This window comes from Zootoca vivipara, chromosome 3, assembly GCF_963506605.1.
Source record: "Zootoca vivipara chromosome 3, rZooViv1.1, whole genome shotgun sequence".
NCBI lineage: Eukaryota > Metazoa > Chordata > Lepidosauria > Squamata > Lacertidae > Zootoca > Zootoca vivipara.
Genome location: NC_083278.1, coordinates 95,115,901 through 95,401,935, shown reverse-complemented (window position 1 = coordinate 95,401,935; position 286,035 = coordinate 95,115,901). Strand labels below are relative to the sequence as shown.

At 44.5% G+C, this 286,035-nt stretch overlaps 9 protein-coding genes and 1 non-coding gene across 19 annotated transcripts; 5 read left to right on the top strand and 5 right to left on the bottom strand.

The window, feature by feature from the left end:
• Positions 1-2,029: 2,029 nt before the first annotated feature.
• BATF3 (basic leucine zipper ATF-like transcription factor 3) lies at positions 2,030-17,323 on the bottom strand. The gene is made up of 3 exons (XM_035111291.2): positions 17,036-17,323; positions 11,603-11,707; positions 2,030-3,380 (listed from the first exon to the last, which is right to left on the bottom strand). The coding sequence occupies exons 1-3, from the start codon at positions 17,099-17,101 to the stop codon at positions 3,195-3,197; spliced, it is 357 nt and encodes a 118-aa protein (XP_034967182.1). The 5' UTR covers positions 17,102-17,323; the 3' UTR covers positions 2,030-3,194.
• Positions 17,324-20,761: 3,438 nt separating this feature from the next.
• Positions 20,762-46,573, bottom strand: NSL1 (NSL1 component of MIS12 kinetochore complex). Its single transcript, XM_035111290.2, has 6 exons — positions 46,311-46,573; positions 43,051-43,129; positions 40,191-40,321; positions 37,333-37,387; positions 25,978-26,045; positions 20,762-24,740 (listed from the first exon to the last, which is right to left on the bottom strand). The coding sequence occupies exons 1-6, from the start codon at positions 46,491-46,493 to the stop codon at positions 24,492-24,494; spliced, it is 765 nt and encodes a 254-aa protein (XP_034967181.1). The 5' UTR covers positions 46,494-46,573; the 3' UTR covers positions 20,762-24,491.
• Positions 46,574-46,622: 49 nt separating this feature from the next.
• TATDN3 (TatD DNase domain containing 3) lies at positions 46,623-57,592 on the top strand. Of its 4 annotated transcripts, none has more exons than XM_035111289.2 (11): positions 46,623-46,750; positions 47,702-47,734; positions 48,519-48,592; positions 51,049-51,133; positions 53,015-53,077; positions 53,158-53,208; positions 53,994-54,103; positions 54,636-54,691; positions 56,000-56,112; positions 56,550-56,630; positions 57,251-57,592. In XM_035111289.2, the coding sequence occupies exons 1-11, from the start codon at positions 46,700-46,702 to the stop codon at positions 57,386-57,388; spliced, it is 855 nt and encodes a 284-aa protein (XP_034967180.2). In that variant the 5' UTR covers positions 46,623-46,699; the 3' UTR covers positions 57,389-57,592. The 4 variants fall into 4 exon arrangements, with proteins under 4 accessions (XP_034967180.2, XP_060128997.1, XP_060128999.1 ...); XM_060273014.1 differs by having other exon boundaries at positions 46,631-46,750; positions 56,553-56,630; XM_060273016.1 differs by lacking the exon at positions 53,158-53,208 and having other exon boundaries at positions 46,634-46,750.
• A 9,007-nt stretch (positions 57,593-66,599) lies between these two features.
• Positions 66,600-70,401, bottom strand: SPATA45 (spermatogenesis associated 45). Its single transcript, XM_035110515.2, has 2 exons — positions 70,161-70,401; positions 66,600-66,619 (listed from the first exon to the last, which is right to left on the bottom strand). The coding sequence occupies exons 1-2, from the start codon at positions 70,399-70,401 to the stop codon at positions 66,600-66,602; spliced, it is 261 nt and encodes an 86-aa protein (XP_034966406.1).
• Positions 70,402-74,207: 3,806 nt separating this feature from the next.
• On the top strand, positions 74,208-89,225 carry FLVCR1 (FLVCR choline and heme transporter 1). Its single transcript, XM_035111292.2, has 10 exons — positions 74,208-75,379; positions 76,549-76,693; positions 78,268-78,408; positions 79,176-79,243; positions 80,330-80,433; positions 82,132-82,242; positions 82,507-82,612; positions 83,898-84,009; positions 85,868-85,932; positions 87,712-89,225. The coding sequence occupies exons 1-10, from the start codon at positions 74,678-74,680 to the stop codon at positions 87,784-87,786; spliced, it is 1,629 nt and encodes a 542-aa protein (XP_034967183.1). The 5' UTR covers positions 74,208-74,677; the 3' UTR covers positions 87,787-89,225.
• An 18,444-nt stretch (positions 89,226-107,669) lies between these two features.
• VASH2 (vasohibin 2) lies at positions 107,670-152,319 on the top strand. Of its 3 annotated transcripts, XM_035111293.2 has the most exons (8): positions 107,670-108,028; positions 115,533-115,621; positions 117,626-117,682; positions 123,973-124,047; positions 133,435-133,816; positions 134,306-134,421; positions 135,961-135,999; positions 147,603-152,319. In XM_035111293.2, exons 1-8 carry the CDS (start codon positions 107,759-107,761, stop codon positions 147,673-147,675), a joined length of 1,101 nt encoding a protein of 366 aa, XP_034967184.2. In that variant the 5' UTR covers positions 107,670-107,758; the 3' UTR covers positions 147,676-152,319. The 3 variants fall into 3 exon arrangements, with proteins under 3 accessions (XP_034967184.2, XP_034967186.2, XP_034967188.2); XM_035111295.2 differs by lacking the exon at positions 135,961-135,999; XM_035111297.2 differs by lacking the exons at positions 135,961-135,999; positions 147,603-152,319 and having other exon boundaries at positions 134,306-134,425.
• A 6-nt stretch (positions 152,320-152,325) lies between these two features.
• On the bottom strand, positions 152,326-167,353 carry ANGEL2 (angel homolog 2). 4 transcript variants are annotated; one of them, XM_035111300.2, is made up of 9 exons: positions 166,846-167,353; positions 164,314-164,729; positions 163,136-163,395; positions 162,319-162,388; positions 160,674-161,098; positions 158,609-158,735; positions 157,970-158,033; positions 156,842-157,005; positions 152,326-155,335 (listed from the first exon to the last, which is right to left on the bottom strand). In XM_035111300.2, exons 2-9 carry the CDS (start codon positions 164,720-164,722, stop codon positions 155,184-155,186), a joined length of 1,671 nt encoding a protein of 556 aa, XP_034967191.1. In that variant the 5' UTR covers positions 164,723-164,729; positions 166,846-167,353; the 3' UTR covers positions 152,326-155,183. The 4 variants fall into 4 exon arrangements, with proteins under 4 accessions (XP_034967191.1, XP_060128996.1, XP_034967189.1 ...); XM_060273013.1 differs by lacking the exon at positions 166,846-167,353 and adding an exon at positions 166,502-166,833; XM_035111298.2 differs by lacking the exon at positions 166,846-167,353 and adding an exon at positions 165,888-166,462.
• Positions 167,354-167,378: 25 nt separating this feature from the next.
• KTI12 (KTI12 chromatin associated homolog) lies at positions 167,379-168,677 on the top strand. Its single transcript, XM_035111302.2, has one exon. It carries the CDS (start codon positions 167,586-167,588, stop codon positions 168,378-168,380), a length of 795 nt encoding a protein of 264 aa, XP_034967193.1. The 5' UTR covers positions 167,379-167,585; the 3' UTR covers positions 168,381-168,677.
• Positions 168,678-172,823: 4,146 nt separating this feature from the next.
• On the top strand, positions 172,824-265,819 carry RPS6KC1 (ribosomal protein S6 kinase C1). 2 transcript variants are annotated; one of them, XM_035111304.2, is made up of 16 exons: positions 172,824-173,164; positions 180,896-180,931; positions 188,830-188,950; positions 200,023-200,138; positions 202,599-202,692; positions 203,450-203,506; positions 203,960-204,316; positions 217,842-217,963; positions 222,402-222,494; positions 234,065-234,112; positions 236,267-236,399; positions 242,998-244,494; positions 244,766-244,855; positions 258,316-258,398; positions 259,261-259,356; positions 263,256-265,818. In XM_035111304.2, the coding sequence occupies exons 1-16, from the start codon at positions 173,060-173,062 to the stop codon at positions 263,364-263,366; spliced, it is 3,159 nt and encodes a 1,052-aa protein (XP_034967195.1). In that variant the 5' UTR covers positions 172,824-173,059; the 3' UTR covers positions 263,367-265,818. The 2 variants fall into 2 exon arrangements, with proteins under 2 accessions (XP_034967195.1, XP_034967197.1); XM_035111306.2 differs by lacking the exons at positions 172,824-173,164; positions 188,830-188,950 and having other exon boundaries at positions 180,901-180,931; positions 263,256-265,819.
• On the bottom strand, positions 227,788-227,859 carry TRNAA-UGC (transfer RNA alanine (anticodon UGC)). Its single transcript has one exon. It is a non-coding gene; the product is annotated as a tRNA-Ala (tRNA).
• Positions 265,820-286,035: the final 20,216 nt, after the last annotated feature.

The window sequence follows — 286,035 nt, the reverse complement described above, 5'->3', positions numbered from 1 at the left end:
GAGACAATGTTTCGGACTTAGGTCTGGGGCAGGGGTCCCCAGACTTACTGCGCAGTGGGCCGGTGCTCGCCGTGCCGACCGCGCGGCGGGCCGGAGGGTGCGCGCGCAGCGGGTCGGAGGGCGGGGGAGTGCGCGCCCGTGCGCATGCGCACACGCACACGGGCGGGAAAAAAATCGCCGAAAATCGCTTGTGCGCATGCATATGGGCCTCCCCCGACCCGGAAGTGCATCGGAAATGACCTCTTCCGGGTCGGGAGAGGCCCATATGCATGCGCACAAAGGATTTTCGGCGATTTTTTGCCGATTTTTAAGATCGTCGCCGCGCCGCACGCCGTAAGAGCGGGCGGCGGCAGCGGGCGGCGGGGGTCGCCGCGGGCCGGATTGGGAGGCCGATTGGGCCGCATCCGGCCCGGGGGCCGTAGTTTGGGGACCCCTGGTCTGGGGCCTACTCAGCTGAATGAGCATCAGGGTCCCCAAACACACAAGGATTAGCTCAAAAGTATCTCATACGGTGGACTGGAGTCGCTATGCTAATTTTGCAGCAGGTCAGTTGTTGTTGCATACTGGGAGAGAGTGAGTGAGGTGGCAGAGAGGCTGGTGCAGTGCTAACACGCAAGCAGCAGCAGCACTGGGTTGGCTCTGCTTGTGCGTTTGCTCCTGCCACCCTACAACCCCAAGGGATGGTGGTCCACCTACCAGGAAGCTAACATAGCAGATCCACTCCACCCAGCAAGCTGTTTCTGGATGGGCTTGCAATATTTTGAAGTGAAGTAATACAGATCATAGAACCATAGAGTTGTAGAGTTGGAAGGGACCCAAAGGTCTAAAGAGGCAGGGGAGGGGGAGGAGCTATGTATTTCAGCCCACAATTGAGTATTACCTAACTCCCCCCCCCATCCCCCTTCCCTTTTCAGCAATAACAGCAATGCAGGAGGGTGAGTCGAGAAAGGAACTGTCAGAGTTGAAAACCAGCAGCATTCTTAAAATGCTCTCTCATAGTTCATCCAGTCAGGACATGCCATTCGCAGAAGTACAGAATGGCCGTAAGAATCCTCACTTCAGAACCAAGAGTGTACTTTAGAAAAGGGGGTTAAAAGTATCTGGTTGCATAAGTGATGAGAAACCAAAAGGTCCTCTTTGAAAAAGTCATGAACTTCCCTTTTTGGAGAATCCCAGATCCTCATTGCTGTAAGCGTTGATAAATGTGGCTATGTGGTGAAGGCATATTTCCCTGGCTCAAGGACTTGAAAATGGAAGCAAAACCATACAAACCAGAACTTTGTTTTCAGATGTCCTTGAGTTTCCTTTAGTCATCTAGCAGAAGTTCTGCCTCCCTCCACGCACTGTGAACGAATATGACCTTTCTACTATTTTAACCCACAGCTATGTCAGGTACCGAAGAGAGGAGGCAGGTGGGGGAGATGCCTCCCTCCTGATGTTGCGACTCCAGCTTTCATCTGCCTGACCAATAGTCAGGGGTGATGCAAGATGGATTCTCAAAAGTTCTGGAGATGTTTCCCATCTCTGTTTTAGAGTGTAAGCTCCAATCAACACTGAGCTTGAACGTTCATCAGATTACACTGTCAGCTTTTCCTGCTCTGAAAACAGTAGAGAAATCCCAGAGGAAGGGGTATGGCTCCATAGTAGGGAATCTGCTTTGATTGCAGAAGGTCCCAGGTTGAATCTGCAGCATCTCCAGGTAGGGCTGGCTATGTCTGAAACCCTGGAGCGCCCATGCAGGTCAGTGCAGACGATGCTGAGCTAGATGACTCAGTGGTCCATCTCGGTACAAGCAGTCCTATGAACATGGGCAGAAAAGCATGAAGATGTGTCCCTGAAATGATTTGTGGTTTTCAAAGACATGCCAGTTATGGGCATGAGTGATGAAGCACATCCACTCTCCATAAAGGAAGGGGAAACAGATCTTTTCATGCAGATTTCAGAGTCATTCAGCAAACATGCCAAAAATGTGATCAGCTTTAGACTTTGGCTCTGATCCATAATAAAGCAGGAACTCACTATCCAGATAAATTTATTTTTTCCCCTCATGGGGTGGGGGGTGGGGTGGCATGGAAGGGGCTCATGAAGATGAAGAACAGTGCACATAAAAAGGGGGCATCAATATGTTCTCTGTAGAATGGTGTTCAGAACAGCGGCTCAAAAGGAGGAGGAAATAAAAGGGTATCATTGCTGGAGGCATAGTTCAACAACCTAGCCAACCATAGGCTCAATATTCAGTACTTTCTAGAGGAATGGAAGAACATACACACCAGACATTTAAAGCATGTGGCTTTCCGCAAAGCATCCTAGGAGCCATCGTTACCCCTCACAGAGCTACAATAAACGAGAGTTCCTAGGGATCTTTGGAGGAGTTCATGTGCTTTAAATTAATGGTGTTTTTACAGTCAATAAACCCCAGGGTACTGCTCAAGAGAGGGGAATCTTCCTCTCTTCTTCCCTCTGCCATCCTCTGCATGCTCCCCTGAAGGCCTTTCCTGAAAGCTGGGAACTCCCCCCCCCAAAAAAAGTCTAGGGTGTGGGCTACCCAATCAGCAGGTGAGATGGCTGCATTTGTATCACTGAATTTATGTATGACTGAAACAAGCCTGAAAAGTATACATGCAATTGCAATGTTTGGATTTTCACAGAACGAGAGAGAGAGAGTGGAAGAGGAGAAGCCCAAGGCACATGGGGAACAAAGAATCTGGTAGGTAGGCAAGAGATGCAGAAGTGCCAATCCTTGGCTCCAGGATGTGCCCACTATCCCTTTTGGTTTCAAGCTCCAGAACAGGCTCTTCCCCTTTCCTCATCATCGCCAACACATTTCTTAGCAACAATGAGGAGAAGAAAGTTGTGTGTTTAAAAATAAACGTGATAACGTTATTTGCATTCAAGGCCACATTTCAGATTCCTTGCTGGACAAACAGCACACAGTGGAAACACACAGGGAGAGAGGGAGAAAGAGAGTGAGGGAGAGGGCACTTTGTCCAAAGATTTTCCCACAAGGCTTCAGTCCATCCATGCTTTTCATTCTCAAGGCGGCATCCTGATGATTTACTAGACTTTCGTGGTGGGAAAGCAGTCACAAGTGGCAAGAGTGCTTGTCGTGTCCATGAAGCATGGTGGAAAAGGAAGAGGCTCTCAAAAACTCTTTCATATCAGTAGAACTTGCCAATCCTCTGACGGTGGCCTCCTCATCTTGGCAAGGGGCCACTGAGGACATCGTGTCTAGGAATCAAGCCAAAGTTTAAAGAGCAGTGCAACAGAGGGCAGACTTTTTCATGGTTCCTCAAGACTTCGCTCAAGTGTTTCATTTCGTCGGTCAGCTTTCCAATTTCTTTTTTCAGGGAGATATTCTCTTGCTCAAGGCACTCGTATTCCTGAAACGGATTATCACATGAGTTAAGGGTGCAATCCAGCCAGCCACTGCCAGCCACATTTCCCCCACTTTGCTATTTCCTCATTGCAAAGTAAATAAAAACAGGGCAAGGGGAAGAACGTGAAATCAGATAAAAAGCAAACTTGGTATCAGCTATCAAAGAGTTATCCTGAAGATCGCGTCTCAGTGTGATATTCCTTGTACATCATGGTCTGGGCTGTGTTAGTTTAAGAACATTTAAAAAGTCTGCTGGATCAATTCTAGTCCAGCATCCTGTTCCCAGTGGCCAATTACATGCCTATGAGAAGCATGTAAGCAGGATCTGAACACAACAGCACTCTCCCCTCCTATGGTTTCCAACAACTTGTAGTCAGAAGCATACCGGTACAGTAAGTAGTCACTGACAGTAATTTATGGGGTAAGGCAAGTTTGATATGTAAATGACTACACCTTGAGACAACAGAGTAAGCTTCACGACATCTGGGTCCAGACCTGAGATTCTGGCTGCGCACACGTGACATTCTATGCTGCAACCAATGGAGAATGAGTGCTTGCTTTCCCTACAAAGTCCACACATAGTGCATATTTTTGGCCCCACAAAAAGTGCTTCTTGAGAAACCTGTTCTGAAAATAAAGCCCATTTTGGAACGATTGCTATGTACCTATTTAAAAACAGATGTAGGCGATAATGGCAATGAATGAGCAGGTGGGCAGTCATAACAACAACAACAACAATATATTATTTATACCCCGCCCATCTGGCTGGGTTTCCCCAGCCACTCTGGGCAGCTTCCAACAGAATATTAAAATACAATAGTCTATTAAACATTAAAAGCTTCCCTAAACAGAGCGGCCTTCAGACCTCTTCTAAAAGTCTGGTAGTTGTTTTTCTCTTTGACATCTGGTGGGAGGGCGTTCCACAGGGCGGGTGCCACTACTGAGAAGGCCCTCTGCCTGGTTCCCTGTAACTTGGCTTCTCGCAGCGAGGGAACTGCCAGAAGGCCCTCGGCACTGAACCTCAGTGTCCAAGCAGAGTGATGGAGGTGGAGATGTTCCTTCAGGTATACGGGACCGAGGCAGTTTAGGGCTTTAAAGGTCAGCACCAACACTTTGAATTGGCCATTTCCTTCTTCGTTCACCAGAGATATATGTAAACAGGGAAAGTTGTGGAGATGGCAGGATTTAGAATCAATCTTCATCGAAAGCCGCCATGTTGAGGACGAGCAGGAATAATTCCTGACTGAGAGAAACTACATTTTTGTGCTATGAACAAGATTAGTGTGTACACAGCCCTCAAATACTGTGGCCTTCACCAATGCAAATCTACTGTTTGCATATCAGAGGTGTTGGCCCTTTGTGGTAGCTCAGAGGGGATAGGCACATTCATGGCAGACAGACCTATCACCGAACTATTAGCCATGACAGAAATGACGATACAGTGGGAATCTACCACCCAAGCAAGAGAAGATGCATGAAGGCCACTAACTGTTGATGGGCAACTTCAAGGTCCTTCTTACTCTCCCTTCTTATCTTGAAACTGGACTAGGATCAGGCAGCAGCCCTTTAAGACAGAGGACACCTTCAAACGGAGGACTGTGCAAGCAAGAAACACAGCCCCTCTAAATCTGTCCATATTACAATCTATATATATAAAAATGTGAAAATCGTGAAACTGCATTTTGCACTTTTCTCCGTAACCGCTTGACCGATCGTCCTGAAATTTTGACACAACAATCCAGGCCACTCCCCGAGCGTTGCTGGCAACAAAAATCCCTCAAATCACACACCTGGGCATGTATAGACCTGGTTTTCCACCAAGTCAAACAGCGCCCTCAAGTGGCGTAATACCCTCCTCCACCCCCTCCCTTCCTGTGAAATCTAAGCCACACCCACAAACCAAATGACATCATCAACCAAGCAACTGAAACCACCAGGGCGGCCATTATCAGACCCTTAGGCCCCCACCAAATAACCAACATTGCCAAGTGGAGGTAGGGGCCTGCCTGGAGGGGATGCGGGGGGGAATAGGGAGCAGAGATACGTAATGGGTCAGAACAGGGTGGGGGGAGACACAGGGATGAAACCTGCCCTCTCCACAGTATCTCACCTCGGCTTTGCAGACTAGGCCAAGTGGAGATAGGGGCCTGCCTGGGGGGTATGGGGTGTCCGAATAGAGGGCAGGGATACGTAATGGGTCAGAACAGGGTGGGGGGAGACACAGGGATGAAACCTGCCCTCTCCACAGTATCTTGCCTCGACTCAGGGGGACTCTGAGGCTCAGGGGGATCTGAAGGGGGGCTATTACCCTCCATCTCATAGACAGCAACGTGTGCAGGGCCAGCTAGTAGTCTTATGAAAATAGATGTGCACACACTGCATTTCCAGTGCTGGGTTTTTAATTCACATTCACACATGATGGCGATTGTGGCGTTTGCCCACTCCTTGGGAATATGTCTGTACAGGCGGAGAGAAAAGAGTTAATAAGCTGACCAACAGGAAAGCCCAGAGGCGGAGCTTAATTGTTTTAAGGCTCAGCCCAAGGTTTTTATTGGCAGTTGACAGTTGACGGTTGGGACAGTTGAGGGTTGGGAGTTGTGAGGGTTGGTGACAGTGGATCTTTGTGGTGGGGAGGTAGAGGAGTTAGAGTGAGCTAAAGACAGAAATAAGACTGAGAGGATAAAGTGCAACAGTGTTTTGAATATATCTAAAGCTTGTTGGTGTTTGAAATAAACTCTTAATATTCATTATTAACTTTAATCCTGGCTGAGACTCAGTGTTTTACCGGGGGATCCTGGTTGGTGGCAGCGGAATAGTGGTGTACAGGTCAATAGTCTGTAAAACGACCGGGGGCTCTGTACGGAACGCCACAGTCATCAAAACACATATACCCGGTATGTACACACCTTGTCTCTTTTTTCAAGTTGTACAGTCTTTTCTACAGATCAGCTGCATTTGTTATGAGACATTAGTGTTGTGTTCCTGTCCTCTCTTATAAAATAATACATTGATGCACTGTTTCTCAAATTAACCACATACCAATTGGATGCCTTAAGGTGTTTCTACTTCGTCTCTAGACAAGGTATGAACACCTCTGCATGGGGAGAAGACCCCGGTGCATTTAAAAACAGAAACGAATCTGACACTGATGAAGCTGTGCTGATGTGAACAGCCAGGGGAAGAGCTGTGAGACAAACACAGATGCACAACGCAAAATACAACTTCGTTGCACACTTAGTAATGGGAACACACCCTGAATCAGACCATTGGCTCATCTAGTTCAGTGTTCCCTGCACTGGCAGACAGCAGCACTCCAGGTGTTCAGAGCATGCCCTACAGTACCTAGTCATAGCTGGGACCTTCTGTATGCAAAAGCAGATGTTCTCTCACTGAGCTATGACCCTTCCCTTTCAGCTGCTGGCGGGGGAAAGGCAACAATTGCTGTCCTCCCATGTTCTGAAAACCTAGCAGTTACTTGGATCTGCTGCCTTCAGAAATGGACGCACACAAACATGTCTGTTATGAGCAGAGGCACCAACTGGAAATAAAGAAACACTCGTAACTGTGGAGAGGCTGATATGATAGCTATGTTCAACTATATTAAAGGATGCCATATAGAGGAGGGTGAAAGGTTGTTTTCTGCTGCTCCAGAGAAGAGGGCACGGAGCAATGGATTCAAACTACAAGAAAGAAGATTCCACCTAAACATTAGGAAGAACTTCCTGACAGTAAGAGCTGTTCGACAGTGGAATTTGCTGCCAAGAAGTGTGGTGGAGTCTCCTTCTTTGGAGGTCTTTAAGCAGAGGCTTGACAGGCATATGTCAAGAATGCTTTGATGGTGTTTCCTGCTTGGCAGGGGGTTGGACTGGATGGCCCTTGTGGTCTCTTCCAACTCTATGATTCTATGAGGCTTGCAATCAAACCAAACACAACCCAACATCCATCTCTTGTGGTCTGCCAAGTGCTCCTTTAAAAAGAAAAAACAGGTAAAAACCAGGTGGCAGGAAAGTTTATTAAGCCCCACTGGTGAGCTCTGTACATATCACTCTCCTCTTTCAAATGCTTCCACAAAACCCACATCATTTGCAAACCCTTTCCTGGATCATCACAGCTTCCATTTCTAAAATGAAACAGTCGAAATAATCTGCGCTTCCTGGGGGCCCTGTACTCTCCCATCCTCTCTGCTCCTTTATCAAACATTATCTGCTTTCTTCATCGGTGTGATTGTCAAATGAAACATAGACGCAAAGCTGCTTTTTAAATTATTATTTTTTAAAGTGCAGATGGGGAAAAGAAAGGTGGCTTAGGCAGCAATGCAAATGTACAGCAGGTTACTGTTTCCCCCTCTTATTTGAATGTGGCCGGGAGGATTTACAGCAATGCACCTTAAAAAAAGAAAAGTACCACACATGGAGGGGATGAATAATTTGCTCTCTTCTACAGAAATGTCACATTAATCTCTCTGGTTCCCCACCCTAATTTACTAAAATGCATTCAGGATTGCTCATAAGAAAGCTTTGAAGCACTAAATGATAAAACTCACAGTAGTTGTTGTTATGACCTCACTGAACACACCCTTCTTATTCCAGTTTTGAGCCTCTCTTCTAAAGAAAATCAGCTTTACAATAATCAGTTAAAGGAGTGAAAGAGAAAGGAGAGCTAATAGGAATGCAGAAATGTACTCCAGGGGAATGTGAGACTAAAGAAACTACTACTCTAAAGTTGCAACATGGTCCCAGCCTGGGGGTCTCGAACGACAAACCATTCAGGTAGTCTGCAGGAAGGTTGTAGAACAATGAAGAATATATGTTCTTGGCCTGACATTTGATTGATTGACTTTTTCTGATAAAGGAGATTGGGAACGCTTTGATCAGGGACAGATTATTGACTAGTCTCTGTGATTTTCATAACACAGTAATGATGCAGCCTTAAACTGCTGAGGACTGCAGGGCCTCAAGGACCACCTCTTCCCATATAAAACCATCCCGGACTCTGTGTTCATCATCTGAGGCCCTTCTCCATGTGCCTCCTCCATGTGAAGTCCAGAGAGTAGCATCTAGGGCTGGTTGATATCAGCTTTTCAACATCGCAGTATATCACCAGACAAACATCGTGGTCTGGCGATATACCGCAATGTTGAAAAAACAAGCTGCATTGGCCTCAGCCTGCGAGGCACCGAGAGAAATTGTTTCAGCTCTCACTGCGGAAGCTGAGGCTGTTTCACCCCAGTGCCTAGCAGGCTGGGACAATGCAGCTTGTTTGTCTGGCTCAGCTGGGGCGCAGGAGGGCTCCCCATCCCCAGCAGAGCCATCCCTGGTCCTCCCCCCCCCCACTTGCACAGGAGCCAGCGCTGGGCTGGGGGATCCTTTAACTGCTCGGCTGAGGGAAGCGGCAACCACACACTCTTCAGCCAAGCAGTTTAAAGATGAAAGAGGTGCAAGCTGTATCGGCGCCTCACCGATGCAGCTTTTTTCTTCCTCTGCCTAGTATGAGGGCAGAGTGGGATGGCGGTTTCACTCAGTGATGTAACGCTGGTGAAACCGCCACCGCTCCTGAGTCCCTCTGCTAGTAATGCTCACTGGAGGAAGTCGCTAGCAGAGGGACTCAGGAGCAGTGGCAGTTTCACCAGCGATATATCACTGAGTGTAGCGGACATTGCAGTCTGCTCCTCATACCGGTCCTGGGCAATCTATTGATATACAGTGGTGCCTTGCTAGATGAAATTAATTCGTTCCACGGGTCTTTTCTTATAGCGAAAAAATTTGTCTAGCGAATCCCATAGGAATGCATTGAATTTTTTTTGAAATTTTTTTTTGCCCATAGGAACGCATTAATTGAATTTCAATGCATTCCTATGGGAAACTGCGATTCGCTAGACGAATTTTTCATAAAACGCATTCGTCTAGCGAGGCAAGCTCCGCTCGAAAAAACCTTTCGTTAAGCGGAAATTTTGTTAAGCAGGGCATTCGTTAAGCGAGGCACCACTGTATCACCCAGGCCTAGTGGCGACACAAGAATGGGCCTTTTCTACAGTGGCTCCCCGTCTGTGGAATGCTCTCCCCAGGGATGTTCGCCTGGCACCTTCATTATATATTTTTTAGACGCCAGGCAGAAACATTCCTCCTCAACCAGGCCTTTAGCCAATTTATATCCTACAGCCTTTTAAATGTTGTCTGTGAGAAGGGGGGTGGTTATTGTTTTGCTGCTTTGTTTAAGGGGAAATGTTATTAAAATCTGAAATCTATGTTTTGATTTGTAGAATAACAAAAGATTTACTAAATGGTCTCCTGAGGGGCTACTCCCACGCCAGTAAGTGGCCAGTAAGCAAAAAAAATTTAAATGATGGATAACTGCCATGACTCTGGTAAAAAATAGTTTCCACACAAGCTACACCTGTTGAAAGCTCCTTTTCTGTACACCAGTTAAAGCAGGGGTCAGCAACCTTTTTCAGCCGTGGGCTGGTTCACTGTCCCTCAGACCATGTGGTGGGCCGGACTATATTTTTTTTGGGGGGGGGGGAATGAACGAATTCCTCTGCCCCACAAATAACCCAGAGATGCATTTTAAATAAAACCACACATTCTACTCATCTAAAAACACTAGGCAGGCCATACAAATAACCCAGATATGCATTTTAAAGAAAAGGACACATTCTACTCATGTAAAAACACGCTGATCCCCGGACCGTCCGTGGGCCAGATTGAGAAGGCGATTGGGCCGTATCCGGCCCACTGGCCTGAGGTTGCCTACCCCTGAGTTAAAGTGTAGAGCAGAGTCTTCTTCTGCTCTATTTGTTACATGGAAGACACATAGAAAAGAGCAAAGGGAAAGCCTTTGGCAATTGGGGCTTTATAGCCCTGAAAGACCTGTGACACCAAGAAGGGCTGTGGCACAGACTTCTAATATCATGACCATTGCAGAGAGAGTGAATAGTGAAAAACACACCGATTCTGACTCAAAACATGACACACTCCAGGATCTTCTGAACCTGGCAGGGCGTGTAAGATGCAGGCCAGTCAAATCTGTACTTCATGTGGTTTGTAATTATTATGCAGAATTCACTACCCCAGGCTGCAGTGAGAACCACGAGTTTAAGCATCCTTGAAAATGTGTTTGCAGAGGAAAGAACCAACTAGGAGCCTCAAGGATGAAGCATGGAACAGTTGTGATCAGAGGCAGTCTACCACTGATCACCAATGCCCTGTTCAAACAACTGGGGGTGTTCAGCTCCACTCCAGTCATGCAAGGCAGTGTTTGCCACATCACCAAACTGCTATCAGGGAAGGGAATGAACAGATGCAAAATGGTAGAAGGGGACCATGAATTCCACAGGCATAAGGTTTTATTTATAATGGTTTTATCTTATTCGTAGATTTTTAATTTTAAAATTGAATTTTAACATTGTATTATTCTGTTGTTTTAACTGAATTGTTTCTTTTATATTTGTGTTGATATTATTTGTTGTTAGCCGCCCTGAGCCCGGTCTTGACTGGGAAGGGCGGGGTATAAATAAAAATTATTATTATTATTATTATTATTTGCATGTGAATATCATAGAGTCATAAAATTGGAAGGAACCTTGCAAGTCATCCAATCCGTTGCTCAAAGCAGGATCTATAGTGCAGGATGCAATTGCTGCCTCCCTGACAGATGGCTGTCTAACTCTATAGCCTCTGCTACAATACCTCCAGCAAAGGAGAACCCAACCCCTCCCAAGGCAGGCTGTTCCACTGTCAAACAACCCGTAACCATTTGGATGTTTCACCTAAATGTTTAAGCCAAAATCTGCTTCCTTGCAATTTCCACCCATCAGTTCTAGTGCCACCCCTTGCAAGCAACAGAGAACACATCAGCTCTTCAGTTTGACAGCCCTTCAGATACTGGAAGGCAAATGATTCCCCTGCCTGTTCCTTCTCCATACAACACCTCCCCCCAGCTGCTTCTCTTCCAGACTCATGTTTGCTGCATCCAAGGGAAAAGCAGCAGCGTGGGGTGGGAGGACAGCAGTACCAGTAGGCAAAGAAAGGGTTAAGCACCCCCCTCTGACCAGCTGCTTTTCCGCTACAAAACACATACTCCTCATTGCCACTTTACAGCTGCTCAACAACAAGCCAGGTTCCTCAGCCCTGACAAATGCTGCCATTTTGTCCAGAAGAGGGCCCTCATTTGCACTTGGGAGTGATATTACTGCTCTTCCCTCCCGCAGGGATCCACAGCAATGTTCACCTCATGGAGCTTATCTGCTTTCTGTGTTTGTTTCTTTCTGCTCCTCTGGGCAGCAACTCTGTTCTTCTCTCTCCGTCGTACTTTCCTTTCATCGTCTTCATGACCCTGGCCAATAAAATCAGATGACTTAGTTAGGGTTCACCTACAAAGGAGTTTAATGTGGATTTGAATCTCCTTGTGCCTCCATTCCCTCCCCCCCCCAACAGCATTCACAGCATTCATCCAACAGGCAGCCAGTTAATTTGGTTCCCCTGCCCCCGAGTTAATTAAGATTTTTCCAATCCACGGTTAATCCAGTTTGTAGAGACATCCAGTATAAAATCACATGCACTGACTGTGGATGCAATGAAGCACATTGTATAGGTCGGGGCCGTCTTATGTATATACGGCGCCGTGGTGCAAAGTTCCCTCCGGTGCCTCCGACCCCCCGTTTCCCAGAGTTGCCGACCTTCTTATGGTGCTGCGGCAGCTTTGCGGGGCTAGAGGAGGCGGGCAGCGGCTGGAGGGCAGCTCCTCTGGCGGGGAAGAGGCAGAGGCTCCAGGCGCAGCGTTACTTCAGTGAGGCGGGCGAGGGTGGTGAGCTGATGCTGGGAGGTGCCCAGCCTCCACCTCTTCCCTGGTCCCCGTGCTGCAGTGGCCACGGCAGGCAGAGGCTCTGGGTGTGGCACTGCTTCAGCGCTGCATGGCGGATGCGGGCGAGGGCAGCGAGCTGAGGCCGGAAGGCACCTCGTTCAGCCTCCGCCTCTTCCCTGGCGCCCTCCAGAACTTGGCGTCCTGGCGCCCCGCGACACTTGCCTCTATGGGCAAGATGCCCCTGGTGTGGGTTTGTGTGTGGTGAAGTTTTTAGGGTGCCATCCATGCCATCTATTGCTGCATCCCCTACTTTCATTTGCTCCTTGCCTGAACACAGCCTAGCCATTCTGTTTCCATCAGCCAAAAGGAAAGGATGTATTATGCCTATTTCCACCAATTGTGGCTGAAGGTAGAGCAATCATATTATTATTTTTAAAAAACTGCTCTTCTGCAAAACAGCAGTATTAAGAATAAAATTAAAATTGCGCTTCAGAAGAAATTGGAACATACAAGAGACGTTCTTTGCAGTTGCCGACACATTTCCAAACATGCCTACTTCCAACTACTATATGTTTGCCGAACATACCGGTAACTACTAAACCTTTATGTTTCTTAAATTTTAATACAGAGGCTTGTGTAAGAGCAGTCTTGTGCAAAACCTACACACACACACACACACACACACTCAACTACAACATGTAAACATTAATTGGGAGTGAAGGGAGGTGGGTATGTGGACACAAAAAGTTGAAGGACTAACCTAAGAATACGGAAAGAAGGAAGAATCACTGGAGCATTGGGGGCTAGATGGACTAGAATCTTGTTTATTTCTTAATTCAAATCCCTTTCCCAATTCACAACTCTTCATTTTGACCATGGTGAAATACACCAGTAACATTTGTTCTTGCATACTTCCTGGTGCGTGTGCTTTTTAAAATACAGTATACTGTATATATAAAGGTAAAGAAACACCTGCTGTTTGCAAAAATGGGAATGGAGGGTAGATTGGCTGCTGCTGTAGCATCAGCAGCTTAACATAAGAGGAGCCTGCTGGATCAGGCCAGTGGTCCATCGAGTCCAGCATCCTGTTCTCACAGTGGCCAACCAGAGACCTGTTGGAAACCCGCAAGTGCAACCCGAGCACAAGAGCACTCTCCCCTCCAGTGGTTTCCAGCAGCTGGTATTCAGAAGCATGGCATGGCCCCTTCGCTCTGCTTAATAGGCCCTGGAAGGCTTTGGTGTGCTTAGGTCCCAGCAAAATCACTGAAGCGGACCTGGGTCTTCTCTCTGCTTTCCCCTTAGGGGTATGATCTGCTTGCTGAGGCTTCCCACTGTCTTCTGTGATGGTAAACACTTTGCATGTGCATGGGTGTTCCCCCACGAGAATGCATCGAATTTCCAATCTACCGGTAACTCACTCCTTCTCCCCACATCGCCCGCACCCCCATTCCCCCACACTCTTTCTCCTTCTCTTTGAAAAGCAACTTTTAAAAAACACACAATACGGTGCCACTGACGGTACCTACTGCCTTCGGGCAAGACATGACCAACGGGTCACTTATGACCACTGGTGGGTTTTGATTTAGAGGATTATATAGTGGGTCCTGCAACAAAATTTTGCAGCATGAAGTGCATTTTTGTTCTGGGTTCCAGCCACTCCCCATGCCACCCCCCTACCCCAAGATACACTCCTAATAGTCAGAAATCCATGCCCACCAAGAAGAAAATCTAGACAGAAAAGTTTTTTTTTGGTATTTTTAGCTGCAAAATCGCAAGGAAATTGGACGTTTTCGAGCTATTTCTCAGGGAAATCGGCAAAAACAATACTGCTGCCATGGGCTGCCATACATCCAGATTTTCCCAGACATTTTGCTGATTTCCGCACAGACACTGCTTGTGGCCATATGCCAACCCTAACTGAGGATGCTCCGCTCCAATGTGGTTTTCTACTCCCTGCTTTGGGAAGGGCAAAATGGACATGCTTGTGCCTGATCCTAGTTATATTAGATTGTTTAATTTCCCCATTGATGTCTATGGGTACCGTATATTCCGGCGTATAAGATGACTGGGCATATAAGACGACCCCCAATTTTTCCAGGTAAAATATAGAGTTTGGGATATACTTGCCGTATAATAAATACGACCCGCCGTATAAGACGACCCCCAACTTTTGAGAAGATTTTCCTGGGTTAAAAAGTAGTCTTATATGCAGGAATAATTCTCACCTCCTTCCCTGGAGACTTTTAAAAATTAGCATTTCAGGGTGAACGAGGATGTGGCCTATGTGGATAAAGAGATTGTCCTTTCTGCCCTTCCCTGTTCCTTTGTCTTTCCAACCACTCTTGATTTATTCCCTCCTTCCACCTAGCTGTCAGTTTCTTTCTTCTCACTCTCTCAGTCACTGATCTGCTAGTTATTGTTAAAAAGGTAAAGCCTGACCGTTAGGTCTGGTCGCGGACAACTATGGGGTTGCAGCGCTCATCTCGCTTTACTGGCCGAGGGAGCTGGCGTACAGCTTCCGGGTCATGTGACCAGCATGACTAAGCCGCTTCTGGCGAACCAGAGCAGCGCACGGAAACGCCGCTTACCTTCCTGCCGGAGCGGTACCTATTTATCTACTTGCACTTTGATGTGCTTTAGTACTGCTAGGCGGGAAGGAGCTGGGACCGAACAACGGGAGCTCACCCCATCACGGGTCGGCAAAAGCCCTAGGCTCAGTGGTTTAGACCACAGCGCCACCCAAGCTGTGGAGGCAGAGGAGAGCAATCATGGCTTGTAGCCACAGAAAGATAGGACTGTTGTTCAATGGGCAAATTCAAGCTGCGTGCCTTTGCTCTGTTATTGTCAAATGGACAAAAAGAGCAGCTTGTTCTAAGTTCGTTCTGAAATGCATGGTCTCATAGGAGATCCCTGTCGGGCACAATCCGCCAGGGTTCCTTTCAGTGGTGCCCAGTAGGATGGGGGGTCCCGGTTGCATAAAGATTGAGAATAGGCAAGTCCACAACTGGTAACTTACAAGTCATAGACCTTAGAATCATAGAATTGCAGTTGAAAGGGCTGCGAGGGTCATCTAGGCCAACCCCCTGCCATGCAGAAATCTTTCACCTGGAATTATTTCTGTGCACACGCATTCCTCCACCCTCACCCGCTTTACAGATTTCTTCTAAAACATACCCTATGAGATTTCATTTATTTATTAAATTTGTATACTGCCCTTCGCCTGAAGATCTCAGGGTAGTTCACAGCCCAAAAATACAAGATTAAAAAAACAAAATATGTAATAAAAGCAAGGAAAAGACAAAACCCATAGCCTTTCCTGGTAAGTAAACCGCTCTGCACACACCTCTGTCATTTTGGCTGCCCTGCTCCTCCACCCCCATATATTTTTATTTGATCTGATTTTGTTTTTTGAGACTGAATAGCAGCACCAAACCTCTGTAGCCCTGCTCAGATTGTGGTGGTTTTATTTCCGATCCCTCAGAAGCAGAGGGCAGATTTACTACGAAACTAAATGAAGCTCAAGCTTCAGGGTCTCAAATTCCAGAGGAGCCCCAGAAGTGACTTCAGTCCACTTTGCTTAAACTTTTTAGGTCTAGTATCACAAATCAAATAGTTTTTTTTTTTTTTTGGCTGCATACATGTCAACAAAGATTGAGAGTCAGTAACACAGTAAGCTGGCTGTTCTGCTGTGGCTAATATAACCCCTTCCCTTTTTTTTAAAAAAAACAGACCCTAGAGGAAACTAAGCTAAGGGTCTGGAAACTAAGTCTTATGAGGAGCAGTGTATGTTTAGCCTGGAAAAGAGACTGAGAGGAGATATGATAGCTACCTCCAAATATCTTAAGGGCTGTCACATGGAAGAGGGAACATGCTCGTTTTCTCCTGCTCTGGAGGGTGGGGCTCGAACCAATGGCTTAAAGTTACAAGAAAGGACATTCCGACTAAACAATCGGAAAAACTTTCTGACAGTCAGAGCTGTTTGGCAGTGGAACAGACTCCCACGAGAGGTGGTGGACTCTCCTTCCTTGGATGTTTTTTAAGCAGAGATGACCATCCTGTCATGGGTGCTTTTAGCTGAGATTCCTGCACTGCAGGGGGTTGGACTAGATGACCTTTGGGAGTATTTCCCAACTCTTAAGATTCTAATGATTTTATGAATAACAAAGGCCTGGAAACGATGCTTTATGAGGAATGGCTTAGGGAACTGGGTATGTTTAGCCTGGAGAAGAGAAGGTTAAGGGGTTATATGATAGCCATGTTCAAATATATAAAAGAATGTCACATAGAGGAGGGAGAAAGATTGTTTTCTGCTGCTCCAGAGAAGCGGACACAGAGCAATGGATTCAAACTACAAGAAAGAAGATTCCACCTAAACATTAGGAAGAACTTCCTGACAGTAAGAGCTGTTCGGCAGTGGAATTTGCTCCCAAGGAGTGTGGTGGACTGGAGTCTCCTTCTTTGGAGGTCTTTAAGCAGAGGCTTGACAGGCATGTGTCAAGAATGCTTTGACGGTGTTTCCTGCTTGGCAGGGGGTTGGACTGGATGGCCCTTGTGGTCTCTTCCGATTCTATGATTCTATGATTCTAAGGCGTTCACGAAAGTGGATACCCAGAAACGCGAATTGTGGTGATCTGTCGTGGAGCAACCCCATGGAAGAAGAGAACCGTGGTTAGACCTCGTTGCTGGTTGTGAAGGGGCCCCCATAGCAGCTCGAGCTTCAAGTCCCCCCCCCCCAATGTAGGTCCGCCACTGCTCGGAAGGAGCGCGCAGGGACGACTCGGCGCAACCCTCTTCCTCCCCCCCGGGTCCCCTTTACAGCCCACTTCCTGGCCTCGATCTCCCTCCTTCTCCCTGCCTTACCTGCTGCGTCCCCTCCGAAGAGGAGCTCCTTTGCAAAGTGCTAGCCGCCGGCGCGCCCTGAGACATCCCGCCGAGGAGGCGCTGGCGCACCTCCTTGTGCGCGCAGCCGGCAGGAGGCGACGGCCAAAGCGCATCGGAGGAGCCCCGAAGAGGTGGAGCGTCGCCGCCGCGCTGCGCCGGACGAATGCCTGCCTGCTTGGCTTGCTTTGCCTCTCAGCCTAGGCGGAAAGCCCAGCCAGGGACATCCCGGCACCTGCAGCTGACGGCAACCGCGAGGCGCGCGTGGTTCCCCGGCCGCTCGCCACCTTCCTGGGGCAGGACCCGGCCGGGAAGAGAGCAGCAGGCAGGCGCCCGCTCCCGCGCTCGCCTCCTCACTGGGGCGCCCGGGCTGCGGCGGCGCCTTCCGAGGCGGGCTCGAGGCGGGCTTCGTGGAAATCACGTGGCGCCCCAGATGAAACTTCGGAGGGAACTGGCTGCGCGACCACAGGCCGGGGAGCGGCGAGGGAGCCGCCCGAGGGGAAGCGAGGCGACAGGGGCTTTTCCCCACCGCCGTGTGTGTCTCGGCAAGAGCAGCGGCAACAGCCAGAACCGCTCCCCGCCTGCAGTGCCTGCCATCCCGGGCCGGATCCCCGTATCAGCGCGGAGGGGTCGTGTGAAACCAGAAGTTCCTCAGCTCGCAGCCACACGCCGCCCACTCGCCGCTTGAAGAAAAAAAAAATCGCCTTGTTATTAAATTCTCGTCGGTTGGAATGACGCTTCCAATAAGTCTTTCGTATTGCACCACAAATTCAAGTATTTTTTAAAATTATTTTTGTGATAATATTTTTTTCTTTCACTTTGTATTCGCACTGAAAACTTTCAACACAGAATCATATTTTATGCAAACAGCAGGTGGAAAATTGGAAGTTCCTCTTCTGCGTTTTCTGCTAATGTCTTCCTTTTATATTTTTTAAAATTATATTTTATGAAGTTTCAACTTTTTATACATATACAGTTAAAAAAGTCTTTTCTCTTATTTTTGTCGATTTCCCACCCCTTTCCCCATGGAGTTGTTGCTTCTCCACTTCTGCTGCACCCTATCTTTTATCTATCAAATCATAACCACAACATTACCATCGAATTACTTTTGTTGCTCATAGCTCAAATCCTCCTAGTGAGTTCATCATACTATTTCTTTAGTCAGAAAAAGGCATCCATATGTTTATCAATATTTATTTTTCCCCTCTCTCCTTTTTCATCCCTCTAATAATTCTTTTTCCCCTGCTTTGCTCTTGCTTTTATCCTCTACTCTGGGTTAACGAGGAGATGACACGCAGATGAAGGGGATGAATGTTTGGTGAAGGACCCTGTGTAAGAGGCAGCAAAAGGAAGATTTCCCAGGGTGAGAGGCTGGGATAAGAAGAAAGGGAAGCTTCCAGGTGAGAGCCGGGAGGGTCCACCTCTCTCTGTGTGGGATAAGAGTCCTATCAGAGAGGACTTTGCATTTTCCTTTTTTTCAATTTGCTTAGTTGGTTTTTTATTGCAATGTATTCTGAAAAGTGTCCATAAAACTTTCCAAAAAAGGGAAAATTTTCAATAAAACATGAATATTAAAAAAGAAAAATTGCCAAAGGTCTTGGCAGACCACTGAATGATTAACACCCCCTTCCCTTTGTTTGTTCAATTTGTATGCCTCCCTTCATCCAAAGATCACAGGTTGCCTTACAGCAGAGACAGATCTTGATGACCCTCAAGGTTGCCTCCAACTCTACAATTCTATGATTCTATGATGCAAAAATGCAATACAGGAACCCATCTTATACCAAGATAGTGCATTTGTCCATCTAGCTAAGTATTGTGTACACTGGATGGTCTTACCCAGCTTGGAGACGCCAGGGGTTGAACTGGGAAACTTTTACCTGAAAAATTCACTCCTTACCTATGACCCTTCGCCAAAGTGATGAAATAGTGTCACCTATTCTTGTTTTCCCATCTAGCCATAACTGCTCATACCAATGACAAACTTAGTTGATCTCTAAGGTGCTGCTGGAAGGAATTTTTTTATTTGGTAATTCCAGAATGCCGTACTGTGTGCATGAAACAAAGGCATAATTTTCCATTCTGTACTATATTTATTGCATGCAACACTGTTTTCTTTCTGCTGCAGTTCATTAGTTTGTCCAAAGCACAGTCCTCCTGCCTATTTCAGTCTTGGCAATGTACCATACTATCAAGCCCAGATGCACACAAGGATCACGCAGCCGTCTTTTTTGTTATGTGTCCCTTGGAGAACTTGATGAGCTATATTAAGAAAACAGCCAGACGCCTTCTGATGCAACACCAGTTTATACCCAAGTTAAAAATAAAAATGTTGAATGTTGTAACGTTTCAAGTAAAAGGAGATTTTAGATTTCCCTTTTACAACAATCGGATTTCCTGTAAGTTAGAAGGCAAAATAATTACACATAGCTAAGAAATAGAATTTACTTGATATAATTCACTTCAAAAATGCAACAATTATGCCACTGGATCAATCCACCATGAATGAATGCTTCCAGGAAAAACTACTCTCTCCTTGCCTTTTTTTACAAGATCCAACCTTCAATGTAAAGGACTGGCTGGCTGAAGAGCATTAGCTGGAAAGGCAATGCCACTCCTATCAAAACTGGGACTCCTAGAGTGATTGCTTTTAAAAAAAAAATCCACACCTGAGCACAATGCTTTTCCCAAAGCAAACACTGCATTGCTTCACCTGCCAACTTTATATTTTGTTCTCCAGAAAACAAAAAAAAGGTCACTCCATTCAGGACAGAAAGAATGCCCATGCCTCAGTTTACAAAAACAAGTCTTAAAATGCCACCCTGTTTACTCAGCATTGTAAATCAGACTGCGGCAGTTTTGAGGGATAGGCTGCAATAAAGAAGGAATATTGTGTTTAAAAGGAATATTGTGTTTAAGGAAAGTGGCAAGAACTTCATGAAATGGATTCCACCTCAAAACATGCTCATTCTGAAATATGTCTTACTGAATTCATTGAGAACTGCTTCCAATGTACAGATTCTCCAGCATTTAGGTGAGGTTCCTGGGTGTATCAGCGCTAGCTTCCATGGTGTTAGGTAACATCTATAAAAATTTTTCGAGGTGAGCTCTCTTCTTTTGGCTGAGATGGATTTAAATGGTGGCTTAGATCACAGTTTGGACCATTGGGTAGAATTTATTTCATATCCTATGTTATGCTCCCATGGGTCTTAAATTGTGGTGAAGGAATTTGTAGTGTCTTGGAGTAATATATTGTAGATACTGCTCCTTTGCTGTGTCCCTCTGCTGTCAAGAGATTTTCAAAGTTAGTCAGTGGCCTAGTGACTGCAGCCAGGTTGTTTAAGAAGGTGATGGATCAGCCAAGGTATTGGGGCACCCTCTAGCTTATCTTGTTTCCCCCTTACTGGTATGGGGTTAGTTACAGGTAGGTACCCATGTTGGTCTGACGTAGTTGAAACAAAATTAAAAAAATCCTTCTGGCAGCACCTTAGAGACCAATTAAGTTTGTCATTGGTATGAGCTTTCGTGTGCATGCATACTTCTTCAGATACACGGAAACAGAAGTCTCCAGACCCTTATATATAGTGAGAGGCTGGGGAGCGGTATTCTCAGAAGGGTGGTGGGAATGGGTGTTTGACTGATAGGTGTGGAAACTCGTTGATGACTGTTAACGACTGCAATTTGTCTTACAGGAAAAAGCAAGGGATGAGATGGCTAAAAATAGCTTTATCATGTATAATGAGATCAGAATCCAATGTCTTTATTCAGACCAGGTCTCTCCATGGTTTTAAGCTTGGTAATAAGTTGCAGTTCAGCAACTTCTCTTTCCAGTCTGTTTCTGAAATTCTTTTGTAATAAGACAGCTACTTTGGTATGGGATTGCCATGCTTGTAGAAGTCTGTTAGGTGGTGTAGGGCTTTGGTCTGCCCAATTCTTACTTGGATGCTTTGGGATGCATGGTGAAATAGTGCGTTGTGATCCAGGGGGATTAGTGAGGATGGGGACTGTTTTCCTGTTTTTCTTTTTCATGCTTTAAGCATAGACTGTGTCAGGACTTTTTTTTCCCAGAGGGAACTCACAGTAACTCATTTTTGGCACCTCTCAGTTGGGCACCATTGCCATTCTAACGAGGGAGGTGTTCATAGTGAGTTCTGGCACCTGCTTTTCTAGAAAAATAGCACTGGACTGCCTGAACATGTTTAAGCATTGTGGAGGTTTCTGTTAGTTTGTTTTGGAGAAATGGGTACACTGAGGTGGGGGCGTTTCTGAATGTCTCCATGTACAGCCACTGGAAAACCTACATGTAATTCAACCAATTCTTGTTCACTGTGTTGGCACTTGAAAGGAACTCAATATTACTGTATTAGAATTATTCTCAATGGCATTTGACACCTTCTATAGAGACTACGGCTGAGATCTAAGATTAATCCAAGTGAAGAGAAACCAAAAGTCTTGTGCTGTGCAGATGGTATCATGAGATGGAACTGTTCAGGTTATAATACTAATTTTATGCACAGATGAGGGACATCTTCATCATGTCAGAGATACTGACAAGTCATACTGCTCGTTTTCAAAATGAATGGGCACACAACTACGATTGGACCCCAAGTTGTTTTGTTTTAGGCACTTTGGAAACCGAATCAGAATAAGTAATTATTTCTCCTAATTGCAGAAAGACAAGAACAAAGAAAAGCACCTAGACTACCAAATACAGGTCCCAAACCAAACCACACAAAACAATATATTATTAATGAAATTACGGACAAGAGAAATTACGACGAGGGAAACTACCATACTACTCTTATCTGTGTAATGACAGGACTGGTCGGTACTGAAAGTGTGTTTTAAACGCTCAAAGTTCTTCCAAATGTAAAACTTTATAATGGGTGGATTTGAAACATGGCTGGGTTTTTAATATCTACTTTAAGGGATGCTTGGTAAGTTTTGCTCTGATCAGCAGACCCCTGTTCTCTAAAACTGTTTTGGACAGAGCTCCATTTCAAAAGAGATTTTCCATGTGGTATTGAGGGAAGGGAAACTCAAGCCAGCCACCTTGTATATGCATAACTAGTTTGCAGTTGTTTGGATCCTGACTATCCATTTCCTAATTTATAATGACAATTTCTTTATGCAAAAAAGTAGCACCAAGTCCTACTGCGTATTGCATTTCAGACACACTTGAATTGCAGCTGTTTTGAAAACATGACTCAGAACTGCTTTGCAAAAAAACTGGTAAAGCAAGCCAAAAATTGAGCATAAATCCAGAAATTTCGTTTTGATGAATGTGGTATACAAAAAATTGTATTTTATATACAAATATACATTTTACAAAGGAGACAAGGCAAGTGTACATGTTCACTGTGCAAGGCCTATTCCACTAGCACAATCTTTAAAAATAGAATTTCAAGAGCAGAGTTAAATATGTTTATAGGGTGATGTTAAGTATGTTAGACATACTTAAGAGGAGACCTATTGACATTAATGGACATGTCTAATGACTATCAACCATTTAGATATCACTGCTAGTATTTTGGCCATGGTCCTTTGCTTCAGACTGTTTAATGAATATTTTTTTAAAGAAACAGGATGGACTTCAACTAGGTCATATTTAGAGTAAACCCATTGAAATAAACATGGTTAGGTTAAATCCACTGATTTAATGAGTCTACTCCAAATATGACTTAGCTAGATTCACCCCACAATAATTAACATTGAGGCAAGCATTTCCCCCCGTTTTCAGGAAAAAATGAAATTCTCAGTAAATTTCAACTAGGAAAAAAGAAAACAATGCCTGATAATAACAATGATTTAGGTACTTCATAAATAAGCCTCACAAATGTAGTCTTGTTTTAAACTGTACATATATTAATTCCGTGGGAATTTCACAGATGGGGGGAAGCTACGTAAGAATGTAGTAATGTATTTACTAATGTAAACACTGACCAAGCATTCTGTGGCAAAGCAAGCAGCATACAAGTCCTATACCCTCAAATTCAAAATTTACAGCTCTCCTTGAATATACGCTGCCAGATTCAGAACAAACAATTCTGTTTCAGCTCACTCCACTCCTTTCGGTAGGCAGATGCAACTCAAAAGTACATTCCCCTCTGGCTTTAGGAGATCAGCAGTCGAACTGCCCATCAAGCAAGCACCATCTATGATCAGGCACTGTGTTTTAAAGAGACCCCTAAAAGAGGCCATCTCTTTTTGTGAGAACGGAAAACATAGATGTACTGGCAAGTTTGACAGAAAAGCAGCATGGCTCAAAATTAATTTATGAGAATTTTAGATTTATATTGTGATCTAAACATTTTCAATCTACTACATGGATTAGTAATCCTAACACCTTGTACTCTTGAGGTACAGATGAGGGCAGTACTCGAGAGACCATAAGAAGGTTAACGCCAGATGTATACACACCATAATAAACACTGTCTCAAGATGTCACAATACATGCAAGCCAAGAATTCCCTTACAATTCCAAATGTTGCATATACTCCAGGTTACTTTTCAGGACAAAACAACATATCTGGTGGCAGACCTATGTTTTGGTACCTGCTTTGCCATTAAACATTTAAACAGTTTTGGAAGGAAGAAATGGTGGACATGCAACAGAAGACCCTTAGTCCTTTCCTCACTTGCTATTCGTCCCCTACACAACCTTTGCCCAGCAGGAATCCTCAATGCATTAGTTCTGTAGCTAGCAGAAAAGCAGTTGGGAAAAGTAATGCAGAGGAGAAGCAGCAGGTATGGAATGGCTTAAACACTCCTGCCAACCTCCAAATTGGACCCTTCCCCATCATTTCCTAGATGTTTAGTGGAGACTGATTCTGCAACCAAACACCCAGTTCAGCCTGCACCTATCTCCTGATGTCCGCAACAAACATGTACAAATAAGCTATACTCTGAAGCAATACTGATACACAATTGCAAACTGTTGCTGTGATCCACCAGCCCTTTAATGCCAAAATACTTGGACATTTGCATGCAGCAGGGTTTTGTTTTGTTTTAGCTTTCTTCTTTGCTCCCCATGGCATGGAGTCTTCTGCTTGAACTAAGCTTTCCTAGAGCACAGCATCCTGCACATATGCCCTGGAGATTCCTAGCCATTCAGAAGTTGTAAGCAACTCAAGATGTTGTAGCTGAATCAGTCTGCTATAATACAGCAAAGGTATAGCAGCCTCAGGTTTCAAAGAACAATGCTCAAAATTAGTAAGAAATGGTCCAGCGAAGTATTCAGAGCTATTTGAGAGGACCCAGCAACAAAACTCTGTAACTTCCAGATAAAAGCGGTTTGGTGGTATGGATTCCAGGGGACATCACTATTGATGCTTTTGCGAACCAGTCTATGTTTATGTGGACAGATTTGGAGGCAGGGGAGACTACACAGTAGTCCCCCACAAAAAAGTTTTCATGTATCAAGATTAATTACCCCTGCTCAAAGTGGGTAGCGTTTCTGTGGGGAATGAGTTCGTCTCTTTTTTTTCAGTAGCAAGGAATTACTGGTACCACTTTCTAAGGGTGTGACTTCCACTTGCGACAAAAGATCTTTGACTTCAATGTTATCCGGCTTTTTCACTTCTGAGCCAGAACAGATTTCTTGATGGAATTTGCACAATCCCAAAGTTGGTTGCATAGACAATGCTTCTGAAAAACCCTCTGCTTTTTCTACAAGGGATGACAGAGCCTGGGGTGGGGAGAACAGAACAGGTTTTAAGTTAGTGAAAAAGGAACAATTGTGAATTGCAGTACTGCAAACTCAACAACAGTCAGATTTCAAAGATTAACTCGCCCGCCATGAATGCCAAAACCTTCATTAATACTGATCCACAATTTCAGCATTCATTTACAAGGCTCAAAAGAATGATATTTCACATCTTCTAGAGTTGCAAAAACGATAGCCTACTTTAATCGTTGACCCCATTACCTTAATAATGTATCTTAATTCCCACACTGCACTATACCATGGTCAAACAACAAGAGCATAAAGAGGCCCTGCTATAAAACTCCGCTCAAAATGTTCAGTGCTCGAAGACAAACGGCTTGTATCCAATGTTATTCCTACTCCAAGTAGACTCAGTTACATTAATGGTATCTATTAATTTAGGCTCATTAATTTCAGTGTCTACTTTGAAAAAAACTTAGGTTGGATACAACCCAAGACATGTAAATTCCATTTCACCTCCTACAAATTATATTTCACCCACTGTTTAGTGGCAAAGAGCTAAGCCAGAAGGGAGTTAATTTAGTTTCTTAATTTAGTTTCTGAAGAAGTGTGCATGCACACGAAAGCTCATACCAAAATAAAAACTTAGTTGGTCTTTAAGGTGCTACTGAAGGAATTTTTTTATTTTAGTTTCTATTTGTTATCCTGTCTGTTATCAATACTAAATGTCCAATACATAAGAGCATACATGAAGAAGACTGAAGCTGAAAGCACATACTTTTTAATTTATCCCACGTAAAAAATATAGGACTAGTGGTTTACTAATGATAGAGGGGACCCACAGGAGGACATAATTACCATGCAAATGAACTCACTCATAAACCTACCAGGCCAGCAATGAACATGGGGACAGTAAATCCCAAGGAGCTAAGACACCTTTAGTGTCTAGCTGAAATGCTAAATGCAGCAGGGAGAACAGGGCCATTTTGGAGTACTAGAAACTGCTGCAGGAAATTAATAAAATAAAGTTGTCTCCCTGAAACTCAGAGAATTTTGAAGCCTTCTACCTTAGCTCAGTTGTGTCCAAATGAACAATCTTACCTTACCTAATAAAATGACAGATTTGTATATAATAATTAAAGAGATCCGTTTTATTTACTAGGTTTCTGCTTCAGCACTGTTCTATGGCAGTGTCTGAAAATAAGTATAAATGCTCCCAGCTGATTGTGTCGCTCTTGCTTCCCCTTCCAGATCTCACCTTAAACGACTCTCCAATGTCCCTGGATGCAGTTTTTGTTGAAAGCCTCAAGTCGGCCATACGAGAATCTGCAAAGAAACAAAATGATTTCATATCCTATAAAGGGAGAGAAAATTCATTGCCCACAACAAAGTACAAAAAAAGGATTACAAGAGCACTATTACAGGTAGTCTCCACTATTTCACATCATTTTAAAATACTTTATTTCAATGAGAAAGCATCAAAAGTTTCTAGCATGAAGGAATGGTACCGAATAGGTTTCAGCAGTGATCTTTGTACATTGGCCAGATTAGCCAACAATTTAAGAGAAAAAAATCCATGAACATGTACAGGATGCATCTCTTGAAATTGAGCAAACTCCTATTCACCCAGCACATAAGTAAGGAAACAATGTGATATAGTGGTTCTAGAGTTGTACTAGACCAGGGAGATTTGAGTTGAGCCATGAAGTTGACTATGTATCCTTTAGCTGGTCACAGTATCTCACCTGGTTGCTGTGAGGATACAATGGACACAGAGAGAGCCTGGACTCCTTGGATGAAGAGCTGTCTTAAAATGTAATATATAAAATATATATATAAATGAAAGCATGCTTGTACAATGGCTATCTGTGATAAGTAACTATCATTTCCAGTTGACCAGACAGGGAAACATTACAGACTCCTCATAGTCACGAATCACAAATGACTAGCATAAGTACAATGTGGACAGGTGGGTTGATTCAAGTTTTTATGGGTTAATAAATTATGTGGGTTTATTTACAAGATTAGGCATAATAACAATATAAGGTTTGCTTGCTTGCTTGCTATCAGTCCTTTGGTTTTGCTTGCTATTTGAAAACCCTCCGCAAAGATTCTCTGAGTCAAGCCTGTGATATTAAACTGTCATGTTATAAATCTAGGTTGCTTACTTCCTACCTGAAATCATACTTTCCTTGCCATAAACACAAAGCTGCTTAATCCAACTCTAGTGTAACCTTTATTTATTTAAAGGTTTTAAGATTGAAAAGGGGGGAATGTTAATTGAGTTCCACTAAATGTCTACCTGCAATACAACACAATTGTAAAGACTGCTTCACAATTATGGTTGGTTTTTTTCATTACTAGAGATCATTTATAAGTGCAAAATTACAACATGTACAACACATAACAGGCACAGAGGACCTAAACTCAAATCGTGTGCATAGGAGAAAACTGAATAATGCATAAAATAACTTGTGTCCCAGAGAGCATTCAACCCATGCAATGTTCCAAATTCCCCTGTGAAGTGGCCTGTTACCACTGTGCTGGTAAATAAAATAAAATAAAATAATTTATTATTTCTACCCCGGCCATCTGGCTGGGTTTCCCCAGCCACTCTGGGTGGCTTCCAACAAAGGATTAAAAATACACCAGTCATTAAAAACTTCCCTAAACAGGGCTGCCTTCAGATGTCTTCTAAAAGTCAGGTAGCTGTTTATTTCCTTGACACCTGATGGGAGGGTGTTCCACAGGGCGGGTGCCACTACCGAGAAGGCCCTCGGCCTGGTTCCTGTAAATTCACAGTGAGGGAACCGCCAGAAGGCCCTTGGAGCTGGACTTCAGTGACCAGGTTGAACGATGGGGGAGGAGACGCTCCTTCAGGTATACTGGACCGAGGCCGTTTAGGGCTTTAAAGGTCAGCACCAACACTTTGAATTGTGCTCGGAAACGTACTGGGAGCCAATGTAGGTTTTCAAGACCGGAGTTATGTGGTCTCGGCGGCTGCTCCAAGTCACCACATTCTGTATTAGTTGTAGTTTCTGGGTCACCTTCAAAGGTAGCCCCACGTAACATATGAGCAAGGCAAATACAATTCTTGCAAAAGCCCCCTGACATGATTTCACTCAGGCAGAGAGAAGTCATGTAAGCAAGCCCCTGGAGAATCAGGTATTGGTTCCTAAAGCTATGAGCCAGGGCTAAGAGACTTATTTCTACTAGCAATGCAATTTATGCAAATCAGATTGCCCCACTCATGCCACATTTGCAGTATTGGGTCAGCTTGCTTTTTACATTATGTGGAAAGTGTGTTTGCATCAGGAAGCCTCCTAAAGCACAGACGCGTGTTGTAAGCTCGCTGACTTGAGGTGAACAGGTGCTGGGAACTCTGATCTACAGAAGTTCCTCAGCACATGTCTGCTGAGTGTTTACAAATACACACTTCACACTTAATGTTGTTAATTGCTGCAAACACGTTTGCTGCACAAAATGTGAATCAGCTCTGACTCATGAATACCCTTTCCCAATTCACAGAGTAACTTGCGAGAGCAGTTCTGTGAGCAAATGCTGGCGAGGCATCCTCGAAGTGGCAGAGATTGTGGTAAAGAGAAGGGGCAATCATCACAAAACAACCCCCGAAATACAGCCATCGGCTGCAGCCCAGGACACTAAGCAACAACATTTGCATTGTCAACTGGGAGACAAACGGATTTCACACAAACCCCTCGAGAGGGCAAATCTTTGCAGTTTTCTTTGCAGGCAAACGTAAGCCTGTGCGCTTGCTGCTTTGTGGATAACAGCTGCCCTGTTCAACAGAAATCAAGACGATTGCCATAATTGCAATGGGCTCTTTTCTTAAAGGCCCTCAGCTGCATTTTGTGGATTTGGTGCATTATTGTGTTGAATCTTGCCCTTTCAACAGGGTGGACCATTTCTCTGAATCCATGAACAGGCTCATGAAAAAAAATGTTCGTGCCGCAAGACTCCCCAAGCGATTTGGCCGTTTCCCAGCTAGCTAGGGGACTGAACAGCTCACTCAGCTGACCTCAGCAAAAGCAAAAGCATGCAAGAAGTTCCAGCTCAGCCCTAGTTTTCACTTTGTGAAGTTACAACTACATGCTTTCCTGTCAACAGAAACTTAGCAAGTGAAAAAAAGCTAAGCCAGAAACAAAGAAGTGGAAATCCCACCTGCTGCAAAACAAGGACTTTCACTGTTGGGTCAAACTCAGTAAGAAATAAGAAATTATAAGAAATGTGGTGATTATGTTAAAAGCATTTTAAAAAGTTGATATTATAAAAAGAAAATGAAATTAGCTAGAAATGACTCCTTGAGTACTTTCCCATACATTAAAAGTGCAAACACACAAAGAATTGACACAAAGGTAACACTTCACTCAAGAAAGAATACCAGGAGTAGGAAACTTATAAAGACAGCCTGCAGTCCACTAGTAGTGGAGAAGGCAGACAGGACATGATCTATGTGGGAATTAAATTAACTGAAGGATTAACATCGGAATGGTTTATTGACTAAGAAATGCAATGTGATGTTAGATGATCAGCACTTCGTGAAATTCAGAGCATGGGAAGTCACCCAAAGTTATATAATTTGGCATTTATATTTGGCTTTTTTGGTTGTACTGCAATTTGGAATGTTTTAATGTGGTTTTTATTGGATTACTAAAATGGAAACTTAATAAATATTTAAAAAAATATTTTTTAAAAAAACCTATGTGGGAATAAAAGCCACCCTAAGGAGCGTTCGCCTGTGAACCCTTGTTGAAAGGTACAATGGTTTTCCAATAAGGAGTCTCGATAGGACAATACAAAGTAGTGACCTTGTGGGCAAGTGTGCCACACTTCCCCACAGGTTTTGAGCCAGAAGACAGCAGCAGTTACTGGAGAGGTTTGACGGAATGGCTCCAAGCATCTGGGAGGTTGCCACAGAGTTGGAGTGCCCTACTAGGTCAGCTCACATCTTCTGATTGTTCTCTGTGAATTGGGCAGGAGGGCCAGGATTGCATGGTTTTTGCACCCCAGAATTTATGTGGGAGAATACAGTCCTGTCCATGATCTTCATACTTTTGCTCTAGTTACAGCAGCTTCAGCTGTCTCATAGAACACCTGCATGACGCCACTACTCTTACCACCTTCAAACCCTTCATCTGAAACATATACCCATTCTTCATCCATTTACCCCTGCCTCTATCTCCATTATTTTTCTCTGTCCCTCCTGCTCCTCAATAAACTACTCCTGTACAATGTCATTTACATGATATCCTCAAGGCATGTTGTACGTTACAAATTCCAGCTCACCCACGAGCCCTTTGAATGAACTTATACACCTTTGGCGCCAGGCAAAAACATTCCTTTTTAACCAGGCCATTGGTTGATTTGCCTGCTTCTTGGGAGAAAAGCAATGACAAACCTAGACAGCATCTTAAAAAGCAGAGACATCACCTTGCCGACAAAGTCCATATATCCAAATCCAAATCCAAATCACTTTATTTCAGCTTTAAGCTCATAGACATAATAAAACAAGAACAGAAACGCGCACAATTTGATTTACAATTAAAAGGTAAAATAGCTTAAAGGATATACAGAATTAGATAAGGATATAATAAAAGAATTTCATGTTGTATATAACAATCCATTAAAGGTCCATATAGTTAAAGCTATGGTTTTCCCAGTAGTGATGTATGGAAGTGAGAGCTGGACCATAAAGAAGGCTGATCGCCGAAGAATTGATGCTTTTGAATTATGGTGCTGGAGGAGACTCTTGAGAGTCCCATGGACTGCAAGAAGATCAAACCTACCCATTCTGAAGGAAATCAGCCCTGAGTGCTCCCTGGAAGGACAGATCGTGAAGCTGAGGCTCCAATACTTTGGCCACCTCATGAGAAGAGAAGAATCATTGGAAAAGACCCTGATGTTGGGAAAGATTGAGGACACAAGGAGAAGGGGACGACAGAGGACGAGATGGTTGGACAGTGTTCTCGAAGCTACGAACATGAGTCTGACCAAACTGCAGGAGGCAGTGGAAGACAGGAGTGCCTGGCGTGCTCTGGTCCATGGGGTCATGAAGAGTCGGAAACAACTGAACAACAACAAAAATGCCCTTTTAAAATGTGGGGTTTTGGGGGCGTATTGGGTTGTTGTTTTTATTTTGATTATGTATTTTGTGGTTTTATATTTTGATTTTATTCTGTGAACCACCTTGAGACCTCCAGGTATAGGGCAGTATGTAAATTCAATAAAATAAAATAAAAATCCTTCTTTGCCTCAGTTTTCAATCTGAAAAGTGGGACCACTAATGAAAGGAGCAGCAGCACGCTAGAGCAGCAGTGGGCATACTTCAGGCTTACAAGATCTACCGGTACTTGGTATTTTACTAGCACCCCAAGATCCACATACTTAAAGCTGGAGCAAAATTGAATAATGTAGAACAAAACAATTTGTTGTGAGTACCAGAACTGAATAAATCTTCCACTGCTACCAGACAGAAATCCACTCCTTGTTATCTCAAGCTTTCTTCATTTTAGCAATATATAACTTAGGGTAGCAGCAGAGTGTGCGAGGGTTCATTTTGTTGCTACTATTTTTAAAGAGTTGGGTGCTGGACATTCTTGCGCAGCAGAGACTGAAGTACCTGTCTATCTCAGCTAGAGACTGGAGTACAAGTTTAGTACAAACAACTAAAGGTTGTGAGCCTCTCAGAGGCATCCACCTGGCCTCTTTTGAACACAGAGAACTGAATAATCTGAACTGATCTAGTCCAACAAGTTCCTATATGATATAATATGCTGGAGAGATTGTTACTTGATAGTATATTAAAGGTGCTTGATATTTAGTAACAGAAATACGTTCATGGCTTTCAAAACACATCGGAATGGTTTATTGACTAAGAAATGCAATGTGATGTTAGATGATCAGCACTTCGTGAAATTCAGAGCATGGGAAGTCACCCAAAGTTATATAATTTGGCATTTATATTTGGCTTTTTTGGTTGTACTGCAATTTGGAATGTTTTAATGTGGTTTTTATTGGATTACTAAAATGGAAACTTAATAAATATTTAAAAAAATATTTTTTAAAAAAACCTATGTGGGAATAAAAGCCACCCTAAGGAGCGTTCGCCTGTGAACCCTTGTTGAAAGGTACAATGGTTTTCCAATAAGGAGTCTCGATAGGACAATACAAAGTAGTGACCTTGTGGGCAAGTGTGCCACACTTCCCCACAGGTTTTGAGCCAGAAGACAGCAGCAGTTACTGGAGAGGTTTGACGGAATGGCTCCAAGCATCTGGGAGGTTGCCACAGAGTTGGAGTGCCCTACTAGGTCAGCTCACATCTTCTGATTGTTCTCTGTGAATTGGGCAGGAGGGCCAGGATTGCATGGTTTTTGCACCCCAGAATTTATGTGGGAGAATACAGTCCTGTCCATGATCTTCATACTTTTGCTCTAGTTACAGCAGCTTCAGCTGTCTCATAGAACACCTGCATGACGCCACTACTCTTACCACCTTCAAACCCTTCATCTGAAACATATACCCATTCTTCATCCATTTACCCCTGCCTCTATCTCCATTATTTTTCTCTGTCCCTCCTGCTCCTCAATAAACTACTCCTGTACAATGTCATTTACATGATATCCTCAAGGCATGTTGTACGTTACAAATTCCAGCTCACCCACGAGCCCTTTGAATGAACTTATACACCTTTGGCGCCAGGCAAAAACATTCCTTTTTAACCAGGCCATTGGTTGATTTGCCTGCTTCTTGGGAGAAAAGCAATGACAAACCTAGACAGCATCTTAAAAAGCAGAGACATCACCTTGCCGACAAAGTCCATATATCCAAATCCAAATCCAAATCACTTTATTTCAGCTTTAAGCTCATAGACATAATAAAACAAGAACAGAAACGCGCACAATTTGATTTACAATTAAAAGGTAAAATAGCTTAAAGGATATACAGAATTAGATAAGGATATAATAAAAGAATTTCATGTTGTATATAACAATCCATTAAAGGTCCATATAGTTAAAGCTATGGTTTTCCCAGTAGTGATGTATGGAAGTGAGAGCTGGACCATAAAGAAGGCTGATCGCCGAAGAATTGATGCTTTTGAATTATGGTGCTGGAGGAGACTCTTGAGAGTCCCATGGACTGCAAGAAGATCAAACCTACCCATTCTGAAGGAAATCAGCCCTGAGTGCTCCCTGGAAGGACAGATCGTGAAGCTGAGGCTCCAATACTTTGGCCACCTCATGAGAAGAGAAGAATCATTGGAAAAGACCCTGATGTTGGGAAAGATTGAGGACACAAGGAGAAGGGGACGACAGAGGACGAGATGGTTGGACAGTGTTCTCGAAGCTACGAACATGAGTCTGACCAAACTGCAGGAGGCAGTGGAAGACAGGAGTGCCTGGCGTGCTCTGGTCCATGGGGTCATGAAGAGTCGGAAACAACTGAACAACAACAAAAATGCCCTTTTAAAATGTGGGGTTTTGGGGGCGTATTGGGTTGTTGTTTTTATTTTGATTATGTATTTTGTGGTTTTATATTTTGATTTTATTCTGTGAACCACCTTGAGACCTCCAGGTATAGGGCAGTATGTAAATTCAATAAAATAAAATAAAAATCCTTCTTTGCCTCAGTTTTCAATCTGAAAAGTGGGACCACTAATGAAAGGAGCAGCAGCACGCTAGAGCAGCAGTGGGCATACTTCAGGCTTACAAGATCTACCGGTACTTGGTATTTTACTAGCACCCCAAGATCCACATACTTAAAGCTGGAGCAAAATTGAATAATGTAGAACAAAACAATTTGTTGTGAGTACCAGAACTGAATAAATCTTCCACTGCTACCAGACAGAAATCCACTCCTTGTTATCTCAAGCTTTCTTCATTTTAGCAATATATAACTTAGGGTAGCAGCAGAGTGTGCGAGGGTTCATTTTGTTGCTACTATTTTTAAAGAGTTGGGTGCTGGACATTCTTGCGCAGCAGAGACTGAAGTACCTGTCTATCTCAGCTAGAGACTGGAGTACAAGTTTAGTACAAACAACTAAAGGTTGTGAGCCTCTCAGAGGCATCCACCTGGCCTCTTTTGAACACAGAGAACTGAATAATCTGAACTGATCTAGTCCAACAAGTTCCTATATGATATAATATGCTGGAGAGATTGTTACTTGATAGTATATTAAAGGTGCTTGATATTTAGTAACAGAAATACGTTCATGGCTTTCAAAACACAGGGAAATGAAAAAAGGAAATGAGAGGTAGTGAGTAATCTAAATATCTTTGGTTTCTGGCCACCAGTTACTAAACAGGGATGCATGAACATCCCAGAAACTATGCAAATAAACACTTTGAACACAGTGCATAATTCTGTACGATATTTTTTGTTAGTAATTTGTATTTCTGCTCTGCTAAGACACAAAGTTAAGAAGCACTCACTGCTCGGCACTGTCTGTGATATGTAAAAAAAAAGGACTCAAGTTTGTTACTAAAACATATTTATAGTTCTTTTCATTTTGAAAGTTATTTACAATTCTTATAAATACTCATCCTTACAATACTTTGCAAATTAAATCATTAATATTGACTTTTTACTGGTAAGAGACAAAGTGTCTTGCCTCAAGTCACCCAGTGAGGTGCAGTTTGCAGGATTAATGCAGTTTGCAGGGAACCTCTGGAAACATGTGCAACTTGCTAGCACAAATGCACCCAAAGCCAGATATTGCCCGGGGGGGGGGGTTACTTTGCACAGGAAGCAGCAGCTCCCCTAAGCCAGAAAAAATGTCACCAGAACTCAACCCAAATTTGATGGAAAAAACTTTATATTCGACTAAATCAGAGGTTCTCAAAGGGCATGGTGTGGCAGGAGAGGATGGCAAGGGTGGCGAGAAGATTCAAGGACAATCAAAGAAACATTTAAACATTTCAGTGTTGTATGACTATATGACCCGAAACAGTATCCATGCCATTATTCAACAGCATTGGCTATTCTTCTACAGTTCTCCATGACTAACTTGTTGTGAACAGGGATTTTCAAATCTGACAAATATGAAAGATCAGAAAAGAGAAAGGCTTCTTTGTGTTGATGAGAAGATGAGAGTGAGTTTGTCTCAAATTAGACCTAATCTAAATGAGATTACCCGGGGGAAAACAGCTCAAGCCTCTCATGGAGTTTGTATACTTAAGGTACATATGTAATAAGCTTGTTTATAATTATATATTGGGAATGATTCATGTTCTTATGTAGCTGCATTGTTCTATACTTTCTGGATGCCCCATGATCATGTTATGAAGTAGTTGTGTTCTTTTTTACAAATAAAGCACTGCTAGGAGTTGTTTCTTTTTGTTTTCCAATGCATTTCTTATCAATAAAATTTTTTGGTGTGGGGCGAGCAATTTTTTATTCTCTGGCCAGAGAAAAAAGTTTGAGAACCCCTGGTCTAAATTAAGAGTGTGTTTAACAAAGTGTTAATGATAATCACATGCTGGGGTGGCAGAATTCACACCGTCTACTAACCAGAATTCACACACAATCTACTAACCAAGGAGATAGATTGTAGCTCAGTGGTACCACAATGCTTCACATGCAATGTCCGGACATCCCAGACTCAATGCTGAGAATCCCAGAACAAGTAGAAGGTGATGGGGAAGTTGCTGTCAGTAAGTAGACCAAGTAAGCGGACAAAGAATTCGGCCTGGCATAAGGCAGAGACTGCTATGCTCCTAGCCTGCGTTTAGTGCCCCACTTGAAGAGTTTTGAAATGAAAAGCCGTGCCTCTGAAGAATGGCACATGGGCTAGAAAAAAGGGGCAGAATGACTGCACTGGAACAGTAGTCAAGAGCTGCAGCCAAATTGCTGACTGGGGCTGGTTTTAGGTGCCATAGAACTCCCTTGTTACAATTGCTCCACTGGACCCCAGTGTGTTTCTGGGCACAATTCAAAGTTGGAGTCCAGAAAGGGCTGGTGCTATGGTGTTTTTATTGTAATGATCTGTATGTCAAATACAGTGGTACCTCTGGTTGTGAACAGGATCCGTTCCGGAGGCCCGTTCGCAACGTGAAAAGCCCGCAACCTGAAGCGCTGTATCTGCACAGGTGCGCAGTGCGATCTGGCGCTTGTGTGCACGCGCAAAGCGCGATTTAGTGCTACTGTGCATGTGTGAGTGGTGAAACCCGGAAGGAACCCTTTCCGGTACTTCCGGGTCGCCGCGGGACGCAATCTGAAAAAACGTAACATGAAGCAAACGTAACATGAGGTATCTATGTATCCATATCCATCTGTCTATACACACACAGATACACACACACACACACACACACACACACACTATATAGTATATATATTCTATTAATGTTTAATTGTTTTTAATGATTGCTTTTTATCTATGTTTTTAGCTATTTCTATTTTAGCTATAAGCCGCCTTGAGTCCCTGTCAAGGAAAAAGGTGGGATATAAATATTATTATAATACTAACAACAATTACCACAGCCTCTAAGGAGCTTAGCACAGTAAAAACCACAAAGAGATGGTTTCCCAAACATTTAAATAAATTAAAATATTTAAACAAAGCCACTACTGCCCACAAAGAATAAACAAAAAGGCTTTAGTGACTTAACGTATTTATTACGGCATTAGCTTCATGGACTAGAGTCCAAGTCAGGTGTACCAGCTAAACTGGCAGGTGCACACACATACAGGCAAAGAGAAAAACAAAAACCCCTACAGCTATGTGTATACAGGTGAAACTCGGAAAATTAGAATATCGTCGAAAAGTGCATTTATTTCAGTAATGCAACTTAAAAGGTGAAACCAATATATGAGATAGATGCATGACATGCAAAGCAAGATATGTCAAGCCTTTATTTGTTGTAATTGTAATTATTTGTCGTTAGGCGGGTCAATTATAAATGGAATGTAATTAATGAAATGTAATAGTGATGATTATTTTTGTATTATTGTAACTATTTGTTTTATTACTGTGGAATTTCCAAAAGAAAGCATTTGTAAAAATTAAAAGAAAAATAAAAACTAGTAAGTTGCATTACTGAAATAAATGCACTTTTCAATGATATTCTAATTTTCCGAGTTTCACCTGTATATGCCTGCCAGTTTAGGATAACACTTCATACATCGAAGAAAAAGAAAAAGAAAAACACAAACACAATGCGAAGAATTGGAAGTTTTCTTTATTTAGAAATTTGATAAATGAATTCATATGACTGTAAATTGTGGTTTTGTACGCCGTGTCTATTTTTTCACTTTTCTCTCTCTCACTTCTTTTTCTCCTTTTTGTTCTAACCTTTTATTTCTCTTTCTTGATCTTATGTATGTATGTGTGTATTCTAACCAAATAAAGACGATACAAATAAAAATGATGTGGACTCTAGTCCATGAAGCTTATGCCATAATAAATGTGCTATTTGCACTGTTTTTTCAGCCATAGATTAACATGGCTATCTGGAAAAAGAGTGAACAGAGCGGTATGTGTTTTAAATTGTAACTGTCGAGAATATGAAAAAGTGAAGCATTTTTTATTTATTTTTGCAATGGTGACATTTTCAGGCTAGCATTAAACTATAATTTCATCATTTCAAACAATTACCTTGAGAAGGTTCTGCTTTTATCTCTTGATGATTCGCAAGAGGTCGACAGCAGCCCTGTATGAACAAATATATTAATTAAAACCTCCATCGCAAAGTATTTGGTTTGCTTTGAGTTTTATTAAGCTCATAACAGGACATCATTCATAACTGAGAGTGCCTGATTTTTTGTATGGAGAATGGAGAATTGAATTCATTCTGATAGGCATGCAGTAGGATTATCCAGTAGCATCCAGCATTCTTGTTCCAGTACAAAGAACTACCAAAAGCAGATCCATTTTCCTAGGCTGCCTAAATACTGCAGTGATAATACACTTGACATTTTCATCTGAACTATCAAACAATTGTTACAGGTAGGTAGCCGTGTTGGTCTGACGTAGTCGAAACAAAAAATAAATAAAAAAATCCTTCCAGTGGCACCTTAGAGACCAACTAAGTTAGTCATTGGTATGAGCTTTCATGTGCATGCACACTTCTTCAGATACACTGAAACAGAAGTCACCAGACCCTTATGTAAGAATCCAAAGTCCTACTGGTAGGAGAACACTTCAGTCTCCCAGGACATTCTATACAAGATCTCAAGGTAGCTGTCTTATTACAGAAAAATTTCAGAAACAGACTGGAAAGAGAAGTTGCTGAATTGCAACTCATTACCAAGCTTAAAACCATGGAGAGACCTGGTCTGAATAAGGACATTGGATTCTTATCTCATTATACATGATAAAGCTTTATTTAGCCATTTCACCCCTTGCTTTTTCCTGCAAGACCAATTGCAGTCAATAACAGTCGTTAACAGTTGTCAACAGGTTTACCACTCCTATCAGCCAATCACCCATTCCCACCACCCTTCTGAGTAATACCCCTCCCCACCTTCTGACTATACATAAGGGTCTAGTGACTTCTGTTTCAGTGTATCTGAAGAAGTGTGCATGCACACGAAAGCTCATACCTATGACAAACTTCGTTGGTCTCTAAGGTGCTACTGGAAGGAATTATTTATTTATTTTTTGTATCAAACAATTGCATTTTCAAATTCTAATGCAATTTAGAATGACCAAACACTGCCCTCTGCTGCTAGGCTTCGGAAGTGGCACAAAAAACTAAGTGAATGTTAAGAGCAGCCTGCTGAACAGGCCAACAGAATCCTCTTCTCACAGTGGCCAATCAGATGCCCATGGGAAGCCCATAAGCAGGACCTGAGATCACGATCACTTTCCCCACTTGTGTTTCTTGGCAAGTGGTATTCATTCGGAGGCATTCTGCCTCCAACAGTGGAAGGTGCCACCTCCTTCTCTCTTAAAATAAAAATCAGAGAACCAGTGCAGACATCTTTTCTGTCCCACAGATCACTTCTTGATCACCAAGATTTGACAACACAGTTGTGCACTATCTCATACACACTGTTTGTGCTCACAGTATAGCAGTATGATTAGAGCCTGGTGTAAGAGGCACACAGAATCTGAGCTTACAACATGTGCTGATTAAATTATATATATGTATCTATACACACAGAGTGCTATGGTCCATGGGGTCACAAAGAGTCGGACATGACTAAACAACAACAACATCAACATATACAGAGTGGAAACTGGGAAAGCGATGCTCAACTTTTCTTTACTGTAAAGTAGCTTGCACACAGCTGGCATCTGAGAGGTTAAAATAGTTGCAGCAGGGAAACCGTAAGGAACAGAAGACACAGTGCAACGAGGATCTATCTATTCATTATTAGGTACATCTGGTAAACTTAAATTTGATGGTATTTCAATAGATACATTCTTGAGAGCAACATTTAGCCAAACATGCTCACCAGTGGAAAAACTGCAGGATGAGTGCAAGGAGCAGAATCAGATACTGTTTATAACTCACTGTGAGGGACAGGGGATATCGCGAAGTCCCTCCCCTCCTGAGTTCAAGCCAATCCCCGAGCACAGGGGGAAGCAGAGAGAGTTCCGATTCCAGTGGGGAAGCAGGAAGTCGTGTCCGAGGCTCAGGCAAGGTAGAGGAGCCAGGGTCCCAGGTGGGACAGGAAGGGGCGAATAAGGGCGGGAGACCCATCCCCCCAACTCCGGAATTACGCAGAAAGAGGAGGGGAAAGAGGATGGGTCTGCCAAAGCTTTTGTGTTGGAGAAAGACGCGCCAAAAGCCATTAGGAGGTTCTGAAACCGACTGACCACATCACTCCGTGTAAATAGCAATGACTTAAGCACTGTAAATACGCAGCACCAATAAAAGAATAAAATGCAGAGCTGCGTAGCGTCGTTACTCTGAAGTAGTCCACTCCGGCCACTGTGACACTCACCAATACCTTCAATTTAAGGATTCAACTCAGCACTCAATGGCAAAATTGGAACTAATGTTTATACACTTTGCACTTTTAAAAATTAGACTCAGGATAGAAGGACTGATGTGCCCCAAGAAGATGCAGAGAAAGAGAAATTAATTGTAACCATATCCTGGACATGCTAAACCAAATCTTTGGCCTTATGTGTACCAAAAGAAGTGTCACTTCACACTTGATATCAGTAGAGCATTATTTTTCAAGAAGCATTTAACATATTCTGGTGGTACAAAAATACTTGCATTTTTGTTTTAAAGGTATTATTCTAAAATACGTTTGTAGGGCAAGTGTGTACAGCACAAACTTCATAAATCCTCACAGCAATTGTTGGCACGATCTCCCTAACTGGAGTACACTGAAATTAAGGGAGAGGAATTCAAGTAGTCTAAAAGCTAGAATTTACGTTTTCTTTCTAACATTCAAAAGTATCTGCTGGCCTGCTCATAAGCAACAGATGAACAACATTCTTCTTTTGAAATGCATAAAGCTTTTTCAAGTGAACTAAGAATTAAGGACACTCACCAATAACTCTTGCTTTCTTTTAAGTGCTTGGACCACATGCACTTGAATTTCTCTGGGATACTGATTGCGTTTGGAAGCCACCTTCACTATTACCTCATCAAGCTGATCTTCAAGGAGTTTGATATCCGTATCTAATTCACAAGATAGATATGAATATACAGTATGTAAAATTATTCGGACAATCTATGTGAAAGTCTTGCTTGCAATATCTCAACAAAACATGTTTCATCCAAGCCCAGTGGTCCTAAAAATCCCAAGGAGCTTTGAGAAATGCATGGCTAAGGTATCACCCCACCCCATTCCCTGAGAAACACAAGGTTATCTTCAGTTACCAGGTAAGAACTAACAATTGAAAGATGTATTATACTCGACTCCATCTTGATCAGGAATATGTGGAACTATGAATCATAGAGTTGGAAGGGATGCAGGTCGAACAGTCCAACTACTTGCTCAATGCAGGAGACATCCCTGACAGTTGGCTCTTTAGGCTCAGCTCAGATACTTCCAGAGTAGGATAGTCCAGGCACATCCAACAGGTAGATCGTGATCTACCGGTAGATCACTGGACAACTGTGGTAGATCACTGGCTCCCCCCAAAGAAGCTCAACAACTTTGGCCTCCTTATAAAAGCTCAACATTTTAGCCCTGCACCCCCCAAAAACGGTGCTCTCCTCCCTAAAAAAGCTCAACAACTTTGACCTGAACCCCCCCCCCAAAGGAGGTAGATCACTGCTGGATTTTAACTCTGTGAGTAGATCGCAGCCTCTTGGGCAGGGCAGTCTCGAGCAGGTCGGGTGCCCTGGCGCTGAGGGCCGGAGATCGCTCCGGCGCCCCCACCCTCGCAGCGCGCAGCATGGCTTCCGCGCGGCTTTGCCTGCCTACCAGCCCGGCGCCACCGGGACTCTACCTAGAGCCAGCCCTGCTCTTGGGAGTTGGCAATCCCTGGGATAGTCCATCACCTCTCAAGGTGGCCTGTCCCATTGCTGAACAGCTTTTGCACACTGTTAAACTACTCTGAGAAAGGTTCTACTAACATGCAGCAGAAATCTGCTTCCCTAAAATTACCACCCATTGGTTCTAGTCCTGTGCTTTGGAGCAAAGATGCAATTCTGCTCCATCTAAAGAACATCAAAAGATCCTGCTGGATCAGGTCCATTTAGTCCAGCATACTATTCTCACAATGGCTCACCAGATGCCTGTGGTAAGCACACAAGCTGGACCTGAACACAAGGGCACCCTCCCCTCCTGCTGCTTTCAGCAACTGGCATTCAGAAGCATTACTATCTCCAACTGTGGAGGTAGAGCATTGCCTTCTGCATGACAACTCGTCAAATGTTTGAAAGACTGCTGTCATGCATGTCTCCTCTGCACCCCTTCATCTTCTCCTCTTCAGGCTAAACATAATGAATCATTTCAACTGCTCCTCATAAGGATTTGGTTTCCAGAGCCTTCACCATCTTGGTTGCCCTCCACTGAGAACACTCCAAATTGTCAATGCCCTCCTTGAAACTGTGGCACCCAGAACTAGAAACAGTACTCTAGGTTTGATCTGATCAGCACAGTATAAAGCGGAGAAGGACCAGAGAAGATGGATACGCCAAGTTGTTGAATTGGGCAACTTTAAGTACAGTTAAAGTTGCAGTTCACAACTACCGCAATGTTGTAACTGCTAATTGGGGTGGTGAGGGAACTGGAACAGAAGGCTTTCTACCTCTTCTGACTAGAAAACAACAGCTTCAAAAGGGAGATGCCATCAAAGTAAGTTGCATTAAAAACAACAACACACCTAGTGACAGCAAAGTTTTTAGCTATGGTTATTTCTTGTTTTCCCAACAGGTGGTAGCAGGTTCATAGCAATGAGTGATTAAATTAAGACAGCAAAACATTTAGCCATACTTCCATTCTAAAAACTAGGCAACTAATTTAGAAGATTTACTCAAAAATTAAAATTATTTGCAAAATGACTGCCTACAGAAATGGCTAACAGACCAGCTTCTAGGTAAGGAAGATGCATAAAGCACAAAGAGCATTTATTATTATATAAGTTAGAATCTACTTCCTCTAGTTCACAAACCTGTGGCATAAATAGCTTTTTCGTCTTTTAGATGCCACAAGACTTTTTGTTGATTTTGCTGCAAAAAGACTAACTTGGCTATCCCTCTTAAATAGAGGCACTGCTACTGCCAAGGATGTATTTTGAGCATCCTCTGCTGGACAAACATGGTAACACCAAAAAAAGAAAATCCTGGGAAAAGGAAGTTTCAGGGGCTTTTTTAGTCCTACAAATAGTCCAAATATAGTAATAACAAAACCTGACAATATTTTTTAAAAACCCAAACTACTTCTTCTTCTTCTTCTTCTTCTTCTTCTTCTTCTTCTTCTTCTTCTTCTTCTTCTTCTTCTTCTTCTTCTTCTTCTTCTTCTTCTTTCTTGTTGTTGTTGTTGTTGTTGTTAACATTGCATTGTACAATTGGTAATAAAAGGAATATCAAAAGATTCAGCAATTGCACACACAAAAATTAACGCAACTTCCCTGCAGATGTTCATACTGCTTCAGGTACACTTAAAAACTATAAAAAGTTGTTTTTGAAGTGCGTCAGCTTACACATACCCTTTCGCCTCACCTAAAAATATGGTTCTCAACCAATGTTAGAAACTCAGATATTTAAGCTAGGTGCCAGCACCTTAAACCTGGGTTGCGGTTGCCACAACCAAACGTCTATTCGCCAGAGGGCTGGTACATTAAAAGGCACCTGTAGATGCCCTCTGTCCATACATTTGTTGGGGTTCATAGGCAGAAGACTAAAACATAAGTAAGTTAGCACAGAAATAAGAAAAATATTTTCAAAAGTTCACATACCATTTTGAGGATCATCTGATGACTCCTGCCATGGGAGTCCGTTAACAGTAATATTCTCTTGTACAGCTGTTTTGAAGTTCTGTAGAAAAATGTAAACATCAGAACTCTTAAAAATGCTAATTCATCTACTGTACTGATGCAATATAACACTCAATAAACTACCTTATTCTGTCACCTTTTTTCCTACTTCTGTGTAGCATAAAGTAGCCAGCTATGGAGAAAAGCTGGCTCATATCACTCTGGAGACAGAGGCTGTGATGGACAGGCCTTGGGTCTACCTCCTGGTGACCCAACAACTAGTGGGAGATGGCTAGTAGTTCAGCCACTCAGGAGAGTGTGGAATAGATGTGGAATAGGGACAGGGACCTGGATTTCAGGTTAGGGACTTTCTGTTTCAGTGGGCAGAAAGAGTCTCTGGCTATTTGAGTGGACTTAGATTTTATCTGGCAGTGGAAACAGACAGATATTATCTGTGGGCACACAAAGACCCACCTGAGGGGAAGGTTGGGACTACAGTGGTACCTCGGGTTGCTGACCCAATCCATTCCGGGGTGCCGTTCGCACCCCGAAAAGTCTGCAACCTGAGCAGCGATAGAGTGCATGCGCGAAAGTGCGCTTCTGTGCGTGCGTGAAGCGCACAGACTGCTTTTGCGCATGCATGAAGTGCGCAGACTGCTTCTGCGGACGCGGCGGAACCCAGAAGTAAACACTTCTGGGTCTGCCGCATTCGTATCCTGAAAGAACGCAACCCACAGCGGATGCAACCCGAGGTATGAGTGTATAGGAAAAGCAGGAAGTGTTTTGTGGACAGAAAGAATTTCTCTGCCCAGTTACAGGATGAAAGTGTTAAGATAGTTATTAACCATCTCTGTTAAGAGTGTCTATTGGAAACAAAGTATTGTGCCTTGCAAAAGTACCCACTAAGCTATAATCTCTTTATGTGTAAACAAATAAAGTTCCTGTTTTGTTTTAAAAGTTCCTCATTCTTTCTTAGTTCTTCTGGGCAAGGACTGAGTGGTCACAGAGTCCCCTTCACAAGCATGCTTCCACAAACCGATAATACAAAACCTCTGCTATGGGACTACAGAGAGGGATTGAACCAACAAACACACATAAATAGTAGCCATGTTTCCCAGCACCCATCCTAAGCGAGGATGTCTGTCACAGAGCATCCCTCAACAACAGGCCAATGGTGCCATAGGAAAAGGCCTTAATAAACGGGTAAGAAGGGCTCTGGATGAGCAGGGAATATATTTCACATCCTTTTTATGACCAATTCATGCAGACTCAGAAGAATGACCCAAAACATGTTGGAGCCAAAAAATGCAAACAGTGCCTTTACATGGGTTAAGGGGGAAAAATTTAGGGGAAACAGCGGAGAGAAGTGGAGACAGAAGTAAACACAGAAAAAATATGTGACTATTTCAGCTGAAGTAACATTTGGATTGTTGCATCCAAACTTGGGAAACTGTTGTTTGTTTAAAGCTGAAGCTAGATGATTGGGGGGGGGGTAGAAAACACCTCATTTTAATCTTCACAAAACATTCTGTGAAAAGCAAAAGGCAGTATTTCTCTCTGTGTGTGTGCGTGTGAGAGAGATATGTGTGTGTATGTTTGTATGTGTCAAAGTGTGTATGTGTGAGACTGTGTGTGCTATAGGTGTGGTCTATACAGTATATGGGGAGGGGGACCATTCCACTGCTTTTCAAATTAAACCATAGTTTATTTTAAACTGTGGTATAAAGGTACATGCAAATCATGCTACTGTTACTTCAACAGCCTGAGACTCAGCACATATACCATGCCTAGGCAATTTTTAACCATCAGGCCAAATGCTTCCCCTCCCCGCAAAAAAAGCTTGATAAGTTTGTGCTTTTCCTGCCTTTCTCGGGTTACAAAAACAAGGATGCCAAGGCAGGAATGGTCCTCATCTCCATGCAAAGGTAATGCTCAGCTCTATTTTTAAGGCACAAGGTAGTCTCCATCATTTATGGTTTAAAAGTCTATTTTAACCCCCCCCCTTTTTTAGACTATAACATACTTCAGTTCACTTTGATGAGAAAGAATACAACCCTGTAATATGGCGATAATACTGGCCTAGTCAATACATCTGCTGCAAGAATCACAAAGGCTGCACTCCTAAAGTAGCCTACTAAGCCACAATTGAACTTCCAAATAAACATGTATACTTTCACTGTAATACGCTGTATGTGAACAATTTTAAACATTTAGAAAAAGCAATTTTAAAAAAGAATCATACAATAGCCATCTATATTATCACTATTTTCACCAGATCCTGGAACCATGAAAATTTCATGAAACTTCAACCACTGAATTATAACTTCATTCATTTTCAGAATTAATGTTATATATTGGGTTAACCTTAAAAGGCCACCTTCACCCACATGAGCCTTCTAGCGCCTTATGATCAGCATCAAAGGTCCTGGTCTCTAACCTGTTTGCCCTGGAAATCTATTTGACAAGTACCAAGGACAGCACCTCAGTCCCTTGCCAGAGTCAAGATGAGTCCTCTATACTTTTACACCTGGCATCCATTCATCTATGAGATGAGAAACAATAAATCAAGACAACCTGCTCAGATCAGGGCTTTTTTTCCAGCCAGAACTCACTGGAACTCAGTTCCAGTACCTCTCAGGTGGGCACCATTGCCATTCTAGGAGAATGAGTGAGTTCATGGAGAGTTCTTCTTTTTCTAGAAAAACAGCACTGCCTCAGACCAAAGGAAACACCTGGAGAGACTTATAGGATCGGAGCCTTTAATATGCATCTAAGTCATGGTTCTAATTTTAAGCTGCCGATATGCTTCCCCTGTTCCCACCCCCAAAAATGACAAGGCTAGCTGCTGTTGTGGTTTACTGCATTTAAAATTATATTTAAGGAAACGGCTGGTGCTGTGATGTTTGTATTGCAACGATCTGTTTCTCTTTTATCTTAAAGCCGCCTTGACCCCCAGAGTCAGGTCAAAAAGGGAGAAAGGGAGAATAAATAAATAAATAAACTTTATTACAGTATATATAGAAAAGTAATAGTTTTTTTTAAAAAGAAAGAAATTATTGCACCAAACATCTTAGCACCACAGAACAAGGCTCCACAAGCAATTCAGTGACACGCAATGGAGATAAATTATTCTGGATCTGGTACGCCTTAGAAACAGGGTAACCCGCGCCGCCCGAAACCCAGAAAGCTACGGTTGTTGGGGAGGGGGGCGTGTAGGCCTCTCCCTTCCCGGCCGCCCTTACCCAGATCGCTTCCCCCACGGCCTGCTCCAAGCTCTCTGCCTCCACCGGCTGGCCCTCCCCGAGCTTCCGCACGAAAGGCTCGCAGTAGTCCAGGACCTCGGCCGTCTGGAGCCGCGAGCAGCACCGCACCCGGCAGTCCCGAGGGGAAGCAGCAGCCGGCGGCCGCGGCGGCGCCTCCTCCATCTCGGCCTGTCTTTTTCCCGCTCTCTCGGAGAAACCGTTCGTTGATTTTTTTTTATCTCACTCCCTCACCCGGAAGCAGTGCTAAGCCGCCGAGCCGTATTGAAAGGCGGGTTGGCTGCGCGCGAGAGAAGGGGAGCTTCGGCAAAATAGGTCCGGCTGGAAAGCGAGGCCCCCTCGGCGTTCGGTTCCGCGCGCGCGTCGTCGGGATGGGAGCGGTGGACTGCCATTGCCACCTCGCCGCGCCCGAGTTCCGAGGGGTGAGTGGGCGGCGCGGCGCGGCTTGCACCCTGCGGTTGCCGCCGCTTATAAATCCTGCTCCCTCTCATCTCATAAGAGTTTCCCTTATCGAGGGACCCATCTGGTCCAGCGCCCCGTTCCTATGAGGCTTCCTCAAACTCGGCCCTCCAGATGTTTTTTGAGACTACAATTCCCATCATCCCCGACCACTGGTCCTGCTAGCTAGGGATCATGGGAGTTGTAGGCCAGAAACATCTGGCGGGCCAAGTTTGAGGAAGCCTGCCCTAGATGATGATAATTTTATTATTTATACCCTGCCCCTCTGGCTTGGTTTCCCCAGCTGCTCGGGCGGCTTCCAGCAGAATATAAAAACATAATAAAACGTCAAACGTTAAAAACTTCCCTATACACGTGCATAAAGTCACATGCTACTACTACTAGCAGGCGAAATAGCTCAGTTGGTAGAGCATGAGACACTCTTCATCTCAGGGTCATGGTTTCGAGCCCCATGGGGTCTTCCAGCTCTGATTCTATGAAAAGCCCCCTTTCCATCCGCAGTTATTCATCCCAGCAAGAGCTCACAGTGGGGGACATCTGAATTTACTTCGGTCCCCATGTGAAAGGGGATAGAAGTCTCCAGTGCTGATCAGTAAAAATGTAAACAGCTCATCTATGGACCCGTATAACAATAAACCAGGATAAAAATTAATTTTACTTTCACAAAATGCATGTGCATTTGTTTGCCTTTATCTGTACTGAATTCAAAAGGAAAAACACTTTAATGAGTAGTCGTAGGAGTAATAGCTTTCCTTCTGTTTGAAAGAAGGGGCAGCGGTGGTTTAAATAAGTAGCGTTTGACAGCTTCCTTCTTTTAGGTGCAAAGAGTTATTGAACATTTGCCATTTCTCCTGCTTTCTCCCCTTCTTTACAAATTATTCTGGTAGCGTAATTATATTTTTAATATCTTCTAGGATATTGAAAGTGTATTGGAAGAAGCAAAAAAGGTTTGTAGTTATATCTATGTATTTTTTCTGCAGTTGTTAAAGTTTTATAGGCAGTAGATCTATAGATTTTGATAGCTCAAGGTCTTAGTTTATATACTAAGGTAAATTAACTTAAAGGTAAAGGTAAAGGGACCCCTGACCATTAGGTCCAGTCGTGACCGACTCTGGGGTTGCGCGCTCATCTCGCATTATTGGCCGAGGGAGCCGGCGTATAGCTTCCAGGTCATGTGGCCAGCATGACAAAGCCGCTTCTGGCAAACCAGAGCAGCACATGGAAACGCCGTTTACCTTCCCGCTGTAGCGGTTCCTATTTATCTACTTGCATTTTGACGTGCTTTCGAACTGCTAGGTTGGCAGGAGCTGGGACCAAGCAACGGGAGCTCACCCCGTCACAGGGATTCGAACCGCCGACCTTCTGATCAGCAAGCCCTAGGCTCAGTGGTTTAACCACAGCGCCACCTGGGTCCCTTAACTTAAGGAAGTTCATTGAAGGAAAGTTGTCTGTCCCCACCTCTCTTCTGCGGTCCTCTGCACCCCCTGAAACCCTCTTTGAATGATCAGGACAGGACCCCTCCTGAACAATAGGGGATGAGTTGCTGGGGAAAGAAGATTCTACCAAAATCGAGCCAAGCCATTTTAGGGTAAACTAAGAAACAGGAATCACATTTATTTGGAAGGAAGATATGGCAAAATCAGTAATTTCAAATAGATGTGTTTATGATCAGATTGTAAGACTTCTCATTGTTCTTGTCAACTCTAGCTAACATTTTTCATGTTGTTTCAGTGTAACGTTTTGGCTCTGGTGGTAGTTGCTGAATACACAGAAGATTTTGAAAAAATTATTCAGCTTTCAGAAAGGTAATGAAGTTTCTAGTTCTTCAGCCTGTTTCACAAGGTAGAAAATAGTTACAGGCTAGAATCCAAAAAGATGAATAACTTGTTCAGCACAACCAGGTACTTTGGATTTTGCTTCTCATATGACAATTCTGTCATGCTGCATGATAACTGGTTTTTGTTATCATTGTTATTTTATTATTTGTACCCCACCCACCTGACTGGGTTTCCCAAGCCACTCTGGGCAGCTTCCAACAGATATAAAAACATAGTAAAACATCAACCATTAAAAACTTCCCTGAACAGGGCTACCTTCAGATGTCTTCTAAAAGTCAGATAGTTGTTTATTTCCTTGACATCTGATGGGAGGGCATTCCACAGGGTGGGTGCCACTACCAAGAAGGCCGCCTGCCTGGTTCCCTGCAACTTCACTTCTCACAGTGAAAGAACCGCCTGAAGGCCCTCAGAGCTGGACCTCGGTGTCTAGGCTGAATGATGGAGCTTGTGTTTAGCGACCATGTGGTGTTCAAAGAAAACAAATAAAATAAATCTCACTGGACTTTGGAATGTTCCAAGCAAAAGGAACACTTCTCAAGCCTTCCCACAGTATTTTTATAAATTTCAGCAATTTGATGTAGTTGATTCTGTGTTACTTGAGGACAGGGGGCGAGCAGGTGTGGGGGACTCCCTGGTCCTGAATGGGGTAACTGCGCCCCTGAAGGACCAGGTGCACAGCCTGGGAGTCATTTTGGACTCACAGCTGTCCATGGAGGCACAGGTTAATTCTGTGTCCAGGGTGCAGGCTCTGGTTATCTCCCGCTTGGACTACTGCAATGCGCTCTACGTGGGGCTACCTTTGAAGGTGACCCAGAAACTGCAATTAATCCAGAATGCGGCAGCTAGACTAGTAACTGGGAGTGGCCACCGGGACCACATAACACCGGTCCTGAGTTATCTAAACTGGCTCCAAGTACATTTCCGAGCACAATTCAAAGTGTTGGTACTGACCTTTAAGGCCCTAAACGGCCCAGGTCCTGTATACCTGAAGGAGCGTCTCCACCCCCACCATTCAGCCCGGACACTAAGATCCAGCACTGAGGGCCTTCTGGCAGATCCCTCATTGCGAGAAGTGAGGTTACAGGGAACCAGACAGAGGGCCTTCTCGGTAGTGGCACCCGCCCTGTGGAACGCCTTCCCAGCAGATGTCAAGGCAATAAGCAACTATTTTACTTTTAAAAGACAACTGAAGGCGGCCCTGTGTAGGGAAGTTTTTAATGTTTGATGCTGTATTGTTTTTAATATTCGGTTGGAAGCTGCCCAGAGTGGCTGGGGAAACCCAGCCAGATGGGCGGGGTATAAATAATAAATTATTGTTGTTGTTGTTGTTGTTGTTGTGTTGTTGTTGTTGTTATTTAAAAAAAGATTCATAGTGATCTAATGGAGAATCAGTGCAATATATATATTTATTTATTTACAAATTTATAAGCTGCACTCTCATAAAAAAGAACGAGGCAGATTACAGTATAGAAAAACAAAATAAACAAAGATATATCTGAAAACATCATTCAACCATTATTAGAAGCATTAATGCATACTGATCAAATTAAAAAGAAAATTTATGTTGCAAAAGCCTGCGTAATCAACAAGGTCTTTTCAAGAGACATCTGAATGAATGCAGGGATCCAGGGACTGCCTAGCTAAAGGCTCAGCCCTAACGATGGCCAATCGAACCTCAGGGTTGTAGGGAACCACCAGAATTCACTGCCCTGTCAGAGGCTCTCAGTGATCAAGGTGGAGCACAAGGAATCAGATGGTCTTTAAGATACTTTGGGTCCAAGCTGAATTAACATAACTATCTTGAACCTGGCCCAGTAGCAAGCTGGCAACCAGTGCAGGGTGTCATGTTGCAATCTGTTGCTGTGAATAGTCTTACTACTGCATTCTGCCCTGGCTGATGTTTCTGGACCATATAGAAGGGTAGCCCTACTTAAAACAAATTACAGTAATCATAGCAGGTGGAATATTGAACTTGGACCTAGGAGAGAATGTTGAACATAGCTGCCAAGTTTTCCCGTTTCTCACGAGGAAGCCTATTCAGCATAAGGGAATTTCCCTTAAAAAAAGGGATAACTTGGCAGCTATGATGTTGAACCTTGATGAGATCAGTAATCCCACGAGACTCGCTGAATGCTCTTGTCTTGAGCTTGTCACTATCTCATAAAATAAACATGTTCCGGTCTTGTTTTATGTGAAAAATGTTATGGTAAATAAAACAGTGGTGCTTTAAGAGACATTCACGGTCAGAGTGCAAAATTTGAAAATGCTATTGTTCATAAGCAATCAAAATAGGAGCAATAAAATCTTAGTTGTTGTGTTGATTAGAATAGCAAAAGCTGTTACCTTTTCACTCTTCTTTCTTTTTTATTTAACCATAATACATGTCTGCCGTTTCCCATTACTTAACACATGTTTGTATCCAGGTACCCAGGATTTGTCTTTCCATGTCTGGGCATCCATCCAGTTCAAAGTAGTCCAACGGGAAATGATCGCAGTGTTACGTTAAAGGTGAAATGGCAACCAGTTACAATTGCGGCAGTTAACAATTTCTGTACTGTTTATCAGTTTGCCAGGTAAACTTATCAGCTCCTATTGCATGTGGTCTTGCAGCAATAGAGTGGTCACTATTATCCCCATTTCACAGATGGGAGAACCAATTCCAAGGAGTAGTGACTTGCTGAGAACTGCACAGTGGGTCCATGACACAGTGGTCCATGGAACACTGGATCATGTTGCCTTCCAAGCAAAACATTGTTTAGCCCTAACCCATAATGTAATGATCTCCCAAAGTAACATTTATTTTTGTATACTGAGCCCCTTCTTCCCTCTCCCAGAGCAAACTAGAGGTATCCCCAAAGGAGTATCAGAAAGAAAATAAAAATTGGTGCTAGGCAAAATAACTTCCCATCCTTTTTTAGGAGTCTAAGCAAGATCTGCAACTTAGCTGTCATCAAAGGAGGTTCACATAATTCCAAGGTAGATCCATAACCAGCTTACTTCAGAGCAGGGATGTGTTTTCAGGAGGTGATTTTCAACAGTACCTTGGAGAGCAAACAGCATCTGGTGGGATGGGGGGCAAGGTAAGACATGCTTTTCAAAAGTCTGGCTAGAGGTGATGGAGTGTAGTTCAGCAACATCTGGAGAGGGGAGCACAGGTTCCCTATAATAATTTTCATAGGGGAAACTAGTCTAGGGTATGGTCCAGATAGGACGCATGCTCCAGGTGGGGGCCTGTAGCCGTGTCTTCAAAATAAAAGTAACCAATCTGAAGCACACTAGTGTGATTAACGGTGCACATAGCCTGCCTCTTAATCATGGATGGGGAATCTGTAGTCTCTCAGGTCTAGTTAGGCTCCAGCTCCCCACAGCCTCAGCCAGCATAGTCCGTGGCCAAGGGTGATGAGCATTATAGTGCAGCAACATCTGGGGGTGGGTGCAAGGTACAGGTTCCCTGTCCCTGCTCTTAAGTAAACTTACAGTATGTTTAGCTTGGAATGCTCGGCTAAAAATCCAATTATCCCTCACCATTGGCTATTTGGGCTGTGAGTCCAATGACAACCAGAGGGTGCCACGTTGACTACTCCTGCCATAACCCACTGCCTTTATATGCCACAACCCAGATTATGGGGTTTGCCAGGCTGATGTCGCAGACCTAACTTAAACAGGACAAGGAGAAGGCACTGCGTACAGCAAAATGGCATTGCTTTAGCTCAGGCATCTCCAAACTGCAGCCCTCCAGATGTTTTGGCCTACAACTCCCATGATCCCTAGCTAACAGGACCAGTGGTCGGGGAAGATGGGAATTGTAGTCCAAAACATCTGGAGGGCCGCAGTTTGGGGATGCCTGCTTTAGCTATACAGAGTTGCAAATTAGCAAAGAACAAAACTATGATCCAAGGAAGATGTGTTAAAACATAGATTATTGTGTTTTATTCTTCTGTTGGAAGCCGCACAGAGTGGCGGGGTATAAATAATAAATTATTATTATTATTATTATTATTATTATTATTATTATTATTATACTGTATGTTGTGTCTTATTTAAATACTGCGGGCCCCCAGGTTGCGTGGGGTTACGTTCCAGGGATCACACCTACCGTAAATCCCAAATCACAAAAGGTCAAAAATCCATTGGGTTCAATGGCGGATGGGATTGCCAAAGTCATTTTCCCCAAAACCCTGCCCCCTTTAAAACAATTATTTAATTGCCACACACGTAAAGCTGAATGTGAACAAGTTAAATGTACACTAGTTGCAGGCTTACTGTATGAGGAAAAGTGGGTTATAAAATAGGAACAGAGGAGAGAAACAGTGGTGGGAGGTAAAGCAGACATCTGAGTCTACTGTAATTGTTTGGGACCTCTCACACTTACACAAGATCTTTGTGCAGGATCTGGATGATGCATTGCCACTCATAGAACTCTATAAGGACCGGTTGTTGGCCATCGGAGAAGTAAGTAGAATCTGTATAGCCTTTGGTGTTTGGCTGCCAAAAGCACCGGGCAGCACAACCCTAAATGTTTTTACTTGCAGGCCCCTAGGATTACAGCTGCACAGCACAATCCTCTGCATCTTTACCCAAAAGTCAGTCCCCCTATGCACAGTAAGGCTTACTCTCAAGTAAGTGTGCATAAGACTTCAACCTTAGGCTACACCCCTATGCACATGTGAACTGGGAGTAAATCCAATTGAACTCAGTGGGACTAGTATTTCTAATTAGGCACTTAGAGGATTGCGTTGACAGTTCACAGTACAATGTGAAATGCTTGTTGTGTAGATATTTGCAGGACGACAAACCCCATGTGTAATTTGCTGAGTATAGAACATTCTGGGAAGCTGCAATTGGCTATAGTGTTCCAGAAAGTGTGCACACACTGAAATAATGTATATCTGTGACCATCCTATATAATAATATATGTTTCATATAAGGATATAAAGTGGGATATAAATACTGTATTGAAAATAAATATTTTAACATATGTTAGACATCTTGTTTCTTATACCACCCATATATGCAGTTGTCACGTGTGATGATCTGCATGTGAGTGGCACAGTTTTTCATACAAGGGAAATATTTTTGACGTAGGAATTGTGTCATGTCAGAAGTAGCCCTTTAAACTTGGCTTTTTCACAACAGTCAACATATTGGACTGTTGATTAAATGCTTGATTAAGGACCTTGGGTGTTTCACAAAAATAGCAGGTCTTCAATAATACATTTCTTGTTAAGTGTAAACTGCTATAGGAGACTTTGGGGTTGAGTTTGCTTTTATTATTGCTCCTAGCTGAGTGCATTTTGTGCTGATAGACACAGTAAGCCAACAATTTCTAGCAGTGTTTTTGAATTCCCCCCTCCTATTTTTCCTACAGGTTGGTCTGGATTTCACTCCCAGATTTGCAAGCACTGATGAGCAGAAGGAAGGGCAAAGACAAGTCCTGATCAAGCAGATTCAGCTGGCAAAACAGCTCAATTTGCCTTTGTAGGTCTTGTGTATGTTGCAAGAGAGAGAATTAATTTTATTTTTGTGAATGAAAACGTCATTTGTCATGATTGGAATTCAGTTGCTAATTAAACCAGAACATTGTCTAAAATGCGCTGCTCTAATTAAAATTCTTACTGCAATTTATTGTATTATCTATTCCTCGTATTAATGGAGGAAGTGTTTTTGCTTTATTTTCAGGGTTACAGGCTGTGTTGCTGTATAATCTTTGCATAGTTCTTTTGAGATGTTTCCAGGCACTCTGCAATAACTCTTCCTACCTATTTTGCTTTAAGCAGCAATTCAGTAGACCATCAAAGTGCAATTTATTTGTTTACATAATTTTAATAGCCCTGTTCTGAAGGCTTGGGTTAGATAAAAACAGAGTTAAAATATGTAACTTGATTCAAGCTTAAACACATAAGAAATGCTAAAACTCCACCCAGGGAAGTGGTTTATCCGGCCATGAAAACCCAGCCCAGTTTTGCTAACATCTCCTGCTGATATCTTTTGTTCTTCTTGTTTATCCTAGAAATGTCCATTCCCGCTCAGCTGGAAGGCCAACCATTAACCTCTTAAAGGAACAAGGTATAATGTTTTGTTTTATTTACATTCATTCAGTTTGTTTAGTTTTCTTGCCAAAATACACAGGGCCTATTCACTGTGGGGGACAGTCAGTCTCTCCCCCCCCACCCCCTGGATGTTAGACCAGAAACAAGAAGCAGACTTGAAATAGGATCATAGAATTGTAGAGTTGGAAGTCCATGCAGGACTATGCAGATGTCTCCTACAGGGATCGAACCATGTTATCAGCACCATGCTCTAACCAACTGAGCTATCCAGGCTCAGCCAATCTTACACATCTGTTTTAGCATGAGATCCAGAGCCTTCTCAATTAGAGGCACAAGCGTAGGTTTTTGAAGGCCCTGGGCACTGTACTTTAGAAGGCAGTTATCTTTAGATCAGGCATCCCCAAACTTCTGCCCTTCAGATGTTTTGGACTACAATTCCCACCTTCCCCGACCACTGGTCCTGTTAGCTAGGGATCATGGGAGTTGTAGGCCAAAACATCTGGAGGGCCGCAGTTTGGGGGTGCCTGCTTTAGATGATGGTATTATTATTATTATTATTATTATTATTATTATTATTATTATTATAAATACTATTATTTGACTTACTAGTTGCTTACTCCAAAAAGGTCTGTAAGCAATTGGCAAAGGCTTAAGAGACGAAGAGATAGGATAAAACCAGGGGAAAATGCAATAAAGCCACCACAGTGACCCATAAAGCAACCCAGCAAAGAGCAGAAATGTCGTCAGCGGAAAACATTTCATCAATAAGCAGCAGGACATGGTCGGTCAAATGCCTTAGAGAGGAGATACGGTACATTTTTACCATAGGCTGAAAGGGTGTTAATGGTGTTGCCAGGCAGACCTCGAAAGCATTCCACAAGCTGGGAGCCACCACTAAAAGTGCCCTCTCTCTTATCACCACCCTCTGAAGGGGCACCTAGAGGAGGGCCTCAGGTGAAGATTGAAGGGTTTGGGTAGGCTTATATTGGGTGCAATACCCTGAAAGATATCAGAGTCCTAGGCCGTACGGGGCTTTGCAGATCAACACCTGTTATCTGAAAATGTACTGGCAGCCAGCTGCATTTTGGGGTTTGGGTCAAAGTCATGCCAGCCAAGTCAGGAGATCGCACAGCCCAATATGAAATATAACATTAATATATTGTAAAGGGATATAAACCCGTTCGTAGAGCCGCATTCCACGAGTGCGCCTCTAGCTTTTTCTAGAGCCCTGTGGATCTTTGGATCACATTCACTGCCTGGTCTCCGCTTTGATGTTTCTACAGGAAGCAAAAGTTCTTTTCCTGATTTCTGTAGTTCTCCTTAGGTGCTGAAAGGGTGCTGCTCCATGCGTTTGATGGCAAGCCGTCAGTGGCAATGGAAGGTGTGAAGGCTGGGTATTTTTTCTCCATTCCTCCATCTATTATAAGGAGTGAGCAGGTGAGATACAAGAAGTCCTGGCTTCTGGCTATAAGGTTCTTTTCCCCCCATATCTCAGATCTGCTGCATGGAGCCAAAAGGATTCCCCACCTCTGCTTTAGCTGATTGAATTCTTTAATCAGTAGGAGATGAGGACACTCTTATTTTTGGAAGCTATTTTGGTTCTCCTGCCACTGAAATAAGGAATGGAAAAGAAGACTTTAACAACTGCTTTCAAATATTGGCAATACTGTATACAATTTAATAAACAAAAATTTTCACTGTCCTCAGAAAAAGCATTTGTATTCAAGATTTGGCAGTATTAATATTTAATTATTTGGGTAAAGGAGGCTCGACTAAACACTTATTTAATCTGTGGACAGTTCAAGTTTTTAAATGTTTTTATTTTGGCTGCTTGGAGAATTATGATGCTAATTGCTTTCCTTATTTTGTTCAAGAAGCAGAAACTTGTGAAACAGTTGCCCCTAGAAAACATTTGCTTAGAAACTGACTCTCCTGCGCTCGGCCCTGAGAAACAGGTAAAGTATCATGGAATTGTAGAATTGTAGAGTTGGAAGGGACCCTGAGGGTCATCTAGATCAGCCCCCTACAACGCAGGAATCTCAGCTAAGCACCCATGACAGATGGTCATCCAACTTCTGCAGCACAGTTTATGAGCACGATCCTGTTTGGGAAGAAGTGGCTTGAGATGCTGAGTGATGGTGTGGCAAAACAACTTCAGTTGGGAGGAGGAGATCTTAAGAGGTCTTGACAGTGTTGGGAAAGGGCTGAGTAGAGTAAATGGAGGCTTGAGTGCAATAGGCCGACCTACTGGGCCTCAACCTCTGTAAGGGGCTCAGTCCTGAATATCATAAAAAGGTCAGTTTCAAAGGTGGATAAAAAGAATGGTGCCGTTAATAAGAGCCAGAGCACAACAAGGTAGCCCAGTCAGTAGAGCATGGGACTCTTAATATCAGGGTCAAGGGTGCAAGCCCCACATAGGGCAAAAGATTCCTGCATTTCAGGGGGTTGGACTAGATGCCCCTTGTGATCCCTTCCATCTCTATGGTTCTATGATTCTATGAAGATTTGAACCAAAAGAGAAACCGAGTTGGCCTTAGGTGTCGCTGGAGATCAACGCCACTTATTTGTATTTCAGGTGAGAAATGAACCAAAGAACGTCTTCATTGCTGCAGAATACATTGCTAAAATAAAAGGGATTTCAGTGGAAGAAGTTATAGGCATAACAACCCAGAATGCACAGAAACTGTTTCCCAAACTGAAGAACTTTCTCTGAACATAACTAATGTTCTGCTGCGCATTAAATATTTGTGTGACCTGGCTTCAATATATTCATAACTTCACAATTTTTAAGAAGTTATGATGTTCCTATTTATTGTGTCTGTAAATTGAGCCAACTATACAATGATGCTATGTACAAACTCCTTAATTTGACACTGGCACTTTCCTAATAAAATGACTATAACCATTGCATGTTTTTTAAAAAATGTAACATATATCAATTCATTTTCTTTGTGCTTAAAAAGCAAAAAAATAATAAAAAATAATTTACAGTATTTTTTTTAATAGTCAGGCATTTCTCTTATTTGGATGTCTGCTCTTTCTCTGTGTCTTAGTTTTGGCTGTATAAAAGGGGAATGTTGATGCCCTATTTACCTCAGGAATACATGAAGAACAAATTAGTAGAAGACTGTAGCACAGGAGGGAGAAACATTGCCAGTGTGGTGTAGTGGTTAAGAGCGGTAGACTCCTAATCTGGGGGACCGGGTTCGCATCTCCGCTCCTCCACATGCAGCTGCTGGGTGACCTTGGGCTAGTCACACTTCTCTGAAGTCTCTCAGCCCCACTCACCTCACAGGGTGTCTGTTGTGGGCGAGGAGGGAAAAGGAGATTGTTAGCCGCTTTGAGACTCCTTCGGGTAGTGATAAAGCGGGATATCAAATCAAATCCAAACTCTCCTTATGCTTGGGAGTAGAATGTGGCCCTCAAGGCATCTCTCTCTGGCCTTTCAGACACCCTACAGGCCACTCCCCTCACTGGCCCTGTTTTGCGTCTTCCCTTTGTTCATTTGCCTGGCTGGAATGTGTCCTTGAGCTCTCATAATGCATTTTCCTCGTCTTTTTAATGGTGGCTCTTAGACACACCCTTCCACAGTGCTACCCTCCTAAAAAATGTGGGAGCTATGCAGGTATCCAGTTGGAACCCCAAAATGATGATCATAGGAAGCTGCTTTAATACCCAATCAGACTAGGTAAAAGGTAAAGGACGGTTATGTCCAGTCAAAGATATTGACCTTTTCTAGGCCTACATGCTGTTCTCCCAGGAGGCTGTCCTGATCCTTGGAGAAGACAGAAATCGGACACCAGCCCCTCTGCATGCAACACATGTGCTCTGCTACTGAGCAATGGACCGTCACCCGTTGTGACTGCTAGATTATCCCTATCTTTGGTCCAACCCAGGAACGGGAGTCCTGCAACACCAGTTCCGCATGCCTGTTGTGGAAATCGTGTGAGAGCCAAATTCCTGTGATAACTGTCCTCTTGCTTGCAGCGCTGAAATTAAATAAGATGGGGAAGCAGAGACCGTTTTTCTAGCAACCTGGGGTGAAGCAGGAGTTGTTGCTGGCCAGGCGTGAGGAGAGGAGAAGGCTGCCAGATTCATATTCCTTCCAGCAAACTCCCTGACCTCCATTTACCTCAGCAGCTGCTGTGGGATCAAAGGGGTAAGGAAGCCAACTCCTTGCTGCTCCCCTGCTCTCCTGTGGGGAGGAAGAAAAGGGGGAAGCAGCATGTGTGTTTCTGTGTATGCGCAGGTGCGTACACACACACACACGCACACACAGAGAGAGATATTGGGGAGTAATTTGCTTCAGTCTGAAGCTGTACTAAATAAATTGGAGTCCTTGGAGAGTTGGGGAAATCAAATGAAAAGATTCCAAGAGCTCTGACCAGGTATATTTAGAAAGTTTTAAGTTGAGAATAATAAGACAAATTCCAGTAGCAATCCAGTTTTTAGAAATCCAGGACAAGGCCCTGTTTCGGTTTATTCTTCATCAGCTCTAGTTTCATAGTTTCAAGGTTAATGTTGAGAAAAACATGAATGGTACGCTTTGACCTTGAAACTATGAAACTAGAGCTGATGAAGAATAAACCGAAACAGGGCCTTGTCCTGGATTTCTAAAAACTGGATTGCTACTGGAATTTGTCTTATTATTCTCAACTTAAAACTTTCTAAAAATTAATCTACTACCTGGCCAGCGCTCTTGGAATCTTTTCATTTGATTTTCCCATCAGTTTGTAGCTGTGCCATTAGCCCTTTCCATTAATATAACAAGTTAAGGTAGTTTGGAAAGGATTTGAAGCACAGATTGCTCTCAGACGGTGTGGGGCATCTGCCATAAAACATGGGAGCAGATGGTAGAAGGCAGTCTGAGGTAAAAAATTAATGTGCAACTAATGTGTGTGTGTGTGTGTGTGTGTGTGTGTGTGTATAATCTGCCACCCTGGGCTCCTTAGGGAGCAAGGGTGGGATATAAATTCAATAAATAAAATTTAAAAAGAATATATGTTAACTCATTTATTGAGCAGCCCCTCCTGATTTGTTTGCTGGGAGATAAGGCAATGTTGTTGGCTATTCAATTAGCATGAGCAACATGCTTTACATACTTATTTCATAAAATCTATACACCGCTTGATGTTTTTTTAAAAACAAAACAAAACCTCAAAGCAGTTTACAAAGACAATAAAACAACCTAATCATCAGGTAAAACTGTTAAAAACTACTATTTAAAGCATTTTTATATTTAAGAAAACCAGCAATAAACTAAAAACAGATTAAAACATAAATCAACATTTTCCATCTTTTGTTTTGTTAAACAAAAATGTGTTTTAAGGGTACTAGAAAGAGTACAGTGAAGGATTTGTGTGGGCTTCTGGCATCTGGTGCCTATAAAATTTTAGGCACTTCATAAATGATTAATAAAATGCACTTGCTTTCCACTGTATGGGCATGATTGAAATCAAGATATATATTCCATTATAGGTACTCAGGGGGGAATAACAAGTCTAGCTTGTTTCCTCTCTAAGACAGAACTGGGTGCCCTGTGTATGCATCCCTAACAGCGCTTTAGAATACAAATAACCTCCAGGTTGTTTTTCAAATCAATCACAGTTCCAGAAGGACATAGCGGTCAAAGAAGCTAAAAGATGTCTGCTATGCTGAAAGAATGGACATGTTAAAGCAGAGACAAGCAGGACTGGGTTGGCAAATAGCCAAAGCTGAAGTAGAAAGAGTTTTTATTGTTCTAAGTACAGTAACCTGCTTTTCCAGCTCCTCCTCAGGGAAGTTTATTCTAATAATTAGGGAGAAATATTCCAATTACTACGTGAGAACATGCATCACTACCCCTTTTGGGGGCAGTGGGCACATATATAATTTTGAGAAAGTGCCGTGGGCACCAGCCACAAAATGGCTGTTATGGGGGTGAGGCCTAACACAATATAGCTGCTGTGGAAAGTGTGGAAAGTGTGGCCTCACACAAAATGGCAGTGGTAGTTGGTGCCATTTGGGACTGGAAGAGGGCAAGGTGACCCAACACTTAGGGGAGCCAGAGCCAATGACAGGCAGAGCCAACTCATTCTAGTTTTGTTCACATCTTCCTCCCTACAAGGGCAACACTGTGGCTAAGAAACTAAAAACTGAGCCCTGGACTGGATGCAAGTATGTTATGTACTTATGCTGACAGATTTAATATTAGTCTTTGTTCAATCTGATAGCAATTAGTTTTCGTTTCCATTGGGGCCTTAGATTTATAGGATAATGCAGGTGTTTTGATTGTTTTTTACTGCCTGTGCTGTTTTGAATTGCTTGCATTTTGCTGGTATTTTGCATGCCTGAATGTTTGTTTTACATTCTAGAGGTTTGTTGCTTGTGGTGAGTGACAAATAATACATAAATAATTGGCTATAAGGATTTCTGCCTGTTTCAGAAGCTTCACCATAGCCGTTTCAAAGGTCTTTTAAGGCTTTGAGGTCTAGTAAGGTTTTGCTTGCCTTGGCTGGAACTTGCTGTTCTACGCTTGAGAAGCATGATAATAATTTGATCACTATTGCAAGTGAAGAATGTTTTGATTTCTTTGTTACTGTGATTTTTTTTTTTTTTGCTTAACTGCCATGCTGTTAATCTAGGCACATATGCCATCTCTTTACCTTAATGTCTTTCAAGAAAAAAAATATTTGTTGAGATGATATGCCATGAAATTAACCCTCTGAAACAACATCTCCTCAAATTTGAAGCCATCCCATACTTAGGGAAACATTCTTTTCTCATACAAACACGGATTCTTCACCTCTGTCATCAAGTCTCTAGCAGATAATTTTCTAGAACTTCGCCCAATGTTTTAGGACTGGGGTTGAGCTGAAAGTCTTCAAAGGATCCCTGCTAGCCCAATAATTTTATTGTAAGAGGAGGGTCTGCAAAAGAGAGGGACTGTTAAAATGGTCAAACCAGTTTAGAAGCCCTGGACAAGTGTCCTCTTTGTTTTTGTAAATAAATACAATGTTGCTAAACACCAAAGACATTTCCAGTGACTCCTTCCAAAGGAAACCAAACCAGAATTAGTTCAACACCCCTGGAGCATCTTATTGCTCTGAGAACTGAGGTGAGCATTAACAGCACTATCACAAGTGTCTCCAATGATCACTCCAAAATATGAATCAAATCTCACATTGCTGCATTTTAAGCCACATAACAGTTTGCATTCGTCTAGCGTTGACACCACCTATTCAGTGGAAAATATCTCTCTCTGTGTGAATTAACTTTCTCCATCCTAAGTTACTCTGTTGGACCAGCTTTTAAGATAAACAAAGGGAACTTTAACTGGCAACTTGATCTTCAAATTGCTTTTCTGGCAGGATATCAATGGGGCTTCTGTCAAGAAAAGCAATGACAGCTGGCACCTCTGAACCTCATTGTTTCAACGAAGGTCAACATTGTGGCTGGGTTCCACACACACCTCCCAGTTCAGATCAAATGTGTTTTGTTTTCAGGAGATGAAATCATGGTACTGTCAGGGCAGCACTTTAGGGCAGAAATCCAGGGCCCCACTCCATAGGCTAAGCAAAAGGGCCTCAAACACAGCAGTCCTGTAACACATTTTCCCCTCAAAGAATCCTGGAAACTGGAAACTCATAACGTGCTCAGAGCCACTCAGTTCTTTCATTTTACCTGTATGCCTCCTGCACCTGGTCCATCTTGGAGGTCTAGAAAAAACAAACCAACCCCAAAGCAGATCCAAATAACCTGAGGCCTGCCCACCCCGGTAACCATACTAACCATGTGATCTTAGCTTATTGAATTTTAAGCAGCTCTCAGATTTGTTTGGTAGAAATTGGACCAAGCCTGCCTGCGCTTGCAATGGGCCAGAGACAAGAAGTAGCACAAAATTGAATCAGTTTGGCCGAGATACTTTATCTCTCCTTCTCTCTCTGTGTGTGTGTGCAATGAATTTTACATTTATTACAGATACCATGTTGCTGCCAGTGTTCCTTTGCAGTAAAAAAGAGGAAGCCAGCAAAACCATCTACCAGCTGAAAAGATTTTGCCCTTGCCCAGTCAAGGATCTCAAACTATGTCAACTTCAGGCTGCTTAGAGTAGACCAGCACTAGATATGTGTGAGCTGAGCCAGCTATGTAATTTTATTTACTATTAATTTTGATCTTGCTTTTGTATTGCATATATTTTAACTCCATAGGTGCTCATCCGATCACTTAGGTCTGTGAAACTTGCACTTTTACAAGTGTTTGCACCCCACTTGCAAGAAATTGGTCCTTCAGCCCACTCTTTGGAACTCCTTGCCCATTGATATTAGGCAAGTACCTTTGCTGTATTGTTGCTAGGTACCCCTGCAATGCAGGAATATGCAGCTGTCCCATACGGGGATCGAACCTGCAAACTTGGCGCTATCAACCCCATGCTCTAACCAACTGAGCCATCACTGTTACATTTCAGAAAGCCTACCCAGGCATGTAATGTTAGCATGCAGTTTTAACAGGTGGTTTTAATCAATATAATAGTTTATCAATTACTCGTTTTTTAAATATTTTTTAACAAGTTTGTTTGTTACCCACCCTTTACCCTAAGGTCCCAGGGTAAGTTACAGCATTAAAAGACAATATGATAACAATTTTAAACAACTTACAACCATGAAAATGAGGTGTGTCCTAAAAACATAATCTCAAGTGTCAAAATGTATGACAACTTGTTATGTAACCAAATGTTATCTAACTTGTTTTTAATGTTTGCTTTTATCTTTATCTTTTATTTTTAATGTTTGCTTTTATCTATATTTATCTATATTAATAAATAGTTTAGGTTGTCTTTTGAACCTCTTAGCAGCCTACTGTTTGAGTGTTATATAATCAAATAAGTAAATAATAATGAAGTATAATAGTATCATAATATTTAACTTAACGTGTAATGAATTGCTGTTCCAAATACATTGCTTTATCACATAGCTGCCAAGTTATCCCTTTTTTAAAGGGATTTCCCCTTATGCTGAAAAGGGAGAAAAGGGAAAACTTGGCAGCTATGCTTTATCATGATAATTACTTGGTGTTTATTCTGAGCAGCTTTGGGCACAATGGAAAAGCAGCTTATAAGGAAACTAAATTAACCACTGGTGCTTGACTGGGTCTAAAGTGAATGTACGGTAACATCAATGAATAATCTAGGGCAGCCTTAGCCAATCTGGTGCTATTGTGAACGACAACTCCCATCAATACAAGCATAACTAATGGCCAGGGATGATGGGAGTTGTTGTCCACAACACCTGGGAGGAATTAAGTTGGCCACCCCTGATCCAGGCATTTCAATGTTGTCTGTCTGGGGGGGAAAGAAGTAAGAGTTGGTCTGTGTTTAGAACAGGGGGGGGGCAACCTTTTGGGACCAGTGGCCACATTTTGAATTTTGGGAGAGTGCTGGGGCATAACCCAAAATTAGATAGACAACTTTACGCTCACCATAAGTCAGCTAAGTTCTCTAGGTCCTGATTGTAGAGATTGCACAACACTGATTTTACACAAACAAGCACATATGTTGTTGCTGTCTTAATAAGGAGGGAACATTCCTCACTACCAGGAAAAATATACAAAGTGGCCACATGACAACCACTCCCATTTGACAGAAACCAGTTAGTGTCATGAGGCTGACAGAGAAATGCTGGGTTTCCACAGGTCAGGAAAAGGCTGGAGGCTTGAAATGCAACTGACTTCTATTCACAGAAAGTAACAGAGGCATCTCTGTGGCTCGACTCCTTCAGCTTGAGACATTGCTGGAAAACGGACCTCTGGCCCTGCCTTTCCCCTCCAGCCTCTCACTCTGGAGACCTCCCCAACAGAGAGATTGCAACATGGGGATGGGCCTGCTTGGCCCTTTGTTTGGGCTCTCCTGGAGCCAGGTTGTGAGAGGAGGAGAGCAGCAGGATTGAGATTGCCCTGCTACGGGATGGCAGGTGCCTCTGATTCCTCCCTGTGTCTGTGCTCACACTGAGATGCTTAGCCTCCAGCCCTGTCCCCCCCCCCCTTGATCGCTCCAACCAGGGCCGGCGCTACCATTAAGGCAAGCTAGGCAGTTGCCTAGAGCGCCAACATGGAGGGGGCGCTGGCCAGCCTGGACTTGTTGTTTCTGATGCGCAAAAGGTTTTAACAATTTGGTTGGTTCTGAATATCACAAGGGAAGAAATGGAGGTGAATTGTGGATGGGGACAGCCTCTCCCCATGTGCTAACTTAAAGCTGTTTTCTTGGAGCCTGAAAGCAGCCTGTTCCCGAGTAGACAGAGGGAATCCTAAAGGCATCAATCTGTCAGATGTGATTGCATCTGAGGACGTCCTGTTCTGTACGAGATGGTCTCTCTGCCTTTTGGCCTTTGTGTTCCTGCTGATCCTTGCATATAAACAGACAAAACTTAATTCTTTGGAAAGGAAATTGAGAAGCAGAAAAGAATTAATTCAGGTTAAGTAAGAATGTGGTGTGCAGGGAGGGGGGAGGCCGCCGGTGGGGCCATGCAGCTCCCCAGCTCGCTGCACTCGCTGGGACACCCCTGGGGGACCGGCACCCTGTGTTTGAAATATGATTGCCCGGGGGGCGGGGCGCCAGAAGGCCTAGGGCGCAAAAAACTCTAGCACCGACCCTGGCTCCAACCTCCTGCTTCTACCACCTCCCAGCTCATCCCTCCCCCAGTCTCCTCCCTGATGTCCCGCCACGGACAATGGGGTCTAAGTCCTCGTCTTCCCTGTCCTCGCATGGGAGCTCCTGGGTGGGAGACTCCTCCCACTCCTCCTCATCCAGCCAGTCCCTGACAGAAGGCAACTGCATGTTTTGGCCCATAGCTTTCTTTCAAGGCAGGCTAGAGATGTACTTTCCCCTCCCTCAATGAAAGCTCGGTGTCTTGGGCACCTGCTCAGGTGTTCCAGTGAAAACCTTTGAAGGTGCCATGGTGCACAGCTGATCTACTCTGGAAAGCAATAATAGGAAAAATAACATCTTCTTACATAACAGATCTAGGCACCTTCTGTTTTATTCAGAGTGGCATCTGCTGACTTTGGGGACCAAGCTGCATTTTCATTCCCTTCTTTAAATATTTTTTGCTTTGCTGTCTCAGTTAAGGCAGAATAAAATGTGTTCTGCTTTCTTTCATGCAGATCTGTCTAGCAGCAGCTCATGGGCCATGTCTGCTCTAAGGTAATGTCATCTGGTCCTTGGCAGCCCTATCCTATTTTAGTTAAGGTATGGCACTTTTTTTGCTGAGGAAGCTGCCTTATATCAAGGGCATAGGCAACCTTCGGCCCTTCAGATGTTTTGGACTACAATTCCCATCATCCCTGACCACTGGTGCTGTTAGCTAGGGATCATGGGAGTTGTAGGCCAAAACATCTGGAGGGCCGAAGGTTGGCTATGCCTGAGTCAGACCCTTGGTCCATCAAGCTCAGGTTGTCAACAGTGATTGGCAGCAGCTCTGTCGGGTTTTGAGAAGGGGTCTTTCCTAGCCCACCTTGGAGATGGCAGAGATTGAACCCAGAGCCTTCTGTATGCAAAGCAGATGTTATTCTGCTGAACTGCAGTTCCCTTCTTGCAATTTTGAGAGCAGTACTGTAAGAATAAAGTATTATAGTTGCCCCATGTTTTAATATTATGTAACTGTCTTTAGCTATTTGATTACTGAAACAACAAACACAAAATGTTATCTTAAATAGTGCATTAGATACAAGCCAAGTGTGTCAAATTTATTTCTTATTCACTTAGTCTGGACCAAGGAAATAGATACAATTTTTAAAATGAAAAAAACGTACTGGCATATTTTACATAACTTATTTTAAAACTATTTAATTTTTGGTAACCAATTTAATTCAAACACAGACAGTATTATAATTGTTTATTCGCTTCTGAGAAATGCCCAGCACTCCAGGAGAAACAGCCTTTGAGGAGCACATCATCCAAATATGGCATGGCCTGCAAGATACAAAGTAAAGAAGCATAAAACAGAATCAGTAGGAGACGATGACTTTCTTAGAACCATTTGGTTAAAGCAAGAGTAGCCGATGTGGTGCTGTCTAGATGTTGTGGACTACACGCTCCATCAGCCTCAGCCAGCATAGCCAATGATCAGGGATGATGGGAGTTTTAGTCCACAACATCTGCAGGGCACCATCTTGGCTAACTTTTGAGTAAAATCAACAAGCTCTCTACAGATGTTCAAGAATTGGAATAAAGCAACAGGTGAGGGAGAGCAGCCTGCCAGCTCTACCTTCCCCAACCTGTCAAACAGTTGGAGAGCTACTGTCTGAAGTGGGAAGTTCCCAGCATGATGTAACCTGTACTGGTAAGAGCCATTGTGGTGCAGTGGTTAGAGTGCTGGGCTAGGACCTGGGAAACCAGGGTAAGCTGCTTTTCATAAAATGCAAACTGAACCAACATTCTCCCCTATCCCAGTAGTCTCTGGCCACTATGATTCAAAATTCACACTTCTACAAATGTTGTGATCTAGTTCTCCAACTGATTTTTAAAAAATATTAGGTGAAAACATGTATAAAAATGCATATAAGTGAAAAATTACACAAAAAGTTAGGGAAAGTTGCTTGCAAAAATGTGCAAAAAACTGCAAACAGAAATGTGCTTATTAGGAGAAAATTGCATTAAATTGCTGCTGAATTTTCATGGATAATTTTATTTATTCATTCATGGAAGCTGCTGCAGAAATTTGGAGAACCAAAGGTAAGTTTCGAAAGATTAGAAAGCAAAACTGACAAGAGTCATCTACAGTGGTGCCTCGCTTAACGAATGACCTGCTTAACGAAATTTCCGCTTAACGAAAGGATTTTTTGAGCGGAGGTTGCCTCACTAGATGAATTCGTTTTATGAAAAATCCATCTAGCGAATCACGGTTTCCCATAGGAATGCATTGAAATTCAATTAATGTGTTCCTATGGGCAAAAAAAAAATTCAAAAAAAATTCAATGCATTCCTATGGGATTCGCTAGATGAATTTTTCATTATAAGAAAAGACCCATGGAACGAATTTAATTCGTCTAGCGAGGCACCACTGTATCTCTAACCTTGAGAGAATTTATCAGACCAAATTGTTTTAACTCTACTTCAGTGGCCTTTCTCCCAGTCTTAAAAGTTAATCATGCACGGAACTGTGGGCCAGGCAAGATAAGGCAAAAAGCTAAATAAATAAGTGCTGCCTTTTTCCTCATTGTTTTGCAAGCAGCATCTAAAATAAATTGAGTGGTGATGATGAAACACCTGTTCTGCTGCTTCAGCCCACACTCAACATCAGTTTTCTGTTTTGTTTTACAAGGAATTAGTTGGTGGCTGAGTCAGCGCTCATTCCCCAGTACCTGTTTGCAGTAGCAAAGCTCAGCCATGAAATACGCCCACCGACTCTAAACAAGAATGTTTCTTAGCTGATAGTCTTTACAATTGAGCAAAAATAGCCAGTGGGGGTGGGCAGATGGGCTTGGGAAATATGCCCTCAGAGGAATACGCTTCTTGATCATCCCCCTCCTTGTTTGTATATTCATTCTGTTTATTCCCTTCTTCCAAAGGAAACCAAGCCCAGGTAAGCACTGTATGTACCCCTGAAAGTTTTCAACGCTTTGGGGGAGTGAGGCAAGCATAGCTCTACACAACATAGGGAAGCAATGCAGCTGAATTGCACCTCAGGAGAAAGAAAGATAATGCCATACTTTTCAGCAGCTTCATGCTTCCACAGGCAGAAGAAAATGGTATGCTGGGTAAAGGATAATGAAACAGAAGAGATGGGAGTTCAGAGCACAAGAGGCAGGATGGACAGAGAATGACCAGTAGGCCCATTGCAAACTAAGGGGCTAACTCATGCACACAATTTTTTTGCAAAGCACATGACATAAATCACATAAAGATGCTGTCCTTTATTATTTCCCCATTTAATCTGGCATTACTGTGAGCGCAGAAAACATAAGTAAAAAACAAATAAATTGTGGAAAAAGTAAATATGGATTAAAACAGGAGGGAAATATGGGCTGGTATTTTGAGAAGGACGTCATCATGCGGACGCTATGAAAAACTGCATCCATGCGCAGAACCGAATCCATTATAAACTGTTGTGCAGAAGTGTCCCTCATTACTCCTCCAAAGTTGACGTGTAGAGAGGGGTAGAATTACAGATTCCTACAGTTCAACATTTAGGTGCAATGTAATATATTATTATGTTTTTGTGGGTGACAGACCTTTTAATCCCTGTACAGTACCCAGCAAATGTTAAAATATTATAAGCCAGGCTGTCTTCCTGATGAAGCAATCTCCTGGCAAGATGGACCATTGAAAGAGGGGAAAGGGAAGGGTAATGACCCATTAACAAAGCCATTAAGAAGGCTAATAATAATAATAATAATATTTATACCCTGCCCATCTGAGTTTCCCCAGCCACTCCGGGCAGCTCCCAGCAGGTACCTCAGTTTAAGAACAGTCCGGTTTAAGAACGATTTGGTTTACACTGAGCCTAGGGCTTGCCAATCGGAAGGTCAGCGGTTCGAATCCCTGTGATGGGGTGAGCTCCCGTTGCTCAGTCCCAGCTCCTGCCAACCTAGCAGTTCGAAAGCATGTCAAAGTGCAAGTAGATAAATAGGTATTGCTCCGGCGGGAAGGTAAACGGCGTTTCCGTGCACTGCTCTGGTTTCTCCAGAAGCAGCTTAGTCATGCTGGCCACATGACCCAGAAAAACTGTCTGTGGACAAACGTCGGCTCCCTCAGCCAGTAAAGCGAGATGAGTGCCGCAACCCCAGAGTCGTTCGCAACTGGCCTTAACTGTCAGGGGTCCTTTACCTTTACTTTTACCTTGCAAACTTTACCTCAGTCTAAGAATGGAATCCAAACGGTGAAAGGGAACTGGTGGCAGGAGGCCTCATTAGGGAAAGTGTGCCTTGTTTTAAGAGCCGTTTTGGTTTAAGAACGGACTTCCAGAACAGATTAAGTTCATAAACCGAGGTACTACTTCTCGCAGTGAGGGAAGCACCAGAAGGCCCTTGGAGCTAGACCTCAGTGTCTGGGCTGAACAATGGAGGTGGAGACGCTCCTTCAGGTATACTGGGCCGAGACTATGTGCTCCATCCCAGGTTCTGGATGGCTAGCCAAAGACAACACCAGAGTTTCAGGAAGGGAGTTTCAGGATTGCAGTGGGCATGGTGTAAGCTGGAAGAAAGATAATTACAGTTTGCTGGAGAAAGGTGGGAGTCAGAGCACAATGTGGGCGGACAGTTGAATCTAAGGAAGAGTCCAAGGGAGAAACGGAACCCTATTGGACTGTAATGCTGGATGCCCCTCCATCATAGGCTCAGATTGTATAGATATGTAGATAAACCATATATCATAAAGACACCTCAGTCTCCGCTGTTCCTCATTGTCCAAAAGGAAACACAAACCTGGGCTAAAGAGTGCCTGGAACTCCCTGTAATCTCTGCTGTGGAGATTGGCAATATTGTGTGTCACACTATATTACGAATTAGCTTACTTTTTTCCTGGAAATGCCTCTTTTCCCTGTTTTCAGGAGGGGCAATTGTTATCCAGGAGGCCCTGTCACTGATGTACTCATGCTTCACTATTTTAAAAATCTCTGCCGAATTGCGGTTAGAATAGGGATAATGTCTTCTCTGAGGCCTGAGCCAGGCCGTTTCGGTCTTTCCTTCCAGCAGGCATCCAGGGTCCCTCATCTTGTTATATTCAATCAAGACCTTTTTCTCATCTTCAGCCATGTTGGTCAGTTGGAACTTCTCTTTATCCCGAGAGGAATTCCTGCTTTTAAAAGCACAGCAAAAATACAAGCAAGCCTCAGTAACTTGAAATGCTTTTAGTCCACGTGAAAGCAGGACACTGTAGCCCTGCTCAGTTGCTATAGGAATGAAACCTAAGATACAGTTGTGCAACAGAAGATGGTACAACCAGCTCTCTCCCTCCGCCCCCATGCTGATCAGTATTACTGTTTCTGGGATCAAATAATAAGGATGCTTTAAAACAAGATAAGAAACTCATGTCCAGGGGCCACCTTCCCTTGTGTGCAACCTTCTGAGGGCCGCATGCTAGAGGTGGGTGGGACCAGAGGCAAAAAGTGGTTGTAGCGATGATACTCCCACACCCCTCTCTGTCTTCCGTTCAAGCAAGCAAGAGGCATTATATGAGTTTAAGGTCCCATATCAGCCAGGCAAAAACATTCAAGGAGAGTGTGCTTAGGGAAGAGGCATGACCTGAGGAGACTCCTAAGGGCCAGGCAGCCTAATCAATGATCAGGGACAATGGGAGTTGTAGTCCACAACACCTGTAGGGCACCTTGTTGGCTACCTTTCGGTTAAACCCATCATCTAATACAGAGCTTTCCAAACTTATTTGGCCTACCACCACCCCTTTTCAGAAAGAAAAAATATATTCAGCATTCCCCAACTCAGTCTGATCCACCCCAGGGGCAGGGCTGTCGCCACAGCCTGCCTACCATTGGCCAAATGGGCAAGCTGTGATCTATTTCCCAAGCCTGGGAAGCCGAAAAGGGTTCACCCAAGCCCAGAAAAAACCCTCACCCACAGCCCAACCACCAGATCCAGGGGAGGTGTTGTTGCCATCCCACAACATGCCCGACCTGGTAATAAGCATTATTACACAACAAACAGGTGTTGTTTTTTTAAAAAAAATCTCTTCTTTATGCTTCCACTGCCCCCTTATATTTATTCAATGCCCCCCCAATTGCACCTAAGGCTAATTCTGCACCCCTGGATAATTCTAACACCCCCCCAGGGGGTGGCATCACCAGGGCCGTCTCAAGCATGTCTGGCACCCTGGGGCCGTGGTGCGGAGATTGCTCCGGAGCCCCCGCACTGCTCCGTTTCTTGCTGCGGCTGGTGGGCTGGCGCAGCGTGCAGTACAGTTTCTGCACGGCTCCACCGCGAGGCGCTCCCCCAACCGGGCCGGCGCCCTAGCGCCCCGCGCCACACAGACTACCCCTAGAGCCAGCCCTGGGCATCACACAATATGGGAAACACAGATCTACTATTTCAGGGATAAATAATTCTTACAGATGATGCATCTAAATTGTGAAGTAGGCTAGAAATGAACTCTTTTAAAAAAGGTACTTGACCATCCAACTCATGAAGGGGTGCTGGAAATGCTCCTTTTCGAAGCACCATTTGATTTATAGCTGATTCATGATAGAAATGATAATTTGTGTGCAGCCTAGGTCTCCAGAACAGCCTTTCCCAGCTGGTGCCCTCCAGACGTTTTGGACTGCATTTCCCATCAGCCCCGCCAGCAAAGACAGCGGCCAAGAATGATGGGAAGTGTAGATCAAAACTGGGGAGGGATGCTCTGGCAAACCATGGTCAGCATGCCAATCTTGATTAGGTCATTGTTTCTTAGATTACATGTATTGTCAGAAAGTACTCCTATATTCTTCCCAATATGCTGGAACTAGAGGTGGAGGCCTCCTATACCAGCTCAACCTTTAACCAACACATACCCTGCAGTGCTCGGATTTCCTAAGAGATTGAGTGGGACTCCCAACTTAGATCTCCTGATGGAAAAACAGAGACTGTTTAGAACTTCAGGAAGTTCCATAGATGCTTAGCAACTGGCAATTCAAATAACCAGCGGTTGCCTTCTGTGCCAGCTTTTAAAACCTTGCTGAGAACTTTTATGTGCTGCCAGGCCTATGTAGACAATTAAGAGCTCATCCCCCACAATGGTCTATTCATGTCTATTTTTAATTTCTTTTTGCTTTAAACTTATTTTTAACTTTCATTATGTTATTGTTTGGTTTTATGTTTTTATATTCTTGTAAGCAGCTGTGATGTATTTTTACGATACAGTAGAATATAAATATTTATAAATAAACAAATCATGACTAAATTAGCAATAAGGCTTCTGTTTACCTGTCCAACCTTGTTGTCTTTAAAAAAAATTGGTAAGGAAGAGGGCTTTGTAGTTGCTGCAAAGCCTCTAGATCTTGCATTGATAAGAGTGTGAGGTTTCTCTGAACCTAGTGATATACAATAAAACAAGGACAAACTAGATAAGATACTATTTTACCTTCCAACTCTCTGCATAGTATCCCCTCTAGGGCAACATGTAGCTTTAGAGGAATGATTTTCTGGTTCAGGCATGAGTGGCATAAATTGTATATTTTGTGCAATGAACCATTTGGGTCCAGGAGACCTTAGGGACTGCCTGAGCCCTTATAGATCAGCTCAATCGCAGAGATTGAGGACTGTTATTCCATTTCCCCCCACCATGTTACAGAGGCGTGACTGGCCTCAGTTTAGTCGCTGGCTGGCTGGTCCTATGCTGTGTAGAACATACTACCAGCAGATATTCAGCAGGCATCCTCACTTTTGAACATCTCTTGAAGACATTTTATGCCCAAAGCCCTTTGCAGCTGTTTAACATCTTACTGAGTACCCAGGCATGTTAACGATGGTTTTGTACAGCTTTTGATGGGTTTTTATATTACTGCCCTGATATTTCATATTTCATGCAGAGTTAGTGACACCCCCCTATCCTCAAACGCCTGAGCCGTGATTTTAAGCAAGGGTGCTTCTAGCCAAGAGAAGAAAAAGCCAGAAAATGCAGTCACAGATCTCTCACATCACGTTTAATCCGGCCCTTCTGAACCTGTGTTTCCCTGCGCCTAAAATGACACACTTTCTTCTTTCCTCCATCCACCCATCCTGGGAAAAAACAAACAGCGCAGTGCAAATGCACAGTTCACATACTACCTACCCCATTGCAATAAAAAAAATAAGTCATCTTCTCTGTGGACATTTTAATTTTGTTTTTGGATCCCTCTCACTGCACCCTCTGATTTCCAGGAGCTGCCCGGGTGTCTCTGTAGCATCCTTTTGTCACTACATGCAAGGCACGAATGGGTGCATGAAGAATGGCAAGGGTGGGTGCGTGGGGGAAGAAACCTCTCTTGCCTCGGACGAGGGCCTGAGGGTTGAGAAAGGCGAGGATCCCAGCAATCCCCGCGGGGAGGGGTTAGCAGAGAGCTCCACGTGGCCCCCAATGACATGGAAGAAAAGCATCCCCCGCTCTAGGGAGGGCGCACAAGCCTCGGGTGGATGGATGGATGGATGCTGGGTCAAGCCCCGCCCCCTTTCCCCGAGCCCGGACGTCCCATTGGCTGCGGAAGCAGCTTCGGCGTATCTGCCGAGGTGGGGGGCGGGGGGAGTGCCGTGTGCGCGTGCGGAAGCCGGCGAGGAGTTGCTAGAGGGGCGGAAAGCGTTGCGGAGCGAGGATGGGCGCTGCGTCCGTTGCTTAGCCCTCCTGGCCCTTCCGTGCTGCGGGGCGGGGTGGCAGCGGCGGGGAAACAGCGAGAGGCCCCTCGTGACAGAAGAGGGCTGGGTGGGGAAGGACGTGGGCGAAGGAGCGAGTGAGAGAGCTGGGCAGGGACGTGTGGGCGCGCGCGCAAATCCTCTTTTGTGTTGGAGGCTGGGAAGGGGAGCGAACCTGAGGCAGGACAGGTGGGGGGTGGGCGACCTTGACGTGTGAGGCTGGGGGGGGGGGCAATAGAGGCAATAAAAGGGGCTAGTCCCTTGGAGGGCGGGGAATAATCTTGCCTGTGTCTGGGATAGGGGTGTGTGTGTGTTTTGTGTGTGTGTGTGTGTCGGTATCTGTGGGTCAAAGGATAGGAGGGTGTGTTTTGGGTGTGTGTGTCTGGGGCAAAGGGTAGGAGTTTTGGGGAGTGTATCTGTGTTCTCTCTCTCTCTCTCTCTCTCTGTGTGTGTGTGTGTGTGGATCAAAGGATAGGAGAGTGTGTTTTTGGGGGTGTCTAGGGCACAGGATAGGAGTTTTGGGGGTATATCTTTATTTTGGTGGTGTATCTGTGGATCAAAGGATAGGAGAGTGAGTTTGGGTGTGTGTGACTGAGGGGAGAGGCTTTCTGGGTGGGCAAGGCACTGGGGAGGCCTCCAGTAGATCACCTGTGTGTGACCTGTGGGTGTGTTCAGGGGAGCCGGCTTGAAGGGGGTGGGGGACCCAGGCTTGAGGATGGGTGGGGATGGTGCTGACATGTCGGAGACAGGGGAAGGTGGGGAGGAGGGAGAGGGTGGGGAGGTTGTGGAGGTAGCCTTGATGCCTCCCCTGCACCAGAACGGGTGCCTCCCTGGCAGGGAGACAGAAAGGAGGAGCAGCAGCAGCTCGGCACCTCTGGTGTCGGTGAGCGATGTGGAGGTTGGAAGAGCTGTTGCATCTGAGGAGCACCCTGAGGCAGAAGCCATGCTCCCTGCTTCCACATCGGAAGTGAAGCTGATCCCTCGGCTGTCCAAGCGCAGGCTGGTAGTGCTGGTCATCTTCAGCTTGTACTCACTGGTGAACGCCTTCCAGTGGATCCAGTACAGTATACTGACCAGTGTCTTCACCCGTTATTACAACGTCTCCAACTCTCAAATAGACTGGCTGTCCATGACCTATATGGTGACGTACATCCCCCTGATCTTCCCTGCCACTTGGCTGCTGGACACTCGGGGGCTTCGCATCACTGCCTTGCTGGGATCTGGACTCAACTGCCTGGGTGCCTGGATTAAGTGTACCAGCGTTCAACCAAACCTGTATGTGGTCACGTTGATGGCTCAGATTGTGTGCTCCATAGCCCAGGTCTTTATTCTGGGGCTGCCCTCCCGCATTGCCTCTGTCTGGTTCGGGCCCAAGGAAGTGTCCACTGCTTGTGCTGTAGCTGTTCTGGGCAACCAGGTAAGAGGATGTAGAATGGAAGATGTTTGGGACAGGGGTGTGTCAGGGAGGGATGCTCATCAGGAGAATATCTGGAGAAATGCATTTGTAAAGGAGGAGGGAATCTTAAATGCAAAGGGCTAGAATTTTTGTGATTAGGGTGGAGTGGGAAGGCCTAGCAGTATATTTTGTTTGCGCCATGTAAGTTAGTTGCAGGTTGATGACAAGCAAAGCCCTGTCTGTAGTGGTGTGTCAAAGAAGCTTCGTCCATGGAGAATGATGTTTCAATATAATTATAACTTAAAACATTTATCCATGAGTTGTGAAAGACTTTGAAACTTAAGGCAGTAGCAGTCTCATTTCCATTAATCTGCCTACCACCCCAGTAATTGTATCCTGTGCAGTTTAATATAAAACAGTTCTGAATTATACAAAGATAAAACATTGTACAGTAAAAGCAGACAAGTGGTTTACAAGTTTTGACTACAAAGCTTCCATGGGTGTCTGTAGCATTTCTGAACTAAAGGCGTGAAGTAGCTTTGTAATGTTGTTTTTTTTTTGCAGTTAAACCACGTGCTTCAATTAATTCTGCTGACAGAGAATGGAAGAGAAATTCAGCTGTACACTTCCAGTGATTGCAGTATCAATAAAATAGAGACTCTGGTATATTTCAGCCAATGCCTTGATTGTTACCAATACAGTCATACCTCAGATTAAGTACGCTTTGGTTTGAGTACTTTCAGTTTAAGTACTCCGCGGACCCGTCTGGAATGGATAAATCCGCTTTCCATTACTTTCAATTGGAAAGTTCGCTTCAGGTTAAGTACGCTTCAGGTTAAGTACAGACTTCCAGAACCAATTGTGTACTTAAACCGAGGTACCACTGTATTCAGAGAAAGGCAACATCTTACAGAAATGCTAATATACGATAGCGCTATAGGAAACATACCGATAGAAATGGGATCACATAATTTCTCTGTTACCACTGATAAATGCCTTACATTTTAATTCAGTAATAATGGCCTATTTAAACACTATAGGTGTAGATAAATCCACCAGGACCTGTTCTCCTTCAGGTTAACAAAGGAACACTTTGGTTTCAAACATATATTTTTTTACTAGCATGTTACCGTATATGCATGTTTCGATTGCCAAACCTCGTTTTTACTTGGGTTGCTTTTTCCTTACAGCTAGGCACAGCAATCGGCTTCTTATTGCCACCAGTTTTAGTTCCAAACACAGCTGATGACTTGGACCTCATGGGACAAAACATCCGAATTATGTTCTATGGTACAGCAGCAGTATCCACGTTGCTTTTTATACTAGCAGCAGTGGGTAAGTAAAACATCTCTGTAAGCAGTTTTGTCAGAGCTGAAGAGAGCTTTCAAATAAAGGAAATCCAAGTCAGTCAAAGGCTATATACAGTATATCATAGATGAGCCTATGCTTGACAAAGCATTCCAATCCATTAAAAAGAATGAAATAGGAAAACAGTTAAAATAGCAACAGAGTAAATATTTTCACAGTACATAAAAAATACTGTTTGGAATGCTTTTTGCCTAGTTACGAAATTATTACCTGATTCCATTAACCACCTCCCCCTCTAAAATACATTCCTACAAGTTTTGCCTTAATGGCTATAGCTGCTTCACCACTTTCCTTTCTAGGGTTAAAAGGTAAAGGTAAAGGCGCCCCCATTAGGTCCAGTTGTGGATGACTCTGGGGTTGTGGCGCTCATCTCGCTTTATTGGCTGAGGGAGCCGGCGTACAGCTTCTGGGTCATGTGGCCAGCATGACTAAGCCGCTTCTGGCAAACCAAACCAGCGCACGGAAACACTGTTTACCTTCCCGCCAGGACGTGCTTTCAAACTGCTAGGTTGGCAGGAGCAGGGACCGAGCAACGGGAGCTCACCCCATCACGGGGATTCAAACCGCTAACCTTCTGATCGGCAAGTTTAACCCACAGCGCCACCCGTGTTACCTGCAGATAAAAAAGTGTAGCTTGACTTATCTTTTTCGCTTAACTCCGGGAATAGGAAGGGAGAAAATCCCAAAGTTTATGTTGGGCTCTCGTGAAACAGTCCTACCGGTAAATTCATTTTGTACCAGGTATTTGAAAGTATCTGCAGTGGGAATCTTGCCATCTTCTACTTTGAAAACCAACAACCCAGATGTATTTCTTTTTTGGGGTGTGCATTTCTCAGAAATAGGGCATAGATAAAGGGGACATTCAGACAAAAGAAGTTTGAACTGAAGAGGAATATAGAAGCAAGTAAATCATAGCTCTGCTTAAAAGAGAACAAATTCAATGTGATAGTTAGAAATGAGAACTGGGAGAAACAGATAAAATGTTACACTAGCTGAGAGCCTGGAGCAACATCTTAGTAACTCCAAAAATAAAAAAAAGTATAAATTTTGGATGCATTGAAAATAAACAGTTGCACTACTTGACAGCAAAGGAAATCATGAGAAGAAGCATGAAGAACAGGTTGAACTTAAGGGGAGGAATGAATCAAATATCTTCTGCTAGTTGGGAAAACACTGTTGCCTGTCTTGAAGCATGCTCTCTTTCTCTTTGTCAGATACGTGTGTGTGTGTGTGTAGATCAGTTTTATTGAACCTGGTGCCCCCTATACTGGACTACCAATCCTGTCATGCTTAACCATTGGCCATGCTGGCTGGGGCTGATGTTGTAGAGACACTGATGTTGTAATCAACAGAGACACTGATGTTGTAGTCCAACAACATCTGGAGGGGGCTAGTTTGGAAAAGGCTGAATTAGATAAATGATGGGAAAGCTACACCCTGTGACCTCATCCTCATCTCATGATTTGCATGGTGCTAATTACTATTTTGAGTAACAATAGCTGGTTTGCAAAACTTTTATGTCTGTGTCACCTTCTTCTTAGTGTTTAAGGAAAAACCTAAATACCCTCCAAGTCAGTCTCAGGCTGTTCTTCTGGATGTCTCGCCTGATGATTACTCCTACAAGCAATCAATGATCAACCTGTTCAGAAATGTTCCTTTTGTTCTTTTGTTGATCAGTTATGGTGAGTATATTGAACATCTTCATGTGTCTTGTATAACATAGTTGCCATAACACCCCCACCCCACCCAACGTACCTTACTATAGATTCATATATTAGGAGATAAATATTTATGCTACTATGTATTTTTTATTTTAAAATAAATCAATAAAATCTAACCATTATCAACTTTAAATGATAAAAATGGATGGCAAGAAGCAGATGACAATATAACAATGTCTTTATATAGTTTATTCAGTTATTCAACAATGATTTTCTTAATTTAAAATTTTTCTGTACAATCACTTCCATTTAGAGTCTATTCATATTGCTGAATACTTAGGTAGTATCTGATATTTTCCTTAACTATTGCAAAAAAGTTAGTAGATTCACACATCTTTTAAAAAAAACTTTTGTAAAGTCAATACCACATGTATACAAATATATTTAGCCTACATGTGGCAGCAAAGATTTGTTGTTAGATATAAAATACTTCTTTGGAAGTTCAGTAGAATTTTGTGTCATTCTTACTTTAAACTGGTGTTTTGTTTCGCTTTTCATGTACTCAAATAAAGTTTACATGTCTAATCAGATTATGGCCTTATACAGATTAATTAACTATGCTATGTTTGTAATAAACAAAAACAATATGAAGTGATCGGACTGTTTTTTTTTAGCCTTCAGATACCAATGATTCAAGTTTTCTCCTTTAAAAAAATAAAAATTAATTTTGCTTGATTTCATTTCAGTAACCATACCAGTACTTTAAACAATGTTATTTCTCATTGCAGGAATTATGACTGGGGCATTTTATTCAGTCTCAACTCTACTAAACCAAATGATAATAACTCACTATGAGGCAAGTTTCTTTAGAATGTCTGTTGATTAATTTATTCTCTTAAATAATTTCATGTCATGCTTGTTTCGGTTATCACTGTCAAATTAGGGTTGAGAGGGTCGTTTTGCTCAGGGCTGGAACAGATCTGAGCTAAGAAATCGGTGATTATATGTGTGTGTCATGCCTTGATGCAGTTTCCTGGCTGCAAACTAAGGGATAGTGCAATAGCACATATGAAGAAGGGGTAGAATCTTTGTGATGTTCGTAGCCACAAAAGAGGAGATTGAGCTTCTTGGGGAAGTCTTAAAGAGTAAAAATTAGTTCATCTTCTAGCCTATGAGCACATCTCCCAAATTTCCTGCAATTTTAAATACCGTATATTCCGGCGTACAAGACGACTGGGCTTATAAGACGACCCCCAACTTTCCCAGTTAAAATAAAGAGTTTGGGATATACTCGCCGTATAAGAAATATGACCCGGCGTATAAGACGACCCCTGACTTTTGAGAAGATTTTCCTGGGTTAAAAAGTAGTCTTATACGCAGGAATATACAGTACTTGAGTAGAACCTGCTTGTTCCTTTTGTGATTTTTTTTAAAAAAATGTTGCTTGGCTTCTACACATTTTAAAATCACTGCACTTATAAGCAAGTAGCCTGATTTTAATGCTGTCATGGGATCTGTTAGAATTGGAAGCGATCGAAAACTTTAAAACTACAAAGTGAAAACTATGACACTGGCAGGCTGCTTCCTGTTCCCAACATTTATTTCATTGATTTGAGTACATTGAAATGTCTTTATAGTCTGGATTAACCCATCTGTGAAAAGCTCTAGCACAGGCTTCCTCAATCTTGGCCCTCCAGATGTTTTTGGCCTACAACGCCCATGATCCCTAGCTAGCAGGACCAGTGGTCAGGGATGATGGGAATTGTAGTCTCAAAGCATCTGGAGGGCCGAGGTTGAGGAAGCCTGCTCTGGAAATTATTATTTTTTACACTTAGCTGCAGCAGCGATGTTTACTTAGATTTTGGCTTTTCTAATAAGTTTGTGTGCACTGTAGTAAAGTGGGCGTCGCTTATAGATACTTAAACAACAATGTTATTCCAAGGGAGAAGAGGTGAATGCAGGAAGGATCGGCCTGACTCTTGTGGTAGCTGGAATGGTGGGCTCAGTTATTTGTGGCTTGTGGCTGGATTACACCAAAACATACAAGTAAGTGTGCAAGTGAGAAACCATATAGTAAGGCTTACTTTACCATCATTATGGGGTGAATGGTATTGATTTAGTTATTTTGGAACTTACTGAATTTTGGACCTTGAACTGATGATGATCTTAAGTTGGCCTACATCTGGTAGCTGGTTTTTATTCCTTCGTGACTCAACATGTTTTAAATACACGTGGATTGGGATTTTTGTTTAATTCTTTTACAAAAATAAAATCTCTAGTGCTGTCTTCACCAAAGTAAATAGATTCACCGAAGTCCAACCCCCTTGGCAGGGGGCTGGACTGGATGGCCAACTCTATGATTCTATGATCCTACGAAAGCTACCTGGAACTTCCCACCATTAGAGAAGGGGAAATTAGTAAATAAGCTGCTTGCCCATCACTTTCTGAGGCCCTCCCTCATCTTCCCCCTGTTGTCTCAGTGGTGGGCGCCAGCTTTGTGAGGAAGCCTGTGGTTGAAGTGTGGTCCAGAGAATGGTAAAGAGAATACAGTATTAAGTGAAATATTTCAAATTCCTATGGGCCCCCTATTTTCTTTATTGAATTATTTGTTGGGAACTAACGATGATGTTAAACGATAAGGAAAGGTGTACTGAAGCAATAAATAAGCGGAATTCAGTAATTCAACATATAAAGGGAGCTTGGAATGTAAGGAAGTAAGGTAGATTATGTGCTACAGGACAATTTTAAGCTTTGAATAATGCCATACAAGTTAACTTTTAAGATACAAAAATATGTTTTACTTAGTGCAACCCAAGCTGATCAACATTTGTATGTGGGCTTGTAGTCAATGTGTTTTTGGTGTGACTTGTAGCTAACACTTTTTTGCTATTAAGCTTCTTTTTTGTATGGTTTAAATATCATAAATTTCATGCTAACAAAGTGTGTCAGCCCCTTCCAAGAGAGACTTGTCAGACTCCCTCATTAATAGCGTTTAATTAATTAATTAATTAATAAATATATAAAATCAAAATAAGAACAATAATCCAATAACACCCCCTGAAAAGGAGCCACATTTTAAAAGGTTATAGGATGTCAATCAGGTCAACCAAAGGCCTGGTTTTAAAGGAACATTTTTGCCTGGTGCCTAAAAGTATATAATGAAGGTGCCAGGTGAACTTCCCTGGGGAGAGCATTCCACAGATGGGGAGACACTGCAGAGAAGGCCTGTTCTCCTGTTGCCACCCTCTGGACCTCTTGAGGAGGAGGCACATGAAGGAGGGCCTCAGAAGATGATCTCAGGGTAGGTTCAAGTGACAGGTTAAGAGAGCTGTTTGAGATGGCATTTATTTCTATAGATAATCAGTTGTCCCTAGGCCCTGTCTAACCATACTGCATTCCTGCTTTGCTAATATTATTGGTGTTTATTGTGGTTTTGCTGTGGTCCATGGGGGTCACGAAGAGTCGGACATGACTAAACGACTAAACAACAACAACAACAACAACATTGTGGTTTTTATATTGTCTGTATCCTGAGGGATGGGAAGGTACGTTGACCAAGTAGAATAAGACTGTGACAGCCAGTCCTGAGACAAAGCAGGGAAGTGACAGGTTGTCACTGAAATGTAGTGCTGTGCACATGTGTTTGAACTGCAAAGTAGCTTGGTTTTAAACTGTAGCAAAAAGAATAATACTGATGTGATCTGAACTTGACGGCATTGTGTTTTCTTCTTCCTCTGTTTACAGGCAGACTACATTAGTTGTGTACATCCTCTCATTTGTTGGGATGGTTGTATTTACATTCACCTTGGACTGTGGACACCTCGTAGTTGTGTTTGTGACTGGCGGAGTGCTAGGGTATGGACCCACAGATTACTAAAATACACTGATGTATTATAATGCAGGTTTAATTAAATCTCTTAGGTGTTATTGATCTAAGCCATGCAGTGGACTTAAGTTACTTAAACCAACTGATTTCACTGGGTCTAATAACTTTATGTTTAAAAGAGTTGCGAGCTTTCCGGCGCCCCTATGTATTCCCTGTGGATGAAAAATACCTGCTTTTCACACATGGTCTTCATAACAACTGTTGCTCATTTGAACTTTGGGTTTCTATGGCAGCTTCTTCATGACTGGTTACCTCCCCCTTGGCTTTGAATTTGCCGTGGAAATTACGTACCCTGAGTCAGAAGGCACCTCATCAGGGCTTCTGAATGCTTCAGCGCAGGTAACAACGGGCTGTTTTGTAAAACTAATCTGCTCCAGTAACTAATGCCGGATGCATGATATAGTAGCTAGTATTTAAAATGCTTTCAAAAATCGCAGCATCTTCCTTAAAAGGCGGTATCAGGCTCAGAGTCTGCAGTATTCCTGTTGAAAACATCTGCGTGTTGCAGATATGATGGCATAGCAGATGCTCTGCCACTGACTTGCGGCCCTCCCCCATTTTATTCTTGTTTCCCTGTCCTCATGTCCCTGCCTTTTCTACTTGGGAGTGTAAGGTGGCTGTTTACTCAGCAACCCACTTCCCACCGGGGCCGTGGGAGGATTGTAGGGTGCCCCCCCCCCCACACCTTGCACAGTTGCACAGATCTGCAGGGATGAAAGAAGCCCTAGGCTTCCTTTTGTACAGGGAGACTATTCCATGATCATCTCTGAGAGTGTTGGGTAAATTAAAAATCCACAAATGTGGAATGGAAGAAAACACAATTGACAGGACAGCTAATGTGGTAATTGACAAGTATAGCTAGTATAGTGTATATACATTGTCTCTAAATAGCATACCTAGAGAATGCAGAATTGAAACACTACCCCAGGTGGTACAGTAGGCCAGTGCATTTGACTATTAACCTTAGAACAGGCCAAACTTCGGCCCTCCAGATGTTTTGGACTACATTTCCCATCTTCCCCAACAACCACTGATCCTGTTAGCTAGGGATCATGGGAGTTGTAGGCCAAAACATCTGGAGGGCCGCAGTTTGGGGATGCCTGCCTTAGAAGCTTAGTGATTTGAGCCCAGCAAGGGTTGGCTGTGGGCAGGATTCCTGCATTTCAGCGGGTTGGACTAGATGGCCCTTGGGGGTCCCGTCCAACTTTACAATTCTATGATTCTATGAAATTCATTTCTGGCAGGCTCCTGAAAAGGCTTCTACTGCAGCTTTCATAAAATCAATAACAGCCAAGGCAGGCAGCCCTTGCCCTTAGGCTTACACGTTAATAGACACAACACAACAGGCAATATGTGAAAAGGAAATAAAGGCAACTAGGGCACCAGTTTGTAGGAATACAAAATTCTTACATTGACCAGCTCAAGTGAAAACCATCCAAAAGTGAAGAAAAATTTAGCTAGTCTCTCAGCAGAGCTGATGACCTTGCCCTGTTTCTTATCTCCCTCTGCTGCAACACAACCACTGTGAAGAAACACCATGCAAGTTTTAACTGTGATAGTATTGTAGTGAAGATACTCTGTATTGAGAAGCAATCTGAAATTCCTTCTTATGGTCTATTTACAGATATTTGGGATTATCTTTACGCTGATTCAAGGAAAGCTCACAACAGATTACAATCCCCGTGCAGGAAACATTTTCCTCTTTGTATGGATGTTTATAGGTATCATTTTAACAGGTAACGAGTTGGCTTTCTTTCTCAATTAGTGTCTAAATGTATTTTCTTCTTACTGGAATAGTGTGCAGTCCATCCCAAAGGCCTGATTCATTCATATTTTATTTCTGTTTTATTAATTTGAAACATTTCTATCCTGTTGTTGTTGTTTGGTCGTTTAGTCGTGTCCCCCATGGTTGTTACCCCATGGACCATAGCACGCCAGGCACTCCTGTCTTGCACTGCCTCCCACAGTTTGGTCAGACTCATGTTGGTAGCCTTGAGAACACTGTCCAACCATCTTGTCCTCTGTCATCTTCTCCTTGTGCCCACCATCTTTCCCAACATCAGGGTCTTTTCCAGGGAGTCTTCTCTTCTCATGAGGTGGCCAAAGTATTGGAGGCTCGGCTTCAGGATCTTCCCTTTAAGTGAGCAATCAAGGCTGATTTCCTTCAGAATGGATAGGTTTGATATTCTTGCAGTCCATGGGACTCTCACGAGTCTCCTCCAGCACCATAATTCAAAAGCATCAATTCTTCGGCGATCAGCCATCTTTAAGGTCCAGCTCTCACTTCCATACATCACTACGGGAAAACCATAGCTTTAACTATATGGACCTTTGTCGGCAAGGTGATGTCTCTGCTTTTTTAAGATGTTCTCTAGGTTTGTCATTGCTTTCCTCCCAAGAAGCAGGCGTCTTTTAATTTCGTGACTGCTGTCACCATCTGCAGTGATCATGGAACCCAAGAAAGTAAAATCTCTCACTGCCTCCATTTCTTCCCCTTCTATTTGCCAGGAGGTGATGGGACCAGTGGCCATGATCTTAGTTTTTTATGTTTAGCTTCAGACCATATTTTGCACTCTCCTCTTTCACCCTCATTAAAAGGTTATTTAATTCCTCCTCACTTTCTGCCATCAAGGTTGTGTCATCTGCATATCTGAGGTTGTTGATATTTTTTCCTGCAATCTTAATTCCGGCTTGGGATTCATCTAGTCCAGCCTTTTGCATGATGAATTCTGCATATAAGTTAAATAAGCAGGGAGACAATATACAGCCTTGTCGTACTCCTTTCCCAATTTTGAACCGATCAGTTGTTCCATATTCAGTTCTAACTGTAGCTTCTTGTCCCACATAGAGATTTCTCAGGAGACAGATGAGGTGATCAGGCACTCCCATTTCTTTAAGAACTTGCCATCTGTTCATTCAGCAAATTGACTTTTTGGTCTATGTGTTTCTACAGCTTGGGTCTAGACTCCCATTCATTCCCCACTATAGGCAAGCGGTTCATAATTCTTTGGGTGTGTATAAATTTAGCCTGGTGGAAACTAGAAATCTGCAATATTAGTGTTTAATATCAAAGATAACATCAATATGTTTAGGGAAGTTTTTAAATGACTGATGTTTTAATGTATTTTTTATCTTTTGTTGGAAGCCGCCCAGAGTGGCTGGGGAAACCCAACCAGACGCGCGGGGTAGAAATAATTTTTTTATTATTATTTTAGCTCCTCCTCTTCCAGCCTGCAGCACATTAGTCTCCAGAAACATGACATTTTTTTAAAAAAAAATGAAAGCTGACGTTTTCAGAGTGCTGAGTCCTGCACCATTGTCAAATTTGACCCTCGTTTCAGCATCCAGGGCTGTTAACTGCTGCATGGTTCAGCCTGGAACTTGTCTGAAAATCACAGTTGTAGACTGAGAAACAACAGCTAGGAATAAGGCAGGTATCATGTGTTCTGCAAGAGCAATCATGATGTTAGTCTTTTGCTGCAAAAGCAATAGTCTCATAGCACCTTAAAGACCAACAGAATTTATCCTGCAAAAATATGCACTGCAGTGAATGTGCTGGTATTCATATACTTCTTTTCTTTCCTCCTTTTTTAGCTTTAATCAAATCAGATTTGCGAAGGCACAATGTGAATTCAGGGATAAGTGTTGACATTAAATCTGTAAGTAGTTTTAATCTTTTAATTTGCTGGCATAATCGACCACTAATACCTGGCACTCGGCATTAGACTGCTGAACACAATGTTGTTAGAGTTCTGGTTGCTTTGAGTAGCAGATTTCAAGTTCAGCTTGCCATTATTTAAAAGAGCTTTGCGGTTGGACTCCCCCCCCCCCGGTGATAATTTTTTATTAGTTTTCAATTACAGTCCAATAATAGCCTCATTATAACAATACCAATTTATAATACAATTATTAATATCAATAATTCAAATACCGAATTATATACAGTGGTACCTCGGTTTACAACTACACTTGGTTCCAGAAGTCTGTTCTTAAACTGAAGCGTACTTAAACTGAAGCGAACTTTCCCATTGAAAGTAATGGAAAGTGGATTAATCCGTTCCAGACGATGAAAAACACCCCCTAAAACAGCAATTTAACATGAATTTTACTGTCTAATGAGGCCATTGATCCATAAAATGAAGGCAATAATCAATGTACTGTACTATAAAATAAATCAGACAGTATTTTAGGTAGGGAAAAATATTTTAGGTGGAAAAAATTAACATTTATTTCTTACCTGGGCTGATGATAGTCATTGTTTGAATGGGGGCTCAGGGTTCTCTTCCACAATCACAATGCCTTCGCGGAGGCTGGGCCTTCACTCTGATGCCTCCACAGAGGCCTCCGTAGGCCTCGGAAACCTCGGTTTACTTACTTCCAGGTTACAATCGTTCGTAAACTGAAAATTCATAAACCGAGGTGTTCGTAAACCGAGGTTCCACTGTAATTTAGCTAAAGTGGCCCTCCCATGTGCCAGATTTGATGGTTTGATGGTTTGACGGTTTTCTTTTTTTCTGCATTCCAAAATCTTAATTCGTTTCAATTACATTCCGGTCATGATAATAATCCCTTATACAACAACTGCAATATTAATAACTTCTATTCGTGTCGACACATTGAATGATTTATAAAACTGCAAGTGAGGAACTCAAACTATATCCTTGTTCTTCCTGTGTGTGGCAATTATTCTGTCCGTGGTGTTTCTGACACTGGTAGCTTATTGTCCCAAGTTACTCAGAGGAAGCAAGGAGTAGTGGCACTTCTTTCTTAACGATCCACCTACAAAAGAGAGAGCTGCATGGACTCGTCTCAGTAATATCGTAATCAAAGGAAAATGGTTGCGTGTAAAGTAATCAAAACATCATAGAACATTGCACACAAAACAAGCAATCCAATAGCCTTTCCCAAATCATCTACAAGGCACGTAGAGAACTCTCATACTTAATCAGTGAGAAAGCTCCAAAATATAAGGCACTTCTGTCTTTGTGGACTCACTTTGATACCCATTATCACCAGCTGAATCAGATACTAGAATTAACAATGCTAGTTTTAGGAGCTGGAATAATTAATGGCCCAAGCAAGAGGTTTATTTGCTTTTTCCTTATATCTCCATTCTTCAGAATTTGTAACTGGAAGTTGTAGAGGAGCCTGTCTTTCTAAGCCCCCCTACTCATATTCTGTTCAAGCTAGTTTTCACTATTGATTTCTAAAATTACGATTATTGTAGTCTCAGAGCCCAGGCAACCCTGTCAAGAATGGATTGAAACAAAATAAAAAAAAATTCCTTCCAGCAGCACCTTAGAGACCAACTAAGTTTGTCATTGTTATGAGCTTTCTTGTGTGTGTTTATTTTGTTTCAACTACGTCAGACCAACACGGCTACCTACCTGTAACAAGAATGGATTGAATCAGCCATCAATTTTATTTTTTTCTCACAGATGTCAGTTGACGGTCCTACAGAAGATGAACTGAGTAAAACCGCATCGAAAAGCCAGTCTGAATTAAAAATTTAGGATGGAAGAGAGAAGTGCCAGAGACTCATAATTTTCAAGTTAGACCAAGCAGAAGCTACTTGAGAGATAGATAACAAGAACTGTCTCAAAGTAATGTGTTTGCAGTCATAATCATGCAGTACTGCTTATCGATGAACTCAAGATACACATACTGTCCACTCTGCTGAAGGCACCTTGCTAATTTTATGGCAACTTATTTATAGCGGGTTTCTTAACTTTTATTTATTTTTTTAGTTGTGCAGTTTAAGATCTCCAGCAACCTGCCATTCCTTTGTGGAAGCTGTGTAGTTTCAGCAGAGACGGAAAAATGCAATCCTAAACATACTGTGGGATACACAATTGAACAACTGCAGCAGTTCTTACTTCCAAGTCAGTATGCATAGTGCTGTAATGTAAACTAGGGATGGGGAAAACTGTGGCACTCCTAGATGCTGTTGGACTTCAACTTCCATTGCCCCTGACCAGTGGTGATACTGCCTAGGGCTACTGGGAACTGGAATCCAATGTCATTTTTTGGGGGGGGGGCACAGGTCCTGATCTATGCTGCAAAGGAACTTGAGTACTGTGGCAAGTACAAATAAGTTCTGATTAAAAGCTGCACAACTAATTAATCCACACATCTTTTATATGAAAGCGTGCTCGAAGATTAGCATGAATTAAAGGAGCATTTTACACCTTTTTTTTATTGTAAATATATTGGAAATTTTAATCCACCACTTCTATAGGAAGTGGAATTTCCTCCAGCACAACACGCAGTATACTTAATTCAGATTTTGAATGTGTTATACTGTAGTTTCGGTTCGCCATTTCTGTTGGCCTTGAAAGGATTATAGTTTATGAAACCTCTTGTGTTTAAATACAGATGTGGGAGCTTCATAAGCTCATACTTTCTGGAAATATTTAACATCCTGGTTTTTGTTTTGTTTTGTTTTTGAGAGTCTGGATTTCTGAGCTACAAAACCAGATCCTCATCTGTCCTTATTTTTTTCCTTTGCATTTTGAAAATGCAGCTGTGTTTTTCTTAATGTTTGAACGGTGGAAAAAAGCATTGCCAGACCGTACAAAGGCACATACTTGCAGCCATTCTTCATTTGTGTGTCTATATGTTTGTTAGTGAAAAGTAATGGGCAAATAAAAGTATTGCAAGAGCACAAAGTGAATGTTTATCTACTGCTTCACCTGGTTAGAGTCGTTTGCAGGTTTATAATATTGTGCCTTTTCCTGCTGAATCATGTAGCAAATGAATCTGGCCTCAGATTTGTGCTTTATGCCCTCTTGTGAAGTTAAGGAAAAACTTGAAAGTATATATTCAGCCTCTGCTGCTTGCTGATTTGGTGGAAATTTTTGTGTGTCCATTGGAGAAATATTTTGTCTGTTAAATGTTCTTCCTTCATGTCACTTGAATACAACTTGCTTGGTAGTAAATGGTGGTTACCTTTTTAGATCTCTCTTTGCTTTAAAGGAAAGAGGAAAGTGAAAAGTTTGCTGTCTTTGAGCCCACGCATGCTGCTACCCTTGATTCTCAAATATATGAGAATGGTTTCAGTAACATTATTTTCATCCACAACATTGTGTCCTATAATTTAAAAGTAAAAATGCATGACCCAACTAAAGTATGCATGACCTAACTAAAACAAGATCCTCAAGTCTTACTTGATTGCACTGAACAAAAGTTAAGTACATCCTTCTTTGGAAATCAGTGGGATGTAAAAGTGCTTTAACTGGCTGAATCATGTCCCCCCATTCCTGATTTAATTCAGGAATACTTTTAAAAACGAAAAGAACACAAAACTAGATCCCGAAACTAGATCCTAAAGTCCCTCTCGGCCCCATCAGTGGGACATACGGGATATCTGTCCAATGTGCTGTGTCATTAGTTGCTAAGCAACTTCTTCCATGGCTTCGGTGAGAAGGCAATAAAAACTTTGCCTTGTCCTTTTAGTATTGCCCTTGACACGGTTACTTCATTTTAGTATCAATCATTTATAATGAGAACAACATATGAATAATATGTACAAATCATTAACAAGCAGTTCTGCAGGGTTTTTGATAGCTTTCTCAACAGGCATCTGTGGATAGCTGCTTTTTTGTTCAAGGAAACAAGTTGGGGCAGGGGGTTAGATCCCTTGGCATGACCACAAATATTGGGATGTTCTGCTAGAGAGAATGCTACTTTATGCAGGGGTGCCTCCATGACAGAACTTCATTAAGGATCACATTTTGGCCACCCGATCCATGCTTATTCACCATTATGACCTGGATTTGAAATCTTGCTTCGATGCCATGTTGGAAGGGCTGTTCTTCAGTCATCTGGTGGTCCAGTATTATGAAGGCTTCACTTCACTGCTGGATTGCACAGAGACTATGAAGAAGGGAGGCCACTCCTTAGCTGTAACTAGCTTTCTTCAAGTGGTCATCTACATAAGTTACACATCCACCCAACCTTCCTTCCTTTGTTCATAGCTGCCAAGTCTCCCGCTGAAAAATGCGGGATCAGCAGCGGCGCGGCACCGGAAGTCGCTTCTACACATGTCTACAGCAACTTCCGGTGCCGGCGGCGCCCAATTTCTGGTGCTCATACATGGGTAGCGCGGCACCGGAAGTCGCTTCTATGCATGCCCGGACATGCGTAGAAGCAACTTCCGGTGCTGCTCTGTCTGATTTTCAGTTCCCAGGCATGGGCAGAGCGGCACTGGAAGTCGCTTCTACGCATGTCCGGACATGCATAGAAGCGACCTCCGGTGCCGCGCTACCCATGTATGGGCACCGGAAATCGGGCAGCGCCAGGACCCAAAATGGAGCCTCCCTGGCAGGTAGGAAATCCAGGGGATTTATGGGATTTTTTCCAATCTGGGCTGCCAGTGGGAAACGGTTTAAAATACGGGGTTTCCCTGTGAAAAACGGGAGACTTGGCAGCTATGCCTTTGTTGCTGCTGGTGTCTTGTCTATGTTTCTGAGTACTCTAATCACTGGGTTGAAGGAACCATGTGGAAATGTGTTTCCCCTATCATTCAGCATGTGCAGGGAAGGAGTTCTCAAGGGTCAGGTAAGTGCAGAAGCTCTTGCAGCTTGACTAAAGCTCTAGAATATTCTGTGGATGGTTTGTGCCAGTGCAGAACCCTCTTATGGTAGAACGTACAGGTAAACCATCTTTCTTTTGTTGCATAACAGCCACCTCTGCTTTTAGATTTAGTGAACTATGAAGGCAGACAGCTTGTAATTTTACTAAATATTTAGGAGTATCCTGTTATGTTTTGGTTAGCTTTTCCTAGTCTTGGCACAAAGGATGCATTGGGTGTATCAAATTAAGCTTTGTTCAGAATAGCCCCATTTAAATTGATGGACATGGCTAGCTGGGTCCAGTAATTGCCGTGGCTGTTTTACCATGTAGAACCATAGCTGCCAAGTTTTCCCTTTTCTCGCGAGGAAGCCTATTAAGCATAATGGAATTTCCCTTAAAAAAAGGGAGAACTTGGCAGCTATGTGTAGAACTTAATAGGATGCAACCAACTGTCTCGTTATAATAGACACGTACTGACGCGCAGTGTAAATTAATAACACAGAGTTTTCTTCAGTAAAAGAATAAAAGCTTTACTGAGTTAAAATAAACTTGTTTGCAAATAACAGCATAGTGAACAGAAGATTAAACTAGCTTCAGAGCATACACAGAGTTTCCCATTGAGCACACACACAGACTGAGGCTGACTGACTGAGAGAAAAATCAAAAAAATTCCTTCAGTAGCACCTTAAAGACCAACTAAGTTTATATTTTGGTATGAGCTTTCGTGTGCATGCACACTTCTTCAGATACACGAGAGAGACACTGAGTCTGCCTGCAAGCAGCTACAATACGTACTTATACAGAGAATGAGTCATCCTCAAAATGAGTCTCAGTGATTCAAGCACGCTAAATGATTCTGCAGCTTTTCAGCATTTCACAACATTTCTAGACTCCTTTATTGCTTCTGCTCTCAAATACCTTTGTCACATGACACATACCAACATGCAGGTATTATCTATAGCTGTAATTCCACATGCTGCAGAAATCCCATCAATTTTTTTTTATAAAAAAAATATTTCCTATAGGTGGAATTCAATTGTTATGCTATTTACAATGTTCTGTTTGCCCAAGCATATTGGCTTGGCAGGTGAAATGATCTCCCCTCCCCCCACCTGCTGTTTCCAACCCCACCCAGCCAACTTTTTCTGGTGGGGAGGTGTTGCCCTTCTGTTCATTAAGTGAATCCCACCATAAATGTAGGGGGATATTTTTTTTTTTTTTGGAAGGAAACATTCCTTTTCTGCCATCTCTTCCCTTGGAACATCTTTCATAAGAGAGATAGCTTTACAGCTAAGCTTGTTATATAAATTTTAAAAGGCCAATTTTTGACACACACCCCCAAAAGCCACCTTAAAAAATCACCATACCTTTAGTATGACATTAGGAGCTTAAAATAAGTTAGTTTCCTTCCAGAATTAACCTTAAAACCTTAATCCTGCTAAATCCCCTGTTTTATGTCTTTTGCCAAATTGCAGAGTTGCCTTCTGAAAAGCTTCCAAATAAGTTTGACCTGGCAGAATGCCTGTGGGGATTTTTAAAACCAAGTGTTCCTTGTAATGAGGGCTTAATGGCAGCTACAACAATGGTTCCCTGTTGGGACTGCGCAAGTTCTTCCCTGGGACTTCAGGTATACATTGGCAAATTATATTCTGGATTACATAAAAAATAAAAAGGGAGGAAATGTGCTGCATAGTTTCAATGAGCAAACTTATTTGCTATCTAAATAATTGTAGGTTAGTGGGGAGCTGGCGCTACATTGCTTATATACTTAGCAATATGGGATGATTTTGCATCATTTCAATTCACAAGGGAATCTATGGGCAAATCTATGAGCTTAGAAAAACTGGCGTTTAAGTTCTCTTGCTGGGATCCATAGAACTGCTTAGCTGGTTGTACTAGCTCAGTGGGATTTTTCTTTTTACCTCCAGAATGTATCTGAAACTAATTTTGAAGTTCCCCTCTAGTTCATAACCACTTTTTTATGTAGCTTAGGTTGCTTCTGTTTGAGAAAAACAAATATAAAGCTACTTGGCTTGAAATTCAGGGTTCTTGGAAGCCTGACCCCTCTCCTTTGATTACTTGGCAGGATTCTATTGGCTCAGGGCTGGCCCACCCATGATGCACATAGCTGCCAGGTTCCGGATAGAAAAATCCGGGACCAGAAGCGGCGCGGGACTGGAAGTCGCTTCTACGCGATTTCCGGACACGCGTAGAAGCAACTTCCAGTGCCGCTCCACCCATTTCCAAAATGGCCGTGGCGCCAGAAGTCACTTCTACCTATGTCCGGGAGTGCGTAGAAGTGACTTCCGGTGCACTGTGCCCATTTCCAAAATGTCTGCAGTGTCAGAAGTCGCTTCTATGCACTTCCGGACATGCATAGAAGCAACTTCCGATGCCGGCACCGCCCGATTTCCAGTGCCCATACATGGCCAGAGCGGCACCAGAAACATGGCTGCCAGCAGGAGCTGCTTTCTGGGGGATTTACGGGATATAAGTCCATTCGGGAGACCAGCGGGAAATAGTAAGAAAATACGGAGGTTTCCCGGGAAAAACGGGGTACTTGGCAGCTATGATGAGGCAAGATGAAGCAAATTCTTCAGGCGGCAGAATCCACAGGGGCAGTAGATCCCTATGTTGATCTTTATTCCCTCCATGTTCCTGGGTATAGATCTTCACTCATCCCTTCTTCCCTAGAAGGGAGGTGTGCACCATTTTGTGGTTCACCTCAGATGCCAACATGTATTGGGCCGGCCCTGTACCTGTTGGATAGTTAAACTCAGCATCTCTAAAACATGCCAGCTTTCAAGTACTGGGAGAAGTCCTTTCAACAAAATAGTGGGTCCAAAATCTTCCTACTGAGGGTCTCCATTACGGCCTCTTAGGGACTCATTTTCCTTTCACTATCTTATGTGGAATCCATACTTTCTCAAGTTTGGGCCTTCTCAAATGTGCAATGTCTGAGTGATCCATTGAGGTATAAGTGGGTAGATTTTTGCCTTGTTAGTTCCCCCCCCCCTAATTTCATCTACATTGGGGATGGTGTGGAGCTCTGCTTATTGGGCACTGCTGTGGGTGAAAGCGAGGCAGGATATATTTTTTAACCCTTCACCCCACAGCCACTGTGCTCCCCCCAATCTGCTTTGGAGGTTTGGGGGAACCCTTCACAACAAGCATGGACGGTGGAGCTGGGTCCTATCAGGGAAAGGAGGAATGTTCTGGAATCTCCTATAACTACTGTATAAACTTGAACAGCTTTAACACAATGTATTTATAATCTTGGAATCTACTATGGCAATCATTGTATCAGATGTTGGTTCAAGTTCCTCATGTTGTGTATCCTCAAAGAACCTGATGTTGACCCCAGTGCTCTCTGCTAGATCTTGTCTTCATAACCTTATTTTCCACCCAAGCAAACCCAGCTTCAGAGCAAGCCTCTCAACTACATTGTGTGTACATTTTTGATGTGGGTAATATGCAACAAACAGTTAAAACACAGTACTGTATGTCCAGACAGCCTTCACGGACCTGGGGCCCTCCAGATGAATAACAATAAATAAATAAAAATACAGCTTCCCTCAGCTCCAGCTAGCATGGCCACGTTGACTGAGGTGGATGAGAATTGTAGTTCAAGGCATCCGGGTTCATGAAGGCTGTGGAGAAATGCTGATGTGCTTGCTGTCCGGGAGTCCTTTGGGAGGAAGTGTGGGGTAGTAATTCAATAAATAAGAATAAACAGAAAATTGTGGCTCAGTATTCTTTTAACACCATGAAGTAGCTATGCTTGCATTTTGGACTATGTGGTCATTAACACCAAGTATTTTTTTTATTCTGTACTTGGAATATGAACATTGTCTCCCCACCCCACTCCTTGGTAAATAGAAACAGATGGCATATATCAGTAAGTTAAGCACTGACATTGCTGGATACAAACATCAGGTCCTGCAGACAAAACATTTCTGCCTCACTACTTCAGGAGATCAAGGAAGCCAGGGAATGATCTAGATATTCTATGCTGTGTCATGTTGACCTTGCAACTAGGGTTTCAGCTGGCCCTGAGGCTAAACAGCTGTTTGAGTAGGAAACTTGATATACCCTTAGTATAAAGACACTTCTATGGCTTGGTTTAATTTGCTTCAGGGCTCCCTTTATTCCTACTGTCACTCGCTGTTCCCCTTCCCCGTGTTCCTGACCTTTGGGGATAGTGACCTATTTAGCTGCCCGATCATGCCAACTGGTTAGAATTCTGACAGCAGAATTAACTCCCCCCAGGCATGTCCAAAGTCCTTTTCGGGGACCTAACCTGGACACCACTGCCGGGCCTAAACTGATTTATAACTTGACTCTGACTCATTATTAGGAAGGATTCATCCAGACTTGAACCATGAACTCTACCAGTGTAGTTGACAGTGGTTTTTTTTAAAAAAATAGTCACAATTATTATTATTTTAAGCCTTGCATGTTCTAGTCAACTGTACATGCCATGAATATTTCAGAGTGGAAGTGGTTTTCTCCCTTGCTTAACAGTTCTCAGTGTTTTGAGTGGGCACAGGCAGGACAACATGAGAGACTATAAACAAGATCTCCTAGTGAATAGGTGCTACACTAATTATTCAGTTGCAAGTGAGCAGCCAATCTGGCTACTGCTGCTGTTATAACTACCAGGCACTGTTTGGCACAATTCTGCTACAATTAGAGAACATCCACTGATTTTTTAAAAATATTGCTGGCTGCTAGGCATATCTACCTCCTCCCCTCATCAGATAGCTCTCCCTGTGTGTAAAACAGTCATCATTCTTGCACAACCTCTTTTTGCAGCTAAGCATGTCATTCAGCAAGGTCTTACTGCTATGTTTTAGGTACACAATGACCTGGTTTGTTTCCTATATGCTAGTCATCAACATGATGTACCGTCTTCTCACCCGATCTTATTTCCTAATCCTGTGCTATAAATATCTCCTAAGATTAAATAATAAGCAGGTCAGACTTTGAAGGACGTGGTGGACCGCCTTGAAGATGTAACTAATTTCTGACACCGAACATTGCGGGCAGGTTCTGGGGTGGAAAGATTTTTACCCTTGCCCCAATAGTGTTACAGCGCCCTCTACTTCCTTCCATAGAACCAAATGGTCCCCACTAACTTGTATGGCTGAAAGTAAATATTATACCAATAGGCTTTCCCCACCCCCTCCTCACACCTCAAAAAAGTGGTGTAACTGTTTCTACAGAGTTGTAAGACCAAAGTATCACAACATCATTTCAGGGTTGCTGATCCTAGCAAGGCTTTCATTTAAAGTCTGGATTCATAACCTTCATAATGGAGGTGGTTGCAAGCGAGCAAATGAAGAGTGAGGTGGGGAAATCATTGTCTTTTTGATTGTATTAATACTGTAATCCATTTTTGTACTAGCCTATATTGAGGTGTGTGTATACTTATACTAATGGTCCCAATCCAGCAGGGTTCTTCTTCATCTTTTCCTGCCTTCCTTCTCCATCCCTGAAAGTTTTATTTTTTAAACACCCTTTTCTAGTAAAAAAGCTGGCCGTTATTTTTCTTACTTTTTAGTGAAGGCTGAGTTTGCATCAAAATCACTGTCTATTGCTAAAGTTTCAGCTGAGGGAGACCTCTGCTGTTAGCTTTGAGCATCGGTTCCATGCCTCCAATAGCAAACAACGGACTGAAGACCCAAGATATGTGACTGCATAGCAGTAAGTGAATTAAATTACTAGCTGGCTTCGAATTAAATTACTAGCTGGCTTCGAAACACTCTCCAAGCTGGAAGGCAGCCCAAGTGCAAACAACATGACATGGTCTGAGCTGCTGAACAAGACTGGCAACTCCTTGTAAAACCACAAAACATATAATGAAATGAGGACGTATCCTATAAAAGGATCAAGGATTGGCATATAGCGTGTATATAAATAAAGGTCTCGTGATATTAGCAAACTCAGCATGCTACACAGTTAAGCACTGAGTGGATGGCCTTTGGTTAGTGTTAAGTCCCCTCGATGGAAAGGTGGGATCATTGGTTGGGCACCCTGATTCCTGACCATTTCTCATAGCCACTTCAAACCTCTCACACACCTGACACTTTGGAGACTATAGGTGAATGTAAAAAAAGAAAGGAAAAAGTTTTCTGTAGGTCATAGTCCTGTGCACACTTACCCAGGAGTAAATCCCATTGAACTCAGTGGGACATTCATTGGATTAGTCTATTCAGCACTAAGAAAATGCTTCAAATACCAGGCCCTGGAAAGGATTACTAAACCAAATTAGCAACAAAATCCTTAGAATGTAGGGTGGCCGATTTAGATATGCAATGACTGGCAAGATGTGTACAACTACTGTCCCCCCCCCCGGGCAATCTTTCCTCTCCTGCTGATTTCAATTCCCTTTTTTCAAAACTCTCATCTGGGATTGCTAATGGGTTGCGCATCTTGAATTATGCGCTCAAAGTGCAACATGACATAACCTGGAAATCTGGATTCTTCTTTGAGAACCAATTAAGCCATTATCCATATGTATGTTGTCTTAATTATACTAACGAATTCTAGTAAAAAAAAAGAAGTGTAGTTAAGCATTTTTGGAAAACAACTTTGGAAGGGGTTGTTGGCCTCTTCCTGTCTTGATAGTGTGCCTCCGGGGTGAAGCCAAACGGCCAAGCTAGCAGCAGGAAAGTGACCTCCACGGGGCACAAGCCTGGACAGTGTGTTTGGAGGTCCTGGGCTGCCCAGACAACAAGACCACCCTTCTTGGCCTTGCTGATGTGATCCAAAGGAAACAGAGTGTTATGTACTAAGCTTGGGTATGTTTCACAGAGCAATACATTTGGTGCCAGCTTAGCTGCAGGAGTTGCCAAAGTAGCCTTGTATAAGTTGCCATCCAACAGTCTTAGGGACTCCACTCTGGATTTGTGTAGGGTTACTCCTTAGCCTTTTCTTCTCCCAAAGATATCCTGCAAGGCAGCAGAGGTTTAGGACCAGAGTTTTCCTTTTCCTAGATGGTCTCGGTGGAGGGTTGATGGAGTGTTAGGGGAGGGGTATTGCCTCTGGTGTGGGACACGGCATACTTCTTCTGCAGTAGTTTGTTGGAAAGGCTAGAACCAGGCAGAGGGCCTTCTCAGTAGTGGCGCCCACCCTGTGGAAAGCCCTCCCATCAGATGTCAAGGACAAAAACAACTCTCTGACTTTTAGAAGACATCTGAAGGCAGCCCTGTTTAGAGAAGTTTTTAATGTTTGATGTTTTGTCGTGTTTTTAATATTCTTTTGGGAGCAGCCCAGAGTGGCCAGATGGGCGGGGTAGAAATAAATTATTATTATTATTATTAATTATTATTATTATTATTACATGAAATCACATATATGGTACAGAGAGTTCATCCATTCAGGACTTCATTGAGGCACCCATCACCTCTGATGGGAGACACCAGCATCTAGCTTCTGGATATAACATCAGTTCTTGACCTTATAGGTGACAAATCTGTTTTGCTGATTCTAAGCTTTCCGGTCCACATGGTTATTAGGCTGTGGTGTATGTGTGGAAACTAGAAAATCGTATAGACTGGACCAAGCTTCAGCAAAACTTGAGGTCCACTTGGGGGAGTGCAAATGAATAGGTGCCTAGGATGCCACAAGGAGCATAATAACCTTGACTTTTTGTGGTGTTTGGTCTGAGTCTGTATGTTGCAACTTTCCCCCAGTAAATCAAACTGAAGTAGAATGATTTTGGCAGTTTACTCAGTAGGTGGCAGCATTTATTTAGGACTTGTGCTATTAATCCAGACAAGGCTATTTGCAGAGGGAAAGACCTTTCTACATACAGATTAGATCTACTGGTGCTCCTGTACAGAGAAACCCCTTTGCACTCAGCACCTAGCCTTGCTGCGCCCACCCCATGCGAATATGCACCCCCAAAGAAACCTCACTCAGACTGAAGCCATATCAAAGGTGAAATCCCAGTGTTTCACAATAGGAAAAGTTATTTCCAGTTTTTATCATCTATTTACAAAAAGCCCTGAGAAGTAGGTCATAGTTATACCCATTTTACAGATGGAAAAAAGCATCCCAAACAGAGCAAGTGTTTACTAAACTAGATATATATGCATATAGTAAAAGGCTAGCAATTGAAACCAAAGTACTTACATGGATGGTGAAGTGATCCACCCACACCTTTTACTTCCACGAAGAGTTTCAGCAAATGTAATGATATTCCATGGGGCTTTACACATCTCTGGCTCACCCATTGCATCCACACTAATAATGGGTGATGGGTGTTTGTGAAGTGCTTTGAGATCCTCAGATGAAAGTCGCCAATGAAATGCTCCGCTGCTGCTTTGATATTTTCGCTCCTTCAGCAAACCTCCTTGTTAATGAGGAATTGCCAGAGCAGATCATCAATGGAGAAGAGCAAGTGGGAGGAGATGAAATTTCACATCTGCAGACTAGAAGCAGACTATGTGGCTCACTTCATCCCATGAAAGCATACTTCTGCTACCGAGAGGATCGCTGTCTCCGCTTCGCTTCTACAAATCTTTTGGAAATGCTCAGGGTTGTATTCAAAGCAGTGCTAATGTTCTGTCAGTGCAAGGAATGTGTACAAAGGGCAAATCCAGCAAAAGGAGGCTTTAAAAAAAAAGTTATTCACTTAGGGGGCAATCTTTGGCAAGAACCATTGGAACAAGCTGTTGAGGATGTAGATCCTCAGTTCCAGAGGCGGATTTAGGGCAGTGCGACCGATTCTGCTGTACTGGGTGCTGAACCCAGGGGATGACACAGGGTGTTACAACTATGACAATTGAGCAGAATGGAAGGCAAGAAGTAGGAGGACTGTGCCAAATTTTGGCACAGGGCACCGCTGAAATTTGAAAGACCAAAGTCTGCCCCTGGCAGTTCAGCAGGATACTTCCTGGTTCAGGCAGTGTAAGTCCCCCCAAAGGGAGATTATGGGGGCATGGCATGGGTGGGACCAGAGAAGCGGGACTTGGGCTGGATCTGAAGCATGTGCAGCTTGGCCATGTGACCTGACAACTCAGCACTGAGCACTATTTAAAAGGCTTGATTCCCCTCTGCCAGGCTTAGGCAGAGCAGCAGCAGAAGCCCCAACTGCTGAACTGGTTCTGGATTTGGTATAACTTTACACTGGCTCAGTTTACACCAGCTTCTGGTGTATAGGATTGCTCCTTTAGCAAGGGACTCCAGCAAGTACTCCTGTCTTGTGTTTAAAGGGTGGGGGCTGCATGAGCTGTACAGAGAGAAACTGTTCACCCAGTGAAGAGCTTATTAAAATGTATTTTATATCCTACACCCTTTGAAAATTTCAAGAATTGTGTCTTTCAGCATCAGTGACATCACAGGCGCTAGCCAGTCTTATGATAAATCACCCGGCCACCACTTTCATGGCAGTTTTTTCTTGCGCTTGGGAATAAAGCTGCAGGGAGAATCTGATTGAAGCAGAAACCACAAAATCACACCGGAGCATTGGGAAAACAGCCTCAGGGGCACAAGTTAGAAGGAAGTTGTTTCTCCTGGAACCACATAATTGTGGTGGTAATACCGTCATCTCTCACAAAAACGCAGCTACGGAGTGAGGTGCGATGTGAATAGTGGTGTCTTTTGGCTCGACTGTTTCTCCCACCAGGGAGTGTGCAAAGTATGTGTGCTACTCTGCTCTTTCCATCTCCCAGAACCTAAAATAGGGCTTGGGCTGGAAACATGTGGTGTGCTGCTTAACCACAGCCGTTTTGGGTTCCTCCAGGTGAAAACAGCCAAGCTGGAGTTTCCAAGTTCCTGCTGCAATGCAACATGGGGAATGCCAACAGGGTAGATAGATGACGACATGACCAGAGGGCTTCCATTGGAGAAGAAGGGTCTGTTGTGAGGCTGCCACAGAGTTCCTGACTCTAGGTTAATTAATAATAATAATAATAATAATAATAATAATAATAATAATAATAATAATTTATTTATTTATACCCCGCCCATCTGGCTGGGTTTCTCCAGCCACTCTGGGCGGCTTCCAACAGAAATATTAGAATACACTAGTTTCTTAAAGATTAAAAGCTTCCCTAAACAGGGCTGCCTTCAGGTTGGATCTCAATGTTCCCTTCCTCTGATGTGAGGAGTGCTTCCCCCAGTGAAAAGACTCTTTCTGGTTGGAGGAATTCTGCCTGTCTTATGGGACAAAGAAAATGAGCTGATTAATGATAGAATAGTAGAGTTGGGGGAGACATCCAAGGTCATCTAGTCAACGGAGGAAACCACTGATAGTTTGGCCATGCAGCCTTCTGTTTTCATTACCCTAGTTTTCACTTATTGGGTGTATATATCTTATCATTAGGCTGGTGTGTTTTGGTTGCTATGTTGTTGAAAACAATGACATTTAATCGAAATTAATGCATGTTACAGTTTTAAAAACAAAGCTCAAGCCAAGGAGACAGATTCAAAGGTTGAGGAAAGACAACAACCGCCACCATTTATTTATACCCCGCCCATCTGGCTGAGTCTCCCCAGCCACTCTGGGCGGCTTCCAACAGAATAGAACATTAAAATGCAATAGTCTATTAAACATTAAAAGCTTCCCTAAACAGGGCTGCCTTCAGATGTCTTCTAAAAGTCTGGTAGTTGTTTTTCTCTTTGACATCTGGTGGGAGGGCGTTCCACAGGGCCTTAGCCAACAGAGGAGTGTGCCTCTGGGGATGAAGTCAAGCTGTTGGAAGGTTTCAGCGCCTGCTGTGGCTGTAGAGACCGGTACAGGAGAGACATGTTTTGTTGCATCTAGGGCAGATGAAGGCGTCCAGTTGTGCTGCTGCAGATGCACGATGGCGTTTCTTCTCTCTGCGCTCCTCCAAGCGGCCTTTTCTCCTCTGGTCACTCACTCTGGATACACAACTTGACTGCCTGTCTCCAGGCATTGCGGTCCATCTGCAAGGGATTCCCACATGCCAGGGTTGATGTTGCCAGCCTTCCTGCCATGTTAGTAGACATCTTTGTAATGCAGACTTGGTCTGCCAACAGGCCTGGTACTGGAAGCCATCTCTCCATAGAGCACGTCCTTGCGGTGTAGGAGGGCTGCTGATATAAATGTGCTTCAACTCCCTGTACGCATGTACCTATGTCTCTTTAAGTCCCATAGAAGCAGCAAAGCTGAACTGAGCATCTTTCAACCTGCCATTGTCGCTTTCAGCTCAGGGAATGGGAATGCTGGCAGACAGTGCAGAGAAACTGAAGAGCTACAAAGCATCTGCTTTGCGTACAGGAGGTCCAAAGTTCAATCCAGGCAGGAATCCATCTCTCTCTAGGTAGGGTTTGGAAAAGACTGCCAGGCAGTGTAGACAATACTAAGTTCAATGAAGTTGATACTAAGTCAGCTTCCTAGGAAACCTAGTCAGAAACCAGCCCTGTTTCGCTTGTTGTCAGCACACCCAGAAGCCAAGAGTTAACAGGGCCGAAAATCCTTAACACGCAACAAATTCACAGCAAAGAGAAGCATCTTTGTTCCAGTTCACTTCCTGAATGCCCTTCTTTCTCCTGGAACCAAACACTCTGCAGGCATCACAAACCCACACAGCTGGTTTACTTTAGCTCCTCAAACAATACCTCCATGGTCTGCCGGTTGCTCATGCTAATGATGGAGTTCAGCAATTCCACCGAGAGAGAAACACGAGCCAAGGAGACAGTCGGAAGGGGAGCTGGCTCCTCTGGGGATTACTTAGTGCCACAGAGTGGCATTAGCATAAAATAAGTGTGCTCATACCTACAGTGCAAGGCAGTTACGTAATATTAGACTGAAGAGAGGAGCCCTTCTTTAATGTGCTTAACTTCACTGACTACAAAATGTGGCAAGGCCTCCTGCCGTTTCTGCCCCACAGTCCTGTCCTGACTGCGCCACTGGAAGCAAAAGAGGCAGGTTGTCTTTTCAAGTCAACAATGCTACGGTAGGGCTCTGGGGTTACCTTAACGCAGTCAGTAGCACTAAAACCTTTCATTATGCAGATCTGCAAACAAACAATCAAACGCCACCACAAGCTACACTTGCCAATTCCATCTGCAGAAATACAGTTTCAGGGCTTGTGCCGCGAAGATCTTGCTCCGAGGCTGAGACCTAACCAATCATGTAACCTGGTGTCAGGGTTGTTGTGACTACTCTTGAGTAACGACCTTCCACATGCTTGTCTTTCAGACGTTTTTATTGGTGCACATTATTTACAGTGTAACGGATTGCTCATTTCATGTCTACCCGCTGGAGTCAGATTCCTGCACTGCCCCCCTCCGCGTTCGGGACCAGCATAAAAGCCTTGGAACTGAGAAGCACCTCCCTTTCCTCCTCCTCCTCCTCAATTCCGGCGTCGGGGGGACGGGTCTTCTGTCTGACCTATTCCTGTCCACTCTTTCCGCCTCCCTCTCTTCCTGCCTATGGAACAGGGGCTCTTTGATGTTGCCAGACTCGTGGCACTCCTTCTCCATTTCCTGACTCACCCCTTCAGACCCCTCGCTCTCATGACTGCTGCGAGATGGGCTGCTTCTGATGAGGGGGGAGGGTTCTCTATAATCCCTCCCCCTTACACCCGGCATAGTTTATTTGATCTAACCATGCATGCTCAGGTGCCAGTGCTCCTCTTCAAGCATCCAAGAAAACAGGGCGGTGCAATATCAGTCCTGGCAAACACCATGCGGTTCCTGGATGGGCCAAGCTCCCTAGGAATATTAGATGCCAGTCATAAGGGCATAAGAAGAGCCTGCTAGATCTGTCGGCTCCGCCTGTCATTGGCTCTGGCTTATGGGGTGGAGTTTGGGCTTTCAAATTCCAGCAGTGCCCTGTGTGACGCCAAAATTCAGTGGCCCCTGGCCTCTAGCCTTCCATGGTTCGTCCTTGTTGTGACGCGCTCTGCAGTGCCCTCTTGGCTCAGTGCCCAATAGGGGGTGAACCAGTCATGTTCTGCTAAATCCACCTCTGATGCCACAAGTCCCAGAGGGCGCCACCAGCCACCCCTGGACACAGGGCTGGCCCAAGGCATTTTGCTGCCTGAGGAAGAACCGTAATGGCACACCCCTTCCTCTGTCAAGGTGAAAGGTACCAAACACTACCCAGGTGATTTTGGCACCTGAGGCAGGAAGTCTCACAAGAACGTTTCTCTCTTTCTGATGGTAACAATGCCATCATAATAATTTACATGATTAACCATTTGCTGCCCTTTAATGATACCTAAAATGAGCTGTCTGAGGCAGATGCTTCACTCTGACTAATGGTCAGGCCAGCTCTGCCCATACAAATGGGCACGTATCAGAATGTTTGTAAGATTACTTCCCCACACCCAAATCCCCTGGAATGCAGATGGTGCCCTGACCAGGGAGGAATCTCGTTCAGTCCTGAGTAAGTCTATTGTGGGGTGTATATATAAAAAAGAAAAGTTAGCATTCAAATAGCTTTCATTCTTGACATGCTCGTCGAGTTTAGCATATATGTTCATTTTTCACCTCCCTCCTCCCCATCTGCCATCTGGGGTAGATGAAAAGGGAATCTGAGGTCTAACGGATCAAATCTGCTGATCTCTATAATGGGACTTTCGTAAACCCCAGATTATGCCGCTGCCCATCAGGGTGAAAGGAAAGGAAATCCAACTGGGCTACTTTGCAGGCATATTACATCTTAGCGGTTACATTTTAAGTTTATAGTCAGAAGACAGAACAACCACTTTCTTTTTACCCTAAGACTCTCTAAAATAAAGTAGGTCCCACATATATGGGGTGGGATTGGGGGGTGGGGGTGGGGGTAGGGGATTCAGTCAGAGGGAGGAATAGACTTTGGGTTCATCCAGACTTCTGCTTGTCTCACTGCTTTCTCCCGGAGAAGCTCAATCTTTCCTGCTGTATCGGAGCAAACATCAATCAGGTTTCTAGGCACAGGACAAGCAGAAGTGTGGACGAACCCTTTTAGTTTGGCATGTTTCATGTTAGAGATCAGTTCTTAATTTATAAAATGAAATATGCCAGAACTCAGACCTGGGAGATGTAGCATGCAAGAGACTACATATATGCTTTTTGTTATATTTCTTTGTGTTCCTATTGATCAAAGTGCACTCTTGTAATGTCAGGTTAAAGGCTGAGCTTTCATTCTCCAGAACCTGGGTTATCTTTTGTTCTTTCCATACCCATACATCATTTTTATCCATTAATACACACACACAAACACACACACTCTGCTTTCCCATTGCACAGGAGTTGCTCAATGTGGCACAAAATATAAAAGCAAACAGGAAGACCAAACTATCAAGCTATTAAAAGACAAATGATAAAAACTATAAACAGCAGTGAAAGAAAGAAAGAAAAAACAACAACCACCTGGTGCACAAAGAAGAGTGCTCACAATCAATACAGTAAGGCAGAGGGAGCCAACCTAGTGCTTGCCCGATGTTGCTGAACAACAGTTCTCATAATCCCTGACTATTGGCCCTGGTGACTCTAGTCATATAGTGGATGGGATTTGGAGTCTCAACAACGTATTCAGGTAGCCAAAACGGCTTGTTTAACAAGTAACATTTCCAATTGCCAGAGAAACCCAGGTAAAGAGGAAGGTAACTTAACATCTTGGGGCAGGCAGTTCCACATACAAGAGGCCACCACAGAAAAAGCCCCGTCATGCATTGCCACCAGTCTCGCCTCACTAAGCAATGGCACACACAAGGGAGGGTTAACAGCTAATGTTAAAGCATAGACAAATTCCAGTAGGAAGCATAGGGCCACAAGAAGCTGCCTTCTGCGGAATCAGACCATTGGTCCATCCATCTAGTTCAGTATTGTCTACACTGACTGGCAGCAGCTCTCCAGGGTCTCTCCTAGACCTACTTGGAGATGTCAGAAATTGAACTAGGGGCCAGGCCTCCTGCAGGCATAGCAGATGCTCGTCCAACGAGCGAGGGCCCTTCCCCGCAATAAGAAGAGACAGTCCTTCAAGCGGCTTTGTCTAAGCTGCATAGGGATTTATAGGCAATAACCACCAGCAACATGAACGGCACCAGGAAAGAATAGCCAGTGACTCTTGTTTATGTTTAATCATCTGCCTGGTGATTAGTATATATAGTATGTACAGTACATGAAGCTGCTACTGAAATCAGCTATGAGCTCAGACGGGCGAGTCATAAATAACGCTCAGCTTTACTTGTGGAATATCCTGGGGAGGGGGGGAGCGATGCCTTCAGAGCTGTTCGAATCGCTATGAATACGCAGCAGCGAATCAAGAAGACACGCCGCCGCCATCCCTTTCCTTTAATGGATTCGTATCATCAAATTTATACACTGCTTGTTTGAAAAAAACCCATAAACGAAGCACCAAAGCGGTTTGCAAAAGATAAAAAAAGAAAATTCACAACCATTCCTGAAAGCACTAAAAAATAATAATTCATTTTTTAAAGTTAAAATAGCCTACTAAAGCAGATTGAAATCAGCTCATTTTATAGACCCTTACACTCACTTTGAATGGGGAGCTGCTGGGAGAACCCCGCTTAATTTTTTTTAAAATGACACCAAGGCCTGACTCGCAGCACGAGCGATCAGATTTCCCGGGCTGGCCTCGCTCGGCGCCCGGCGCGGCAGCCAATCGGAGCCCGGCCAGCCTTTCTCGCGCCGCTACCCCGGTCCGCGAGGACCGCCCTTCTTTGTTGCGGCGGCCAATGGGGGCGCTCGGAACGTCGGCGGCTGCCGGGTAACATGGTTCCATGTCAGAGAGCAACACTTGATCATGGAACATGGGCTGAGGCCGGGGCGGCCGAGGCAGCTGCAGAGGCAGCATCAGCCGCAGCCGCCGGGAGAGGATCCGGTGCAATGAATCGCTGCGCGAGCAGGTGAGGCGGGCCGGGTTTTGCAGGGAGGGGAGCCCGAGGATGGGTGGGGTCGCCTGGCGGCCGAGAGAGGGAGGAACCGTCTGCTTTTAAAAAAGGGCTTGCGGTTGTCGCAGCAGACAGGTCCGCCTTCGTCCCTGCACCTCTCCAAGTGGTCCCGGGATCCCGAGACCGGTGCCAGCTCGCCTGCATGCGTGCATGCACCCAGCCTTCCTACCTGCACCATCCGAGGCTGTTTGCCGCATGCAAGCCCCGGAAGAACGAAGCGCGCCGCTGCTACTGCTGAACGGCAGCGGGGCTCGCCGGGATGCTCTGCCGGATCCTCGTTCCGACGGCCTTAGCGTTTCCCTCCGCCCCAAGTCAGGCTCCATCCAGGCGCGGAGCCGGGTAGCCAGACACAGAAAGCAGGGAGATCTGGCGGAATCCAGCCTCGCTGTGGGGGTGACAGATTTATGACCACCCGGGACAATGTTATGCGGGAAGAGAGGGATCCAGCCTCTGCAGCAGCAGGCTCCCGCTTCCTTTTGTGTGACAGTTCCCAGAGGGTTATTCCAGGGTGTGCGTATAAATGTGTAGATGCGTGTCCTTAGAGGGAGATCAGGATCCCTCTTGCCTTCTGCCGCCCTCCGGTGAGAGAGAACCTGAGGGGGGGGTGCTGAGGAAGAGGGGGATCTGAGGGTCCTCCTCTTTTGTTTCATAGGTGTATCCGGTAAGTGGCTCTGCTTTGATTATTGCTGTTCCATTGTTCCCCATTTCTGGCTGAGAACAACGGGAGCCTCTGCCTGATGCATCTCGCTTGGTAGCTCTCCTAGTGGGAAACGGGCTGTTTCGTCTGACCATGATACTAACATGTGCTGTCTTGCACCTTCTGTTGTTATTTTCGAATAGATTCTGCCTGCAAGAGGAGAGACCCTCCGGTGATCTGCTTGGCTGCTGTTAGCAAGCAACTTCATGCCAACCTGATTCCTTGGGGGGTGGGGGAAGAGGGGATGGGGAGTGCTACCTGTTTGGGACACTGAGCTGTCCGTCTCTTCCTGCTTTGCCCCGGAGAGGTGCCTCTTGTCCCTTTGAAGGTTCAACGATGACGGGGTCCAGCACCAATGTTTCCCGCCACCCTAAAGGAGACAAAGGGGGCCGTTCGAGGAGCTCGCATGCCCGGACGGTTGGCTTTGCCAACAGCGGGGGCTCGGAAGAGGAAGACAAAGATGGAGGGGTGGCTTTCCTCGTCAACAAAAGTGGCTTCCCTATTGATGGGAAGACCTGGGAGAGGATGTGGGGCCACGTGGCAAAGGTGCATCCGTCGGGCAAAGAGATGGTGGAGACCATAAGGAATGCTGACAACCTTGCAAAAGTAAGTTATGACTGCAGCTTCCTTTGTCATGGGCTTTATTCTGCGGCAAGGGTCCGCAGATTCTCTAGCCCAGACAGGTGGCTAGTCTATAGATCTCCCAATGTTGTTGGGCTCCAAATCCCATCAGCCCCAGCCAACATGGTTGATGGTCAGGGGGATGATGGGACATGGAGTCCCATGCGGCATCTGGTGGGCCAAAGGTTAACCAACTCTGCTCTGGCCAGGTGTGTGAATCAAGCTCATGGGTGTGTGTATTTACTCATTTGCACAATCATTTCTGCTTTCCCCAGCGAGGGTTTCAAAGAATGGTAGAGTTGGAAGGAACCACAAGGGTCATCTAGTCCAACCCCCTGAATTGCAGGAATCTTTTTGTCCAACGTGGGGCTCGAACCCACAACCCTGAGATTTAAGAGTCTCGTGGTCTACTGACTGAGCTATCCCTCAGGCTAATTGAGGGTTGGTAGCTCTTTCTTTTGCAAGCAAAGGATTAACTGTAAGGAAGCCAGGCATTGGGTGAGGTAGCCATGGAAATGGGAAAAAGAAACCCCAATTAAATTAATGGACATTACTATGCTCATGCGTTCCAATGGGTCTGCTCTGAGTAGGTCTAACATTTGACACAACCCACCAGCTCTAAACAGGGCACTGAAGTCTTGCCTAGGGACCAGAGCATGCCTTGCTCAGCCTCCTGTGGTCTTTGAGACTTGGCCTAGGTGCCTACGTTTCCAGGCCTTTCCTGTACCATGAGGACTAGTAAGTTGCTTTAAAAGAAGAAGCTTGTACCAGTTTGTATGCATGCGTGGAGTACTGTGGTGTAGTGTAGAATATTCCCAGCCTTGGTTATACTTGCATTAGTATACCTTTGAGACATCTATAAACGCAGCCCAGCAGCTGTTCATTTTCATCCCTGGAGGAAATGCTTGTAGTTGCACATTAGAGCGGAGGCCAGAGGTGGTTAACAGCGACAGTCATCTGGGCATTTCCATGCTAAGCACTTAATTTTGAGCAACGAGAATCACTTTCCATGCATTTGGAAATGCCGGGTCTCGTCTTTCCCTCCATGAACAGTTGTGAAAGTTTGCAGCTCTCTGCTAACAGCTCTTGTGATGAAACGAAATCACAGGTGGCACAACAGCTGCAGTTTGGCAGGAAAAATGACACTCGGCTCAGGATTGTGTTGAATTTCGGATTTGATGCGATGCAATGAGAAGTCTGTAAAAACCCTCAAACCCAGGCAGTTTGGATGGTTTCACTCTGACCAGCTGCTCCAAGCTTGTTCTGTGCACTTACAAGTACTACAAGAAGCTGCCTAGGCCAGATCATCGAGCTAGTCTTGCCTACCTTGACTGGCTGTGGCTCTCCAGGATCTCAGAGTCTTTCCTACAACCCAGAACTGGAAATGCTGGAGATTGAATTTGGGATCTTCTGCATGCAAAGTATAGACTCTACCAATGAGTTATGGTCCCTTTTCTATCAGACGTGCTCTGCTAATGAGCTACAGTTATCTTCAGAGGCTGCCCACACCTTCAAAATATGTAAAGGAGAAACAAAATTGCGCCGTTGGTGAGCAAAGAGGCTTGCAGTCATGGCAACACTAAGGATGACGGACTTCAAGATGGATTAAACCCTATGCAAGGTCCTCCACACATACCCAGCGATATAAGTTTTTTGGAGAAGTGCATTCAAATGGCCTCCAGGAGTTCCTTCAGAATTAGTTAAGAACTCCGTGTAACGTTTGGGAAGCGGTATTATCTATTTATATATCACATTTATAACCCGCCTTTTTCTTCCAGGAGCTCAAAGTGGCACACATGGTTTCCCCTCTCCTCATTTAATCCCCAGAACAACCCTGCGAGGTAGGTTAGGCTGAGAGGCAGGGACTGGGCCCAAGGTCACCCAGGGAGCTTCGTGGCTGAGTGGGCATTTGAACCCTGGTCTCCTAGGTCCTAGTCCAGGCTTCCTCAACCTCGGCCCTCCAGATGTTTTTGGCCTACAACTCCCATGATCCCTAGCTAGAAGGACCAGTGGTCAGGGATGATGGGAATTGTAGTCTCAAAATATCTGGAGGGCTGAGGTTGAGGAAGCCTGTCCTTGTCTGACGCTACTAACCCACACGGGCTGTATTTGGACACTACTGCAATCCTATGCACATTTAATTAGGTGTAAGCCCTATTGTGCATGAAGAGGATTGTGCTGTCAGCTTTCCAAGAAGCTGCATCCCAAGACACTAAGTTATCCTTAGAATAGACCCATTGAAATTAATGGACTTAAGTTAGTCCTGTCCATTTCAGTCTACTTGGGGTAAGCTAACATCAAATGCGGGCTGCGGGTGGCGCTGTGGGTTAAACCACAGAGCCTAGGGCTTGCTGATCAGAAGGTCTGTGGTTCAAATCCCTGTGATGGGGTGAGCTCCCGTTGCTTGGTCCCAGCTCCTGCCCACCTAGCAGTTTGAAAGCAGTTTGGATAAATAGGTACTGCTACAGCGGGAAGATAAACGGTGTTTCCGTGTGCTGCTCTGGTTCGCCAGAAGCGGTTTTGTCATGCTGGCCACATGACCCGGAAGCTGTACGCCGGCTCCCTCGGCCAGTAAAGCGAGATGAGTGCCGCAACCCCAGAGTCGGTCACGACTGGACCTAATGGTCAGGGGTCCCTTTACCTTTACCTTTAACATCAAATGCAACAGGCTTACATAAGATGATTGCATTATGACTCTACCAATAAGTAGGATATATTTAAAGGTAAAGGTAAAGGGACCCCTGACCATTAGGTCCAGTCGTGACCGACTCTGGGGCTGCGCGCTCATCTCGCATTATTGGCCGAGGGAGCCGGTGTATAGCTTCCAGGTCATGTGGCCAGCATGACAAAGCCGCTTCTGGCAAACCAGAGCAGCACATGGAAACGCCGTTTACCTTCCCGCTGTAGCGGTTCCTATTTATCTACTTGCATTTTGACGTGCTTTCGAACTGCTAGGTTGGCAGGAGCTGGGACCAAGCAACGGGAGCTCACCCCGTCACAGGGATTCGAACCGCCGACCTTCTGATCAGCAAGCCCTAGGCTCAGTGGTTTAACCACAGCGCCACCTGGGTCCCTCATAGGATATATTTACTAGTCCTCAAAGAAAACCTAATGCCCTACACCTCTGATGCCATGCATGCCCCTCCCCAATGAATTTGGGGCACTTAGAATCATAGAACCGTAGAGTTGGAAGGAACCACGAAGGTCATCTATCCAACCCCCTCCAATGCAGGAATCTGCCCAATGTGGGGAGCTTGACAAAGACTTTCCTAATGCAGCAGGGATTTTAAAGTGGTTTCTACCCGTTTCTACACTGAATTTTAATCTTATACTTTGTATAATCAATTTCTTTTTAACATTCTATGTACACAGCTTAGAAATTCTGAATATAAAGCCACATATAAATGCCTTAAATAAATAACAAAAATGAAAATATAGTCCCTTAGCCATACTGCCCACAATCTGTTGTGTATTTATTTCAGGATTCCCCTTTGCTTTGAAAAATGAGGGTGATAATTAGGGTTGCCAACTGACCAGAAAAAAACCTCCGGCCTGGCTTTCTCTTGTACCTGTCACGGCAGCTTGACGGGCATTGAGTGAAGCATCATGCAGATAAGCATTACCAGCTATAAATGTATGACAATCAAACCAGTAAAGGCACAGGAGCAACACTGGGTTGAAAGAAAGAGCTGGGTTTTTGTTTTGTTTTTTAAGATGGTTGGCAACCCTATTTCCAATCCCTCCATTTTAATTCATCAGCTGCTAGATCCAATTGAAATCCTTGTAAACGGACTTATTCAAAGTAAGTGCTAAATTGCAACGTATGGGAATCTGGCATATGCCACCCAAATTAAATCTGTAATTAGTGATGATTTTCTTATTAGCGTGTCAGAGGCACGCTATTTCCTTTTGGCCAGAAAGGAATCGGGATTTGGGTTTCAATGAACATCCCAGAGCCCCAGTTGCTCTTGCAGGCAGTCAAGGCAGATGCTTCCTTCCCTCAGCTTTTTCCATTCTGAATTCTAATTCTGCACCATGTGACTTGCGGCTGGCCTGCTGATTGATGAAACAGCTGGCGACGGAGACAACTTGCGATGGAAACTCTCCAGGGATAGCTGCCCTTCCAGCCACCTGTTATGTCTGCAAGGCTAAATACTGTGGGGCCCTGAGGAGACTTTCCTATTAAACTCCCTTGTGTTTTAGCAGTCGTGAGCAAGCATGTCGTCTGTCTGGACAGGTTGGCATTTTGTTATGTGCCACAGAGTTGCTCTGACCATTTGTTTTTTTTATTTTATACAAATAAAATAAAAAATCGGAAGCCTGGTCTGATACCCACTGGACTGCCTGATCCTACAGTAGATCCCTGGGTGGCAAACTAATTTTTAAATATCCTGTGCACATCTGGGCAAGGCAATTCCAGTGCAAACCAGGAATTTACCCCTTCCGTCACCATGCCTGGAAATCTGCCACATCCCGGATCAGAGTATTTATTGTGATGTCAGGTGATTGACAGGTGGGCACAGTTGCCCACCATCAAACTTGGCCCCCGGGGGATGGGAGAAAAAACAAATCTGTTACACTGTCAAGATCCAGTACTCCATCTCTGGTGAATTCAGTCGAGTGCCTGTGGTCCTCTAGTCAGGCACCCCCAAACTTTGGCCCTCCAGGTGTTTTGGACTACAATTCCCATCATCCCTGACCACTGGTCCTGTTAGCTAGGGATCATGGGAGTTGTAGGCCAAAACATCTGGAGGGCTGCAGTTTGGGGATGCCTGCTCTAGGTGTTGTTCACCTACAGCTCCCAGCATCCCTTGCTGACTGGGGCTCATGGGAGTTGGAGTCCAGCAAAAATAAATATGGAGGGCCTCAGGTTCCCTGCCCTGGTCTGCTCTGACTAGTAGGTGACCTTCTCTTCCTTAATGAGCCAGTGTGGTGTAATGGTTAAAGAGCATCAGAATAGGACCTGGGAGACCAGGGTTCAAACACCGACTCGGCCATGAAGCTCACTGGGTGACCTTGGGCCAATCATTACCTTTCAGCCTAACCTACTTCCTAAGGTTGTTGTGAGGGAAAAATGGGGAGGAGGAGGAGGAAATATAGCTATGCTATATCACCTTAAGCTTCTTGGAGAATGGGATGCAAAATGCAATAAACACAAATAAAGAAGTTATAAGTTCCTTAAACAAAATCTAGCATCCTGGGGGAACAGAACAGCAGCATCAAAGGGCTGGGGCAATATTTCACATTTTTGGAAATCGGGTGTCCCATTTTTAGGAAGAGGCACGATCCACAGCTGCGACAGTACAGTGGTACCTCGACATACAAATGCTTCGACTTCCGAAGGTTTCGACTTACGAAGTCGACAACCCCGGAAGTCTTTTCGCCGCGTGTGTGCTCTACGGCTACGAAATCGTGCTTCGCGCATGCGCAAAACGAGCGCTTCAACAACCGAAGACCCCGACTTACAAAGAGCGCCACGGAATGGATCGCCTTCGTAAGTCGAGGCACCACTGTATTGGAATGCCTTACTGCTGACATCAGATTGTTAAGAGCGGGTGCTCGGCATTCTTTTGTAAATCTGTTATGCAGCTCTAAATGGTGAACTTCTTTAAGAAGTTGTTCATAAACCAAGCATGAGATTCTCATGGCAAAGGAAGCTTGTTTGTGTTTCAGACATCTGGTCACTGGCTCCTGTCACATATGCCAGCAGTCCGGCTGTTGAAGGCATGTGGCCATGCCCGCTTGCCGATTGCTGGCACAGAAGAGTGACATGCAGCATCATAACCAGCTCCCTTTGACAGTGCCACAAACAGCTGTGGTGAATATTCTGGGGAAAGTATGGTGTAGGGAGTAGTGCTGAGTGATGGGGAACTGTCTTCTGTGCATTGCAAGGCCAAACTAAGAAAACAGTTACAGTACTTGATTTGGCAGAGCTGGCCTGACGCTGGAATGAAGACCAAACTGAGCTTGGAGAAGTTGGTTCTTTGCGGCACTGAATGTGTACATTCTGCCCAATCTTATTGTCATGAATTGGCTGGAAAGAGAGAGGAATGGTGGGAGGCTGAGGAACCCCAAAGGGGAGAAGTGGTCAGAGGGAGAAGAGGGGGCAAACTGGGAGGAGGAAACTGAAGAGGTAACAGGACTCAGTGAGAAGGGAGAGTCTTAGGTAAAGAGAAGTTCTGAATTCGAAGCTGCAGCAGGAGAGAGGGATGAGGGGAGCCAAGAGGCAGAGATGAGTCAGGGTGGTGAAGACGCTTCCCCCTCCCTGGTCTCCCAGGACCAGGAGAGGCATGAAGTGAGAGAAGCAGAAGCAGACATGCCAGCGTAGTCTCAGATTGCTTGGGACGGACCTGGGAGAGGATGAGACTTTGACAGTTGTAGGAAGGTGGGGATCCTCAGTCTCCACAACTGCCTCATAGGGGCAAGACTTACCAAAGAAGAATTGCTGTGCTCATTAGACCTGGGAGACTATGCTTTTAATAAAGAGTTAACTTTGCTTACTCCATATGATTTATTGCTGGCTGGCTCCTGTCACTTATGCACTTGCTATAAACCAGGAGTGAAGAATCTGTGGCCCTCCTGATGTGGTTGGACTCCAGCTCCTATCATCTGTGACCATTGGCCATATTGACTGGGGATGGTGGGAGTCCTGCCACATCTACCAGGCCCTAGACACCTAGATAATCATAGGGTCGGGCTGCATGAACTTCCTTAGTGTAAACCAGTGGTGCTGCTGGCCAGTTGGGACATGAGGCTCAGGAGCCATATATCTGCATAAATGGAGAGTATGCCTTGGTGCAAATTTGAGAGTATGTGGCTAGGGTCTTCCTGGCATTGATGAAGGCCAGTAATCCTGTTGGCAAAGCATTTTTTTTTAAATTAAGAGAGCATTTGAGGAAGAATGGAAAATGTTTAGAGAACTTTGGAGCAGCAGTCCGAGAGATGGTTAGTTGGACAAGACACCTTTTGCAATTTGATGAGAACATAGGAATATGATACTTCTTCAACAAAATATCATAAATGTATACATTTATAAATCAAAGGGCCCAACCAGTACCTCCCCCCTATTAACTTTATTGAGTATGTTGGTTTCTTTTTCTTTGCTCCCCCCCTTTTAAATTTTTGTCTATGGATATTGGTATTCTGGGTTATAATACAAATCATTGTTATTTAAAGTTGACTTGCATTTTGATGTATCCTGTCTAAACTGTGCAATTATTGTGTACTTGTTTCCATATCAGTACTTGCATTTTCAATGTACTCGAATATAGCTATCCATATAAATAAAAAACAAATAATGGTAAAAAGCAGGGAAGCGAAGAGTCAAGAGATGTGGGGCCGCAAAAGACCCAGGGCTTGAGCCACCCCATAACCGGATCTCTGGTGTGAGCAGAACACTGTCATTCTGAGGTGATTTCAGCTCTGCCTCCTTCCTGCTTGAATAAGCAACAACCTCTCAACATTTCTCTCTCTCTCTCCTCATTCACAGCCTTTAATGCCATCCTTGCCAAGCTACAGGGCTTCCATGACCATCCCTGAGTGGCTTCAGGCAATACAGAATTACATGAAGATGCTGCAGTATCCTTTTTATGTGTGTTCTGGAGACCCAAATCTGCAATATTAAGCTTTTCCATTGAGCTATTGAAGAATGGAGGGAGGGAAGGAAAAGGGTAAAATGTGTCATGAGTATGGAAAGCGAAGGAGAGGTAAAATTCTCTTTGCTGCCTTTCCCCGGCACTAGGGAAGATTGGTGAGGCCACCTAAGCCTTGGCCTGCTTCGCTTGGTCTTGAGGGCCATGCAATTAGCTTGTGCTGACACTGATGAGGATGTAATTGAAGAGGGAGATTTAGCACCCAATCGATTGAAAATGCCCTTTGTGAACTCCGCTTCCAAGGTCTTTGAGGTGATGAATTGCTGCTGAGGAAGAGAAGGTGGTGCTCATACCTTTGAAATGCCGGAGCAGCCTGTATTGAGCTGAAGGGGGCTGTGAAGCCTGAGGAGCTTGGTGGGGTAGATCATTAGATGGAACAAGTGAGATCTGCAACAAAACGTTGCCATTCCCCTACACCCCAAATCAGCACTATTCTGTGACTGCTGAGCATGCTCAGTACTCCTTGAGCTGCTTCTTGGGTTCCCTGTTTTTGCAAATTTTGCGTTTTTCTCAAGCCTACTGGTGCTATCCTCTTGTACATGAGCAGTGCCATAGCGGTTCACAGCCTGGAAAGAGAGGAAATGATACCATTTAGCAAATTGGAGTCCTGTAAGAAGGAAGCTGAATTTTCACCTAAGGAGAAACCCACACCATATATTTACAGACCATGGCGCTGTAGTTTGTTAAGGGTGTGGTGAATTGGAGCTGAGTGAGAAGAAGACTACAGCATAGCTGTCAAGTTTTCCCTTTTCTCACGAGGAAGCCTATTCAGCATAAGGGAATTTCCCTTAAAAAAAAGGGAGAACTTGACAGCTATGCTACAGTTCCCAGGATTCTTTGGGGGAAGCCATGTGCTTTAAATGTACAGTGTGGATGTGCCCAATCTATCTCAGTATTGCCTACCCTGACTGGCAGTAGCTCTCCAGGGTTTCAGGCAGGGCATCTTTCCCAGCTCTATCTGGAGATCCCGGGGATTGAACCTGGGGCCTTTTGCATGCAAGGCAGATGCTCTACCCCTGAGCTACAGCCCTTCCCCAGATAATCGCCTGCAATTCAGACTAGCATATTGGAATATATGGATTGGAGGGGGAGAAGTGTGCGTTAAGTATACAAAGCATTAAAGATGTCTTGAAATATGAGTGAACTTTGTTTGATGTTGCAATGAACCTGACCAGCTTTTAAATAAATTGACCATTCTAAACCTCCTGAGGATCTTCCTTACAAAAAAACACAAAAAACCCACTCTAAAGCAGAGCCAGCTCTCCAGTTTCCCACGCATCTAAAACAGCAAATTAACCTGATGCTTTGCTTCCTTTTTGACACATCGCTCCATTACAGTTCAGCTCTCCATGCTGGAAACAGATGTTCCCATTGGGCTATTAAGAGGCCGTCCTATGTCTGGCTATTAAGCTGCATCTCTGAGTCAGAAAGTGATTTAAAACACTGCCAAAAATAAACCACTGTATTGGCCACAGCGAGGGAACCGCCAGAAGGCCCTGAGAGCTGGACCTCAGTGTCTGGGCTGAACAATGAAGGTGGAGATGCTCCTTCAGGTATATAGGGCTGAGGCCGTTTAGGGCTTTAAAGGTCAGCACCAACACTTTGAATTGTGCTCAGAAACATACCAGGAGCCAGTGTAGATCCCTTAAGACTGGTGTTATATGGTCCCGGCAGCCGCTCCCAGTCAACAGTCTAGCAGCCGCGTTCTGGATTAATAGCAGTTTCTGAGTCACCTTCAAAGGGAGCCCCACGCTCATTGTCAAATACATCTCCATTGTGTGTGTTTCTAAATCTGTGATTACACTGAAGGTAATAACTTTTAATAGGTGGTCTGCATTTTTAGAAGTGATGATGGTCATATCACTTGCTCAAACAAATCGTTTTCTCCTCCCTGCTTTGCAGTTCCTTTGCCTTAACCAATAAAACCCAGATACAATCACACAGGGACTCAATTTTTTGAAATTAGGAAATCAAGACCTCTAAGTGGGTAAGTAACAATTGGGCTCATGCTGGGTGCTCTGGTGGGCTTGGGTTCTTTGATTTTTAAAGAGAGCTCCTAAGGTTGGGCAACTTGTCTGCATGGATAAAACAGGATGGTCCATTTAGCCCAGCATCCTGTTCTCACAATGGCCAACCAGATTCCTATGGGAAACCTGCAAGCAGGATGCAACCACAAGAGCCTTCTCCTCTCCAACAACTGTTTCCAGCAACTCAGAAACTTTGGCATGTGAACGGAGGCTGGGAGTGGAAAGTTACAATCTTAGCTCAGGTCTGTACCACCTAGCCAAAAATGCCAGCTTGTAGTTGCTTCATCATGGACCAACACTATGTGGTAAGTCATTGCATGAATTGCCCCAAAGACTGCATTATATGGCTCATCTGCTGCAGCAGACAGATGTTGGTTATGACTAGTGGTGTATTAGTAAGTTTTGAAGTGTAGGAGCTTATGACAGCCCCATAGCCCTGCTTTTGAGGAGAGACAAAAGCACGGTTTCTGTTACACACCCACATAATAGCATAATACCTAGTCTGTTAGATCAGCAGCCCATGCCATCATATGCAGGACTTCCTAGGAGTAAGCTCCAATGAACTCAGTAGCGTTTACTTGCCTAGGAATGCATTCAACGTGAGTTACTTAGGTCTGTTAATTTCACTAGGTCTACTCTGCGTAATAGTTCGCTGTAACTACTAGGCTCATCTTGAAAAACACATCGAGACAAGGTTTAAACCAGGCTTCCTCAAACTTGGCCCACCAGTTGTTTTGAGACTACAATTCCCATCATCCCTGACCACTGGTCCTGCTAGCTAGGCTAGGGATCATGGGAGTTGTAGGCCGAAAACATCTGGAGGGCCGAGCTTGAGGAAGCCTGGTTTAAACAAAAGATCCCAGTCTGCCAAAATTGCAACCTCTCTAGCTTTTGATTGGAAATGCAAACCATCTTGCAAAGAAGGGTTTCCATTTAAACTTCTAGGGAGAAGTAGGAAAGGAACAGAAAGAAGAATCCAGCCTCTCCTTGATTATTTTTATTCTTCTCTGGCCTCCTCTATACTAATTTGTCACAAATAATCTTGGAGGCCCCATTCACTTGCCAGAGCAAGAAGACTTCATTAATTACCCTGCTTCACTGGCCAATGATATCACTGCTCCTATCCTGAAAAAGGTCCAGAGCTGCACTCCTCCGTATTTCCCTTCCACAGTGCTGCTGTTTTTTGGCTTTAGAATGTAACTCTGTTGCTGGATCGATGGTCCCACAATGGGGCAGAACAGTCTTCTTTGTGGAATGAGTAGCAAGCATTTATTTGTTCTGCTGACTTCAGTAACAACCCCAGATCACTGGATGGAATAATGCTTTAATTGCTTTTACAACGTTTTTTTAACTAATTGCTTTGATATGTTTCTAACTGTAATTGCTTTTAGAAGCTTTTAACTTAAATATATATATATATATATTCATTACTGACAAGTCCGGCAGCAGGGTATTATATCATACCATATAAAAGTGTTTAACAATTTTTAGAATGGTTTTGCTTTTGCTTTTTAAATTGTGGATCTTTGTGCCACCCTGGGTTTTTCTGGGGAGGAAGGGTGAGATATAAATGAAGTAAATCAAATATCCATCAATATTTGTGCAAGTATTGTGTGACCTGACAGACAACATGTGTCTGCTTAAATTAAGCTAGCAAAATGCCTGGCACCTTGGATTTTTAAAATCTGCCTTCGGTATGTTGGTGAGCGGAGGATCCAGATAAGTGAGGTCTTGCACTGGAAATGGAGCATACATTAAAACATGAATTTGGTATTTCGACAATAAGAGGAGGATGAGTTGCTGCTTGCCTTTGCTCTGCTCAGCTGGTGAGGACTGTCAGGCACTGAAACCATTAATATTCTGCCCACCCTGATGGCTTCAGGAAGCGGGGATAATAATTACCATGTTGTAAAACCTTGTATTGAAAAGCTGCCAAGACGCGCTCCTTTTTCCCAGCTAGCAAGGAGACTGCTGCACATGGCTTTGCATGCGCATGGCCTGCTGCTTCTGAGCCTGGTGTCAGAAGTTCTCAAGGCAGGGGGCTCTGAAGCTCCCTGTGGAGATCCGGAAGGTCAGCTATTATTTATCCTTCCTAGCATGTCTTTACCCAGGCAGGAAGCTGATTGACAACTAGCCTCTACTTCCTCCCAACTGGTGTAATAGAAGAGCTTTAAACTTCCACCTCTCATAGTATTTCTACTAAGTACATACTGTAAGAAGACGTCTGTGCTGGGATAGATCAAAGGACTACCTGGGTAAAAAGGTAAAGGTAAAGGGACCCCTGACCATTAGGTCCACTCGTGACCGACTCTGGGGTTGCGCGCTCATCTCGCATTATTGGCCGAGGGAGCCGGCGTATAGCTTCCAGGTCATGTGGCCAGCATGACAAAGCCGCTTCTGGCGAACCAGAGCAGCACAAGGCAACACCGTTTACCTTCCCGCTCTAGCGGTTCCTATTTATCTACTTGCATTTTGACGTGCTTTCGAACTGCTAGGTTGGCAGGAGCTGGGACCGAGCAACGGGAGCTCGCCCCGTCACAGGGATTTGAACCGCCGACCTTCTGATCAGCAAGCCCTAGGCTCTGTGGTTTAACCCACAGCGCCACCTGGGTCCCTATATATAGCAAAACTGCATAATATAAAATGGAACCACAGAGACTGGGAAACTAATGTCTCTGCAGATGTTGTTGGATTACAGCCCCCATCATCCTTGGACATTCAGTGGCCTTTTAAATGTGATTGTGGTGGTTGCAGCGGTGGGGTTATTGTTTTGTCCTTGTCCTTGTTTTTGTCTTATGTATTTTGTGTTCTTATTTCGAATTTTTATGTTGCGAACCTCCCTGGGATCTTCAAATATTAAGGGTGGTATACAAATTTAATAACTAAATAAATAATAAATGCAAATAGTAATAGTAATACTACTACTACTACTACTACTACTACTAATATAATTAATAATTTTGTTTATATGATGGAACATTGCATAAGACACAGCAGTGCAGATGTCTCAGCTCTGCAGGGTCCAGCACTTATTTTGCCGTTTTGGTTAAGTCTCAAGACAGGACTGGCTGGAAGACATTTGTAGGAGACATATTGTTCAGTGTTACTTGGGGGGCCTGTTTGTGCCAGCTCCTCCCAGCACAGCAGGCTGCTTGTCTGTGCTTTAGCTGCTGTGTTTCCTTAGTGTGATCCCTGATCTATGAATAGGAATTGTTGTGAACATGGTGAGCCAGTGCCTGTAGCAATGCTCAGAATGGGGACCTTGAAAAACGCTGAAGCTGTGTCTGTAAGCAGCTTTGGCTGTGATGACAGATGGGATGTGGGGGGCGGGGGGGGGGGAGAATTGTTTCTCTGTCTCCCTGCAGGGGAGATGCAGACATGCCTTTTTTTTTAGTGAACTGGAGAAACACATGGACAGGTACTTGTGCTTCCTGTTCCTCATGCATCCTTGTCAACATCTGAAGCTTCTGTGAACAAAAAACACATTGCTGTCTAGACTGGGCTAGTGTGATAACGAAAACAAGGCTTATTCTCCAACTCCACCTATCTACTTATAGGGAGCTTCTCTGAGATGTCCTGTTTGGGGACTCAATTGTTTACTGCTGTGACTTTTGTTAGTATAGAGCTTGCTATACGCCTAAAGCGTGCCTTATGAGGAATGGTTGAGGGAATTGGGTATGTTTAGGCTGGTAAAGGGGACGCGGGTGGCGCTGTGGGTTAAACCACAGAGCCTAGAGCTTGCCGATCAGAAGGTCGGGGGTTCGAATCCCCACGATGGGGTGAGCTCCCGTTGTTCGATCCCTGCTCCTGCCAACCTAGCAGTTCGAAAGCATGTCAAAGTGCAAGTAGATAAATAGGTACCACTCCGTCGGGAAGGTAAACAGCGTTTCCGTGCGCTGCTCTGGTTTGCCAGAAGCTGCTTAGTCATGCTGGCCACATGACCTGGAAGCTGTACACTGGCTCCCTCGGCCAATAAAGTGAGATGAGCGCCGCAACCCCAGAGTTGGTCACGACTGGACCTAATGGTCAGGGGTCCCTTTACCCTTTCTTTACCTTTAGCCTGGTAAAGAGGAAACTGAGAGCAGCTATGACAGCCCTCTTTAAATATCTAAAGGCAGGGTCAGCAAACTTTTTCAGCAGGGGGCCAGTCCACTGTCCCTCAGACCTTGTGTGGGACCGGACTATATTTTGGGGAGAAAAATGAACGAATTCCTATGCCCCACAAATAACCCAGAGATGCATTTTAAATAAAAGCACACATTCTGCTCATGTAAAAACACACTGATTCCTGGACCGTCTGTGGGCCTGATTTAGAAGGCTTTTGGGCCGGATCTGACCCCTGGGCCTTAGTTTACCTACCTATGATCTAAAGGGCTGTCACCTGGAAAAGGGAACAAGCTTGGTTTCTACTGCTGTAGAGGGAGAACCCAAACCAATGGCTTGAAGTTAGAAGAAAGGAGATTCCGGCTAAACCTCAGGAAGAACTTTCTGACAGTAAGCGCTGCTTGGCAATGGAACACTCCTTCTCTGAAGGTTTTTAAACAGAGGTTGGATGGCAAACTGTCATGGATGCTTTAGCTGAGATTCCTGCATTGCAGGGGGTTGGACTAGATGACCTTCAGGGTGCTTTCCAACTTTACAGTTCTATGATGCTATGAAAAGAGGGAATTGCTATTTTATGCCTGGAAAGTGGCACTCAGTTGAATGGGAATGTTACTTCCTGCACTACAGCAACTATGCTACAGCCACTGGTATGAATAGAATCCAGCGGGATGAACATAGGGCAAAAGTGCAATGTGCAGAAAGTCAATTGCAATTCAGCTTGCAGTGAAAGAGGAATGTTTATGAGCACTAGGAAACTGCCCATCTGGAAGCAGACAAGGTTCAGCAGGCAACCCACAGAGACGTCAAGTCAGAATTGCAGGACTATAATTAACATATGAGTATACTGTAAAAAGAACCTTGCTGGGAAAAGCAACTGGAGCACTTTGGGAATTGTTCTAACTTTTATTGTGTCTGAAATTTGTTTAGCTGCAGGAGTTCTGGTGTGCTACTTTAACAGTCAGGAGAAAGTCTCCATTGGGAATTAAACTGACTAGACCAGAAAGGGTTGAAACATAGGAAATGGTCTAGCCAGCCGGATACTGTCTACACCTGAATGTTTTTTTTGCAGCCCAAGATCTACATTACTTTCTGGGCAGCCTGGGCAGAGCAAGGAATGCAAATGTTATCTTTGCAACACAGCTATGCCCTCCTTTGGCCAAAGAGAGCAACAGATCCCCAGTGGGGCTTGAGGGGCTTGGAGGGCAGGCACGTCCTGGGGGCGTGGCACTGATCCTGGGGGTGGTGCCCAGCGTGGGCGGGGGAGCAGCCGCGATGGCACCCTGCTGGGATTGTGCTGCTGGCTGGGGGCAGTTTGCTCCTCCCGCACTCCTCTTTCTCCGCCAGTGAGATCCCCAACTGCTTTGAGGACACGGAGCCTGTTATCACTGCAAAGTGTGAGGCCCTTGTGGACTACAAGGGTGCGCCCTGCGAAAAGGCACTTGCCACACTGAGAAAGGCCCAGCAAGATTGCCAGACCATGTGCCAATGACTACTGGCTAAAGCTTTGCACAGTAGGCTGGCCTCTAAACACCCACCCACCCCACCCAATTTATCCACACAAGCAAGAGGCATCATCGGAAATCAGGGACACATCTCAGCCAGGCAAAAACATTCAGGGTGCAAAGCAGCGCCGGTGAGGGGGCTGGCCTGGGGAGAGTTCAGAGGGCCAGAAAGAGAGGATTGGGGGGCCACATTTGGCCCACAGACCTGAGGGTTCTTCACCCCTGGTTTGCAGGGTTTCAGACAGGGTTCTCTCCCAGCCCTGTTTGGAGATGTTGGGGATTGAAACTGGGGCATTCTGCATACAAAGCGATGCTCTGCAACTGAGCTGCCATCCTTGCCCTGGCAAGCCAATACGGTCGGTTTCACAACTCCAGTTACTTATGTGGAACTAAGTCATGATGAGGAATTAGTAAAACAGTATAAAACAGGCTGCCCGCTCCACAGGACTCCTCCACAACTCAGTTGGGTTTGTGTAGTCATGAAGTCATCAGTGCCAGAACAAGAAGTTCTTAACATTGTTTTCTTCTGAAAGTTGCTTTCTCTGAGTGACTATAGCACATGGCCATGGATTTCAGGCATAATGATTCTTGGTCCAACATTTGTATAAATGATTTGTTTTCTTTTTCCTCCCCTGCTTTTGTAGGTTAATGGAATCAGCAAAAGAAATGACCAGGGAATCTTTACCTATCAAATGCCTTGAAGCAGTTATCCTGGGGATGTATCCTTTTATCTACAGGTTCTTTGCTCAGATCTGTTGTTGTTGTTGTTGTTGTTGTTGTTGTTGTTGTTGTTGTTGTTGTTGTTAATAATAACAATAACAATAACAACAACAATAATAATATAATGGTAACCTACACTTCTTGGATGCTGTGTAACAACACCAACCAAAGGTGAGTTTAAACAGCTGATTTTGGGAAACTGCATCCTTCCAGATGTTGCTGGACTACAGTTAACCATACAGTTAACCACTCCAACAACATCTGGGCTACACATCTGTGAGGCAGAGGATTGATGGAAGCTTGACTCCTTTTCAATATGCTTTGAAACATCTCTAATGGCCTAGTTTTCTTAGATTACCTAGGAGCAAAGCATTCATTTTAAAATAAAGCAGGGAATTAATAATAATAATAATAATAATAATTTTTATTTATACCCCGCCCTTCCCAGTCAAGACCGGGCTCAGGGCGGCTAACAACAAATAATATCAACACAAATATAAAAGAAACAATTCAGTTAAAACAACAGAATAATACAATGTTAAAATTCAATTTTAAAATTAAAAATCTACGAATAAGATAAAACCATTATAAATAAAACCTTAGGGGAGGGTAACCGTGGGGTCAGACTGCGTCAGTCCGAAGGCCAAACGAAACAGCTCTGTCTTGCAGGCCCTACGAAAAGATGACAAATCCCGCAGGGCCCTAGTCTCCTGGGACAGAGCGTTCCACCAGGTCGGGGCCAGTACTGAGAAGGCCCTGGTCCTGGTCGAGGCCAGCCTAGCCACCTTGTGACTCGGGATCTCCAATATGTTATTATTTGTGGACTGTAATGTCCTCTGTGGGTCATACTGGGAGAGGCGGTATTGTGATGGAAAACCCAGGCTTTTCACATCAGTCACTTTGTCGCAAATATATTTCCCCAAAATATGGCATGGTCCAGAATAAATCCACCACTCAGTGCTAGGGGCATACCTAGGAGTTAGGTAGGTTGGTCTCCACCAAGGGTGAAGTCTCTGGGGTGGGGCCCCCACAAAAATCGCACGTTTCTACCCTGGCTTGGTGTCACAGCATCCCTGAGAGGGCGCCTCCCCGGCTGGCCGGCAGTGCTATTAGCTCCTTGTCAAGGTCAATACACTATTATTGCACCCATAACATGTTGCAGGATATATCCATCAAAACGCACCAGTCGGGGGGGGGGGGCTTAGTCAGCAAGAAATTAGCACTCCCCTCCTTTCTGAATGTCAAGATCATGACTGAGCTTCCTGAGACCCTCTCTCCTTCTGTGGAAATAAGATACAGGCAGTAATAACCTCATTACGCGGACAGGGCTCGCTGCTGCTTGCATTCGGGGCAGGATCACGCCAAAGCAGCAGTGCTTAAAAAATACGGGAGCTTCCCAGTGCCAAGCAGATTACTGAGTTGTCATTTTAATCAGGTCTCTTGACAGCTCGCACTGTCAGCTTTTACAAGTGATTTTCCTTCTTCTTCTTTTTATATAAAAAAAGATCACTTCTGTAATCTCTTTGTGTGTCAAATTCGGTTTTGGAGCACCCTCTTCCTGCTTAGAAGCCTCTTGAAGTTTTGTGAGGCGGTGAGTTGAAGCACTCAATTCACTGCAAGATCTGGGGTTGGTTGAAGGCACAGCTGATGAGTCCTTAGCAGAAACACCCCCCCCCCCACTCAGGATATCAGACACTCAGTAAACAGAGCAGGGGAGATGATATGGGACTCTCAGTAAACAGAGCAGGGGAGATTATATGGGTTGTCTGGCTAGAGATTTCTAAAGGAATCCAGACAGCTTCCTCTCCTCATCTGCTTGTTTGGCCCGCTAAAGGTAAAAAAAAGGTAAAGGACCCCTGACAGTTAAGTCCAGTCGTGAACGACTCTGGGGTTGCAACGCTCATCCCACTTTACTGGCCAAGGGAGCTGATGTTTGTTCGCAGACGGTTTTTCCGGGTCGTGGGGCCAGCATGACTAAGCTGCTTCTGGCGAAACAGAGCAGAGCACGGAAACGCCGTTTACCTTCCCGCTGTAGCGGTACCTATTTATCTACTTACACTTTGATGTGCTTTCGAACTGCTAGGTTGGCAGGAGCTGGGACCGAGCAACAGGAGCTCACCCGTCGCAGGGATTTGAACCGCCAACCTTCCGATTGGCAAGCCCTAGGCTCTGTGGTTTAGACCACAGCGTCACCCACGCCTCAAAAACTCTCCCCCAATCATAGCCCTCTTGAGATAACAAACATGCTCAATTTTGTTTAAGAACAAAATAAGAGCTCTAGTCCAACATCCTATTCTCATGGTGTGTTTCCTTTGGGAAACACACAAGTGGGAACTGAACCCAATAGCACTCTCTCCACTCTCCTAGCAACAGGTGTTGTTGTTGTTGTTGTTTAGTCGTGTCCGACTCTCCGTGACCCCATGGACCATAGCACGCCAGGCACTCCTGTCTTCCACTGCCTCCCGCAGTTTGGTCAAACTCATGTTCGTAGCTTCGAGAACACTGTCCAACCATCTCGTCCTCTGTCGTCCCCTTCTCCTTCTGCCCTCCATCTTTCCCAACATCAGGGTCTTTTCCAGGGAGTCTTCTCTTCTCATGAGGTGGCCAAAGTATTGGAGCCTCAGCTTAACGATCTGTCCTTCCAGTGAGCACTCAGGACCGATTTCCTTCAGAATGGATAGGTTTGATCTTCTTGCAGTCCATGGGACTCTCAAGAGGTACCCGGAGGCATATTGCTTCCGCCATGTCTTCCCCATGTTGTGCACTGGCCCTGATCTAACAACAGCCACACAATAGCTGGTATCTTTGGATTTCTTTATACTTACTTGGATCCAGCCTTTGGCTTCTGCAGAAAAAAAGGCTTTTGATCCAATGGAGGGATCTCACCAGCAGAGCAGAGGTGGCTTTTGCTGATACCTCCCCTTCTCCCTGTAGCCCCCAGTGCCACACCAGCCCACACCAGCTTTTCCCAACCAGGTGCCCTTCAGATGTTTTGGACTGTAACTCCTATCAGCACCCACTACGCACATGGCCTGTGGTCAGGGATGACGGGAGCTGCAGTTCCAAAAACCTGGAGACCACCAGATTGGGAATGCTGCTCTGTTCAGTTGTGGAGGGCTTCCCAAACCCTGGACACATGTGGAAGGCGGTGCTGGGAGCTGCAGGGGGAATTGGAATCCATCCAATTCCTCCCCCCCAAGGTGCTAAGTCTAGATACAATCCTCTGCATTAAAAAAATAAAATATTGCATCCTTCCCTTTTTAAAAAAAACCCCAGGCAAGACCATTTTCATTCTAAAGCAAGATAAAATGTCACTAAAATTAAAGTTTAATTCAAAATCAAACTTTTGAAGAGAAGCAACCAGAAGTTCAATCAGCAACCAATGCAGTCATTTCAGGCAAATATACTTACTGAGCCAAAATTAAGCCGATAAAAAAGCTGGCAGTGTAGGTGAGATTTCACTATTTTCTGGAAAACACAGGGGGGTTGTGGCTTAGGCAATGAATTCTGTATTTGTAGAGCAGTTACGAGCAGTACTCTGCTCTTCGGTCCTTCCTGATCTTGCGTCTTGGCTGAAGGAAGCACAGAACAATGTCCCTATCTTGAAGTTAGTGTTCATGAATGCTCACGCAGATAAATATCCCCTGATGTGCACAGCATCAGACTCAAAACATGTCCAAATTTATAAGGTTACTATCCGTGCTTTCTACATCAGCCGCAAATTCTGGTGAGCTCTTGGGCAAGACGGTCACATGGGACTCCACCCTGTTCTTCACATCTATTCCCTTGCTACAGCAAGTGCAAGGGGCTCTTGTCAGTGGGGCCCATCTGGGGGTATGGGTCCTCAGCAGATGCCAAACTATGCTGACCCCTTGGCGTCATCCCTGAGTGGTTTGTATCAGGATCACCCTGTCAATCATGAACAGTGAATGAGAATGGATGCCCTCCATAGCTGCCAAGTTTTCCCTTTTCTCGCGAGGAAGCCTATTCAGCATAAGGGAAAATCCCTTTAAAAAAGGGATAACTTGGCAGCTATGATGCCCTCTGCCCAGCAAAAGCCACAGAATTGCACTTACGACCAGCTGAAAATTCTGTACATTTCTGAGACAAGCCCCATATGGGTGGAGGGCTAACTTTACTTCTGTTTAAAATTCCTTCAGTAGCACCTTAAAGACCAACTAAGTTTATATTTTGGTATGAGCTTTCGTGTGCATGCACACTTCTTCAGATACCTTCTTCAGTTTACTTCTGTTTGTGTACATCGTGCAGACACAACATCAGTGGGAAGCAAGCTTTCTTTCCTGCCGTTGCTGTTTCAGAGTAGGCTCAGGCTTGCTCTGTGTCTGGTTGTACTGTATTCATTTCATTTTTCGTTTCAAAAAAGAGGTTGACCCCGGCCATTGATTTCACTAGGTAACAAAGCTTCCTATGCCTGAAAGTGCCCTTCTCTGGCTATTGTTTCTGTGGTACACAAGAGTGCAAAGTCAAAGGTGGTTCTCCTCCTCCTAGTTAGAATTTAATGGGATTAAATAGCAAGGACTTGAGGAGCTGAAGGCTTTATGGCTCTGACACAAGGGCAGATGGCGATAGGGGGCAGCTGTTTAGACTTAACAGAGATCTGCTTGGAGTCAAATGGAGTTAAATTCTTTTGAGATGCAAGGAACAATTGCAACGGATCAGATCAGTGCCTGAAAGACTTGATAGATGCTAACAAAAGAAAGGGCAGATCTAGAAGTTGGTTACATAGAAGAAGAAATGCAACTGGCTTCAAAATTTATCCCAGATGAAGTCTGCATTTACTTGTCTTCTGGTGACCCCAAAGCACTTAAAGTTCTAATTAGCAAGAAGGCATTTTGATTTTAAGATCCTAAAACTAGTTGAGAGCTGTATGAGAGGCCTTTGCAGGCCGCTTGAGTTCTGCTTCGCAAGCAGAGAGGGAGGTCTCTGCATGGGACAAAAGTAATATTGCTGGGTGTGTGTGTGTGTGCGGGGGGGGGGGTCTGCCGACAGAAAACTCTCCCAGCATAATGTCCCATCTGTTGTGTCCTATCAACAGTGTGTGTGTGTGTGTGTGTGTGTGTGTGTGTGTGTGTGTTTAATGGTGTCAGAATGCTCATGGATCTGCAGGATTCAAAGCCTCTTAATTCCCCCCAACATACAAGGTTGACCTGAAAGAACGCCAAGCATATTCTGTTTGGGTATGTGTTGCTATTCAGTCATTTGCTTTCCACACCAAGTGAGCAGAGCATGATGATTATATGTTCCTGTGCTGTGTAGCTTTATCTTCATCCCATAATCACTCCTCCCTTGCCCTCCGCTACCCCCTTTTTTTTTTGTTCTGGGCATGTGCACAGCTATTTCTGTACCTCAGAAGTGTACAAGAGCACAAGAACAGATGTTACCAGCCATTAGTTATCATGTTTCACAGTAGACAAAATGAAGGCTTGGGCTCTCCTCCCCTATATCCATTTGGTGTCTGTGGGTTTTTTTAAAAAAAGAATATTTCGGTCCTGCACCAGAGTGATATAATTTCACTATCTTGATATACTGCTTGCTTTGGTGGGGACTGGGAGTGGCGGCACTATATCTCCCTCAAACTAGGAATACTCTATAGGCCCTCATAGCTATTAGGAGCACAGCCACGCTTCTCCCCCACCCCCAATCCAAAAAACACACCAGCAATGAAGTTCTGGAATTCTGATATAGAGGTTTTGTGCAACATCTCCAGATGTCTGTGTATGTGTGTATATATGCACACTTATCTTGATGTATGTACTGTGATTACCGTCTCTGAGGTAATCCACCACATGTGTGGAGATCCTGAGTGTTATAAGAAAAACTGCTCCCTTTCCCTATATGGACCCAAGAGTCCGTATAGAGTCCTTATGTAGGTTCTCTATCGCTAGGAGAAAATAACAGAAGCAACCAGAGAATATTGAGAAGCAAAGCAGCTAGTAAGCCTGATTTTTATTAAACTATTGCAACAGGGTGCTCACCCCACCCCCACCCCCCATGCAGGAGGGAGGAGGAACCCAGAACAATGGTGTGCAAGCTCTTATACAGTGGTACCTCGACTTACAAATGACTCGACAACCGAATTTTTCGACTTACGAATGGGGGCAATGGCTGCGCACTTACGAATGTCTCGGCATCCGGAAAACCCCCGTGGTGGTTTTAGATAGGGATTTTTCGACTTTCGAATTTTTAGATAGGGTTGCTTCGACTTACGAATTTTTCTGTTTTCAATGCATTCCTATGGGAAATTGCGTTTCCAATGGCGTTTTTTGACTTACGACGTTTTCGACTTACCTTACTTAATCTTGCCTTCGGAACAGATTAAATTTGTAAGTCGAGTCACTGCTGTATAGACTTTTGAAATTGCCACCCTGTAGCTCAAGACCACCCCGCAATACATCACAGAAGGGGCGGTCTACAGCAGAATCGTGTCTGGCAGGAAACCTGGAGAACCTGGCCATTATTTTGTGATGATAAATACTTAATTCCTGAGTCCAGGTCACAGGCGCACCCTACTGTGCCCTTATGTGCCCATAAAGCAGGATTTATGAGCACATAGACAATGGGGAGGCTATTCCCATTTGCGTCCAAACTGCAGAGGAATATTTGAGGTCACTGAAAGAATCAAAATGGCTTTAGGACTGTTTTCCTGTACTGTTTCAGACATGTGGTTTATATATATATATGTATGTGCTTGCCTGGTACATTTATGAACATTTATTTTATATCTTAAACCTTATAACTCTCATAACACTGAGAGAACAGTTATTCTGAACTGAGAGGTGTGGCAATAGAACCCATCGAAACATCAACACACAGACGTGGTGCTCACCCCCAAAAATGTGCTAAAGAGCTTCCACATTAGTGGTGACTAGGGTTTCATAACAGCTTCTTTTTACTTGCTGGACTTTCTGTGCAATGGGGAACCTTTGAGTAAAAAGGACAGGTTAGCATTTTGATGCAGATGATGTTATGTGGATGATGTGAAAAGCCTCCACACATGAGCCGTATCGATTCCACAACCAACTCCTGCCTGGAAGCAGGCATGTTTTTGCTTCTGATTTGATGTCGGATCTGGGGTTGCGGTGCGAGATGAGCGCCGCACTGGACCTAATGGTCAGGGGTCCCTTTACCTTTAGCTTACCAAGCCTTGTAGGTCTATCGATAACCTTAAGTGACAGAAGGCGGAAGGACGTGTTTGTCGAACTATGACGTATCCTGCATTCCCTGTAGCCTTTGCTTAAGGATCAGTAGGAGCGATGTTGGAAAACCATGACTGCAAATATTGCGGAGGCCTATAAATTGGTACTGACGTGTCCTAGAATGATATCGTGCTAGCAGTGGCGCACAAAGATTAGTGTGCACATGACACATATTGATCTGGATAAAAAAAAGTCTGCTGAAAAGTCCTTCCATTTTTAAGCGCTTTCCTGGCACTTTGGGAATGCAGAAGAAAGAGCTGTTCATGTTTATGTGAGAATGGGATGGAGGGCAGGTTTCTCTCAGCTGAGTTCCATGCCATTTCAGTTAGACAAAGCCTACTGTTGTTGTTTTTCATTTTGCAAAGGCGTTTTGCAATGTTGGGAGTGATGGAAACGCGTTAGCTCCTGAGGTCACTTTTTTGTCTCCTTAGAGTGTACCTTGAGTGTCATAATTACCCAGACCCTCAGCTGGGATAATTACTTGGGGAAGTAGTGTGTGGGTGAAAAGAGGTTGCGCAGAGTGTTTTAACAGTACAACCCTTGTACTGAGCAAATATACATGGATATTAAAAGGCTCTGGGTTCCCTGGGACTTGCTCTCTACGACTGCAGCCCAGTCATCTTGATAACTTTGAATTCTAAAAAGATGAATAGAGCTTCAGATCAGAATTTGGCCCTCATAGAAGCTGCATTCAAAAGGGAACAGTTCCTTTGCAAACCCCTTTGAGGTGAGGTTAAAGGCAGATAGTAGCTTACAAACCATGCATTTAAAGCACACATCCCCCACAGAATCATGGAAACTGTAGTTCACCCCTCACAAGTCCCAGCATCCTTGACAAACTACAGTTCCCATGATTCTTTGGGTGGTGACGGAATGTGCTTTAAACAGATGCCATGTGCAGCTAAGGATTAAAAGTGGTTTGGCAAGGGCAATGGAACCACACTATACACATAAAGGACCCACACTATGCTTGTGCCTGTGTCTTGTTTTAGACTGTTGTGATATTCTACTTTAAATGGTTGTAATGCACCACAGGACCTTTCAGGCAGGTAATACATAGAAAATAATAATAATTTTAAAAAATAATCTTTTGTCCCATAGCCTCTGTTAAACTGTTCTTGCAGGTTTCATTTATACTGTTTCATACTTTTTATAAAACCTGTTTAAGCCGAGGTGAAAGAACTACCTGTGAGGGACAATCCTTTCTTGAAACTGCTTTCCACACTCCATTAACCAGCTGGTTCGAAGTGTTTCCAATTAGGTTGGAGAATATACATCTCTCAGAACTGATGGAGTGATTGTTGCTCTTGAGATCCCTCTGAACATTTTGTGCTTTATAGAACAAACGCCATCTTTATAAACTTCCTTCCTGATTTTCACTTTACGTACGCTGTGATCTTGAGTCCTTTCAGCAGAAGGCTGGGGCCGACTCAAGCGTTTTGGCAACTGAGGTATAAAACCCAAGTACTGACCCCTCATATAGTTATAAATTGAGTGATACCATCTCTTTAATGGTGGTTAAGATTTGCTGCCAAACTGCCTAAATTGGTTGCCCTGTAGAAGGTAATTGGCTCCATTACATACACATTTCATGTAGAAGATCACAGGTTCAATCTCTGACATACCCACTTAAAAGGATCTTCGATGCTTGGAAAACCCTTGTGTCTTGGAGGGAGAGGCATTGCTAATTGGAATAGATAATATAGGGCTAGAATGACCAATGGTTGCGTTCAGATGTCACAATAAAACATGGCTTATTGTGACAGGAACAAGCCTAGGAAAGCAGTGGTGTTATACACTCCTCTCCTCTCCACCACCAATTTTTATTCTAACTACAGTTTGTGATGTCATCTGACACAAGCCACCTACAAGCCGTGGGTTATGAAGATGGATTGTTTCAACAAAACACAGTTGAGAGGTGAACCATCATTTGGATGTAATGCTAAACTGTGGTTAGCTGAAATGGCTTCTGATCTCTTGGTCACAGTAGGAGGGAGAGTGTATGAGCTCAGGGCTCACCTAGGTTTGCTCCTACTGCAACAAACCATAGTTGATCATGATGTCTGAACACAGCCCAGTATATGCAAATGTTATATGTGTATCATATGCAGCACAGAAAACATTTCTCTCAACAGAGGGTCTTTGTTTCCTTGACGGTAGCCTTGCCAGATACTTAACTAATGGGCAGCCTTCAGTGGAACGATTCCCGATCAGTTTTAAATCCCACTTCTCAGGGAACAATTTTCATCATGTGGTGCTTGGAATTTATTTCAATGGTCGATATGGATCTCTGGGCATGAGCAGAAGATCGGAGCTGATGGACAAACCTTTGATTTTCCGAACTCTGAGTGACCTCATCTTTGAATTTGAAGATTCCTACAAAAAGTATTTACACTCTGTGAAAAAAGTGAAAATTGGATTGTATGTCCCCCATGAACCGCACAGCTTTCAGCCCATCGAATGGAGGCAGTTGGTGCTCAACGTGTCAAAGATGGTGAGGTCAGAGATAAGGAAGGAGCTGGAGAAATATGCCAGAGATATGAGAATGAGGGTATGTGCCCATTTTGTGCGATGCCTGGAGATGGTGTGTGTGCAAGGGAGCAAGAGAGAGGCAATTACATATAAAACAATTTTAAAAAACCACTGACGACAATGAAGTATGTATATAAAACCCAACAGACCCCTAAAATACACCATATTTTATGGTGTATAAATGCGGAATGATAGCCCTCCTTTAACTCTTTATATTAAGGTTGTCCACCAAAAAGAGCACAACTAAGGTAAAACAAATAAGCAGAGTCCATAGAAGGCTGCGGAGATAAGCTGAATCACAAGCCAGCAGCAGATACATTCAGAAGAACCCCAAAATACCCCTTTGTCTTTGTCAGAGTAATCTATAACAGAATGGAGAAGAAAACCTTCAGCTGTGTTAAACCACAATGCAGTTTCATAAATGAAAGGTGCACTCTCTCTCTCCTGTCCAACAATGAACTGCTTGCAAGGGAAAACTTTTCTTAACCCACCCATTTCCCTCTTTCAGATTTTGAAGCCCGCAAGTGCCCAATCTCCAGTCAAGCAGAGAACACGGGGGAAGTCCCTCTCCCCCCGAAGAAGGCAAACCAGCCCACAGAGGCGGGCCTGCCGAAGAGACAAATCGTGAGTATAGTCATGTTGAGTTTTGCACTGCTGACTGGGTCAGATATTTGTGGAGAATATGACCTCCAATGCTTTTTCAGGCTATATTCTGACCTGGGAAACCCTGAGCCTCCTTGTAAACTTCTCAGGTGTTCTCAAACAGAAGTAGTGGTAGAAAAATCTTTGCTGGAAGACGGCTTACCTATTAATTAAGATTTAAAATGCATTGCATGCCTTACTTCCATGATGGAATTCATGTTGAAAAACTCAGGTGGTTTCCCATCCTAGCACTGAATGGCTGAACTTCAGCAAGTTTGCTTTCTCCTATACCTTCAGACCAAACCTCTCCTCCACAACATGCAAATCCAGAGGGGCAGGGAAGACTACATTTTAGGGACGACATGGGCAGAAGTTAGACTTGGTTCTGCTGATGGATCTCTAGGGAATTAGCTGTAGATCAAAAAGAGTTTCTGAGTCCCAGTCATATACTAGCAGTGAGCTCAGATACTGTCCCGCATTTCTGCCCCACCTTGCTTCCATCACTGAACCCAAGGCGGGTTCTGACCAGGCCTGGATATGTTTAGCTTCAGCAAGGTGGTGGCCTCATAGCCTGGCTGATGACTATGTAGCTAAAGCTTGGTTGCTGACAAATTAGGAGGCATCAGCCTGCTTGGGTGCACTCCAAGGTTTGCTGGAGTCATATACAGTGGTGCCTCGACTTACGAATTTAATCCGTTCCGAAGGCACCTTCGTAGGTCGAAAAATTAGTAAGTCGAAAAGCGCCATTGGAAACGCGATTTCCCATAGGAACACATTGGAAACGGAAAAATTCGTAAGTCGAAGCAACCCCATCTAAAAATTCGTAAGTCGAAAAAACCCTTTCTAAAACCGCTGTGGTTTCCGTTCGGATGTCGAGAAATTCGTAAGCATGCGGCCATTTGCCCCCTTCGTAAGTCAAAAAATTCGGTTGTCGAGTCGTTCGTAAGTCGAGGTACCACTGTATATGAAAAACCTAGGAGGCAAGTGCCCTTTCCAAAACAGCCCAGTGTGGAGTCAACATGCTCAGTGGCCACAGAATGTGAAGCATCTGTTGCAAGTGGAAAATTGGAGTTTCCTGGATGGTGGAAACAATGAATGGGTGCATCCCACACCACCATTTTGTTGCTGTTCTGAGTTGTTTAATAATAGCAACAACAAAAAGCTCCTCCCACCGGAATGTTCCACAGTAGACAGATCTTCTGAAAACCAAACTTGACTGAACACCAAACTTGGTTGCAACTTAATGCTTTTCTTAAATGGTGCCCGAAGTTGAAGCTGCTTGAGTTTAGTTACACTTCAGACCTAACCTAATTTAATTTAATTGTCGTAGAGAGAGAGGAGAAGAGATGAAGTTTGAAATTTCAGCCTTGTGCATAATCACTTGGGAGTAAGGCCTACTGAAAAGAATGGACCTTACTTCTAAGTGTACATGGCTGGGACTGCGCTGAATGTAGCACATGTAGTGGATTTAAAGCAAAAATATGCATCCCACAGCAGATTGTGCTTTCTTGATCTTTTTAGGCAGAAACTGAATCCTATCCAATGGACTGGAGACTTCAGGTATCTCGTGACATCACAGGTTTTCATAGTGAGAATGTTCAGAGGTTTGGAAGAAAGAGGAGATCAGATACAGCCTCAATTTCTAAGACGAAAAATGCCAGGCAGTTTGTCTTGAAGTTGTACCCTCTGATTTAAAAACCCTTATCACTGCTTTCTCTGACGCAGAACTGGAGTCAGCACCTGGCATCCTTGGTTAGCTGCCAGGGCCTATGGCTGGTGCCAGTCCTGGGCCCCCTTGAATTATTTTTCAGGCCCAGCTCTTCAGGCAACGCCAGGCTGCCAGATATAGCCATGTTCCAATTTCCCACAATGCACCTGGCCTAGAATTGTTCTACTAAACTGAAAGGGTGACTGGACCCATCTGGCTAGTACTGGCTAGAGCATTGCCACCACAGCCAGGTATGCCCACTGTTAAAGGAGGGGGCCCTTAGAGCAATGCCATAGCTACGTGGGGGGAGGGGGAGGGCTAGCCGGTTTTATTTGACCTGGGTGAAGCCTCCAGAGGGGCGTCACTGGGACTCCCAACCTCTGTGTGTGTGTGTGTGTGTGTGTGTGTGTGTGTGTGTGTGTGCGCAAATGCACACGGTGTGCGTGTGCCAAACTGGGTCTTTGACCTGGGTGAAATAAAGCCTAATTTCGCCCCTGCCTCAGATGATGCTTTGCCCAGGTCCCCTTCAAACCTTACCCAGATCCTTGGGGTTTGATAGGGCCTTTGCAGAGGTGAGAAGAAGACATTCTGTATGTGCTTAAAGGCTCCCTTCTTACAGTTTACACCAGGGGTTCCCAACAAAATTTTCTCGAGGACCCCTCATCGAGCCGCTATTGTGACAAGGACCCCCATTAATTCCTAATCCTATAATTAAAAAGAGAGAGCCAAATTAAGAGTCTTTTTAGTTACAACAGAGTACTCCATCAGTATACAGTTAGTTTTAATTTTCAGTTCTAGACCACATTTTACCAGCTTCTTTACAAGAATATCATGGGGCACCTTGTCAAAGGCCTTGCTGAAATCAAGATAGGCTATATCCACAGCATTCCCTTCATCTACCAGGCTTGTAATTCTGTCAAAAACACAGGATTTAGCCTGCACTGGTCTTGTTTTGAAATGCAAGTATTGAAATAATGTACAGTTCCAATTTAACCACTGGCTTGTTTAGTTCCCAAATCTTTCAATACTGCTCTTGGCTCAAACACCACCAAAAAAAATAAATACATCAACAACATGTACTTGAAATGCATACTGTATTTGGACAGCAAATAACATTTAAAATGTGCATTTTGAGAGAAAGGCCCTTTAAAAAAAATTATGTTTAAATGTGAATTTTCCTGCAGACTTTTAGAGAAAAATCTGCAGGCTAATATGGATGGACTCATGACTTGAACATATACAGAACTGATATTAATGAGAAATATACTTATTTACTTGTCCCTGTTATAGGGAGTAAGGCAATATAGGAAAGAGGTGTGAAAGGCCCCCTAATTTCATTAAATTACCAAGTTTTAACTTGTACTGTTCAGATACTAAACTAAAGCAGTAGCCGTAGAATAAAGGACCCTCACAATCAGCTATCCCAATCCAACTCATGCTTAAGGCCCATTGAAATCAATGAGGTATAAATCTGTCGCAACTCACTTGGCCAAGAATGCACGCGGCGGCGGCGGTCTCAGCGGCTCAGGTGCCCTTCGGGCAGCGCGAACACGCTGGCTGCCCTCAGGAGCTCGGTGGCGCCGCGGCGCGCGCCAATAATGCCTCGCCGGAAGTCCAGCAGGAAGCTGGAAAGATTCTCCCGCCGCAGCTGGACTCCGCCCCCCTGAGCCCTATTGGCTGGCAGAGGGGTATGATGCGGCGACGGGGAGGGGCTGGTGCAGGGGGCTGACTATGCCCCCCTGCAGACGCGGGAGCTTCAGGCAGCGGGCGCCGGCGGCCGGGTGGGCGGTGGGCGGGTGGACTCGTGGGGGAAGGGTTCGGCTCCCACGCAGCAGTGGCTGCGGTTTGGGTGGCTTTCTGCTTGTTTGGGGGCTGATTTTGCGGCGCTAGCACGTTCGTCGAGTTTAGGAGCTCCGCGCTGCCATCTTGCCTCGCCAGAGTCCCAGTCTTGCGGACCCCTCTCGCATAGCTCGCGGACCCCTGGGGGTCCGCGGACCACCAGTTGGGAAACACTGGTTTACACCATATGTTTCAGGTCTAAGGCACTGGATTGAAATGACTCTTGAACAGAGGCAGGGTGCCTTTGAGGGATTTGGGGTGTGCCAAAGCGGGTTCTGTACAAGGCTGTGCAAGTTGAAGCGGGCAGCCCTGAAGCACTTTGTGGTGCTTTGGCAATCCAGACATTAAAATTGCTGTGTGCAAGTTAAAATGCGTCTCTTAAGTTTACAATGCAAGGACAATGTCCGTGTACAGGGGCTTTGCAAGAGCGAAACTTATTCATCCATTATGTATTAAGGATATTTTTAACCAGCTGATCCCAGGGCAGGCTACAACATCCCTGCTTAAACCAAACAGCAATCTACACTTAGAATTGTCTTTAGAAGTAGATTTTCCAGCACACCCAAAGCAGCAGTGGAGTAACACCCGCAAATGCCTGGGGGCATATTTCAACCCACACTGAAATGTTAGCAACGGTCATATTACAGGGACACCTGAAGGGGGCCAGGTTGCAGAAGGCTGGCTTATTGTGATGCGATTGAGCCACAGTAAGCCTCGGCCTTGCCCACTCTCCTCTGCCCCTCGCCTACTCTGGTGAGGCTTTCCTTGCAAGTTGGTTTATTTCAAAGTTGTAGCAAAGTGAACACAAGGCAAATTGGCCATGCTGGAGGAGGAGACAAAAGGGGAAGGGAAACTGTAAAAGCCTGGAACTCACTGAGGTTTGTTCTGGCCCTTCCATGTCTTGTTAAACGATGGTTTAGAATGACATCTGAATGTGTCTGTTAGGTCCATAATTATTATCATTATTATTATTATTTATACCCCGCCCATCTGGCTGGGTTTCCCCCACCAATCTGGGCGGCTTCCAACAAATACCGAAATACATTAAAATATCACAGATTAAAAACTTCCCTAAACAGCGCTGCCTTTAGGTGTTTTCTAAATGTCAGGTAGTTTATCTCGCTCGGCGGGCGCCACTACCGAAAAGGCAGCCTCTGCTTGGTTCCCTGTAGCTTTGCTTCTCGCAGTGAGGGAACCACCAGAAGGCCCTTGGCGCTGGATCTCAGTGTCCGGGCTAAACAATGGGGGTGGAGACGCTCCTTCAGGTATACAGGACCGAGGCCATTTAGGGCTTTAAAGGTCAGCACCAACACTTTGAATTGTGCTCGGCGGCCGCTCCCAGTCACCAGTGTAGCTGGTGTATGATAATGTGTACGATAGTTGCATTTTAAGTAAGTCTGCGGAGGGGTCTCTTCGCAGTTTCTTAACAGCGAAAAGTGTCACTAGACTGTCTCTCTAAATATACCCCAACGTTCCTCGCAGCTGTTGAATTAACCACACGCTTCTATTTCCCCCCACGAATTCATACTATCGCTGCGCCACCAGCATTCTTGGGGGCCTCTCGGTAGGAGTGCCTGGCCTCCTTTAGTGTCTGGATAATTATAGTTGTCAGAGGTTGCAAATCTCTGTGCGAGCTCCTTCCTCCTGCCTCATCGCGCCTACTTTAGCGGGGTATTTTGATCTCCCTGTTTCTGTGGCTGTTTCCGCAGTTGCTAGGGTGGCACAAGTGTTCAAGGGGGAGGTGTGTGTTTGACTAAGATGTGTCAGCTGAGCGCCAACTGCTGAGCCAAATGCCAGGTGCACTGTTGCTAGCTCCTTTCCTGCTTTTAGATTTCCCCCAGGACAGGGGCAAGGGAAATTGAAACCCATCCCTTGGCATGGCCATGGGTTGCAACACTTCTGGCCCGCAGGTAGGCTGAGGGGCTGCTTGGCTCTTGCTGGTCAGCAGCAGGGTCAGAACTCCAGAATAGTGTGTGACTTAGTTCAGCCTTTGTGCAACTCCCAACAGCAGCTCTCTAAATGTTCCTGGACTACAGTTCCCATCATTCCTGACCATCAGCCATACTGGTTGGGGCTGATGGTAGTTGTAGTCCAAAACAGCTAGAGTAATGTTTCCCAAACTTGGGTCTCCAGGTGTTTTTTTTTTAACTACAATTCCCATCATCCCTAGCTAGCAGGACCAGTGGTCAGGGATGATGGGAATTGTAGTCCCAAAACAGTTGGAGAAACACTGAGCTAAAGGGTGAAGACTGTTCTAGTCCTTAGAAGCAAACGTGACAGGATCCTATGGCGTATTTAAAGTTTTAAAACAGTTTTGGAGTAGGATGAGCTTGAGGATCATGAGCGAGGATGGGGAACCTGTGGCTTTGTAAAATGTTGTTGGGGACTTCAGCTCCCATCTGTCACATTAACCAGTTGGACCAATGGTGAGGGGTGGTGGGAACTGGAGTCCAACATCTGGAGGGTTCCCCACCTTTGCTGGGATGGTCAAAAGGTCCATTTCACCCAGAATTCTGCTTTGATGGCGGCCAGCAAAATGCCTCTGGGAGACTCATAAGGGGACTCTGAAGGCAGCAGTACAGTAGTGTTGTGATTTACACGAAGGCCCACCAATTGGCTCTGTGCAAATCCGGCTTCCATGAAAGCTAGAAAAAAATAGTTCTCCCCTAGTTTCATTTGAGCATGAAAGCTGTACAAGTGTTTAAAAGGTACTGAGTACACTGGACTTGCCACTCGAATGATAAACTTCTGGATGCAGCCTGTAATTTTCCGTCTACACCCCAACCAAAAGGAAGTGAAAGTAGACCCAAGCATGTTTGTTTTTGCTCACTTTCATGTCTTGGCTCTCTTACGCATCCTCTCTCTTTCTGTTCTCCTTCCCCTTTGAAATGTGTAAGCTCCTTGGAGCAGGGATCTAGTGCTCTTGGAGGCAGCAATGCGTCTAAATACCAGTTGCTGGAAGCAGCAGGAAGGGAGAGTGTTCTTGTGCTTGGACCACTGTGAGAATAGGATGTTGGGCTACTGTGGATAGATGGGCCATTGGCCTGATCCAGCAGGCTCTTCTTGTGTTCTTATGTTATAAGCCAAATCCCATAATGGTGCTAGTTTTTAATTTCCGGATACCTGGTATATCAGAGTGGCTTCAAATTCCTAATCGGATGGTAATCATTTTCAAGCTGCCTCCTTCAGGCCCCTTAACCCAGAGGGGAAATCCTTTAAATGTAATGGGATTTAGCAAAATGAATTAGGAGGATGCTGTTTCCTGGTTCCCCTCACTGACGTGGCTAAAATAATGAATGTCTACCAAGGTTGCTTTGCCTCCTTACTTATGTTTTTTTTTTTACTTGGGCATGCTAATTAAATCTGATCAAGTGACAAGGTAGGAAACAGGCCCCCAGTCAGCACTTTCCCCGCTTTCCCCTGGGCTGCATAATTTCATTGGCAAGGGCTGAATAACAGACTTGGCATTCCCCACAGGGAAGCTTCATCTTCTTAATGGAGAGCTGTGATTAGTCAATGCCTTTTGTCAACAATTAGATTACGTAAGCCTCTCTCGGGGCCAACATTCACGTTTCCATTTTTTGAAAACCCAAGTACAAAACACGGCAAGCCTCTTACCAGATACTTCTGTGGACTCCCCTGTAGCAAAGGGGGATGGGGGGAGCCCTTTATGCCCCTTCTTTGTCTCTGGCTGCCAGACAGCCCTGTAGGAAGCCAGCTACACCTTCTGGCCTTATCTGGTAGTTGCTGCCAACACTACCTTGTGAACCCTGCCTCCCCATGGCAGGAGGGACCTGGGGTTGTCCAGTTAATGACTAGATCTTAGGATCCTGGACCAGCACATCTTGCAATTCCAGCCAATACTTTATAATTTACTCAGAGTATCTCTGCTCTGGAGCAGCTTCCTGGTCTTTACCAATGTTGATATTGAATTCCATGTTGTAAAGACTGGTCTCTAACACCTCTGATGCTAAACTCCGGGCTCCTCTACACTTCATCCTGTCCTACTGCTTTCCGCTGGGGAAAACCGCTCTTTAGCGCTCAGTCAAAGCAAACAGCCATTTGGGTTTTATCTGGATTGATGTTTGCTCCTATTTAGCACTAAAGTCCCCTTCATGGATCAATGCCTTGTCATGGCGAAGGGTCTTGAATAACTCAGAGAAGCTATGAGCTATGCCATGCAGGGCCACCCAAGATGGACAGGTCATAGTGGAGAGTTTTGAGTAAACATGATCCACCTGGAGAAGGAACTGGCAAGCCACTCCAGTATCCCTGCCAAGAAAACTCCATGGGCAAAGACAACAGGCATATAAAAGTTATGACGCTGGAAGATGAGCCCCTCAGGTCGGAAGGCGTCCAACATGCTACTGAGGAAGAGCGGAGGACAAGTACAAGTAGATTCAGAGCTGATGAAGCGGCTGGGCCAAAGCCAAAAGGTTGCTCAGTTGCAGATATGCCTGGCAGCGAAAGGAAAGTCCGATGCTGTAAAGAAAAATATTGCATAGGAACCTGGAATGTAAGAACCATGGATAATGGTAAGCTGGATGTGGTCAAAAATGAGATGACAAGAATAAATATTGACATCCTGGGCATCAGTGAACTAAAATGGAAGGGAATGGGCGAATTCAGTTCGGGTGACTATCATATCTACTACTGTGGGCAAGAATCCCGTAGAAGAAATGGAGTGGCCCTCATAGTCAACAAAAGAGTGGCAAAAGCTGTACTGGGATGCAATCTCAAAAATGACAGAATGATCTCGATACGAATCCAAGGCAGACCTTTTAACATCACAGTAATCCAAGTTTATGCATCAACTACCAGTGCTGAAGAAACTGAAATTGACCAATTCTATGAAGACTTAAAACACCTTCTAGAAATGATACCAAAGAAGGATGTTCTTCTCATTACAGGGGATTGGAATGCTAAAGTAGGGAATCAAGAGATAAAAGGAACAACTGGCAAGTTTGGCCTTGGAGTTCAAAATGAAGCAGGGCAAAGGCTAATAGAGTTCTGTCAAGAGAACAAGCTGGTCATCACAAACACTCTTTTCCAACAACACAAGAGACGACTCTACACATGGATATCACCAAATGGGCAGCATCAAAATCAGATTGATTATATTCTCTGCAGCCAAAGATGGAGAAGCTCTATACAGTCAGCAAAAACAAGACCTGGAGCTGACTGCAACTCAGATCATCAGCTTCTTATAGCAAAATTCCAGCTTAAACTGAAGAAAGTAGGAAAAACCACTGGGCCAGTAAGATACAATCTAAATCAAATCCCTTATGAATACACAGTGGAAGTGAGGAACAGGTTTAAGGATTTAGATTTGGTGGACAGAGTGCCTGAAGAACTATGGATGGAGGCTCGTAACATTATACAGGAGGCAGCAACGAAAACCATCCCAAGGAAAAGGAAATGCAAGAAAGCAAAATGGCTGTCCAATGAGACCTTACAAATAGCGGGGGAGAGGAGGAAAGCAAAATGCAAGGGAGATAGGGAAAGATACAGGAAACTGAATGCAGATTTCCAAAAAATAGCAAGGAGAGACAAGAGGGCCTTCTTAAACGAGCAATGCAAAGAAATAGATGAAAACAATAGAATGGGGAAAATCAGAGATGTGTTCAAGAAAATTGGAGATATGAAAGGAACATTTCGTACAAAGATTACCATAATAAAGGACAGAAGTTGTAAGGATCTAAAAGAAGCAGAAGACATCAAGAAGAGGTGGCTAGAATATACAGAGGAATTATACCAGAAAGATATGGAGGTCTCGTACACCCCAGGTAGTGTGGTTGCTGACCTTGGAGAGTGAAGTCAAATGGGCCTTAGAAAGCACTGTTAATAACAAGGCCAGTGGAAGTGATGATATTCCAGCTGAACTATTTAAAATTTTAAAAGATGATGCTGTTAAGGTGCTACACCCAATATGCCAGCAAGTTTGGAAAACTCAGCAATGGCCAGAGGATTGGAGTAGATCAGTCTACATCCCAATCCCAAAGAAGGGCAGTGCCAAAGAATGCTCCAACTACTGAACAATTGCACTCATTTCACACGCTAGCAATTCTACAAGGCAGGCTTAGGCAGTATGTGGACCGAGAACTCCCAGAAGTGCAAGCTGGATTTCGAAGGGGCAGAGGACCCAGAGACCAAATAGCAAACATGCGCTGGATTATGGAGAAAGCTAGAGAGTTCCAGAAAAACGTCTACTTCTGCTTCATTGTCTATGCAAAAGCCTTTGACTGTGTCGACCACAGCAAACTATGGCAAGTTCTTAAAGAAATGGGAGTGCCTGATCACCTCATCTGTCTCCTGAGAAATCTCTATGTGGGACAAGAAGCTACAGTTAGAACTGAATATGGAACAACTGATCGGTTCAAAATTGGGAAAAGAGTACGACAAGGTTGTATATTGTCTCCCTGCTTATTTAACTTATATGCAGAATTTGTCATGCGAAAGGCTGGACTAGATGAATTCCAAACCGGAATTAAGATTGCCGGAAGAAATATCAACAACCTCAGATATGCAGATGACACAACCTTGATGGCAGAAAGCGAGGAGGAATTAAAGAAGCTTTTAATGAGGGTGAAAGAGGAGAGCGCAAAATATGGTCTGAAGCTCAGCATCAAAAAAACCAAGATCATGGCCACTGGTCCCATCACCTCCTGACAAATAGAAGGGGAAGAAATGGAGGCAGTGAGAGATTTTACTTTCTTGGGCTCCTTGATCACTGCAGATGGTGACAGCAGTCACGAAATTAAAAGACGCCTGCTTCTTGGGAGAAAAGCAATGACAAACCTAGACAGCATCTTAAAAAGCAGAGACATCACCTTGCCGACAAAGGTCCGTATAGTTAAAGCTATGGTTTTCCCAGTAGTGATGTATGGAAGTGAGAGCTGGACCATAAAGAAGCCTGATCGCCGAAGAATTGATGCTTTTGAATTATGGTGCTGGAGGAGACTCTTGAGAGTCCCATGGACTGCAAGAAGATCAAACCTATCCATTCTGAAGGAGATCAGCCCTGAGTGCTCCCTGGAAGGACAGATCGTGAAGCTGAGGCTCCAATACTTTGGCCACCTCATGAGAAGAGAAGACTCCCTGGAAAAGACCCTGATGTTGGGAAAGATGGAGGCACTAGGAGAAGGGGACGACAGAGGACGAGATGGTTGGACAGTGTTCTCGAAGCTACGAACATGAGTTTGACCAAACTGCAGGAGGCAGTGCAAGACAGGAGTGCCTGGCGTGCTATGGTCCATGGGGTCATAAAGAGTCGGACACGACTAAATGACTAAACAACAACAACAAGCACTAAAGAGCAGGAGGATGCATGAAAAAGCGCCTGCAGCTGCTAGGTGTCAGCTGTTAGATGGGGAGGCTGAGCAGACTAAACAGAGCCCTGCTGTGCCTCCAGTCTCCTTGGGGCTTCCTCTGCCCTCTTTGGGCTCTGGGGAGAGTCTCCTTGTGAGCCATGAAGACTCTCCAGCTCTCTCCCACCATTTAATTGATCTATTTATTTATTTCCTGGTGCCACAAGTGTATGTGGTCATGCGCAAGTCGATAGTGGGGGAGGGGACACCTGTCTGTAAAGTTGGGTTCGCAAGCTCTTAATGCTCGATGGTGCTTATATACCGAGCACAAGAGGAGCCTGCTGGATCAGGCCCATCTAGTCCAACATCCTGTTTTCAGCGGCCAAGCAGATGCCCATGCAAGGACATGAGCGCAGCAGCACTCTGCCCCCTGCGATTCCCATCAACTGGTATTCTGGCTGTGGAAATAAAAGGTTGCTGCCACTTTGTCCAACATGGAGACAATTGAGTATGGCAACTTCGATTGCTTGAGGCTTGATACCTGTGTACTGTACCTGTTGACTAGCAACAGGAACGGCTGAAGGTGGGGATACAGGAGACCTCTCGTGAACTGGGATTCATTGGCTTCCATTCCATTTTCAGTCTGTGTGTTCTGATTTAACTCCGCGACTTTGTGGTTATAAAATCAGGCAACGTTCTTCTGTTATTAATCTTGAGAACTGGAAGTAACAGCATCTCCAGCCGCAGCTGCTTGGAGAATGTCACTTAGCAGAATCGATTATCTTCACATTTGATTCCAATTGAAGTTTTGGAAATGCATGCTTTGGGAGTGCGACAGCAAAGTGAGCTTCTGCTTAGATTGGGTTTGTTATGTAAGGTGGAAAATATGTTCCCCCCCCAACCTTCTTTGCTTCAAGCTATTGCATGTCTAGGAATGATGACCCTGTGTTCTTCTTGATGGAAAAATTTACGAACAGGGTGGGAGAACCTTGACCCTCTGTTGGACTCTAGCTTCCATTGGCCTCAGCCAGCATGGCCAATGGTCAGAGATGACTGGAATCATAAACCAGATTCCCCTCTCCTGATTTACAACATCAGTGCCTATCTGACAAGTTGTGTGCATGTGAGTGATTGCTATATATACCTATTTATAATCTCATACGAGAAGGATAAATCACATCAGTGTTGTGCAAGTGTAATAGAAATAAGGCATTTAAAACTTCATATGGGGTGCTATTTGGTCTAGGGCTTTGTGCTCAAATCCTGCTTGTGGTTTCCCCATAGGCATCTTGTTAGGCCACTGCGAGAACAGGATGCTGGACAGAATCATATAATTGTAGAGTTGGAAGGGACCCAAGGGTCGTTTAGACCAACCCCCTGCAATGCTACAGCATCCATGACAGATGACCATCCAACTTCTGCTTAAAAACAATAGCCATTTGAAGATGGCTATCTTATCTCCTCTTATCCAAGCTAAACATACCCAAGATGAGCCATTGGGTTGATACAGAAGACTCCTTGTGTTCTTATTAATACCCAAAGTTGGCATTATAATCCACTCCCATTGGGAGATGCTGTTTGGTGGAAATGTCACAGATGTGTGGTGAAGTAGAGCATCCTGTTAAGATTGGTCAGGGATGATGGGAGTTGTAGCCCAACAACGACAAAAATCAGCTGGAGAGCACCACATTGGCTACCCCAGATTTAGATGGCCACGATAGCCCCCTGCTGGTGGTATAGACTGGAAGACCGCAGGAGCCCTCTCACATTAATAAATGACTTGGTGATGTTTGGTGTTTAGGAATAGTGGTGCATAACTCACCACCTGAAAACACCACCACCATACATTTAAAGTACTCATGTACCACTTTAGGAGTCATGGAGAATCCTGGCAACTGTAGTTTGTTATAGGTGTTGAGAATTGTAGAGCTGAGAGGTCACCTCTTTTTTTGAAAATAAAATTAAATCCATGACTGTTAAAACGGAATACAGTCATACCTCGGTTTAAGTACGCTTCGGTTTGAGTACTTTCAGTTGAAGTACTCTGCGGACCCGTCTGGAACGGATTAATCTACTTTCCATTACTTTCAATGGGAAAGTTCGTTCCAGGTTAAGTACGCTTCAGGTTAAGTACAGACTTCCGGAACCAATTGTGTACTTAAACCGAGGTACCACTGTACGAGTATTTTAAATATTTGGTGGGGATATGACTTTCAGATACAACTCTGAAACGCTGCTGGGAGTGGTCTCATCCTAGGGAAATCTAATCATTTGCTTTTGAACATCTCCTCTTCCCTTCTTGATTCTAGGCCCGCTGCGCTGGATAAGAAAGTGGGCGATCTCTCAACACTGAACGATGTCGGCTACCAGCTCCGCATCTGACAAAGCCAGAAGCCAAGCGAGACAGCTTCCAGGGTGCTTTTTCCTGAATTTTACCCTGCGATCTGTGGACAAAGGGGTGGAAAGAGGGAGCTGCGACTATTTATTATGAACATGAGGATTTTATTTAAGATCCTAAGAATTAGGGATCCTAGTAGTGACAGTGGTGGGTTTTTTTATTTTTATGTTTTATTTTTCAATTCGTGAAGTAGGAATCAAGGAAAAAGGGAAATGGGGAAAACTGTTTTTTTTGTCTACAATAATGTTGTTACTCTCCATCAAGCTGAAAAGGGGAGAGGTGATGTGGTTGTGTGGCTTTGGTCCGTCCCCCCCACCCGGTCTGGATTGGAATAATTGTTTCCATGGTGGCTGTTTTGCATTGGAGTTCGGAGTGTTGTGTGGTGTCTGTAGAGTTTTAGAAACCGGCGACGACGAAAGTATATCCCCCCCGCGGTGTTGGAAAGGGCTGGGGTGTGCTCGGTTGCTTGCGAGTCAAAGGAAGCCATAGTCCAGCGGGAACTTTTGTTGCACGACTTCCATTGGAGTTAACGGGATCTGAGCAACCCCCTCCCCATTTCAGTGGAGCTCAATGGAAGAGGAAGAGGCCAGCAGGCTATTTGTCTCTCTGGTCTGGTGTTTAAATGTGACATTCAGCAATAAAAACAACAAGAGCAGCAGTCCGGAAAAGTTATGCGAGTGGGTTTTTCCTCTCTTCGGAATATCACTATTACCTCAAGAATCTTGACAATAGATATGCAAAGCTGACAGTATTTCGATTTTATAATGGATTTGTACTGTGTCCCCAGCTTTTCTGGTAGCAGAGCATTCACTGGGCCCTTTCTGACCCCACCTCTTCCGCCTTACTCCTCGTATGTGCATGTGTGTGACAAAAGAAAGTATCATGATATGCAAGGGTTTTCTTAAGAGCTCTGAAGTCTTACAATTATTCTGTTAAGGATGCAGCTAACTGTTGAAGCAACTGTTTGCCTGCCATAAGGGTAGCCAATGTGATGACCTTCAGATGTTCGTTGACCATTCGCCATGCTTGGCTGGGCCTGGTGGGACTTGCAGTCCAGACACACCTGGAGAGCATCATGGTGACTTCACCTGCCTAACAAATGACTGATACCTGGGTTTGTTTTTTAAAAAAAAATGTTTTGAAAATATTTTGTGTCAGGCTATGCAGGGGTAGCCAATGTAGTCGTGCCCTCCAGATGTTGTTGGACTACAATGCCCATCAGCCCCAGTCAGCAGAGCCAATGGTCAAGGATGATGGGAGTTGTAGTCCAGCGATGGCTGGAGGGCAACAAACGTTGGCTATCCTTAGTCTTTAAGCACAAGTGGAATGGCCCAGTGGTTCTGGTGTGTATCTGCGAGCTGTCAGGTTTGCGTTTTGCTCTGTGCATGCAGGTGCTGGCCCACTGTCTTCTGTGCAATGGTGAGTCCTCTGCGCATGCGATGAGCATTGCCCATTGTGCTTGGGGAGCATTCCCAAGGGAGAAAAGACTAGGGCGTCTGGCTTGTGCCACAGAGCCCTAGGGACCTTTGGGTCACGCCGAAGAACCATAGATGGCTGTTTTGTACAGATGAGCCTTCTAGTAACAGTCATATCAGGTATATGTGTTGAACATTCTTAAAAATAATGTCAGAATCTATGGGCTTCCCTCAAGAATGTACTCTTTTCCCTCTGTTTGTATGCCTATAATATTATTATTGATAATAATTGTTTTCAAAAGGATGGACACTTCCAAGCTGATGATGTCTTGGCATCTTATATTAAGATCAGACATCCTGTATGCAGTTATGGCCAAAGTATTAGGGGAAAACAGCCATCTGTACCGAGAAAAATGAATGAGGGAAGAAACCCCTGGCCAAGGAATTGTCTTTTAGAATGCACCTTGCATTTGGACAAATATTTTGTTTTTTGCTTATTGGGGTTTGGAGAGGAGCAGGCTGCTGGGAATGACTCTTTGGCCTGATGCAGAATAACACTCTTGGTCTTTTAAACACAGTTAAGAGATCTGTCGCTTCAGTCCAGTCTTCCCTGGAATTGTCCTCAAATCTGCATTGTCCTCAAACCTTATGCATGCTGACTTGGAGGTAAATCCCAAGTTCATGCGTAACAGGATTGCAGCCTATGAGCAGGACACCCTCTGGCAAACTCTCTTCCTTTCTCACCTTTCCTCTCGGATTTAATTATCACCTGCCTTCCCAGCATATAAGGCACTGTTGCATCCTGACAAATCAACATTATTTAATGGGAAACTGCTTCCAAAAATGTGTGTATTAGCCAAACAGCACACAAAAATCTGCGCCAAAATGTTAGTGAATTTTTATGCGGATTTCCCCATGCCCCTGAAAAACAATCCAAATTGCAGGGATGTAGAAAACTGAATTTAAGATTGGGAAAATGAGAAAGGGAGAGAACCAGAACGGATGTATTTGTCCAGCCCTAACGTGGAACCGGGATGCGGGTGGCGCTGTGGTCTAAACCACAGAGCCTAGGGCTTGCTGATTAGAAGGTTGGCATTTTGAATCCCCGTGATGGGGTGAGCTCCCGTTGTTCGGTCCCTGCTCCTGCCAACCTAGCAGTTCGAAAGCACGTCAAGTGCAAGTAGATACCGTAAATAGGTACTGCTTTGGCGGGAAGTTAAACAGCGTTTCCGTGTGCTGCTCTGGTTCGCCAGAAGCGGCTTAGTCATGCTGGCCACATGACCCGGAAGCTGTCTGCGGACAAACGGCGGCTCCCTAGGCCTATAGTGAGATGAGCACCGCAACCCCCCCCCCCCGAGTCGTCCGCGACTGGACCTAATGGTCAGGGGTCCCTTTACCTTTAATGTGGAACCAGGAGCATGGCGACAAGGGAAAGGAGGGAGAGCAATTGACCTAAAGAAGGGATGGAGCGGTGGAAAGAAGCATGCCAGCTTTTACCCTCTTAACTAAGGTTAAGAGATCAGCAGTGATGTGTCTGCACCAGATCTGTGTGATCATGGAAGAATCTCACATTCAAGGAAATGGCCAGGTGTGTCGCAGGGTCTCACCCAGTGTAGCCCCTGCTGAGAGCCAGCAGGTGGAAGGGAGAGGCTCAGTGGACTTCCTGCTTTGTGACTGCATTCCTGAAAAGCTTAGCCTCCCTCAATTCAGATTTCTTGGACTACAACTCCCATCAGCCTCAGCCAGCATGGCCTGTGACCAAGGACGATGGGAATTGTAGTCCAGGAAGATCTGGAGAGCATTCACACCAATGTGTGTGGGCTAAAAGTGGAGAGTGGGCAGGGGGGTGCGCACGTGTCCTGCACTCAGCACCCCCACATGCTCATGCATGCCCTGCCCCCAACAAGCTCACCTGGGCGAGCTCTGCATGAGATCTTCCCATGTTCTCCAAGCATGCTTAGAAGATCCTTTCAGATCTTCCATCTCAACATAGAAGTTGTGTGTTTGGGGAAGGCTGGAGCATGGCTTAGGTGCTCATCCTCCTGCCTGAATTCTCGTTTTTTAGCCCACACCCCTTCACCCTAAATGCCTGAAGAGGGCTGCTGTCGAAGGACAGATTTCCCCCCCAATAAGTGTTAAGTACCACTGAGGGCTGATTAAACGTGACACTTTTCTTACTGCAGTGATTTTTTTAGCAGTGAAATGCAGAGTGTTTGGATTTCAAAATAAAATAAAAAAGAGGCTGTGTGTCATAGAAAGAGCTGGTTCGCATGATTAAATGAACCAAGCTATGGCTTAGTGGGACCATCTGAGTGTGGGGGCTACTGGAGGAGTTTTGCTGTTCCCTGGTCCTTTTTACGATCGTGCTGCGCCGAGGACAAATATGGTTAGTGAGGAGTGAGCTTAACCACGGGTCCGTTTGGACGATGTGCTGCAACAAACCCTGGTTTAGCTAAGCACAGCAGTGGAAGACCAGGAAGCAGATAGAGTGCAAGCTTCTCTTGGGACCCCCCATGCTTGTCTGGGCTTGCTAAACCATAGTCTGGTTTACTGTGCTGTAGGAACCAAGTCCCATTCTGAGTCTGGGTTTCCTCTGTTTTTTTCTAAAGTACTATAATGTATGTCTCTAATATATGTGAAGTGTTTGGGGCATGATCCACCATGAACTTTACTTGCATTTGTTCTTGAGATGAACACAGCATTGAGGGTTTGCACCATCCATTTAAAGTACGTTCAGCACACACGGACCCCGCTCCCCAAAGAATCCTAGGAACTGTAGTTTTACTCTCCTTGAGCTTTGGTTCCCCAAACCCTTAATAAACCAGTTTCCCAGGATTTATGGGGTGGAAGCTACGTTTTAAATGTGTGTTGGTTCTGCTTTATTTGTATGGTGTCAATCTGGATTTAGCCCCCCCGTCCCCCATCCTGGTCCAAACCTCCCAATGAAACTTTTCTAATGTGGATGAATTATTTTGTATCCGGGCATTGTTTTCCTTACGTACAGATGAATCCTATTCTATCACAACACATACCTGCGATTTTGAAAACTTAGTAACTGTGATTTCAATGACTAGGTTTCTCTATTGCCATAATTTTTTTTGTCAAATGCTGTTCTGGGTGAGAAATGTGCATGATTTCTTTTTCTGTTTTTCTCCATCATTTGTATGTTTAGTGCAGCATGGAACTTTAATAAAATATCTTTAAAGTCTTGGGTTTTTTATAGCCTCTTGTGATTATTTTTTTTAATAAAGAAAACCAACTTATCCCACAGTGACAGAATTTGCTGATTAATGTTGGCTAGGAGACACCAAATGGTCCTGATGCAGCTGAGTGTGCGCTGTGGTTTGTTTTTTTAATGCAGTAACTGTGCCAAGTATTTTATTTATTTATTACATTTCTATCCTGCCCTTCCTCCCAAAGGAGCCCATAGCTGCAAACACAAAAACATTAAAACAATACAACAGGAAGAGGAACTAAATCCAGCTCTCCAACCAGGTGATCAGTGGGGTTACTGCTTTTTAAAGAAAGGCTCTTTCTGTAAAAGAAAGGGGAAGCCCTCTAGCTGTGGTTTGGACTACAACTTCCATCAACCCCATCCAGCTATGGTCAGGGATGATAGGAGTTGTAGTCCAGCAAGATCAGTGGGCCAGTTTCCTATCCAAGCTTTGCAGAGACCTAGCAGGAGGATTGAAAACATATGCGTAGCTCTTGTTGCATGCAAGTTGTCAGGAACCTCTGGCCCTCCAGATGTTCTGGGACTCTAGCTCCCCTTAGGCTCAGTCTGCGAGGCCAGGTGTATCAGGGATTATGAGAGTTGTAGTCCAGCAATTAGAGCTGGGCAATCGATTTGATATATCATCCAAAACTAGTATGAAACCCATATTGTGATAATGGTTTCATAATTTTTGACCTGGCAATGTGGGAAAAACCATGAATGAATGCAGCTCTCCCCCGCCTCATGTAGGAGGCAGTGAATCACAAGAGTAGGCGCCCCAGCCAAAATCACGATGCAGGAAAAACCTTGAAGCCAGCCAGTGCCTCTACATAGCTCCATCCTTATTTCAGACACTGTGGTATATCGGTATATCACGATGTTTAGCTGGTGATACACAGTCACAGGGAAAAGAAAGTATACCCTCTTTGAATTCTGTGGTTTTAACAATCACCTGTTCCTTAGCAGGTCTTAAAATTAGGTAAAAACAAGCTCAGATGAACACCACTACATGACATATTACACCGTGTCATGCTAGAGCCATGTAGACAATATTGAGCTAGACAAGCCGGTGGTCTGACTAGATATATGGCTGCTGTCTATGTCTTGCGTGTGTTCTATTAAGCCATTAGCATGAGGGTTATTTTTTAAGCTGCACTGCAGAGTACAGAGTTATAACTATACAGTCGTACCTTGGTTCTCAAACGCCTTGGTACTCGTCCGTTGCGGCTCCTGAACGCCGCAAACCCGGAAGTGTTCCAGTTTGCGAACATTTTTTGGAAGCCGAACGTCCAGCGTGGCTTCCGATTTGAGTGCAAGGAGCTCCTGCAGCCAATTGGAAGCCACTCCTTCGTTTTCAAACATTTAAACTAATGATTGAACTATGATGATTAAACTAATGAACTGTGCTTCCATCTGTTTGTTTCAAACCTATGGAGAAATGCAGTCTTGGTGTTTGGTTTTCTGCCAAATGCAAAGGTTATTTCAGGTGTATTCCTCATTGCTTCATGTGCAGTTAATTAGCTACTCTGAGCTCTCTCCCTCCCTTTAAAAAGGAAACGGAAAGTCAGCAAAACCTGCAGGGACATTGTAGAACATTTGTGCTGAAGAACGGCTTCCAAGGGCCAAAATAATTGGAGAATACAGCAGAACTGCCAATCAGCACCCCCCCTGCTTCTAGTAGAAATCAAGTTCTAAGTTGATGGGTGATACGGCTGCCCCAGATTTATTTGCAAGGCAAATATTAAATAGGTGTGGCTTTGCAAATCGCTGTGGCTCTGTGCCAGGGACAGACACACCCTTTCCATTTTTACACACACAGCTGCCCTCAAGGCCTAATTGTATCTTACACAGATTTGTGAAGGAGGATTTCCTTATATTTGACCCTTTGTTTCAGGCTGTTTACCTGATAGAAAACTACATTTTGCACCCCTGCCACTATGAGCTCCACGGACACAGGTTCGAGAAACAGGCACCCAACCCACTGCCAAAGTTAGAAGAGGCAGTCAGACCTTTGGGGAACTTCACGAGAGCAAACTCAGGTAGAGACCCTTTAGGAACATGGCCGCAACCACAAAGTGCTGCACTTGGATGTCAGAAACTCAAGTTCAAATCCCGGGCACAGCCCTGAAAGCCCATATGGTAGAAAGGGGTTCTCTTTCATTACCACACACACCTCTCTGGGCTACTCAGAGGATGAAAAGAGATAAAGATATAATGAAGCCCATCTCCTTGGAAGAAAACAATTAAATCAATGTCTAGAACAGGCATCCCCATACTGTGGACCTCCAGATGTTTTGGCCTACAACTCCCATGACCCCTAGCTAACAGGACCAGTGGTCAGGGATGATGGGAATTGTAGTCCAAAACATCTGGAGGGCCGAAGTTTGGGGATGCCTGGTCTAGAAGAAATGCTTGCCTGTAGGATTAAGGGAGCTCCATGAAGGCTATAGCTGCAACGACGTGTGATGGTTTTTACTTGTTTTATTGTTTTGCTGCCTTGTTGACTGTTGCCCTGGACTCCTTTGGGAGGAAGGGTGAGAATCAAAATATTAAGAAATAAAAATCTGATCATTTCTGTTTTAAAAAGCACTTTATACGATCTCTTTGATGAACAGTAAATATATATATATTTAAAAAAATTACTGCACAAATGCTTTCCATTATTAAAAAAGGAATCCCAATGTAAAACTCCAATTTGCTTTTCTTTATATCTGAGTAGCTGTGATAATTTACAATATATATATATACCTGTATTTAAAACCCATCAAGGAGACATGCACTCTCCAGTCCCTTTTGATGTTGTAGAATTAAGGAAAAGGAAAGTGGAACGATAAAAGACAGGTGGGTCATCATTATTTTGGTGTTACTCTTCCAGCCTGAACTTGGCTAGGAGAGGGAGATGGTCAGAGGAGATGGTTTCATTGGGAAGCCCATTGACAGCCCAGAGATCTTTTTCCGTCACCAGTGATAATCGGCCAAGAAGGTTCAGGCGTCCGTCAAAGGCATGTTCAGCTCCTGCGACAGAAAGAAGAGGCTTTCAGGTGCCTGTGGACAATCCAGAGGTTTAAAGAAAGGTACGCAAGCAAGTAAATTACATCACACAACTGAGCTGGCACCAGGGCCTGGATGCATCATCATGCTGTTCTGAAATAAGCAAGCAGGGAATCACAGTTCCCCAATTGGGCTTTACAGACCCTACATTCTGGGGAACTTTCAAGTCGACGTAAACAATACTGAACATTTATACGATGCTTTCAAGTGTTCAAAGCGCTTCACATGCACTTCCCCAACTTGCTCCCCTCCAAATATTATGGACTTTAATGCCCTATTCCTGACAATTGGGTCATGTTGGCTGGGGCTTATGGAGGCTGTACTCCAACATCAGGCTGGGAAAAGCGACATGATCTACTTGTTTCATAGTTCAGTGTCTTAGGCACTCTGCCACACCAGCTCTCCATTTAACTCCCAGGTGTGTATGTGTGTGTGTGTGTGGGGGGATGTGTGATCCTTCCCCAAATATAACATGGTTTACCTAAGGTCAGTTTCATCACTGGGTTGAAATCTGAAGCGAGAACGTCTTTGTTCGCATCACAGTCTCTTGGCCAACATGTCCTGCTAGTTCTCCTGATCCCCCCAGTTTAAACAAACACAGACTTAATATTCCATCCAGTGGATTTTGCAAAGATGCACAGCGTTGAATATGTGCAACCAAGACAAGCTTCAATCCTGACTTAGCCACCAAGGAGATCAGCTTGAAGGCACCTTTAGCATTATGGCACCATCTGGTGAGTTTTTGCTGTAACTGCTATTGCTTATTATTATTTTTTTAAAAGGAGCTTGGCGTAGTAATCTTCTACATGGCACAATGTTGTCAGGTAAAATGCATGTAATAACGTGAGCATAGGCTTTGCCACACTGGAATGGTAAACTTTTAAAAAACAAACTGGTCCTGTGCCTTTTCAAGCAGTTTGATCTTTAGAAATTAAATGGAAATGTGGTATCTCTTAGCAGTGAGAAGCTCCACTTGCTCATCTCTATAGATCCAGTTTATGTTAAATGCATGTGAACAGGCTGGGCTGGTTTATTTGTGATCCACTGGCAAGCCTGAAACTGAACTGTGCAGAGAGGGAAGTCAGTTAGCATTACAAAGACAATGATGCAAAGAAGATCTGTTGGCGCAGGCCACAAATGCAGGTAGTTAAGTGGTGATAAACCTTCTGGTAGGGAATGCAGCCTTGCCTGAGCTAGCCAAGCAGCTTCTATATTGGACTGAGCTGTTCGTTCAGTCAGCACTGAAAAGCAAGAGAAGTCTGCTGTCCAAATCAAGTCCCTTCTCTTAGTATTAGTGTTTTAAGAATGTGGAATAAAGAACACCTGGAAGCAACAAAGAGCCATGTGTCTTTATGTGTGGGTGCTTTAAAGAGGCTTTCCTGTGCTGTAAAATTTTTGCCCATTGTGCAGACTGGGTGAGCACCCAAGCTAGCCAATCATTAGTCACCTATCTGCTCTAGAGTCACTTGCCTGGTTCTGCAGCTCTGTTCTCCTTTGCCGCAGAATAGAAGATGTAATCCACAGTGACTGCACTCCTGGAGTGGCAAGTGGTGACTTCTGGGGTTCCGCTGCCTGGCAGATAATGAGTGTAGGCCGAAGACAAGGGAAAACTGTGGTGCAAATATGTGGGAGACCTAAAACGGGACAAGTGTTTCAGAAGTCACCAGCGTCTGCTGAGACAAAGGATCACAGATGAGGCCACGCTTACAGCAGGGAGAGTCTGCAGGCTACTGATGTTTCAGATGTTCCACTCACAATTGTCCATCTGGCCCAGAGCTGCTGTGTCTTTTGTACCCAAGCCACATACTTTGACATGACAATCCAGACTGAGAATGCTATCGCAGCAAGGCAGGGCCACAATTGTTTAACAAAGGAAACATTTGTCCTGCTATTGCTCTTCATCCACTTCATAGTGGACATAGCCTAAACCGTGCCCTTCATGCTTTAAATACAATGCTGTATTTTATTCCTTTGTTAATTTTATATCCTGCCCTTCCTCCCAAAAAAGCCCAGGGTAACAAACCAGAGACCAAACTATGAAAAATATCTTAGAAACAGTATCCAGTATCTCAGAAGCAATTCCAAAGGCCCAGTTCCTATTTCGCACAGAACAAAATCTCTGGTAAGACAGTATCTGCAAAGTTTGCAAAGTTGCTAAGAATTATATCCAGGTTAACCTCCAGCTTTGCTCACACCAAAGGCAAAACCAGTTTGGTAACAGGGGCACAAGACTTGGATGGTGTGCTCTCCTTTATCCCATCAGAATGGCCATATGGAGATTGGAAGCATTTACTGTTGCATCCAAACCTGGTCAAAATATGGTTTTAACTATGGTCTCTTTGAAGAAGCCAACTTTGAACTGGGGTTGGTTTGGCTAAACCATGGTTAACCCTAACCACCATATGTTGGATATTCACAAACCATTGCCAGTTGCAAATTTCCAATCTCTTCTTCCTTAGTGTGTTGGAGGATGAAGTGGGTAGTGCATATATAGCATTTTAGTGAGTAAGACTTTCAGCTCCCTGTTTATACAGGTCCAGAGTTGTAGGAGCTGATGCCTGCAAACAAGCTGACAACCGCAGTGATGTCAAAATTTACCGTTTTGCTACTGTCATGACCTCTTCTGGATTTTCCAAGCTTGCTTCTTTAGTCTCTTTTCTCTCTGAAAACAACAACAACAACAACAATCATAGAAGCCTAGGAAGCTGCCATTTGTTCATTTAGTCCAGTATTATCTAGTCTGCTTGATAGTGAAGTCACCAGCAAGACACTTTCCACCCCTCATCTGTTATCTGGTCCTTCTATAACTGGAGATGGCAGAAATTGAATCTGCAAAACAGATGATCTATGTAAGAGCTATGGCCCCTACCCTATATGAGAGTATGTGCACAGAACTGCAGCTGCTGCTTATCCATTCAGCCCAAACTTGCTCATGAGTTGACCTGCAGCTGAGCGCTTGGAAAGAACCAATGTGACCAGTCAACTCTACTAAAATCACTTCCAAGGCTTTTGTAAACACCCACAAAAACTTTTCACCTACTGATGAATTCCCAATGACTTTGTATTTTTAGCTTCTCTGGGGTCAGACACCGCCTGTAGGACTTGAACTGCCAGCATTGTGTGATTGAATTGCTGAAATGCCACACAAAGGAACTGCTAGGTTAAATTCAACTGTAAACATCTGAGGGGAAGTAACCTTTTCGGAAAAACACTTGGGTTATCTGCACTGAAATTTACCTCTCTCTTTTTCTAGCTGCTTCTGTTGCTCCTCATACATACAGTCCTGAGAAATGCCGAGGCTTTGAGGCCAAATGGGGATAGTGAGTATCCTATTGCCCCGTGGGGACTGTTCCTGGCCAGACACCTTAAAAAGCAAGAAACAAAACAAAACCACCAAAGAGAAATATGTGCATTTCTAGAAGATGCTCGACAGTGATTTCTGCTGTAAACCAAAACCCACCTACGTAGAAGTCATTTACTTTACAAACCTAAAAAGGTCTACTCAGAGGTAAGCCCCATTAACTTCAATTGGACTTACTTCTAGATAAATGATTTTAGGACTGTAGTCTTAGGTTAAGCCATCTAGCTTGGAGAGCTATTTCATGGTAATTCATAGTTAGCTTGAGATTTTAGCTTTCAAGATAAACCATAGCTGCCAAGTTATCCCTTTTTTAAAGGGATTTTCCATTATGCTGAATAGGCTTCCTCGCGAGAAAAGGGAAAACTTGGCAGCTATGAGATAAACTAGCATTATATATTACCTTACTGTTCACTCTCAACTCTGGATCAGTTTTGAATGTTAAAGAGCACCTGTCTTAACACAAATCCTTTCAATGACCCAACAGTTTATTTCTACTATTGTGAGAGCTGCCACGTTTATTTTTAATTTTTGGCTTCCCATTTAGCTGCTTTTTGAGCCATAAAAGAACTCCTGCGCCACAAGTACTCAGTTTTGGAGTCTGGTTGGTGAGAGAGCTGGCAAAAACGTAATTACTTTACGTTTATTATGTGTTTGTATGTTCCTGTGTGGTACCACCCCCATTTCACCCCCATTGGTACCACCCCCATTTCATGCAAAAGCAACAATGCTCTAGATGATTTTTAGATTATTTACTGTGCTACCAGTCAGCTGATCAGCAGCACCTGCAAAAGCACTATGAAAAGCATTCCACAATACCCTTGGGTCTTCCTTTGCAAAGAGGCTCAACAAGACCAAACTACCAGCTGACTGACGGGTCACGTGGAGTACTTTGCAAATTGCTCTGCAAGACCCATGTGGGCAAAAAAAGGGTCACCTGATGCCAGGAGACATCAGGTGATATACAAGTGGGTGGCCCCGTTACCAACCTGCCAGACCTGGCCCAGAAGGGGCAGGAGAGAGAATGATTCGGTCTGCTGGTTAGATCCAGTTCACCACCAGTGTTAGAAACTGAGATATGAAAGCTAGGAGCTAAACGGCAACTGAAACATAGGTTATGGGCACCGCAATGGAGTGTTTAGGTGTGCTTTTTTATAATGAGTACAAAGCTGAAAATGAATGAACTGCTGCTAAAATCTTATGTTCATTTTTCACACTGTCCAGTCCTCATCTGAAGACTGCAAAAAACAAAGCCATACTTCCCCTGCTTGCCGCCCTCATATTCTTATGAGGGTCCCTTCTCCAGTCTTCAGAGAGTGGCTGGAGGTGGGGAGGCAGAAAAAGGCCATCCTTTTCTTCCAGCAGTGTCAGTTTTCATCTGAAATCTTAGGTTCAGTACTGCTCCCAGAGCTCAGAAACTGCTCACGCTAATGAAATTCCCTGTCACAAAATGCGCTAAGAACAATGGGAGTTTCAAATGCTGTTCACCACCCCTGCCCAAAGCAATGCTTTGCAAAGTCCTACTCTTCAATGAACACATCCTACATCACATTTTCCGCATCACCTTGTCTACTGCGGAACTCCTCAGCATCTGACAGAGAACCTCTGCTCATCACAGGAAGAGGAGCAGCAAAGGCATGTTCCAAGGCACTCAGTGTCTTAGAAACATTGGCCTCACCACAGTCCAATGGTGGGCCTTGGAATGTCTTCCACCCTCTTGTGGGCTGAAAGCTCCAGATTAATGGCTGCAACAAACTACTTCCCAAGAACACAGTTTGAAAACCTCACACCTGCACTGGCTTTGGACCACACAGCATATTTTAGAAAGAACAGTAATGCAAATTATCATCATGGAAACTCCACAATGTTATAGGCAGGGACATCATCTTTTGCGTGTTGTCTACCCATTATTTTTACACACCAACTTGACAAATGGCTACCTACTTTCCCTATCGCCAGTCCTTCGTAATTCAGCTTGCCTTCCCTTAAGAAATTGTACAGGGGAGAGTGAGGGACGGAATTAAAGTCCCCGCAGATGATGAGGGGGCAGAAATGCCCATCTTCCTGCATAGCCACGCTGGTAATTTCCGCCAGCAGCATGGCAAGCTGGGTGAGCTTAATGTCCCCCCGCCTCGGGTTATACAGCAGGTGTGTGTTGGCCACGCAGATGGCGGCCGAGGGGGCCTTGCAGGAAAAAAGAGGCTGCAAGAGAACCACCAGGCCCACGTTATCTCTGTCCAAGAGGGGGATGTTGCGCCGAAAAAATTCCACTGGATTCGAAGAGAGGAGATGGAACTTGGAGGCCTTGAAGCAAATGGTGCAGCCATCTGGCTTCCTTCCTGTCCTCATCTTGTACTCACAATGATAGCCTGGGGAAGGGAGAAAAAAGGTGCTTCAAAATGTGTCTCCTTTATACTCTAAGTACACATGTTTAGTATGTTCTGGTCCATTTGGCTGTATGCCGGGAATGGGGAACAAGCGGTCCTCCATAAATTGTTTGATGAAAACTCCCATCAGCCCCAGTCAGCGTAGCCAATGGTCAGGGAAGGTGTGAGTTGGAGTCCGACATCTGGAGAGCCACAGCTTCCCCGTCCCTCAGCTACACAGCAGGGGTGGGGTGGGTCTACCTCTTATAGCAGGGATGGGGAATCTCCTGCCCAAAGGCCAAATATGGCACACAAGGCTATTTCCACCAAACCATGCACACCTGCCCTGTACTTGCACATGAAGTGTGAGACAGGTAAAGATGCAACTGGATTGGCTGTGTTATTGAATTCATTGTGAGGAACTTGATTGCAGAGCGCACCCCTTTGGAAAGCAGGCTTGAAGTCATCACCAATCAGCTGACAGGTGGTGATTTCAAGCCTGCTGATCCGCAGTACCTCAAAGCACTGTGAAGGGCTCTTTCTAAGGAAGTCCCAACCCCGCCTGCCTACCAGATTTGGCTTATGAAGGATTAGGGAGATAAGGATTTTGTCTACTGGCAAGACTGTACCTTGGTTCTCCCCATACCTTCCTGCTGTCAATTTGCTCATGGAGATGGTCTGGGGTTAAAATGGCCAAAATCAGTGAACCGTAGGGAGGTTAGCTGGGGAAAGCATGTACTGTATTTTTCTGTGTATAACATGCCCCGCCCCTGTGTATAAGATGACCCCTATTTTTGGGGACTCCAATTTAAGAAAACAGGGGGAGATGGCCCAGAGTTGTTGAGATTTTTTTGGGTGGGGTGGGGTTGTTGAGCTTTTTTTGGGGGGGGTATGCCAAAAATCACTAACCCGACTGACAAACGCTATAAATTGCAAGCGTCGCCGAAGCCACAAAGCGTCTGCCCGCTCACCAACAGCAGCCGGCAATCGCATACCCAATTGCCGCAGCGACAGCCAATCCACAGCAGCCCTTGCCACAGCCACCAATCACCCACCAAATCGCCGCTGACAAGCTCCTGCTCACAGCTGCAACCAATAGCCCGTCCCCCCTCTGCACTATCCATGTACTGTATAAGACGACCCCCAATTTTAAACATTATTTTAGAGGGGAAAAAACCCTTGTCTTACACATGGAAAAGTATGGTATACTGGACAGTTTATACCTAAGGCTTCCAAACTTGGCTTGATCTCTATTCTGTAGTGGTCTTCCTGTACCTCTTGCAAACAAAGTACCTGTTGGGAGGAAAACAGGCGATCAACAGTAGCATACTTCCCAACAAAACTTGGCTGACTTAATTTTAGAAACTGGCTTACAACTTTCAATAACATTTCTAAGAAGAAATAATAATGGTAATGCTGCAACTGAAAATAATTTCAGGTTATTTCGCAGTAAAATTATGTATTGTAAGACTGTGTCAGATTCAGGCAAATTCAAGCTTTTTCAAGCCACACTGATTCCTGATGCTTAGCTCTGCCAGTGAAATCAACGTGCTTTTAAAAGGAACATTAACGTTATAAACTGATGCATGTCTTGGAAGTAAATACCATTGTATTTCGTTCAGCCCAAGGTTGCAATTTTATATTCACTTGAACTAAAAATTATTTACTTCCAAAGAAACATGCAAAGGACTGGGATGTAAGAAAATAAGACCAGGTCAAAAAGGGGTTTTTTTTAATAGAAGGAATCTGAATGGAGAGACATGGCACCAGGTACATGTTCACTATACCTAAACATGAAGTACATGAAATAACCACATGCTCACTTATGGCAGGTGTGGGAACTTCTTGGCCTCTGGATGTTGATGAACTACTATTCCCATCAGCCTCAGCAAGCATGGTGAATGGCCAGGGATAGGAGTTGTAATTCAGCAACATCTGGAGGGCCACAGGATCCTCATGCCTGGCTTACAGTCTGTAAAAGATTTGTCCTCCTATGAATTGCTTTTTTATTGCCAACTATGAGGTAAGCTTCCCACTTACATCTGCATCCAGCCGTTTGATGTCTGCGAGAATGTTGGGAAAACGATAGTTCCAGGCTAGCACATGCCGTTGGCAGTGCCTATACAGGTGAGAGTTGTCTTCTAACAAGTCTTGGGAAAGGATGTTGTATGACATTATGGTGAAATCAAACTTCTCCAGTGTGTCTTGACGATCCTGGTTGATCAGCTTATCCTCTTCAAGGACCTTCATCTTTTTACTTTGCTGGCAAAAATATTCCCAGTGTCTCTTGACCACACCTGCTGAAACACAACAACCAGGCCAGGAGTGGTAGATTGTTTGCATTCATACTTTTGCCTTGAGCTTTTAAAGTCCTGTACTGTACAAAACAATTTAAATCCTGTTTTGGGGAGCCTACAAATTAAATATGAACTGTCCAGGTCTACATTAGGGCTTGTTCCCCTTCTGAGATCAGGCGTGTACTGATCAGCAAGGCAGCCTCCTTAGTTGTAGAGTTCTGCCTAGGTACATCTCTGCTCAGAAAAAATCTAGGAGGTAGCAGGCTAAAGCCTTTTTCTTTCTGATAATTTTGTTGAACTGCTGCATTTTTATCTCTCTTTGGGAAAGCTTTCTGAGGGTTGGGGTGTACCGTGTTTAAAATAAGAATAATAATTTTAAGTGTTTCATTAAGCAGGACTTCTAGTAATTTGGCAATAACATTGGCACCTCTTTAAATAGGAAGTACCTCTGTTCTTGAATTGTTTAACAACAATAGTACCAAAAGAGACCCATCTCTCTCAGGAGTAGCTTTAGTATATAACAGAAAAGAGGGTCACTACACAAAAATGATCACTCTAGTAAATTTTGTTGGCTTATTTCATCAGTTGTTGTCAACAGTGCAAAAGAAAGGTGTGAACAGCTTGTTCATAGGACCATAAGCTGAATATGTGTGGTTTCTGAGCAAGTTGAATTCAGCATATACTGTATAATAATATCACACTTTTATCTCATCCTTTCTCCAAGGAATTCAAGGCACCACAAGAATCCAATGATGTAGGTTAGGCAGAGATATTGACTGGCTCACTGAGTAAGCTCCATGGCCGAGTGGGGACTTGAACAAAGGAACCCTAGACCACATTGGCTCTCTTCTCTCCTAGAAAAGTAACACAACCATGTAAATATTAAGAGCAAAGGATCAAGGGAGTAAGATGCCACCATACCTCTTGGTTTTGGAGTGCTTCCTTCTTTACACTGAGGTTGAGGCGGAGACCAGGATGTTTCATCTGAAGGTGAGGTACACAGTTTTTCATTAGGGCTGTGACAAATGTCCTGATCCCCACTATGTCTTCTTCGCTTTACACATGGCTCATCTCCCTCAGCTTTCATTGTAGCAGGACAGAGATGGATGGAAGAGTTTTGTACGAGGCTAGGAAGCTGCGTGCTCCAGAGCAGAGGAAGCCTACAGCTCCCTGGGCAATCCCAAGGGTTCAAGGGTGAGTAACAAGCCCCAAAACAGGATGCGATTCTCTTCATATGCTGGAAAGCTTGACCATCCCGGAAAAGTCTCTGAGCAACATTCCATTGGCAAACCCAATCTCTGCCAAGCCTCTGTACACGATGGGACAGCATGGGATATCTGGAAAGAAAGCAATGTTAGGACAGATCCTTTGCAGATCTATACAGAAATGACAACTAGACAAAGGCCTTGTTCTTACTGCAACATGGCTTCCCATCTGGAAATTGCATCCTCCTGGCTATCTCGGATGCTGCAACATTACACTCCTCCATTACTTGAAGTCTGCAATTGGCTTTATCCTCAAATTACAAATATTTAATCTCATTAAATAAGGGCATTACGTTTTCTTCAGGAGAAAAGAAACTCTGTCCACTAGCTATGAGCCAGGCCTTGATTTGGTTTCTTAGATGTCTCTACCAAAAACACATTAGGCTGCAATGGGCAAATGCTTTATGCTGCTTTTTGTTTCCAGGTGCAGTTGGTTATGACACAAGGCTGATGAATTTTGCCATATAGAAGCAGAAGTGAAACAGAAAGCAGAGTTTGAGAATGACTGGCAGATACCAAACATATTCACTAATGCTCAAGTTCAATCAGCTACTAACTTAAACATCCATCGCCACCATATCAGTTTACCTTGCCCTGAAGCTTCCTATGCTCCTGTGCCTTTTTAGTAGATCCCAGAAAGCTTTACTCCCACCCTGCTTTTTACTTTCTGAATAATGCTACCTGCATTGTTTATATATTTAGATCTTATACATACTGTATATATACAGGGACGCGGGTGGCGCTGTGGGTTAAACCACAGGGCCTAGGGCTTGCCGATCAGAAGGTCGGCAGTTCGAATCCCCGCGACAGGGTGAGCTCACTAGGTTGCTCCTGCCAACCTAGCAGTTCGAAAGCACGTCAAAGTGCAAGTAGATAAATAGGGGGAATGTAACAGCCGGAAGGTAAACGACATTTCCGTGTGCTGCTCTGGTTCGCCAGAAGCGGCTTAGTCATGCTGGCCACATGACCTGGAAGCTGTACGCCGGCTCCCTTGGCCAATAAAGCAAGATGAGCGCCGCAACCCAGAGTCAGTCACAACTAGACCTAATGGTCAGGGGTCACTTTCCCTTTACCTATATATACAGAAACATCAATGGGCTTATCTCTGGACTTCTCATTAATGGACTTTCCCCTGTCTAAATGTTTTGTCAGCAAAGCAAAATGTGTAACACTGAAATCCTACGATCATTTCTTTGTTAGTGTGTATACTGTACATAAATACATACATACAAGGACATGAAGGCAGCAATCCTCTCTTGTTGTTTGCCCCTAGCATCTTAATACTCAAGATATACACATTATGCATATGGACGCTTCACTTAGCTATCATGATCAATAGCTGTTGATAGACTTGTATTCCATAGAGTACCAAGTTCCAGGGTATGACTGAAAGCACTTTGCTTAAGCTATGCAGATCTGGGTCTGGTCAGTGCTAAGAACAGTAACAGAAAACGTCATGTATGCTGCCTTTCATGACAGAAGAAAGGTCAAGTGCAAATGTAATTATTTGAGCAACATTTACACGAAACGATGACGTCAAGCGGTATATAAAGTATCAAAATCAAGAAATGTCCCTTTCTTTCTTTCACGGGACAGGTAAGCACAGGAGGTCCTAATGCTCCTCACTGCCACCCTTCAAAACCAGGGTGGGGAATCTGTGGCCCTGCCAATGTTGCTGAACTCTCCTCACCCTCGGCCACACTAGCTGGGTTCGACAGGAGCAGCAGTTCAGCTACACCAGGTGTGCCAAAGGCAACACCTGCCTTGCAGCCACGGGTGGGGTGGGGAACCTGTGGTCCTCCAGATCTTCAGAACCTAAGAGGAGCCTGCTGGATCAGGCTCACCTAGTCCAGCATCCTGTTGTCGCAGTGGCCAACAGCGCGGGAAGCCCAGGAGCAGGAAAATCCAAGTTAAATAGCGCTCTCCCCACAGGCAGCTTTCAGAAGGATGGCGTTTTTATACCGCAAGCTGTCTTGTGATCCGCAGATGAAAGGCGGTATACGAATTCCCTAATAATTCTGACACTGAAGGCGGAATACAGGCACCAGGGTTGGCAGTCCCTGGCCGCCGTTTCCTCTACGAGCTTGTCGAATCCTCCCATGTCGCCAGTGTCGGGGATGATTCGGAGGGCCACAGGTGGCCCCCTCCAGCCTTAGGCCGCCCACCCCGGCTGAGCCGCCGCCGTTACCTCCAGGTGGGACACCTGCCCTTTGCCTTGCCAGGCGGCCCCGGCAGGTTCTCTGCTCCCCGCTCCGGCCCCGCAGAGGGCTCATCTCAGAGGGCCGTGGCCGGCGACTCCTTCACCACACGCGCTCCAGGTCCGGCTTCCCCCGCGCAGCCGCATCCAAACAAGCCGGACTTAGCTGTCGCTCCTCCCCTCACGTAACGAAGGGCCCTCTCGCTTTGGTTTCCGCGGGGGTCCATGGGACTTCTAGTTTCGCTTCCGCAACACACGCTGCCCTCGCCGGCAGACTCATAGATTTATAAATAGACCTACTGAACACGAAAGACTTCCGGGTTCCTTTAGACTCTTCCCTTTAGAACCTGCTGCGATATTGCGCGAAAACGGGGAGGTTCCATTTCTCCTGCGGCGGAGACCAAAAACTTTGCTTCGTTGTTTTCTATCAATTGCCATTTCCGTGGGACGAGTTCTACTCTAAAGGCGAGTTTGGAAGCATCTTTAGACAGAACTCCGCACTCTAATTTTTCCTATCTCTATGGTCCGTGGATAGATGTCGTCGTAGAACGCTTCAAAGAAGAGCGGGAGGGTGGGGCGAATAAGCGCGCGCTCTCCCTCCCTCGGGAACCATCTTTCTTAAGGGCAACATTAACGCCTCCGCCGCCGCCATTTTTGTGCAGGGAAGAAAGGCCCTGAGGGGAAGATGATGACAGTCGGTCCGGCTTGCTACTGAGGCGGAGAGAGGCGCCATGCCGCTGGTCGTGCTCTGCGGGCTACCGGGGAGCGGCAAGACCCGGCGCGCCGAAGAGCTAAAGGCGGCGCTGTGCGCCGAGGAGGCCTCAGAGCGGCGGGTCTTCGTGGTGGCCGAGGCCGACTTGGACGCCGGCGGCGGAGACTGCGTCGCCCGGGCTGCTCTGAGGGCGGAGGCCGAGCGCCTGCTGAGCCGCCGCGACGTGGTTCTGGTGGACTCGGGCGCCGAGCTGAAGAGCTTCCGCTACGAGCTCTACTGCCTCAGCAAGCACGCGGGGACGCCGCACTGCGTGCTCCTGTGCCCGGGAGGCGCCGCCCGCCCGGACCGGCCTCCTTTGGAGCCGCCCGACTCGCGCCACCGCTGGGACTGGCCGCTCTTCGTGGCGCCCGACGACCCTGCCGAGCCGCTGCCTTGGCCCGAGATCCGCGCCGCCCTCTTCGAGCGCCGTCCGCCGCCGCCTAACCAGTCCACGCGCTCGCAGCCCCTGCAGGCCGCCGGCTTCCTGCACCGCCTCGACCGCCTCACGCAGGACGTGCTGGCCGCCCTCATGGCCGCCCAGAGGAACGGAGCCCAGCCGGGCCAGTTCTTGCCTCTCGTGGTGGACGGGCTGTCGCAGGCAGGCGGAGGGGAGCCTCCGGGGCTGCTGCTGACCCGGCCCGTCAGCCTGGCGGAGCTGAGCCGGCTCCGGAGGCAGTTCCTCAGCTACGCCAAGATGCACCCGGGAGAAGGCGAGGGCGACCTGCCGCAGCTTGGAGGCATGTTCCTGCAGTACCTGGGACGCAACCTCCAGTGAGGAGGGGCTGGAAGCCGCCGACTCGAAAGGAAAGCAAGCCCGAGGGGGACGGAGGAGGCACGCCGTGGGATTTTGGGGGGAGACCGCCCGCTATGCACGCGCGAAAGAGCCTCCCCGACCATGAAAGGAGTTTGCTGCTGGAGCCTTTGGCCCTGGGTCGTTTTTGCCGTCTAAACCCGAGAGACGAATGCACCTCCTGCCTATCATTTTAAGTGTGTCGAACTGGTCCGAAACGGATCTTGGCAAAAGGGGTTCAGGATTATTGTAAATAAATGAGTTTCTCCTCTCCGCACATCACACATCTGTTTGTATTTTAAGTTGCTCATTTGCTTATTTCATTTTTGTTATGCTTCCTTGCTGCAGTGGGGGTTGGACTAGATGACCCTTGGGGGATGTCCAGGTCCCTTTCAGTTCTATGATTCTAGGATTGTGGGCATGGTTCATTTACAGCACTCTAAGGGGGGTTGTATCTGGTGGCACAATGAGTCAATGTGCCAGGTTGTTTTAACAGAAGGTTGGTGGTTCAGGCCCCCTGGAGGGACACTAGATGACTCAGAATCCTATCCAACTACAGTACTTACAATTCTATGACTGAGAAACAGTGGCCAGTCTAAAGCCTCCCAGTGTGAAGCTAATGTAGTCAGACCACAATTCTGATGTAAACTGAGTGTGTTCTCCTGAGTTTCTTCATCATGGATTGGACACAAAGCCACTACAATCAACTGTTGGACTGTGTGTTGCAGGACCACAACTACCAGTACTTCTGTTCTTCTTTACAGGCAACTACCGCACTACTGCCTTTTCCAAGAGTAAAACAAAAAGGATGAGCATCAGGGCTGGCTCAAGATATTTTGTACCCCTGGGGGGCGGGGGCGGTTTACATGTATACTGCTTTTGTAGATTTGGTGTTTGAAACTTACCTTAAAAGTTATTGTAATTCTGTTTTTAATTGCAAGCTGTCCTAATAAGGTATTGGAAGGGTGTATAAATAATCCCTCATCTTACTTAGTAACATGGAGCATGGTGCTCTCCCATATGAACTGCACTAAAATGAATGGGAATTAAGTGCTCCAGTCCATTTCAGTGAGGCTAACACAGGAGACCCTCTTGGGAATTGCTCATAGTTCATGTGCTATCACTCTAGAACAGGGGTCCCCCAAACTACGGCCCGGGGGCCGGATGCGGCCCAATTGGCCTGCCAATCCGGCCCGCGACGCCAGGAAGCTGGACTAGATGATCCTCGTGGTCCCTTCCAACTCTACAATTCTGTGACTTAAATTTTTAGATAAACATACACAAAATCCACTAACAGAACAATCAAATGAGTTTTAACTAGCTAAAAAACTCACCTTATGGCCATGATGCGGTTCCACATCTAGTTCTAACTTTAAATGAAATAGTTGGCGAACTGTGAGGGCAGAATTGGTCCTCTTGGAACCAAATCACAATTGCCATGGAAACCTGTAGTGCTAGACCTAGAACTTTGGAACCATTGTTCTATTGTGATCACAAAAAAATTCCAATCTTAACCAGTGATGTGGGTTTTCTGGAAAATTTAGAATTGGAAACTTTTCCTAAACAAATTAGGTTAATTTGCATCTGGATTTTTTTCAGTCTGCATCAGAAAGTTTTCTGATGAGTGATCTAATTCAACATTTTTGCTTTATTTGTATTTACTAAACAAAACAACTTTGAAATTGGTAAGCTTACCTAATAACTGTTGAGCTCCTTAGAGGAGCTCCTAGAGGAAAGGTGGGATTTAATGTAATTAGAAAATAAATATAAATAATATATAAATAACAAATTATTATTAAATGAACTCTAAATGACGCTTATAAGTTCTGTGCAAGTGGTCTTTGGAGGAAAAATAAATGAAAAAATCATATATATGTTAAATTATGCAGCTAATGAAACTGGCAAAATACATAAAAAAATCAGAGTAACGTGATTTACCTCACTGATCAGTGCATGATTATGAAGAGGTGGCTTTGATTGCATACCCAAGCCATGGGGGTAGTATGTTCACAGTTAACTTTTGACATCAAGATTTTAACTCTTTACCTGTACCTGAAGATGCCTTGACCAAGGTACTCCATGCGCTTGTAACTTCCAGATTGGATTATTGCAGTGTGCTTTACAGTACATGGGACTGCCCTTGAAGACAACTCAGAAACTTCAAGTAGTCCAAAGTGCATTTTAAATACCGTAGTTGTAACAGTCTCTGGGATCTCCTGGTGAAGGGTGGGTAATATAGCGAAATCAATAATTGCTTATTTTTATTTCTTTTGAAAATTTCTAATCAGTGTCTTTATACAAAACATGGATTTCTGGATGGTGTACATTAAAATCAAGTATCAAAACAGTATTGAAATGATTAATAATAATAATAATAAATTGAGCTGAAAAGGAGTTAAAGTGAAATAAGTCTGTTGCTTTAAAAGGGAGTACCTAGCCGAATGGCAAATAAATCATGTGGCAAGCTATGGATGTGGATAAACAGTGACCTAGTAATCTAAAAACACACACCTAGTTACAATAGCTAACTGAATTTGCAGCATAGTGCTATGTATAACATACTGGCTAAAATGTGGGTCTCGGACTGGGGAGTCCAAGGTTCAGATTCTCACTCGGGTGACCTTGGGTCAGTAACTATCTCTCAGTCCAATCTACCCTACAGTTGTGAAGATAGGAGAGTATATTGCAATCATTGGACAAAAGGTAAGTATAAGTGCAATGCATATTTAAATAGACACATAATTCCTAAACTGGACCTGTCTGTATGGCTGTGGGCTTCGCACCTGACATGTAGTGATCAAGCATCAGTACAAATATTGTTTGTTAATCGGTTCTTGAATACAGACTTCTCTTTCCACCCTAAATCATGACTGAAGAACTAGGCCCAAACTAACAAAATGAATTTCAACAGGGACATGTGTCAAGTTCTACACTTAGCCAGGGATTCCAGTGCTGAAAGTGTGACCTCCAAGCAGAGTTATGCTCCAGCCGTTCCCCACCTTTAAAACTCGACAGACTGCTCACAGTGCTCACATACCGAGATGCGAAAAGAGGATTAATAGTAGGTGCATAGAAAAGTTACAGGTAGGTAGCCGTGTTGGTCTGAGTCGAAACAAAATAAAAAAATTCCTTCAGTAGCACCTTAAAGACCATCTAAGTTTTTTTTTTGGTATGAGCTTTCGTGTGCATGCACACTTCATCAGATCAAAAATAGCACATCGGAGACCACAAAGCCTTTCCTCCAGAGGACAAATTGTAGTCTGTAGCTTTTAGGGGATCCTTTGGAAAGGATATGCACTTTCTACGAATGTCAGAAGAGCTCTGCTGGATCAGACCAAGGGCCAACCTAGTCCAACATCCTGTGGTTGACCACAGTGGCCGACCACAAGCCCATGAGATGCCTGCAAGCAGGACCCGAGTTCAACAGTGCTCTCCACCCCGACAGTGCTCTCCCAGCAACTAGTTATTGAGGGGCATAAAGCATCAATGACAGATGGCCATCCAACCTCATAAATACTAAACATTCTATAACCTTGGTAGCTATGCTTAGATGTAAGTAGTCATAAATGCTGGGGGGCAGACCTTTTGTTAGGGGGGTGCAGAACCTCAGTTTGCTATGTATTTTTATTTAATTTTATTGGTGGGGGACAGCTGTCCCTCCTGGCTACGCCCATGCATAAATACAGGGGTTAATTCAGTCTTGGCATCGTTTTTTCAATTGCAAGCTTAAACCCTGGCACGTAGGAAATAAAAATAGACTTAAATTGCCAGAGCAGGTGCAGAGTCTATGTCACTCGCCACCACTGAATAAATACAGAGAACTGATGTGGCCTACTAGCTAGACATCTGTCCTGGATTTTCTAGGTGGCTTTAGTCTCTCTCTTAAACGCCCCCCCCCCCGGAATAATAATACAGATCTTCCTTGCAGGGTTGTTGTGCATAGGCCTACATCAAGACAGTGTGTATGCGGCATGCCAGGAACATGATAAAATGCTGCATAAAACGCATTATTATTAGAAATCACGAGTCAGGTTTAAGAGTCAGACTGCACATTTACGCACCCTTTCATTTGGGAGCAAGAAGCACGGAATTCCGCAGGACTTACTTCCGAATAAACATGCTTAGGCTTGCGGAAAGAGCGCCCCCAGAAGCGGAAGAGGTAGTGGGAAAGGGCAACAACCCCGACTTACAACCCCGACTCTTCGTGCTACTTTCTCTCAAATTGAACTCTCAGCAGAGGAACGTTTTTTCTCTCGATCCTGAAAAGGGTCGCGCGCGCACAGTCATTTCATGCGCCCCTGGACACTCCGGGGGACAATCCAGCCGGCCTGACTCTGCCGGCGCTGCTTCTTCAAAGGCGGCGGCGGCTCCATCCTGACCCCCGCGGGAAGGATCGGGCAGGGCGGGTTGGGGAGGAAAGAGTGGCAGGCCGGCGAGCTGCGTCGCGGGGGCCGTCCTCGCCTGCATCGCGCGCCGGATCCACGCGGAGGAGAGGAGAGGCGCTGCTTTAGCGGCTGGCGCAGCCGCTGCTCCCTCTCTCCCATCGCTTCCGCCGCCGGCTCAGGCCTGACCCGGGAGTGGATCTTTGCAGCAGCCTTGCGGCGCTGAGCCGGCGCCAAGGAAGCCACGGCCTCCGCACCTCCGGCCAGCCCGAGCAAGCAAGGATGATCTCCCCGCAGGGACGAGGCGGGGACGTGGCCCGGTTCTACACGGTCACCGAGCCCAAGCGCCATCCTCGGGGATACACCCTGTATAAGGTCACCGCGCGGGTGAGTGAGCTTTGGGAAGAAAGGGGAAAGAGAAAGAGAAATGGGAAGGCCGTCTTCCGTGCAATCTTCGATTAGGGTCGGTGGTGACGACGAACGGGATCCTTCCCGTTCTGATCTCCGCCACGGGCAGGGAGATCCCGGGAACCTGCCTGCATGCAAGTAGGCAGGTCGTCGGTGCGGCTCGCGGGCAGCGGCTTTCCGGCATCTTCCGAAGCCGGAGAAGGCAGGATTGGAACCCAGGGCCTCTTGGCAACGCCCGCAAGCAGATGTCCAGATCTCTCCCCCCATACCATCTGCTGAGAGGAGTGAGTGGGCGGCCGAAAGAGCACCGATTCTCTTTCTTCCCCGACATCTCTATCCATTTTTCCTCGCTCTATAGGATGGAAGGAGGCGCATTTCTACTCGGACCCCACTCCAGAAGTACTCAGTTGGGGGGGTAGGAGGGATCATGGCATCTCCCTTCCATTTCAGATCCTCCTCCTCTCTCGTTTCCATGCATGTGGGTTTTATCTGGAGGGGAGGTCAGCACCTTCTATCTGCAGAGGAGTGGATGGGATGTAGGAATAACACTGCAATCCTCTGCATGCTTAACCTGGGATAAACACGAACATGGAGGGACTGGCTTCTTGCACATTGGTTCAGGGATGTGAGCTTCCCCCAGTAGAGATGTGTTTGGGGAGAGAGCCAAAATCTGCATTATGTAAGGCTAGGTCAGAAGGGACAGCCATCACTATAGGTGTAGAGATGGGAGGCAGTTTGTAGTTATGCCTGATTTTTCAATGGGCCTGGTTGTCCAAAGGGCAGCAGGAGGTTATGGTTTGATCTGGGCTTCCAGCTAAAAGGGCAGAGCCAGGTTTTGATGGTATAGTAGCACCCATTTATTTCCTAGACCTTGTCCTTGAGTACAATGCAAAGATACCATGTCCTCTCATCTGTGCTATTGAAAACGAAGGAGGAGCTGTTCTTTTGCACAGATGACAACCTAACTCAAATGAAAGCGAAAATAAATAAACAGTAGTATTTTCCATGTCTTGATCTCCCCACCCATATTTTAACATTGCCCTAAAAACATTTATTTGAGACCCAGTGTGGCATAGTGGTTAAAATGTCCAACGAGGACCTGGAAGATGAGGTTTCAAATCCTTACTTGGCTATGAAGTTCAATGGGTAACCTTGAGCCAGTCACTGGCTCTCTGCCACACCTCCCTTACAGGGTTGTTGGGATTAAATGACAAGGGGGAGAACTATGTCAAGAACTCGAGCTCCTTGGAGGGAAAAAAAAACATAGGATATAAAAGCAACCAATAAGTAATCAATAAATAATAGATTGGTACCTATCAGAGATTAGCCTCTTTTGAAGTTCCGTGCTCCATTACGTCTCCAGTAAGAGACAAGGGCTCATTCAGACATTACTTGGGAGAAACCTTCATCTGCTAAGAGTCTTGGACTCTCATCTCTCTTCTTCTGCAATCCATCCCACATTCTCACTGCTGGGAGAAAGTGGCATTTTATGCAGGCTCTACTGGTGTTAATTTAATATATTTATTTTGCAAGGTTTATATATCTTTTAACAAAAAACAACCTCCAAATGGTTTCCATAAAATACCCATTTTTTTTAAAAGGGGGGAAATCCACCTGATTCCCTATCTGTCCTTGGGAAAAATGTGAGTTTTCAATCGTGATGATGGAGATACTGCAGTCAAATAAACCTGCTACAGCCTGGATTAGATGCTGCTTTCTTTTCCCTTCAGTAGTTGTTACAACAGTTGTGTGTGTGTATCCCAAACTGTGGTCTGTGGATAACCTGCGATCCGCAGGCTTCCATGACATGCCTGCATTAAGTATTCATAATTATTTTATGTTGCATTACTATTGCTGCTTTTATTTCTTACATATTTTTTTTGTATTTTATTAACTTAAGAAGAGCCTGCTGGATCAGGCCAATGGCTCATCTAGGCCAGCATCCTGTTCTCACAGAGGCCAGCCAAATGCTGATGGGAAGCCTGCAAGCAGGACATGAGGGCAACAGCAGTCTGCTCACTTGCAGCTCCCAGCAATTGGTATTGATAGCTGAGATAGCCATCATGGCTAGGTATTCATTGATAGCCTTGTCCTCCATTGACTTTCTCTACTCTTCTTTTAAAGCCATCCAAGTTGGTAGCCATCGCTGCCTTCTGTAGGAACAAGTGCCATAGTTTAACTGTGTGCTGCATGAAGAAGTTCTTTCTTTTATCTGCTCTGCTCCTTCTAACATTCACCAACCTGCTACTATCAAAGGTGCACCAGTTTAACAAACATTTAAACTCTAGTTATAACTGCCTCTACTTTTTGCATCTTGGTGCCCTTTGGACACCTACCGTATAATTTTTCTTCTTTGTATACCTGCCAACTAAGATTTCGCTTTGTGCATCTGAGGATGTGGGCTTCAGCCCATGATGGTGTTTGTCACAAGAGGTTTCTTAGTCTTTAACAGGCATCCCCAATCTTCGGCCCTCCAGATGTTTTGGACTACAATTCCCATCTTCCCCGACCACTGGTCCTGCTAGCTAGGGATCATGGAAGTTGTAGGCCAAAACATCTGGAGGGCCGCAGTTTGGGGATGCCTGGTCTTTAATGTACCACAAGTCTCTTGGGCCACACCCAAACCCTACATTTAAAGCTGTATAATACAATTTTAAACAGTCATGACTCCCCTCCATCCCAGTCCTAGGAACTGTAGTTAGTTAAGGGTACTGAGAGTTGTTAGGAAACCTTTATTCCCAGGGATTTTATTTTCAGCTGGAACTTTCCGGAACTCAGTTCCGGCACCTCTCTGCCTTTGCTATTATAAGAGAACAAGGGAGGCATTCATAGTGAGTTCTGGCATCTCTTTTTCTAGAAAAATAGCACTGCTTATTCCCCTCAGAAAACTCTGGAAACTGTAAGGGGAACCGGGGTCTCCTAACAATTCCCATCACTCTTAACCAACTACAGTGTTTTCATTGCTGGAACCTGTCTTGTGACCTGGCAGGGGTGATGTTGCTTTCCTGTCATGTTTGCAAACATCTTTGTAACACAGAGTTGGCCTGCCAATGGGCCTGGTGCCGGAAACCAGCTCCCCATAGAGCACTCCTTTGGGGGACCTGTTGTCTTCCATTCTGTGGACGTGACCAAGCCAGTGTCAATGTTGCTGAGATAGGAGTGCAAACATGCTGGGAATATGGGCCTGGGAGAGCACGTATTTGCTTGAAACTCTGTCCTGCCATGTGACACCCAAAAACTTCCTGATGCAACACATGTAAATAATAATAATAATAATAATAATAATAATAATAATAATAATAAAGTTACTAGGATCCCTTGGGGGAAAGCCATGACTGTTTAAAGTGGTATGGTAGTACTTTAAATGTAGAGTGCAAAGGATGGGCCCTTTGTTGTCCATTCCTGGTGGTAAATTCCACAGTGCCTTTCTCTCAAGAGATAAGAATGCAGGCTTGTCCAGGAGGATGGTAGATAAGAAAACCCGGCTTTTAAATTTCTGAGACAATTCAGTTACTTCATTGTGAGCCTGAGGTGGTGGGGTATATGTGTGTGAGAGAGACAAAGAGGAAAAGGGGCGTAAAGATTGTGCAAGGCATGTGAACTGTAAACAGCGAAAGCCAGAGCTGTTCCACAATTATAGATAAATGCTCTTAAATCAATATATTAAAACCTGCAGGCCCTTGCTCTTTAAGTGAATTGGATTTTAAATGCACTCGCCCAAGCAAGGTTAAAGAAAAGACCCAGCGCACCTGCTCACGCCCACGATAACAGTCTCCAAAAGAAGCTGGGATTCCTGTCCTCCACCTGCTCATTGCATCATGCTCCCTTGGTTTTATTTGGTTCCTGAGTAACCAAAGCAAATGCACCCGAAGCTTCAAATACCAGGGGGATAGTGCTTGTTAAAGTAATGTTAACAACAAGCATCTATGTAAGGTCTCCCCGTTTTTGTCACAGAATAGAGCCAGCCAGCAGTACAGAGTTTAGCGCTGGTGGCGCTTGAAGCTGCTGGTATGAACTGAGCTTACATGTCAACATGCTGCAATTGGAGTTAAAACTTTGACGGTAAGGTTCCTTAGAATCTTCACAGTCTTCTCAGGTTGTATTGTGAAATGAGTGATAATCTGAATCAGCCTTCCTGTGATGGTAGGATTGCTTAGTCTTGGGAATTGTGGACTGCCATTGGTTGAGTTGCTGAGGTGGAACACTGGAACATTTTAATGACTGCTGACCACTTGCTGCAAGTACCGAACGCTTTCCTTAAGAGTTGATTGGAGTTGCCTTAAGGGTACAAAGGCTATTGCCCTGATCGATGACATACAAGCTGCCTGCAGAATTGGGTTTGTCTATAGCCCCTTTCAATTGTTACTAAAGTGGGGCAGTGGGGTTGATGAATGCACAGTACTAGCTCCGCACCTTTCTTTTCTTTTAAATTGTTTCTATTAAAGATTTTCTTGGGTTTCAAAAGTGCATACAGCGTCGCTGCTATCGGTTCATAGAGGTCTTTCTAACAGATCATTCAGTCCTCCAAGAAATATGCAAAATAACAGCAGCAGCAACAACAACAACAAAAACGCACTAGAAGCCACTCCAGAACTGGCCCTACTGAATATTTTCCAAGACAATAACACACTCACGCTACAAAGAACTCATAAGCCACCTACTCCAAGCAGCCAGGAATCATAGAATTATAGAGTTGGAAGTGATCATCCTGCAATGTGGGGCTTGAAAATGCAGAAATAGGTTGCCCAATGTGGGGCTTGAACCCATGATCCTGAGTTTAAGAGTCTCATGCTTTACTGACTGAGCTATCCCAGAGGTAGCATCATAGCTAGACACGGGAGGGACCTGTCAGGAGTAAACATGGACCACTGGTACCAAACTATATGGGAAACAGTAGGGGACAAACAAAAGATGATGCCTTCACCCCGGTGTGGCTCCCCTTTGTTACATACACAGCCCAACAAGACAACAGCAGGAGCCTACTGACAGCCTAACTCAGCACCTTTCTTGCCCTCAGCACTTTTCTTGCCCTCCTAACTTGTGGAAGCTGACCTTCTGAATCCTGGATCTTACTGTGCTTGTGAAGGTTTCTTTGTTTTAAAAGGCTGGAAAATCAGCCTTTAAGAGTGCAGAAGGCTCCCCATTTCATAGGGATAGGGATGAGGAAGGTGAGTGGAAATAGCTCTTGGTTGTGTTAACTCTCTTTAGTAACACCTGAAGAGGATTTGTATAAATCCATACTGAGCATACTGAGGGTTTGGCTGTTTTTCTTTTTTTGGCCTGCTTTTAAATGGGCTCTTAAGACTGCTTCCTTTCACCAGGCATTTTTTAATTGGAGCCTGTGGGCTGATGCATTTTTATCTGCTGTTCCTGGTGTGTGTTGTTGCGGTATTTTATTGGAGAATGCTGCTGTGCATTTTAGCATCCATCTCTATATGCCATTATATCTGTAAAGATTCTGCATGCCACCTTGATTTGGCACAAAAAGGTGGAATATAAATGCCAAAACGGAAGAAATAAATAGCTTGGGACTTTTTAGCTTTAAGAAAAGGTGAATAATAGAATCTTAGAGTTGGAAGGGACCCAAGGGTCATCTAGTCCAACCCCCCCGCAATGCAGGAATCTCAGCTAAAGCATCCATAACAGATGGCCATCCAACATTTGCTTAAGAGATAACATGCTAGAAGTTCATAAAATTATCTCTGGTGTGGAGAAAGTGAATTAAAGAAAGGCCCCCTGCCCTCATAATATTGGGCTAGCCTTTGTATCACTGAGCACTGCAGTCTGTTTGTGGCCTTTTAAGGATTGGGGCATCTAATTAAAGAGCTTGTGGCTCTAAGGTCAAGCTTCCTGTATGGGGGATCTCAGACCTGGTATCGGCAGTGACCACTGGGACCCCAGTAGTTGCCTAAGATTTCAGGTGCTGCTGCTTGTCCTGCATGCCAACCAAAAAACATCAGTAGGTTTGTAAGCCCAGAAATGGCGGTTGAGTGAGGTCCCAAATACAGTTGTACCTTGAATCCCGAATGCCTTGGTACTTGGACATTTTGACTCTCAAACGCCGCAAACGTTTGCGAACGTTCTTTGGAACCCGAACGTCTGATGGGGCTTCCGTGGCTTCCGATTGGCTGCAGCCAATCAGAAGCTCTGCTTTGGTTTCTGAACATTTTGGAAGTCGAACAGACTTCTGGAACGGATTCCGTTTGACTTCCAAGGTAAAACTGTAAGGAGGACCGGTGATTAAAAATTACAGAATATGCAGAGGTGGCAGGTCTAACAAGTAAAATAAGAAACAAAATTAAAAAAATTCATTCCATTAGCACCTTAGAGACCAACTAAGTTAGTTATTGGTATGAGCTTTTGTGTGCAAGTGTGCATGCACACGAAGCTCATACCAGTGACAAACTTAGTTGGTCTCTAAGGTGCTACTGGAAGGAACTTTTTTATTTTGTTTCAACTACGTCAGACCAACACCTACCTGTAAGTAAAATAAGAGAATAAGAAGATCAAGTATATAAAGAGGAATGGACAAATTTTGTTTAGTATTTGGAAAACAACTGTAAACGTGTGAAAACGTTAGCCGGATTAAGGTAAATTCAACAGTATAACACATAACAAAGGAATAAGGGAGTTAAATGGCTATACAAGAATATGCGGGGAAATTAAAGGTACCAGGGAAGGGGAAGAAGGGAAGTCGTAAATGATTGGTTTATTTTAAAGAAAGATATGAATGAGGAAATGTTTCTTTTAATGTGAATGTGGTTTTGAAAAAAATTGTAACATTGAAAAATATAAATAACATTTTAAAAAAGAAAAGAAAAACCTAAGTAGGTTCCAGTGTATGCATTCAGGCTGGTTGGTTTGTTTCACCTATACAGTGCATCTCTCCTTTCACCTGCAGGCTTCATTTCGGTTGTTCTCCCATCCAGTGGGAAAGACCAGACAGATACATTTCCAGCTTTAGTAATTCAGCAGGTGACATTTGGATGCTTTCTAGGGTGTACCTTCGTACTGGCCAATGCTGAGGTCTTGGCCTGCTTGTCTTGTGAACTGATGATTCACCTTAGAACATTCCCTAGAATATGGCAAAGTACAGGGAGCTTCTGTGTTGGACACACAGGGGCTTATTGGTAGATTGGTGTGGGGAAAAGGTGAAAATTTGAAAACTACTGATGAAGACGGAAAGAGGGAGGATGAAGAGGAAAATGAGGTTTCTTCTTATTGTGCGGTTGAACTCCATTGTTTAACGACTTGCCTTTCTGTTCCCTTGCACGTCTGTATTTTTGCCTACGGTACAAAAATACGCTGAATGTGGAGTTGTAAATGACATGTTGTTTTGAAGACAGTTTGCAAAGGCGAAACACACTGAGAGTAATAGGATTGGGTGCTCTTGCTCTGCCTTGCATTGGATCACGATGTTCTCATACGGTCCGAAGTACATTGAATTAAATCTGCGTAGGCGTCAGCTGCACCTTCTATGGGACTCACATGAATTGGTTTCTATGTGTATAAACCCCTCTGCAGATACGATGCTGGAATGTGTGGATATCAAGACTGGGATGGATGAGCGTAATCCTAATCAAGCAGAGCCCCAAATAAAAACCGTTTTAAAAAAATCAATATTAGATCATTGGGCGCTTTTGTGTGCTCTCTCTTTGTTTCTCATTAACAAATTCAAGCACTAACAGGGCCTTTGCTTTTGTTTTTCAGATTGTTTCTCGAAAAAATCCAGAAGATGTCCAAGAGGTAAACTTTTTTCTTTTAAAGCATTTTTGGTTCTAGCATAGGTATGGCACAAACTGTTTTGTCTTTTTATATTGCAAAATTGAACAAGTTTCTGCTCCTGTTTTAGTGACTAGATTGGCAATTGATGGCTAATCTTGTTTCTGCTGCCTCAGTTGGTCATTTGCTCGCAGGCTAAGTCTAGGGACCCTCCTGTGCAGGTGTGCACACACCTGTACACGTACACACACGCACGCACACACGTTCCTCATCTTCTATCTGATATTCGAAAGAGAGTCATAATGGATTGTGAAGGAAATGGGTAGCAATGCACTTTTCTCTTTCAAGCTACCATTGTGTAATAACTGCTTAGCACAGTTCTAATTAAATTAGTGAGTTCCTCAGTCCTACCTTGGGGGTGTTACCTACCCAACATAACTGTTAACTCCTGGTGGCCATGAGGTTTTTCCCAAAATGACAAATACAGTACACACACAGAGAGGGGGGGGGGAGGGAGAGAACAATACAAAACCCCCAAAGCATAAGCACAGCACCACTTTCTCAAAACTCAGGGAAAGTACTCAATAGCCCTATCTACAACAAATACCAGAATGATGGATGGAGAATTGGAGAGAGATGTGATCCATAACCATCTGAACACTAGACAGTAAAAGTGATTATGTAAGATTAACAGGATGCAAAACAGAGTTGACAAAAGGAGAAACAAGGATAGGAAGGTAGGAAACTGTCTTCTCTGATGGGCAGTGGCTCCCTAGAGCAGGCATCCCCAAACTGCGGCCCTCCAGATGTTTTGGCCTACAACTCCCATGATCCCTAGCTAACAGGACCAGTGGTCAGGGAAGATGGGAATTGTAGTCCAAAACATCTGGAGGGCCAAAGTTTGGGGATGCCTGCCCTAAAGCCTCAGGTAGAGAGGTCTGTCATATCATTTCCTACTTTTTGTCTGAACATTTCTGGGATTAAATCTTGAGATTTTATTCATTCACATCATGTGCTCTACCACTGAGGTATGGCTTCTTTCCCAAGGGGAGTCGAACAATCTAAAATACTTGCAGCTGAGAAAGGCTTTACATAAACCTTCGGGCAAAAGCTTTGATGAGGTGCTAGTGGAGGAGGGCTGTTTATGAGAACACAAGCAGGCCATTGGGCCCATTCAGGTCACATCCTTGCCATACAGTTAGGGCACATGGCTTCCCCAGAAAGAATCCTGGGCACTGTATTTTCTTACGGGTGCTGGGTTTGAGGGATAAACTACTGTTCCCATGATTCTTTGGGAGAAACCATGTATGGTGTGGATGTGAAAGCAGTTCAGCATCTTCTTGTCATGGTGAAGCCTGCAACGGGACCTGAGTCCTGCTTGCAGCAACTGGTGTACAGAAGCATACTGCCTTTGGCAGTGAAGGCAGAACATAGCAATCATGGCTAGTCGCCACTGATAGCTTTATCCTCCGGGCATAGGCCAGGAGGCCGCAGGCTGTGAACAGAGCAAAATAATTCCACTTGTGCAGTTTTGGGGTGGGAGATCAGGGGCGTAGCCAGGATGAAAATTAGGGGGGGGGCAAGGGGCGGGACCAAGGGGCGGGACCAAGGGGCGGGGGGAGGGGCCACAGCGGGGCAAGGAAAGCTCCCTTCTCCCTTGCCAGATTTCCCTCCACCCGCCCCGGCGATCGCGGAGGGGGAGGAGGGGATCGGAGCAGCACGATTTCGGGCTGCTCCGACCCCCTCCTCCCCCTCATCGAACGGCAGGGGCGAGGGGGCGCCAGGATCAGCCCGAAATCGGGCTGCTCCGACTCCCTCCTCCCCCTCCGCGATCGGCAGGGGCGAGGGGGCGCCAGGATCAGCCCGAAAACGGGCTGCTCCGACTCCCTCCTCCCCCTCCGCGATCGGCAGGGGCGAGGGGGCGCCAGGATCAGCCCGAAATCGGGCTGCTCCGATCCCCTCCCCCCCCTCTGCGATCGCCGGGGCGGGCGGAGTGAAAGCCCCAGAGCCGCGCAAAGCGTTTGGCTGGCTTTCCCTCCGCCCGCCCCACAGCCAGCCGGCTAGAAGGGACCTCTCCCTTCTCCCTTGCTGGCTGTGGAGCGGGCGGAGGGAAAGCCAGCCAAACGCTTTGCGCGGCTCTGGGGCTTTCCCTCCGCCCGCCCCACAGCCAGCCAGGGAAGAAGGGAGACGGCACCGGGCGGGCAGCGGGGCAGGCTGGCCAGCGGCCCTGCTTCTAGGGGGGGCAATTGCCCTCTCCTGCCCCCCCTGCCTACGCCCATGTGGGAGATGCTCAGCCCCCAAACTGCTGAAGTGCTCATCTGGCTGCATGAAACAGAAGAAACAATGTTTCTCAATCTTTCTTGCCACATTCCTCACGCAAGGCTTCTGCCCGAAATGTTTTACATGAGAAAGACATGTTCTCTTTAGATCGAAAGCTGTTCCTGACGCAAGGTAGACTTCTGGGCATGATGCAAGAAATCAGCATATAGGAAGGTGCTGGCAGAATCAGACAAGAGGGATGGGTCTGTAGGCAGAGGGGTGAGTGACAAAGGGTGAGTAAGGTCAAGGAGATTTGGGAGTCCTTAACACAAGGTTCTGGCAGTATGCTGGCAGTAGAGGCTTAGTGAGAATAAAGTGGGTATGATTTCAATGAGATGGGATTCTAGCAGAGGCATTTTGAAATGATGGAAGACGGTGGAAGGGAAAGTTGGGAAGATGGTCAGGGTAGGTATATTGCAAAGCCTTCTTCCTTGTGGCTTCTACAGTATATTTAATATTTCAAAATAAGATCTTTTCTGTAATGAAAGATGCATTATGCACTTCCACTTCATCCACAATCTAGAAATAAAGCATATTTCATAGACACAGTTGGTTCACCTATTTATAGCAAATTTAGTAAGATATCTATCTATCTATCTATCTATCTATCTACGAGGGAATTTTGAACTTGAAGCAGCCTGATCGATTTTTGACAGTCTTTGGTTATAGATCATTGAGTAAGAACAAATACTGTATAAAATGGATTAATTACAGAAACATTATCCCAATACTGTCAAATCGTTTGCTTCCTACTTTCTGCGTGCAAGGGTAAAACCAAGTTGCCAAATCTTTTCCTTGCTTGCCCAGTATAGGGGGGGTGGAGAACCTGCAGTCTTCCCAGATGTTGCTGGACTACAAATTCCATAATCCCTGACCCAGTGGTCATACCGGCTTGATGTATTTCAGTGTATCTGAAGAAGTGTGCATGCACACGAAAGCTCATACCAATGACAAACTTAGTTGGTGTCTAAGGTGCTACTGGAAGGAATTTTTTTATCGCATGTCATTGTAAGTTTATCAACCATTCTGTTGCTGTGCTACCATCCCCAAACCTTGACATTTCTCCAGGGCATTGTTAACAAAGCATAGTACTGCATTTCCTTTCTGGCCCGTAATGGTTTCTGAAAGTGCAAACACTAAGATGCCATACATGGTAAATCACCAGGGAGTTTTAATTTATATAGATGCGGAAGGCAGATAATAATGCTGGTATATAAAAAGCATTTGTTTGCAGCAGCAAATGCTGCTGATGTGAAAGTTTGCAGCAGTTGACTGTAAGACATTTACTAATTCAGACTGATGCCTAAACTTTTCTCTGCATGAAATAAAATTACAGTACTTTTCAAACGGGTTCGGCTTAATGTCTTGTGTGAACCAGTTCATTGCACAGGCTCTGTTTTAAACAGAGATGTGATTCTGGTGGGATTCCCCCTCCCCATTAATCTGTTGGAAATGGAAACAAGACCTTCTGTTCCAGGGGTAGTGAACCTTTTTTCAGCTCAAGGGCCGCATTCCCTTCTAGGTAACACTCTGAGGGCCACGGGTCTGTGCTAAGTGGGGGCCAGGAGCAAATGCTAATTTACTCACACATCCTCCTCTAATCCCCCATGTAGGCAAGGAGAAAGCACTTATCAGAGTTCAAATACACATTGTAGCCTGGCAAAAGCACTCAAGGAGGACGCAAAGTATGACCAGGGAGGGATGTGGCCTTGGGAGAGTCCTGAGGGGTAGATAGAGAAGCCTAGAGGCCTTCATTTGGCTTAGGGCCTCTTCTGTGTTCTTAAAGCAGCAACAACAGCACACATAATTTATAATTTTGGAGCCATTAGTGTCTTTTGCTTCCAAACAGTTGTTCACGTGTAAACTTTGGCCCAGATACAAAATGTGCTGTTTGTTGTCAGAAAATAATCTGCCATTTGTCCATATGGAATGTCTGACTTCCAAACTTGGAGATGAGGGAAATTATCTGGCAAATAGATAGTGCAATTGTGTTTAAGTTGTTTTGTTTGATTGCCAGTTGGCTTTGCTTAAAGCTTATGTGCAGTATATTTAAAAATATATATTACATAATCATCATCAACAACAACAACAACAATAAATGAACCAAGATCATCTAGATTTTACTTTTAGGATTAGAATTGTCAAGACCTAGAAAGAACAGTATCTCCCTTTCTGTTTTTCCAATTCTTTGGAGAGAAAAAAAGTAAGTTAAAAACCACATTGCCAATTGCCACTGGAAAGAGGCAACGCAATGTGCAAGGCACTGAGGCCCTCAGCTATGCTTAGTCCTAACTTTTGGTGTGTCCTGGTGCTTGCTGGGTCCTGCTCAGTCTGCTCTTGATTATTGCTCTAAAAAAAGGAACAGTCCACATCAGATCTTCTGAATTAGCACTGAGTTTTCTCAGCAGAAAGCCTATTCTTAATTTGAGTAGTGCAATTCGAGTAGTCCAGCAGCTTCTATGTGTAGTTGCTTTCACAAAATTGTTACCATGGGCAATTTAAGTGGGTGGCTATTTAGAACTTTGTGGCAGGGCCGTCTTGAGGGGAAGGTCAAGATGGCGGCCGTCTCCATTTCACCTACAGAAACTGACTGGACTGGAAGTTTACTGTTACCTCAACACTAACACTTCCACCACACCTGATGGTGGCACGTTAGCTTAAGGAGTGCAGGGCTGGCTGTGTGGCACACATACCTCTGCCCCCAGCAGAAGGGAGCTTCTTCTGATGCTCCTCATACACTTCAGTACCTGCCACCTGAGGCAGCTTCTCACTCTGCCTTATAGTAGGGCTGGCCCTCCCTGGTAATGTGGCAGGAGCTTTAAAGGGATGAGTCTTGATGTAAATCTTTGAGGTGATTGTCCTCCCTCAGAGTAAGAACCTTCCATGACTCAGTTTTTGCAGTGAATTTGGGTCATTGTATTTGCTCACTTCAACACCTTATCAATTTTATGTACCCCCCCTTTTACCCTAAGAACTGGCAAATGTTTCTTGTTTTCATCTTAACCAAAGAGCTGCTCCAGTTTCTTAATTTTTTCATTCCAGCAAAAATGTTATAACTAGGTGGAATAGGCACAGACCACTTATTCTTAGCATATCATTATTTTTAGTGGTGGCTTTACTGTTTCTGTTCTTTTCCCTTTCCTTTTGGTTGTTGTTAAAGAATTATAATAAGACAGAACCCATTTGCCATGCTTAGCATTCCTTGTAGCACCCTCCTCTTCTGCTGAATCATCCGCTCGAAGATGCTGCAGACACTGTGGGATTCTGTTAGTTTGCTATGTAACTGCTGCAAATGAGGCTGAGGATTTGAACCAAGGGGTAGCAAAGGGCCATAGTAGCTCGTTGTTGTTCCTTAATGCTTCAGTAGTCAAGCTGTACCAGCCACCATTTTTGTTAGGGGTTAATGGCCTGCAGTATGGACAGGGCCCAAACCCAAAGTGGACGGGACCAAGTCAGGTGTGCAGACATTGGCACACACACGTGCGCACACACATAGGTTTTGAAACGAAGTGGGCTGACTGCTGAAGCGTTTTGGGACGCTGCATGCGCCTCTCTGAGATCCTAATTTAGAGCTAGTGATTTCGTTGTTCCCGCAAGGGGACAATGACAATAAAGATTTATTCTATTCTATTTCACTGCACTCAGGGCCAGCCCAACCTGAGGCAAAGGACAAGATGTACCCCTCCAAACAAAATTCTGTGCGCGGAATCCAGCTGGACTGGCAGCTGAATCTTACTTCACCAGTAGTGGAGGACAGCGGCCTCCACCACATGTGAGTGTGGCAGGCTCTTTCAGGGGGCAAAGGCATATCTCTGTCCCTTGGTACCTTGCCACCACTGCCCAACCACCTGGTGCCTGAAGCAGCTGCCTCACTCGGTCTAACGGAAGGGCTGGCGCTGGCTGTGCTACCAAGAGTGCCAAACTATTTGCCTCCAACTATGGGTTACTCCAGGGGTGGGGGTTGGCAATGCGGGCTGTTGCCCCTTTAGCAACCTCCAGATTCCAAGCTTTCGGTTTTATTTCGTTCTTCAAAGAGAGTGTTTTCTAGCTTTTGTAGGGATAAAAGGCAAATGTTCTTCTCACTTTTGTGTGCGAGAAATTAGAAATTAGAAAATAGACTGTGCCCCACTGTGTTTTACTTGGTTTTACTTACTGTGTTTTACTTTGTCCTGGCCTGGAAAAACACCCCGCAGATGCCCAGGCCTCCAGTCTTCGTTCTGCCTTTATATTTGTAAGTAAAACAGATATTACAGAATGCTGCAAGTCCCCATTGATCTTTCCTTCGAAAGGAAGTCATATCCCCAGGTTAGCGCTATGCCTGGAACTTCTTCCTACCCAGCAAAGTGAGGAGCATGTGATAGTACCAAGTAAAATTTATATAGCAGAGACTAGGCAACCTGGAATCATTTTATGTGTCCTGGGGGTGTCTTTTCCTGGTGTTTGGCATCCCATGTTTATACATATTGCATAATGTTTGAGCTGCAAAGGAGGAATTGAGAGAAGGGCTGTAGTTCAGTGGTAGAGCCTTCCTTGCATGCCAAATGTCCTAGGTTCAAATCCCTGACATTTCCATGTAGGACTGGGAAAGAAATGCTGGTTGTTGTTTTTGTGTGTGTGTTTGGCAGGTTCATTCTGCAGCATGTCCTTGATTTAATAATAGAGTATCGGGGTGGATTTGTACTGGATAGTCCATGCATCCTTCTGCTTTATTCATTGGCTTTGCAGTGCTCCCGCAATGTTACTGCTACTATTGCTGTTTGGAGGGGCACCGTTGAGTTATTATTGTGCAACAAAAGCGAGACACCCGCCTGTGGGGATGTTCATGATATAAAAAGTCACAGGATTTTAGCAGGAAGCTGCAGGATATGAACGTACTGGGAATGAGGCAATATGCCTACCTTGAAACCTTTGCAGGTGCAAATAGTATGGAAAGTAAGGTCGTGTGTAACTGCCCTGATACCACAAATCACAGAATCATAGAATCAAAGAGTTGGAAGGGACCATTAGGATCATCTAGTCCAATCCCCTGCAGTGCAGGAATCTCACCCAACGTGGTGCTCGAACCCAAGACCCTGAGATTAAAAATTTCATGCTCTGCTGACTGTGCTATAATCATGAATGCACAATACAAAGCAAAGTGAAATGGGGGGTGGGGGTGGGGGTGGGAACTGTCCTGAAACCATGCAGAGCTGCTGCCAGTCAGTGTAGTAGACAATACTAAGGTAGATGGACCAGTGGTCTGACTCGGTATAAAGTAGCTTTCTTCTATTAACCAAAATCCACAAATGCCCTTTCGGTTGATTGGGGTTGGAAATTGCTAATTGCTTAAGTTCAAGCACAGCAGCAGCTTGTGTGGTTTAAGTAGTTTATGGACTGCTTGGAGATTAATTGTTGCTTAATATATTGGCTGAATGATACTTCGCAGGGATGCGGGTGGGTGTACAGCAAGGGCAAGATTTGAGTTAAAGAGTTTTAGTGACTTTTAAAAACATCTCATAGGGCACGTATAATATGCTACTGTGTTGGTTTCTGCCATTCTTGGTAAATGCTCAATTAGCAGGAATAATTGCCTCATGGGTGTTTGTTTTCTGTTTTCACTTCAGATAGTCGTTTGGAAGAGATACAGTGACTTTAAGAAATTGCACAAAGAACTCTGGCAGATTCATAAACACTTATTCAGGCAGACAGAATTGTTTCCTCCTTTTGCTAAAGCAATAGTATTTGGTAAGCATATATACTTTTTTAATTTTTTTTTGCTAAAATCATTTGGGAATGATTGGTGAATAAATCTGGATTTTCAGAGTTCTGTATTGTGCTAGCATTGTTTTGATTCTGCCAAAAGCAACATAGTAACTGAAGTATATTGTGTGTGATCAGTTTAATAATAATAATAATAATAATAATAATAATAATAAATACCCCACACATCTGGGTGGGTTTCCCCAGCCACTCTTTTAAATACTAGTAACTGGTGTTGCATAAAGAAACAAAAACCCACAAACCTCTCTTCACCCCCTACGCTGGGTCTATAATATTTGCTAAGATTTAGTAGTGACTGTAGAAACTTAGACATAAATGATAGTGCAGATCTGCAAACTTGGCAGGGAGACACTTCTGTGGATTCAGTGTAGACCCAACACTACCTAATATTTTCTTTCATATTTAATATTTTCTTTCATATTTTCATATCCAGGAGCTTCTTAAGCTTTTCTTGTTACTTCCATCTTTTGTGGAGATTCCCCCTCCCTTTTATTTTCGAAATGCACCAATGTTAACCATAATTTCTGCATGGTCTTTTTTTCTTTTCTTTTTTAATAACCACATGGTTAGCTCCAAACCACAGTTGTCTGTTGTGCTGATCTGTGAGTTGAGACAACTGTGGTTAGTCATGTGTTAGCTCTGAAAAATGATTAGGAAAGCTTGAGGCTGCAAGGCATTCCTGGTATTATAACCCCAATTGCATGGAAAGCGTTTCTATACTTCCAAGTGTGATTATCTTCTTAAAAATAAGAAAGTTTAGTATTTCTTCCAAGTTAGGGCAGAGGGGGCTCACCTGGCGGGTCAGAGCCACAGTGTTAGCTTCTTGGTAGCAGGGTTGGTGCTGCTTACCAGGGAGGTGGAGAATATTGGGAGGGTGGCATGTTGCAAATGCACTTGTGGAGTGCCGGATTGACTTCACCACTGCCCTCACACACTGCACTGACCTCTCTGCTACCTCCCCTTCCCAGGAAGTGACAGCAATGCCGCAGCCAGAAATATATCATTGTGGCTCTGCCCGACTGGGCGAGCTGCTGTTGAATTAGAGGTGGCAAACATGGTGCCTTTCAAATGTTGTTGGACTGCAATACATATCTTCCCTGCCTATTGGCCACACTGGCTGGGACTGATGGGAGTTGGAGCCCAACATAAACTGAAGGCCACTTTGTTGGCTACCCTTGTACTCAATTAAACAAGAGAGGAATTGCTATGACAAAACAACCAGGATAAGAGAGAGAGCTAGCTTGGTCTCACAACTCCTGCTAGCACCAAGAATGAGCCTTGTATTAGGCTGCAGAAAGGCTTTTATCCTTTGAGCTTTGCAGTTTGTCTGGGTTTCTCTGTTGCAGAATAACATATTGGCTCAGACCGAATGGATTTTTTTTGTTTTTTGCAAGGCTCATGCCGAGGCTAGAACAGGATTGGGCCACACTTGGCTACCGAATTGCCACAGATCGTTAAGTTTTTAAAAATGTTTTTAAAGAGCTCAAGGACATGATGCTGATGTGCTCAAAAGACTTGGCAAGGAGAGAGGGGGGCCAACCTATTTCTATAATGTAAAAGTCACCCTGGTTAGTATACAGAGCTGCTGAGCAAGTGGTCCAAAAGCAAGTGACAAAATTATTGCATCGCTGAAGTGGCAGGCAGCTGTGACGTTTGAAATACATGCACCAGGGCTTCCCTGATTTCTTGTTGCAATTGCACCTCTTCCTGCTGAATGCAAAAGCCATATTTGTGGTGGGGACCATAGTTCAGTAGAAGAGAACCTGGTGCCATCTTTGCATTCTTCTGTCAGGTAGCAGCGATATGAATCACCTCTGTGCCACACTCAGTAGAGGCTTAAAGGTAGCAAGTCGAGGACCCACTTAGAAATGTGCCATATGTACAAATAGTGATGCCACCCATCAAACTATATTCATTATTAGGGACTTCGCTTTTGCTCTCTTTGCTCACCAACCCCACCTGCCCCCTACCAACCCCTCTTGCCAAAGCCACACACACCTTCTGCTAGAGCTCCCTAAACTTCCTCAGTTCACCTAGGCCACCCGCTCACTTGCTTGCCCCACCAACCCACCTCTTCTAAGCACCCACCATCTCTGAGGGGTTTCTGAGAAAGAAGCCTGCTAGCCTGGAGGTGGGGTGGGTGGGTGATGAAGGAGAGAACAAAGCTTCTTTCTCCCCTTCATTTATCCACCTGCCAATGCTGTGGGAAGTGTGAGAAAGAAACCTGCCCACTGGCCTGGGCTGCCAGTCTGCCTATTGGCCTGCCCACCTGCCTCCATCTCCAGTTCCCTCCCGCCAAGCATGCTTGAGAGCCCAGTTTGTCCTCATGTTGCAGTTCACTGCCCCACCTGTCTATGGCCAAGTGAACTACAGTGTGATAACATTCGTAGATTTTCATTACTGTATACGTATAGAAAGACATGTTTGGTGATATTGGAGTATGTACTTTCCCATGTATATTTGGCTAAGTTCTCTGCTGCGTGTTGGAAGTTATATAGCACATAGTTCAGATACTATATATACACCTGTATACTTTTTGCCCTGTCTTTCTATGAAAATACTGATATTTTCAGATGGCCAGCTACACTATGCCCTAAAAGTTCTAGAGCATCTCCTGCCTTTTATTCACCTAAAGTTCATTAAAATCAGCCCAGGAGGCCCTGACCAACCCCCCCCTATTGTTATGTTATCCTGCTGGAAGGAATTTTTAAATTTTGTTTCCACTACGTCAGACCAACACGACTCCCTACCTGTAACTTCTTCCCAATGACTCTCTCCGTTGGGAATCCCCTCCCCAGAGAGGGATATCTGGTTGGCTTCCTTTTATCATTGATCTTTCAGAGGGTAGACAAAATCTTCCTGTTTAGGAAAGCATTCTGATTGCCACATTAGCTGGTGAGATTGTGACTTTTTTTTCCTGCTTTTTGCAAGCTGTATAAACGATTTGTTGTGTTAAACTGCTTTATTGTTGTTTATCCGTTTATATGATTATGCCAGCCATTGTGAGAGGCATGTGCTGATCATGGAGGGTAGCAGTATTAAAACATCTAAGTTGGCAAGTATGATTCCATCCTACTGGGTACAGTGGGCTGGTAAGGGCAGAAGGTGTTTGTAAGTCGCTTTGGGTTGCCTTGGGCAAGGCAAAGTGGCTAACATATTTAATAAAGAATAAGAATAAGATATTAGGATGCCATTGAAAGTGATTGTTGTTCTCTAAATCCCAGGTTGTTGTTTTTTGCCTTAAATTTTGAATTAATTGGATAATAATTTAGCCAATCTGGCATATATTCTTTCATCTCTTCTATTCCCCCCCCATTTTTGTTTCTCCTTCTGAAAAATCTAATAGCTCATTGTAGGTACCCCATTTATCCCCTATGTTAATTTTACATTTGACTTCCAAATCTGAAGTGTCAGGGCTCCCTCTCCCCAGAGAAACTTGCGAACTTGGGAATTGGGTGAGGGCTGCCCTCTTCTTTCTTAATAAAAAAGGTGAGCTTGTTTTTCAACTGCTGATCCCAGAGGAGTTTCAAGGTTGGCAGAAGCACAGATCAGCTCAATGAGAACTGATCATGCTCAGGGAGCATGGGATGTTGAATGTCTGTTGGTGGTGGGGGAAGCAGGGAGGGTGGAATGGGGTGTCTTGGAAGAGGTCATGACTGGCTGGCTGGGCTGGTGCTGTGAACAGGAGCACTTGATGCTGCAACATTTTGTTGCAGGCCCCATTTCTCTAATGGAATTCCCAGCATGCTTGTAATAATACAGCAATTCTGAGGAGTTCCCTAAAGGAAGCAATGATAAACAGAACAGCCCCCCCCCTTCAAACCATCATCTCCTCACCTCCCTGGATGCTTTTATTGAGTTGCATGAGCAAGATTAGAAGCCTGGGTAAAATGTGCTCTGAAAGTGGCATTGTTTAATTTCTCTGCTCAAGCAGAGGTTGTAAAATATTCAATGGGTTTTGTGGGTTTTGGATGTGTGTGTGTGTTTTCTAACAACAGCTTGCATCAGGAACAAGAGTTGGCAAGAGTGAGAGCAGAATAGAAGGGTGGACGAATATTTGGAAGGAGGAGAGTAAGACTGGAATGTTTTGCGCATTTGGAATAGTAAAATTAAGGAAATGCGCCTGACAATTATTGCTTGTTAGTTTTCTCTCATTTTTTTTTTGAAAAAGCAAAAACTAATTCCCTGCTTTCAAGACATTTTCTAACACAAAATAGGGGCGAAAACCTATTGTTATGTGCTCCTTTGTTCTGTAGACTTTCCCAGTCAAGGATGATGGGGGTTGGAATCCATTTGTTGGATACCATGTTGGCTAGCCCTGTCTTGGTGTATACTGTATATGGAACAGAATATCCACAGAACAGTTAACCAAAGTACCCCGCGTTGAAAGAAAGGGCTGTAGCGTGGAAGGCAGTGCTAGTTACCACTGGACCAGAGCCCACCAAACGTCTGCAGGCCAACCTAAACGCATTCCCTGAGTGCCAGTCCTTACGTCGCGAGGCAAGTTATTAAGCCTTCAAAAACTACTAGGGGCCAAGCTGATCTTCCCTTTATGGAAATAATCTCAAAAGGAGGGGAACACAGTCCTCTTCCAGCAAGGCTGAGTTCTCTGGGTGATGAGGGAAGCCAGAGTGTGCCCATTCTCCTCTCCTCACCTCCGTAGCCGCACAGCAACTTGAATAAATGTTTTCTAAATACTTCTGTAGCCTGGAAGAGCTGCTACATTCCTTTCTCTTTACACCCTGTCCCCCTTTGCAAAATGGGTGGAGAGCTAAGAATTCCCCTGTTCCCACAAAGTTTCAAAGATAGAAAGCCAATGTATTGTTCTTTTGGTGCTGCTACAATAAAGACCTGTTCACCATGGGGTTATAATGAACCCTTTGATGATGTGGAAAGAGTTCATGCTGCTTTCCTCAATTTTGCTCGGACTTTTCCACCTTCTCCACCGGATAGACAATGCTGGCATGGAGCACGGAACCCAAAAGTTAATGACAATAGACCCAGCTGCTCAGCTTTCTTTGATCTTCAGTCCTGCTCCCAGATCTAGCTCCAGCAAAGTAACTTACAACCCCGTATGCACCTTGTCGTGAAATTATGTATGTTTCTATCACTGGTTCTGGTAAAGCATTATGGGAGATTGCAAAGCCTGATGGGACTCTGGCTCTGGTAAAGAAACCTGGCTGGGAATCTTAACTTTTGAACTCCGGAAAGGAGGATTTTCTTATCCCCTTTCTACTCTTTGATTTAGTGTGAAAAGCCGCAACCTTGCAGCTGGTAAATTTTCACATTCCTGTGATAAGCAATTAGGGAGGAAAGGTCCTCCGGTGTGCTTGAGAACCAAGGAAGTTAATTGCCCTATTGGGTGATTAATGAGTAAACACAAGACATCTGTAGAATCTCCCTAATTGATTGACAGGATCAACGTTTGTTAAATCCTTTGATTGGTCCATTTGAATGTAAAGCCAACGTGGATTGGATAACCATCTACAATTCCACGTGGGGTCAGGCAGACGCCCTGGAGGCTCCCTTGAGCATTTAAGTCCGAAAGAGAATGTTAGTTTGTTCAGCAACATGACTTGGAAGGTGTGCCTTTTGTTGTCTGTTCCGCTATTTCTAACAGCCTGAGGATGCTAAAGGCTGTGAGCTGCAGTTTGCCGGATGGAAAGACTCAGCTGTGATTCCTACCTTCTTCTAAGTATATATTAGTAAGTTAGCTTGCTTTTTTGTTTTAAGTTTGTAACTCCTTTCTTGAGAATTGCTATATTCTGTTTGTTTAACTATCTTTTATAATAAATAGTTAAAAGGTATTTTGTGGGTTTTGTCCTTCTTTGGTTACATTGCCAATCCAGTCCTTAGCTGCTCAGCCTTCTACCGGACTATCGTTAAATATTAAAGTTCAATTTACTTGGTTAAAGTAAATTGATGGTGGCAGCCTATCAGAACCTCTTAGAGTAACCGGGTACAGCTTAGTCATCCTCGGAAAGGGTGCCCTGTCCACCTCTGGAGAGAGGTTGGGGGATGCAAAGGGGAGGAGAGACGAAAGGTGCCCGGTGCTCTAACATGACACACCTACTCAAAAGTGAGTGCTTCTGAGTTACTCTTAGGTAAGTGTGCATGTCAGAGGGTAGCCTTAATCAATATTTTAAATTCCTGTTCCCTTTCCTTGTGAGGTTCTCTCCAAGTGGCTTTTGAATGATTACAAATGTTACATGAAAGATCCTTTCCCTCTGCAACTTGGTCTCTACAGCTCACGTCAGCCCCAGCCAGAATGGCCAATGCTGAGGGATAATGGGAGTTGTGGTGTCACAACATCTGCCGGATACCACATTGGCTGCTACTGCTTTATTCATTCATTGAAGAGACAGCTAATACACAATAACAAGCAATGATCCTAGTCAATGTGGCACAGAGCAATAATGCATCTCTCTCACTCAGAGGCAAAAGTCTTCTTAAAAACCCTAGACTGTGCAACTTTTCTAAATGGCCAAAGTGAATTTGCCATAGTAACTGGTGTAGTCTTTTATATCTGACCCACGTTAGAAAGTCAGATACAGTCATACCTCGGTTTAAGTACGCCTCGGTTTGAGTATTTTCAGTTTTAGTACTCCGCGGACCTGTCTGGAATGGATTAATCCACTTTCCATTACTTTCAGTGGGAAAGTTCGCTTCAGGTTAAGTACAGACTTCTGGAACCAATTGTGTTTGTAAACCAAGGTATCACTGTATAAAAACCAGGCGCAAAATGGCTCCTAAAACCAAGGTTTCAGTTGCCAGAACTGAATGTCTAGTTGCCATTTTTGGGCAAGCTGACTGTAAACATCATTTTTCAAATGATGGACTGACTGTGATTGATTCTCAGTTAACCATCTGGCTAGTTCAGACGGGAATATAGCTGCGAAGTCTCCTGCTGAAAATGCGGGATCAGCAGCGGCGCGGCACTGGAAGTTGCTTCTATGCATGTCCAGACATGCATAGAAGCGACTTCCGGTGCCACGCTTCCCTTGTCTGGGCACCGGAAATCGGGCGGCGCCGGCACCCAAAATGGAGCCACCCTGGCAGGTAGGAAATCCGGGGGATTTACAGGATTTTTTCCAATCCAGGCTGTCAGCGGGAAACGGTTTAAAATAAGGGGTTTCCTGCGAAAAACGGGAGACTTGGCAGCTATGGACGGGAAGCGGGTGGCACTGTGGGTTAAACCACAGAGCCTTGGGCTTGCTGATCAGAAGGTTGGCAGTTTGAATACCCACGACGGGGTGAGCTCCTGTTGCTCGGTCCCAGCTTCTGCCAACCTAGCAGTTCGAAAGCACGTCAAAGTGCAAGTAGATAAATAGGTACCGCTCCAGCAGGAAGGTAAACGGCGTTTCCGTGCGCTGCTCTGGTTCGCCAGAAGCGGCTTTGTCATGCTGGCCACATGACCTGGAAGCTGTACGCCGGCTCCCTCGGCCAATAGAGTGAGATGAGCACCGCAATCCCAGAGTCGGTCACGACTGGACCTAATGGTCAGGGGTCCCTTTACCTTTACCTTTAGTTCAGATGACAAACTTGAGCTAGGCTTAGAACTTGGAGAACTTCAAGAAGAAAAGCCACTTGACCCAGGGACAGTCCACAAATATATTGGCCTATTCCTAACCCTCTCTTTTAATGGTGACACAGACCATTCATAACGTAAGAACATTCTTCACAACTGTGAGCGGGGCAGTGGGGTGGGGTATGTGAAGACAAACGACGACAGTTAACTATAACGTCGTTCACTGAGCTCCTGCTCAGGCTGCACAGAAAAAGCATTTTAGTTCCTGCAATTCATTCTGATTGTGCAGATAAAATATAACGGATAGAATTCTACAGGGTGTGGTTATTAGTGTGTGAAAGCAGTCCAGATCCAAGGATCCCCAGGCAGGCACCTCCGGATGGTGGAGATGTTGGACGCCAACCGAGCGCCCAGGCATCTTGACTTGGTCTCAAGCGACTCATAACCAGGTGCAAAATGCGCCAACGCCCGGCCAATTCCGAACACTGTTTATGACACTACAGTGAAAAGTCCTTGAAGGGCTCTTTCAGTGTACAGTGGTACCTCGGGTTACAAACGCTTCAGGTTAAAAATGCTTCTGGTTACAAACTCCGCTAACCCAGAAATAGTACCTCAGGTTAAGAACTTTGCTTCAGGATGAGAACAGAAATCATGCTCCGGTGGCGCGGCAGCAGCAGGAGGCCCCATTAGCTAAAGTGGTGCTTCAGGTTAAGAACAGTTTCAGGTTAAGAACGGACCTCCGGAACGAATTAAGTTCTTAACCAGAGGTACCACTGCATAAAGTTAAGAACACAAGAAGAGGCTGGCTTCTGGATCAGGCCCGTGGCCTGTTTCATCCAACACCCTCTGCTCATAGCAGCCAGTCAGATGCTAACAGGAAGCCTGCAAGCAGGACTCCAATCGCATTGGCACCCTCCCCTCTCACAGTTTTAGCAACTGGTATTCAGAAGCACAATGTATCCTGCTATGGAGGCAAAGCATAGCTATGGTGGTTAGCAGGCTTACCTTCCATGCACCTGTCTCATTCTTTTTTAAAGGTTGTATTTTTAATATGTTTTCCCAAAGAGATACATTGGATGGAAAATAGCATAACCAAGGAACATTACAGCTACAATCTAAATAAAAGTGTCTTTCCATCAGGGTTTGGGAAGTGTGTTTCTGCTAGTCATGTGGAAGTGTGCGAAGCAAGACAAAGCCTTCAAACTGCTTCCATGATGGCTGGAACTCGGCCACTCCTGTAAGATTTTGTCAGGCATTATCCAGAGCCTTTCAAGCCTGTTTCTGCAAAGATAAGGGACATAACACCAGTCTTGAAAGACCTGCATTGGCTCCCAGTATGTTTCCGAGCACAATTCAAAATGTTGGTGCTGACTTTTAAAGCCCTAAACGGCCTCGGCCCAGTATACCTGAAGGAGCATTTTCACTCCCATTTTCACTCCCACTGAAGTCCAGCTCTGAAGGCTTTTTGGTGGTTCCCTCACTGCCAGAAGTGAGGTTACAGAAAACCAGGCAGAGGGCCTTCTCAGTAGTGGCACCTGCCCTGTGGAACACCCTCTCATCAGATGTCAAAGGAAATAAACAACTAACTGACTTTTAGAAGGCATCTAATGCAGCCCTGTTTAGGGAAGTTTTTAATGTCTGATGTTTTATTGTATTTTTAATATTTTGTTGGAAGCTGCCCAGAGTGGCTGGGGAAACCCAGCCAGATGGGTGGGGTATAAATAATAAATTACTACTACTATTACTATTACTATTGCTATCATCATCATCATCATCATCATCTTAGCTACAAAGGTGAATTTATAATGTTATAAATGCATCATAAAAATGTGCATAAAAATGTGTAGAACAACAATCCAAAGTCTGAAAATTTCAATTGGGAGCTGTATTTTTTTTTATAGCTCCCCCCCATAGTGTTTTTTATATCTGTGTAGATCCAGCCAAGGTCTAAAAGCTTGCTTCCCTCTCACCCCTACAATGAAGGCTGGTGGGGTTGAGAAAGCTGAATTCATCACCCAATGCGAAAGATAAAGTATTTATGTAGCGTTTCTGAATATAAATCTTACTACCGTTTTGTGTTCTTGTTTTGGCCATCATGGTCATATTAACCACAGAAAAAAATGAAACCACTGTTAATATTATCTTTACATTAAAATTGACCAAAATACTACTATTTTGTATTCAACATACAAAAGGTGACAAAAGAATAAAACGAAAATACGCATTAGAGTACAAATGGTCAAGAGAGCTGATACATTTAAAGGCATCCAGATAAATGTTTAAATCAAATCATGCAATTAAATTATCGTGCTTTGCCACATTAGCCTCCATTAGTTTTTTTTCTCTGATTTTGGGCCGCCACTGCAAATCCCATAACTCTGTCTTATCTCGAAATTGTCAAAATCAGACAGCAGATACGGAATACATATATATTGCAATGAATCACATTTTTTGGAAACAGAAAAATAAAAAAAAAGTTGACTAGAACATTGCTGTGGAGTGGAGGACTCTTATTCACATAAGAACTTTTAATCCAGTGGGGGCTCTCTTTGATGGGGGGAGGAGGAGGAGGTGCCAGTTTCTGACATTTCCCCCTGCAGCTCCTGCAGCTCCAACTGTTCTGGGCAGTCCTCCAGCTCTCCGGAGCAGATTTCCAGGTTTGGGGGGGGGATGCACAGGGGCTGCAGGTGGGAGAGGAAAACGGGCGAAAATTGCCTTTGCTTCTGATGGGAGCATCCCATGAGCAGAATTCCATTCTACATCCATTCAAGCCTCTGCCTTTATGTTAGCTGAGGGCCCAACTACGTGTGATGTTAATGATGCGATTAGTAATCGCGCTGTGTGTCTTTAAAATTAAATAACTGTCTGGGGGGAGACCCACACCTGGTACCAAGATTGCAGCGTTCAGGAAGGTGAAATAGAATCTTTCCCTCTCCAGCTGCAAACTCTGTAAAATCCGCCCCCCCCCCCTCCACCCCAATCCTGGTGCAGCAATTACCATTAAGGGAAGGGAAATAAAAAGAAGAAGAATCCCATTGGCGCCTGGTATTTAATTTTTAACAATTGTGTCGTTGACTTACACGTGCAGTTAGAGCCTTTGCTAGGTGGTGATGCAGTCTGCGCAGGGTTAGGCCTGTAGCTAAGGCAGAACGTGGCCATCCATAATGTGACAAGGAAGATTAGAACATTTAGCTTCTGGAAACTGATGGACATATGCTTGTGTCTCTTGGCTAATCCGTAGTGTTGCTTCGCACATCTTTTGAAGAGGATGGAATCTTGGGTTCTGCGAGCCGCTGCCAGATTATATCATTTGATTGCAGAAGGCAGGATTGTAAGGGGGCATTTTGAGAAGTGTGAAGCTTGTCGCTGTCTCCCAAAGCGATCATGCGTCGTCTTCATAGATGCGGGGCTTTCTTCTCGTAGGGTGGTGGGTTGTTTGTTTGTTTTTTGACAAAGCAAGGAAAAGGCTTAATTGTTTCTCAGAATGTTGATGCTTTTTATGTTTCAGGGCGATTTGAAGAAGGCGTGATTGAAGAGAGGAGACAGTGCGCAGAAGACTTGCTTCAGTTCTCTGCCAACATCCCGGCGCTCTTTAACAGCAAGCAGCTTGAAGATTTCTTTAAGGTTAAATAACTTCTGAGCCGCTCCACGCCTCGTTAGTGACACAACTAGGCAGAATAAGCAACACCCTTGCTCTTTAAGGCAGCTACTCTTTGAGAGTCAGGTCAAGTCAACGTAAACAGGATCTCCCCTAGGGAGGGAGGAGGAGGAACCCGTTTAAAAAGGTTTATATGTGGGGTGGCGTTTGGCCAAGATGAGCTAAGAGTAGACCCATTGAAATGAAAGAAACCTAGTAAGTTACTGGTAGGTCCATTAATTTCAGCTTGTCTACTCTTGAGTAGAACTTAAGCCACATTCACACCATTCATTTAAAGCAGTATCATACCACTTCAAGCAGTCATGGCTTCCTCCAAAGGATTCTCGGAACTGTAGCTTGTTAAGGGTTCTGAGCAGTGCTTTTTCTAGAAAAAGAGGTGCTGGAAACTGTGAATGCCTCACTTGTTCTCTTATCATGGCAGTGGTGCCCACCTGAGAGCTGCCTGATCTGAGTTCTGGCAAGTTCTGGCTGAAAAAAGCCCTGGTTCTGAGAGTTGTTAAAAAGGTAAAGGTAAAGGACCCCTGACAGTTAAGTCCAGTCGCGAACGACTCTGGGGTTACGGCGCTCATCTCGCTTTACTGGCTGAGGGAGCTGACATTTGTCCCTGCAGACAGTTTTTCCGGGTCATGTGGCCAGCATGACTAAGCTGCTTCTGGCGAAACCGGAGCAGCGCACGGAAACGCCGTTTACCTTCCCACCGGAGCGGTACCTATTTATCTATTTGCACTTTGATGTGCTTTTGAACTGCTAGGTTGGCAGGAGCTGGGACCGAGCAACGGGAGCTCACCCTGTCGCAGGGATTCTGAGAATTGTTAGGAGACCCTTATTTCCCTCACAGAGATGCAATTTTCAGAGTGGTTTAACAGTCAATGCCTCTTCACAAGAACTCTGGGAATTATAAATCTGGGAGGCAAACAGGGGTCTCCCAACAACTACATATCCTAGACAATCTGTAGTTCCCATAATAATTTTGGGGAAACCGGGATTATTTCAAATGGTGTTAGTGGCCAAGGGCTTTATAATTCAACATATTCACATGCAGAGAAGAGGAAAATAATTAGAGCACCTCATTTGAAATCCTTGGATAGTTAGATTAGGTATTAACATGAATAGTTAATAGTTAAAAATGCAGCCGTTATCTTAATGATTAATATACCAACTGAAATGCAATTAGATGATAATAAAAAATATGAACCGCAACAATATAAGGACTGCATAAAAAATGATTAAGGAGCGCGGGAAACCACTTTAATTAAATTGTATAAATTTGGAATCAATTGGAGTTATTTTGACATTAATTGGAATCTGTATAATTGGCAAAACTGTGGTAATATTGGGTCAATATTGGAAAATCAATTTTTTAAATAAATAAATAAATAAATAAATAAATAAATAAATAAATAAAGTGGTATTAGGAAATACAGCTCTGAACCTTGGTTTGCCTGCATTTGTGAAAGCTCAAACCAGAGTTTCCCAAACCTGGGTCTCCAGCTGTTTCTAGACTACAATTCCCATCAACCCTGACAACCGGTCCTGCTAGCTAGGGATGCTATTCATTTCCTATGCATGTAGGCATGAATGGCATATGCCTGTCTTTAAACACCCATATACCAGATTCTGGTAACCCTTGCACAGTTAGCATGGTCAGTAGGACGTTAAGAAGAGCTCTACCTGGATCAGACCAAAGGCTCATCTAGTCCAGCATCCTGTTCTCACAGTGGCCGACCAGATGCCCGTGGGAAGCCTGCAAGGAGGACGTCCGCTTGCAATAGCACTCTCCCCTCTTGCAATGCCCAGCAGCTGGTGTTCAGAGTCATCCTGCCTCCGACAGTGGAGGCTGTCATAGCTAGACATCATGTCTTAAGTTGCTACCTATGTCTTCCCCACGAATTGCAAGAGGTGCTGGTGTGTTGTATATCACTCGATATATGAATAGATGGGAATATAACAGCTTTGCCCGCAAAGGAGACACTTGTGTGCAGCCAGAATGCCACACTTGCTTCAGAACTGCTCCCTTTTGTGGAATAGGGCTGCAGGCAAGAAGGGCGATTTAAAGTAAATGATATTTTTCTTCACTGAGCAGGCTGCTTAGAATGTGTTGCTTATGGTAGCTAGATACTTAGGGCTAAACTGCACACTCATGAAATATGTAGTTGGCAACTATGAGCTTAAAAATATACCGTTCAAGTGTGGGGGGCTTCCAGTGTGGGGAGGGGAGGTATAACTTTTCCTTTCCCCCAGATGGGTGAAAATACCAGTGAGCCTTTTATTTAAGAAGTTTGGTTTTGAATGGGGAGAGTATGAAGCCTCTGTGACTTGGCCACGTTTTTCTATAGCTCTTGTCTTTTTCTCGCTGAAAGTGGAAGTTGCATTAATTCATAGTAAGTAACAGTTAAGTAAGTCCTAATTTCTCTTTCTCTTTCAAGGATGGAGAAGTACATGCTGGCTCTGAACTGATTGGCCCTGCAGATCCTCTGTCGGATTCCCTGACAGACAGCCTATCGGTCTGCAGTTCTGAAGGTTGGCTCCCACCGTGTTACCTCTCGTAAATTTTGCCTCCAGCCCAAGTTCACCAAGTAGGGTGATTTATAGCATAGTCAAGGAATGTAAAAATGCACCTTTTCCCTCCTCATCTCCTCTAGATGGCAGCATTAGCATTCCAGCTATAATTTTTTGGTCCGCGCAAACATGTAAACGTAGTTGGTGTTAGCATGCATGGAGTCCCAAACCTTGCCGCTCTTTGCTGATATGGGATAAAAACCTGCTAATGCCAGAGATTGAGATACCTTAATGCAGCTGTCTTTCTGTAAAAGGCACTTCTAACACTTGCGACCCTAAGCCTGCTTGTTTAGGGTGTAAGCCCTGTTAAAAAAACTGTGTGGACTCTGAGCAAAAGTGCCTAGGACCATGTTGTAAGTCTGTAGTTTGGCATATCTACAATGTCTTTAATAAGCATGTGATTCATTTATATTGTTTTTGTTAGTGAGGGGTTGGTTTCTCAGACCTTTTTCCTCACACCATTTAAAGTACTGTGCTACCACTTTAAAAACTCATGGCTTCCCCCACAACTGTTTAAAGTGATGTATTATTGTGCTTTGAGCTATGAATGCGGCCAAGGTCGTTTGATTTCTACACAGATTAGAGAAAGGGCTCAGTATATCCCAGTTATAACACATGCAGGTGTCATCTCAGGAGTTGTGACTCGTCCCGGCCTACGGAAACTCACCCACTTTCCCTTCTATATATTTCCCCTCTCTTCCCTCCCTTTGGTTTCAAGCTCGGAAGGATGCCGGTCTCCTCGATGACGTGACACTCAGTCAGTCAGAGTATGGAGGTAAGCGTGAGTAAGGAGTGGTCGATTTGAGATTCAGTCGCGCATGTAGCAGTGTCGTGCCAATGGTTGCTTCTGTGATTAGCTGAAATCTTGGATTGTGCCATGTGAGGAGGGAGGCAGGGGTTGTTTTTGCCAGTGCATTCCCCTCAGAGAATGTGCTGGCGAAGCAGCACCCAGCAGGACTGAACTGTCTGCTCACCATGAGTGGAGACTTCAATCCTGCTCTAGGCAGGGGCCTGCTTCACCAAAAGGATCAAATCCCGACCCCTTGCCTATCAGCTGACATCACTCAGTGACATCACCTGAATGACACTTGGACATGGGTCTTGCTGGCCAAATTGGAGCCTCTGGCAGCCAATATTTGCCCGCGGCTGGAAGATGCCATGTTGGCTACCTCTGGAGTAGATGACCCAGCAGATTCTTTCCCAACTCCATTCTCCTTCTGCCCTTCAGGTTTCTCAAGCGACAGCGACCTGATCTCTTTGACCGTTGATGTGGACTCTCTTGCTGAGTTAGATGATGGAATGGCATCTAACCAGAATTCCCCCAGCAGATCCTTCAGCCTCAGCTTTCCCGCCGAACCGCTGGCCTCTGCCATTTCTGACCACGAATGGAGCAAGCCTGATGGCGAGAGGGAGAGCCGTGGCCTGTTCACTGGGAGCTTAAAGGCCAAGCTTGGCAGGCGAGACTACCTGGACAAGGCAGGGGAGCTGATAAAGCTGGCCTTGAAGAAGGAGGAAGAGGAAGACTATGAGGCTGCGTTTGGCTTTTATAGGAAAGGAGTGGATCTGCTCCTGGAAGGGGTGCAAGGTATGGTTTTACATATTGTGTTTTATTTTATTTTTGCTGCATTTCTTGTTAACTTGGTTCAGCTTTTGCCAGCCTGCTGCCCTCCAGATGTCTCAACCTCAGGTGAGAGTTGCCTCTTCTCTTTCGCCAGTTGGAAGATCCCATGAGTGGAACTCTGTCCAGGGGATTCTCCTGCCAGTGGGAGGAAACTCAATAGCTGCATTGTGTCTGCATAGCTAGTTTGCTAAGTGCTCAAAAGAGTCCACTTAAATTATTAAGCCTGAGGTTTGTCTTGAACTAGGTTTGGCATAAGGTAGGAATGGTGCGGGTGGCGCTGTAGTCTAAACCACAGAGCCTAGGGCTTGCCGCTCAGAAGGTCGGCGGTTCGAATCCCCGTGACGGGGTGTGCTCCCGTTGCTCGGTCCCAGCTTCTGCCAACCTAGCAATTCGAAAGCACGTCAAAGTGCAAGTAGATAAATAGGTACCGCTCTGGCGGGAAGGTAAACGGCGTTTCCGTGTGCTGCTCTGGTTCGCCAGAAGCGGCTTTGTCATGCTGGCCACATGACCTGGAAGCTGTACGCCAGCTCCCTTGGCCAGTACCCCAGAGTTGTCCGCGACTGGACCTAACGGTCAGGGGTCCCTTTACATTTCCTAAGGAATGGGGGGGGGGGGACTTGCAACTTCCTAGATGTTGCCGGGCTCCAACTCTCATGATCCTTGTCGGAGAACTACAGATTCCTTATCTGTGGTGTAAATTGAAAACCACCCTGTGAGGACATCAGAGTAGCCCTGCTAGATCAGACCATCTAATCCTGCCTCTTCTGTCCATTGGTAACCCTGAACATGACCTCTGACTACTCACAAGTATGGCCATTCCTTGGTGTCGTTATCTTCTGACTCCTGCTGTTCCAAATCTATTTGATTTGATTTATTGTATTCCTAGGCTGCATTCCTTTCAAATGAATCCTGAAAGCGGCTTACAAACAATAAAGAGCAGGAGCATATGATGGAACGTAACAGAACATCACAAATGCAGCACAAATCAAATGGAATAATTAGCAAATCATCAGTGTAAAAAATATTAACAGTCCATAAAACACTGATAACAAAGCAACAACTAAAAAAAACCAAGCTAAACATCGCGATTAAAGCAAAAAGTCATATTATATGCTTTAACTACTTTGGAGAGGAGGAGGAGGAGGAAAGGGACTGTGTCACTGTTGGCGCTGGGATGCCGGATGCTGACCAGAAATGAGCCAGGAGGAGAGGGATGGAGAAGCCTTGGGGCCAAAGGACAAAGCAGGAGGTAGGACTGAGGGACAACCCAGGGATCAGCACCGAAGGGCAATGAAAGGATATGGGAATGTACGCCAGAGCTCAGGAAGTGCTTGTTCTTCAACTGGAACAAGAAGCTTCTTCCATAGCTTTCTGCCCAGGAGGATCCAGAGACCAGCCTGGGTGGGTGGAGCCACTCCAGGGCCTGAGGGTATTTCACTGAGAAGCTGTCACCTGCATTTCAGAGGCTCAGCGTGGGGCAGCTGTCCACAGATCACAGCTGCTCCTGGCAGTTAACCAGCCCCATAGGAATCTGTATCCTGCCTCACGTTGATTTTCGGAGCGGGCTTCCTCCGAGCTTGATCTAGGGAAGAAGGCTGTGCAGCTCAGTTGAACGTGCTTTTGCAGTAGGCAAGCTGGCCAAAGTTTTGCCCCTGTTGGATATGCATCCTTTTTGCCTATATTCCAAAAAGAGAAATTCCTTCCCAGGTTATCGGTGAAGAGGGCCGCCTTGATGCTGTCAAGTCCACACAGGGGCCACTTAAAACTCAAGTTCTTCTGATTTTCTTTGGAGTTAGAGGAATCCTTTCCCTTGGAACATTAGCTGAGACCGGAAACTTTACAATTCGTGGCTTCCTCAACCTCATTCATTCGTTCCCTTTCTTCAAAATATTTCTAGGGTCGAATGATCTCAGTAAGCGCAGGCTAGGCTCCACTCAAGCAGGGCTTCCCTCTCACATTTGGTTTCTTATATTATTAAATGGGTGCGGTTTGAGCACTACAGACCCTGGCTTTTCAACCTTTATGTGTAAGCATTCCAGAACTGCACAGCCAGGTACAAAAGGTAGTGTAGTGATGGAGCTTGGATGGTTTTGAAAAAGCCTTATCCTCCTTTCATTAGTCTAATCCTATCAACGGCTACAAACAGTGATAACTATTTTCTGCTGCTGTGCCGAACACGAGTTGCTGGAGAACATGAGAAGGGAGAGTGCTGTGGTTCTCATGTCCTGCTTGGGGGCTTTCCACAGGTGTCTGGTTGGCCACTGTAAGAACAGGATGCTGGACTAGAGGGGCTGTTGGTCAGATCCGGCAGAGCTCTTCTCATGTGTTAATGTCTGTCGAAAGTAATGTGGGTGCATGAGAAACAGTGCAGTCTTGCAGAATTTACATATCTGCATTAATAGTTAGGAAGCTACCTATGGATTTATCAAATGAGTTTATTCTTCCTAGTGGGCTTGTGTCAGGAGAAAACTTATCTCAGGCTTAGGCAAACTTGGCTCTCCAGATATTTTGGAACTACGACTCCCATGATCCCTAGCTAACAGGGCCAGTGGTCAGGGATCATGGGAGTTGTAGTTCCAAAACATCTGGAGAGCCAAGGTTGCCTATTCCTGACTTATCTTCTGCTCGCTCCCTTCTCTCTGTCTCTTCCTGTCTCTCTCTCTCTCCCCCCCCCTTCAAAGATGTATAAGAGGCTACTTCACCCCCCTCACCCCCACTGCCTCTACTTCACAGTTTGGACCCCAGGAATAGAAGGATTTACACAAGTGTTGGAATGTTTTTGCTTGTGAACCAGTTTCCATTCTTCATTGATGGAAAAAGTGGCAATACAGATTATTGCCACATGGTGGCACCAAGTAAGTGGGATTTGAAGCTTCCAAACTTCAGTTGCTTGAACACGGAGAACAAAAAACCAAAAGCATCACTTCTTGATTTTTATCTTTGCTCTTAATGATTTCTGCTATCAGTTGATCTAGAGCACTTTACTTCGCGGTGTGCCTTGCAGAAATCTCTCCTTTCCTTGCACTGTAATAGTGCAATAGCCTCTTAACTGCTGTCTCGTTTAGTTCACAGCATTAAGTTTTATAATTTATATAGTCCAAAAGGCCACTTCTCATGTCCTCTTGCAAGAATCTCATGGTGACATTACATATGCTGTACGTGCAGTGAGTTTAAGAGGTACAGCATTGCCAGTTCAGGTGATCTTTTCTTGACTTAATATACTGAGATGTGAACAAGCCTTTTGCCATATGTGTGGGAGCGAATTTGGGCAACCCACTATCAAACTAGGAAGCTTCTAATTAGCCACAAACTTCCAGGTTTTTTTTCCCCTGAACGGGGAAACTATCATTTTCAGTTTGGGAACAAACCAGGAAATTCAAAGCTGCTTTTGATTATGTATGGGTTTTATAATTGATTTTATACTTGGAAGCCATTTGGGCAGGCAAGCAGTATGTAAATTAATAAGCAATGATGAATAATGAACTTCACACCATGGTTTAATATCCTTACTGCTCTGAAGCTGGTAACTGTAGTCCCCCAAACTATGGTTGGTTGAAGACTTCCTAGTTTGTTTGCTTGTGCCACAAAGGGGCTGCAAGCACTGACAAAAAAACTTGTTATAGCAATAATAATAATAATAATAATAATAATAATAATAATAATAATGGAGATGTATGATCTCCTAAGCACAGCCAGTGCATTAGAAGGGGGTATATTTTCATGAGCATTAACTTTTGGAACTCCTGAGAAGTTCTCTCTCTTCCTCTGTGGAGTTTGCATCAAATACCAAACGACTGCAATAAAACTTCAGATTGGTTTGCATATGATGCCTTAGTAGTTCGTAGTACTGAGCTGTTGCCATCCTGCCAACAATGCAACATTAGTGTGAAAATCAGATGAACGCAGCCTTTTCTCAGTATCTCAACCAGCATTTATTCTTACTGTATCTGTAAGTTGCTAAAAGGACTCTTCCCCACCTGCTTTGTTTAGTGCAGTGGGGATCTGCTTCCCTTCCATTAATTAACATAGGCACATACAATCACCTCGTTTATTATCCAAATGATAGAATAGAATACAAAAAGAAAAAGGGAAGCAGACTTTTCAGTGCTCTAGACTTTTTTTTTAAATTACGCTACTGCTGATGATTCTGTTGGCTGCTGGATTTGAAAACTATTAGGAATCATAGAATCCTGGGACCCTGAGGGTAATCTAGTCCAACCCCCTGCAATGCAGGGATCTCAACTAAAACATCCAAGACATTCAGAGGCATTCAGATGTATGGAAACATAGGAAGCTGCCTTATCCCAACTCCTCTAAACTGCTTAGAGGTTTTATTTGCAATTAAGCAGTTTACAAATTCAATTAAATACATAAATAAATAAATAAAATCTGTTTGACCGCCTTGGCCAGTACAGTGGTACCTTGGTTCTCAAACTTAATCCATTCCTGAAGTCTGTTCCAAAACCAAAGCGCGCTTTCCCATAGAAAGTAATGCAAAATGGATTCATCTGTTCCAGACTCTTAAAAACAACCCCTGAAACAGCAACTTAACATGAATTTTACTATTTAACGAGACCATTGATCCATAAAATGAAAGCAATAATCAATGCACTGTACTATACAATAAATAAAACAGTATTGTAGATGATGAAAATTAAAATTAATTTTTTTCTTACCTGCACTGATGACAGTCATTGTTTGGATGGGGGGCTTTTATCCATTTCCGCAGTCAGTCACGCACTCACTCAGTAGCTGAACTGGGACCCACACAGCCACAAAAACAAATTAACTGAAAAAGCCCTTAAAACAAACAAACAAACAAACAAACAAACAAACAAACAAACAAACAAACTAACTAACTAACTAAAATAAATAGCAAAAACAAAAGCACCAAATATAAGCTCCAAATATCACCTCAGAACACTGCAATCGGAAACAGAAGACTTGAATTGCAATGGGGGCGACGCAAATTAGCAGCTAACAGGAAACACAGGGGGACTCAAAATGGAGCATGTTCCAAAAAAAAAGTTTGAAAACTGGAACACCTACTTCCGGTTTTTGCAGCATTCGGGTTCCACGTTCGTGAACTGAGCAGTTCGAAAACAGAGCTACCACTGTATTGTCTGCTTAGACTGGAAGCTGCCCCGGGTAGTGGAAAGAGGTTTCTCTCCTTGCCTGCTACCTGATCCTTTTAACTGGAGCTCACCGGGTTTGAACCTGGGGTCATCTGGATTGAAAGCATGATAGAATTCATACTGCTATGTAGTCAAGGATGGGTAATGGCCATAAATGGTCAAGGGGATGGGGGACAGGACCTTTTTCAGAGTGAGGGCCACATTCCATTATGAGCAACCTCCTGGGGGCCACAAGTGGGCGGGGCCAGAGGAAAAGGTAGGCAAAGCAGAAAACCCATAAACCTTACCTGTGAGTGGCAGGCTTGTTTCTACAGTACCACACACCCCTCCATCCAGGCAAGCAAGGGGCATTCAAGGGCAAAAATGCTCAAGGGCAAAAATGCTCAATTCCTGCAAGGCAAAAATGCTCAAGGAGAGTGGAGTGTGTGGCTGAGGAGGTGTGGCCCAGGGAGAGTCCTGAGGACCAGATAGAGAGGCCTGGAGGTCTGCATTACACCCTCAGATGTGAGGCCCTGCAGCCTTGATACAGTCCAGTCCTATGCCAAATTCCACTCACAGGAACAACATTTATTCTGACTAAAATTCAGCCTACAGTGTGGCTCAATGAGAGCGCCAGACAGTGGGAGAGAGGCCCCCATGCACTTAGGAGAGGAAGGGCTTCTTAAAAGAGTCTCTCTAACCGATGTTTACTAGAGGTGTATCAATATAGGAAACTGTGGATTAAGGTTATTTTGGACATATTGGTTTTGTATATGAGAAAATAATAATAATCAATTAAAAAGAAAGAGTCTCTCCAAACCAGGGGCTCTCTGATTTATTTGGCCTACTGCCCTCTTTTCAGAAAAAAATAAATACTCAGCCCCCCCCCCCCCGAAATCTACCACCTTTAAGTGAACAAACAGGAAGATGCAGTGACAAATATGCGTTCTTTTTTATGTACCTCTATTTCTACCTACATCCTACGACATGGTAAAGAAAGATGTTGTTGCAAAGAAGACACCTTGAAGCTTGAAGTGATAAAATTATTTATTAAAATGAACCATAGTAACATTCGCATTGCACACAGAAAGTTAAGACAATGAAGGATAACGTTAACATAAAAATTATGAATAGCATTGAAAATAATCCTAATGAGAAGGACGAACCTTCTTTCTTTTTGCTTCTGCTGCCCCCTTATTTTTATTCAACGCCCCGCAATGGCACCCAAGGCCACTACCGCCCCCCTGGAACATTCCAGCTCCCCCCAGAGGGTGGCAGCTCTCATTTCAGGAAACGCTGCTTTAAACCCATCAGTGTAAACCTCCCCGTTTCTTGATAACCAGAGCAAAGCCTCTTCATCACTCAGCGCTCAACAGTGGAAGCAAGCGTTGCTATTTTCTCCTTGGATCCACCGTCTGAATTGGCCTATGAAGCTTTGGTCCATCTCCATGTCTACATCAATTGGCAGCAGGTTGAACCTGAGACCCCATTGTGTGCAACAGAGATGCTCCTAGCCGCGACCCTCCCCTTGGTGTTAACGTTTATGTGCTTTCCAACCAAGAGAAATTGAAACTCAAGGAGTTGTGCCTATATCTCTGTGGCTTCACCCTTTCATCCTGGGTATAGTTCTACCAAGAAATGCTGGCCATGGTGCCAAGCTGCTGAAGAGAGCTGGATCTTCTGAGGCACAGAACTGTCAAGGAAATTACCCTTGCTTATCAGTGGATTTGGAACCCTTTGGTGGTACAGCATTGTTGCTGTTGTTTTTCGCCATCCCTCATCGCTCTTCTGTCACATGGTTTCCACTTACAAGTCTCTCCAAGAAAACTGATCTGCCTGTCGCTTCAGGGCAAAAGCGGTCGCCTGCCAGTCTCCGTTTGGAAGCTGGAAAACTAGTAGCGCCTGATGGCTGCCCAAGGCTCAGGTACAAGGAGTGAAACCTCTTGGCCCAAATTCTGTTCCTTGGGGATGGTCCAAGGAGAGAGAGCGAGAGCGAGAGCGAGGACAACAGTGTCCAGCGAAATAACAAGAGAGCAGGACCAGACGGAAGGATTTTATTTTTGCTTTGGCTTGGAAATGATCCAGCTGTGTGTTTATATATTTGAAATCCGACTTAACCCTAAAGCACAGGCTGGGTAATGACCTTCAAAACAAAAAACAAAGCAAAAGCATGATAGATAAGAAGAAACCTCTTCGTGTCATGGTGGCGGTCCTAGGGCTTTGACTAGGGAGATACTTGGCAGGGGTAACATGGGGCCCCAGATGTTGCTAAACTACATCTGTCACACATTTATCTATTGGGAACCCTCGTGTGTGAAGCTGCCACTCATGTTCCCCTTTCTCCTATCGCCCCTAGCTAGCATGGCCAATAGTCAAGGCCGATGGGACCTGTAGTCTATCAACATCTGGAGGGCCAAAGCCTCCTCACCCTTAATGCAATTGCATGGCTGAGGCCCAGAGTTCACAACCCTGCGAGATGAGTTACTTCAGGGATGTCCGGCATGATTGTCTCCAGGTGTTGCTACAACCCCACTTACCAGGCTGGCTGGGGCTGATGGAGACCACCGTCCTCTTTAACTACCACTGGCATACACGGCAACAGCCAGAATAGGGATAAGGAACCCGTGGCCCTCCAGATGTTGCCAGGCTCAACTCCTGTCGGCCCCAGCTACCATGGCCAGTGGGCAGGGATGGTGGGAGTTGTAGTCCACCAACACCTGGTGTGGCATAGGTTCCCCATCCCTGCCCTGGAGCTACGCTGGCTCTGCTTGCCCTTTGCAGCTCCAGTTGTAAAGAAAGACACGATCGGGCCTCCTGTAGAGCTGATGGTGCCCCTCCTGTCTTTGATCAGCTTGCAGAGCAGTCTGAGGTCGGTTCACCCCTCCAGGCCCATTGATTGCCCTCTGATTTAGTGAGCAGCCTCCTTCTTAATTGACCCTTTGCAGTAGTCCTCGAATGACCCATGTGCCACATAACTACGTTGCCCTCCCTGTCTTCAATGTTGATTCAAAAATCAACAAGCGAGAAATCTGATTCCCTTATAAGCAAAAGCAGTGGCTTTCCTATTTGTTTTTTCCCCACCTTCAGGGAATTCTTCCCAAGTTGACATGGTAGTGTTTTATTATTTGGTGAGGTGCCTTGAGCATTTTAGAGGAAAGCAGGGAATGGAAACTATTTTAAATAAATAAATATTGGCTGCGGAGTCTCTGCTTGCCACAGAGCATCCTGGGAATGTTCTGGGCCCCTGTTGCCAATTCTCACAGAGCACTGCATGGGCTAATTGGGTAGTGTTTCCTAGTAGCACCTCCACTGCCCTTCTCCTTGCATCAGGTTGCTCTTTATTTATTCCTATTTTGTTTTATGTATTGCATTGATCTTCCACCTTTTCCCTGCGAGGAGATGAAGGTGGCACACAAAATTCCCCAGTCCTCATTTAATCCCCACAACAACAGTCTTGAGGTAGGTTAGGCCGAGAGGCAGTGGTCTGGTCCATGGCCGCCCATTGAGCTTAATAGCTGAGTGGGGATTTGAACCCTGGTCTCCCAGTCTCTAGGCTGACACTAAACACCAAACCAGCTCACAATTTCCTACATGGAAGAGACTTGTCTATGGAAGTTTGGCAATGTGTGAAGATGTCCTTGTACAAAGGCAGCAAAATACACCCAGTGCTATGGGTAGCTAATCTGAGGCCCATCAGCCCCAGTCAGAATGGTCAATGGCCAGGAATTATGGGAGTTGTAGTCCAAAAGTCTAGAGAGCCACAGGTTCCCTGTTTTACCCTTTTTTTGCAATTCAATTTGCAAAAAATGAAAAAAGAAGATACTTCAGTATCTTCCAGGAAGCGTGTAATACAAATATTTTTCCTGCGGCCCCTGTATCTAAAGTTCTGTTTGCTGTTCAAGCTGCTGTAGCTGGTTTCCCAGGATCAGGCGTCTGCTAGGTTCCTCTTTGTTGCCTAACAAGTTCCTTTTGTGCTGCTCTGATTCTTGGCCATCTCTGCCTTTGCTGGATTGAAAGCTCTTCCAGAACAGAATGCAAAGGGAACTGGAAAATATCGCGCCTTCCTTCCCCACTGTTCAGAGGTTGTGTGTGAACAACCTCAGAACGTGGCTATGAAAACAGCCTCCTCCTGTTTCTGTAGTCTTTATGCTGGAACACGGAGCGCTTCTGGCACCATTTTGTTTTCTTGTCGGCAGTAAGAAGCCGTTGCTTCTCCCTCCGTGTTTTGTCTTGATCCAAAGCCCAGATTTGAAATTTCAACCAGCACAATAAAGCACCCATTCTCACAGAACCAGCTAAGAAGAGGAAACAAAATTATCTTACGTCACCTTTAACCAGATCCTTTAAATGCCAGCCTAAAGAAAGAGGCTGTAGTGATTCTGGGAAGTGCTCCATCTTAGATTTTGAGAGATAGTCAAAGGAAAGTTTCCTTCTCCATAGAAGGCCAAAACCTTATTTACATCCCGAAGCAGCAGCGAGGGGACTCCTGTCCTGTGGCATGAATCTCATGCTGCTGTGATTTGTGGGCATGTGAATTCAGCAGCTATGTGGGTGTTTAATTGGAAAAAACCCACCTCAATGGGTCTTCCTTAAAGGGCCTTGGCCCTTTGGACAGTATTTCAGAGCCATTCGAAGCATCCGATGAAGCTATGCCGAGCCTCAGCTTGCTTCCCCCTTTCTCCACCCCTCTCCCCTTTCCCTTGTGTCTTTTTAGATTGGAAACCTGAGGGCAGGAACTGTCTTACAGCTGTTCTTGTAAACCGCTCAGCAAGCTGTGTGTGTGTGTGTGTGTGTGTGTGTGTGTGTGTGTGTGTGTATACTAAAGAGCTAAAATATGTATGTACTAAAATACATTGAATAACTAGATAAATGAACGTTAGGAGTGGAATTTCAACATTACAGTAGAGCATTTCTTAGTTTTCTAAACGGAGCTGCTGCAATGCTTGGTGGTGGTGGTGGTGGAAATGAGGACACCTTCCAAGCAGGTTTTGGGGCACAAGTGGAACGGGGTGGCGGAGGACGGAGAGGAAAAGGAAGTCCCACTGGGACAACTGAACCCCGCTTGCACAACCTTAGACATTGCCTGATATCCTGTCATAGGATCCAATACTCTTTCTGTGAGAAACAAGGGGACGTGCAGAATGGCGCCTGGCGTCAGTGGGAAGACTTATCTGAGCTATAGTTTATATCACATCTCCAAAACATTTTCTGTAAATCTTTTAGTCTAACCTACATGCACTGGAGTCCTCAAGTTGGTGTCCTCATCCAGGAATCCTCAAGATGTTTTGGACTGCAATTCCCACCAGCCATTGCCAGGGGTTAGGGGTGATAGGAGTTCTACTCCAACAACATCTAGAGGACATCAGGTTGGGGGAAGGCAATTCTAGAGGCTTCTAATCTTTTTATTATTATTATTAATGTGGCTGGCGTTTATTGATGATCAAATGCTACTTCCCTCAAATGGCCTCTCCTGAACAAATGACTTCCACACAGAGAGCGCCTCATCCCTCTGCTTGCAGTTGTCAAGCCCCGAAGCCTCTACTGTGAAATTAACAGAGTTCTTTATTGATAAAAACAACAACACAAATTGATTCTCATTTGCTTTTGAAGCCTACCAAGGAATGTAGTTGACATGTACCATAAATGAATGAATGCAACTCTCATCTTGCTTTCAGTTAGTGTGCTTTTATAGGGTAGTTTTTTCAAATTATTATCTTATTCCTGTAAGCAAGGCTCGAGATGCAATATTAACTTTCTATACCTGGTTAGTGCTGCAGTTTTGACCCACCATAGGTCATGCTGTAATTCAGTTACAGTCAATGTTTTAATGAATTATTAAGCTTAAACACTGGACAGATTAAATATTCTGCGCATCATACTTGATGTATTGGCTGTACAAAAAAAAACAGTGTCAAAACTAGTGTCGTTGCAGGAACACTGTTCCTGCATAAGGTTATGAGGCAGGGCTTGGATATTTGAGGCAGAAGGAGGGGGTGAAGAATGAGACAGGTTTTTCTGTTTATCTGCATTGCATACAGAAGATCCCAGGTTCGATTGGAGAAGGAGGTCTGTAGCTCGGTGGCAGAGCATCTCATTTGCATTCAGAGGTTCCCAGGTTCAATCCTCACTATCTCCAAGGTAGGGCAGGGTTGGGGTATCTGCACCACATAGACCCAACTTTCCGCAAGGCTAGTTTGGGCAAGCAACACCCATGTACCCCGTACCTGAACTCATACATGGGTGAGGCTTGGCCCTGCCGATCGACCCCCTTCCGCAGCTTCCAGGGTGCCTGACAACCAGTTGCGGCAACCAGGGGCTGCTGAAACATAGCAAAAAGCCTTTTAGCATCACCTTGCTGCCTGCCAAGCGCTTTGAAGTCCCAACATGCTTTGAAACCCCACCCACCTATCATATTTAACCCTTGAGGTGGATCCTGATAAAGATCTGGCCCTTGGAGACAAAATGGTCCCCAAGTAGATAGGACTTTGGGCTGCCCCTTACTAAAACCCTGGAGAGGTGCTGCCAGTCATTCTTGAGAATACTAAGCTTGATGTACCAAGGGTCTGACTGCCAGTACAAGGCAGTGACCTCTGTTTCTGCGTGTCTGTGGCCAAGAAGAATTCAATTTGACCTGACCAGCACAGTTGCCGATCCAAATAAAAGAAAGATCAACCCTTTAAGCGTAATAAGATGGTTTGCGATGAGGGGAAGCAAATGGCTAGAAGCCTGTATACGTTGCGTAGTAAGCTGTGTAGAGTCGCACCCCCTCCTTTTTTTTTAATATTCTGTTTGCAGTAACGGTGAACAGAGCATCTAAAATAACCACTTTCACATTGCAACAAACACATCATCATTTGCTTAAAAAGAGTTATAATTACAGTTGACGAAGCATGGCCACCATAAAAATGCATTAGTTTAGCTTGACACATTAATTACCTGTTTTTGCAGATGTTTTTATATATTGTTGTGCGAACAGTTTACAAAATAATTACAGGAAAGTCATATGGAAAACAAGCTAAGGGGGTGGTTTCTCTCCCAAATATTTTCATTCATGTGAATTTGTGTGAGGCACAGCTGCTGTATAGCAAATGGGGAGGGAGGGAGAGAGAGAAAAAGAGAGAGAAGAGGAATCTCGAAGGGTTTTTTTTTATTTGAAGGTCTCTGTCATCAGCATTAACACACTTTTTATATCTTCAGAGGAGGGTAGTTTTTTTCAAACATTTAAAATGACACTGCTCATTTTCTTTTCTTTTTTCGAATCTGACTGATTTAGGTGAAAAGCTTTGATCTTTATCAAATGAAACACAAATATCTGCTGGTATCTAGGAAAACAACTAAATAGAAAATGAATCTTTTGTTTGAAGTGGGGTGACCTTGCATGATCTTGCCATCAAGAAAAATTAAAGGCTTTAACGCAGTTAACACTTGTATTCCTATATACATATGAACCCACAAAGCTATGAAAAAAAGAAAGCACCTTAAAGTGAACTTAGGAAGACCGCCTATTGAATATCTCAAGATATGTGCTAGAAATATGAATTTTTACAATTTGATAATAATTAGCAATTTCTTTGTCTTGTGTTTGATGTTTATGCAATGAATAGAATCGGAGGCATGTGCAGCATGCTAATTTCTAGCTGTGACAAACTCAAAATATATTAAGCAGCAGTCTCTTTCATTTAAAGAAGAACAAGGAAAATAGAATCCTCAACTTTATCCTTAACATCTCAAAAATTCTAAGCTAGAAAATGTTACCATTGAATGAGATGTTAAATTGTATATGCGTGAGTGTATGTGAGTGTGTGTAATAGATGTTAATGTCCAGAATTGGTGACAACGACAACAACAACTTCATTAATTCTATACCGCCCATCTGGCTGCGTTGCACATCTAAAAATATAGTAAAATGCCAAACTTCCTGATAGAGGTGAATCATGCAAATGCAAACAATTTTATGGATATCTGTGATACTGAAGCCAAATTGAGCCGTAGTAGTTGGAGATTATGTAAATACTACTAGCTAGAATTACTTAGTAGTTGGAAGCTTCCAGCAACTCACAACTATGACAAATGGAAAACCACTGGTTTGTCACCAGCACTGAACATGTGGTATTCCGCTTGCACAACTGGACTTCCTCTTCTCTCCCTGTGCACCCTTAAAATCTTCTCCACAAGGTCCTCCAATCCTCTGAAGCAGATTTTGAGGCGGTGTGTCGGCTCTGTAGGGGAGAGGAGAGAACCACTGCACGAGTGGAAGTTTACTGAGCTAGTGGAAAAGCAGCCTTGGATGCAACCCATTGATTTGAGCTGAATCAACAGGAAGACAAAACCTCAGAGGTGGCAGATTTTTAACACTGTTGTCTTATATCACACAGGGGAGTCAAGTCCAACTCGCCGCGAAGCAGTGAAGAGGAAGACTTCGGAATATCTGATGAGAGCAGAAAAAATTTCAAGCCTCTATTGTAAACCCTCATCAGAAGACGGTTCGGTTTCTGGAGTAGGTTCTTTTCTTTTTACAAAATGCAAAATAATGTACAATTGTACCTCGGAAGTCAAACAGAATCCGTTTCGGAAGTCCAATCAACTTCCAAAACGTTTGGAAACCAAGGCGTGGCTTCCGATTGGTTGCAGGAAGCTGCAAAACGTTTGACTCGCAAAGGCGTTTGGCTTCCAAGGTACAACTGTAATCTCTCCTGGTGTGTTTGTATGTGCACCTTGCATAGCTGTTTGCTTCTCCTTATGAATTACAGAAGCAGGATTCTGCCAGATAAGCAAATAGTTTCAGCTCTGGACCAAAGCATTGCAGAAGTGGAGAGGGAAGGCTGCCCATAATTAAGGCACTATTCTTGCCATTAGAGAGAAGGAAGCAGCTATCTCAGGTGGCAGATTTGGGGGCAGGGAATGCCACAGAAACATAGCTGTGTCTGCCATGTGGCTTGCACTGTGCCACGTGCTGTCCTCGGGTGTAGGAAAGGATGGTGTTTGGCCATCAACACTGGGGTCAGATTCTGCTGCCAGTTTTTGTGCATGGTCTTTTGGGGTGGTGGTGGGCACCATCTTGACTTTTGCTTTAGGCAGACCATAGCTTCCCTGTCCTGTTTGGCTTATCAGCAGTTATTTAGCTTATTCATGGATTTTCAGCTTAAGAAAGAAGAATGCTGGATTAAAGATCACAATTCACAATTGAAAAATAAAAAAAAGATATTTTTTTTAAAAAACCAAACCGCCCAAGCTAAGGCCAGTACTAAGTATTGAGCGCCACCTTCAAATATCTAAATGGCTGTCACATGGAAGATTGAGCAAGCTTCTTTTTCCTGCTCTGAAGGGTTAGGATCCATACCAAAGGATTAAAGTTGCAAGAAAGGAGATTTTGACTAAACATAAGGAAGAACTTTCTGACAAAATAAAAAAAATCCTTCCAGTAGCACCTTAAAGGTAAAGGGACCCCTGACCATTAGGTCCAGTCGTGACTGACTCTGGGGTTGCGGCGCTCATCTCGCATTATTGGCCGAGGGAGCTGGTGTACAGCTTCCTGGTCATGTGGCCAGCATGACAAAGCCGCTTCTGGCGAACCAGAGCAGCACACGGAAACGGCGTTTACCTTTCCGCTTGGAGCAGTACCTATTTATCTACTTGCACTTTGACGTGCTTTCGAACTGCTAGGTTGGCAGGAGCTGGGACCGAGCAACAAGAGCACACCCCGTCACAGGGATTCGAATCACCGACCTTCTGATCGGCAAGCCCTAGGTTCTGTGGTTTAACCCACAGCGCCACTTAGAGACCAACTAAGTTTGTCATTGGTATGAGTTTTCGTGTGCTTGCACACTTCTTCAGATCCATGTACACGAAAGCTCATGCCAATGACAAACTTAGTTGGTCTCTAAGGTGCTACTGGAAGGATTTTTTAAATTTGGTTTCGACTACGGCAGACCAACACGGCTACCTTCCTGTAACTAGAACTTTCTGATAGTAAGAGCTGTTTGACAGTGGAACGGACTCCCTCAGGAGGTTATGGACTCTCCTTCCTTGGAAGTTTTAAAGCTTTAAATGCTTTAGATGAGATTACTGCATTGCAGGGGGTTGGACTAGATGACCCTTGGGGTCCCTTCCAACTTTACAATTCTATGACTGCATGATTCTGAAACGGGGGGCACAAAAACGGCAGTAGCACCACCCTCTGAGGAAAGGCTTTTAAAAAAGTCTTGTTTGGGCAGGGTGAGAACAAGGAAGTTTGTAGGTGGATTTCTTCAGGTGTTAACTTCCAAACTGTAGATGCAACAATAGAAAAAGCACAATCTCGCATCCCAGCTTTTTTTTTTAAAAGTTGGAAGTTACGGAGGAGCCTCTCCTCCTGATTTGGAGGGGAGGCGAGCAGACAGGATTGCACAGGAGAAGATGTTCTTTTAAAGTAATGATAAGGGACACCTTGGTGATATGATAGTCTTTGAACATTAAGGCGCTTCTGAAGCCATCTTCAGTGCGATCTTTACATGGGGATTTTTCCAGCAAGGAGTGATCGTTAAAACATTTGCAGGGACTGGGGTGGTAGCTCTTGGACTTGGAACTGAGAGAACGAGATACATCCTTTAACAAATCTTGACTTTGCCCTTCTTCAGCAACAGCCAAAAAATAAAATAAAAGATTCCCCGAGGACCTTTCTGTTCTTAGCTTAGATGTCTTTTGCTGCAGTCACACAAAACTGTGTGTGATTGTCGATGACTGCTCTCATGTAGTAAACGTTAAAAGTTCCAAACTTCCTGTCTGTCTACATTTGTATCACAGAAGGACAAAAAAGGGCAAATGAGTCTTTCATCTTACTTTGAACAACCCTAAGAATAGTTGAAGGCAGCTAGTTGCTGTGAATAGGCAAAGGGGTAAATTAATCTCTGCCTCGCTGAATGGTGATTGCCTTTTGTTGTTGTTTTCTGTTTTGAGGGAAGGTTTTTGGGGGCGATAAAAAACAAAACAGGGAAAGGAAGCCTCTTCTACTCCAATAGAACTCCCCAGATGAGCTTTGGAGGACGTTTTTCACCCCACCTAAGGGCTGCTTAATTTTTAGTGGTATATTTGTGCATTGGGATGTTATGGTACAGGGTTGGCCTTAAATTCCCTTCAGGTTCTTTCCAAGCCTTGAATGGTCCCCATGTAGGGAAAAATTCCATGTCACACTGTGTCAATCATTCTGTCAGGACAGGCGTTTCGGCTGGAAAGCTGGAATGAAATCCCCTCCCCTCCCCTTGCTCACTGTTCCAGGGCTTCTTCCAATCCCCTCCAACCCAAGTTTGTGGAACATGGAGGGAGTAGAGTGGGGAAGGCCCCATTTTGCCAGCGGAAGTCCTTGTTCTGCCCTCTGCCGACAGGATTCGTTGATTGAACCCTACCCATTGTGTTTTTGAGGGCTTATGAGAAGGGAGGTGAGAAAGAAGAAAAAGACATTTGTTTATTTTTGCCTCCTGCCCTCCTGAAACCTCCCCACAAACTAGAACCATTTCCCCCCTTTTAAGCAGGGCAAAGAAAAGCTGCACTTCCCTGTAGAGATTTCTGCTGTTCATGCAGACACCAGGAGGAGCAACTTCTCAGAGCATAAAACGAGGAGAAGATCTGTTTGGCTTAACCTCACTGCTCTCTTGTGCATTGACACAGAAGCAGACGGTCTGAATAGAGGTATTGGGGTGGGTTATTACTAAGGCCACATTCACACCACACATTCAAAGCACTTTCAACAATCATGGCTTCCCCCAAAGAATTCTGGGAGCTGTCGTTTCTAAGGGTGCTGAGAATTGTTAGGAGACCCCCAGTTCCCCTCACTGTAGCTCTCGGAGTAGTTTAACACGCAAATCCCTCCTCAAAAGTTAACTGGGAATTGCAGCTGTTTGAGGGGAATTGGTGTTTCCTAACATGCGGGTGACGCTGTGGTCTAAACCACTGAGCTGCTTGGGCTTGCCAATCAGAAGGTCGGCAGTTCAAATCCCCACGACCCCACGACGGAGTGAGCTCTGGTTGCTCGGTCCCAGCTCCTGCCAGCCTAGCAGTTTGAAAGCACGCCAAAAAAGTGCAAGTAGATAAATAGGTACCGCTCCAGCGGGAAGGTAAACGGCGTTTCCATGCACTGCTCTGGTTTTGCCAAAAGTGGCTTAGTCATGCTGGCCACATGACCCAGAAAAATTGTCTGCGGACAAACGGCTCCCTTGGCCAGTAAAGCGAGATGAGCGCCGCAACCCCAGAGTAGTCTGCAACTGGACTTAACTGTCAGGGGTCCTTTACCTTTTTTAAAACAACTAATCTAATTAGGGAATTTCTACCTTCTGTCAAAATGTGACTGATTTGGGTTTGTGGCAGGTTAACTCTCTCTTCTGCCCCACTTGGAGCTGTGACCACTAAGTGCATCTCCTTGGAGGGAAAGGATGTCCCTTGCTTATATGTTTATAGTTGGGGAGCCAGAATTAGGTTCACAATCCATAGTTAGTTTAAAGTCAGGCTATTTAGCAAATCTCTTTTCTGGTTTTAGAGGGTTCCCCCCCCCCCTAATGAAAGTAAAGACTGAATAATTGCACAAACCATTGCCGGTAGTTTCCCTGCTATACTTTTGTCACTCTTATTTTTGTTCCTCTTCCTTCAAACCTAGAGTAATGGATACGGGCAATGTACCCGAGATTCCTTGCATGCACAAAGAACTAAATTCTTAATATATTTTTCTTAAAATATTAATATTCCTTTTTGCCACATTTCCATTTTCAGTGTCCCAGCGATTTATTTACTATCAACTCCCCCTGCTTCCTTTTTTGCATTAAGGACAAACAGCAAACTTCTTTCATCTTCCCTCTCTCTGATTTATGATAAATTTAGTTTCCTTCAGCCTGGCATTTGCTCCAGCAGGCAGTCTTCCTTCAAGTACCACCCTGATTGATGTTGTAATCTTTGATATCTTCCATTAGCCTCCAGGATCACTAAGTTCAAGGCCCTCTTGGAACCTAAGGAGCCCTGCCGAGGAACTGAAGGCCTTTAGAGTCCTTGGGGTGATTGACAAGGTAATTCTTCAGTGTCTCTTCAAGAGTTCAGTCATAAATCGACTGCATGCTGACATTCTGTCTTTGAAGCTGCGGATCTTAAGGATATGAAACAAAGAGGGAAAATGACTCAAATGCATCTGCACTTTAAAATAACAAAAGTAGAAGGGGGGGAGGGAAAGGCTTTTATCTAAGCAATTCATGTAAGGTCATGCAAAATATATTTGAGCTAAAGAATATGGTGCCAGTCTGCAAAAAGGGCCCAGTGAAATTTTTATATTTTTGAAAAAATGCTATGCCCCGGCTACTGTGCTGTAGCTAAAAATATGCCAAATAAGGTGCCAGGTTGCTGCCAGGAATGGCAACTTTGAAAGAAAGTAAGATGGAAAATTGTGCATCCTGTTCCCCCAAAATATGACGTCCCCGATTTTACTCAAAAGGTAAGTGTAAATGCTGCAAATGCTGACAAACAGGTTCTCAAGGCATGAACGTTTCGTTTTCTTTCAACCTTGGGTGCAACTTGAAGGAAGGCTCAGAACTAATTACAAAACAGGAGTTCCTTTAAGACGGGTCCTCCCTCCCCACTTGCTATGCTCCAGTTTTGCCTCCCACCCCCCCGTATTGGAGCTTGGCAAACATTTTGTGGCTGCGTACACAGCATAAGTACAAAGTACATGACTTCCCCCAAAGAATTCTGGGAGCTGTAGTTTACCCTTCACGGAGGTACAATTCACAGCACCTTTAACAAATGACAGTTCCCAGTATTCTGTGATGGGGAAATACAGTGGTACCACGGGTTGCGGACCCAATCCGTTCCGGGGGTGCCGTTCGCACCCCGAAAAGTCCGCAACCTGAGCTGTGCTTTTGCGCATGCGCGAAAGCGTGTTAGAGCACTTCTGCGCATGCACGCGCGGCAAAACCCGGAAGTAAACACTTCTGGGTCTGCTGCGTTCACAACACATAAAAAACGCAACCCGCAGCGGGCGCAACACGACGTATGACTGTACTGTGTTTGCTGTTTTTCTTATTATTATTTTATGTTACTTTCAAATGGCATGCCTTGAGTGTTTCACTAGCAGCAAAAAGGTGGGGTATTGTGTTTGCCTAGTGAAGAGGTGAATAGAAATGCTGTCAAATTTCCAAGGGTGGGGGGGAAATTATCCCTCATGTGTGCTTGGGGGAAGCCTTTGGTGGGCTTGAGGAATAAGGCTTCTGGACGATAAGGCTCTCAGTGGCTACTAGCCACAGTGGCCATGTTCTACCTCCACTGTCAGAGGCCTTATGCCAGGCATAGGCAAACTTGGCCCTCCAGATGTTTTGGGACTACAACACCCATCATCCCTAGCTAACAGGACCAGTGGTCAGGGATGATGGGAGTTGTAGTCCGAAAACTTCTAAAGGGCTGAGTTTGCCTATGCCTGCCTTATGCTTCTGCATACCAGTTGCTGAAAGCTGCAGCGGGAGGAGAGTGTTGTGGCCCTTGGCTCCTGCTTGTGGGGCTTCCTGTTGGCATCTGGTAGGCCGCTGTGTGAATGAGATGCTGGACTAGATGGGCTACGTACCCTGATCTGGCACAGCTTGTCTTACATTCTAGGAAAGACTGCAGTTTTGGTCTTTTGGTATTAGGTGAGACGGAAACATTGGGGGGGGGAAATATACGTTCAGTGGAGTTGGTGTGAGAGTCTGGGGTGTTAGTTGGAGGTTTGCGGGTGTGTGTGTGTGTGTGTGTGTCTCAGGGCAATAGAGGAGAATAAAAGTGAATTTTAAAAAGGTGTTTCTCCTTGTTCTTTTCAGTCCCCCCAAGTTAAAAACTATGGGGAAGAAAATGATGGTTCCCTGCCTCCTTATTTTTAGTATATGTGGGATAAAATACACCCAGATTCCATCCAGGGTAATTTCGTTTTGTCTTGAGTAAACAATTATGAACAAGATGTGGCTCTTGTAAGCCTAATTGAGAGACCAAAGAGATGATGCGATTAAAGTGACTGCCCTGGTTAAGTACAGCCAATTAGTGATCCAAGTCAAACTTGGGTGACACGCTAATGAAATGGGCTGTTTAACTTTTAAAGGCGCACTTCTTCATTCGGCATTTAATCTGCCAGTCTTTTGATGGCTCCTTGTAGTCACTCAGATGAGGTTTATTTCTTTCATTTATTTGAAAATTTTAAATCTGCCCTTTCATACTGTGTGCATTTGATCTGTACTCTAAATTCTGGGTTTAACACCTCAGTTGCGAGGTGGAAATGCCTGGTTCATCTGCCAGTTCAGTCACATACTCTCACAGGATAGTGTTACCAGGGACAGAGAATGTGTGACCTGCAGGGTGTGTTTGTGTGTGTGTGTGTTTATGTGTGTTTGTGTGATGGAGAGAGAGAGAGAGAGAGAGAGAGAGAGAGAGAGAATTGGGTGTGGCTGTATGCTTTCCCACAGCAAGCTCCTCCTACTCTTGCTGTGTTGCTGGCAACTATTCTCCAAGGGAATGTGACTCTTAATGGTGAGCGGGGAACTTCTCTATCTTTGACTTAGGTAAACAATCCTCTCTCTTTCTTAGGATAAGCATACTTACACAGTTATAAGAATCATTGAGATAACGAATAAGAAGCATGAGACCTGCTATAGAAATAACACACACACTGCAAATCAAGAGTCTTCATATATTATATATAAGTCAAGACTTTTGACTCGGCTACAGATGCCCAACCCTTGGATATCCAAAATACTGAAAATGCCAAATTCCCAAAGCATATGAACTAGGCCAGGCATAGGCAAACTCGGCCCTCCAGATGTTTTGGGACTACAACTCCCACCACCCCTAGCTAACAGGACCCGGTGGTCAGGGATGATGTTAATTGTAGTCCCAAAACATCTGGAGGGCTGAGTTTGCCTATGCCTGAACTAGGCTCATGCACTAGTATTCTGGCTGGTGAGACTGTCCTCTGTTTGCTAGAAATGGAGATGGCTGTTGAGGGGAGGGAGTTGGATATGTTAAGCTGAGAAGGAGGGAGGGAACAGGTTTCTTTCTGTACAACCCTCCCAGCCAAGGTCCCAACACTGTTTGGATGTTGGAGCCATTTGTGACCCATTGCCAGATCAGAACTTTGCAAGTGGCTCAAATTTATTATTATTATTATTATTATTTAATTAAATTTCTATACCACCCTTCATCTGAGGATCACAGGGCGGTTTGCAATACAAAAACACAAAAATACACAACACAGTAACAAGCAAAAACAACACTCCTCACAAAACTGAACTGAAGCCTTCTCCAATAACCGTTGCCTCTCATATACCTCTGGTGTTCCCCTGCGTCATATTTCATGCTGTTAGCCTATTCAGGCAGGGACTACTGCTGTTTCTTCTTGCTACCCTGTAAGGGACCTTGTGCACTGATAATCATGTTCTTATTGCACTGTGTCCATGTTCAGAAATACGATCGCTGTTGGGAAGGAGTGGGCAACCCACTGCTTGTTGGTCAGAAATAAATACAAGAAAGAAAGACACAAGAAATGAATACAAATACCTGATGGATGTCAGTGTGGTAAAACGTGTGTCCTCGGAAATAACTAGTAACACCTCCCTTTCCGCTGTGATGTATGGTGCATTAAGCTTGCAACGCTAGGAGACCTCTCAGTAATGTCTTGCCGCCTGGATTGCAGACCTCTTTGGTCAGAGCGCTTAGATTCGAGTCAATTTAGTTCCATTTCCTCCAGTGTCACTAGGTCAGGCTTGTAAGTCAACGTCTTTTTCATTCTCATCTGCTTACATCTACTTATAAGGGTCTGATCTGGTCTGGTGTTCCTTTCTTTGCGTATTTATTAAAGAGCCTAGACGGCAAGAGCAATTTGACCAAGCCGATGATAGCTTTCAGCTGTGTATACTGTATAAATCTGTAAGACGGTAGGATGGTCCAGGAACGACTTAACCTCCTAATCCTTCACCAGGAGGGATGGAGCAGATAGCTGCAAGTCTTGGGGTGCATCCATGTGTGGGATTCATCCACTGCTGGTGCACAAGCCAGAACTGTTTGCATAGGAGCAGGATGGAGCTTGAGCACTTCAGCGGCGGAGACCTATGAGATGCTGGCAGTCTGTTAGCGGAAGGCAACAGTCACTGCCTTCTAGGCCAGCCTTGCAAATACGGGAAAAACAGAACCCAAGATCAGCAAATACAGAGATTGCCAGATGTGCTCAGTTTCTCCCTTGCTCTCACTTGCTGGCAAGCAGAAATCAAGAGGAAGAAAGGACAGCCAGCAAATGAGGATTTTTTGCTGCCTGAAGGAGGTTTTTGCAGGTGGTCTAGGGCCAGGAATAGCCAACTGGCAGCCCAGAGGCTGAACCAGTTTTATTTAGCTCCTTGTGGTCTTACTTTTCTTTAATCAATGCATGGCAAAAAAAGAGAGACAGAAGATGACGAAAGCAAATTGCAAGGAAAGGAAGGGGGTTTCCCACTTTGTAAGATAAGAGCTTCAATCCCCATTTAATATTAAATCTCTCTTTGGATTTGCAATTCAGTGCCCTGGCAGTCGTGTCTGCGAGGAGGCCAGTTTGTGTGGTGAAAATACACCCCTCTCCATCCTGCATCAGGGGAAAAGTTTCCAGAGATAGAGAAGTTGGTTGCTTTAGGTGTGGGCCACGCAGCAAACATTACATGTCTCATGGTGTTGCCCAAAGAATCCTGGGAATTATAACTTCGCAAAGATGCTGTTCATTCTCTGAGTTCTTGGAAAGAGCATATTCCTGTATGGTGCCCTTACGCCCCTTTCCCCTGGACCTAACAGCAGCTTCATTGTATGTGGAGCAAATAGATCGGGGTGGTGGCGGCATGGGGGAAAGGGGGTAAATGCGTCCCCTGCAGCACTGCTTCCCCCTATCAGATCAAATTAGTATCTTGTGTATCTGCTTTGAAGTAAAGAAGGTGATGCAGGGGAAATCCAGTCACAGGTTTCTTACATAAAACATGTACTGTACTCTGACCCTCAGTTTCATAGAACACAGAACTGTAGAGTTGAAAGTGACCACAAGGGTCATCTAAGCCGAACCCTCTGCAATGCAGGAATCTTTTGCCCAACGTGGGACTTGAACTCATGAGCCTGAGATTTAAGAGTCTCATGTTTTACCGACGGAGATATCTTTGTGAAATTTCTTTCTCTTATACTCCCTGGGTCCCCATTTGGGATTCTGTTTTACACCAGCCAATGGAAAGTATTGAGGTGCAGACATAGGGCATTGCCTTACACCGAGTCTGATAATTGGTCCATCTAGCTCAGTATGGTCTACTCTTACCGGCAGCAGCTCTCTGGGTTTTCAGCCCGAACTGGAGACGCCAGGGATTGAACCTGGGACCTTCTGCATGCAGGGCAGATGCTCTGCCACCGAGCTACGCCTCTTCCCATAAAGCTCTGAATGTCTTATGGGATTTTGCAAACAAAAACTGATTCAGGGAAGCGGAATTAAGTCCCTGTGGGGTGTTTTACTACCCCCAGATACGCAAATTGTCCCTCCAAATCCATCCATGCAAGTTTCTGTTGAAGGAAAAACCGACTGGAGACAGGCACATTTTATTCTTGGCTCGTAGTTCATCTAGTTGTGTCCCTTGCGACCTTGGCTGGGAGTTGAATAAGGTGACTTCGCGATTCGCCATATTCCCTTTTTCTGGTGGCTTGCCTGTTGCCCGCCTCTGGGCTTTCGGCTCCCCTCCCTTTCTGCTGACTTCTGCAGCATTCCTTCTGTCTCTTATCTTGGCGCTTTGATGCATATGTTCTGAAGGTGGCCACCGTGACTTGGGGTGGCAGCAGATGGTAAACCTTCAGGCTGCCACCAGCTAGGCTGGTGTTAAGTTGGAAACTTTGCTTTTGATGAAGAGTCAGCAGTGCATATGAAAGAGCTCTTGCTGCAGAAGTATCTTTTAATTAAAAAAAATTAGCATACCGAAACAGTTGCTAATTTCTGTGTGTTTAAAGGTTTTTATTTTTTTTAAATCAACTCTTTTCTTTAGGCTAAATAGTGGTTATTTTCCAGCTTAAAAACAAATAAACAACCCTCCAGTTTTTATTTTATAAAAATGCATTTATTTATTGTCACAAAACTTGTCTTCCCTTCTCCTGTTTTTGGTAAACAAAACTGTTCGATCCCAATTATTTTATTTTATGGGGACGGGGTGGAACAGGGAATAATTTAGACTTTGCCAGCCTAAGTCTTCATGTGGAGCCAAGGCTGCAATGCTGTGCAGTCCTGGGACTGAACCCCATTTATTTCAGTGGAAATGTTTGTAAAAGCATCCATATGGGCTGCAGGTTCCTTGATTTCCAGTGAAGTACCGTACTTTCCTGTCTATAAGGCCCCCCCTCTATTTTTGGGGACTCAGTTTTAAGAAAATGAGGGGAGATGGCCCAAAGCTGTTGAGCTTCTCTCCCCATGCAGCAGGAAACACTCCCTAGATCATTTCCTCGCGCGCAGCGGCACCAGCGGCACCAAGCCCCCCCCCCCAATGCCACTACCCGTGTATTGGACGACCCCAGTTTTTAACACAATTTTTAGTTAAAAAACCACCTCTAATCCACGGGAAAATATGGTACACCTTTGCACAGTAAAGTTACAATTGCAGTATTTGTGTCGATCCTCAACTTTGGGAACATAAAAATAAAATGGGATTATTTCTTTATTTCTTGTTTTGCAGCCCTGCCCTCTTCCGAAATTACCGTGTTACTGTCTTAGATATCGTTAATGTTCCCTTGCTGCTCCACTTACAATAATTTGTCCTAATTTTACATGCAATTTTTAGAGCTTTGTACTGCTGACTTGGAGACTGAAACTACTGTCAAAGCACAAAGAGGCCTTTGAAGGCATTGACTTGGTTTTCCCTCTTACTGTTTCAATGTGATCTGCATATTTGTCTTTAAAGCATTAGTAAAGGTTTTGTAGTCAGCTGGTTTTTATATATATATATTTATAAAAAACCTCACTAAGTTATCGGAGAGGCAGTTGTGCAGTTTGGTCTTTTTAGGCTCAGTGCTTAATGGTCTTAATGGGGACACGGACACACAGACACACACACATCCTGTTTAGATGGTAAAGTGGATCAAATTGTTCGCTTCTAAATGCGGAACTCCGGCTCTGCTGTGTTTTCTGGCCCTTCTGCCCCACGCTGTGGAAGGACGTGTGGATCCAGAATTGGCCTCCACAGTCACTTACGGACTCATTGTTAGAACCATGTCTATGGAAGACAATCTTACTTTGCTATGAGTGATCGCCAAAAAAGAGGCAGCACCTGCTTCTATGCTATGTATTAAAAAAAATGAAAGGAACGCAGGTGGCGCTGTGGTCTAAACCTCTTAGGCTTGCCGATCAGAAGGTTGGCAGTTTGAATCCATGTGACAGGATGAGCTCCCGTTGCTCTGTCCCAGCTCCTGCCAACCTAGCAGTTTGAAAGCATATCAGTGCAAGTACCGTAAATAAATAGGTACCCCTGTGGCAGGACGGTAAATGGCGTTTCTATGCACTCTGGCTTCCATCACAATGTTCTTATGTGCCAGAAGTGGTTTAGTCATTGTGAGGGACAGGGGATATCGCGAAGTCCCTCCCCTCCTGAGTTCCAGCCCATCCCCGAGCGCAGGGGAAAGCAGGGAGAGTTCCGACGCAAGTGGGGAAGCAGGAAGCGGTGTCCGAGGCTCAGGCAGGGTAGAGGAGCCATCGTCCCAGGTGGGACAGGAAGGGGAAAGCAAGGGGGGCAGACCTATCCCCCCAACTCCGGAATTGCGCAGAAAACGTAGGGGGAAGAGGCTGGGTCTCCCCAAGTTGTTATGTTGGAGAAAAACGCGCCAAACGCCATTCGGAGGTTCTGACTCAAGCGGATAAGATGTGTCTCTGTAAATAGTATTGCCTTTAGCACTGTAAATACGCAGCACCAATAAAAAGATAAAATGCAGAGCAGTGTGGAGTCGTTACTCTGAAGTAGCCCACCCAGGCCACTGTGACAGTCATGCTGGCCACATGACCCGGAAAGCTGTCGGTGGACAAACACCGGCTCCCTCGGCCTGAAGCAAGATGAGCGCCACACCCCATATTCACCTTTGACTGGACTTAACCATCCAAGGGTCATTTACTTTTACCTTTACTAAAATAAAAAGGTTGCTAAAAGGAACAGTTCTGTTAAAACAAAATGGAAGTGTGTCTCGTTAGGGTTGGCTTTCCTCTTTTTAGCCTCACGGGCGAATTTTGAGCATAGAATTTTCACAGTTGCAAGTAAATTGGTGCCTGCTTCCATCAAGGCCTGACGTGAACAATAGGAAGAGATGGAAGATTGGTGAGCAGTGCTTGATGAAGTGGTTGGCCATTGTTTCCAGCTTTGAGTTGGCAAAGCTCAGCAAAAATGGCGCTTCTGCAGTTGGCAAAAATAGGATGTGGGTGAGCTGTGCTCAAGGTCATTTGTGGAGTTTCTGGGGAAGAGTTGGATTATGCCCCCGATGGTTGCATGTGGCTTGTGGTCAACGTGACCTACTCCTGCTTGGACAATTAAGAGCCACCCCACATACTAGTTGGGAGGTACAGGAGGAATTAAAGGGAGCATTCTTTTAATGGTATTTGTCCCAATAATGATATGCTATCAAAGGTAATTATTTCATGATGGCTTGCTTACAGCAGTTGTTTTATCCTGAAATGAAAGTCTGTGTTGGGCGCTTTTGATTGGGAAGACGATCATATCAAATTAGTCCAAATTAGATTTTTGTCTTTATAAAGGTGAGCAAAGCCATGAGCAGTGTTATTAAATTGGTATGTTCTAGCCTACAAATGATCCAGCCCTCTTGTGGGTTAAAGAAGCTATTATTCTGTCCTTTATGCTGACGGCTTCACTACCGATTAGCCTCGTGTTGGTATTCCCCCCCCCCCCAAAATAAAATGCTTGGCTCCTTATGATCTTTGTGTACGCAATGATAATATTAATACAGAGTCGTAGGCCCATTCATTAAGAAATGACTCTAAAATGAGGTTGCTTCATTTAAAATTGGAGAGCTGCAGATGTTGTATGCAGACGTTTCTTTTTCGGAATTAGCCGTATGGCTTATAATTTCCAAGTGGCTAAAGCTCTTGTTAGCAAGAGTGCTGGGGTGTTAAGAATGGCCCTATAAATAACTTTAAGAAGGGAAGTTGAAGGTGCTTCTTTTTAAAGACTATTGTTAACTAAACATTATTGCCAAGCAGATGGAAAGCATTCACCAGCCTGATGTTTTTACTCTAATTATATTATCTCCAGTCCTGTACGGCTCAGTTGAAGAGGTGTATCCAGGGGCCAATTTATAATCATTTAACCAACACCTGTTTGGGAAAAATTGACAGTCAAAGGGCACATTTTAAAAAAAATCACATATGTTCTTGTATTTACTGCCTCAATGTGAATGTTAGCTAGCTGAAAACAAACTTGGTTGAAAAGACAAAGTCCCTGGGAAAATTGATGTATCACTTTCTAAGCATTTTTATCTATTTTAATTTGGCCTGTCTTTCCCACCCTTGCCTTGTAGCCAAACAGGGAGACCACAGCTCAATTTTCCTGCTGTGATTTATCCTATTAGTTCCTAGTCTGCTTTTAAATAGCCCTGATTTGCAATCTTATAAAATCTTGATGGGAAACTCACCAACCTAGGGACGTAAAATCAGCACTTGTGTGCATGTTTATGCTAGAAGTGAATTCATTTGTCTGAGTGCTGTTCCTCATGTAGCCAAAATGGCACTACACGCCTGCAAGGAAAAGTATCATCCTGCTTGGGAGCGAACCCTAGCGTTTTCCGAAGTACAAATAATATTTCCAATGAGTGGGGAGACTACGGGGAGGGAGAACACCTCAAAAACACCATGGCAAGGACTGAGCCTGTTCAATGGGCAAAGAGTGATGACTACAGTGGTACCTCTGGTTAAGAACTTAATTCGTTCCGGAGGTCCGTTCTTAACCTTTAGCTAATGGGGCCTCCTGCTGCCGCCGCGCCACCAGAGCACAATTTCTGTTCTCATCCTGAAGCAAAGTTCTTAACCTGATGTACTATTTCTGGGTTAGCGGAGTTTGTAACCCGAGGCGTTTGTAACCTGAAGTGTTTGTAACCCGGATATTTTAGCCGCTTCAGCAGATGAATCCCGGCTATGTCTGGGAAATTCCAGACGTATGGCAGCCCTACTATATATGAGGTCTTTAAATGTCAACATACACATATGGATCATGCTCTGAATGGAGCAGAAGCTTTGGGAAAAATCTTGGTATGAGGATCAAACAAGATTCTGGAACTTCTGACCACTTGCAGGTTTCTGCGTTCAGAGTATCTGGATAATTGCCACTGGATAATAAGGACCAAATCTAACCATGGGCTTCCCTGTAGCAAGTTTACACTTTGGATATTCAGTAAATACAAGCCCAGTATAGGTGTCATCACCCAACCATTTATCTTTGCCTGACTATGAGATAAACCAGGACATTAGCGGTTTCTTTTTCTTTTTCTTTCTGCAATAATTTTCATTATTTTTTTCCAAATATCTTAAACACAATACAGCTTAACAATATTATTCTCCTTTAAATCTATATCTTATCCGAATTAACTTTCCTCCACCCCTCTTCTGGCTTCTCTACATTACTCTTTCTTGAGCGTGTTTACTATATACAGGACAAGGTAATGCTAACACATTGGGTGAGGGGGGTGTATCTGTGGCTGTGTTCATCATATTTGAGAAGAAAGTGGACTTCTCTCTATTTTGGCTTTTAGCTGATGCAATCATGTTCTGCAAAGTTCTGATTTGCACAACAGATAAGACTCCTATTAAAAGTTGCTTCTTCCTCTGTAGCTCATACATTGTTCTCCTGCTATGGTGAACTGGTTCTCTGTAGTTTTTGTTGTAGTTTAGTCATTTAGTCGTGTCCGACTCTTTGTGACCCCATGGACCAGAGCATGCCAGGCACTCCTGTCTTGCACTGCCTCCTGCAGTTTGGTCAGACTCATGTTGATAGCTTCGAGAACACTGTCCAACCATCTCGTCCTCTGTCATCCCCTTCTCCTTGTGCCCTCCATCTTTCCCAACGTCCTGACGTCTTTCCCAGAGAGTCTTCTCTTCTCATGAGGTGGCCAAAGTATTGGAGCCTCAGCTTCAGGATCTGTCCTTCCAGTGAGCACTCAGGGCTGATTACCTTCAGAATGGATAGGTTTGATCTTCTTGCAGTCCATGGGACTCTCTAGAGTCTCCTCCAGCACCATAATGTAATGCCCCTCTAAAAACAAAGCGGCGAAGTCAGTGGTCCCTGGGTGGGAACATACACATTATTAAAATAGTAGATAGCAAACACCCTAGTGGGAGTTTGGGAGTTGTGTACTGGTGTGTAAAAGCTGATACACCCCACTTTCACATTGCATTCTTGAATGACCCACTATCTTGTTAAGCCTTTGCAGCATTACTGTTTTTCTAAAAATGCAATGAGTTGTTGCCTATATTCGAGGGTTTTTGTAGAGTTCCTTTGCGGGGGTCTTGTTCTCCCTGATATGCAGAGAGGAAGCCATAAGAGCTGTTCCGTGAAAGCTCATACAAATTGCCTGCATTTTTGTAATTGCTGGTTTCATTTAGGTTTTGCTGGTAATGGATACTAGGACACAGCAGACATTTATACTGAAGGTAAGTCATTATTTTTTCCTACATCACTTGGGGCGCTGATGTTTGTCTCCTCGCCTGGCCACAAATTCAGTCAAAAAAATCAAGACTCCAAAGTGCCACAGGCACTAATTGATAAAGCCTTGAACAACTTAGGTCCAGGGTACCTTAGGGGCCCACCTGAACCCTTATATCCCAGCTTGATCACTGAGATCATCTGTCAGAGTATTGCTGGTTGTCCCCTGAGTTGGTGTGGCTCAGTTGGCATCAACACAAAATACCGCCTCTTGCTTGTTTGCATGGAGGATAAAGAGGTATGTGTGTAGAAACGAGCCTCAAGGACCACCTCTCTCCATATGAACCTGCTTGGACCCTGAGATCATCTTCTGAGGGCCTTCTTCGTGTGCCTCCTCCACGAGAGCTCTGGAAGGTGGCAACCTGAGAATGGGCTTTTTCTGCAGTGGCTCCGTTTGTGGAATGCTCTCTCCCGGGAGGTTTGGCTGGCGCCTTCATTGTACCCCTCTTAAGTGCCTGGCAAAAATGTTCCTCTTCAACTGTGCATTTGGCTGATTGAACATCTGATATCCCGTTAAATGTGTTGTGGAAGGGGAGGAGTATGTCTTTGTTCTTATTTTTATGTATTTTTATATTGTAGCTTTATGTTGTGAATTGCTCTGAGATATATGGTTATAAGGGACGCGGGTGGCGCTGTGGGTTAAACCACAGAGCCTAGGGCTTGCCGATCAGAAGGTCGGCAGTTTGAATCCCCGCGACGGGCTGAGCTCCCATTGCTCGGTCCCAGCTCCTGCCAACCTAGCAGTTCGAAAGCACGTCAAAGTGCAAGTAGATAAATAGGTACCGCTACAGTGGGAAGGTAAACGGCCTTTCTGTGTGCTGCTCTGGTTCGCCAGAAGCGGCTTTGTCTGTACGCCGGCTCCCTCGGCCAATAACGCGAGATGAGCGCCGCAACCCCAGAGTCAGTCACGACTGGACCTACTGGTTAGGGGTCCCTTTACCTTTACCTTTATATGGGTATAGGGCAATATGCAAATTTAATAAATAATAATAATAATAATAATAATAATAATAATAATAATGAACAAAGTATTGCTTCTGGCCTTTTGCTTCTGGCCTTACCAACTACTGGCGTGTGGCTCTCCAGAAGCAAATATGAGCCCTCCTGGTTTCCATCCTGTTTGTGGAGTTAAGCGCACAAGGGGAAATCTCATGACACCATCAGGTTGAAAAAAGTTCCCCACCCTCTGCATTATTCCACTTTCAGGATATCCACCTCCCCTGAACCATCTATGATGCCTTTTATTGTTGTGCCCGAGATTATGATAGGAAAAGGTGTTCCGTGAGGTCTGTGTCAGCTAAGGGTGGCAATGCAACACCACCTCCTCCTGTCTCCTCTTAGCAAGTTTGTAAAACAAAATGCGCAATGTGAAGCCATCAAATGGATGCTTATGACCTTTGCGTAGCCTTTGCCAATCTGGTGCCTTCCAGATTTTTAGGACCACAGTTCCAAAACATCTGGAGGGCACCAGGCTGGCAAAACCTGCCTTAGTTTCCTGAAGCACATTTTTATCTGTATGTTTACCAGCAGCAAGGCTCCCCTCATCACGCTTTCCTTTGCCCGTGCCACCTTTTGAAGTAATAACCTCTTTAGGAAACAAACCGTGTCACGCCATCAAGCTGAGGGAAAGACAGAGTAGTGTGTGTGCTTGCTTCTAACCCATTAAAAGTGGTTCGGAGTGTGTGTGTGTAGGGGGGAAGGCTTGCCTATGAAACGTGGTTGGGTGTAAAAATTTGCACCTTACTCTCCAACTTAAAAGTACGGCACCCACCCACCCTCCAAAATAGATTTTTTTTTTTAAAAAAAAGGTCACGGGGAAATAGCAGAGTGTCATCCTGATGACTTGGTTTGCGAGAGATTCTAATGAAAACATTGACCCATGTAATTGATTTTAATGGGAGCTTTGTGCCATCTTCTGTTCTCTGGACCTGCGCCAGATGCCATCAGCAGGGCCTCGGGGGACCGAGGGCCATAGAGCAGCAGATGAGTGGCTTCTCTGAAGCCTGGAGTAACTCAGATAGATTAGTTTGGTTGATAAACACCGAGCACAGCATGCTGCAAAGGCAACTGAGGGTACAACTGACCTTTTTGTTCTCTGTCAGGGTCTAAGGAAAAGTAGCGAGTACAGCAGGAAGAGAAAGACCATCATCCCCCGCTGTGTGCCCAACATGGTGGCCCTGCACAAGTACATCATCTCGGAGGAGTCGGTCTTCCTTGTACTGCGCCATGCGGAAGGTGGGTCTGCCGCTTCAGATCTCTTGCAGGAGGGATCGGGGAGGGGAGGAGGAGGAGAACGATGCTGGCTTTTCAGTCAGCGGCATCCCGGAGTTAGAGGGCTGTCTTTCGAGCCAGAGGTTTCGGAGGCACGGCTGCAAAGCACATAAATGCCGCGCGCCTCTTTCCGAATTGCATGCTATGTGCAGTTCCCACTTTTTGCATTTTTGCGCTTTTCTTGGAAGTTTCCCCCAACCCTCACGAAGCACCAAAACACAGGAGGGCAACAGCTCTCAGTTTAAGAGGACCCCAATACCAGTTAAAAGTTTGGGGGAGGGATGTGGGGAAGCCTTTTTCACCACTGCTGGCATCGAACCCCAGCCAACCTGAGCATTTGTACTGCCATGCTAACTCATGGCTTGTTTTAGTGCGTATGAATCTCCTATGCAAGTCATGCACCTGGGATTTGTAATGTGTTTTTGAAATATTTCTGAAGCAATGTGGTGCACTTGCCATGTTTCAACCCATCTTGAGCGGCAGCAAGTCCCTGTCCTGACCCGGAAATTTTTATTGAGTTTGATTTTTTTAAAAAAACTTTGAGGAAGTTTCTTAATGACAGCAGAACCCTTTTGGCTTTCCAATATGTTGCTAGTTGCTGCATTTCAAAAGTGGCAGTGCTCAAAACCCCCATCCCGGCTGTGAGTGTGCAAGGCGATGGCGTGTGCAAGGTGGCTGCTTAATCAGCCTTCAGAATGAAGTGTGTTGTGCAAAGCAGTGATGATATTCTCAGATAGGTTGTAGCCCAGCTACATCTGGGCAGCCACATGTTCCCTGCTCCTGCCATTAGACTGTAAGGAGAGTACTCATGGCTCAGATCCAAAGTTCCATCTGGTCCGGCACCCCATTTCCAACTGTAGCCATCCAGATACCTCTAGAAATCCCAAAAGCAGGCTCTGAAGGCAACATCTGACCTCTGCCGCTCATGTCTAATTCTTAGAGCCTCTGAACATGGCTCTGTTTTAAAGCAGCCTGGTATATAAACCCGCAAAACTCCCCGGCCGGCAAAAATAGTTAACTTCCTCAATACACAGTTGCTGATGATGAAGTGAAGGGCAAGCTGGTCCCCCCTACCCCAACCCCCTCATTCTATGGACAGAAACTGACCATAGTCAGAGTGGAAACTTACTTCAGCAATGCTGATGGGGCAGCGTCCACCTCACCAGAGAGCAGCAGGTCAGGGGGCACAGGGCAGGCTTTGTAGCACATACAGTGGTGCCTCGCTAGACAAATTTAATTCGTTCCACGGGTCTTTTCTTATAACGAAAAAATCGTCTAGCGAATCCCATAGGAATGCATTGAATTTTTTTTTGCCCATAGGAACGCATTAATTGAATTTCAATGCATTCCTATGGGAAACCGCGATTCGCTAGACGATTTTTTCGTAAAGCGAATTCGTCTAGCGAGGCAACCTCCACTAGAAAAAACCTTTCGTTAAGCGGAAATTTCGTTAAGCAGGGCATTCGTTAAGCGAGGCACCACTGTATAGCTCTTGTCTCACTCTCACACTCCCGGCACCTGGCATTTGAGGCAGTCGCCTCACTTTGCCTAATCACCCATTCCCACCACCCTTCTGAGTAATACCCCTCCCCACCGACTATACATAAGGGCCTGGTGACTTCTGTTTCAGTGTATCTGAAGAAGTGTGCATGCACACGAAAGCTCATACCTATGACAAACTTAGTTGGTCTCTAAGGTGCTACTGGAAGGATTTTTTAAAAAAAATTTGTTTTGACTACGTCAGACCAACACGGCTACCTACCTGTAACTCTGCCTAATGGTTAGGGATGGCCCTGCTTACCTGTTGAAGGTTTGCAGAGGCAGGACAAAAAACTGTTCGCCTTACAGCAGCCTGCTGCATTTCTGTGCTGGATGCTGGGGTTGAGGACTTCCTTCTTTGGGCAACCCACTTGGTTTCCTTGCTGGATGCAGACAAGAGACAGAGCACTCTGCCCTCCCTTCACTAGCCCATGCACTTGTTTTGCATGCAGTTCCCTGAACTCGCCTGCATACAAGTCCATATTGCCCTTGGCTACCAGGCTAGTGCTTAAATGCATGGCTGTTCCTAACATGGGTGAAGTTAAACCCCTTGTAATCTTCGGCAAATGAGCCGGTTTCTGTTGTGTGGTTAATGCACCTAGCATCCATACAAGAATAATCACTGCTGCTTTTGATTATTTATTTATTTATTTATTTAATCTTTTAAAAGCAAGCTTTTGTTGAGTTTCCACAGTCAACACAGCAACTGATCTGGTTTTCTAAAAGGAAAAATAGCCAATGGCATCACATAGGAGTTGAAAGCAGCACAGCAGAGTGGTGGCTTCCGTGTCTTTAGGAAATTTGCTGGTATGTTCAGGGAACAGGTGGCAAAGAATAATTACTTATTAACTCCCCCCCACCCACCTGAATAACACGGGGATTTAAATATTTCTTACATTTAATTGACCCTTTTGTTCAGAATGGAATGGAGCCTTAAAAAATTACATTGCTGCTAATATCTCTATACAGCAATCCCTCAGTCTGCGTCGGGTTACGTTCCGGGCATTGCCCCTAAAGCCAAAATCTTGTGTAGTCAAAACACATTGGGTGCAATGGTGGGTGGGATTGCCAAAGTCTGTTTCCTCTTGCCCACCCCCTCTTTCCCCCCTTTTACTTAATTCTGGAATATATCCATCCAGTCATGTTTTAGAAATCCTGAGCTGCATTCTGGAAACCAGACTCCAAACAATAGAAAGCAGCAGTGACAATGTTTTTCTTATAGTCGTATCCAGACATCATAGATCAATCTAGTAGAACTATATCTCTTCTCTCTTCCTCCCCCCCCCCCCACTGTCTCTCCCGCAACATCTTGGTTACGATGTATTAAATGTCTTGTTAAAGGCGAGGACATCCACAAAGTGTCTGTTAGCTATGTCACAAAGCACTTGGCTAGATGTAATGTGATGGAAAGCCAATCTGAGGCTTCACCACTACTTAGTGCCAGAAATGGTTGAAACAGATGCTTGTTTATGCTTAAAAAGAGTTGACACTTCCCAACAGCCACTTAGACGTCAAAGCCCTCCCCATCCCTGGCCCCCCAGACTCTTAACAGTCTGAGGGGCAAGGGGTGCGAAGGGCTTTGACGGATATCAGAGTTTAAGTGGCTGTTGGAAAGTGTCAACTCTTTTTAAGCATAAACAAGCTGGAGTTCATATCCATCTGGAAAGCACTCAAACTTCAAAATGAAGACGTTTCCTGTTAGCAGACGCTAATATTGTAGCAGGACAGTGCTATAGTAGCCTTATATCTTTCCTGTCTACAGTCTTAAGGGTCATGTGTGTGGATGTAGAAAGGCACTGTTTTCCATTCTGCCGTGTCTTCGTCTCAGTGCAGCACTGTTTCTTTAACACTGCAGTTCATCTTCTGCCCCAAACTACATTATTCATTTCACATTATCTTGTCGTTAAATTATTCTGACCTGTTCATTTTAGTGCAAAGATAGCACACTGTAAATTGAGTGGTGGTGGGATAATCAATTGTTTATTGGGATTGATTTCTGTTCCAGACAGGGGACAAATAAATGAACCTCCTTCAATCTCTGATTCCCATTCTCAGTAGACTTCTCTGACGTCTCTAGTCAGAAGTACTTACTGCCAACCATACATTTTGTTCCATGGACAGGAAGCAGGAAGCATGTGTGTCTGCCCCCCTCCCCCCGACTCTTTTTTAGCTTGACACAAAAATTGTTCAGTAAATATAAACCGCTTTTGAGGGATGACCCTTACCTGGATCTAGCTTGGTAGTGTGTCTCAAGGCACCTTACAACATGAGAAGATTTACATAATTACAAACATAACAAAAGTAGTCATGAATAATAAATAAAACATCTAAAAGTTGATGCGTCTTGGTGTCCATCTGCCTCAAGAGACAATGGAGTGTCCCTTCAGGGGTGAAGTCAAACCACTGTGTTAGCAGCACTGGAGTGACCTTTCCAGGGTGCAAACTTGGGTGGTGTGAATGGAGATCCTGGGCTGCCCAGATAACAATACCCCAATCTTAGCCTCACTAGTTTGTGGTCCAAAGGAAAACAGAGGAAAAAAGTACGCAAGCAAATAGAACAATATCCATATAAATCATAAATCGTAAGATCTAACAGTAAAGATGCAAAAATGAATATCAATAGTAGCAACAGTGTGCCCCCCCCCCCGGTAGGCAAACCCCCAGCCCCAAAGTCTGAACGACTGAAGGGAAGCTACATGGATATTTAGATGCTGACATGGAAAGTGTCTATTAGACAGCTGATGCAAGGGACTGGACCTGGGACCTTTTGCATGCAAAGCATGCCCTCTACCCATGAACCTTTCCTAATTGCTAATAAGGTGCAATATTTAAGGAAACTCCTTTGCATCAATTGATTTCCCCAACCCCCTGATATTTTTACATGCATTACATGGCCAGTAGTGCACCAGCTCTGCCTAATGCATTTAATTGATCTTATCCATCGCAGTACAAGATAGAAAAGATTATTAGTGTGTCATTCATAAAGACATAATTACATACCCAGAAGGAAATATTGCTCCTCTGTAACCTAGATTGGGCATTTTGAGGTGCCTTTGTATGAAATAAAATCATTGATTCTGTTTCTCTCTAACCCAACTATTTTATTTATTTTTTAAAAAGTGTTTACATATTTTTACTTTGGTGCCTTTCCCATAACATTCATACAGAAATGATGATACATTCAAATGATTTTTATTGGTTGAACTGAAGTGTGCATCAACATCGAAAATGGGGTTTTCCTTTATTTTCACTCTCATCTTCTAAAAACAGTTGTGCGGTGGTTTCTTTCTAACTTTTGGGAGTGCATTGATCAGAGTAATGACAGGTTTCAGAAAGCATCTGAAATTAAGAGCTTAGAATTGTATTTATGATGATGCCAATTATTTATAAAGCGGCATCAGTAAACATGGCACTTTGTAGAGCAAAATGCAGGTCCCTTTCCCCCAAGAGTTTAAAATCTAAATTTAGATGGGCAGGACACATTGAAAGGAGGCCTGGGAAGGGGAGGGGGAATAAATAGCTGAAAGCAAGCAAATCCAGTTGCACATATTTAAGCTTTGTTTCCGCTAGGTATGAATTCTTAAGGAATAGAATTCTTGCAGATAGAGCACAAGCATTGCATGCAGAAGGTCTCAGGTCCCAGCAACTCTGTTTAGAACAGTGATGGCGAACCTATGACACGCAGAGCCCGCACTGCTGGCACGCGCCCCATCAGCCCATTCGCGCTGTTGTTGTTGGTTGTCGTCCCCCCCCCCAATTTGTTCTCCCGCTCCTCCTACAGCTTGTCTCTGCTACAGCTTTTCTCCGCTGTTAAAACCCGGGTCCTTTTTTGTTGTTGTCGTTGCTGGTAGCCAGAGATTGTTTTTTTAACCCTTTCTGTGCTGTGCTGTTTTTTTTATGGTGCTTTGGCAGACTATGATTGGATGTAACAGCGTTCATTTTTTAACCCGTTCTGCGCTGCGTTTTTTGGCGCTTTGGCAGACTATGTCGGTGCTGCGTGTTAGTTCCAGCGAAGGTATTACAGTATTCGTCATTTATTTATGTTCTCTTTACCCCCCAAAAAGTGCAGCAGCTTTGGGGCATCCCCCCCCAAAAGCAAAGCAACTTTTGCACCCCCCCAAAAAACCTCCAAAACTTTGGTCAGCAGCTCCCCCCAAACTCTGGGCACTTCGTGATAAATAATGGGTTTTTGGTTTGGTTTGGTTAAATTATTAGTTTTTGGTTTATTAAATACAGTTATATATTACAATTATACATTTTTGTTAATTAACTATAAATATCACAAAATTATGGTTTTTTTTCTCAAAGTGACACACCACCCGAGTTATGCTCGGTTTTTTGGCGAATTTTGACACACCAAGCTCAAAAGGTTGCCCATCACTGGTTTAGAAGAATAAGGTAGGAAGAGATAAGAATGGCTACTGCCTGACACTAGCCAGAATACTCAACACAGGGCTACTGTAGGTGGGTTAAAAGCCTGATGTTATAAGGTAGCATCATGTGTTCATAAGGATTTAAGAACTGGAAAACCTCCATGGAAAGGAAGGGACACAATGGGTAGGTAGGCGAGTTTGTAAAAGTAAATGTTAACAGTTGGACTTTAGGTAAATACATGCCCCTCATGGGAGCTCAAAAGAATTTCTCGTGATATTTCACATTGTATTCCCTACCCACCTATTAATATGAATCAAACATCCTCTTCCTCCTCTTGCTGCTGCTGCTCCTCCTCCCCGCAGAATGTTTATGATTTGTTAAGCTTGTTAGGTGCTTGTTGCCTGAAGGTCTCCTACAACACATTTAAAAACCTAAATATAAAAACCAAACCAAACAGGTGATTTCAGATGATTGTGTCAGACTTCACAAAAGCTTTCTTTGAAGTGTGACCTGGTTTGATAGCATTCGCTTATTACTGCCTGGTGGCATGGTATATATTTTTATATAAATCGTGAGATTTTATGCTTTAAGTTTCATACATGCATATATGCCATGCCACAATTAATCCCAATTACTTTATTTGTTGTAGGAGGCAAGCTGTGGTCTTATATCAGTAAATTCCTCAACAGAAGCCCCGAAGAAAGCTTTGAAGGCCCCAAATCCAGAAGATCGAGTTCTACCAAAATACATTTGCACCAGGCAACTCCTAGCCCTCAAGATATTGGCAGTAGCATTGAGTCTAGAGGAAGCAATGGTGGTAACATGCTGAAGGTGTTACCGCTGAAGGCCAGTCTCACTCCAAGTTCTCAAGATGGCAGTAGTAATCAGGAAGATGGCCAGGAAAGTTCTCCCAAGTGGATTGATTCGGGGTCTAGTTCAGAGGAAGAATGCACTACAAGTTATCTAACCTTATGCAATGAATATGGTCAAGAAAAGGTCGACCCCGGATCGTTAAATGAGGAGCCTATTCTGAAAACAGACGATGGCATTCTCATTACCAAAGAACAAGGAGGCATCAAGGCACGTGATGAACCTGCCAGTGGGAATTTGGGGTCCCCATTCACATCTCAGGAAGTAAACCTTTTTGCCGACGACGTTGATCAAGAAATTGCTAGCCCCACCCGAATATCAGAATCTTTAAGTAAATCCAAGAACAGTCCCATGGAATTCTTCAGAATTGACAGCAAAGACAGTGCCAGTGAACACCTGGGGCTGGATTTTGGAGATAAACTTTACAGCTTGAAATCTGAGTCTTTGAAACAGTTTTTGTCCATGCCAGATCAGGATAAAAGCCTCGATGCCGTAGAAACCAAACTGGGCCCTGCCTACCAGGACACGATCAGCAGGGGCTCCAATGACTCAGTGCCAGTGATCTCCTTCAAGGATGTCGCCTTCGACGATGTGAGTAGCGTGGACGAAGGAAGACCTGACCTTCTGGTCAACCTGCCAGGCCTCACGGAGCAAACGAAAGAAGCCACGGCAGACGGGCCGGCTAAGCTGGCGGAGCAGAAGGGTGACAATTTGGAAAGCAAACTTTTGGAAACCCCTGACGTCTTGCAATTGAATAACAGCACAGAGCAATGCAGAGGAGGCCTTGAGCCAAAGGTGGAGCAGGTGGTGGGAGAAGACACTCAGGAAGCGGTCAGGACATTCCACAGAGCTGCTAGTGACCCAGTTGGCTATGGGGATAGGACTCTCTTTCAAGGGCTTGGAGGAGCCTCTGCGTCATCACTGGACACGTTCAGTGCACAAGCGGGTGCTGAAGAACGCAGCTTAGATTTGGACAACGAAGCTGTTCTGCTGTTTTCTGATCAGGTGGAAGACTTGAGTAAAGAGGAAACCGGCTCTGCTATGTTGCACAACGCAGAACACAGAGAGTCGGATGAGAGGGGCAGAGGAGAGAATGAGATACACCAGATATTTCAGGACCTCGACGTGAAATTAGCGCTAACCTCCACATTTTACCTCCCTGAGGACTGCGTTCAGAGATGGGCAGCTGAAATGGTTGTAGCCCTTGATGCCTTGCATCGAGAAGGAATTGTGTGCCGTGATTTGAACCCAAACAACATCTTATTGAATGATCGAGGTCAGGAACTTCTGCAAATGCATTTCTTTTTATTCGCTGTTGCTTCCAATTAACTGAGTAGGCGTTTTATCTTGTAATTAGTATCTTCATTTCCTGTCTAGAGCTTCATTATCAATGCAGCAAATTCACCCCCAGTAATAGCTTCTAGTACTTAATGATGCCATTATTCTTAATGATACTGTTTTTAGCTACAAAAGGAGTAATTACAGTTCACTTCTGCAGAAAATGGAAGGGAAAAATGTTTTGATTTCTCCTGTCGTTTTGTTTTTAGGACACATTCAGCTAACGTATTTTAGCAGGTGGAGTGAGGTTGAAGATTCCTGTGACAACGATGCCATAGAGAGAATGTACTGTGCCCCAGGTTAGAGCAATCACCTCAAATGTTTCACTTGGAAAACAGATTAGCAGCTTTCATTTTCTCATGGAGCTTTCATCCCACCCCACCCTCTGTTCCTTGGGAATACAAGCTGTTCAACATCTTCTAGCTCTTTTTTATTTTTTATTTTTAATACGTTATTTTGGAATACTGAAATGCTGATAACTGAGCATTGTTTAGCTGGAGAATGTCACTGAGAATTGTAGATTTAACACATATGCATTAAGGTTCTGAAAAGCCATGTTCTTGTGTAGTCCAGGGATGGGGAATCTGTGCCTCCGGTGGTGTTGGAACTCCTATTCCCATCAGCCCCAGTAAGCATGGCCAGTGGCTTGGCATGATGGGAATTGTAGTCTAGCAACATCTAGAGGGCTTGAGGCTCCCCATCCCTGACATAATTCATGGAAATGAAGGGGTTGTTGTTAAAATATATCATGCTTTGGGGGACATGTCGAAAATGCATTATGTGCCGCCTTGTGCTATCTTGCACAAGAGATGTTCCCAGTAGACTGTGTCTCTGTGGTGCCGAATGTGCCATGGATTCCCAGTACATCCAAACACAAGTAACCAGGGGTGTACAAGAAGCGGTCTTTGTGACCCTTAAAAGTTCTAAGGATAATATAGCGACAATACAGTGCTACCTCTACTTACGAATAACTCTACTTATGAATGTTTCTACTTACGAATGGAGCTCCGTCCGCCATCTTGGATGCGGTTTAGATAGGATTTTTTCTACTTACGAATTTTTAGATAGGGTTGCTTCTACTTACGAATTTTTTCTCCCAATGCATTCCTATGGGATTCGACTTACAATTTTTTTCTACTTACAAATGTGCGTTCGGAACGCATTAAATTCGTAAGTAGAGGTACCACTGTATACTTTGTGTAGACAAATTTGCATGTCAAGTAAGCTGGGCTCCAGAGGAGGAAGGCTTAAAGAATTGTGGTGTTTCAGATTGGGAAGTGCTTCTTTGTAAAAGAAAGTACTTCCTTGCACAGCACGTAGTTAAACTGTGGAACTCGTTCCCACAGGAAGCAGGGGCGGTGACCAATTTGATGGCTTTAAAAGAGGATTAGACAAAATTCATGGTGGTAAAGGCTATGCTTCTGAATACCAGTGTCTGGAAACAACGGTTGGGGTGGGTTGGGGAATGCTATTGTGTTCAGGTCCTGCTTGTGGGCTTCCCAGAGGCATCCGGTTGGCCACTGTGGGGACAGGATGCTGGACTAGATGGGCCTCTGGCCTGATCCAGCAGGCCTTTTCATAGGTTCTTATGAAGGAAGCCTGAGAATCAAGGAAGTGTCTGCTGAACATCCATGGGGAGGCTCTTCTGTAAACAGGGCTCCCCAGTGGAAGAAGACCCCACCTAATGAATGAATAGGGAGATGCTCGGAGAGGAGCTTCAGAAGTTATCTTAATAGGCCCGGCAGATTCACATAGACAAAGGGCCTCTTAGGACTTTATAGGTCACAGCCAGCACTTTCGCCCAGAAATAAATTGGAGGCCAGTGTAGTTTGTTTCAGCACCAGTGAATTATGGTCTATCTGATTAACATTTGTCAATATCCCAGTTGTTGTATTCCGAACTAGTCATATTTTCCCAAAACACATTTAAAGCACATTGTGCTAATCTAACACAGATTAGATCAGATAGGTCTCTCTCAGGTGCAAGAGCCAGTGGGGTTCTAGAACTAAACTTCATAATCTCTTTTGATAAATTGCAAAGGGTTGGCCTGTGCCTGTCGGGGACTTCTGCAAACTTGTTAGGCAGTACTGCATATTCTTCGCTTTTAATCCCCTATATTAAGATGTAACGCAGTTAAGGAGGCATTGCTGCTAGGAATCTCTTCTTTCTGGAACTTTGATCTTATTTCTAAAAGCACAGATTGCGTTTGCAAACTTTCAGTTCTTAAAGTCATATATGGAAGCATTGCTTTGAGTAATGTTTACATGAATGAATGAATTTGAGTGGCACGTGCCAAACTCCCAATATGTATAATCACATTGTACAGCTCTGGCTGTTTGACTTAAATTCTCTCCTCCACCCTGCTCTGGCATGTACGCACACACAAAGACACACACATACATCCTGTTTTCCCTCTCCATATTTTTCTGCTGGCTCCTAATGCTTCAGGTAGCATCATTTGGAATTTTAATACTGTCAAGCCTTTTCCAAAGGCTACTGGCTTCATAAAGATGGAGCTAACTTTTTGTGAGCATTTGTTTGTTGCAAAGTAGAAAACAAGAAAGCTCGCTACAGTCAATATTATAATAATATCTTATTATTTCTGAAGCATTTTTTTTAAAAAAGCAAGGCACTGTACAACATACTAACATAAGATTAACTGTGACAAAACCCTATCTGCAGACTAACAATATAAATAAACAGGTCTGTGAAGAAAAGCAAGGCAGGGGATGTAAGGCAAGAAACTGCTTAAGTATTTCTGGATTTCTAAATCTTGATTTCTATTTTCAGAGTTGGGATCTTGCAGCACTTCATCTCATGGTGCAGGAGATAATCTAAAGCTGCCTTCCCCAACTTGGTGGTGCCCTCTGGGCGTTTTGGACTCCCAGCATCCCCAGGTGGTATGACCATAGGTCAGGGATGATGGGAATTGTAGTCCTGAAGCACACCAGGTTGGAGAAAGCTGATCTACAAGAATGCTCACATTCATGGATGGAACTATAAGCTATGGTGTAGAATCAGGATTTACTTAGCGTGTTCTTCTGTGATGGTTGCTACATCAGGCACAGCTTGGGCTGTCCTTAGTTGTACATCTGGTGGATCTTGAGGCAACAAGACAAAAGACGTTGAGCACATAAGGCAGGGGCAGCCAATGTGATACCCCCTAGACATTGGACTACAGTTCCCACCGTCCCTGCTCATTGGTCATGCCGGTTGGGACTGATGGGAGTTGTAGTCCCAACAACAGCTGGAGGCAGTGGTGTAGCTTCATGCTCCGGCACTGGCGGGGGCGGGGCTGGCGTGCATTCCGGGGGCGGGGTGCACCTCCCGGAGGGCTGTGACGCACCTCTCTGGGGGCGTGGCGCATGTTCCGGGGATGTGGCGCGCTTTGGCTACCCCTGCCCTAAGCAAGGTCCACCACTTATTCCTGCCTTACCTACCACTTTAAAGCAACAAGTACGGCAGTCCAAGCAGCACTGGGCAATTAGGTCTGGGAGCCGCCATTTTGATTTCTCACAGCGATCTTAAATGAAGCATTGCTCTCAGGGCATTGTGGGAAATTATGAAATGACTCCGAGTCACTTGGCACTGCTTCCTACCTGCCAAGACCTGCCCACATAATAGGGCCACCAGAGTACACATTGCTAAGGACTGTCCTGAATCTGGAGCCTGCCTTGATGAGACGAGGAAAAAAAATAGGGGGCAGATACTGAAAATGGCAGCCCTATGCCAAGTTCACTCTTCTCGCTATATAATGTGAAGTAATAACAATGTGTGAGATGAAGCTCACCACCTCACATTTTCCTCCTCCCCTCCCAACTACAGCCAATGAAATGACTGGGGGAAATGATGATGATTCCTCATCATTTGCTCTTCGTTTTCGGGGAGAGGAAGGAGTCAATGCTGGGTTGCCATTTTTGCCAGGAGTATCCCCATGCTCTTTGCCACGCTTTGCCCTCAAACTACCCTCATCTTTTTTGCCTGGCTTTATGCTGGGTGGATATAGGATGGCTCCATGGTTGAAAGGGATCAGGTGGCAACACAGCATGAATGGTCACACAGGAAAGAAAAAAAGAAGGGAAGTGATTGTCTGCTACTCCAAGGGCTCTTTAGTTTCATCCTAGGGCATCTTTCCAAGTCGAGAAAAGATGCTTTGAGACTCCCCATCTGACAGAGGAATTAGCGAGAAGAGCTGCCTCTTATGTCTCTTGGTGTGGGGTAAAACAGAAGAGGGGTGAGGTTGGGGGGTCCCGTGTCAAGCTTTCCCTGACTCTTCTACCCCACCCACCCCTTCCTAATTTGAGGGACTGGACTGTGTCCTTTATCAGATGTAAGGCATTTTCTCCATTGGAGCCAATGCAGTCAATGTGTTTTTTGCAGAGGCATGAGAAGGGGACGGTCCTTTCCTCTTCTCTTCATGTAATTTGTTAAATAGATTTCTATGCTGCTTTTTCGTTTGCGGAAAGGAAAAAGAAATACCAAAGCAGTTCAGACCTTAGCAACAAAGCAAATAATAAAAACTCCCCAGTTATGTTCCAAGGCACAGAATTGTGGAGTTGGAAGGGATTCCAAGGCCCATCTAGTCCAACCCCCTGCAATGCGGGAATCAGGGTTGCTGCAATCAAGGATGTGCACAGTATGTGAGATTGAAGGCCGTGGTTGGCTTGCCAGGAAGGACCTTGTTCCATAGCAACGCAGATGCACAGTATGCCATCTCAGTTGTAGACAATACTGAGCTACATGGAGCAATGGACTGATTTGATGTATGCTGTGGTTATACAGTGGTACCTTGGGTTACAAACACTTCAGGTTACAAACACTTCGGGTTACAGTAGTACCTCGGGTTGAGAACTTTTGCCCCAGGATGAGAACGGAAATTGTGCAACAGTGGGAGGCCCCGTTAGCGAAAGCGCACCTCAGGTTAGGAACAGTTTTGGGTTAAGAACGGACCTCCGTAACAAATTGAGTTCGTAACCCGAGGTCTCAATGTATGGCGGAGCACGTCCTGGGACGTTGTACTGAGCTTTGGCGTCTTGAAACAGGATCAGACATTCATGGCTATGTGGCACAAATGGAACCTCCATGTCCAGAGGCAGTATACCGTCAAACATCTGATTCTGGGAACAAATGGAAAAGCAGTCACTGCTGAGGTTTGGCTAACCTCTACTGGAAGCAGTATGCGGGGTGAGATGCGCTTTGGTTTGATACAGCAAAACAGTTCCCCGGCAGAGGAAAAGGTCCCAGTTTGGCCTTCAAAAACATACCCATGCCTGTGCAACGATACACTGGTTCTGCAGTTGTTTTGCTGCAACCCACTTGGGGGCAAAGCCCCAGCACATGTGGACTGCAGGGTTGGTGCTTCTGTTTCAGCCCAGCTCCATTTGCCTTTTTAAAAATAATTTGTCTCCTGATCCTGGAGAAAAGAGACAGTGTGGAGAGAAGCAGGCCGCGTTTTATTTCTCCAACTTGTCTTTTAAAATGCCCATTAAAAAAACTCCCACTTTTGGAGGACCAATACAGTATTCCACATACCAAAAAACAAAAAAACCCCGAGCTGGCTGCAGCTCAAAATCACAATGAGGTGAACTGAATTTCAAATGTGCACCATTTTAATCCTTTCCATGCCTGCCATTTCTGTGCTCCAAAAGTGCCGCTTCCGGCGGCTTTTCAGGTAGGGGTGCCAGACTCAGTAGTGGACAGGACTTCTGTGCCTTTAATTGCCCTGCTCTCTCTTGAGTTTGGAAACCTGAAAGAGAAACCAGCAGACCCTTTGCTTGAAAATTAAACAAAGGGTCTGCTGGTTTCTCTTTCAGGTTTCCAGACTCAAAAGAGAGCAGGGCAATTAAAGGCACAGAAGTCCTGTCCACTATTGAGTCTGGCAACCCTTTTTTCAAGACAGGAGTGTTTGGAAGGTAGCAAGTGGGAGTGGGAAAGCAGTCGGCAGGGAAAGGGTCAACCCCCCTCCCCTGGTTGCTTTTCCATAAACAAAGCAGCCCCCTGGCTTGGGATGTGTGTGACCAAACCCAGAATATTCATTTGCTGGTAGCATCTGCTTTGGCCCTCAAACAGCTTTTTGCCAGGGGAATTCTTTCTTGAAGTTGGCCAGTAGGTGGCAACCTACCATTAACTGATTTCTGTGGTCAAGACGGGGGCCTAGTATTTCCCCCCAGATCTAGATGTAGAGGAGCTTTGTTGTAATTGCTTGTGCTCATCTGCTCTGTCGGCTGTGCGAGTTTCTGAGTATTCTAGTACTATCACATATCAGGCCATCCCTTTAGTTCCCAGAGTCCCAAGGACAGGTTACGTAAAGAAGTTTAAGCTGAAATAAATAACTATAATGCTATTTGCAGAAGCTCTCCAAGTGAAGCACTTGCCAAAGCGGAAAAGGCGTGCTGCCCAAACAAAAGTCAGATTTTTTTTTTAAAAAAAATTGACTATATTCCGTAGCATAATAGGAATGATTGACTCCAAAATCCATCCCGGTAATTAATAAAAAAATAAAGAAGAAGAACATTTAATAATATGTTTTATCTCCATAAAAAGCAAGGCGGCTGCATATGAAAATTATAAAACACATGACTGCGCCCAAAGGCTTACAATCACAAGAGCAGAACTATATATTGTAAGAAATGCCGGTGCCAAAAATAGGGTTATAGTCCGCTAATCCTGCTCAGAATAGACCCACTGAAATTGATAGATGCAAGCTAGTCATATCTTTCAGTTTATGATTACATAATTCCCACAAGTCTGCTGAGCGTATGATTGACGCAGGATGCAGCCTCATGGACTCGTGTGTTGCCCTCCTTGCCTGCAGAATGTATAGCACAACTTACTCAGTGCCCTGATGAGATTATCTAGAGGGTTTCCCCATCCTTTGCACCATCAGCTAGCGATACGGAGTGGAAGGCACAGGAAAAAAAAACACGGCTCCATATTTCTTAAAATGCAGATCGGTTGTGACCAATCAATAACATAGCGGAGAGGGAGAGAAAGGAAGAGGTAAGGGAAAGCAACAGTAGTCTCAGGCTGCATTTACATTTATTATCTTTTCCTAACATTTCTCTTAACCATTAATTTCCACATCGTATCTGAGCTTTCACGAGACATAAAAGCAACCTCCAGAGATGCAGCAGAATATAGCACAAGTCTGGCGCTCATTTCCCTCTTCTTCGTTTCCAGGGAAAATTCTATTTGCAAAGAACACGCGGCTTCTATGTCGTGTGGAAGCTCAGATACGTATAAAGTGGAAATTAATGGCTAGGCAAATGTCAGGGAAACAGAATAAACTGCTTTGTGAATTCAGTTACTTCTGCTGATTAGCCAAAGCATGGGCTATTGTGGGATGTGGGAGGTATTCAACAAAATATTTGCAAGGATTAGCGCTGGAGCCCCCTCCTTCCTCCCCCTGCCCCCATAGCACTATCCCCATATCTGTTCTGGAGAGTTGGAGGAACCCCCAAAACTGATTTAGGGGTGCCTGGGAGAAGGGGAGGGGGACAACGTCCCATTGTCCAATAAATCCTTGCACTGACAGAACTTTTTCCTTAGCACTGGGTTGAATACAACCTTATATTCTTGACAAATAATATCGTAGTATTTTAGAGCACGTATGTTCTGGTTGAACAATCTTGAGGGGTTTTTATTTTTTATTTGCAAATTAGATACACATCGCTTTACTCGTTGCAGAACATGGCAGTGGGCAGGAGCAGCTTTCACAAAATAGCAGATACTATTCTGCATCCAGGCAGTGATGTTTATTTTTGTATTATTGTATCAAAAGTTTATTGCATTAGCCATATAGCATGGGCGTACCCAGCGAGGGGTGGGGGGGCAGCTGACCCCCTGAAGCAAAAAATATATTAAATGGTTATAATGTGATGAAACGAGGAGGAACAATCTTGAGTTTTATCAGGAAAGACAACACCAGAGTGGATGGCCTGTTTAAGGCAATTTCCTAATAGCAAGTTAGTAACCAGTGCTTGAGAGTTTGCAGCACATCGGTAGCTCCCAAAATGCTTGACGTTCATTCATTTTTTAAAGAAAGAAAAAGAGACCCACTATATATAATTTTTTATTTATAAAAAAAGAAAGTAATGTAAGCATATCCATGTATGTGGGTGGTGTTTGGATAAAAGGGCAAAGTTGTCCTGAACTCATGATGCAAATGTTTCACTTCTGTTTAAACACCCCTTTGCTCCCAGTGTCCCCTGGGAATCCTTATCACATATTTGTGCTAAAAAAACATTAACCACCTGCCCTGTGCTTTGTAATATCAGCAACCGATCTTTTTATCTCTTGGTTAATGTGCCTTGGTATTTTGAAAGGGGGAGGAGGGTGGAGTGGGGAGGGGAGGGGAGGAGGAGGAGGAGGAGAGCTGAGGGAAAAATTCCAGTAACATTCGATTTGCAGGGACCGAAAATTTTGAGCAAATGCCAAGCTAGCAGGGGGGCCATTATTCTGCTCTATAAATAAGTTTGAAAAAAGAAACACAAACACACTCACACATAAACCTTTTAAATCAACATGTTTTGGTCTAATTGAGCAAGAAAGATAAATTTTGAAATGCAAATGATCGCCTTCTGTTATTGACATATTCCTGCAACCGCTCCCCCCCCCCCGTCAACATTATGATCTTGGATTTTAGAGAGTCATTGCAGTGTTAGAAACTGAGATATGAAAGCTAGGAGCTAAATGACACCTTAAACCTAGGTTATTGGCACAACAACGGAATGTCTAGGCATACTTTTTATAACAAGAATACAAAGCTGAAAATGAACTGCAGCTAAAATCTTATGTTCATTTCTAACATGGTCTAGTCCTCATCTGAAGACTTCAAAAAACAAATACATGCTCCCCCTGCCTGCCCCCCTAATATTCTTTAAAGGGTCTCTTCTGCAGTTGTCAGAGAGTGGCTGGAAGTGGGGAGGCAGAAAAAAGTCCTCCTTTCCTTTCACTCTGCAGACAAGCCCTGGATTCTCCCTATACACCCTTTCCTTCATACAAATATATCTTTTTGGCACCACAATTGACACATATTAAAGGCCTATAGAACTGATGGCAGAAATGCCTACCTTGAGTGTCCAGTTTGCAAACCTAAGACTTAAGGGTCCTTCAGTGACCCCACTCCAAAATTTGTTTGGATTTTAAGCATCACTGTGAGAGTCTGAGGTAGATAATGCTTTAACATGCACTAATTAAACCATCATAACTAACTGGCTAGTATATTTCAAATTAAAAGCATACGGTATTTATTTTTCCTCAAAAAAACCACACTATGGCTTATTTTCAGGGGATGTCTTATTTTTTCCCTCTTTCTCCTGCCGCGGCTGGCATTGCTGCTGCGCCTATCACTATGTCTTATTTTCGGGGTATGGCTTATATTCCTTGAATGCTTAAAATCCCTGCTATGGCTTATTTTATGACTACGTCTTAAAATAGGGGAAACAGGGTATCTCATACATAAAAAGAACACTAAACAAGGTAACCAAAACCTAAACAAAACATGTTGGGGTTAAAAGAAAAGAAAGTTTTCAGGTTCCCAATCTATTCATATTTTCCTTGGGAGGAAGCCCCATTGAACCTGACTGGGATTTACTTCCAAGTATCAGCGGCAATTTTAATCTGAAATCTTTGGCGTAGTACTGCACCCAGAGCTATAAAACTGCTCTTGTTTATGAAATTCCCTGTCGCAAAACACGCCTAGGACGATGGGAGTTTTGAATGCTGAGCCATTGGCAGCAAAATAAGGCAAAAGGTATAAGCTGCTGCTGGCTCACAAACAATACAAAGTTTATAAAACTGCAGTTTGGGGACTTGGTTCGGGAGAGGCTAGCTGGTCCTTTTGTTCTTATCCAAGGCTACCCTCAATCTGAACATCAGCGCTTAATTTGTTCCAAGAGAGGATCTTGGTGTCAATATCAGGACACTTGTCATGTGAAAGAAATTCTTCCTCTTGTCATTTATTACCTGCTTTTCACCCCAAGTCCCCAGGGAGGCTTACAACAATTAAAACACAATATTAATATCAAAGCACCGTATTTCAAAAGATTAAAAACAGTTTAGAACAAAATAACAAAAACAAGGCAGGTCCTAAAAAGATACCTGTCAGGTGTCAGAAGCCAGGGTACCACATACTGTACAATTTAGAGCAGGCACCCTCAAACTTTGGCCCGCCAGATGTTTTGGACTACAGTTCCCATCTTCCCCGACCACTGGTCCTGTTAGCTAGGGATCATGGGAGTTGTAGGCCAAAACATCTGGAGGGCCGCAGTTTGGGGATGCCTGATGTAGAGTCACAGCAGTGCTCCATCTGCCATAGCACTGAATGGAAGATACCTGGGAACGTCCTTTTCCAGTGTTGCCACCTGTTCCTTTAATTGGAGATAAGAAGAGTTGAACCTAGGGCCTTCTTCATGTGCAATGTGTGCTTTACTACTCAACTATGATTCTTCCCCTCGTTTCCTAGATTATTAGCATCATCAGTTTTAGCCGAGACCTTTTTCTGTCACATGTCAGCTAGGTGGTGGAAAAAAAAACCCTCCTCTCTGGATGTATGTACCACCCCCCTCCTCCCTGCTGAACACCCTCAGCTATTCTCTATCATCTAGGATTATGGGATAGGGCTTCCAGTTCAGCGGGCTTGTATTTCAGGGCAAGGTTGAGTATCGTCGCATCACATGTTTAGAAACTGACACATCAGGTCAGGTGAGATATCCTTGGCCCTTACCAAGTAATGCCTTTCAAAACTCTGTTGCGATACATTTTAGGGCTTGTTGCTGCTGAACAACAAACCTTTGTGCCCTTAAGTTAAGTCATATTGATTCTCGCACGTTTTGGCATTTCAGAGAAAGAAAAGTTGTACGGGAAAGTGGAGTTCTATTTGCACAGAAATATTTTTTTACAGGGGAGGTGGATAATCCAGAGACCTAGGTACACATGGAGCATCAGTAAAGAGAGCCAGTTCTATGTGTAGAGAATTGACCCTCCATTGAAATGAGTGGGGGGAGCCCATTGGCAGGGAAGCTTTATGTGAGCACTGGAGAGCCCAAATATTAGTTTGGCATGGTTGATCTTCGATCTACGAATTCCACACTGTTATTGTCAGAAGAGCAAATGGATTCTAAGTGCTGTATTCTTAAACATTGCATACAGCAAATTACTCGTTTTGTATTTCTCAAGGCACTAGGAACAAAGTGCAATCCACATTTAAAATGAAGCCGTAGTTCTCAAAGGGAGCCACTTATTAGGTCACAAGACCTGAATGTAGTAGTTCTATGGTTTGGGGTGGGGTAGTTGCTCTTCTATATAATTGAAAGGAGCTAAAGGGCAGGCTAGGAGTGAGTGTTTATCATCTTTGATAACACGGCACTAAACAACTTTGTCCTTTTTATATTGCCAGATGGCTTTAGAGGAAGTTTTAAATCCATCCTGAGGGCAGCTAACAGGAAGAAAAAGAAGGATTCCTTCTATTGCCATTAGTCTTTGTCTTAAACGACACAGGGATTTTTAATTTTTATTTCACAAAGCGGAATGTAGATGCTTGTATGTTTTGAAATGTAATGCTTCCTATTTTTCAGACCTTCTTTGTTGTCAGAAGTTCCTGGACATACATGCATATGAGAAAGATAATTGAGTACAAAATTTGCAGGAAACATTTTGGTTAATGTGGATAGAAAAAGACGTTGCAAAAGTGTTTGTCTGATGAAAATTAAGGGAGGAGCTGGAAGAAGCACAGCTAGTTGGAGACAAAGTCCGAAGAGGACTTGCAATCAGGAGAATTCCTGGTATGATGACCTGATGACAAATTCGGCATATTGTGACGTCTGGATGGGGAAAATCAAAATCAATGCTGAGGAACAGCTCCAAGTTGGCTGTTCAAAGATCAAGGACAGTGTGGGTTCTGTAGGTGGAGCAATGACCTGATTTGGAGTATGGCATCTTCCCCTGCTTCTCAATCCAGATAGCCCCACGTTCTTCCCTGAATGACTCCTGAATGGCTTGTGGAGATATCTGTTGGAACGAATTGCAGTGATAGGAAAGCAAAGCAACTGGTCACTTAAGCTTGTATGTCGCTGCCATTTCTTGTGTAAATGACTTGGGTGCTGTGAACGAAATGGCTTCATTATTAAGAATGGGTATTGGGTTTAGATTTACTGCAACATTAAAGCTTTTGGGGGGGGGGCTGGGGAGAGCATTTTTGTCATGTAGAATGGCATTAGCTTGGACAACGTATCACGTGAAATCACACCACAATCTCTAGTTTTCTAGATTTTTCTTCTTCTCTCCTGGGATGCCTTATTGAGAGAAAAGGTAACCTTATTGATGTGATATACTGAGCCTATTACTATCAATAGATTGTGGTGGCAATTATGTGACCCATTCAAAGGAAGGGAGAGAATATGGCAAATGTTTATCTGCCCCTGTCTCCTTGATTATGGAAAGTAAAGGTAAAGCTACCATTAGGTCCAGTCGTGACCGACTCTGGGATTGCGGTGCTCATCTCACTCTATTGGCCGAGGGAGCCGGCGTACAGCTTCCAGGTCATGTGGCCAGCATGACAAAGCTGATTCTGGCGAACCAGAGCACATGGAAACACCATTTACCTTCCCGCTGTAGTGGTATCTATTTATGTACTTGCACTTTGATGTGCTTTCGAACTGCTAGGTTGGCAGGAGCTGGGACCGAGCAACGGGAGCTCACCCCGTCGTGGGGATTCGAACCGCCGACCTCCTGATCGGCAAGCCCTAGGCTCAGTGGTTTAACCCACAGCGCCACCTGCATCTCACTTTAATTCTGAATGTGGAAACAGCCAGCTCTGAGAGGCAAAGCAGGGAGAATGAAGATATTGAGGGGTGGAAGGGTAAAATAAAATTATATCAAAGAGCAACTACCCATTTGGCCAAAACATCTAAGATCTTCAAGGCTGCAAATCTTTGCATGCTTATCTTGAATGTTAACTGAACACAGTGGGGTTTTCCATTGAGTAAACATCACCCTAGGCTATTGGCCAGGCTGTTGGGAGTTTGATTGGAGCAACACCTGGAGGGCCATAGGTTCCCCACCCTTGATGTAAAGACTGATAATATACCATGGTTCTGCTGTATTTTGTGTGGGGCGAGGGCAGTGCTAACCAAGATTAAGGCAACATACTACCAGCTCCATGTTCATGTAAAGAGACACTTATGCACCCAGGAGACTGTAATATGCTATAGTGGGCATGTTCTTTCCTTCAGTGTGCATGGGGAATTCATTCCTCTTCATAAAGATTTGTGGTGGAGAGAACTGACATAAACCCATAAGAAGAGTCAGGATCAGGCCAGTGACTCATTGAGTCCAGCATCCTATTCTCACAGTGGCCAGCCAGATGCCTGGGGAAGCCCTACAAGCTGGACCTGAGCTCAATAGCACTCTGCCCATCTGTGATTCCCAGCAACTGGTATTCTGAAGCATAATGCCTCCGACAGTGAGGAGAGAACATAGCCATTGATAGCCTCATCCTCTGTGAATTTGTCTAATGCTCTTTTAAAGTCATTCAAGGTGTGGGGGGTGGGGGGAGGTGTTTAGGAGGGAGCAGCAGCCTCTGTTGACATTCCAAACTGAAGAGTAAATTGTTTTGTCTGTAATGATGCGTGTCTATGCACTAGGTTGTCTGAAGGGCTTAGCTTCATATATGCTCCACTGGCATCTGTGTCTCCTTGTAAATACAAGTTTCAAGGTGCACACATCGCTTAGATTTTCATTGCAAATGTCTTTCATTCAGAAGTTGGCGTTGTCTTTGAAGAAACGGAGGCCTGCGATTGGTGGAGTCTAGGTGCTTTGCTCTTTGAACTTCTGACGGGGAAGGTGAGCCATTCTGACCATTATTTAGCAAAAGGGGTTTGCAAGTAACAGAAACTTTGAGAAGATCAGCAATCTCTTTATTGAGAGTAACTGAAGTGCAGGATGCATACTTCTGTACTGCACAGAACTCTTCAACAGGCAAAGGCATCCTGACAAACAGATGATGCTAGATTATCTCACTAGAGATGCTCTATTCTTGGGGCAGAATGAAGCATTGCTTGTGTTAATGTAGACACTGTTAATTAAATTCACAACTGACCATTCTGGTAAGATTCATGGCACCAAGCGTCTTTCCAGGGACAATGAAAAAGTTACGTTCTTGAAAAGGTATCACACAGGAGCAAAATTTACAATGAATGTTTGTTGCAGGATGTAAACTAGGGGTTAACTGGCTTGTGGGCTTCTAGGCTGACCATTGTACACAGTCCGCTGATATATCATGTTAACTCCTGTATTTTTCATGTTGACTCTTGTATTTTGGGGACTTTGTAGAAGTCCAGGAAGGCAGAGAACAGATAAAGGCAAGACAGTAATCTGGTTTGCACGCCACACTAAGCCAAACCATGGTTTAACGTGCAGGTGCTAGGAGAGGAAATCAGGGCTGTTCTGCTTCTCCTCAGTCATTCTGCTGGTTAGAGCTAATCCGTGAGCCTGATTCACGATGTCATGCTGAGTTGAACCATGTCCTCCTCCATCTCTGAATGTAAAATGAGATTCTGAGCATGCTCATTGAGCCAACTGTTTGGGAGACACATGTGCAGAGGTTCTGTAGCAGAGCACTGTGGTGCACATTGCTCTTCTTTTCCATCATTATATCACTATATACATTAACAATATTATCATGTTTCTTGTTGGTTTGCGATAGACTCTGCTGGAGTGCCACCCAGCAGGAATAAATACCCACACTTGTCTGAACGTGCCAGATCACATCACAGAAGAGGCAAGATCACTCCTTCAACAGGTACATTCCTGGAGAATTTGTGTATGCGATTTCTACACACATACATGCCAGCTGGTGGTTCTCTGTTAAGGGGTCTGCATCAACCTTTGCCAACCTGGCTCTCCTTTCTGATGTTTTGGATAACAACTCCCAACAACCCCCTGCTTGTCACAGCCGTACTGGCAAGGGCTGATGGAAATTGTAATGCAAAACATCTGAAGGGTCCCAGGTTGGTGTAAACCTTTGATATCACACGCCCACACCCACCCACCCACACACGACCTATGTTTTCAACTGAGCCAGGACTGCAACCAGTGGGAGCTTCCCACTCAAGCAGAAGCTACAAATGGAAGCTATGGGAGAGCCTGATCCAGATCAGACTCATGGCAGAGGCAAGGCATTAAAGCAGGGAGTGTGGAACTTCTTACATTCCGAGGGCTGCACTCCCTTTTGGGCAGCCTTTAGGGGGCCACCTACCAATGGCAGGAGGTGCAGAGGTAAAAGTGGGCGGAGGAACAAATAAAAATTGCACCTGTGGTTTCTACACACAGTCCCCCCCCCACCTCTCTATTCTATATCTAGACAAACAAGGAATCATCAGGGTTCAAGAACCTAATCTACCTAGCAAAATCACTCAAGGAGGGTGCACAGCAGAGCCACTAAGGGGTGTGGCTTGGGGAAAGAAGGTGTGGCCTTGGAAAGGGGGTGTGGCCTCGAGATAGCAGCAACAGAGGGGCCTGGAAGTCTGCACTTGGTCTCTAGGCCTGAGGCCCCCCACCCCAGAATTAAAGCTCCATTCCACAGTCATAATCCCTGATTGCTCCTTTGGCCGCTGGCATTTACTTTTAGGAAAACATGCATTTAATGTTGTGAATGCATCATGTCTGCTTGTGCCATCTTCTCTGGAAAGTCCTTAGGGGGTGTTTAACATCTACTTGGGAGCCCCCATGAACTCAAAATCTGAGAAGTGTGCTCAGAGGTCTGTGGGCTGTCCTGGTGGAATGAACTGCATCTTTTCGCCACAGACACTCACTTTCTTTCTTGAGCATCCCAGCAAACAGACAGGAGCAACTAGAACTACACCTACGTCCTTTAAAAGTGGGGTGGGGGTGGGGGTGGGGAGTGCAGCCAAGAGCGGAGAAATGAATTATTAACAAGGATGCCCTACAAAAGTCACATAGCCATTAAAATGTGTAGAGCTGCGAATGGACATGCTTTTCCTGAACATTTTTGTAACTGAAGGTGGTTCATCTTGGAAAGAGGTTAAAGAGTTGTTGAAGGTTTGGCATAAGGGACCTTCACAGCCGTGGTCATGGCAAGTATAACTGTGGTCTGAATTTACTGCGAAAATCAGGTGATTTTTTTAAAATAAAAAATTAGGTCTTTAATAGTTGCTGCAAGTCACCCCTTTGACACCTGACATATATATTTTCAGGACACTCCCTAGTCCTGCACCTTTAGTTTGAGTTAAACTGTTTTAATATTGAACTGAACTGTTTAATATTGAATTTAATATTGAATATTGACTCAGCCACGCAGTCAGATGGGCGGGATACAAATGAACAATAATAATAAAAATATGATGATGATGAAGAAGATGAATTCTTTTTAGCCTGCCCTGAGACCTTATGATGAAGGGCGTGTAAAAAAACTGAAATAATAATTATAACATTAATAGCAGTAGTAAAGTAACAGTACTACTGCTGCTACCAATAGCAGCCTGTCCACTGTACCAGAGTGAATGTAATACTTCATAACTATGCTCATCCAGTACATAAAATCTCATAGAAGGCTGAGTGCTTCCCCTCTGTACATACAGACATTGAAAATAAATGGAATTTTACCACTGGCATCTTGGAGACCTTTATTAAAGCAACACATAGCAACGCTCATCTCCTGTGGGACCTCTTAAGCCAGGCCATTTGCTATTTCCCTCCTCTCCAAGTTCAAAGTCACCCGTGTCCTAGAGGAAGCGTTCCAGCCCTAGGCTGCACGTGGCTGACTTTTGGGTCGAAGGGTATGCCCCATTGGCTAGTAAATCAACCTTCTGTTGTGTGTCTATCCAAGGAAACTACCATTCATATTTGAGGAAGCTTAGTCAGGAAAAGGAAAAAGGGGCTCTTCGCATGGCTGGTCATTTGTCATTGTAATTTTCCTCTTCCATCCCCTCGCAGGGTTGCTTGGGTCAGCCCATTACAGAATGCTTAGGAGAGGAACAGTGTGCAGATGCTGTGCCAAATGTGTCTCATGACACAGCTTCCAAAACCAGTGACCTCATTTTTTAAACCCCCCCCCATTTAGCCAACTAAGTATTCTGTAATTCAGAGGTGTTATTATTTATATTTGGATGTCTAAATCTTTTTAGATGAAGTTTGGAAAGGCTGACTTGACTGGCATTTTGTCTACAAGATCTTTCTCAAAGGTTGTCTCTTTGCAAAGCATAATAAACCCGTGTGTTTTCCAGCCATGTAGATCCAGCACAATTTATTCTGCATTTGCTTTCCAAGATTATAGTTCTCTCCTTGCAGAAAGGGGAGAAAGCTTCAGAGCATAATTTTCTTTGCACTTAACTTCCCCACCTGCTGTCACTTGTTCCGTTTTCCAGGAAGGACAGCAGAATGGCAATGCCTGCGACTGTTTTTCTGTCGGCTCATGTATATTCACAAAGGAGAGGCTTGTTTTTGCTTTCCGAGTTATCTCTACCAAGTGAGAGGTTTGAGAGATTTTAAGTGGCAGAGCCAACTTAAGATGTGCAAATGAATACATTTTATGGGGAAATTTCTCACTTTGATTATGGGGTTGTATGCATTCGAAGACACACCGCCCAGAAGAATACAGAGCACTACTAAATGACAATGGGATGTAGGGAGTTGCATTATACAGGAGTCAGTCCTTTAGAGGAAACCCAGAAACGAATTTATTCTTTTGAACTGTTTATTTGAATGCGACAGTCTCATAAGATGGCAAAATGTAAACTTCAGCTCCTTTATCCTTGGTAAATATTTTCCTGCCTCTTTGCTGGTTACTTCCTTTCAAGCAATCATTCTCCATCAGAATTTGCAGATATGAAGAGCTGGCTTCACTTTCTACATATATTCAGCTCCCCCCCCCCTTTGAATATATTGTAAGTTCTTCAATGCAAAATAAACAAGCTGCTTAGTTTTCATAATTCTGGCAATCAGCTGCTCCATTTTCTTTAGACTTGGTTTTAGAGCATCACTAGTTTCTAAAGTTTACCAAGACTTCCTTTGCACATCTCACTCTCCCTCCTCCCTCATTTTGCAACATACACCTAAAAGTGTGGCTGCAACAAGAATGAAGTTTGTTAAGATGGGGGTCATAATTGGTATGTTCATCATATTCAGGGATGGACCACCAAGACTGGCAGTGGTGGCTGCCTGTTGAGCCTGCACTTGGTGTCTGTTGCCACACAATGTGTGGAATTGCCCTACGAACCGGAGAGGCAGGCAGGTACCATAAAGTGAAGCTTAAGAAGGGCTTGGATATAATGGAAGAAAGAACAAAGTGCACAACTAATTGGCTATGGCAAGGACAGTAGCAATTCAGGGAAGGAATTAGAAGTTGCCACTGAATGTCTTGGGACCAAAGTATCTTCTCCAATACCAACCATCTCAGGCCCTACAATGGGCAGGGGCAGAGGACCTGTTGATGCCACCGCCACTGGGAGTTGGAGGTGATCCCTGATGGGACTTTTTCGACGCTAGTTCCCCATTTGTTGAATGCCTTCCCTAGTGAGGCGTGCATTTGTATGCTGCTCAATAGCTAAGTTCTCTGGGAAGCTTACAGGAATGATACAATCATAAACACAATGTCACAGACTGTACCAAGTCCGTTCTGGTATGCTTGCTGAGTTCTTTTATTCCTATGGTTCATACTAACTATGTACATTTTGCCTTAAGCTTTTGCAGTTCAACGCTGTGGAGCGTCTTGGTGCTGGAATCGCCGGAGTTGAAGACATAAAATCCCACCCCTTTTTTGCCCCTATCGACTGGGCGGAATTAACAAAGTGAAAAGGTGCGACTAGTCCACTGCCCATGTTTACAGATACCTTTCTTGGCTGGCTGCCATCATAAAGGTTCTCGGATCTCTTGGGCAAGGATGAATAAAGTTGGAGACTGGAAAGGCATCAAAGAGAGAGCAGTTTCAGCCAGAATTGAGGACTAGGCCAAACTAAGGTGTGGTCTACACTACACTGTATTTAGTAGTCCTTTTTGGCCAGGATGAGATGTGATGCTGATCACGCCCCACTCTCTTGTCTTCGTTCTGTTTTGGAAACACAATGCTGTACATTTCCTCACCCTACTTTTCATGTTTTTGGCAGCCGTTTTGGGATTGGGTTGGAGAATGCATGGGAACGGGGAGCTCAACACAGAACGGGAAGTTTTTGGTGACGACCTGTGTTCGTGATCCCATCTGGTTTGGGCACTTGGGAATTATGTATAATGGAATGCACTTTTTGTGCTTCTCTTTTAAGTCATGACAGAAGTGCGGCACTCCTGTTGTACAAGCTCCTCTTGCATATGCCAGCTGGAAATAGCCCTCCCCCTCTTTTTATAGTGTCAATGTACTCCTTCCCTAAGCTAGACGCAGCTGAGGTTGGGGAATGGGGAGAAGAATAACTTATTAATAACATATACTAAATAAAATGCTATGGTGTTTTTGCAAAACTTGACATGTAATATGTATATCTCTCTATGTTTGCTGAGTGAAGGGGCGGAAGCTGTCTCATAGCATCATGTAATGTAACTCCAGAATGATTGCCTGACATCTGTCAAAAGATGGAAGAGGGCAATCCGGCTACTCTTATCTTGTGCACGTTGGTTGGCAATGCTTGTTTTAAAGCACTAACTCTAACCCCCAGTGAATTATATGTTTAAAGTCACTACAAGACAGGCTATCTCTCAGCCCGATCATGATTGCTTTAGTAGTTGAACTTGGAGCAAGGGAAGAAGATGCTGACTAAGTGTGCAGATATAAATGTTTGGGTGCACACCCACCCACACCCACACCATATTTTTTAACAAAACTGCCACATTTCTGTTTAGGCTATTTTAGGTCTCATCTGTAGAGGCAGATAAAAATCAAGTGCTATGGAATTCATTACCTGTCTCATCTCAGATTGCAGGTGGGGAGGCCTTGGGATGCTTCCCCATTTCAGAACCTCCTTGGACTCTCCTTCCTTAGAGGTTTTTAAGCAGAGGTTGGACAACTATCTGTCATGGATGCTTTAGCTGAGAATCTGGCATTGTGGGGCAGGGGTGGTTGGATTAGATGACCCTTGGGGTCCCTTCCAACTCTACTGTTCTATGATTCTATCACCATGGAAAGCTAACACACCAAGCATTAGTGCTGGCCCACCTCTCCTCCCTACCAAACAAGAAGAAGAAGGGCTTTTTTTAATGTGCAAAGACAGTTGTGGTGTTTTGTTTTGGCTTTTTCTTTTTTCATGTGGGAATGCTGAACTGTGCAGGATCCCACCTGCAAAATGGAATTGTGTACCACACGATCTATTTGCATGTGCATATTAATTCGGAAAAATTAGATTTTACTGCTGCCCTGTTTCTTCATTCAGAAACACTCAGTAAATGTGTGTTTGTGTCTTACCTATGTGTCTTACCTATGTGCATCCCTCCTAAGGAGGAGAGAGCCTCCAAATTGGCGTGCTTAGATTTAGGATGGGGTCACCTTAAATTGCTTCACCAAGAAGCACGTTGGAAGCCTTCCATATGCAACAGCATTTTACCATTTTGAATTCCATGGCACTTGCTGTGCGCAAGTTTCTAACTACATGTATGGGCTGTCCACAAGAAGATGGCTGTCCTTTCCTGGAAAATGACCGCTCTTTTCAAACAGATTATTCACTAAGAAGCTGTTTCAGGTGCTGCTTTCCTCCTGGTCCATAAAAATCACGGTAGTTCTGCCATTGGTACTTAAAACATGTTGGTAATTTTGCCGGAGGGAGAAAAAAAAAGGAGACGATACTGCAGGCTGTAAATGTTTTGGGGAAAGGGAGTAGGGGAAATAAAGCACTCAAAGTTGATATTTCTATCTAAATAAAGAGATTTTCTTTTTAAAAAATGCTTTAGTTTTATTAAATTTATAACCCACAGAGAGTTTTTTTAAAAAACAAACAAACAAACAAACCCCAAAACTTTCAAGGTACCAATTCAAAGTCTTCAGAGATAAAAACTGCTATGAGGATATTCCTGCGCTGTTCCCAGATTGCTAAGTGCATGCTGCAGAAGATGCTTTTCAACATTGCCTCTGAGAGTTGCTTTGGCTTTGAAGGAAAGGCGTTCCAGAGCTGGGAGCTGTCACCACCTGCAAGTTGGCATGTGCCCTGTTGATATTTGGTACAGGCACCCTTCCTTCAGTTCACTATAAGCAACTGGGAAGTGCTCTCTCTTGTGCAAGCCCAATCTTTTGAAAGCTTTGGGGGAGGTCTTTGATGTACAGTGGAACCTCGGTTTATGAACAACTCGGTTTACGAACGCCGTGGACCCATCTGGAACGGATTAATTCACTTTTCATTACTTTCAATGGGAAAGTTCGCTTCAGTTTATGAACGCTTCAGTTTATGAACAGACTTCCGGAACCAATTACACCCATGCTTCGGGTTAAGTACGCTTCAGGTTGAGTACTCCGCGGACCCGTCTGGAACGGATTAATCCACTTTCCATTACTTTCAATGGGAAAGTTCGCTTCAGTTTATGAACGCTTCAGTTTAAGTACTCCGCGGACCGTCTGGAACAGATTAATCCACTTTCCATTACTTTCAATGGGAAAGTTCGCTTCAGTTTATGAACGCTTCAGTTTATGAACAGACCTCCGGAACCAATTGTGTTCATAAACCGAGGTACCACTGTAGTGCACTAGTGCACGTCACTTTGCTAGAAAAACTGCATTGCAAAAGTGCCAATTTCAAATGCTGGCTGTGTTTTGCTTTGCCTCTCAGAAAGTGTGTGTTAGGTAAGTTTGCCTTTAAAATGTGAACTGAATCAAATTTCTCCCCGACCATACCTACAGAAACTGTTTCTGCACCTTTGGTGCTCGCTGCAGCTTCCAAACGGGAAGTAGAAGTAAACAAGAAACAACAAGAAAGAAACAACCCACAACCGGGGGTGGGGTGGGGGGTAGACAGAAATGAAGTTCTGTGCTTCATACCCTACTGGTTCTTCTTCAGGGAAATTCAGAGAACAGTGGTTCAGAATTCAGAAGTGCTACCTCTTCTGCTTCCTGTTCCTTTTTGGAGTTCCCATTTTTGCCGCAGCCTCTGCACATCACCTGATCCCCTGTACATTTTCTCTGAAGTAATTCCCAGTGTTGCTTTCTCCCCAGGACGTTTGGCAAGGGTTGAAGCCTTAGGATTACCACCTGCTATATATTTGCATGTGTAAGTGCGACTTGCTGTCATCGTAGCCTCAAGCAGTTCTCTCCCGCAACTGGTTACTGCTTTAGAGAAACCCACTTTTCAAAGTGAAAGATGAAGCCCACAACTTTGAGAAGGGTCACAGCAAAGAAAAGAGTACCGTATTTTTCAGTAGGGATGGGCGGTTCTATCAATATTAATCTCAGTTTCTCATTTTACCCGTCTTAAATTCTGTCCTCTACATTTTCATATCTCTGATTTTTTTTAAGTCCTCATGAAAACTTAGCAGCTTTTTAGTGTGCCCCCCCCCACTTCCAGTATAGGCAATTTGGCATAGGATTAGACATTTTTGCAAAGCAGTTTCTCCATATATAACACATTTTTCCCCATGTTAATATGCAATTTTATATGCACATTACCCTAGCATTTTTGTACATGTTACTTGGCTGGAGAACTGCGCTGCAAAATTGAGAGTCAAATGCCGATGTCTAAAGATGGGCGTGTTTTGGTTTGTACATTGTTTCGGGAAGCGTGGATTTGATTTGAGTCGCCTTTAAATGTGAACTCAATTCAATTTCCTCCCCATCCCTCCTTTTCAATTCTCTCTGTCAGGGAAATGTCTCCCGCAACATGGGCAAAGTTGTCGGTTCACACACAAGTGAGAATTGGAACAGAAATAATTAGCCGATATGCAGGTTGGTCATCCCACCATGTTCAGTTTGTAAACGCAAAACATCACCAGCCCCTCCGAACATTCATAGAGTACATTGGGACGCTTGTACATCACGATGCGTTAATATCTCCCGCCTGTGCATTCTTTCCCCCCAGCTTTATCCGGAGAACAAAGGGCAAATTCCTTTTGTTAAAGGAGTTTTCAGGCTTTTCAACAACTCTTGCTACTCATCCTAGTTCATGGGTCAACCTTAGATTTTTATGGGTTGTCCCCCAAGTTCATCTGAACAGACTGCATCTGTTAGGCGCCAGGACTGTGGTCACATAATATGGAAAAGGAAAAGAGTTCATTTAAGCAAAGGAAATCTGGAAGCTCTTTTTTTTCTTTTCTTTTGAAATTATTCTGCTCCTGTTTCCCCACTCCTTCTCTCCCTTGTGATATAAACACAAGCCACGGGACTGTAATAACAGTGTAGGCTGCAACCAGGTCACCAGTAGAATTACTACGATGGAGGGCTCTCCAAGATTACATCATTCTCCAAAACTTCCTTTGAGCAAAACTATTCCATGGCTACATAACAGGAAGTCTCTCAGGTAAGCCGCAGCAACAACTTCCTGTGCTGAGAGGTGAGGAAATCTCTGAAGTTGAGAGAAATATAGTGTTTCCTTCCAGCAGTGTCCCCCCCCCCCATTGGTTTGGAAGAGGATCTCATTCTGAAGGCCACAATCCATGGAGTCATTTGATGGACAGTAATGATACCAGATTGGAATGGTTGGTCTTTTTACCACATTGTGGAACAATAAGTATTTGCTTCAACAATCAAAACAAAATGGTTCTGCACTTGCATCCTTCTCATTTTGTAATTCTGTATGATATTTTAATTAAAATATAAAGGATGATGTTTAACAAAGTCATACTTGGGGCAGACCCATTGAAAATCCAGTGATTGTTGTTAGGAGGCCTCTATTCCCCTCACAAAACTTCAATTCCTGGAATTTTCTGTAAAGGGATTTCTTAAACCATTCTGGAAATTATAGATCTATGAGGGGAACAGAGGTGTCCTAAGACCTCTCAACACCCTTAACTACAGCTCCCGGAATTATTTGGGGCAAGCCATGACTGTGTAAAGCGGTACCATGGTGCTTTAAACATATGGTGTGTACACAGCCATGTCAATAACAGAATAATAATAATAATAATAATAATAATAATAATAATTTATTATTTATACCCGGCCCATCTGGCTGGGTTTCCCCAGTCACTCTGGGCGGCTTCCAACAGAAAATTAAAATACAACAATCTATTAAACATTAAAATCTTCCCTAAACAGGGCTGCCTTCAATAGTGGTGCTGGATTTATACTGGCGCATTTATGCATCATTCCACTTTATTATTCCCCCACAGGCACCTGACCCTGAATATTTGTGGTATGCGGAGTTACAGTCCTAACCAATAGTGATGACTTGGTTAGTGGGGTAGAAGTGGCAGGATCATTAGGTGGGAGTGACCATGCTCTTCTGGAGTTTATTATCCAGCGGAAAGGAGCAACCAAGCATACTAAGGTCCAAATTCTAGACTTTAAGAAAGCCGACTTCAGAAAACTTAGGGAAACGCTGGGTGAAATCCCATGGACAGTAATACTAAAAGGGAAGGGAGTTCATGATGGTTGGGAGTTTGTTAAAAGGGAGATATTAAAAGCACAACTTCAGGCAATACCAATGAGATGGAAACATGGAAGGTGCCTAAAGAAGCCAGGCTGGCTATCTAAAGAACTTTTGACTGAGTTAAGATTTAAAAGGGATATGTACAAAAAATGGAAAAGGGGGGAAATCTCCAGAGAGGAATTCAAACATATAGCCAGCACGTGTAGAGACAAAGTCAGAAAAGCTAAAGCACAGAATGAACTCAGGCTCGCCAGAGAGGTTAAAAGCAACAAAAAGGGCTTTTATGGGTATGTCCGTAGCAAAAGGAAAAACAAGGAAACAGTGGGGTCACTCAGAGGAGAAGATGGTGAAATGCAAACAGGGGGCAGAGAAAGGGCAGAACTCCTCAATGCCTTCTTTGCCTCAGTCTTCTCCAAGAAAGAAAACACCCGACCTGAAGAATATGGAGCAGATGATTCAGCAGGGGAAACACAGCCCAGAATAAGTAAGGAGGTAGTACAAGAATACTTGGCTAGTTTAGATGTATTCAAGTCTCCAGGGCCAGATGAACTACATCCAAGAGTATTAAAAGAACTGGCAGAGGTGATTTCAGAACCACTGGCAATAATCTTTGAAAATTCCTGGAGAACAGGCGAAGTTCCAGCAGACTGGAGGAGGGCAAATGTTGTCCCTATTTTCAAAAAGGGGAAAAGAGAGGACCCAAACAATAACCGCCCAGTCAGCCTGACATCAATACCAGGAAAGATTCTAGAGCAGATCATTAAGCAAACAGTCTGTGAGCACCTAGAAAGAAACTCTGTGATCACTAAAAGTCAGCATGGGTTCCTGAAAAATAAGTCATGTCAGACTAATCTGATCTCATTTTTTGACAGAATTACAAGCCTGGTAGATGAAGGGAACGCTGTGGATGTAGCCTATCTTGATTTCAGAAAGGCCTTTGACAAGGTGCCCCATGATATTCTTGTAAAGAAGCTGGTAAAATGTGGGCTAGACAATGCTACCATTCAGTGGATTTGTAGCTGGCTTACTGACCGAACCCAAAGGGTGCTCATCAATGGCTCCTCCTCATCCTGGAGAGTAGTGACTAGTGGGGTGCCACAGGGTTCTGTCTTGGGCCCAGTCTTGTTCAACATCTTTATCAATGACTTGGATGATGGGCTTGAGGGAATCCTGAGCAAGTTTGCAGATGACACCAAATTGGGAGGGGTGGCTAACACCCCAGAGGACAGGATCACACTTCAGAATGACCTTAACAGATTAGACAACTGGGCCAAAGCAAACAAGATGAATTTTAACAAGGAGAAATGTAAAGTACTACACTTGGGCAAAAAAAATGAAAGGCACAAATACAGGATGGGAGACACCTGGCTTGAGAGCAGTACATGTGAAAAGGATCTAGGAGTTTTGGTTGACCACAAACTTGACATGAGTCAGCAGTGTGATGCAGCAGCTAAAAAAGCCAATGCAATTCTGGGCTGCATCAATAGGAGTATAGCATCTAGATCAAGGGAAGTAATAGTACCACTGTATTCTGCTCTGGTCAGACCTCACCTGGAGTATTGTGTCCAGTTCTGGGCACCACAGTTCAAGAAGGATACTGATAAGCTGGAACGTGTCCAGAAGAGGGCAACCAAAATGGTCAAAGGCCTGGAAACGATGCCTTATGAGGAACGGCTTAGGGAGCTGGGTATGTTTAGCCTGGAGAAGAGAAGGTTAAGGGGTGATATGATAACCATGTTCAAATATATAAAAGGATGTCATATAAAGGAGGGAGAAAGGTTGTTTTCTGCTGCTCCAGAGAAGCGGACACGGAGCAACGGATTCAAACTACAAGAAAGAAAATTCCACCTAAACATTAGGAAGAACTTCCTGACAGTAAGAGCTGTTCGGCAGTGCAATTTGCTGCCAAGGAGTGTGGTGGAGTCTCCTTCTTTGGAGGTCTTTAAGCAGAGGCTTGACAGCCATCTGTCAGGAATGCTTTGATGGTGTTTCCTGCTTGGCAGGGGGTTGGACTGGATGGCCCTTGTGGTCTCTTCCAACTCTATGATTCTATGATTCTATGATTCTAGGATTTCAACAAGACCATGAGGTTAATCCAAGGCACAATTATTGCTAACTGAAAACTTTCCCCGCTGCCACAAATTATGCCCTCAATGGGGCATGCACCCCTTGGGAACAAAGCAACATGTCCAACCCCCAGACTTTTGCAGGTGCAGACAGTGTTGGAAGTGGGATTGCGCATAAGTGCCCTGATGCCATCATGCGCCCCAATCATCATGAATGCGCAAGAAAAAGGGAGTCAGGGGGGTCCCCTCTTTTGCATAGCCTTAAATGACTCTCCAGTTGGTTTGCAAATTATGAAGTCCTTTAAAATGTCCCTACAAAGAGATTCCAGTTGGTAGATTTTGCATCAAGGGAGGCCTGCAGGTTATTCCCATAACATGTTTAGACTAAACAAGATGCAAGGGAGTAGGAACTCAAGTGACTGTAGATTTCTTGTGAATGTCGTTCCGATTGTTTTCTCAAGGACGCCAAATGGAAAGCTGAAGAAACAGGAACTTCCTCTTTGGCAAGATTTATGAGAGTGATTTAAGTAATAAAATGAGAGCTTATTTGCTTTCGTAGCCATCAATACTTTTTTTCTTTTAAAAAAAAGTTACAATATACTGCCGTTCAGAAGGAGATTTAATCAAGAGATGACTGTAATCTAAATGAGAAGCACTGAACGCTCGTTCTCTCACAATTCCCAGGCACATGCGATGAATGAAGCAGGCAAGCAGCAATGTAAAATTGAACTTATCATGCACTTCTGTCAGTTTTATCTGCCTTACGGCTTAAGACTGCAGTGTTTTACAAGCACTGCGTTGGAAAAGACGGGGAAGGGCCCTCTGCTCCCCACAGTTGTAGTTCTTTTCTCCAACCATCTCAAATGTCTTCAGGTGGGGTGGGCAGACTTTAGGCTTGTGGGAACGACTTTGTTTTAATCCAGAACTTCATGGTCCATCTCCATGATTCAAAGAATAGCTTGGAATCGGATGGCTTGGAGGGCATCCATCTGAATTACTGCAGATCAGAGAATCTAACAAACTAGTTTTCTTTGGTGGGTGGTGGGTGCGTAAGTATGAAAATAATACTGCCTTTTTGTTATTATTAAAACAATTGTCAGGAACTCTTCCTGAGCCACTGTAAATGATCTAGCACTCTATGTGTAGCTCCTGGGTAGATCTTTTGCCCACTCTCACCTTGAAGGGTCTTCTCCTTGCTTGGTGCTTGACACAAAACAGAAAAGGTGGAAGAAGTTCTTTAAAAAAAATGCATTCAGGCCAGACCCCATGTCAATACGACGCAGTCATTTGGATGGTGGGACATGCCCTGGAACAATGGCTATTCCTATCTGCAATGGAGATGGGGTAGACCTCAGCCAACCCTTTGTTCAGGCCACATAGAAAAATAGTTAAACCATACTGCTCAACTGTTCTGATTTAAGTGGAACATCCTGGAATTACAGAAGCCACGCCCGGCTTCTGATTGGATCCTGGAGTGTCCTGTATTTTGGTCTGGTGCTCCGGTGCAAGTCAGCTGGCCAGACCAAAAAGGCATCGTTTTTTGGTCTCTTTCGCGCCAGAGCACTGGACCAAAAGGCGCTCATTTTTTGGTCTTGCGCTCTGGCACGAAGTCAGTTGACTCCCATGTGAGTTCAGGACTGAAAAAACGAGTGTCCTGATTTGGATCACCTGAATGTTGGAAGGTCTGGTTAAACATGTGTAAGCAATATGTGAAAAGAGCCCTGTGGAAATTTACCCTGGAAAGTCCCACTAAACCAGTGTCCTACAGCAACACTGAAAGAAAGTGACGCACCCACAACTTCTGGATTAGCAGTAGGGACTGGGGGGGGTGTTGATTGCTGTATTAAAAGCTGAACTTGTCAAAGTTGCACTTTCTGAAATAATATGATAACAAAAACATAGCCATCCTTTGAAATTTGTACTTACAGTATCTGAATTCTGATTTGTGGAAGGTTTACTAGTTAACCTTTTCTTCTCCTGAAGATATCACAAGGCAGCAGAGGTTTAAGATCAGAGTATTCCTTCTCTTACCGTGTTTCTCCAAAAATAAGACACCGTCTTATATTTATTTTTCCTAAAAAAACAACACACAGTGGCTTATTTTCAGGGGCTGTCTTATTTTTTAAAAATTAAGTATGGTACAGTTTAACCTACAAGGTTAAACTGCCTATCACTATGGCTTATTTTCGGGGTATGGCTTATTTTCGGGGCATGGCTTATTTACGGGGTATGGCTTGTTTTCGGAGAAACACGGTAGATGGGCTACCCTCCCAGGTTGACAAGCCCCATCTGCCCCTCACGTCGCCCTACAGCACATACAGAAATCATCTTCCTGATCGTTGGACACACTGTTGGTCTTGTCCGCTCAATCCACCGGAATCTGTCTTCACATACAGGGGAATTCCATAACTCACTGAGGGTTTGAGACCCATCAGCTACACTCACTTGCTTTAGCTGGCCAGTCAAAGCCATTCCTGGGGTGTGGCTGCTGTCGCATGCTGACCGCTTCTAGGAGCCACAGGTGAGAAAAGAGAATAAGAATACAATATAACAATAGTCCTGCTGAATCAGGCAAAAAGGCCCATTGGGTTTAGCATCCTGGTCTCACAGTGACCAAGCTGATGTCCACGGGGAGCTTATAAGCATGACACATGGGCAACAACACTCTCCCCCCTTGTGTTCCCCAGTATTCAGAGGCCCACTCCCTCTGACACTGGAGGCAGCACACAGCTGGTCCAGGATGGTGTTGGTGTTAGTGGCAGTCATGAGTCCGTTGCCGTGCAGGATGAATTACATTCCTTGTGTCCTTACTGTTGTTCCAACAAGGACTAAAGTGGGAATCAAAGAGATGATGCTTCTGTGGATGGGTGACGGCTTAAGGCAGTGGTCCAGCTGTTGGGGGACCACAGGCAATGATTCACCAAAGGCAGCTCTACCTCCATCTTTTTGGCCAGCAGAATGCTCAATGCGGATTAAAGCTCTCCTGCTGGAGGGTTGATCTGGCCTTGTGTTGGGCACAGGAAGGAGGGGCAATCACCCCAATTCTTCTGCAGCTGTAAACCCAAGATCCTAGGTTTGGCTGGTTTGGGAAAAGCCCTTCTGGGGGAAGTAAACCACACTGGCCAGCTGGCAAATGATCTGGCTAGGGAAGCCTAAAACTGAATTAGGGGAGGACCAGCCAAGAAAACAACAGATGTCGTGATGGTCAGAGGCTCTTTCGAAAAACCGGCAATGCAAAACCTCTTTCTAATTTGACTGGGGGTTAATAAGCGGTGCATCTCTGGATAGTCTTGCCTTGGCACCGCGTGAACTTCTGAGCAATTCTCTTTCCCAAATATGATGGAAAGACAAATTAATTGAATTATAGGCACTAATATGCAGGAAACTGTTTAGTTCATCATTTTGTCCGGCAAGGTTTCATACGGCAAGGACAGGGAGCGGCCGCCTTTGTGCCCTTTTGTTTATCATTCCTGTAGCACTTCTGGAGTCACTGTGATTTTGCAAAGAACTTTTCAGTCTGTCCTGGCTTTGATCTCTGGGCAACCCTGTGAGCCGTATTAATGCTTTCCTTGTACTGTGCTGCCCATTTGGATAAAGAAGCTACTCAGATGACCCTCAAAATCACACTACGATGTAAGCGAGGAGATGAGGCATGGAAGCATGCAGTTAGACATTCTCCTCAGTTGGCAAAACACAAGACAGAAGAGACTATGGTCAGGTTAGGGCCTCAGACCTGGGAACCCAAATGCAGTCCTCCAGATCTCTCAATCCAGTCTTTGGGACTCTGCCAATGCCACACACACCTCTGGAAGCCACACATCTCACCAACCCTTCCTCTCTGTCTCCTCAGGTGCTTTTGCCTGGCTGGAATGTGTCCTTGAATGGCAATACAGTGGTACCTTTAGTTACAAACTTAATTCATTCCAGAGGTCCGTTCTTAACTAGAGGCGTGCTTTTGCTAATGGGGCCTCTTGCTGGCCCACGATTTCTGTTCTCATCCTGGCGCAAATTTCTCAACTCGAGGTAACTCTTCCAGGTTAGCAGAGTTTGTAACCTGAAGCGTTTGTAACTTGCGGTACCACTGTAATGCCTCTTGCCTGCCTGGCTGGAGAGTGGTGAGTATAGTATAGTAACCTCAAACTTTTATGTGGCTGGAATGTCACCAAGAATAAGAGTGACATCCATTGCTTTGGATGCTGGGCCCACCCACTTTCACTTCTGGCTCTGCCAGCCACTGGCTCCAGAAGGTTCCCCATAAGTGAATGAGGCTGGAAAAGTCAGCGTCAACAATACTGAGCTAGATGGACCAAAACCCCGACTCGCTATTAGGCCTCTTCCTATGTGTCCTGCAAGTAACAATACAGCTAAGAACCAGTTAAGCTGTAAAAGCAAAATTCAGTTAAAATGCCTGCTGAATTTTCAAAGTCTTCAGTAGGCACCAGAAGTTCAATGGGGAGGGGTGATGTTTGACCGACCTCAACTGGAGGGGAGTTCCCTACAAACTAGAAGGGAGTTCCCACCTGTCTGTGTGCCATGTGGAGACCAGCAGGAGATGATTGTGGCCTCGTCTCAGGGTAGATGAAGATCGTGAAGCTTTTGATGCGGAGAACGAGCGCTTCTGATCTCTGACAAAAACCCTGCTCAGAACTCTGCGCTGGGGCTTTCCCACGCACGTTTATTGATGAACTTGGGGCGAATGGCAGGTCTTACAAACTCAAAGTGGTCCCCAGTGAAATGATCCTTTGTAGATGTCCCTGGCTCCCCATTTCCTCCCCCCCCGCCTCCTCTCCTTTTTGTCTCCTTCAGCAGTCGGGAGCAGCATCCCCAGCCAAACGGGAGAGAGCATGGTAGCCGTTCCAGACCCCAGATGCCAATATGTGACAGCATCTGGCTCATTGGCAGGCATCGCAGACAGTTGTGCTGGCTGCTCTTGAGCCTGTCGTGTGGCTTATTTTGCTGTCAGCCACACTGACTCTTTGAGAAAGTGGTCCCAACTGTGCGAACAAAGAGCGAACGGAAGAAAAGTGGCGCCGGCGTAAGGAGTGGGTGGGTGGGTTGGGAATGGCCTGCGCATTAGAGATGCAGCTTACAAGGTAAGGTGGCTGGTGCTGTGGGATGCTTCCCCTGTTCTCGCGCCACCGAACATCCCATCCCGACGCGTCTCGAATATCTGCACCTTCTTGCGACGTTACTGTTTTTGCAGGTGCCTTAAGGCATGGAGCTCCTTGAAAGAGAAACGCAAATAGCTCAAAACGGAGAGATAAATCCCCCCCCCAAACCCCTCTCTCCTTAGAGGCCATGTGTTTGGCTTGGGAAACACACGATAACAGCTTGCTTGAAGAAGGTGACATTTCTACTGAAAAGCTGAATAATAAAAATAAAAATAAAAGAATGCCGCTATAAATGCAGCTCGCCCGTGTCTTCAGATGGGGACGAGACTTTTCTGATGGAGACAACCTCTTTGTTGGATGAAATAAACTTCCCCATTGAACGACAGACATTTAAATTTCTGCCACCCAGCTGGATCCGAGCGAGGTACGTAAGGGGAAGGGTAGAGAAATGTCACCTGTTTCCATGGTGCAAACCAGAAACGCCGTTCCTTCCGGGCTTTTGCTGGGTGCTGGTGGGGGTGGTTCTGTTCTCTTCTGTTTTGTTCAAGTCTTGTCTGCCTAAAGAGTTTCTCTGAACAATAACACAGCAAGGATTTCTGGGGGGCGTTTTTAATAGCATGCTTTGCAAGGGGAAACAAAGTTTAACAAGACTTGTGGGAGATGCAAGCTCTGTTCACTCTTACCACTACCCAGGATTAGACAAATCCATGCAGTGGAAGGCTACTAGCTGCAATAGCTGTGCTCTAACTCCACTGCCAGAGGCAATACTCAGTTGCTGGGGAATTGCAGGTGGGAATTGCAGGTAGTGCTGTTTGACTCAGTCGTGGCAGATTTCCCACAGGCATCTGGTTGGCCACTGTGAGAACAGGATGATGGACTAGACAGGCCATTGGCCTGATCCAGCAGAGCTTTCCTTTTGTTCTCATGGCATCTTACATTAGCACATTACCTGTGCCCTGTCTGCCAAAGAGGCTGGACTCCATTAGAGATGACAGCCTTGTAAAAATGCCAGCCAGGGGCGCCCTGCTTAACAACACTGGGTTGGATCCGGACTTAAGTCATGCTTAGAGGAGACCCATCAAAATCAATGGGACTCAACCTTTAAGACTCATTCATCTTAATGGGTCTAATCGCAGCTCTGTCGTCTGGATCCACCGCATCGGGTTGTAGCCAATGTTTAGACCCATTATTATTATCATTTCTCTATTCTGTTTATATACTGCCCTTTATCAAAAGATTCCAGGGTGCTGTGCAACAGTAAAAATGCATTATAGAGCATCAATAAAAAAAGCATAATAAAAAGCATAATATTATGGGGCCTAATTTGAATAGTAGAGTGCTTGCTATCTGGTGGGCGGGGCTTGTGTGTTTTGCTCTGGAATCAGTCCCTCCCTTCAATGTGTGTTCCGTTAAAGATGTCGGTTAAGAGGGACCAACTGCCTCTTCTTGTTTTTTGCCTCAGACTTGCCTCATGTTGTATTTAGCTTCTCTCATCATATTATTTTGTTTTCTCTTAGTTTATTACTGAAGCTTGTTCACGTTTATGTGACCCACTTATTTTTCTCAAAGAAAAAGAAATGGAATACCCTAAACTTGAGTGAGCGAGGGAATATTCCCACTTTGCCAGGACGATTGAAGTTGTTAATCATCCACCTACCTCCACAACAATAATAACAATAAAATAATCATAATAACAACAACAGCCCCTCCGCCCCAAGCTTTAACAGGCCATAGGTCTGGGTAAAGAGGAATGTTTTTGCCTGGCACCTAAAGACATGTAATGATGGCACTAGGTTAGCCTCTCTGGGGGGAGCATCCCACAGTCGGGGAGCCACCCCAGAAAAGTGCTCATTAACCCATTGAAGTTAATGGACATGACTAACTCAGATTCATTAATTTCAACCAGAGTAGTTGAAGACAACCCACTGCCTTTCCGTCCATTTTAGATAGCAAGAATGGACAGTTTGCGTGGCTCCCCCATTATGTAACTCACTTCTTCTAGAGACTTTCCCTTTAAGCCTGATCACCCTTTGAAAACATTGTTAGACTTTCTTGTTTTGGCTGGTTTTCAAAGGTTCAGCCAACAACAACAACAACAACAACAACAACAACAATTTTATTATTTATACCCCGCCCACTCTGAGTGGCTTACAGCATATATAAAACATAGTAAAGCATCAAACACTGTTAACTTCCCGATACAGGGCTGCCTTTAAAAGTCTACTAAAAGTTATGTAGTTCTTTATCTCCTTGACATCTGAAGGGAGGGCGTTCCACAGGGAGGGTGCCACTACCAAGAAGGCCTCCAGTGTCTCTGGGTGGGATTTTAATGCTGTTTTGTTCTGCTTCAATGCCATTCTGCTTTATTCTATTTTAATAAGATATTTATTACTTTGCCCGCCCTCCCACCTGACCCTTTGGGATTGGGGCGTGCAGGGGAGAACATTATCAAGGTACACAAATATGTTGCCTTACTACTGAGACCTAAACGTTACTGTTGAAACAAACTCTTTGTAGGGCACACACAGAAATTTTCAGTCTCCAGGCTTCAGATTAGTAGCTGGTCAATGGGTTTCCTGGAGGAATAGGTACTGGAATAGATGGATCAATGGTTTGACCCAATACAATACAGCTGCTCATATCCATGGTTGGAGATATGAGAAGGCATTTCCCTGACCAGTTAGTATTTGAACTATCCTCTGTGTGAGGTTCTTATGATGCATTGATGCTCTTTTACTAGTGTGTGCATCTATAAATCAAGTCATTAGCAAACTTTATCTTTCTGGGTTTGAAACACAGATCGGCTTTGATACTTGGCAGTCTCCATGCTGTCCGCTTGAGATAAGCTAACAGGAGTCGTGAATGGCCCCTTTAGGAGTTCCACCCATTACAGTGCAGGGGCTCACGTGAGCCTCCTGTATGTTTTGGTTGAGCTTTTCTGGCACAGCTTACGGAATCTGTGGAGCGTCTCGTGGCCATCATTCTGGGGATGGCTTTGTGACCTCCCCTGCCGTTTCAGAGCAGCATCAGCCACGATGCCAGCACACGCTCGCTCTCTCTCTCTCTCAGTCACATTGTTGGCAAGGCCCCTGGAAATGTAGTATCTAAAATTAAAGATTTGTATCCGTTTTGGAAAATCTGAGCTGACCTTTGCCACTCCAAAGAGGAGAGGGTGGTTAGGAGGAAAGACTTGGCTCTACCCAGGGTAATTAGGAAAAATACAGTTTGGAGCAGAGAGACGCTTCGTACCTGAATGGAAGCGAAGGATTAAAAATCTTGAAACATCATTATCATAATCGCCATCCTCATCTTCACTGTTTTGGATTCTGCTTTTTCTCCAAGCAATCCAAGGTAGCACATGTGGCTTAATCTCACTTACCGGTAGATTTGTTTTCGAGAGGTTAAGAAGAACAAAAGAGGAGCACTACGGGTTGGGACTCCTCTATGCCACATTCACACCTTACATTTAAAGCACTATTCTTGGGAGCTGTGGCTTGTTAGGGGTGCCGAGAGTTGTTAGGGGACCCCTATTCCCCTCACAGAGCTAATGTTTCTTAGAGTGGTTTAATGGTCAATTCTTCACAGGGAACCCTGGGAATTGTGAGGGAAATAGGGTGTGTGTGTCTCCTAACAACTCTCAGCACCCTTAACAAACTTCAACACCCAGAATTCTTTGGGGGAAGCTATGACTCTTTCTAGTGACATAATAGCACTTTTAATGTGTGGTGTGAGTGTGGCCCTTGTCCAACAACCAGATGCGTATGGGAAGCCCACAAGAACCTGAGAGCAACAGCGATCTCCCCACTTCTTCAACAACTGGTACTGAGAAGCATGCCACCTCTTATTCTGGAAGTAATATATATATACTAATATATATTTAAAAAATTAAAAAAATAGTCCAGTAGCACCTTCGAGCTTTCCTGTGCATGCACACTTCTTCAGATACCTGCATGAACATGAAAGCTTATACCAAGAACAAACTTAGTTGGTCTCTAAGGTGCTACTGGACATTTTTTAAATTTTTAAAATATATTTCGACTGCGTCAAACCAACACAGCTACCTACCTGATACTATATACTGTATGACTACTTGTTATCAATAGCCTTATCCTCCATGAAATTGTTCGATTGCTTTTAAAAGCCATCATTTGAATGTGCAATAGCAGAAGTGGAAAATTACAAAAAAAGCAAAACAAAACGCAGCTACCTTTTATGTGAGGTCATGTGGTATTTCCTCTCAGGGAAAGTGTGTGGCTTTGAGCTTCCCCCGCAAGGGCTGGTCCTACTAGCAGGCAGAGGAAGGCAGCTGATTTTGGGTGTCATGAAAGGGCAGGAAGTTGTTAAGTTACATGATTTGTTAATGTTGTATTTTTCACTGCCAGAAACTAGCACTTGTGGGATTCGTATTGTCAAAATAATTTGGCCACCCTCAGATAGTGTGCACCTCGGGGCCTTCTTGGGATTTCCAGCAACTGCTATTCAAACCACTGAGATTCTTGGACTTGCCGATAGGAAGGTTGGTGGTTCAAATCTGCACAACAGGATGAGCTCCCGTTGCTCTGTCCCGGCTCCTGCCAACCTAGCAGTTCGAAAGCAAACCAGTGCAAGTAGATAAACAGGTGTCCTGTTTATCCTGAGGACAAACGTGTCCTGAGGAGGGCAACCAAAATGGTCACAGGCCTGGAAACGATGCCTTATGAGAAGCGGGAAGGTAAATGGTGTTTCCATGAGTTCTGGCACTCGTGATGGTGTCCCATTGCACCGGAAGCAGTTTAGTCATGTTGGCCACATGATCTGGAAAGCTGTCTGCGGACAAACACTGACTCTCTCCGTCTGAAAGCGGACACGAGCGACGCACCCCATAGTCACCTTTGACTGGAATTAACCATCCAGGGGTGCTTTACCTTCAATTCAGAAGCATCGCTGCCTCTGACCATAGCCACTATCCCCAGTATGCATGGATTTATATAGGCATATTGATGTGTAAGGACTTGACATGAGTCAACAGTGTGATGCAGCAGCTAAAAAAGCCAATGCAATTCTGGGCTGCGTCAATAGGAGTATAGCATCTAGATCAAGGCATAGCTGCCAAGTTTTCCCTTTTCTCGCGAGGAAGCCTATTCAGCATAAGGGAATTTCCCTTTAAAAAAGGGAGAACTTGGCAGCTATGGATCAAGGGAAGTAATAGTACCACTGTATTCTGCTCTGGTCAGACCTCACCTGGAATACTGTGTCCAGTTCTGGGCACCACAGTTCAAGAAGGATACTGACAAGCTGGAACGTGTCCTGAGGAGGGCAACCAAAATGGTCACAGGCCTGGAAACGATGCCTTATGAGAAATGGCTTAAGGAACTGGGTATGTTTAGCCCGTAGAAGAGAAGGTTAAGGGGTGATATGATAGCCATGTTCAAATATATAAAAGGATGTCATATAGAGGAGGGAGAAAGATTGTTTTCTGCTGCTCCAGAGAAGCGGACACGGAGCAATGGATTCAAACTACAAGAAAGAAGATTCCACCTAAACATTAGGAAGAACTTCCTGACAGTAAGAGCTGTTTGGCAGTGGAATTTGCTACCAAGGAGTGTGGTGGAGTCTCCTTCTTTGGAGGTCTTTAAGCAGAGGCTTGGCAGCCATATGTCAAGAATGCTTTGATGGTGTTTCCTGCTTGGCAGGGGGTTGGACTGGATGGCCCTTGTGGTCTCTTCCAACTCTATGATTCTATGATTCTATGACTGTAGATAACGGATGTGCTTGGCTACACATCCATCCCCTTTGAAACCCCGAAGTGGAAATCCCTGGAAATTCCTTGGGACATTCAGTCTTAATGGTGCCCCCAGCCACCCACCCACCTGGCTCAGAAAAACATCACATTGCAAAAGAGTTTATATTGTCATCTGCACTGGCAGGGCACATGAAAGGCTCTTTCCATGCGTGGAACTCTCTCTCTAGATCGAGATGTCTGCTGCTAATAGTATTACATGCGCAGATTCTGTGCTTCTCACAGCAACCTATTCAAATAGTGGGGGAATAGGGAGAAAAGGTGGAAAACAAGTATTTCTTTCTTTATTTCTACCCCAGCCTTCTCCCAAGGATAGAGATGTTTTCTAGAAAATAAATAAATGGGCAGATGAACAAATAAAGGCTAAGCTGTTCACGAGTAGATAATAACTTGCATTATTAGACACTTGTATTTCGCAGGGGTTATGGAGTTTATTGCCAGCTTGAAATTGTGAATAATTTGATGCTCCTGCTTATTATGCATTGGTTATTATGTATTATGTACTGCATACTCTTATGTACTGCTTATTATTATGAACTGTATTTAAATAACTTTTCATTTTTGGATTTGGCGGATATTACGTCCTATTATTATTATGTTGTCTATCCTGTTACCGTGTTGTAAACAACACTGTGGCCTTTTTTACTAAGGGTGCTATATAAATATCTTAAACAAATATAACAAATAAGCATGATCTTTTCAGTCATCGGCACCTGCTCTTAAAAGGGTCAAGGGGAGCATGGCTGGAAACACTCGAGATCTTTCAAGACTCTCTGTGGGTGGAAGCAGGTGTGCGGAAACTTTGCTGAACTACAACTCCCATCAGCCCCATCAAGGACGGCCAATGCTCAGGAATGTTGGCAGTTGTAGTTCAGCAACATCCAGGGGCCAAAGGCTCCCCAGGCGGGAGTTTGAGTGCGGCCAGAACTGAGTAGGTGGACCAAGGATGGCCTCTGCTGCTCCAGAGAAGCGGACATGGAGCAATGGATTCAAACTACAAGAAAGAAGATTCCACCTAAACATTAGGAAGAACTTCCTGACAGTAAGAGCTGTTCGGCAGTGGAATTTGCTGCCAAGGAGTGTGGTGGAGTCTCCTTCTTTGGAGGTCTTTAAGCAGAGGCTTGACAGGCATATGTCAAGAATGCTTTGATGGTGTTTCCTGCTTGGCAGGGGGTTGGACTGGATGGCCCTTGTGGTCTCTTTCAACTCTATGATTCTATGATTCTAAGCCATTTTGCTACCTGAAGCAGACAAGATGGCCTCTCCCTGTCCTCCTACCTGTTCCAGAAGCTGACCAGGGACGCAGTTGAATCTTTCTTCAACACTGCCAAGGGGACAATTGTTGGGAGATTCATTCCCCGTGTGCAGTCATAGGTTTGTTGTCTATCGTATGACTGTATGTGTTTTCATTCCACAGAGTGGAAGTGACATAGACAGGATGTTTGTCTGACTGTGTTCCTGAAGTGGAACTGTTGTTCCATTGTTCTTTCTCTTTGCTGTCTGTGAAGCTAGAGAGAGGCAGCCATGATGAAGAGCTCCGTGTGTGTTTATATGTAAATACAGTAGATTAGCCAAGATGCTGTGCTACTGAGGTCTGTTACGCAACTGCGCAAACCTCTGCATATCTGTGAAGTGTGCTGGTGTTCGTCTGGCGCCAGTCGCTGTGATGTTTGGGCTGGAGAATGCTCCCAAACGATCGCCCAGGAGGGGGAGAACATGCCAGCTGGGCATGTGTCTCTGCCAGCGCCCTACTCGTAAGCAGGCCTTTTCCTGACAACAGTGTCCTCTGCTGCATTTGAGGGCAGCAGACTAGCTTAGGGGGTGCGTGCAATTGCTGCCTGAAGCGCCTGCCTCCCCCAATCTAATGATAGGGCCGGCCATGCACTGACCCCAGTGTGTAAAGCAGCTTCTGTCCTCCCCAACACCCATTTCTGTGGTTAAGAGAGGAACTCTCCTAAAGGTGTTTTTTTTCTTTAAAGTTTGCTTCAGGTTGAGGTATTTTTGAACCCGCCACAATTTTTTTTTTGGTTGTTTGACAGACATGACAGCCTGTCCTCATTATTATGGAAAATATAGGGTTGGTGGTAATTACTATCTGAATATGAATGGGTACAGAAGTGGGCACTGCTGCCACTGGCCTTTCTTTGACAAGGCATAACTTTCTTCTGAATTTCTGCATTAATTAATGCTTATTTAAAAACCACTTTAATTGGCAGTAAACACCTCAACTTTTTGTACTCGTTAAAATGCAGCCATTGATGTGTGATGGATTTTTTTAAAAGCTTAATTAACTTTTCTTTCTGTATATATAACCTATAATAATGACAAACATTGAAAACGGCTCCCGCCCCCCCCCTTGCATATTGCTATCACTTCAAGAAAAGGCTATAGAAGCAGAAAAAGCATCTCTGACTTGGTTAGGATCAGATGGCATTTGGAAGATTAACACGGCGCATCACATCAATGCTAAGTGAGACATTAATAGATCAGACACCGCCTGTATCTGTGTGACACCTGCCACATCAAGTATTGAATGAGGGACCTCCCAGTTTAAAAGCACAAAATCTGTGCGCTTCAGCTGCAAAGCTGGAAAACTGTAGTCAGATAGCAAAAAGAAAAGGAAAAAAAAAGTAATGGATACAAATGGTTCTCTGAGTAGGAAGTCTGTGAAACATATGAACTAGGGAGACACAGTTCGTTTCAGGAGCAACAGCTCCCATCACCCTTGACTGTTGGCCATGCCAGCTGGGACATTTGGCTGGCCACAGTGAGAACAGGATACTGGACTAGGTGGGCCATTGGCCTGATCCAGCAGGATTCTTCTTGTGTCTTTATGCAGGCATGGGGAGAGGATGATCTGCAGGTTTCGAATCGCTTAGCAGCCGCTCACACATCTGATAAAAGAGGGGCATTAATGCCAGGCTTCGTGCTGGTCTCAAATTTGAGGAGACCCTAAGACATGACTGCCAGTGGAGCTTCTTTCTGCAGTGGGTTTGTCTCCTCCTTGCTTTGGTTCATTCACTCAGGGGAGAGAGAGAGAGAGAGAGAGAGAGAGAGAGAGAGAGGGAGACGGTGGTGGTATTGGAGAGGACAGGGCATGGAATCACACTCACAGGGCATGCAGAGGTTATTGTTCCTAAACCAAGGCTTCACTGAACCTTTGACTGTCGGGCATACGGAATGTTGGCCCTCCAGATGTTGTTGAACTCAGTGGTGAATGGTGCTGCTTGGCTGCCCGGAGTGGCACCCCCTGGGGGCAGGGCGTCGCTCCACAGTGCACATGCATCCTGACGCATGCATTGTGATGTCACAATGCACGATGCATGCACCAGGATGAGCCAGGACAGACTGCGCATGTCCGCACATGCGCAGTCCGTCCGGGTTGGCGCTGCTGCTCTGCTCAGCCGGCACGCTCTGAAGCAGAGTGCGCTACGGAGTGGTTTGCTGGTGCCGCCGCCCGGCAACCCGCTCCGTAGCGCGCTCTGCTTCTTCCTGCTCAGGCGGAGGAGGCAAGGGGCGGGCCAAGGGCTGGGGGCACTGCCCCCGCCAGAGTGGAGCTAGGGGCGGCCCGCCCCCTTCGCCCCTCCCTTGTTACGCACCTGGCTGAACTATAACTTCCTGGAGCATTTGGTCTGATGGCCAATGTAAGTTCTTATGTACAATACCTTCTTCTTCTAGCAAGAAGTGTCATGCTAGAAGTGGGGATAGTTTCCAATGCATTAAATATTGTCTACGGAGCCCCAGCTTCCCAATCGACCCTTTGGCTGCGATGGTCACTGGGTCCTTTACCTTTTGCATCCCGTCACAATTGCATTCAAGAAGGCTGTGTTGTGTTGTCGCCAATGTTAGAATCATGACTATATCTCACCCCAGGCCTGGATGGAGGAGTTTGCTTTTGCCATTGTGACGGACATAAATCTGGGTAGTCATTGCAATTCTGTAAAGTGCTTGGCTAAGAAAAGGAACTAGGTATAAATCAATAGCCATACCTTGATTCACAACTGGTCTTGTTCACCA

Excerpts from the sequence above, each read along its gene's own strand:
- KTI12 (XM_035111302.2), top strand. The coding sequence starts at position 167,586 with ATGCCGCTGGTCGTGCTCTGCGGGCTACCGGGGAGCGGCAAGACCCGG.
- NSL1 (XM_035111290.2), bottom strand. The coding sequence starts at position 46,493 with ATGGAGGAGGCGCCGCCGCGGCCGCCGGCTGCTGCTTCCCCTCGGGAC. Across the intron at positions 43,130-46,310 it reads CCGTGGGGGAAGCGATCTGG|AACTTCAAAACAGCTGTACA; the intron begins GTAAGGGCGGCC and ends ATTTTTCTACAG. Across the intron at positions 40,322-43,050 it reads ATCAGATGATCCTCAAAATG|ATACGGATATCAAACTCCTT; the intron begins GTATGTGAACTT and ends CTTGTGAATTAG.
- FLVCR1 (XM_035111292.2), top strand. The coding sequence starts at position 74,678 with ATGGGTGGGGATGGTGCTGACATGTCGGAGACAGGGGAAGGTGGGGAG. Across the intron at positions 75,380-76,548 it reads TAGCTGTTCTGGGCAACCAG|CTAGGCACAGCAATCGGCTT; the intron begins GTAAGAGGATGT and ends TTTTCCTTACAG. Across the intron at positions 82,613-83,897 it reads TTCTGAATGCTTCAGCGCAG|ATATTTGGGATTATCTTTAC; the intron begins GTAACAACGGGC and ends GTCTATTTACAG.
- ANGEL2 (XM_035111298.2), bottom strand. Across the intron at positions 161,099-162,318 it reads GCCAAGTTTGGAAGCCTTAG|GCTATCATTGTGAGTACAAG; the intron begins GTATAAACTGTC and ends TCCCTTCCCCAG. Across the intron at positions 155,336-156,841 it reads GAACAGAGCTGCAGAACCAG|GAGCTGAACATGCCTTTGAC; the intron begins GCAAGTGACTCT and ends TTTCTGTCGCAG.
- RPS6KC1 (XM_035111304.2), top strand. The coding sequence starts at position 173,060 with ATGATCTCCCCGCAGGGACGAGGCGGGGACGTGGCCCGGTTCTACACG. Across the intron at positions 203,507-203,959 it reads CAGTCAGTCAGAGTATGGAG|GTTTCTCAAGCGACAGCGAC; the intron begins GTAAGCGTGAGT and ends TCTGCCCTTCAG. Across the intron at positions 217,964-222,401 it reads AAGACGGTTCGGTTTCTGGA|CCTCCAGGATCACTAAGTTC; the intron begins GTAGGTTCTTTT and ends ATCTTCCATTAG.
- BATF3 (XM_035111291.2), bottom strand. The coding sequence starts at position 17,101 with ATGTCTCAGGGCGCGCCGGCGGCTAGCACTTTGCAAAGGAGCTCCTCT. Across the intron at positions 11,708-17,035 it reads CTTCGGAGGGGACGCAGCAG|GGTCATGAAGACGATGAAAG; the intron begins GTAAGGCAGGGA and ends TTTATTGGCCAG. Across the intron at positions 3,381-11,602 it reads AAGCAGATAAGCTCCATGAG|GAATACGAGTGCCTTGAGCA; the intron begins GTGAACATTGCT and ends AATCCGTTTCAG.
- TATDN3 (XM_035111289.2), top strand. The coding sequence starts at position 46,700 with ATGGGAGCGGTGGACTGCCATTGCCACCTCGCCGCGCCCGAGTTCCGA. Across the intron at positions 54,692-55,999 it reads TAACCTCTTAAAGGAACAAG|GTGCTGAAAGGGTGCTGCTC; the intron begins GTATAATGTTTT and ends AGTTCTCCTTAG. Across the intron at positions 56,113-56,549 it reads CTATTATAAGGAGTGAGCAG|AAGCAGAAACTTGTGAAACA; the intron begins GTGAGATACAAG and ends ATTTTGTTCAAG.
- SPATA45 (XM_035110515.2), bottom strand. The coding sequence starts at position 70,401 with ATGGCTGAAGATGAGAAAAAGGTCTTGATTGAATATAACAAGATGAGG. Across the intron at positions 66,620-70,160 it reads GAGGCATTTCCAGGAAAAAA|GCCATGCCATATTTGGATGA; the intron begins GTAAGCTAATTC and ends TGTATCTTGCAG.
- VASH2 (XM_035111293.2), top strand. The coding sequence starts at position 107,759 with ATGACGGGGTCCAGCACCAATGTTTCCCGCCACCCTAAAGGAGACAAA. Across the intron at positions 133,817-134,305 it reads CCAGAGATATGAGAATGAGG|ATTTTGAAGCCCGCAAGTGC; the intron begins GTATGTGCCCAT and ends TCCCTCTTTCAG. Across the intron at positions 134,422-135,960 it reads GCCTGCCGAAGAGACAAATC|GCAGAAACTGAATCCTATCC; the intron begins GTGAGTATAGTC and ends TGATCTTTTTAG.